Consider the following 288,358-nt stretch of genomic DNA (forward strand, 5'->3'; position numbering starts at 1 on the left):
TCAAACCTGATGCTACCTTAATTCCAAAGGTCAACTCAAATTTCCATTTACAGTAGAAGATAATTCTTCCGATTTTCCGGGAGGAGGACCTTCAATAGGTTCCGTCCTCATTGGATGTAAAAAGGTAATTATTGATTATATCTGCAGTGAACTCAAGAGTTCACATTGCCAAATTAACATTTTTGGGGTGGGGGAGTGTAAATAAAGGGAAGAAGGTGACTGTGTCTACTTTGACCAGGTGGGTCCGGCAAGATATGTGTCAGGAAAATAAGCCTTTTAATGAAGAACCTCCATCCCAAGTCCAGGGTAGACTGACTAGACCAGTTTGTACATCTTAGACGGAAGCAGCGGGGGTTTCCGTCCGAGAGAGATGCAGGGCATCCCCCTGGGTGTCTTACCATACTTTTCTCCACCATTACAAGTTAGACGGGATTGATCCAGTTTCTGACAATTTTGTAAATATGGTTAGCAATGAAGCAATGATGCAATTGTTGTTCATAATAAAAAAACAAATTACAGAGAACAGGGCAGAACTTGTCCTGGTCTCATGCTTGTGATTTCCTCACTACGCCACGAATGGGAGGAGAAGGCTCTATGAGGGGGTAAAGTCTACAGCAGGTAAGATATTTCAGTGGACTGGGGCATTCACTCCAACGTTCTGTTACACGTGTACAGGTTGTGTGATTTGTGCTTCTGCTCAACCTTTTATCCTTGTGATGTCGATCGCACGAGGGTCATTCAGTTGGGTACAATAACTCCTTTATTTCAGGGCTTTGACACAGATGTGATAAAGCGGCTAAGTAATTTGTTATAATCATGTGACTGAAAAAGACTGAAAACAGCCTCTGTTGGTTGGGACTTCCAAACTAAGATGGTGGTTTCTGTGTTTTAGGGGTGTGGCGATCCCAGGGAGCTGGATCGAGCCTGCCAAAGGTTTTTGACTGAAGAGCCGCCAGAGTGCCCGCGGCGGTTCTCAATCATTTACTTTCAGTTTATTAGCCTTATCATTTCATTAGATTCATACGGCGCTTTCGCCGACGCACCCTAAGGTTGATGGGAAACGGTACACATTTAGTGAGATAAATCATAAGTTATCACCGTGGGGAGTCAAAGGACAGATGCAGAATGAAAGAGATGCTCTGCAACCAGAGGGTGAAAGGAGGGTAAGGGAAGAGGTGAAGAGCGGAGGTGGGAGGCTGCGGTGTTTTGGGGCGGGTGGCACAGGCAACCGCGGATTGCACGCAGAGGAAAGCGGAGAGAAACAGGGTGAAGTCGGGATGTCCTGAGAAGGACGTGGTTGCTGGCCACAAACAAAATAGAAGCAGGGGGGACCGTGGATACATAGACGGACAACAGACAGAGAAATACATAGAAGAGAGCGGAAGTGGAGTAAACAATACAAGGGATGGAGTGACGTAGGCAGTGCGGGGTAAACGGAAAATACGACATAAAAGGATCATGAGCAGGGGCGCCTAGAAGCAGAGAGAAACACCAGTCACGACGGCAAATAACTACTATGGGAATAGGAACGTTGGTGCCACACAAAGTGAGGAAAGCCCTGGTTACATTTCGCCAATTTGTGACCCTAGGCGGATGATGTTTTAGGAAACAGAGTAACCCCCTGAAAAAGGAGAAGCAGGTGAATTATTACAACAATTCCTTATATTCCGTTATATATCCACCAGTCATTGGCACAGCAAGGGTTCTCTGGGCACTGCTACAAGCAGGGAAAGTGCCCTCCTCCCCCCACCCTCCCCACTGATGTTTGGTTAGTAAAATACAAAAGCAATCAGGGCTCAGTAAACACCTCAGGATTCTGGGGGCTGGTACCACTGCACCTGCTGCACCATAAGTAGCTACACTCCTGCCGTGTGTTAAGAAAAACACAAAGGAAGTGCTTCCATTGTGAAGGCGTCCATTTGTTGTAGTGAGAGCACAATATTTCACTTTATAGAAATGGACGTCTTTGCTGCCCTTACAATGAAAGCAGGGGTGCTGCATTCGACCTTTAACGCAAAGGAGATGTGGCCAGAAGTGATGACGTCAGAGGCCTTCGGCTGTCACTCGGACATCAGTGTACAGTGCTGGTGTGGCTGGCGATGGCCCCCGCTCCTTGACTGTATCCTGTTGTGCATAAGGTGCAAGTCCTGTTCCTTGATCCACCTTGCACCCCACCGCCTACCTAGACTTTGCTCACCCCTCGTCTGTTCCTCTCCCCATGCATGAACACTGCCCTTCTCACCCCAGACACTACGATTCCTCCAACCTCGAATGGACTCTGTGTTGCTCTTACCCCCCAGACCCTGCAGTGTATCCCACGGCCTGGACCTTTGCTGCGCTGCTCCTGTGCCCCTGTGGACACTCTGCTACAGCCCAGTTGGGCACAATGCTGGTTCCTCAGCACTCTATCCTGCTTTCCGGTGTTCCCCCCTAAAACCTGCACAGTTCCCATCGACTCTTGCAGAGCACTGCTTCCTGTCCCTAGACCCTCTGCTGCTCTATTCTCCTTGAACGTGTATCCACCAAAAACTAGGGGGAGGGGTGGTCTCTCACAGGGACGTGGCCGATGTAAATAAGGGTGTGACTTAAAACACTTGAGCTAAAAATCTCACTTAGCATAGTGTGGTGCACCACTGGTATTTTGCTGCTTCTGTCCATTCACCCAGATATATAACACAAAAAACAACATTACAACTACAACGAGCCAGGACTATTGGCTTTGTCAATGGCTGTTAGTTGCATAAGATAAATAAGAAACAACTATGACTTCGTTGTTTATAATATTGAAAACGCTTCCGATCTTGTGTGCAAAAGGCTAGAGCAACCGACTTTCGAGCTGAGAAAGCAGGTTCGAGCCTCACCTCGGCTTAACGTCCCGTGATTCAAAACATGAATATGTCTTTGTGTAATGTCACTGGTTTGTTCCAAGTTTGCAGAGTATAAAACAGAAAAATTAGACTATTTGAAGTTACATCAAAAGCAGTAACAGATTGTACTGTTGCAGAGTTAAGCTTTTTTTTTTCCTTCCCTCAACCTGAAGGTAAAAAGGGAGCGCCCGATCGGGACCAGTCTCGGCACCTGCTTTTAAGAACTGCTGGTGCTGAGCACCAGCGAGACCCGGCCCACTTAAAGCCTTGATCTTTGCAGCCTCGTACCCCTTTAGACTATGTACTTCACCGCCCTCTTGGACCCTACACTGCACACTTCATTCACCATTTGTTACAGTGCAAGCTTCACTATATATGGAAAATATGCAGAAGCCAAAAGGACTGCCATTATATTAATCAATATGGCAAGGTAACTAAATTATGCAAACTTTTAAATACTCCCACACAACTTTGTTTTGGTGCTCCAAGGGACTGACATTGTCAATTCTTTATAAGTCTGGTCTAAAGCAGAGCTTGAAGTGGGCCGGGCCCTGCCGGTGCTCAGCACCGGCAGATCTACAAAGCAGGTGCTGAGATGGGTCCTTATCAGTCTCTCCATTTTTGTCCTCACCTTCAGGGTGGAAAAAAATCTTAACTCTACTGCAGAGCCACCCTTCAATACATTTAAGGTAACTTCAAATACACTGGTTATAGCTATTTCACAGTCTCATCATTTGAACACCGAAGCATTTTCAATATTCTATACAACGAAGCCATAGTTGTTGCTTATTTATCTTATTATCTTATGCAACTAACAACCACTGACAAAGCCAAATGTCCTGGTTTGTTGTTGGTGTAATGTTGCTTGTATTATATATCTGGATGCAATGACAGAAGGAGAAAAATACCAGTCAGGCTGCACACTATGCTAAGCACAGATTTTTAGCTTATGTATTTTTAAGCCACACCCTTAATTACATCAGCCACGCCCCTTTGAGAGACCCCTAAGTTTTTACATCCCTCTTAAAGCTCTGGCCTAAAGACATCGTTATTTGTCTGTACAACCTTACAAAATCCAAAAAACCATGAAAACAATCGCACATATTTTTTAAGCAGGTTTAGGTCAGTCCTCCATGGATTGTTCATCTTTCACTCTCATTTTGCTTACGCCTGCTAAATTATAAGGCAGGGGGCAATGTGTAAGCCCGTTACAGACATTGGCTGTCATGCGTTGTGAGCAACTACATTATGTGTAAACACATGTGCACACCAGCCTAAAACAAATGCACTTCAATATCGGGAATGGTTGGACAATGCATTTTGATAATGTTTTTTTTCCTGTTCACTATTAGGTCTGGTATTAGGTAAGAGCTTTCAATTTTACAAAAATCGGATATATAATACACTTAATGCATCTTTCAAGTAGCCCTTTTCATCCATTGATCTGTTTCTGAGCATATCACATTTTTTCTTCTGCCCACTAAGCATATAGCATGGGGCAGTGGGTCAGTCCACTTCAGCTGACTGCATTTTGTCGTTCACAAGGAGTATATTCATTTGCAAAGTAGTTTCCTTCAGTGCTAGGGACTACTATGGTAATGTATGTGTTTTGAACCAAAAAATAATTTTACTTTTATCTTTTTGTTCTAGATTGACGAGGAACCATGAAACTCTGCAAAAACCATGACAAATCAAAACTAGCATTGACAAACCCAAAAGGCTGGCAGTCGAAAGTCAGACCCTTTGGCTTTTCCAATGCTGGTTTAGTTTTGTAGTCGGATGCAAAAACAACAGTTGATGGACAGAATGCAGAACAATGTCATACATTCACCCCAGTACAGAGATCTGGGCCGAAATCCATCGTTTTTTTTAGCTCACCATGCCGTTCCAGTTTGAACCCAGCCATATGCAAATCAGTCTTGACCCTGTGCCTCATGGGAACAGTCCAGCCCGAACTGCCAGGCCAGGTCCTCCTTGGACTGGAAACAAGCATCCTAGGACCGGTTTCGGAGTTTCACTCCTCTTCAGCCAGGATAGCTTGACTCCAGTGGCATGGAGAGCAGTTTTGTAGTCATCAGGTAAAAGTAATTCAAAGTTCAAAGTATATTTCTTTGCATCATTATGAATCATATTTTCCTCTGACGTTTATTTAATCTAAAAAATGGTTTCTGTGCTGGTCTGAGTCAATCTGCCTGCTAGGAAGCCGCATAGTTTTATTTTTAATGTAATATTTTCATTGAAAGCATATGGTTGTGATGTTGAGGCAGCATGTTTTCTTTTTTTTGTGGTATGTGCAAACAATTAAAAAAATGTACGCATCCTTCCAGCTTGCCAAGGTCCCTACTCCGGTGATAAAATAAACATTCAACCTTTTTTTCAGGCAGGGTGGGTACAAGGCAGGGTGGGTACAAGGCAGGGTGGGTACAAGGCAGGGTGGGTACATAGGACTGTGACAAGGAAGACTGGAGCTTGGAGTAATGCAGATTACTGAAACGTAATCCAAGCATTACTTCCTCGTCCATCCCCCTGTCCCAGTTCTTTTACAATGAGGATTTACACAAGTCCTGTAGCAGGAGCACAAGACCTACTTTAACAAAAAAGAAAACTAGTGGCCAAAATGAATGTAACACCCAGTGTGTTTTATTTAGGTGTAATACAGACAACAAAATACATTTTCCAGAAAAAAGAGAACGTATCCTTGATTCCAAAATCAGACTAACAATTGCTCCCCAATTGCAAATGGTAGAGGGAAATCATAAATGAAAGTATGATGTGAAGCCCACGTAGCGTCATTGCACAAATCTCTAAAAGATGCTTCTTTGAATATTGCAGAGGAAGTAGCAATACATCCTGTTGACCTTCCCTGAACCAAATCTGATGACATAGCACCTACCACGTGATATGCCCAATAAATACCTAATATGACCCAAAGACTACGTTTTGCTCCACTGAGCTTTTGCTCCTTTCCAGAAACACCCAAAGTTACAAATAACACATTTTACAAATAAGCTGTTCAGAGCTCTATGTACATTCAAGGTAAAAGATTTAATTCCTCAGCCAAGAAAAGAAAAGGGAAAAGAACAGGTAAAACTAAATCCCGAGACAAATTAAAATTCAAAAGAATCGTCTGAACAAAATTGGAGACAGTGTGAACAGCAAAGTAAATAACCCAACTCTCCATCACCAAGTGGCCGACGTGAACAAGCTACCCCTTATAATATCACTTTAATCATGCAAGGAAACTCCTCCAAAGGAATTGCATAGAGGTTCAAACGGACTGTTCTGAAAGCCTTCAACAACTAATGGGAGAATCCACAATGGAACTGAGCAATGGACCACCAGTCATCTGAGGAAATAGCTTTTAAGGAGCCTGGAAGCTAAGGGAGCTATCACAGATGCTTCAGAAATTTTAAAAACTTTAAAACCTACCCATTAGAAACGTAATGCAGTGGCAGACACCCAAAAAGACATCTACCTCTAACGAAATCCAGAACCATTGAAAAGGCACAAGATGCTGCGTTAAGACACCCAGCAGAAGACCAACAGTTAAAGCTTTCCCAAGGGCGAGCATATACTCTGAGGACTTTCACTTCTAGATTCCTGAATGCTGAGAGCAACCTCCCTGGAGCAACCCTGGGATTCAATATTCAGTTTCTCAAGCTTCACACCGAGTTTAGGCAAAGAAGAGAGGACGCTGGAAGAAGAGAGAACTTCAAAGGAAAAGGATGGGAAATCTCTAAGGAGGGAGGTCGGAAGGCTGTGATAACATCAGATGCCAAGGTCTTCTGGGCCATTACAGGGTGATCTTCGCACCTTCCTCCTGAATCTTTCAAATGACCCAACAAAGATGGCTGGTGTGGATAAAAGGCTTAAAAAAAGCCATTTAAGCCTGGAGAAGGACAGAGACTTTAAGCTCATGGGGAAGGAGTCAGAGAGCAGAGCAGTGGGAGTAGAGCATCCTGCTTGCTCAAAACAACGGTCCAGCAAAGGGACACCACACATTGCTGAGATCTTCTGGAAGAGAACAGGACACAGACACAAGAAGATAGAGGATGCGAAGGTCCTGTTGAAGCAACACGCAGGCCCATCCTCTGACCCAAGAAAGATGTACACTGCAGAGAGAGAAAGGAGATATTGCTCTGCCCTGCTCCTGATCTCTTGAGCTAGTAAAGCTAGGCTTGGAACTCTTGTGCACCCCTTGCAATTTACAAAGACTCTGCCCACCTGATTGTGCATTTTCACTCAGACAGCTAGGACCGCATCTCAGGAGAAGGAATTAGTTGAGTACAATAGATTGCTACCAATTCTCTCCATTTGGAGGACCGGACTGACTCCTCCTGTGACTAAACTCCAAGGACTTATGACTCCCACATTAATGCACCCCATCCTTTGCTTCTGGCATCTCTAGTTAATTCTAGCTTAGAAGGAAGGGACACAAACACCCCATTTTTAAGATGATTGGGATCTAACTGGACAGTCTTGTCTAACTGTCAGGATCACTGGAATCATTGCCTCGCAATTGGCAGTCAGAGGAGTCCAATGTTTCTGATGATGGAAAAGCAATGGCTGCAGGTGCAGTTGAGACTAGTGTGGACATTTAGTTCGTAACTGAACATTATCTGCGCCATCTTGTCTCTCTCCAGCGCCGCACGCAGAAACACACGGCGGCCATTTTAGACACCATGGCCCCTCTCCCCGCTCATTGCCGATCGCCAGCGCGTCCCTCTGGCGCTGCGAACATCCCCCCCGCGTGCCGGCCACCCCCGCTCTCTCATATATGGGCCATAAACCCTCTCCTTCTGCGCGACCCTGCCATGGAACCACATCCCGCGCCTGACCAACACCTCCTTTCATCCCATACATGGTCATACATCCTTTTGATAACCCCCTTCCTCTGCGCCCGATTGTCCGAACCAATCCCAGGTCATCACCTAGCCCTGCGGATGCAGTTTATTGCCCCTACTGTAAGGGAAACACCTCACATCAAAGGGACCACAGTAGATCAAGGCCCCCACCCCCTGAGACCCGACCAGTCGCACACACCCCCGGGAATTGGCGGAATGTCCAGCTGTGTGATAGCCATCTCCTACTGTGGGTGGGGTGGGGACTTCCACTGTAGTTATGTGTGGGAGCGGATCCGAGCCGGGGATTCCGAGGATGTTCTTTCATGTATCAAAGCAATCTCAAGAATGTGCCATGTACAATAAACGTGTAATAAAGCAATAAACCTGTGTATAAGAGGCCAGGCCTCAGAGATGTGGTTAGAGCACCTCGAGACGATACCTTGCTGTCCGATCTGATGTGTTCTGCTCCGACGGAATAAAACTTTGTTTCCTGCCTTCCAGTCTCCGGCACCTGCCTCTTTTGTTGGTTAATCATTGAATGGTATAAGAGGCGATTACCGCCGGGCAATACTTGAAAGGTTATCGACTGAAACTGCCGCTACCATTTAACAATTGGCACCCAACGTGGGGCCCATCAGCGACACGTGGATCCAGTGAGAGAGGTCCCAACGACAGAGTGAACGACTGCAACGATCGGGAAGAGCTCCTGCCCGATAGACCCTCGTCTGGCAGCCGATCATCCGAACTTCACTGGTTCCGAGCAGACCTCTCTCGAGTGATCTACGGTCCTGACTGGGATCCATCAGGAGTGCCGCGGCAAATACGGAGAGTAGAGGACGATCGGGCGCTGGAGGTGGAAGACGAGAAACTGTCCATGCGGTCCGGGTAAGGTCGTGTAACACGACAAATTGCGAAACGATTGATTGATTGATTGAAAATACTAGTATTGCTTATTTGATTGTTCTTTTTGAGATATTCGCTGTCTACAAACGGGGATATTCTCTCTCCCTTTGCAGATAGTGAAGGGTAGGTAACGCGGACTTTTGTCCCCCTTTGTAATCTGTCGTGCCTATTTTTCTCCCCACTGATTGATTGTCCGAACATTGATTGATTTTGACGAATAGTGCTTTTTGAGATATTCTCTGTTTGCAAATAACGTAGAATAGAAATATTCTGTCTAGTCTTTGCAGATAGTGAAGGATAGGTAACGCAGACTTTTGTCCCCGTTGTAACCCGTCGTGCCTATCTCTTTCTCACCATTGATTGATTGATTGTCCGAACACTGGTTGTTCGATATTGGTTCTTTGGAGGTATTCTCTGCTTACAAATAACGTGGAATAGAGATATTCTGTCTCGTCTTTGCAAGCAGTGAAAAGATAGGTAGTGCAGACTTTTGTCCCCGTTGTAACCCGTCATGCCTATCTTCTCCCCACTGATTGATAGTTGGTTCTGCCCGGACCGCTTATTAGAGATGAACCATCCGGCTCCACTGGAAGGCACCCCTAATAAGGACATGTTTACTAAATATGGACTAGTCGCTGTAGCTTATAGCAAACTATGGCATAAATATACAAAGAAGGACTCCGAAAGTCAGTGGCCACTGATGGGATCCTTTGATGACCATAAAATAGAAACGCTAGAAATAGCTCTACGTAGCAATAAAACGACGCCCACTATGCTCGACAGTATCGGCATGTGGCGCAAAGAAACAACGCAACGGAAAAAGAGAGAAGAAGTAAAGGCAGAAAAAGAACTACGAAAGGCAGCTCACCTTGTCACTAGAAAGTTAGAGGAAGAAATAAAGGAGAGAAAGCTAAACAAAAACGAGAATCTGAAACGTCAGGCCAATGCCCTGTTAGGACCCCCTCTACGCTCTACCCTGAGTTGCCTTCCAAGCAACGGGCGAACGATGAATTGCTATTAGGTCCTCCGATCATCTACATGCCCCCTCCATACGCTCCCTCCCAACCTATATGTACAACACTCCAGCAAAGTAGTATGATTAAAACGCTTTAATAACTTGTAGGTATATGCAACACTCCAACAGGGTAAAACACGTTAAAACACTCTTTTTAAAACAACTATTTACATGGCAGCCTGCTGCAACATCCATCCCAAAGCATTTCACCGTCCACGTGACACAGTCCCTGCCCCATCTTCCTTAAAGTAGCAACATTGGGCTGCTTTGGTCTGTCTTTTAGTTGGATTTGGGCTATAAACACGCCTACAAAATCCATCGGCCTGTGAGGCGGCATCAGTACCGGACTGTTGTGCGAATAGGCCAGAGGCAACACGACGCGCCGAGATCCGGACGGCACCGAAGTGGTGTCCAGCAAGTTGTTGTGCTGGTCTGGCCGTCCTACAATGCTGCGCCGAAAGACGGCGTGAGGTGCCCTGGGGGGAGGCGACGTGAACGGGCCTCCCCCGCCTCACCAGGTGGAGGCTCCTCAGTTTCAGTAGGGCACCCCTTAGCGTTTCCCTCGTCGACCAGCTGAAAGAAGCACCCCTCAGCGTTTCACTCGGCGACCAGCTGAGAGAGCACCCCTTAGCGTTTCACTCGCTGGCCAGCTGCAGCAGGACAGCCATTAACGTTTCACCTGCCGGACGACCACCCAGGCGGAGGTTCCTTTCTGCACCAAGTTTCCATTAGCGTTCCACCCAAGAAGTGGGCCCCCGCAGTTGGTTGGTCGGGGGACCCACTCCGGTGGCGGTGGTGGAGAACTGCTGCTGCCACAGGACTCTCAAAATGGCGGCCGGCTCTTCGGATTCGGGCCTGGTCCACTAAGATGGCTCTGGGCTACCTTGGCATGGGCCCCACCCTTGAAGACGTCCTCTCAGCTTTGCAGATTCTATGGGAGTCATTGGCTCTCGACTCCCGCGGACTTCCGGTGAGGGCAACCGCCACTATTGCTCGATCATTCCACATTAACTTGTCTTTGCCCCGGGCGGCAGCCATTTTGTCCCCATTTGGTGCCGTGAGAAAGACTGATTCAGAGCGTTGGCAGAGAGACACGCCTGCTGTCCCGCTCTCCGAAAGGACCACGGCGTTGCTGCGAGATGGTGGTGCCCTCATGCTGACGCCAGCTTCTGTTTTAATTACCAGGAGACACTGTAGACTACCAACTCGAATCAGTTCCGGTGGAACCTCAACATGACCCAGTAGGACTTTGCTTTCCCCACCTTCGAGTCACGGCTCATGCTGTCTGTTCTTTCTGTTGGCGTTAATGAAAATTTTTGAACTGCCGAAAGGGATTCTGGTCCGGCCGCTAGTTAGTGGAAACATCTAGACTGTACCCTGGACCCACCCGACCTCACCCCAAAATGGCGCCGATGTGGGAGGGACCTACAACTCCTTATGGCGCTCCGGTTACTTGGCATTGATGTTAAGGGATATGTATACGGTCTTTTTGCACATGGCGGGCGGGGGACGGGGAGGGTACTGACTGGGCATGCGGACAACCTTATTGATGCTGGTCTTCTCATTATTGATTATTTTTATTTTTCGCGTTAAGGTAGTGTTGCTCATGATACTCGACGCCTCTTGCACCGTGGCCGGCCTATATGGTTGTAGGCCCGTATTTGTATACTGACATTTTCACAATAAAGGGTTTTCGAAGGAATTATGGAATCAGCGTCATAACAATCGCCTAGGTTGATAAGGTTTTGAATAATGGCTATCATTCCCAAACAATAGAAGACAGATAATGCAGACCCTTTGCCTGAATTTGGATTGATGAAAATTTGTATCCATCACACCTGTCTTTTTTCCAGAATTGTTAGAAAATGGTTGACTGTAGCTTAAGGTATCTGCCGAATGAAAGGTATGGTATTTTTGTCCCATAATACGACTAATTGAGAAACAAATCCATGAAGAGGGAACTCGAATTTAGGGATAAATAAAATGAAGCATTTTTGGTATAGTAGAAAGGAAGGATATAGTACACAGAAAAATAATGCGAAAACGATAGTCAAGATCTGTGGTATTGTACGTTCCTGCAGCTAGTCTGGTACGTGGTAAGTAGAACTTTTTCGTGTTTATGCGCGCTGATGTGCTTTGAATGCTGCCCCCCCCCCCCTTCTTTTCTTCTCTGTAGGTTACATCGGAGTTCCGACTGAAGAATGGAGTGGACATAGACCGCACCGTGCTCCATGTAGGGAAAGACATAGACATGCGCTGTGAGATGGTGCGTGGAGTGCAGACCATCACTGGGAACGTGAAAAACGGTATGGTATGACTGTGCGTACGCGCCCTGATTGTACGGTATGAATGTGTATGTATTGCATATGCCTGGGTCGCTGGAGAGAACGTCTTTGTATGACTGAAATGCTTGTCTATCGATCAAGGGGATGGGAAAATAAGCCCGAATATGGTAACTCCTCGTTTGAAGAAACGACTCTCCCTCTCCCGGAAGCTAGTAAATTGGAGGGTGACTTACACCAGAAACTTGCTGTGCTTGATGTATGTACTGTTACACCCTATCCGGTATTTGTGTGTACGTGAACGTTGAATTTATGTTTTCCCCCAGCCTGTGTTTTTGTACGAAAAACTGACCCGTGCTGCTCTATGTTGTGTGTACACCAAGTGGCCTGTTATCGTACACGTTTCTCTCTCTCTCTCTCTCTCGTTTTATGTTGTACGTGTACCCAATAGCCTACTTGATGCGCACGTCTCTCTCTTTCTCTCTCTCTCTCTCTCTCTCTCTCTCTCTCTCTCTCTCTCTCTCTCTCTCTCTCTCTCTCTCTCTCTCTCTCCCTCGCTGAAGGCTCCCTTGCCCTCTTTTTGATTAGATGACAACACTGTACCTCCTCAGTATATGTATAATTGGCCTAAACACGACAGTGTTCGAACAAATTGACAGAAGCCAAACGACCGTATTTTTGCCACACTACTACCTCTCCTTTCTGTAAAATGATGGAGCTTAATTGGCTGAGAAAGAAAGGACAGGTAAGACGACTGATGTCTCCCAATCTGGCCCTTATAACGGGAACTATATGTCAGTGGTTTTTGTTGTTTTAGGGCTCTAACGACTCCACCTCCATCGCTCAGAATCGCCCCGCCCATTGCACAGAAATAGAGCGTCTAAGCACCCCGTCATTCCAGAATAGTCCCAGTTCTGTACTAGCCGTCCCTGGATATTTTAAGCAATACAGCTGATGACCTTGCCTAAGACTGATAAGGGTTAACTATTGTCTCCAGCAAGAAAAATGTTTAGCTTGTGTTCCTCCCCGAAACAGATATTTGTGAGCCCATGACAGTAGCACCTCGCACTTTTTCATAAACTTAGCAGTCCCTGGAGAAATATATGAATCAACAGGGCTTGTGTTAGAAAGATGAGTCTCTGCCGGAGAAGCCGGTTCGAATTTTGCCACGTTTATAAGGTACAGGAATCAACACCTAGCAGACCTGATGATGGAAATTTGCAGGAACACTCGCAAACCTGCACCACAGCAATGATTAATGAGTTAGTAGCATACACCGACATAAGAGTTAATAGACATCCGCCATAGAGTGACCGATAAACGTTTCCCCGACTACTTGGGGTTGGGAGAGAGAATGAAGTGTGTAAACGTCTTCCCTGCCAGTTCTCTAAGATTTTGTTTCTTGTACTCATTCAAAGATAACATGCGGCCATCGGAGGAGAGGGGTCGGACGTGACGCACAGCCTGGCTGCGGATCATGGAACATCTATGGCGTCCAAGGGGGAGCCACGGAGCAAAAAGATGCGGGACGAGGCACCATTCTCAGCATGGAAAGCGATAGAAAGAAGGGCTATTCCGAAGCCCCCGCTCACTGATCAGCTCGTGCCTGAAGTCCCAGCCTGTCGAGCCCGATTGATGGGCTCAGTGCTAAAAGATTCTGCTCTCCTTGGTCCGCTTTTTGATCCGATCCCACTCCACCCCCTCTTCCCTCGGCCTCCCAAAGCACGCCCCTATCCCCCCCCCCTCTTTCATATGGGATTTTGAACTTGACTTGACAAAAGAAGAACGAAATGCGGGTACCCCGTCTCAAGGTACCTATGATAAGATGAGTTAGGGAACAGGACTGTGATCCGAGAGCAACGAATGGTCACACCCTGCAACGTGAAAACTTGGATTTGAGCTGGACCTTAGCTCCACCGCCGGTGCTCAACAGTGCCAACGAAAGAAGAAGAACAATGAGAGCTTACCAGTGATGGCTTGCTATAATAGGACACTGGAAAGAAGAACTCCCTTCCCTGACTGTAACTCATGTTGAGTTGAATTCCTCTCCCAACCACTTTCGTATTGACTATCTTCCAATCGAGTTTTCAAGATATTACATCGGTCACTCCCAACTGTACACTGATAGTTAAGAAACATTAACTTTGTATAATGACAATTGTATAACATCAGCCGTGCACATGACTATGCTGTCTAGTTTGATCCACACGAAGTCTAGGCCTTAAGTAATGTACGTAATATTCCTTGTTTTGCCAGAACATTTTTTACGGTATCATGTTTGTGTTCAAGCGAGCTTCCCTCCTCCTATCTCCGGGTCTGACATATGACGCAGCTGATGTAATTTTGTATGCGCTACCTCCTCGCCTATCACATCAACTACATGTAATTATGTACAATTGTGTTAGATTATTCCTGTCCGCCCTAAGACTCTGAACTTTGAAGCAGAACATATGAAAGCTCTGTACGAGGTAGAAGTACGTGGTATTATGGGGAAAGATCCGAACTAAACAAGCTGGCGAGATATGTTAAAAGGGAGGACTGTGGAAATTTAGTTCGTAACTGAACATTATCTGCGCCATCTTGTCTCTCTCCAGCGCCGCACGCAGAAACACTTGGCGGCCATTTTAGACACCATGGCCCCTCTCCCCGCTCATTGCCGATCGCCAGCGCGTCCCTCTGGCGCTGCGAACATCCCCCCCGCGCGCCGGCCACCCCCGCTCTCTCATACATGGGCCATAAACCCTCTCCTTCTGCGCGACCCTGCCATGGAACCACATCCCGCGCCTGACCAACATCTCCTTTCATCCCATACATGGTCATACATCCTTTTGATAACCCCCTTCCTCTGCGCCCGATTGTCCGAACCGATCCCAGGTCATCACCCAGCCCTGCGGATGCAGTTTATTGCCCCTACTGTAAGGGAAACACCTCACATCAAAGGGACCACAGTAGATCAAGGCCCCCACCCCCTGAAACCGACCAGTCGCACACACCCCCGGGAATTGGCAGAATGTCCAGCTGTGTGATAGCCATCTCCTACTGTGGGTGGGGTGGGGACTTCCACTGTAGTTATGTGTGGGAGCGGATCCGAGCCGGGGATTCCGAGGATGTTCTTTCATGTATCAAAGCAATCTCAAGAATGTGCCATGTACAATAAAGTGTAATAAAGCAATAAACCTGTGTATAAGAGGCCAGGCCTCAGAGATGTGGTTAGAGCACTTCGAGACTATACCTTGCTGTCCGATCTGATGTGTTCTGCTCCGACGGAATAAAACTTTGTTTCCTGCCTTCCAGTCTCCGGCGCCTGCCTCTTTTGTTGGTTAATCATCGAATGGTATAAGAGGCGATTACCGCCGGGCAATACTTGAAAGGTTATCGACTGAAACTGCCGCTACCATTTAACACTAGGATACAACTGTCAGAGAAGCTGCCAGATGCCCCTGAGCCCAAAGCCAATCCTCTGCTCAGGCCTTATTCAGAAATAAGAGAGTCATAATGTGAAACAGTAGTTTAATTTTCCTTGACCGTGGAAGGGATCCTTCCCCAAGCCTATCTGAAACACTGCTCTGATAAACTTGAGGGATTGAGATGGGTTTAACTGGAAAGCCAGGGGACTGTCGTTTTTCCCATTCCTACTGCAGATCTTTGAGTCCCTTGGAGAAAGAAGAACACATGAAACCATCGTGTAGAAATGGGAATACCTGGACTTTCCCACAATGCAGCAAAACCACCAGGTGCAAGAACATTGGTGAACACCCTAGATGCTGAGGCCAACCCAAATAGGAGAATATGGAACTGGAAATGAAGTCCAATGAACGAGAATTTGGGGTGTTCTGGGAAACAGGATGAACTGTAATGTGTCAATAAGAGTCTAAACGATATATGACTTCTAAATAATCTCCCACAGACACCAGTTTAGGATACACTACAACATCACCATCTTAACTCCTACATGAGGATGTACCAGTTCACCACTTTGATGTTCAGGATGGGTGTGAAAGCTCCTGAGAGCTTTTTGATGAGAAACAGGTTGGAGGAGAAACCCTGTCTCTGCTAGTTGTTGGGCACAGAAACTATTATAGCCTAATATATAATTCTATGTTATGTGAGAAGAAAATGTTCCTAGATCTTTCAAAACTGAACTTTGTTGCCAGTTTTGATTCTGTGCAACACCAACCTATATGTAATGGAGGCTTCCCAAACCTCCTTAAAACGTTTAGCCTCTCAACCCTCCTGCAGTAAGTTGTGCCACTGGTAGTCATGGTCTAGGGAGAGCAGGCCTGTTGGGAGGGACAGACTAGGATGTATCAGAGCTTGAAGCCCTGCGACCATAACCTCTTCCTATCGTTGGCGGAATTAACCCTCTTGCAGCTAAAAAGGACCCAAACGCTCAACGAGAACCAAATGCCCCGCCCCTATTCTAAGGACGAGCAGGTGCCATCAGCTTTAAATCCTCCAAAGAACGCTTAGCCATCTCTTCCAACGGTAACCCAAAGTTTACCTCCAGTCACAGGAAGATGAGGCAAAAGTTATTTTTGAGAGCTGTTTGCCATCCAAGACCTCATCCACGGATGACAGCCAGCTGCAATAGAGGATTAAGCTGCTGTACAAACGCAGTTAAAGGAGATAACTGACAGGGGCAGACTTGTTCCTTCATTAAAAGTGGAAAGTAATAGTTAATTACCAACAGCATCTCCTGAGATAGGGCCTGGAAATCTCTGAGCAGACACTGGACATTACATCTGGCAATATCAGGAAGTTAGAGGCTGAGTATACTCTCTTTAATGCAGAGTCCACTCTCTTGTTCACCTGATCATATAGAGATGCAACTTCCAATATGGACGAGTCTCATGAATGAGTCCACTTTGACATTAAATGGAAAATCATCACAAATTTAGCTAATGCCTTTTTAGTATTCTTTTTTTTTCATAAATCTTTTTATTGAAATCAAGGCATGAACAATGAAGGTATCTCGGTACATGTTCAATGGCAATACTGTTACATTACAAATGTTACAGAAAATATAGTGGTCACAAACAATACTTTCCGTCCCCATTAAGACATATTCAGGTCTCATGTATATTATATTCCCTCGATCCCGGAGGTTCACATATCTCACCTCTGTACATGTTCCATTTTTCCCAGACCTGTGTCCATTTATTCGGGCACCCCCTGGCTTCATATACAGATTTTTCCGTGACCATACACCAGTCCATGTCTTTGCACCAGTCCTCGATCCCTGGTGGGCTCTGAGCCCTCCACAATCTTGCAATATTGCGTTTTGCCACCATCAGCCCCAAGGTGACCAAAGTGCGCTCCCTGGAACTTAAGTCGGTATGGCTCCAGATGTTTAAAAGGGCCAGTTTAATGTTACAATCTATCTGTTGCCCCAACGCTTCTTCCATAAGATTTGCTACCGCCTCCCAATACCTCTGGAGAGTCATGCATTCCCAAAGTGTATGAACAAAGGTTCCCTCCTGCCCGCACCGCCTAACACAGTAACCGTCTGAGCCATATCCCTTGTGAACCAACACCGACCCTGACAGTTAGGCTCTATGGAGAATTTTCAGCTGCACCAGGCTCAGCCTGGAAGATATAGCCACCTCCTGAGGGGATGCCACCGCCGCCAACCATTCGTCATCGTCTAATCCCACTACATCGTGGTCCCATTTAGCCCTAAGGGGATCTGCCATGTTGTTGACCAGTTTTCTGTAAATGAGTTATATGGCCTTCTCCGGCAGATCGCCATCTAGTACTCTTTCCTCAAGTAAGGAGGACTTGGGAAGTTCACTACCCTTAGGGAGAACCGCCAGTAGGGCATGTCTAATTTGGAGATATCGGAAGTGTTCCGATTGCGCTAACTCATATTCCTGCTGCAGCCTAGAAAAAGGGACCCCTCACCTGACTTCCACAAATCGCCCACTTTGGATATACCGATAAGGTCCCAGCGATCAAAACCCCTTGAGCGAATCAGCTTGCCCAATTGCTCGCTATACCAGAGTAGTGAGGCCTGTGTAATTCTCCCCTCCCATCTCAGACTTTTGGTAGCCGCCTTCCACACTTGCACCGCATGTCCCATCGGGCCAGTCAGGGCATGCTTCAATGACCGCAGATAAAGAGCCCCCTCAAAGCTACCTCCCAGGAGGAGACATCTGTCGATCTGAAAGGCTGGGTCGCCCTGTGGCCTATACATACATTGGTTAATCATCACAAGTTGTGACGCCCAGTAGTACTTCCGAATGTCTGGAAGTCCAATGCCTCCATCGAACCAACCCAACGTAGGCTTGTGCATCGCGATACAAGGTGGCTTACCCTCCCACAACAGGTCCCGTATGGTGCGATCGATTTCCTTAAAATACGAGTGTGCAACAGAGTGTGGAGTGTTATGAAGAGCATATATGAACCTGGGAAGGGGCATCATTTTGAAAAGGGCAGCATGCCCCAATAGAGAGAGCGGAAGCGATTTCCAATGCACGACGTCAGCTTTAAGATGCGTGAGGTGGGGCAAGAGATTGAGGTCATAAAATCTGGATGGATCCTTAGAGACCCAGATCCCCAAGTATTTAAAGCCGTCAACCGCTTCCGCCAGATGATATCCCAGAGGGAGCACAGGCCTCTTTCCATAAAGGGTATATAACACTGATTTGGTCCAATTTATAGAATAGCCAGCATATCTACCAAACACCTGGAATATGTCCAGGACCACACTGAGGGATGCAGCCGAGGACACTAGGTTGAGAACGATGTTGTCTGCATACAGCGATATACAGTCTTCACAGCCAAACGTCCATTTAAGGCCTCTTATGGTGGGGTCATTACGGACCCACATTGCCAGAGGCTCGAGGGCCAGGGCAAAGAGAAGCGTGGACAAGGGGCATCCCTGGCTGGTGTCCCTACCAAGAGTGAAAACTGGAGATTTCCTGTTATTAGCCACTATTTGAGCGAGCGGCTGTTGGTAGAGAAGCCAAACCCAGCTTGTAAACTCGGGCCCAAACCCCAATTTGTGAAGGACAGCAAACATATAAGGCTACTCAATGGTGTCAAATGCTGAAGCAGCGTCAAGGGAGACCACAACGGCATCTTCTCTAATCATGTAAGCACAGCACAGCTCTCCGTGGAGCCTGCGCAGGTTGAGGGAGGTGTTCCTAGCGGGCATAAATCCCGACTGGTCTGGATGGACCAGACAGGCTATGACCCCACGAAGTTGGGAGGCGAGGACCGTTGCAAGGATTTTTGCTTCGCAGCTGAGCAGCGAGATGGGTCTGTAAGAGGAGCATTTGTTACTCGGCTTGCCCATTTATTGGACTACCACAATGTTAGCAAGCCGCTGGTCCTTGGGCAGTAACCCCCCCTTCTTACTATTGCGAAACATTGTGGTGAGATAAGGTGCTGTCTTGCTCCCAGTGAGCTTAAACAGTTCAATGGGCAAGCCATTAGGGCCCGATACCTTCCCACCGCGCAAATCTTGGATGGCTTTTTCAACGCTTGTGACTGTGATGTCTAGGTCAAGATCAGAAAGCTCCTCGACAGTGAGCGAGGGCAAAGAAATATCTTGCAGAAGCGAGGAAGCCTCTTCCTCTGTGTGTGGGGTGCGAGACGTATACAGTGACTGGTAGTATTGGCCGAATGCATCCGCTATGTCCTGGGGGCAGTAAGGCGGGAGTGCGAGTCCGTCTCTATCTCAACCACAACTCTACGGGCCTGATCCCTACGGTCTAGCCAGGCTAACAGTTTGCCAGCCTTGTTCCCTGCATCATAAATTCTACTAAGTGTGGCCCTGTAGTGCGACTTGGCAGCCTCAGTCGCCAGGTCAGTATAGTCCTTAACTTTAATGCACAATCTCTGCAGACCCTCCGCCGAATCGTCAAGACGGAGGGATTCCTCCAAAGATAGGATTTCTTCCTCTAAGCGAGTCAGAGCTACACACTTCTCCTTTTGCTGTCCTGAGATCTGAGTCAGAGCCACACCCCGTATGACTGTCTTGTAGGCTTCCATAGTGTTGTCACCGAGTCAACAGTCCCTTCGTTCTCCTGGAAATAAAGGTCTGACTCACTGAAAATCTTATCCATGATTGCGGGGTCGTAAGGTACCATGCGTTGATCGTGGCTACACGCCCAACTATGGGTTCCCCCACTTCTGCGTCTGGATCAAGGTCAGAACCTAATGTTTTACTTCTTGCTTGATTATAAAGGCGGCTGTGGCTGTCAGAGCTGTCGGCGAGACCGCATCACCAATTAGATGTTGAGGAAGGAAGATCTGAAGGTATCAGTAGACCCTCTCTACACAATGCTTACACTTTAAAGAGTGATTTCCCCCATTGCATTATATCCAGCAGGCATGTATTAAGAACAAGGAGTTTTCCCGAGTTAATCGCTGTTCTGTAGAGACCAGAACAAAGCAGATCCCAGTATTCTTGTGAGACCGCCACTCAGAAAAAAAAAAGGAATGGTGGCAGCCATGCAGAAGAAACTGGAGAAAAGTAGTCCCAACATTCACACTCCTCTCCTCCATTCAGCAAACGAGTGAGCACAAGAGTTCCATAAAGACACAAGTGAATCATACTTTGCATCGATCCCACAGCCTGCTCCATCAAAACTCAGCGCCTCCAAAGAAAACACGAGGATAAAGCTAGTTTAGACCAAGAAGCATGTAGGAAGCTGTGCAGTAAAAGACCACTAAAGCAAGTCTACCACTGCAAGATGTGTCAGCCTAAAAAGGGATGAAAACCCCTATGAGGGCTATTGGGTGGCTGTAGGTACACTAATAAGGCAGAAACTAAAGGGTATAAACTTAACAATAATCTTATTATTAATAATGTTAACTGTGTCTCTGTATGGAAAAACGTTCTAGTAAAAACAAGACACAAAAATACAGAACCAGATTTATCAGCACTTTGCATTGGTCCAAAGTCACCAAAAGTGATGTAGACCAGCACAAAGTGTTGATTGGGATTTAATTATCAGGTCAAAACTTGTTTTGTGCTTGAGATGTGTCTAAAAGGAACACACTGTTTTGTGCCAGCTGGTACCCCATGGGTGGGCATGTGTGTTCTCATGCAACCGCCCATGGTGGTTGATGGAACGCCCTACCTACTAACATTTATAGAAGGGACTTTGCACTAAAAAATATGCCTCCTAGAGGCAAGCACAAAAGAGAACTATTTTCTTTTTACATAATGAGAATAGCTGGAAAGTACGTCTAATCATTGTATTTTGTACTGTAGGGGTATACTTCCAAAACAAAACCTATGCTAGACTCATGCACTTTCGCACATGGTGCAAAGGTGCATGCAGCAACGGCTGCCACATGCTGCACTCACATCACAGTGCAACACGTCAGATAATGGAGCTTTAGGGCTTGTCAATCACATGCTCTCATAACGTATCAGAAACTGGAATAGAGAAAAAGGGTTTACCTCTGCACCTTCTACCCTATTCCAGCTTCTGATTGGGTGGAAGCTCGTGGGTCTACCTCTGGTATGCTGTAGACGGACGCGGGGGAGTCAGAAATCATGGGCCTGCCCAAGGTAAGATTTTGTGTTTGTCTGTGTGCTGGGGAGTGCATGTGTATGTTTGTGTGTTAGGGAATGCATATGTATGACTTTTTGATTGTCTTTGTGTACATGCCTGCAACTGTGTGTGTAGTATGTCTGCTTGTATGCCTAAGTGCGTGTTTAAGAGAGTGTGTGAGTATGCGTGCGTTCTAAGAGCCTGGACAAGGGCTGGCAAGGCTGAGTGCTGGATGGTGCTTTTGGGCTTTAGGAGCCCCACCACCTCTATAATCCACCAGCCGCCTCTAGGTGTATGCATCGTGCTAGGCAGCCAGAAAGTGCACCAGCGCTAGGGAGGAGAGCAGCATTGCCATATCTTAGTAGGCATGGTGCTGTCCTGCTCTCTCCCTCTCAAGCAACGGGGCACAGCTACGCTGCTGGTTCCGTTCCTTGGAAAGGTTGAGATATTAGTAAATCTGCCCCAGCATGTTAAAGAGGGCATGGCGTCATCTCATTACTTCTGTGAGGGTTAGTTAGTACAGATTACTCATATAGGTTACAACATTTTGTTTTCAGATTGGGCTTGGACGGGCTAACTTTCATCTGTGTGAAGAGATAGACCTCACTGTAGAAGAGGTCATGTGAGTCTGGAACCTGCAGGTGTCCGCATTGGTGGCAGCATAACTGGAGAAACAGAAAGGATTCTAAAGTCTGAAATAGCACCTAGGGTTAGAGCTTCAAAGGAAAGGGGAAGCGAAGGGCTAAGGGATGGAGGCAGGAGGGAGGCAGTAACGAGGAGACGGTAGAGGAAAGGACAGGGTTTCCCTTTTAGCTCTATTAAGATAGGGAGAAGGGTTAGAGACGTTTAAAAATAGAGTTGCATAGTTCAGAATCACATGAGGAAAAAGAGGAAAAGACTTGAGGAGCATTAGAATAGGAGAAACTCGCCAATTCTAAAGAATAAAAGACAGAAGTGGGGTGTGTGGAAAGTTTGCTTGCCGGTGAATTCATTTTAAATAGTGAACGGATATTAGTAAGTGAATACATATTAATGAATGAATTAATGTAATTGGGTGAATTGATATTAATGAATGTTAGTGAGTGAATCAATGCTGCTGAGTGAATGCATGTCAGTGGGAGAGTGAATGCCAGGGACTGAATGCATGCGTCTGTGAGTGTTCTCTTGCCCGGTCGGTGTGTTTGCAGCTGTGCTGCCCAAGCTCCTCAGACTGGCTTGCGAGCCTTCACATCCGCCGCTGGTGAATGATTGACGTGGATGAGTTAAAGTATAAACTGCTGTTCCCACTGACGGTGGAAACTCTCGTTCAGCCCGGCCCAAGGTCACGTCTTACTCATCAAAAGGGCACATACTTTGAAACTATTTTCCCTGGCACTTCAGAGGACAAATTCAAGTTCAAAGTTCAGATGCTGATCATCCGTAACTCGTGTGGGTAAGGACGCCAGGGGCCCTCTCCTGCTGGACATGCCAGCATATGGGGGACTGACCCCTAGTGATACCAGGGCATTTCCCTGCAGTCCGGAGACGCTGATCGCCCAGTGCTAGGAAGAGTCGGGCACATTGCAGGCTCATTTGTCCCGGTATCGTGTTGTTCTTTTATAATGCCTTCCTTTCTTCTCGAGATATTAGAGTATTTTATTTCATGTACGTCTCCCCTTCCAAAACTGCCAACATGTTTTCTCACCATCTCTTGTGCCAGCTGTGTGGCAAGGGTGACATGGGTCCTAGTACTAACAAGGAAAATGGTTCTATATATCCTGGTTTGACAGTAAGAAAAAAAAACATAATGAGAGTTGCATATGCTCCTCCTAGCATTGGATCTTGGTGGCACTGCCCCTGCTGCACAATTGATGGGTACACCCAGTGCTTTAAATGGAAAAAAGTAAGTGCAGGTACTCATTAAAATAGAGGTGTGGGCGGGGCTAGGGGCGGGGCAAGGGCAAGATATGTTCATACCTAATGACTTCTGTACCAGTTGCAGCACATGTCAAAACACAAGAGAAATGCGTTTACACGTAATTACATGCTCCTCGGAAGCAGTGCGGAATCTGCCCTGCACTGGTGGAGAACCCTAACCTGCGCCTGCCGTGCTGTGGATCAGGGTACCGGTACTCTCCCTGGCTACAGAAAAGTGCCGGCACTGACGGCAAAAAAATCCGGAAGAGTGAGTACCGGCCCATTTAAAGCACTGGGTACACCCCTCCCTTGACCTCATCAAGGAGCCAGAAATAGCACAGGCTCCTGTCGGTTAATCGTTTGATGCTCGAGTCCTCAGTCTTGGTTGTGGAATATTTCGATAACAGGTACGAATATAACTTACAACAAAGGCAGTACATGAGGGGCCTCGGTGCTACGCTAGGCGCTTTACCAACAAAACCAACAACTACCCCTTTAGGGCCCTTATGAAGAGTGCAAACACACTCCAGGGACCTCTGTCCTTGGATGACCCCTGGGAGTGAGTGGGCTGCCTGGTGAGCTGAGCCAGCTGCTCTGCACAAAATCAGATTTGTTTTAGCACGCGGCTTTTTGTCAAAAACTGTCTTGGGTCAGGCTGAGTTGTGGCAGGATATCTGGACTGCAGGATGCTGAAGAAGAAGCTGGAGCAGATGAGCAGGCGTGGTTCTGATGACTACCAGTGACGTGATCAGTCTGTGATTTAATAATCTCCTGGTCTAGGTGAGAAGACTATTCTTTCTGGTTTAGGTGAGCAGGGAGCGCTGTGGCAGGATCTGGTTTATTGAGGGGGTCTTGTGTGGCCAGAATACAGTTTATAGGAACTTGCTACTTTGAGTGACAGAATTTTCTTGCTCAAATAGTGGTTTGGTTAGCCGTTTGACTCTTTGGTGAGAATTTATCTTTAGCAAGCACTGAATCTGCAGATTCTGGTTTGGTTAAGCTGGTTGAGTCTTTTTCATTTTGCTGGGATCAATTAGCTCGTCAACACCTCCTAGTTTGATAAGTTGCTTGACTCTGTTTGTAAAAAGAAATGTGTTTTAGTGGTGGGTACACCTGTAAATTGTAGTTTACTTAACCTGTCTGACTCAGTTTGGGAAACAGTTTTTAGAAGGAATCACAGCTGCAGTGTTTGTTTACTTAGGCAGTCTGTCGTTTGGGTGAGGATTTGTTTTGGGGCTTAGTACTGCATCTACAGTCTCTGGTTTGGTTATGAAGGCTGGCTTTGGAGTTTGATGTTGTTTTAGAAGATAGCATACCAGCAGAATCTAGGGGCATATCAGCAGCAACCGGCGATAATTATCGCTAAGCGCACTCAGCGCTAGGATAATTATCGCCGGCCAGCGTGGATTTTTATCGCTGAGATAGCGTGCTATTAGCAATGCTTATCTCAAAAGCGATAAAAATCCTAGCGCTAACTGCCAAATGTGAGACTATCGCTGGAAACCCAACGATAATCCCACAAAGTTTGGCGATAGCTTGCTGATAGGGTCTCACATACATAGCCAGGATATCCACCTTCCATAGGATATCATGGCTAAGTCCGTTTCAAAGCAGGCGTAAGGAAAGTAGCGATAACAGAGGTTATCACTACTTTTCTTGTCGCTATGCTGCTTTGCGTGAGGCTTGATAATAGGAGAAATGTTGCTTAGCGACATTTCTCCCATTATCCTGGGGAGAAACGCCCACTTTGAATCTCATTAGAGATGCAAAGATGGGCGTTAGGAATACAGGCGCTAAGACAAGGTTTCACGCGATAGCGTGACCTTGCTAATATAGCGATAAAATTTATTGCCGCTTTTCGGCCGAAAACGGCCGCAAAAGCGGTGATAATTTTCTATCGCCGCCTTGTAGATATGCCCCCTAATTGGGATACATTGGTTGCCTCTTTATGTTATTCTGGTTTTCCTTCTCAGTATAACTCTTGGGTGAGAATTAGTTTTTAGCAGCCTGTGAAGCTGCAGATGCTGGTTTGGTTAAGCTAGTTAGGTTTCATTTTGTGTGTAGCATGCGGTTTTGTGTATGCAGGCTGACCCTGCTGTAAGAAGCAGGTTTGCTGCAAGTTCTGTTGTAGCAGATTTGTTTGTTTAATTGAGATGACTATTCCTTTGCCAGAATCTCCATTTTCAATATGCTGTGTTCTGGGTTTGCAATGTCTTTGATTGTTTCATGGCAGCTGTATTCCAGCACTGTCCCTACTTTCCCATGGTACTGCTATGTAGCTGACAAAATCCCTATATGACAAAAAACTTCAGGCAAACCAGGCAAACCTGGGCCATTAAATACGAGCCCTGTGTAATAATTCCAGGCCTAAAGATAGTGAGGCCATCCACAGTATGTCAACCAGGCAGGAAACATCCTTTACAACAATGTTTTTACCACACAGTGGCTTTACCACGCAGTCTTTACCACGCATAGTCAGTTGAGGGGGTGTGTGTGGGGTATGTGTGTGTGTGGGTGTGCGTGCGGGCGTGTTTTTTACAGGTGAATATCAATGTATGTATAGTGGCTCATACTGGCTATAAACGCTTTCACAGTCAACAGGTAGGAAAAGAGAAGCCCAGTGAGATAAAATGTTTGGCCAGGATCACGCCGCTTCCTTGAAAACTGAGAGGGGGCAAATGGGGCAAAGAGGCACTTTTTTTTTTACCTTCTGTTGGTCACTATTGGTGTATGTGCTCAGGGCCTAGGTCACGCAGCTTCCTTAACTGGGAATTCCATAGCTCGCATCATTTCTCCTGGTTCTCCAGGTAGCAACGTATTCACTAGCCTGCGTTCAGATGTAGAAGTGCTTGGGCAGTGCAAAGTAAGTGACTTTTAGTAAACCATAATTAAAGCATCTTAAAGTGAAATGTTCCAAAAATAATTTCCTGTATATGTCACAGTGATAGGAAATCACAAAACACAAACTGTTGATATTCGCAGAAGCACTCCATTGTCTTTTCTCCTCCAATGACTATTAGTCAGTCAGTCAAGACTTGTAAAGCGTGGCTAATCACCCGTGAGGGTATCCAGGCGCTGAGAATCCTGCTGCGGAGGTGGGGCTCAGTCGAACAGCCAGGTCTTGAGTCCTTTCCTAAATTCAAGCAGAGAGGGAGAGGTCCCGAGGTGCAGGGAGAGGTCGTTCCAGGACTTGGCCACGATTAGGAGAAGGAACAGCCTCGGCTGTAGCTTCAACGTATGCGAGGGGGACACCCAAGAGACACAGGGAGCCCCAAGAGGCATAATGCAGGCTCCTGCAGTCCCTGTGGTGCAGGGGGACCACCGCCAATCAGGGGGGTGGGGGGGACAACCCTTCTGGAGGCCCCTTCAGTCCAAGGCTAAAGAACATCTGTGATATGGGAGACTCAGGGCTCACTCGTCATATTTCGCGGGGGCACATCATTTGCGATGATCTGTAGATGTCCTGTCTTATTAACACCGAAGAGCCACAATTCATCCTGCGACTCCTTGGTGACAACGAGGTGAGAGGCATTTGGAAACCATTGCTACATTGCCATCCAAGTCGCAAGGAAGAGGGCGATGGCCCTTCGCCGTCTAAGTGATTCATACAGAATGGCAGTGCTGATGTTTTGAGTGGCCGAGCCATCTACAGCCTGAAATGTCACGCTAGAACATTGAGACTTTGGCTTTTGGGCCGGCAGAGCACGCCAATTAGCACTGCACAGGCTTCCGACTGTAAAACTGTCCATACTTGTGTTGTGGCACGTATCCCTATGCAGCCCAGTCAGATATTGGGGGAAGAGCTGAAAAAAAATCTTTGTCACCAGGCCTTCGACAAAACACGTACCGCAGATGTCAGTTCTCAACTGCATTGCATGTATGTGAAACCAAGTATGGCAAGTGCTTGGGATCACGGTCACAATAGCACTGGTATTTTACACATGAAACGCTGCCAGGGAAATTCTATCCTGGCGCTTCGGCTTAAACGATGTTTAATATCCACCGACCTGGCTCATTGTATCAACCTCGGAAGGATTAAAGCCTGAGCCCACTATGCTAGGATTCTAGGCTGCAAATTGTACGTTATAAGCGGATCTCTGTTGCTCTTTCATCCCGCCTTGCACTAAGTGTTTGCTGTCCGAAAGAGAAGGGAGGCAGGAACGGAAGTGCCCTGAAGCAGCATCGTGGGCCACGGTGCATCAAAAACATTCTCAAAATGCATTAACAAATACAAAAATAAATAAAGGAGATAACGCACGTGTAAAGAGCCGGTCGCCTTCAGAAACTCGAGTGACCTTTAGCCTTGTTACCCCTCCCTACTCCAGCGCCTAGAGGGACCGACTGCAGGGCGTACTCGGGTGCACCTGAACATTACAGCATCAGCCCTCCCTTCCCCTCGCTGCCCCCTCCCACCCTGCAGCTCTGTGTCATTGCTCTCCGTCCCGAGAGGGCCTCCTCCACTCAGGGAAATTCCTTCACCTAAACAATAAAAAAAAGTTCTGAAGAGGGCTGGGCAGCAGCAGCAGAGATAAAAAGATCCCGCAACAGTCTGCTGGCGTTCCTCCCCCTGACAGACAGCCCGGCTCTCATTTAAATGTCTGGAGCTCACCGGCTGCCTGCTCCCTACGGCTTCCAGCCCTCGCGCAGCGGACCAGGGGGCACGAGCCGACTCCAGCACGAGGACACCGGGTCACTTTGGCGCGAGGACTGCAGCTTCCTGTTTCCTGGTGCAGTGTCTATGTAGTTATTTTTGTCACCTTACTTCAGGATAGACAAGCCACATCAAAAATGGAAAAAAACTGCTCCACGTTACCTTTGACCTTCAGCGCGTGAAAAGTGAGTTGAACTGAGCAGCGCTGGGGACAGCGTGAAGACAATCTGTTGCAGACTTAGGGCGAGACCAAGTGGGTCCTTTGAGCGGGCAGTGACTGCCACAGACTTTGTACTTTGTGGAAATATGCCACCAGACCGCGTCAGGTGGCCTTAACCAGGGTCGCGGGAAATCCGTAGGCCACGCTCCTCTGCCTGGCAGCCCCCGGAGGCTTGTGTAACACACGTGGTCGTGACTTAGTACCAGACTCCGTTGACAAGGAGAATTAAGGCCTCCGCATAAATATTTGGTCTTGACCTCGAGGCTGGATCATCGGCCCACCATGGAGCAGGTGGACGCGGGGGAGGGGCTTCTCACGGCGGCTGCTTCGCTTTACTAAAGCAGGCCATGAGGACGTGGTCGGGCGCCTCTCTCCAAGAGCTGCCAAACCGGGCCTTTGACTGGTAAAAGAGGCCGGAGGGGTCTTGTGGATGGACCGGCCTGAGACGGCCCCCCCATGTCTGCGCTGCTGCTGGCCTGCGCTCTGCTCCTGCGCGCAGGGGTCCACGGCAGCCCGGCCAGAGGATGGAAGTCATGGAGGCCCTGCACAGGTAAGAAGCGCTCCCCTGGCCCAGGGGCCCTGCCTTCGAAGCGCTTTAGATAGTGTAGTATTCACTACCCATTCCATCGTGTGCCTGTGCCCCCATGCCATTGATAACTAATCCATTTGAGCATGTGTCCCAGGAGCTACTAAGGATAAAGCACTGATTCGCCCCCACACAACTTCCAATGAGCGCCCAAATGCACCTTGTTGGAAAACCGGTGTATAGAAAACCGTGTAGCAAAGTATTGCATAGTTTATTTTACTTTAATCTAATTTACCGCAGTGTGCTGCCGTCATATAATTTAACGCAGTATATTGTCATTGGTTATCAGGTTTAACAACCTTGGGGCGTTGCCCTGCTGCAGCAACAGGTGTGAACTCAGATGTATGACAGTCTTTAATCTTTCATAGACTGATAAAATGAGTACCACAGAGCTGGATAAAGACAGTTCTTTTATTTAAGCACTATGCAACGTATTTGCTGTGCAGCCTGCTCTACATGTGCGATTAATATCATAATCTGTGACCCGTTGTGCCCTTTTCGTACTCCACCACAAGACATTGAGTTAACGCGGCAATTCTTTACTAACTGCAGATGATTTCGCGATTATTTTGAGTGCACCTGCGGGGTGAGCAGGGAGCAGCCGTTGAAGCGAACATGCTGCCACTTGAGAGCCTCTTGACTTGGAAAATTGCCTGCACTTCCACATTGCAAAGAGCTTCTAGCAGTTTGTAGACACCTCTGCTCTAACAGCTGGCCCTACTGCACTTCATGCTCCAAAGCCGAACAACGCCGATCTGGATCAGTCTGGAGGAACCTACATGTGGCGACGGCGATCTTTGTATAGGGAAGTCGGGCAGAACCACCCGGGGAAAACACGGAAAGCATGGGTGAAATTTTCCCTGTGATAAATAGCGCAGTTTTAGTAATTGGATCATGGATGAAATGTTACAACGTCCTTCACTGTCTTTTGAAGGTTTAGGTTTAACATGATACGACAAGGGCTCCTGAGTTGGTTTTAAAGTCAAGCTTCATTTCCATATTGTGGAAGGCTCGGTAATGCCCGGGGCAGACCAGTGGCATAACGCAAAATGATGCCTCCCTGCAGAAAGTGATGCAGTGGTCCTGCCTCTCCAAAATCTCACAGATATTCATTGAACTTGGGCTGAATGAGGCCCCTTGAACGGTTGCCCTCCCCCCCCCCCCGCGGCACAGGGGCTTGCATTAAATTGCCCCAAACCTCACCAGTGGCTTCGGTATTAGGGCCCCCCTTTTAAACATGGGGGCAATGTGTCTTAGTGGATAAGGTGTTGACTCTGGCAAACCTCATACTGCACTTGATCAAATTGTGAGATCCTTGTGAACCCCTGCAAATCCCCGTGCGTTGATTTCTTGCCTGTCACCCTTAGCAACCCTTTTAATGAACCCAAAGCCAGCACTGTCTGCAATGGGAGAAACACGAGAAATGCCCTCAGGGTCCTACTGGTGGATCTGGACTCTTCTCAGCAGACTTCCTTTGTATTGACACATTCTCAGTCACATGGAGGTCCAGGCGCTATGATCCATCTCAGAGTTTAGCAAGACAATCACAGACGTCACATGCCGTCGTTGCATCCCAATGTGCCCAATTACAGCCGGGCCGACAACATTCTGTCCCAGAGAAAGGCCAGGGTAGGCTCCGATGCTGAACAGACCTTTAATCCACGGCAAGTGACGTGCATCTTTTTTTTGTTTCTGGAATGAATCACGTTTATTTTTAGATAACTCTTCCTAAGCCGAAGCCTCAGATGTAAACTGTTACTGGTGAGAGAGACTAACTGTGACGAGAAATTCTTTTTTCACGGTTTTGCCAAATGGGCCTGTTTGGGATTACCAGGGGAAGAGGAGCCAAGCGCGAGACGTCTTCGATGCGCAGCACCTGCTTGTCTGGAGCAGGTTCAAGAATGCGGGAGACGACGCGTAGGATAAAAGACTTAGACCTCCTCAAACAGTGCTGGGAGATTTCACCAGCCAACATTTTCATTTTTTAAACGTATAGGTCGAAAGTCACAGTTTTTCTTTCTCGAGGCATGTTTACCCACCGTGTTGCATTTTTTAAATGTTAACCTTTGAAATGGTTGTTTCCAGAACCCCCTCCCCCCCCCCCCCCCAGATTGCAAGCATTCTGGCACGTAACTGGATGATAACAAAATGTCCCCATACTATCAGCAGTTATTTGGCCAGCAAAAATGTCGCCAAGATCATTACTCTAAGCATTATTTCCAGATGGTTGACTTAGCTAAATGCTTTGGGCATTGTGTGCCAATTGGCATCACTCCAAAGTGCAGGTGCTTGAATCCTGGCATTTCCACTTTCGTGCCGTGTGATCTTGGGAAGGTCAGATAAGTTTCTGGAGAAGCAAGGAAGGATGAAACTTTGACACAAACCACTGGACATGTAACGGACACTTGGGGCCACATCATGAGCCCGACTGTACCTGTGCACAAGTGGAGGAGACCACGTGCCCGTTTTCACATAAATTGCGCTGTTCACAGCACATAGTCCAACATGTTAACGTTACGAGTTACTAGCTCCTAGGCCTTAATGAAAAGTGACTAACACATCCCGATTCAGGGTGCAGCCGATGTTTCTCCTCACTTTACGAACTATGAGGTAAGACCCACAACTTGGGTTTTTTCATTGACCCATTTCATCTGCTACAAGCACGGTGGGCCACATTTATCAAGATTTCACACAACGCAATGCAACGCGACAAGACAACTTGCTGCGCTGCACTACGTGAAATGGAGAGGAAAGGAATATGCCATATTTACCAATATATGACCTATTCCTGCTCTAAGCCTGCACTTGCGCACAATCTCCTGTCTAGCGCCAATGTAAGCACCCTTGCGCCATGGTGCAAGGGTGCCTGCGTTACAGGCAGGGAGGGTGTTTTTGTGCCGGAGCGAACACCTTCAAACCCTCTGAGGCGTTTTCCTCTATCCAAGTGTGATACGGAATGCGGCACACATAGAAACAGGAAACAACAAGGAGAAATAAAGATATTTCTCCTTGTTGCGTCTACCCTGGGAAGGCTCGCGCATTTTGACACATTCCCAGATTTACCAGTGTTGGTGGATTTGGGAATGTGCCATAATCCCACACCCACGTTCCACCCACGGAACGCATTCCAAGGGCAGATCAACATGAGTGACTTGTGCTACCTTGCATTACTTCAGCTTTACCAAGCAACACAACAGCACACAAGGTGGCATTGCATTGCTGGGTAAATCTGACTTGGGGATTGCGTTGCCCTTGCGACACACTGCGAGACGTAAGGGCAGCACAATTCCTTGATCTATCTGGCCCATGGGATATATATGGGGACAAGTAATTAGAATGACAGGAAAACCTGTTGAGATTGCACTCAGACTCAGATACCTGTGGATGTTCCCTATTCCAAGTGGGAAACCGTGTAATGGTGGAGTATTATCGCCACTGTTAATTGCCGTTCTTGCAGCATTACCACATTGGTTTTCCTGCCTATATTGTAATTAATGCCTCAGACTCAGGGCTTTAAGTGGGATGAAAAAACCTGAGGGGTATCTCAAAGGACATCTCTTAAAAACACATAAGCTAAAAATCTGTGCTTATCATAGTGTACCGCCCGACTTGTATTTTGCAGTTTCTGAAATTGCATCCAGATATATGATACAAGAAGTAACATTATACCAACAACAAGACAGGACTATTGGCTTTGTCAATGGTTGTTAGTTGCATGAGACAAATATGCAGCAACTAAAGCTTGTTGTATATAATATTGAAAAAGCTTCCACTTAAACCCCTGCTGACACCACGATAGTGTTGCTGCTCCTGAGTTTCAAAAAGAGAAGGGAAATCCAGGGAGAAAATGACTCTCTTTAAAGGATTTCCCTTCCCCTACAATGGTCACCTGACGTCATGCCGTAACTTCTCCACTGGTGAGAAGTGAGCAGGAGCACATCGATGTGCCTGCTGTCACGGCAGTCCAGATAAAACGGACCGCCTGTGCCAGGGCACAAAACAGAGCCCGATAGAGACCCGTTTCGAGGCCCTCTTAAAAAAACTGCTGGTGCTCAGACCCGGTGAGACCCGGCCCACTTAAAGCCCTGCTCAGACTTATAAGAAAGCAAATTATTTGAATAAAGCAAATGAAATCGAAAACAGGTGCATGGCCCACCAGGTCACTATGTGGACCCTGCAGGAAGGGACCCAAACCTTGGGGGCTGAGCAGAGTACTGAGGTGAGACAGCAACCGCAGAATCTCTACTCAGAAAGAAACTTAAAACTAGAGGGGCAGTTCTTAAAAATTGTCGCGCATGTGGGACATGCTTAGGGACACAAAATGTGCCATCCGGGCCGAGAATCACAGAGGATTTTTTGTGACACAGATGACATTTCCTAGTGTAGAAGAGGCATCGGGTGGCCAGGTTTACTGCAGTCACGTGTCTGGTTTGGTGGAAAGCGAGTGTTGACAACATTGTAACTGGGGGTATTCACAAACATTTGCAATGCATTTTCCGCACTAATTGCATTTTTGAACACGTGCAAAAATGAGTAGAAGCACACAGTACATAGGTGCACACCTACAAGCGCGTGCACTTGATATCTTTTTGTGAATCTGTGCAAATAGAGGCTCCTTTACATACCTTCCCTGGTGCTCCTCAGTGCTCGGATTTAGACCCCATCAGGCACACTGAAGTGCTGTGAGTGACCAGGGCAAGTGCTGTATGGAATAGTTGTAGCACAGCATAGCAAATAACGGCATAGACTAGCATAACTCTCCCAGAACCCAAGTACAGTGCAACATGGCGCAGAATAGCGTGAAAAAACACCGCAGTGCAAGACGCAGCACAGGATAACACGCAGCATGACCTTGCAAAGCACTACACAACACCCCATAACGGCACAGCATCGCACACCACAGAATAATAAAACATAGCGCACAGAGCTTAGCGTACCACACGTACGAGTGCCATTTGGTGACATTATATTAACAACTTTCATTGACACTGTTTAGAAACAGCAAACGCGTTATGAAACTCTATAAAAACACGTTTTTTTTTTTTTTTAGAATGCAGCATGTTAATACAGCATAGTAAAGCATATGCCACGGCTGTAGTTCATATTATATCACAAGCCTCGTGTCTGAAGGCGCCATAGACGGCAGAATTGCTGCTATGCAGGCACACACTGTGCGAACAAGTGATATCATTCGCCCTGTGTAGGGGGCGCTGTGGTCCCTATCCCCAGGGGCCACCTGGACACCCGCTCCAGCGGTCCCCTACCAGAGCACGATGCTGATGCGGAGAGGCTGGACCCCTGGGAGCAACCCTGTTCGCAGTACAGCGTAAGCGCCCCCAGGGGCGAGGTATCTAAGTGTAAAATGCTGTCTACCCGTCCCCCGTCCGGTCATCTTCTGCCCAATGTAGCGCTCCGAGGCAGACTGAGTGCCACAAAGTAACTATGACTAACCGCCCATCCCCCAGTCTCATTATTCCATCGTGCGTTCTATTAAATCATTTACACCAGCAGCTACTTGCAATACTACAAAAATCAGCAACTCCTGATTTCAGCGGTCAACAGGTGTTATTGTTTCTTAAAGAAATGCACGTCTTTCTTCTTTTGCTGGAAGAGCGAGGGTATGCTACTATACCGGCATGCACACGTTACATCTTAAACTGTGCATGTGTCTGTTTTTAAATAGCCGCTCTTGCTTGATTTATATGTCTAGGCGCTAGTTGTTTGTCACTAGGTCTCGTGATGTCTTTAACACCGAGAATACACCTGACAGGGTTCCGAAGCACTTATGGCAATGTGCCCTCTGATCTTTCTGCCACAGAGTGACTCACATGTCTGGGCCTCTGAGCAGCCAGAGAGGTATCTGAAGAGAGCAGTAAAAATGCTAAAAATGAGGGAGACATTCAGTAACCTATGACGGGAGTCCAGCCAGGAATGAGTCAGACCTTCGAGTGGCACTTCTTGTTTCTAAAGCGGCTGTGTAAAGGCCTCTGTTCATCTGGGCAAAGGAAGGGACAACAGACAAGTCTCAAGAGTGCAAGAACAGCAAACACTTAAGGATGAATATATCAAGCATGGTCATAGCCAGCGGGTCTGGATTTAGTACCATAGAACATGCAAACAGAGTCACGCAGAAATGATGTTTGCATATGTTGCGTGGACAAATGCTGTTTATCATATTAAAGCCAGATAAATTAGCTTTGCCAATACCTTGAAAAAAGTAACAAAAAGCCATGCTTTTTTTGTATAGGATGTCTATTGGAGATAAATAGCTGAATGTGGCAGTGTGACGTTTGAGTGTACTCTGCATATGTAAATCAGTTCTCATGCATTCTAATGGAAGCACTACCACTAAGACAGTCTGACACATCACACTTTATAGCCCACGAGGCGAGAGAGACAAATGTACTCCTCCAGGCGGAGTCAAGACCCAATATGTATATAGTAACAATAAGATGTAAGACAGCTGCACTGTCTAGCCAGACCTAAAAAATGCCTGCTAAGGCAAGTCTGAATAAACCTATACCTGAATAGCAAGGTGAGTGAGTGCACAGAAACAACCCACAGATGTATACCAACAGAATGACTCTCCAAACCCATTGGGACATAAAATAGACCTAAAGGGACTTAGGGCCTCGTGTAATAATAATTTATTTGCAAAAATGGTTTAAATATTCATTAGGCAAGTCACAATTTGCAACCCCTTGCTACTTGCTACAATCACAGTGATGGTGGTCTGCAGGGGACAGCAGATTACCATGTCTCTTATTGTGTTTAAATAAAAAAAAAAAAATGTTAATGCAACCAGTTTTCCTTAAAGAAAACAGGAAAATTGAATTGAGAGTTGGCAGTAGCCCCTGGGACCACTGCCAACTCTACCTGGAACATTTCTAAAGCTTCACAAAGGGGAAAGGGTTCAGAGGGGACCCTTTCTTCTTTTCAAATGAAATACCTCCCCCCTAAAGGTGTTGGTATCTGATCAATTGCAGTCACATGCCATTGATACAGTCCTATCCGGCTCATAAGTAAGTGGGAGGCAACCCTTCTGCAACCCTCATATTAGCAATTCGGTGTAGGGTCGCAAAAGCCGTTTAGTTTGCAAGTCACAGGGTTTGCAATCGCAAAGGGTTTTGTACATGAGGTCTGTAGAATGAGCCTTAAACACACTACAAATTAAAAGGATATCTGAGAAAGTGCTCTGAAAGAACCAATAGGGGGATAGCAAATATGTGCCCAGAAAGCTCATCAAAGGGCAGCAACATCTGTTCTGAAAGAAGCAATAGATGGACATGAAAACGCTGCTCTGGACAAACCTATAGATGGACAGAATAGTCACTACTCTGAAAAAATCTATAGATGTACAGCAACAACGCTATTCTGAATTAACCAGTGGTGGGATAGCCAAGGCACTGTTTTGTAACAACCTATAGCTAAATAACGAAAGCCCTGCTCGGAAAAGACCTGTAGAAGGACAACAAGCATGCTGACCGGAAATAAGCGATAGTTGGGCATTAAGGACACTAATCTAAAATAATGCATAGATAACAATGAAAATGCTACCCTGAGAGAACCTCTAGATGACAGTGAAACACTGCTCTGAAAGATCCCATATATGGAAGGAGAAAAACGCTGCTGTGAAAAAACATAACAGTATCTGGACAACAAAAACACTGTTCTGAAAGAACTTATAGCAGGGCAGCCAAGACACTGTTATGTAACAGCCTATGGATATCCAGCGAATACACTGCTCTGAAAAAACCTGTAGACAGAAATCAAACAGGCTGCGCTGAAATATCCTATAGATGGCAGCAAAAACACAGCTCCGGGGCGCCGGATTCAGCTGTCGGAAGCATCCGGCGGCAGAAGTAACGGCCTGGGAGCGGATTGGGGGACAGACCCAAAGCTCGCTGCCTGATGCCAAAATGGCGGCGAGAGGCGTTTCAGGGATCGGAAGATCGTAATGATGCTACCCGGCGGGTAGTGATCCTAGACTGCGGCTGTATAGGGACGCCGCTGGGAGACTCGACCTCTCCTCTGCCTTCCGTGCCTCCAACGAGTTGGAACCCGGCTGAAGGCGCATCTCCGAGGGCTGCACGCGAAGCAGGAAGCCGTGGTATGGTGCGCGGCCTGGCTGTTGCTGGGGCCTCTGAAGGGGCGATCGGGCGCTTACACCGTCATCCCACCTCCGGGAGTGTGGGAGACTAGAGTGACTGCGTCTGGACTGCAACATTAGCTGACTGCTATATGCTGATCACCAGGCCATACCGGTGAGTGCTCGACACCGATTGTAGCTGATGGGGGGGGAGGGGGACTGACTGTCTCTCACACTGTGGCTGGCCCGCTGCTCCTGCCCCCCCTCTTCACCTACCAATCTCCCATTGGAGACTACGCCAGAGAGACTGTATTACATGCACTGGGGTGCTCGGGGAAGGAGACTAAGGGATTGCCAATTGTCATATAAGCTCAACAAATAGCCTATGCCACTGCCAGTGTTCTCTCCCTTCGACCTCTGGGAGCTATGAGACCCCGGGGTCTGGTGGAGGCAAGGAGGATTTAACGGTGGCCTACCTCTTTCCGGGTTGCGGAATCACTATTTGACCCCGAGGCGCCCAGGGTCCCCCTACCACTGAGATCCTGCTCTAATACCCAACACTCACTCCTGCTGGGAATGGGGAAGATCTACTGGCTTTGTAAATGTCCCTTCCACCCCTCTTCTCACCACTCTTGACCTGGGGGTGAGCTGGAGGTTGAGGGAGATGGCGCTTCCCAGTAACTCCGTGACTGGTGCTCTCGATGGAACTTTGACTATGCCCCCTGGGCAGAAACCATAACTGTCTGTACTTCCACCCCTTCCACCCCTCCTCTCACCACTCTTGACCTGGGGCTAGCTGGAGGATGAGACAGACAGCACTTCCCAGTAACTCTGTGACCGGTGCTCTAGATGGAACTTTGACGATGCCCCCTTGGCGGAAACCATAACTGTCTGTACTTACCGCGGTGCCCGAGCAACTTTGGCCGATGCCCCGTGGAGCTGTCCTATGCAGCTATAGAGGAGCTTGGCTCTGGTTCAGCTCTTGGCCATCACCTACCCAGCCAGACATCGGACATCGTTTTCCTCCTCTCCCGTTGTGTTTTCCACCTGCATTCCTTACCCCTGTTTACCATTCTCCCTCTACCTTTCACTCCCCTTAAGACGTGTGTACGCGCTAATAACTCATATTATTGTGTAATATCATGTTTTTCTCCTATGTCTATACATGGCTATGTAATTATGTAACCTGTAACTCGCTGATCCTCATGTAAAGCGCTCTGATACCTCGGGGTCTAGCCAGCGCTATATAAAACTTTGCAAAAATAAAACTGCTCTGAGAGAACTTATGCTGGGCAGCAAAGGTATCGTTTTGTATCATCATATAGGGATGTAAAACAAAGATGCTGCTCTGAATGAAACTGCAGACGGACCACAAAAAACTGCTCTCAAAGAAACCGTCTATGGACAGGGAAAACAGGGCTCTACCATGAAAGAATCTAAAAATGAACAGCAGAACTGCTGCCTTGAAAGTACCTAAAGATGCAGAGCAAAACACTGCTTTTTGACAACCTGTAGATGAACAGCATAATCCAAGCTCTGAAAGAATCTACAGATAGTATAAACACCACTCTGAAAGAACCTATAAATGAACATCAAATACACTGCCCTCAAGGGGCATATGCAGAGTCAGCAAAGATACTTTTCTGGAAGAATGTGTGGGTAAACAGCAAAGACCATGCTCTTTATGAGCCTATGAATAAAAAGCATTACACACCAAAGACACTGCCCTAAAAGAACGTGCACAGCATTAGAACATTCAATGCACTGAAAGACCCCTTGCATGGATAGCAAAGACGCTGTTCTGAAAGCCACTAAACTTCGACAGCCAAGGGACAGTTCAGTAATAAGCTGTACACAGACAGCAAAGACACCGCTCTGCAAGAGTCCTCACGGGGAAAGTAAGGATACACTTTATAAAGAACTCAGGGGCACATACATCAAGCATTTTTGTCTTTGCAAACGGGCCGATTAGCAGAATCAGCCCGTTTGCGAAGGCAAAAAATGGTTTTCTGATGCAGCAAACCCTATTTTGCGATTCGGTAGCTTGTTACCGAATCGCAAAATGGGTTTGAGATTCACTATTAGGAATGGGCGTGTTTAGGGCATATCTTCCTAATACCGAATCGCATCAGTATACATGAATAATTTGTGACTGAAATGCAGTTGCAAAACATTTGCATTTTACCATTAACACATTCGCAAATGGGAAACGGGAACCCAAGGGACCCCTTCCCCTTTGTGATTGTTTGTAAAAGCATTTTTTGAGAGCAGGCAGTGGTCTCACGGACCCCTGCCTACTCCTAAAATGAAAAGAAAACTTTTCATTTTACTTTTTGTAAAGCAGCCCATTTTCCTTTCAGGAAAATGGGCTGCTGCTTTACAATAAAAATTGCTTTATTTAAAAGCAAACACAGACATGGTGGTCTGCTGACCCCAGCCCTGTGATTTTTGCGATTCCTAGGGGGACCTACCTCATTAATACTCATGAGGTAGGTCATTTGCGATCCCCTAGGAATAGTCAGAGTTGGACTGCGCACACCGAAAGTGTGATGTAATGTAAATTTATTGCGTGCTTCTGGGGTGTCACCCTGTGGTCAAGGGGTGTAGAGTAAATGAATGGACAAGTGTCACCTGTATAGGGGACGTCCCCTTGAGCACAGCGAAGGCCCACAGAGATGTGGGTTAAAAATAATAAACACCACTCTATGTCAAAATGATTTGAATCCAAAATGGTGCAAACTTGAAATTTTAATATGCGTGATTCGTTGATATTCTATCGTTCATATCAATCCATGAGGCATCTACGTAATGTAAATCACAAGGAAATAAAAACATGCATTTCAGAGTCCCAATGCATTTCGGGCTATCCAAACCCTTCGTCAGGGGCCAATAATCTGAAAATAATCAGCGGGCATACAATGAGGAAGCGAACTCAGCCTGACGGCAAAATGATGTTGTGGTAAAAAATAGAAACTACGCAGAGAGCGTGCGATAGAGTCACGGAAGGTATAACCGATTCCTTATATCCCCAAGGTAGAGCGCTGTGTCATCGGGTGAAGATACATGAAACTGAAATGTGTACGCCCAGGTGCAAAAAACAATGGTCGATCCCAGTGGAATTAAACATAAAAACGTGCGTTAGTATTAAAGCAACTGCTGATGTTGTAATGAGCGTGTGAACACATGGATGGCGGTGCTTGGCAACATAAAAAACACAGTGAGTGAAACGCTTGCGCCCGGGTGCGGAAAACCGGTCGGCAAGCCAAGTGCACTGGAAATAGAAATGTGCGTGCGCTGTAGTGAATAAACTGAAAATTATCAGTGGCCAGTGTTAATGTTAAAGTGTACGAGTAACCACATCTATATGGTGCCCAATAACAAAGAAAACGCTGAATAACATTTACATGGGTCAAAGAGCTTCCGCGTCTACGGGAAGTCTACAAAGTCTACCCACGGTATGTGAGCCACCGTACGTATCTGGCAGAATCAGTCAGTGAGAACGGACTAAGGTGAAGCCGAAAGGGGCCGCCATCTTAGAACGTACGGTGAAAACAAAAAGGTGTAAGTCAAATGGTAATTAATTCAAATAAACCCGGAGGTTACAAATATAATGGTGCGGTGTATGCACGTAACATCATACAATATTAACTATGTGCAGAGTGTGGCCAAAAGGTTATCGTGAAGATCGCATTAAGATCAAAATGATATGGGATGAAACAATGGTGTGTAGGAACCAAAATTACTGTAAAGACCCTATGGGCCTGGAAACACAAGAAAGGACAAAATGACTAGAGCGACAGGTGTATGGAAGGGAAAAAACGTGCCACAGAATGCAGAACAATGATCTAATGGGAGGAATAAGAAACTGAGTTCAAAAATAAGAAGTGGTGCAAACCAAAAGAACGAATACAAGTTAAACGTGAGGCTGCAGTAGAAAAGAAAGAGGGGATAGTCAATAGAGACAGTCACCACAATGTGTTACCAACAGGGAGATGTGAGAATATACAGTTGAGAAAATGCACTAGTGTGAAAAAATAGCTCAAAAGGTGAGCACAAGTATAGTCTGATGAAACGGCATGTCCAAAGGAGGTGTCCAGGGAGCTACAGATAGCACGAAAACTCCATTCTGTCATTCAAACCAAAAGGTTTTAAAGAGTTCAGGGCTTTGATCCAATAGTTCTCTCTCTGCAAAAGGTAATTGTTGTTATTTTTTCCTTCTATCTTTTCAAGTACTAAGAACTTCAATTGACTTATTTTGTGATGGTTGTCTAAAAAGTGAACCGCTACTGTTGATTTCAAGTTTTTAGTTCTGATGTTGCTCTTGTGCTCATGCACTCTTGTCTTGATTTTTCTTTCCGTCTTGCCCACGTACGTCAGCCCGCACGGGCATTTTAGAAGATACACCATGTTGGTGGTGTCGCATGTGGATGTCACTTTGAGGTTGATACGTGTTCCTTTCATGGGATGTGTCATCCAAGAGCCTCTGATAATGTTGTTGCAATTGCTGCAATTCAAACAGGGTGTGGTACCCTTGTGAGTAGCGGTGGGAATGGCTGTTTTGGACTGTGTTAAGAGAGTTCTTTCAAGTTCTTGCCTCTGTTGTATGCGAATATGGGTTTTTCACTGAAAAGTCCCTTGAAATCAGGTTCCATGGCCAATATTGCCCAATGCTTATTGATGATCGCAGGAAGTGTTCAACATGCTTTCATGCATGCCGTTTTGCGATTTCCTAATTGCGAATTGCAATGATTCGCAATTAGGGATTCGCAAAACGGTGTGTTAATGCATCTGGCCCTCAGTGTCTCATGTACAAAGGGGTTTCGTGTTCGCAAAACCTCTGAATTGGTAATACGGAATGCTAAAACTCTTTTTCCTATGTACTAAACACATTTAGCGATTTGAAAAGTATTTCTATATCAGTAAGTATGTTTAGAAACTGATGCCGATTCAGTGTTTGAATGGGGCGTATTGTTGGTGTCCCTTCCAAATACCAAATCAGTATGCTGCGTATCAATGTTTTGCAACCAAAATTGGTTGCAAAACATTGAAAAGTTACTGACACGTCAAAGGAGTTGGTAACCCATTTGAAAAAGTGAAGAGGTCCCGTGGGACCCCAATCATTTTGTGCATGTTGAAAAAAAGTTTCTTGAGGAGTAGATAGTGGTCCACAGGACCACTGCCAACTCTCACGCAAAAGAAAAAAAATTTTTTTTTTAATGCAACACTTTTTCCTTTAAAGAAAACTGGCTTTATTTTCTATTTAAAGTTTGCTTCATTTAACATCAATTAAAGCCATGGTGGTCTGCTGACCCACGCAGGCCACCATTCCTGTGTTAGTCTCCAATCAGAGTGAGTCACAACCTTCCTCATTAATAGGAATGAGGTAGATCAGATGACGACCCCCTCCGATTCCTTATTTTGTGAACTGGTCTATTTGTACATAGGTCGATTTGCTAAATAATTTTGTGGTTGCAAAAAGCCAGTGCAGAAATGTATTCCGCTATTTGCGACCACATTAATAGCACATGAGGCTCTTAGAGTGGAAGAGCAAATATATTGCTGTAAAATAATCTTGAAAGTGGCATCAAAGTTACTTTTCTAAAACAACCTGTATAGAGTTAGCAAAGACATTGCTCTATAATAGCCTATTAATGGCAGCATGGACAGAACAGACACTACTGTAAAAAAGCCTGTTTGCAGACAGCAAAGACACTGCCCTGAAAAAGCTGTAGATAGACTAGAAGAAACTGCTCGCATTAAACCTGTAAATAAGCAACAAAGCACTTATCTGTAAGAACTTACTGAAGTACAACCAGCAGTGTAGCGAAAGTGCCATTGGCCCTAGTGAAAGGGAGGCAATAGACCCCCTAACTGCTGTTAGAATGATAAAATATAGCAATAAGCACGGCTCAGTGGGGTCCTCAGATCTCTGGGCCTTGGTGCCACTTCACCTGCTGCACCAATGGAAGCTACGCCTGTGGGGACATCAAACACGCCTCTCTGAAAGACAGGACAAACTTTTTTCTAAAGGCACCTATATGTAGATAGGGAAATACACTGCTCTATAAAAACCTATAGATGGGCCTCAAAGTTTAACTCATACAGAGCCTGTACATAGCAAAAATACTTTTTTCAAAGAAATCATGAATGATAGTGCTGAGAAGTAGAAAATAAACACAAACATAAATTCTGAAAGAACCTGCGCAAGGACATCTGATATTGTTCTGAAATAAGGGACAGCACATACATTACTCTGAAAGAATCTATAGCTGGAGAGCCAAGACTGCTGTGAAAAAGCATTTACTATTCAGAAAATGTTCAAAAATAACGTATATATAGCTGACAAATATAGTTCTCTGAAATAACCTGTAGGTGAACATTAGAGGCACTGCTCTGAAACAACTTTAAGATTGGACAGCAAAGGCACTGCTCTGAGAGAACCTATAGATGGAAAGTAAATACACTTCCCTAAAAGAACGTGTAGATAGACGGCAAGAACTGCTCTGAAAGAACTTATAGACATCGCAGGCACTTCTCTGAACGATCCTGTAGATGGAAGTAAAGACACTTCCCTATAAAAACGTATGGATGGGGAACAAAACATTGCTCTGCAAAAGCCTAGTGGTGTGATTCATAGAAACCGCTCCACAAAGAACCTACAGATGGGAAGTTAAGACACTTCTCTAAAAGAAGCTGCAGAGAGACAGTAAAGACTGCACTGAAAGAAGCCATTGAAGGACGTAAAGTCACTGCTCTGAAAGAACCTGTTGTGAGATTCCAAGACACTGCTCTGCAAAGAAAATATAGAAGGAAAGTAAAGGCACTGCTCTAAAAGAACCTATGAGAGGAAGTACAGACCCATTGTCGAAGAACATATAGGTTGAGAGCCAACAAATCCACTTCACTGTAAGAACTTGTAGATTGACAGCAAAGACTGCTCTGAAAGAACCTGCAGGTCCACTTCAAAGACACAGATCTGAACGAGTCTGGAGATGAAAAGTAAAGACACTGCTCCGAAAGAACCTATAGTTGGAAAATAAAGACACTGCTCCGAAAGAGCATGTAGATGGAAAGTAAAGACACAGCCCCTCTGAAAGAGCCTGTAGATGGAAAGTAAAGACACAGCTCCTCTGAAAGAGCCTGTAGATGGAAAGTAAAGACACAGCTCCTCTGAAAGAGCCTGTAGATGGAAAGTAAAGGCACAGCTCTGAATGAACCTGTGAATTGAAAGTAAAGACGCAGCTCTGAAAGAACCTCTGGATTGGCAGCAAAACACTGCTCTGAAGGAACCTATAAGTGTTCTGCAAAGACAAAGCTCTAACGTACCCAATCGAAGGAGGACAAAAACGGTGTTCTGAGGGAGAAAGTGGTGGGAGAGCAAAGACATGATTCTGAAAGAACCTGTAGTGGGAGGCAGCCAAGCCACTGCTGTGGGAGAGCCTATAGGCTAACAGCAAAGACACTGCTCTGAGAGAGGATATACACAAGCAGCAAACCCTGTCCTCAAAGAGCAAACACACGCACAGCAAACACACCTTTCAGAAAAAAACTATTGAAAGACAGCAAATACACAGCTCTGGAAAACGTAGACAAGAGTAGCAAAGTCAGTTATGCAGGAATGCATAGAGGGAATGAATAGGCAGTTCTGCGCGAAAAAATGAGGGTACGGTCAAGGGGTTAAACTTAAGGTACTCACTCAGCCCAGCAGAACTGCTTCTGCAATCAAAGGAACTTTCATAGAACCCGCGTGCAGGGCTATGGGCACATAGAGCTCGAGAGCATTCCGGCTTCAGCAGGATTACAGCGACCCATGGGTATAGGAAAGGCAGGTCGTGCCGGTTCGTACTGCTTGAAGGGACAGGAATGACTTTACAGTTACAAAGGGGCATGTACTGCACAGTAGTGTTATAAGAACCATAGAGGCGCAGCAAAGTGCAAAGCTGCACAATGCACAGAGTGATAGCAAAGGTACCCGTAAGTCAGTGGTTCCCAAACTTTTTCGACCTGCGGCTCCCTTGACCTAATTGCCAATTGGCCGCCGCTCCCCATCATATCACTTTTTTTTTTACAGTTGCGAGGATGTAAGTCCTACCTTGGGAGTACTTCTAGTTTTCTCCCTGGCATTAATTATTTCTGTGTAGGAACACTTTTGCTTATTTGTTGTGAAAATGACGTGAGCATTTAATTGAAACATATCGAAATCTTTTTTAATACTCGCCAAAAACCACTTTTTCACTTCTTTGACTGCTAAAAGTAAAGTGGGACACACATTTAGAAATGATTCAAATGAGCAAAGAAAGGTAAGGGGGTGTGTGGGTGTGTTTGTATATATGTGTGAGTGTCTGTGTGTGTGCGCACGCACGTAAGACCTTACTTGTGTGTGTGTCTGAGTGTGTGTGCATGAACATTTGATGTCGTTTCTCTTTCATTTGTCTTCTGGAAATGACATAACCTCAAGTGTCACAAAGGTTGAACTAATATGGCAGAACCAATGCAAATTCTGTGCTTTAATTTAGGAAACAGAAGGGCCCTGCATTGAAAGAGGAGAGCCAGGGCCGAGCAAATTAGTGACTCATTGCTGCTCCATGGCACACTATTTCACAAAGTCAAGAGCCACTGCATGGGTCAAATCAAATGGAAATCATAAGTCAAGATAATTTTCCCCTTTTTTTCCTGTGCCACGTGCAGGTCAGAGACTGGTTTACCATTGGAAGGAAAGCGAATATTGAATATCACTTTCTCCCATATTGCTGAGTTTAGTTTTATCATAAATCTGTCGAAAATCTGTAATTAATAGTTTGTCCTTTTAAAAAACAAAAAAGTAGCTTTGCTACCTCAATTAGACATGGGGAGCCTACCAATCTTTACGAAACTAGTAAAGCAATCATTTTATTTAATATATTGACGTCATTTTTTCCAACAAAATAAAGTAACAAGTTGCTGTGTAAACTTTAGACTTCAGTGACAAGAACTGAAGTTTCCAGCGCAAACAGCAAACAATTCTCAAATTCTGAGGGCGAGCAGCGGGGCCGAGCCTGTGCAGCGAGGCCAGCATGTATCAAAGAAAGGCAAGCCAAGTACTGAACCCTGTATTTTAATTTACATGCCATTGAGGAAGTGGCAGTGATTAGGGCCAGCTGCTTGGCTCTGACAGATGACAGCTCTAAGAAGAAGTTTAGGCCCTAACCCTCTTCTTAGAACTGTCTCCTGTCGGAACCGAGCAGCCTGCCCTTATCACTACCCCGCTTCCTCAATGACATGCAAATTAAAATGCGGGCTGCAACACTTGACATTCCTGGCTTTGGCACTTGCAGGCCTCGCTGCACAGGCCCAGCCCGATGCTCGCCGGCCTAGCAAGGTTGTGCAGCGAGGCCAGCAAGTACCAAAGCCAGGAAAGTCAAGCGTTGCAGCCCACATTTTCATTTACATGCCATTCATTATTTACATTTCTATTTTGCATTTCTACCCCCGACGATGCGCATGGGTGAACCTACTTGTCTTAATCTGTGAAGAAGAGGGTCTCGAGTTGCGGCAGAACCCGGGCAGCAATATCGCTTGTTTTTGCTGTTTGTGCGTCGTATGTCTGTCCCGCCTAAACTACGTGAAGTATGTACGCGCGTATGGCGGCCGTACGCTTTGGACCAATCCATGAATCCTGATTTTACAGGTGGCACTTTTAACTCCCCCCTTATGTTGCGCTGCAGCTGGGCCAAACCCCGATTCCTGATGCCGGCTGACAGGTACAACCACCTTTACCTCCTCGGTATTTATGCACTGCGGCTGGGCCAAATCACACTGTCTGAGTCTGCTACCGGTGGTGCTTTTAATTCCCCCACCTACATGACATACTCGTGGCCACCAAAGACTTACGATTTTTTACATTGATTACAACACCCGATATCTTCCCTAAATTTCAAAGTTGTGCGCGGTAAAGAGAGGAAAGGAAAAAAAGGGGGTGGGGGTGAAAAAAAAGAAAAATTCATATACCAAAAAAAAAATCCAAAAACAGTAGCATCAATCAACATTCATGAAAAATAACTAAATTCCTCCCCCCCTAGTTGGTGCTCTTCAAAGTCCAAAGACTCTTAAGTCTTTTTCACTGCTGCCGCTGGTTGCGATTTATGGAGCGCTTGCCTGGCCTCCTGCTCAGTAGTAAAAATATACAAGTGTCCTCCTTTAATGACTTAATCGTGCAGGCTCCTGTAGAAACACCTGTGCACCTTCGGCTTTCAGCTGATCAATTAGCTGTCCTAGTTTCCAGCATCTATCAATAGTTACCTTGACTAGATCTTATCGCACAAAGATAGTTAGAGAATCGACGGTTACTGGGGAACTAGGACGGGCTTTCAAGGATTTAGCTTGCCTGAGTAAAAAATTACCAAAAAAAATCAACAATGGTCGTGGGTATCGAGATCCCTGCTTGTGTAGTACTGATGGTAATCTATGCACTCATTGTAGCTGGCAATCCCAATCCCAGTCTGCGAGGTTGGGAAAAGCCTTTTGAAAAAGCTGGACCACATTCGCTCTAGGAGCAGAGCCCTCATTTCCCTCCAGAACCTTAAACAACCTTAAATTGTTCCATCGCTGCTAATTCTCCAAGTCCTCTATCTTAGCCTGCATCGCAAGTATCTGAGCATCATGCATTTGCACCGAACTAGCTGTTAGGGTAGTAGTTTCTTCGGTGTCAGCAACCCTTTGCTGTAACTCCAATATGTCTTGCGTGAGTGTCCCGATCTTCAGTTTCACCTCATTTGATGACTGTTGAATGCTGTGATTATCCGCCCTAGCCTGTGCATAATGCTCTTGCACTTCAAATCTTTGATCATTTAGGGCCTGTAGAATCCGAGAGAGTGATGACCTGTTACAGTCCTGTACATCTTCAGAGATTTGTTTCTCTGTTGTCTCCTCCCCCCTTAGGAGGGACAAGTGTTGACAGCGAGCTCTGTGGCTGAATGTCTGGACAGCAGGTATTGTTAACTCTCGGCTGGTGCCAGCTGTATGCCTTCCTTCTGAGCTGCCTACGCTGTCTGGTAAACCTGTTCCTGAGAGCTGTGATATTATTGACTTGACCTCTCCCTTTGCCTGAACTCACCTGCGCAGAGGACTACTGTCTGAGGTATCTTTACATCATAAGGTCCCATTATGCTGTTGCAGGATGCCATGCATACTAAGTATTTTCTTCCCTGTTCTTGTTACTTTCGTTTTTTCTTTTTACCTGAAGATGTATTAGGCAACCCAATCCCTACCTGGGCTTCTTCTGCTGATTTGTTAGTCATCGCCGGCAAATCGTATGTTGTTGTACATGGCGTAGAGTTATCGCTTTCTTGAGAGACCCCTCACGTCTCCGGTAAACCTTCGCCACTCCCAGGCAATGCCTGAGACACAGGTTGCATATCGATATCATTGTCGATGTCAGCTGTGGTAGGATTTATTACTGTGTCTATACTGTTCCCTATATAACCTATATGTCCAGTCGGCTCTCTAGATGTTGAGTACTCCCCCCCTAAGTTCTGTGGAGGTTTCCTTTTGCTCGCCGCTATCATCAGTTTCCCCAATGGCAATGTCCCCTGTTTCAGATGGCGATACAGCCAGCTCAGATGGATACATTGTATCCTTAACTGTATCCATAGTATTCTCAGCCTGATTGGCACAATTTATTGTCTCTCGACAAACCCGGTCTTACCCAGGACCTCATGGCCCTACATTGTGACACTCATTAGTATGCGCTTGTCTCGCTGGAATTGCTTCTAAAATTGCATCTGCAATTTTGTCTCCAGCTGACTGCTCTGTTAACGCGCCAGCCAAAGACAGATCCGCAGCTTTGCCCGACTGCAGGAGTCTCAATAGCTGCTTACCTACTCTTGCCGAGCCCTTGGAAGTGTTTGTTCTCTGTGCAGCAGACACTGATTCTTCGGTGTCAGCCGCTGCAAGGGTTCCTGCCAAGCTGGTGCTCGTGCCATTCATGCACCTCTGGCCACTGTCTTCAGCGGGGCCATGTCCCTGCCTGAAAGGAGAGGTGAGGTTGAAAGTAGCCTCGACCAGTGGACCGCTGAGTAGCGCCCAATCGACCACCGAGCAGCCCGGGACGCATACAACAGATGTCCGATGGTACCGGCCGCTATTGCCTGCATTCGCCTCCAGTTCCGTGAGTTAAAAAAAATTAAAAATACTTTCAATGAATGTATTCTCCCTTTTCATTCCTTCGCCGCCTCAACCTCCACATGCTCTTAGCATTTCCAGCTTTCCATCACACGATGTGTGAGCGCTCTCCGCGTGCTTGCTCTCCGCTGTGGCGTCAATCCGCCATCTTCCACCGGAGCAATTTGATGTTTTTACATCAATATTCTTTCTCTGCATCAGCAAAGGTACCCGTACAGACAGAGTAATAGCAAATGTACCCATACAGAACAGAGTAATAGCAAAGGTACCTATATAGAACAGAGTAATAGCACAGGTACCTGTACAGAACAGAGTAACAGTAAAGTACCCACACAGAACAGATTAAAAGTAAAGATACATGTAGAGAACAGAGTAATAGTACAGGTACCTGTACAGAATAGAGTAATAGTAAAGGTACTTGTACAGAACAGACTAACAGTATAAGTACCTTTACAGAACAGAGTATTAGCACAGGTACCTATACAGATCAGAGCAATAGCAAAGGTATCCATACAGAACAGAGTAATACCACAGGTAGCCATACAGAGCAGAATAATAACACAGACAGAACAGAGTAATAGCAAAGGTACCTGTACAGAACAGAGTAATAGCACAGGTAACCATACAGAAGAGAGTAATAGCAGAGGCACCCGTACAGAACAGAGTAATAGCAAAGCTACCCGTACAGAGCAGAGTACTAGCACAGGTACCTATACTGATCAGAGTAATAGCAAAGGTACCCGTACAGAACAGAGTAAAAGCACAGGCACTCGTACAGAACAGACTAATAGCACAGGTACCCATACAGAACAGAGTACTAGCAAAGGTACCTGTACAGAACAGAGTAATAGCAAAGGTACCCGTACAGAACAGAGTAAAGCACAGGCACCCATACAGAACAGACTACTAGCACAGGTACTCATACAGAACAGAGTAATAGCAAAGGTACGTGTACAGAACAGAGTAATAGCAAAGGTACCCATACATTACAGAGTAACAGCACAGGTACCCATAAAGAACAGAGGAATAGCAAAGGTACCCGTACAGACAAAGTAATAGCAAAGGTACCTGTATAGAACAGAGTAATAGCACAGGTACCTGTACAGAACAGAGTAACAGTAAAGCACCAACACAGAACAGATTAAAAGTAAAGATACATGTACAGAACAGAGTAATAGGAAAGGTACCTGTACATAATATAGTAATAGTTAAGGTACTTGTACAGGGCAGGGTAACAGTAAAGGTACATGTACAGATCATAGTAACAGTATAGGTACCTTTACAGAACAGAGTAATAGTAAAGGGGCATGTACAGGGCAGAGTAACAGTAAAGGTAAATGTACAGAACAGAGTAACAGCATAGGTACCTTTACATAACAGAGTAATAGTAAAGGGACATGTACAGAACAGAGTAACAGTGAAGGTACCTGAACAAATAGTACAAAACAGAGTAACAGTAAAGGTACCTGGGCAAAACAGAGTAACAGTAAAGGTACCCGTACAGAACAGAGTAGCAGTAAAATACCCATACAGCACAGATTAAAATTAAAGATATGTGTACAGAACAAAGTAACAGTATATGTACCTTTCCAGGTCAGAGTAATAGTAAAGGTACCATACAGAACAGATTAATAGTAAAGATACATGCACACAGAACAAAGTAATAGTAAATGTACCTGTACAGAGCAGAGTAACAGGTAAGGCACCTGTACAGAGCAGAGGAACAGTAGATGTACCTGTACAGAACAGAGTAACAGAAAAGGTACCTGTACTGAACAGATTAATAGTAAAGATACAAGCAAAGAATAGAATAATAGTAAAGGTACCTGTACAGAACAGAGTAACAGTAAACGTACCTGTACAGAATAGAGTAAAAATAAAGGTATTTGTTCAGAACAGAGTAACAGTAAAGGTAACTCCATAGAACAGAGCTATAATAAAGGTACGTGTAGAGAACAGAGCAATAGTAATGGAACCTGTGCAGAATAATTGGATATGACGCTTTTCCGAAGGGCTATTTTAGAAGCCTGTCTGTGTATGTGCCTGCTCCCTTCTACTGATGTTTTTTTTATTAGACATGGCAGATGCACGTTTTGCTGCAAATACTCAGTAGCGTTGATTTATCTGCACATCTTTTACCAACTTATCTCAGTAGAAAAATAATTATAATTACCTGCAAAGGTAGCTCAGTGTTCTCCGCGCTGGTTTCAGAGATCTCAGTGTGAAAAGCACGTCAAATGTCTGAATGCCGGTGCGGCCAGGTCAGGCTGCCATGTTTCGGCGTCTGATCGAGTGGTCTGCTTCCGAGGCTGATAACATATGTACCATTCAATTATGCAATGGTGAAATCCATCCTTTAAGCACTAAAAGACCACGCGGTCTCTGTGCTCGCTTTAAGAACAACAGTAGTTACACATCGAGTCGCACAATTCTGTGGAAGCCCGAAGAACTTTGAAGGGTTTGTCTATTTTTGCAGAATGTTCCAGGATGCTAAACATCTGAAGACTGAAACGGTGGGCTCTCTTAGCCTTTTTTCATGGAAGAATACATAATTCTGCAATACTGTTGCCTCAATGCGATCACTGCTTTAATTAACGTTTACCTGGAAAGTGCCCACACTCTCTGTGCATTTGACCAATTCGAAAAATGTTAAAGACTTTCTGTGTATTTTTTAAAGCATTATACGAGTAAGGAAATGCAACTTGAATTGCGTACTTTTTGGTAATAAAAACAATACCGTATGAATAACGATAGTTTCTTCTACATACCCCACTGCCTCCAGCCCTATATGTATATATATAAGTATTTCACCCCGGAATAAAAACACAGGCAGAAGCATTGGACATAAGAATTTCCACGGAGTAACATTAACTTTCTTGTCTTAAAGATTACAGGCATGATCTAAAAATACATTTATAATTTTAAATACATTGTCATGTACATGTCAGTTTTCCTTTCAACGTCGTACATGTCTCGGAGATGCCCAGCTATCACAGACATGATTGGCGCAGGTTGAGGCCCTTTGGTGGACATCCTTTAAGAGTAATGGGGCTTAACGGTGCCTAACACTAAATACTGCCAACGCTGTGGTGCCACGGAGCATTCTAGAGACGACCTACAAACGAAAAAATCCCGGAAGCCTTTAAACATGGGGCTCCACCCCAGAAACTGGGAACACCCTCATTTTAATCACCACCCGCTGTGGTGCTGGGCACATCTAGTTCAGGCAAGGGTTCAATGCACCGTGAATGTAAAATATTGAGCAACACCGTGGTGTGTAAACAGGAATTCAGGAGTTCAGAAACACATTGTGAGGTGAGCACACTGTGAAGCTAGCAGTAATCCTTTGATAGTGCAGTTCATAGTTTAAGTAGCCCGCTTTTCGCTCTATACAAACACACTTTGTATCATGGACCCTGTAGTTACGCATAATACAGTTCATTTTCTTCTTCTTTGCATCCACTCTTAGGTTTAGTGGTCCATGCCAGTGGCTCTTGGTAATTGTAGTAGTACCTACAGTGATACAGATGAGATCGTTGAACCTCCTGATGCGTGTTCACTGTGTTTGAAGCTCTTCACATATGCTTCAAACTGAGTGAAGTATACTCAGAGTTGTACCCTCCAGTCAGTACATGCCAACTCACAAAATACTGGAGTTAGGTTGTCCCGCTGTTTTGCACCCCTAACATACATCTCCACTGGGGCAGAGTCTCTGTTCACATCTCTGGACCCAATCCAGTTACGCTTATCGACCCTTTTCCCAGCTAGTCCTCTTGTCATGCAGTGTGAGCTTGAGCATGCCCAGATCATGAACCATCGTTCAAGAAGTGAATTTGTGCAGCGGTCTAAGCCGCCTTTCTCCAGGTTGAAACAGCTGAAATAGTCAGACCCGCTTTTAGGTCGGAATTTGGTTACTGCAGCATTGAGAAGAGCAGGCTTTCCCTGAGGGTGGGCTCACTAAGTCTTGTAACTATGTTTATCTGGGTGGCCCGTTGTAGTCGAGGAGGGAGGTAAAGAAATATTTGCCTGAAGCCACAAATGCTTGAGAGACCCACTTGGAGCCCGTGCGGTCCCCAATTACTCTGAATAAGTGGGGAAGGAATGCAAAATATTTACAGATAACTTTGTATACATAATACAGTCCTGGGGCATTAAACGTATGAATTACATCAAATCACACCATTTCTGGCACTGTTTAAGACAACAGATACATGCCGGTCTCCACTGCTTAGCAAAAGGAAACCTCATCCACATTCCACTCAAAAACGGACACACCAGCTGGAATCCAAACCCTCTAACTCATTTTCACCAGTGTACACTCTGCAGTCATCCATACTCCTGGCATTGGCAGTGTAATATCTCAGCACTACTTGCATGCACTTTTCATAGGAACATGGAATGCACCATCCTCTTCTATATCCTTGGCGTCCTAGTCGCATTAGGTAACCGCATCCAACACATAGACTTCAGGTACATGGTTCATGACAGACTCGCTGTCATCCACAAAGCAACTTGCCCTACACGCTCACTAACCAACTGTGGAAATATGGATTTTTCTGGTCAGTTATGTCCCCTATCTTGGACCCCAACGGTTCCATGTGCATGTCACAAGTACATGTATGTTTCCTCCAGTTCCAGTTATAAAGACGCAAATACATGTGCGTCCACCGTCAACATGTCCTCTGTCAGATCCGCCATGAATAGGCCGGATATTCCATTCCTAAATATGAAAGGCCACCGGCTTTATATGGCTCAGTTACTCCATTTTACAGTCTAGGCAAGTAGGCCCTGATTCTGTCATCAAACTCTTCTTGCCTTCTGCCTCTGAAAGCTCCAGTCTGAGCCTGCATCTGTGACCATGAACTTTGTCTCATTCTCTGCGCGGCTCACGAAGCCTGACATCAGCCTATTCTCTGCCAAGAACTGTATTTCACCTTCGAATTATCTGCTTCCCCCTCAGCCGATGCATTCCTGCCTAGTAGTTTAAGTAAACATTCTTCCAGTTACCGAGCAAAGGGCCCGGCTTCTCTGTCCCCATGCAAGTAACTCATAGCCCTGTTACCATGGAATATTTCTACCCCCTCGCATTTAGTATAGACACTTAGACGCTTGTACACGCACGCACAGTCAGTATAGAATAGATTCTGTCCGAGAGTCCTTCTTTCGTGGATAACATAGTTCTTTAAACATAGGATGTTAGATATGATTTGGGATTAGGTTGACTTGACCCCCCAGACTTCTTGTCTCCACATGTAGAGCTAAATGTCAAGTCCCCTTCACCCCCTAGTTGCACGTCAATTACACGTCATGCTGCTGCGCGCGCATCTATGCCAAGTATTATCTTATAGATCCACCTATATGTGACATCATAACCAATTACGTTCCTTTTTACTCCTTATTACACCCATTTTTTGGTTACGCAGATAAATCGTCATTTTCCTTATCAATTGTTACGCCTACTGCATTCGCTTCATTGTAATGTATGATCTATAAAAGTCATTTCTTGTCAATAATGTATGTACTTCACTTCCTGAACCTCCGTGGTGATGGAACTTGGAGCAACCGATTATAATCGATCACTGGAATAAAGCCCATTCCGAACCTCTAATACCACGGATTCTGCCTCTCATTTTACTGAGCTATTTTATTATGTTTCTGTATCAAATTAAGTCCAGGTAAAGGAATTTTATTTACCACATGAATGGCGCCCGAATAGGGACACTTTCTCATCTCACGCGCCGGCGGTGAGTTGCAGGCCCGGTCTCCTGCCACAGCTGGACGGACAATAACGCGTACCAGCAGGATTTCCTGTATCTCCCTCCGGTCAAGCGGGGGCGACTGAGACTGCGATCAACACCCAGACGAGGCGGTGAGAAGTGCGAAGTATCCCGACCAGAGCCTAGCTGAGAGAGCAAGATCCGAGGTATACAGAGACCCACCAGTTCGAAGTCAAGCCCAGTTTCCGACGAGTCGAGTCCAGTCCGGTTCAAGTTCAAGTTACCGAGGCCTTCCGTTTCCGAAGCTACCCGGTGAGTACCATTACTGGGGAGGCATTTCTGACGTGCACATAGGTTGTGCCGGTCAAGACGGGTTTGGGTACACAAATCCGGTCTGCACTGTTTTAGCAGTGTATCTGTACTGTTTAGCAGTATATCAAGTATTCCGAAGTATCTAGTTATTGTCAAGAATTAAGCTTGGTGATTAGTTATGCAGACAATCATCATTGTTGTTTCAGTTAAAGGTTTAATGTTTAATGTTTAATGTGTTTAAAAACGTCCTGCATATTGTGGTATGAATGGTTGTTCATTATTGTGCTTTTGTATTAAGTGTGTTCAAGATTAAGTATCGGATCAGTTGCCAATATGCCGCTCTTTTCGAAATTAAGACAGATCACTACTAGAAAAGGGGTTCTCGAAGAAGCCGTTCCTATTCCTCCTAGGGACACTCCAGGGCACTTCATGTATCACAAACATGGCTTAGACGCTATATTATTTCTTGATTTATGGGTAGACTACACCAAGGGATTACCAGAAAGTCAGAGGTGGCCCGCAGCGGGAACCTGGGATGCGGAGTGCATCATGAAAGTCGAGGAAGAGTTATGGAAAAGGAAGGTCAGACAGTCACAGAAAGACGCCGTTGAGTTATGGCGTAAAGAATCTCATAGACGCACAGAAAAAGCACGTAGACAGGAAGAAAAGAATAAAGAGAGTTCAAATAAAGTTCGAGAGAATCCATTAATTGAGGAAGGTATCCGAGTGAAATCAGAACAAGTAGATAGGCAAAGAAATGCCCTTATGAATGGTATGTATCCCCTCCTGGCCGAAGGATTACCTAAGGCTACTCCAGAAAAACCGAAAGACTTGCCACCTCCATTATTCCCAATAAAGGTACATCCTAAGGGGCATCCTAGAACCGCAGAAGATGTTTTTCTTTCCTCATATTTAGATGACGCAGCTCCCGAGTATGCTAATTCCGCCCCACATAGACCGCATACCAGGGAGATCCAACGCCAAGATCCAGTACCCGTATCCCTACAGCAACAAATCGAGTCACAAGTTCCGGCAAGCACATCTGTTTCTGCATCCGCTCCTACAGCTACTTCTATAGCTGTGTCCACACCTGTAGTTGCCGTGTCACGTTCAACGAATCCTTTCACACCCGACACCCCAGATGGGGCCACGGGAGGTGCTACCAATATTTTTTCTACGCCACCCAGAATGAATAAACTTACTTTTCAAGAGTCAGCACATTCACGTACACCCAAACTCATAAGTGCCCGTACGCTGAAGGAACTTCTTATAGATTGCAGATATGACCCTGTGCCCGGTAAAGAGGACGAAATGACCCTGGCATCATTGCGTATCAGACGAGCCGCAGTGTATTTAGGGAAGTTACCAGGAATGACTGCGCATCTAGATAAAATATATCATTTTGTCCAAACAGGGCGAGATCCAGAATGTATTAACAGAGCTATGGAATACCAGAAAGTAGAGATACAGGGGGAACTGTTACGTTTCCTCATAAATTGTGTGATCAGAAATCAAGACCGACCGGGGGTAAACCCGGAAGCAATGCAAATTCTTACCAGATGGAGCCAGAATATATCAGAAGGGAGACATGATAAACAAAATTGTATAATAGCCATGTGCCGAAAGATCCGTAAAGAAATAGAACGCCTACACGAAGAAAGATTAGAGGTAGACGAGTTCGAACAAAACGAGGAGGAAGGATCAGGACTGCCCACAGGACAGTCAGACACCATAGCCTATGTAGCAAGAGGAAGATCTTGTAATAGTAATAGATGTCTTATTGACCCGATACGTCCGATATGTCCAGATAATAACAGGAATTTCCAAATACCTATAATTAATATAAGGTCTAACGAGCATTCGTTCCAAACCGCCGACAAACTACTCCGAGAACGAAGGGGTTATCATTTTCTCGATTCTATGGATGAACAAGATTTAGCCAGGGCAGCTGTCCATTGGGTGGACAGTCCCGGAAAATATAGTGATGATACAGTAGTACGCACATTTTTGAATCTCACCCCAGATGAACAGAGGTTAGTTGGGATTTATATGATTCAACAACTCATTATACTATATCGGAGTCAGCGTTCGGACCCTGGTCCCTTACCTGACATATTTACTGAATTGCTTATGAATAAATGGAGAGGTGCAGGTACTAAATTAATTAAAGAAATTCTAGAATCAAGAAAGCAGTATATTCTTTTTGTATGCGCAGAGCATGTCTCATTGCCCGTCAAGGAAAGAACCACGTATCACATGGATAGACAGAATCCCTTACGAGAAGTGCACCCAATAAAAGGCGAGGACAACGAGTTTAAGCGCGTATTTGTATATACGCCCATATCAAAAATAGAATTGTTACAAATGAAGAAAGTGGTACCCAGTCATGACAAAGATCCAGCGGGTTTTCACCGAGAAATTAAAGACATGTTACTCATGGGAGAGTATACCTATCCCGACATTATGACAATATTAAAGGTATTGATGCCTGCTGGCATTTATGAGAAACTCAAGGAAAAAGAGTGGGAGGTAGGAGACCAAAAGATAGAATGGTCAGTGTTAGAAGCGGAAGAAAAGGCCCGAACTGCAGGAGCAGGACTTGGGGATAAAACTAAAGCACTACCAGGTTTATTAGTACAGGTACTGCCACGTTTATTAACTACGAAAAAGGAAGATTGGGGTACAATTTCAGCCTGTAAACAGAAGCAAGATGAAGACACTAGTGATTACTATGCCCGATTTGAAAAATGTTTTGGTATAAATAGTGGCATAAAAGCAAGTAGCGAATCATACCCGCATCTGTTTGTAACAAAATTAGTAGAAAATGCCCTGCCCCCAGTAAAGAATAGAGTATTAAAATTCGAGAGTACCTGGCAAGGTAACACTCCATCACAAATGTTACAAATGTTACAGTACCATCACAATAGAATTAGAGAGGAACAAGAACATGAACACAGACGCATGAAAGACACGAAAATGAAAATGCTAGTTTCCCAGACAGTTCCAGCTGAAGGACATAAAAAGGGTATGACACATTCCGATTCAACAGGACCTGTAAAAGGGACATGCAATTATTGTAAAAAGCCAGGTCATTACGTACACGACTGTCCAGTTTTAAAACATAATATCGCCATAGGTAAAACACAAGAAAGATCACGGCCACTCAGACAAGATCAGAATGAACAAGGAGCTCTGCAGCATGCCCAGGCCATGCCAGCCGCACAACAGCCAATACAGTTTGTGCCAGCTGCACCACCGTTGCCTGTTGCTGCCACACAGACAACAACACGACAAATGTATCAGACCGCACAGTATGAATATCCTGAGTATCAGCGTTACGCATGAACTAGCCTAGAGAGGGAAGTTGACTTACCCCTTATTGAAATACCTGTAGATCAAGAAGGACCTTATGTACATAGTGAATTATTAGGCCAAGATAGAAAATTTTTACTCGATACAGGGGCAAGTCGAACAACTATAAAACGTAGTGAAGTTCCAGGGGCACCCCTCTCAGGCTCACAGAATATTTCCCTTGGTTTTTCAGGAAAACCTATTGTTAATGAAGTGTCACAACCTCTTCCACTTACGATAGGACCTCTGACCCGAACTACAGATTTATTGCTTACTAAATCATGTCCAGAAAACTTGCTAGGAATAAAAACATTGAAAGCTCTAGGAGCCATAATATGTTGTTCTCCGGAAGGAGTAAGGTTGTTTTTACGTGATTTTAAAGGTCACTATGTGTCTAGAGACATGGATCCCCGACTGCAGACTTTACCTACACATCTATGGGCACGAGGCCCTACTGATGTTGGATGTATGAATATTACACCATATCGAGTCACATTAAAGGCAGGAGTGGTGCTACCACGAATGCGACAATACAAGTTACCACCAGATGCTGTAGTGGCTTTACTACAAATCATTGACGAGCTCATTGCCCAAGGAGTAGTTGTGGAAACAGACTCCAATGTATGTAATTCACCGATAATTCCGATTCTTAAACGAACAGATCCAAAGGCCCCGCCAGTATATCGATTGGTTATTGATCTGCGCGAGTTAAACAAGTGCATTGTGCCACAATTCCCTGTGGTCCCAGATATCTCGTCATTACTGACAGCCATTGATTCCGAAGCAACATTCTTTACTGTAATTGATCTCAAGAATGCCTTTTTCAGCGTCCCAATAGATCCGGAGAGCCAATATTTGTTCGGATTTAGTTTAAATGGACGTAGCTTTAAATTCTCACGCGCACCTCAAGGATTTACAGAAAGCCCCAGCATCTATAGCCAAGCACTGAAACGAGAACTAGATAGTATCCACATGCCAGTTAACACTGCTCTGCTCCAATACGTCGATGATCTGCTGATCACCGCAAGAAGCGAACCGGAATGTGAAAAAGCATCACTGACAGTTTTAAAATTTCTAGCCAAAAAGGGGCACAAGGTGTCCCCTTCTAAGCTGCAATTCTGTGTCCAGCGAGTTGTTTATCTTGGACACTCGCTGTCCAAGGAGGGAAGGCAGCTTACACCGGACCGCATTCAGTTAATAGCTAACATGCCAACACCCAAGACACAAAAGGAAGTACGGGCTTTCATAGGCCTCACTTCATATTGTAGGCAGTGGATCCCTCAGTATGCATTTCTAGCAAAACCACTCATTCAGTTAACCACACAGGAGGCAGCCACATCGACTGTTCTCCCTTGGACTCAGGAACATACACAAGCTTTTGAAAGCCTAAAGAAAGCTTTATGTCAAGCACCTGTTTTAGCAACGCCATGTTACAGAAAACAGTTTACACTCTTTGTTACAGAACGCGAAGGTACTGCTTTGTCAGTACTCACACAGGAACAAGCAGGAGCACACAAACCATGTGCTTATTTTTCTAGTACATTAGATCCCGTAGCTCAGGCTTTGCCTGCATGCCTGAAATCAGTAGCAGCGACAGCTTTAGCAATCAGACAAAGCGATGCCATAGTGTTAGGACATCCATTGACAGTTCAAGTGCCACACGCAGTAGAGGTTCTTGTAAACAGAACGCAAACACAACACTTGACTATAGCGCGACTTACAGGGTACGAACTTACATTGTTTCAGCCACATATAGAAATCAGACGCTGTAACACATTGAATCCTGCCACACTTTTGCCAGTAACCGGAACAGACCCACTAGCTCATGACTGTATTGAAGTTATTACTATAACGACAAAACCCAGACAAGACTTAACCGATGTCCCATTGTCAGATCCAGACCTGACATTGTATGTAGATGGTTCATGTATGAGAACAAGTACAGGAGAGTTAGTGGCTGCTTACGCAGTCACAACAGATACTGAAGTCATTGAAACTAATCGTATAAATACTTTGTCAGCTCAAGCCGCAGAGCTCATCGCTCTGACACAAGCCTGTATTCAAGCCACAAATAAAAAAGTCAACATATACACTGATTCACGTTATGCATTCGGAGTTGTACATGACTTCGGCGTGCTGTGGCGAGAGAGAGGTTATTTAACTTCCCACGGTGCCCACATTCAGCACGGACCTCTCATTCATGCCTTATTAGATGCAATACATCGACCCACTGCAATATCAATTATGAAATGTAAAGCTCATACGAAAGTTACTGATATCATTTCCCAAGGCAATGATCTAGCCGACAGAACAGCTAAACAGACTGCTCAAACTCAAACATCCGACATGACAAAGACAATAGTCCTGACACCGACACATTGTATGACAGTTAAAGATCCTACTCTTGACGTAATTGACATACAGACACATGCTACACCGGACGAAATAAAGAAATGGACTGAATTAGGAGGGATCCAAACGGACCAAGGATGGATGATGAAGGAAAAGTCTGTATGGTTCCTCCCTGATTCAATGGTCCAAGTTATAATTAACAGTATACATAGTCCAGCACATCTAGGAGAAAAAGCTATGCTAGACAGCATTCAACACATTTGGTTCAATAAACATTTACGAGCAGCAGCCAAACAAAAGGTCCGTACCTGTATGATCTGTTGTCAGTTTAACCCAGGAAAAAGCGTTCCCGTAGAACAGGGTGGATTTCATCCTCCTGATCACCCTTTTGAAGTGCTCCAGATGGATTATATCCAGATGGAACGATGTCGAGGATTCAAATATGTTCTCGTAGTTGTCTGCGCTCTGTCCCGTTGGACGGAGGCATACCCGGTTTCAGATTACACTGCCCCGACTACTGCCAAACAGTTGGTTCGAGAATTCTTCCCACGATACGGTTTACCACGTGTTGTCTACTCAGATAACGGCCAGCCGTTCTCATCCGAATTAATGAAACATGTTTCACTTCTGTTAGGATATCAGTGGAAATTCCACTGTGTCCGACACCCCGAGGCAGCAGGTCTCGTAGAAAGACATAATCAGATCCTGAAAATCAGATTGTCCAAAATATGCAGAGAGAAAGGTGTCGACTGGATAGTAGCGTTACCAGTTGCACTCTTTTACATGAGAATGATAGCACACTCTCGAACAGGGCTATCCCCGTATGAGGTGATCTTCGGCAGACCACCAAATATGTGGGGGACGCCTGTACCACGCAAAATAACTGATGTTGACTGTAATATGCTGACAGATTACTTGGCTTCCTTGATGTCTGCACTACAATCTTGTCGTTCACAGGTAGCTGCAGCCTTTCCCGACAACACTGAGGTGAAACCCCATGACATAGTTCCGGGTGATCTCGTATTTGTGAGAAATTTCGACCGAAAGACTCAGCTGGAGCCCAGGTGGAGGACACCCAGGTTGGTTCTGCTCACTACAAGGACAGCCGTGAAGATCGAGGGCCGCAAGGGCTGGATTCATTCAAGTCATATCAAGAAATTTCATGGACTATCCTCGGATATAGACATTGTGCCCTGCACTCCCTCACAGACTGATTCAAAACTTCCTTTGGTTGAAAAGACTGAAACCGAACTCTATAAAGTAAAATTGAGGCCTAGAACGTCAGACAATTTGATTGTTTAAGTCCTCTCCAAGGTGAAGCGGTTGAATTTGTCTCTGACATGTATCCTCTAGACCTGAATCATGGACAGTCGCGGAAAATGTTGAAACGACAGGCGTATTGTAAATCACTGCGTAGCCACTGCATAGTGACATTATTAATCTTGTTTTTCTTGAGTCTTTTAATAATTACTGCAAGTATATTGCTGCACATATATTACCCTATTTCTAGACATGTTTATAATGTTACTGCTGAACATTCTTTTAGTGACTTACCTCCGCATGAATTGTCTTATAGACTTGCGCTGCGCAATAACACTTTCATTAGTATGTTACATCATTCCCATCAGACTAGTAATGCCACTAATTGTTGGGTGTGTGGCCGACTCCCTCCCTATCAGAATTATGAAGGAGTCCTGCCATTCTTTCCACACCCATTTACACATAATGGCTCCTGTGGAGCATGGTTTAGTTTAATCAATTCCATAGACTCAGACACAGCAGTTTACCAAGATCATTGGGTATGGGGAAACCTGAACCTAGTTTTACTCAAGGTCTGCTACCCTGACAAGGAGGGTCGCCCCAAAAGAACAGGAACTGATCTAGAAAATGAAGTATATGGATTAGGTAATTTTACACCTACTCTCATGATTCTAAATGTCGTATCCGAAGTTGAACTAGTCTTACCCACCATGTCAGTATTCCCAGCGAAGGGTGAATTGTGTGTAAGAAAGGTTGGTTCCATACATATGGGCCATAGTAAATGCACTACTATTGTAGAATTCAGTGATCAAGGCAAATCTTCATTTAGAGCTTATCGCCACTCCTACTTTATATGTGGTCAGACTGCATATATGCGTCTACCTCTAGATTGGGATGGTACCTGCTACATTGCATTCCTTTTGCCACCTGTTTTCCTAGCTCCTCCTGATTATTACAGAAATATTCATTTAGTACACAACAGAGAGCGGAGAGATCTCCCAATTGTCGATTACACTGAAACAGCATGGGAAAAATACACAGATTTCAATAAAGGCATCTTTCCTTATATAGGTACTGTTACTAATAGTAAACTGATACGTAGATTAACTAGAACCCTTGAAGCAGTAGTGAATGAAACTATTTCCGCCCTAGGCAATTTAACAGAAGAGCAGTCTGCTATGCGGATTGTTGTGCTTCAAAATCGTCTTGTCCTTGACGTCATCCTGGCTGATAGGGGCGGAGCTTGTAGGGTCATCGGATCAAGCTGCTGCGTATTCATACCAGAAAATTCGCCATCAGTATATAAAGCCATAACTCGCCTTCATAAGATTGTAAACCAGATACACCAGAACCCAGGCACTTGGACTTGGTCCAGTTGGTTTTGGAGTGTGATATCAGCCTGGGGATGGAGAGTTCTATCTTTCCTAGGTATTGGCCTTCTCATACTATTCAGTTGCTGTCTATGTCTACAATGTGGACCAGCGATCTGTGGTCTGTGTGCCACATCGTGCATTCCACATCAAGATTTTCATTCAAGATCCCGGAAGAAGAAAGAAGAACAAATGATGCTATATGAACAGATCAATGGATTAATGAAGATTGATATCTCTTGACGGGCAAGTAGGGGACAAGGAGGGAATGTGGAAATATGGATTTTTCTGGTCAGTTATGTCCCCTATCTTGGACCCCAACGGTTCCATGTGCATGTCACAAGTACATGTATGTTTCCTCCAGTTCCAGTTATAAAGACGCAAATACATGTGCGTCCACCGTCAACATGTCCTCTGTCAGATCCGCCATGAATAGGCCGGATATTCCATTCCTAAATATGAAAGGCCACCGGCTTTATATGGCTCAGTTACTCCATTTTACAGTCTAGGCAAGTAGGCCCTGATTCTGTCATCAAACTCTTCTTGCCTTCTGCCTCTGAAAGCTCCAGTCTGAGCCTGCATCTGTGACCATGAACTTTGTCTCATTCTCTGCGCGGCTCACGAAGCCTGACATCAGCCTATTCTCTGCCAAGAACTGTATTTCACCTTCGAATTATCTGCTTCCCCCTCAGCCGATGCATTCCTGCCTAGTAGTTTAAGTAAACATTCTTCCAGTTACCGAGCAAAGGGCCCGGCTTCTCTGTCCTCATGCAAGTAACTCATAGCCCTGTTACCATGGAATATTTCTACCCCCTCGCATTTAGTATAGACACTTAGACGCTTGTACACGCACGCACAGTCAGTATAGAATAGATTCTGTCCGAGAGTCCTTCTTTCGTGGATAACATAGTTCTTTAAACATAGGATGTTAGATATGATTTGGGATTAGGTTGACTTGACCCCCCAGACTTCTTGTCTCCACATGTAGAGCTAAATGTCAAGTCCCCTTCACCCCCTAGTTGCACGTCAATTACACGTCATGCTGCTGCGCGCGCATCTATGCCAAGTATTATCTTATAGATCCACCTATATGTGACATCATAACCAATTACGTTCCTTTTTACTCCTTATTACACCCATTTTTTGGTTACGCAGATAAATCGTCATTTTCCTTATCAATTGTTACGCCTACTGCATTCGCTTCATTGTAATGTATGATCTATAAAAGTCATTTCTTGTCAATAATGTATGTACTTCACTTCCTGAACCTCCGTGGTGATGGAACTTGGAGCAACCGATTATAATCGATCACTGGAATAAAGCCCATTCCGAACCTCTAATACCACGGATTCTGCCTCTCATTTTACTGATCTATTTTATTATGTTTCTGTATCAAATTAAGTCCAGGTAAAGGAATTTTATTTACCACACAACGGGCACCTAAATCTTTTGAGATCCCCGTCTGCTGCCTTCCACGCTCAGCATTGTGCACATCCTCCTTATAGTTCATCTACAGACTCTGGAGCCCAATAAACTGGAATAACCAAACTTCTTGTCATTGTCTCCATCAGCACTCTACCTCCTTTATCCATTGAGACTTTGCCCTCCTCGGTGACACCAACACCATCATTTTGGAAGAATCCCTCAAAACTCTCTTTGTAACTCTTAACATTAAGCTGCACATCCTCAAACGCCTTCCCTCATAAAGTAACACTTTTAAATGCATCATGCCTACCTCAACTTCAATCCACTGCAAGTCACTCATACCATTAGACTGAATAGACCACCAAGCTATCTTCTTCTGCATCCTCAACCACCTCTTATCCATAACGACCAATCAGATTTAGAACAGCGAACCAAGTACTTCTTAAAAGACCATTCTATAGACATTTTTGAAAAGCAACTCATCATCCTCTCAAATACATTGCAGCTCACCTTAAATGTCAACACTCTATGCAAGGAACACAACATAGCCTTAAAATATCAGTGCATCACTGAAAACATGCTCTTCATACCCTCTGCACCATGATATACAAAGGGATTCTGAGAAAAAAATGCCTTGATATACTCTGAAAGACCCTCAGACCAGTCATAAACTCTTCCGAGGCTCCTTCTATAAGAAAACCATCAGAAAAGTAACCAACAGAAGTAACACCCTGTTGAAGGGATTCAGGCACTGCATCAACCCACTGTCAGATCCTTCCTTGCCACAATCAGTCAAAAAGTGTAAAATCATCAACCACATTATCTCCAAGACATCACCAACCACTTCAACGATGAGAAGAAACACAAGATCAGACTGCGCATCAACAAATAAAAGCAGGCATCCATATCACTTAAAATCGCACATCATTCTCTTCCTAAATGGAGAGCCTTTGACCCTCCTCAGAATGATGAACTACCTGACATAATGAAAGCACTGAAAGCTACCTCCCACAGAGATGACATTCTATCATCATCCGACATAAAATGTCTTAATGGAAATGTCCTACACCCGTTCTCAACCTCATCAACACCTTCCTCAGCCAAAGGATCTTTCAAAATGGCCTCACAAGAGTACAAATCCTCAAAGTGCTAAAAAAAAGCCTACCATGGACCCAGACAATATTTGCTGATCACTGATGCTTCACTCCCTTTCCTATAATTGGAAAAATTATTTAGAAAGAAGTTGCCGTCAACTACAGGATCAGATCATCCAAAGTAACCTCCTACAGACTTTCATATCAGGCTTCAGTCTACGCTGCAACATGGAGACAACATTCAAGAACATTGTTGATGATGCTCCCGTCTTTGATGATGAAAAGGATCCCTGCTTCCTGGTTCGTCTCAACCTCTGGGCTGCCTTTAAGAATGTTAACCATAAAGAACTGATCAACATTTCTTTATTGTGTATGTGTTTCACTCACAGGATTCTGCAATGATTCACCCCTACCTTATTGACTGCCGCAAGGTCATTCAAATTATATCCTCAAGATCCCAGAAGTTCCCAGTTTCCCATGGAGTCCCCCTGGGATCCACCCTCTCCCCAACCTTCTTTAAGTTCTACATGTAAGTCTTGTGCACAATACGTTACAATTACAACTTCAAGATCCACCAATATGCTGACGAGAGACAAGTTCACCTCAAAGACTCCTTATTGGAGAACAAAGTGTAGTTTAAAATTAGCCTCTGACTTACTTGAATTTGATGTCAAGCACCGTCTCAAAACCCAACCCATCTAACACTGAATTCCTCCTCTTTCCCATTAGTGCCAAACAACCACTGATTCACGTCGGGCTAGTAGACTTTACCTGACAGCTGTCATCATATACAAAAAACAAAAAATTACCCTTCACAAATGCCCTCTTTGTCAAGGAACACATTGATTGGAAAACCGAGACAGTATAGTAGCAACTCGTCTTCTGAAAAAAAGTCAAATCCTTCCTACCTGAATCCAACTTTTGATCAACAGTGCACGTATTGGTTCTCTTCAATTGGCTGTAGGCATCACTTTGTTCAATCGCTTCTCAAGCCTGTGTGCGTGCAGTGGCAAGTCAACACTGATAAGAGAATGCTTCCACCTTATTGAGGATTTGCAGTGTTATTTTAGGCTAACATATTGAGTTCATGCCTTCCAGGTAATGTGACCTCTTAATACTGTACCGCCAAGATAGAGAATTTCAGAGAAGGCAATGGGTCTTAGCAAAGAAATACACTGATCTTTCCTTCTTCTGGAACATCAAGTGATCTACTAAAGATCCTCTGGACATTGGCAATGCAGCCCACAAAGAGACTTCTGACATTAAAAATACTCACCCATTGTTACAAGCTATCTTGAACCGAAGCGGCAGTATGGCAGAGTAGAGAAACTGAAACTTTTGGAATATATTAACTACGTTTGTTGAAAAAAAGTCTGGCCAGTCCTTGCCACCCCCAGTAAAAAGGGCTTGGAGCATCCAGTTTCCATCAAAGTCAGTCCAAGCAGCTGCGTGGGAGCCAATGGCTAACTGGACGACTGGTGCCCTGTGCTTCCCTGTCTGCATGGCGTGAGCTGATGCGACATTACCCACATTTTTCAAACACTTGCTCTGATACCCACAAAAACCGAAGTATGCACCATGGACTTAGTCAAACCGTGACAAATACAAATATTTCCACAACTTGGGGAAAGGCACAAACTTCTATAAAAAATTAAAAGTTGTGAAAACAGGATTCCTTCTCAACTTAAATCAGAGGGTGTGAGAGAGATTCTGATCCATGATAACCTCGAAAAATGTTCTTTGTGGCGAAAATACCCTTCTTCTAATGCCCCATGAGAAAGACAGGATACTCTCCGCTCTTCCGGAAACTAGAGAGGGGCAAGCAGTCATTGATTCTAGTCACAAAGCTGGTTTCCAGTCATTCACATGTTCACACACTACAGCGATCTCTGTCTTATCAGGATTTGTGAGTTTTTTCTGTGCCATCCGAGCTCCAGTTACATTCATACATAGCCTCTTCTGCCCATCCACGGTCCACCTTACTGAATTTCAAGATGATCTCGTAATCCTACGATCAGCTTTTTAACCCCAAAAACTGTCTAACGAAAATTATGAAACAATACACAGAAGTGAGACTTAACAAGTTAAGGGGCCAAAGATTATGATATTAATAACCAAACTGTAATAACAAACAATCACAACCTCCAAAAGATCACATTGGGCAGGACACCACGCAGACATCAATCACAGCTCAGGGTGCTCACAGCAGCATCCGACTCTTCATAAAACAAAGTGCAAGTCCACAACAATACACACCACATTCAGCCCAACACCCAACAGTTAGTCTGGTTGAAAAGGATACTGTTGACCCCTAGCATTACATCATACTTTAATGAGCCCATACACCCTCCAGTCGGGGCAGGGCCTATGCTAATCCTCCCAGGCATGTCCCGAAATGCTAAAGTCCTCTGCTACCAGTCCATACATCACTAACTGCTGCAACACACGAGGCGCACGTGGACCACAACCACAATATTGTTGATCCACCTCCAACAGCTGGAAATCAGATGAGTCTGGCCTGGCATTGAATCCTGAAGGCCAGTGGGCAAACTCAAAGAGGCTGCATGTCCATGTTGGTGGCATCACGCACGCTCTCTATACCGTGACTTGGCGTCACATAACTAAAAGAGTTTAATGTGTTCAGTCTGAGTGGGAATAAATAACACGGTATGGTAACTTAGACCTACATAGTAAGACCCTGGCTCTTAAATAATTTACATCAAATCAATACATTTGCGCTAAATAACAGGGATAGGTTTTGCAAGCATGCTTTCTGCCCACTTTGTGCTCAGAATTTCCCCCAATCCAACGTTTTATATGTGCAGTTACCGTCACTTAGGGCCTGGTGGCATGTGCCGCCTAAACACAACAGTGAGATCTATTCATGTACCAATGAGAGCAAGTTCTAAAACGAATGCAAATGCTGTTTGAACCCATTTTGGGTACCTTGGTCTAAATAAAGTACATGAATGTGTAATGGGGGATACAGTCACTAAAACATTGGAAAAGCCACTAGTGTTGTCTTTTATTGTGTGTTCCGACTAAAACATTAAACCTGCTGCAATGAAAAAAAGTAAAAAAATAAAACGAAATAACATTTATTTTCTTACGCGATACCTCTGAAATATAAATAACTTAACGTGTGATGATTCAGTGTACATTCAAACTGTCAAATAATACCCCGGCAGTGCACTGCCAGTATTCCATAGGAGGCAGAGGGGTACACCAAATGACCAATTGAATGAGGTAAGAAAGCAGTTTAAAGAATGGGTAGCACTAGGTCAACAAATAGTTGCACTATCAAGCCATATCTAGAAAATACTTATTTGCCTAACAAATACTTAGGCTTGAACCGAACTGGTAACAAACCATACTAACCGTAGACAAAGTAAACCACTCTAAATGATGGAGGTGGCGGGAGACTGTCAATACAAGACCCAACCTTTACCTTGGTACAGTAATATGTATGTACCCGTGTGTTGGTTGTTGTAGAAAGAAGGGGCTGAGATTCCTAGGACCATACTATGTCCCTGCAGCACAGGCGCGGATGGGACATCAATAGTGATGGCTTCTAGACACCGGCACAGAAGTCAACCTAGATAACCCACTGACCATTAGCGTATTACATGATGATCCTGGGATCCATTTTACATTAGTATGTAATAGTTCTGGTCCAGACCATGGAGTTGGACATGCTGATCTATGTGGGTGGAGGTCCTATAGCAACAGCTCATGAAACCACAGAAGAGGAGTCAAGCATGACCCAACGTGTCCTGGCGCGTTACAATTGTCACGGCTTCTGCACCACAGCACTGAGTTGGAGTCCAGGGTTCGGGGAGTTTCCTTAAAGTCCAATCATGACTAATGTATTAAGACATCTGCTGACATGAATTCCTCTGCCACATAGTCTTCCAGTATCAGCCTGTCTTGAACACCTCTCACCTTCCAAATAGGTCATTTCGTCTGCAGAACCCTTGTTGATGAAGCATCACCAGATACTATTTTTCACTTAAGAATAGAAGATGTCAGCACTGCAAGTTATTCCTCATCAATAAGACAGATTTCAGAATCTCTTTGTAATCACATCTAATGATGACAGCACTACAAGTTATTCTTCATGTATGAGACAGATTTCAAACTCTTTCTGACATCACAATTGTGCACAATATTTTGCCAATATTCACGCAGTAGCCTAGCTTTCTAATATCTGCCAGCACTGATGTATGGGCAGAGCTGCATTAACCTGGTTCACTTCTTTTCAATCTGAAAGATTCTTTCAGATTTTTTCCTCTCCATACAATTCTCATGTTCACATTCTATGCCATGGTGTTCCCCAGGGCTTCATGCTGAGCCCAACTCTATTCAACATTTATATTCAACAATTGGCTTTGGTTGCTAAAGCCGGGGGATCACGTTGGTATCCTATGCCGATGATGCAGAGTTTGTAATCTCCTTTCCCTCCATCTCTACTCAGAATCTGGCTAAATTTCAAGATGACATGGTGGCTATAGCTGAGTGGATGGCGGCCAATTGCTGACAGTTAAACTCAAGCAAATCGGAAATTCTTCTCCTGGGGAGAGAAATCCACCAATGGGGGACCACTGGTGGCCTCCATCATTAGGACCACCCTCCCAGCCCAAAGCGGTAGTTGAAAATGTGAGTATCTGGGTCGACAGTGCCTCGACCTTTGAAACTCGGGTGAAATCAGTGGTAGTTGTTCGTTTTGGATTCCTTCATGGGTTATAATCCACTCTGGGATTTTTTTATTTTCATCCTCGCCAGGTTATTATCCAGTCTACTAAACGTTATAGGCTGGATTACCGGAATGCACTGTATCTAGGATCCAATAAAACAGTGACCAAAAGACTTCAGCTGGCCCAAAACGCTGCGACACAGCTCTTATTTGCCCTTCCTAAATTCTGCTCGGTATCCAGCGTCAGCTACAGTCTGCACTGGCTCCCTGTAGATAAGAGAATTCATTTCAAGGTTCAATGCACTGCTCATAAAATCCTTACCACTCAGGGGCCTCCCGTTCTTTCCAATCTGCACCACCCATGTGTCCCCTTGCAGGCTGCACCACCCATGTGTCCCCTTGCAGGCTGCACCACCCATGTGTCCCCTTGCAGGCCCTGCGCTCAGCTAATCTTTATCTAGCTCGTGTCCCGTGTCAGAAGAGTGAGAGCAGGAGGGTGCTCTTTTTGTGCCAGAGCTCCAGCCCTTTGGAACGCACTACCTCTGTCTATTAGGAGCATCCAGAATCCCTAGGCCTACAGAAGGGCCGTGAAGACCTTATTATTTTCTGTCTAATTCTTTGTATATCTTCTTATGCCTTCAATTCTGATACTAGCGCTGGGACGCCCCGTTGATGGGACAGCAATGCGCTTTACAAATATTTTAACATAACATATGTGAGGTCACAAAATAGCACGTAAAAGGGCAGCGAATGCCTTTGCTCAGTCCCTGTCACACCCTGACGAAAAGGCTATGAGAAGTGAGTTTGTTTTCAATTGATGCTGCCAGGCCTCCTGCATCACTGGAAAACATCTTGACGGAAACCTTTGGCCTGATAACAGAACAACCTCACTTGAAAGAACCTGTTTTTGTTTGTTTTTCCTTGTTTTGAACATTTTAATAGCCCGGTAATTTACAGTAACTTATGTGAGGTAAGTAAGTACGGTAACTTACGGTAAACACAAGTCTGTGAATAAGGAACTTTCTGCACTTGTTGTCCCTGTGACCTTCTTTACATCTGGGACTTGCCACAAAAACCTCTAATGCACACACTGTGACTCTTGTTAGGTGCTCTGCTACTCGACGAAAATCGCATCGACGCCTCGTCAGCGGTAGTAAGCGCTATATAAATGCAATTACAGGTATTGCAGGGTTTCTTCTAGCTTCCTGTAGAACCTCATGTCCATCTTGTTATATTTGTTCAATAAGCATGGAACATCTAAAGGTGCGGGAAGTGGGGGTACTGGTGTGGGAGATAGATTGGAGGAGTTTTCACGCATTTCCCACGACACTCTAGGTAAAGCGATGCAGGCCTTGCTGTTGTGTTCTTAATACAGGTATTTTATTTTTTCAAGGGCTCCCCTTTCAAATGACGGTGCCTTCATGTCGTGTGATAGCTCGCCAAGCTTTAAATGCGGAGAATGAAAGCGATCCCGCCTTCGGGCCAATCACATACAGTAATTCAGCAAACAGGGAGAAGAAAGGGACTGCGTCGACAATGGGTCTGCGAGAAAAGAGACAGAGTTGGAAATACTACCTGAGCCGACGGTCTCTGTGAGCATGGCAAAGGGTCTCCCTAGGGCCGGGCAGACAGGCAGACTGGCCTGACCACCAGCTGTCCCTCTGAGCCGGGAAGATGTTCTCCCTGAGGCGAGAAAGTGAAGAGACAAGGACGAGGACAAGTTGCTCCCTAGGTTGGGTAGAGGGAGAGACAGGCCTGGTCAGATGTCTCTGTGAGCGTGGAAGAGATGCTCCCCGTGGTAAATGAAGAGACAGGCTGTGGAACAGGTGTTTCTGAGAGAGAAAGAGAGAGAGACGAGAAAGAGACAGAGAGACAGAGGTAGGCCTGTTCATATGTCTCTGTGAGCGTGGAAGAGATGCTCCCTGTGGTAAATGAAGAGACAGACTGTGGAAGAGGTGTTTCTTCAGGGGAGAGAAAGAGGGGAGAGAGAGAGCCAGAGAGATCGAAAGAGAGAGAGAAGGAGAGAGATAGAGAGAGAGACCTGGTCGGATGTCTGTGAGCGTGGAAGAGATGCTCCCTGTGGTAAATGAAGAGACAGGCTGTGGAAGAAGTGTTTCTTCAGGGGAGAGAATAGGGGGGCGGGGGGGAAGAGAGAGCGAGAGAGCCAGAGAGATAGAAGGAGAGAGAGAAGGAGAGCGAAAAGGAGAGATAGAGAGAGAGAGAGACCTGGTCAGATGTTAGAGTAAATTAAGAGACAGGCCTTGCCTCTGTGAGCATAAAAGAGTTTTTTTTAGGATGAGGGGCTACATTGAGACACCCTGTTCAACTATCCCAGTGAAAATCGGAGAGCCGAAGTCAATCAATCAATCAACCAATCAGGGAATGGTAAGCGCGCTACTCACCCCGTGAGGGTCTCAAGGCGCTGAGGGGGGTGTGGGTCCGCAGATCTGTTTAGCCGAAGAGCCAGGTCTTGAGGGTCTTCCTGAAGGTGTTCAGGGAGGTGGCGCGCCTGATGTCTGCCGGTAGCTCGTTCCAGGTGTTGGCTGCAATATGAGAGGAGGATCTTTCGCCTGCTCTGGCTCTGTGGATGCGCAGGGTTTCGGCCAGTGCACGGTTGGAAGATTGGAGGTTTCTTTTGGGTATGTGGAAGTTGGTTCTGTCGTTTAGGTATTTGGGCACGTTGTTGTGAAGGCATTTGTAGGCGTGAGTGAGGATTTTGAATGTGACTCTTTTTGCCATGGGGAGCCAGTGGAGACTTCGTAGGTGTCGGCTGATGTGTTCATGTCGGAGGATGCCGAGGACGAGTCTGGCGCAGTGTTCTGTATTGTCTGGAGTTTGCGGAGTAGGGACTTGTTGATGCCGGCATAGAGTGTGTTTCCATAGTCCAGTCTGCTGGTGATGAGTGCGTGGGTGACTGTCTTCCTTGACTCAAGGGGGATCCCCTTGTAGGTCTTGCGGAGGATGCGAGGGTGTTGATGCAGCTGGAGGTCACGGCGTTGACCTGTCGGTTCATTGTGAGTGATGAGTCGAGTACGATGCCGAGGTTCTTTGCGTGGTCTCAGGGGGTAGGTGGGCTTGCGAGAGCAGTCGGTCACCAGGGGCTGTCCCATACAGAAGGGGTGGTACCAAGGACGAGGACTTCTGTCTTCTCGGCGTTGATCTTCAGGCAGCTGTTGGTCATCCAGACCTCGACGTCTTGCATTCCTTTCTGGAAGTTGAGTTTGGCAGTGGTGGCGTCTTTGGTGAGGGAGAGGTTGAGCTGGGTGTCGTCGGCTTAGGATACGATGTTGAGGCCGTGTTGACGGACGATGGCTGCGAGGGGGGCCATGTAGATGTTGAAGAGGGTGGGACTCAGGGATGAACCCTTTGGGACGCCGCAGGTGATTTTCATGGGGTCGGAGAGGAAGGGTGGGAGTCTGATCCTTTGGCTTCTTCCGGTGAGGAATGATCAGATCCAGTCCAGGGCTGTTCCTTGTATGCCTGCAGCGTGTAGTCTGACGATTAGTGTGCAGTGGGAGACGGTGTCGAAGGCCACTGATAGGTCGAGTAGGATGAGTGTTGCAGAGTGGTCTTGGTCCAGGTGGGTGCGGATGTCGTCTGTGGTGGCAAGTAGAGCGGTCTCTGTGCTGTGGTTGCTTCGGAATCCGATAGTGCTTGAGGTCAGTGGGGTCAGCTGTGGGCTTCTTGAGCAGGGGTCTGACTTCTGCACGCTTCCAGTCATCTGGGAAGATGCCTGTTTTGAAGGTGGTGTTGATGGTGTGTTGTAGTTCGGGTCCAATGGCGGCTGGGGCTCTGTGGTAGATGTGAGGGAGGCAGGGGCAGTGAGGGCTCCAGAGTGGATGCTTTTCATGGTCGAGGCGGTGTCTTCGGCCGTGATCGGTGTCCAGTTGGAGATGGTGGGCTGGCTGGTGTTTCTCGGGGGTGATGGGCTGTCTGTGTCGCCTGGTGGATGGTCGATGAAGTTGTCGTAGAGGTTTTTGATCTTGAGGTGGAAATAGGTTCCAAGCTTGTCGCAGAGGTCTTGAGATGGGGTGATGTCTGTGGCTTCGCTGCAGAGGTTGGTGAATTCTTGAATGACACTGAAAAGTTCCTTGGAGTTGGTGGAGTTGGCCAGGACTTTGTTGTGGATGAAGTTCCTCTTGGTAGCTGTGAGCTGGTTGTGGTAGTCTGTCATGGCGTCCTTGTAGGTGGTGTGGTTTTTGGTTGTCTTGGTGTTTCTCCAGTTCTTCTCCAGGCGTCTGCAGGTGCGTCTGGCTTCTTGGAGAGCGGTGGTGAACCAGGCGTCTTTCCTGGGGCGTTGTCTGTCGGGGTTGCGTAGCGGGGAGAGCTCGTCTGCGCAGTTGGAGATCCAGGTGTAAAGTTCTCTGGCTGCATCGTTTGCGTCGGGTGCCCAGGTGTGGTTGTCTCGGGTGAGGGTGAAGTTAAGTTGCTCGTCGGTAACCTTGCTCCAGTTCCTTCGTGGTGGGCGTGGGGCTGGTTTGGGTGCTTTGGGTTTGTTGATGGTCGAAGTGTACGCAGTGGTGGTCGGTCCATGGCGGCTGCGTTGTGTAGCTGAATTGGACGCTGTTTCCTGCTGCGAAGATGGGGTCGAGGGTGTGCCCAGATCTGTGAGTCAGTGTGTTGACGAGTTGTTCAAGTCCGATGCTGGCGAGGTTGTCACGAAGGATAGTGGAGTTGGGGTCGCTGGGGTTCTCTAGGTGGAAGTACAGGTCTCCAATGAGTATGTAGTTAGTTGAGGCGATGGCGGGCGGTGCGATGAAGTTGGTGATGGTGGTGGCGAAGGGTGTTCGGGGGCCAGGGGGTCTGTAGACAAGGGTTCCTCGGAGTGTGGCTTTGGGAGTGGTCTGGATCTGGAAGTGCAGGTGTTCGGCAGAGGGGAAGGTTTCACTGGAGGTAGTGAGGCAGAGGGTGCTCTTTTGGGCGATGGCGAGGCCCCATCCTCGGTGGTTAGGGCGGTCTTTCCTCTGGATCTTGTATCAGTCTGGGATGGCGGTGCTGATGTCGAGGGCGGAGGATGTGTTGGTCCAGGTCTCTGTAAAGAAGGCGATGTCGGGCGAGAGAGAGTCGAGTAGGTTCCCGATTTCCATTGCGTGTTTGTGTACGGAGCGAGCGTACAATGAGGATGATGCATTTTAGGGTGTCGCCGGTGCTAGCTTCGGCGGTGTTGGAGGCTGTGGTGGCGGTAAGGGTCTGGCGGCAGTGGAGGCAGAAGAACTGGCCATGGGTCGTGTTTGGCGAGGCCTGTTGGCATTCTCTAAGTCTTCTAGGGTTGAGTGCGAGGAGGGTGGTGGTGTCATAGCGATGTGTATCTGAAGGTCCAGGGTTCCTGGCGCTGGCCGCGGTCGGGTCGCGGACGGGTGCAGATGGGCTTGCCTTTGGCATGCCCGCTGTGCGCGTCCACTGTGCGACTGCACAGCGGCCACCATTAAGGCTTGATGAGGAGACTTGATGAGGCTGGCCTGGCCTAATGTCCTGGTTAGTGTAGGATGGGTGCTCAGTTAGGTGGCAAGATGAGGGGAGAAGGCAGACAAGCTGTCTTTAGTTGGGTTGGAGGGGTGTTAACTAGAAGGGGGTCACTAGTGAGCCCATTTGTCCTTGTGAACATGTATAGTTGCACCCCGTGGGTTCATAGATGCTCGCGGCCTGGGTGTTAAGCCGGCACTGTTGTCGCGAGAGGGAGAGACTTATCTCTGGATTCTGGATGTAAGAAGGACGAATGCCTTGTGGCCTGCTGTCCTTGTTAGCTCTAAAGAGGTGCATTCTAGGTCTGGAAAAATACAAAAGAGGCCAGACCAGCGGTCTCTACTAACACTAAACTCATGGTTCTATTGGCAGAGACAGCAAAATGATCCTCTCTCTGCTACATGACGGTGATCGACAGTTCCACAAATGATGGTGGTCTTCAGTCAGTTTGTGACCTGCCTCCCAAACTCTCAAAGTGTGGTGGACAAGCCGGCCTGTCTTCTTCCTTGGATGTTCTCCTGGAGTGCAGGAAGATGTGGAGGGAGTGGAGAGACCGGAGGAAGAAGATGAGCGTTTTAAGGGGGGTGGGAAAGAGAGAGAGAGACACTTTGCTGCCCCGCCAGGCTACGAAGGGCCGTACCTGGCAGCAGGGTTGAGATCTTAACAGTGCTGAGAACAGTCTCCTGTAGAGGATAAAGGTAGGTATGCTCAGAGTAGGTAGGTAGCAGTTCCTCCTCATTCACCAAGTAATTTTTTGCAGACCGAATGGCAACATTGCCCCCTCCTGCTGTGGCTGGCCCCCTCACACATCCTTTCCACTCACACCATCTATCAGTTCCTCTTCCTCACACACATGCTTCCCAGGCATACTTTTGACTCTTGGCTTTGTGGTTCAGGAGAATAAGGACATGGGATGGAAGCGAGAAAAGGGATTCTCTACTGCTCTGCAACTAGGTTTGTGATACACAAATATCTATAAATGCGTACACGCAAACAACGAGGAATTGACTGTGCACACTAAACTAATGTTTGCAAAAAGAATCATGTGTCATTCTTTGATCAAAATGGATCAGATTTAAGAGTCTTAGGCTTCCTATTAAAAGCAAAAAATGGATGAATAGAATCCTTAAAGAATTCTCAGCCATTGGTAATTACTTTGGTTCACATTCCTTTCCGTCTTTTTGGCCGAGTATGATCAAGAATTTCTTTTAAAAGGAGCAAGATGATTCAATGTCAAGGTACTGCTGATCCATTTTATTACTATAAAAGCATGAACTTTAGAGACTTAAGGCCTGATTTAGAGCTTTGTGGACATCACAAATGCAACGATCCCGTCTGCCTTATTGCAAGTGCATTATGCACTTGCAATAAGGTGACGGATATGACATGTTTGGGATGGAGTGCCCGTCCGCCAAACTCTAAGTCGGACCCATGATATTTAAATACGGATTAGGGGTTCTTCAACAAAGACAATTTCAAATAGAAAGAAATAGAGAATTTTAAAACACCCTAGAAAGTAAATGTTATTAAAATCACCAAAATCTTAAATCGCTCACCAAGTACTCCACCCTCTGTTGAACACTCCCCCAGTCTTTAACACCACCCAGGCCCTCCTGCAACACCCACAACAAGCTCAATGCATTATTTCATAGCCTCCTACAGTCACACTCACACAAAAACCTTCTAATGTTTCACCAGCCCTGTGCTTTCAGACACCAGACAGAGCATGCAGCAACCTACTGCACTCTCATTGATATAAGAAATGAACCTCTATGTTCTCCACTCCAGATTGTTGCAAAAAACACTACTGAATGCATCTCAGTATGAATACAGGGCTCCTCAGCCTGACAGTTTACCTTTCTCCTCAGGCCCTTCACAATTCAAGCAGGTGCTTAACAGCTCCACATTTATCATCCACTTATCACACTGCCGCTCTCACTGCCAATGCTCCTGTTCACAAAATTATGCTTCCATTAAGGATCACACTAAGCAATGACTAAACACACCAGCATTCAAACAAATAACACCTCAGCTTCACTGCAGCAATACCCACTCACGCTCAGCAACAGACCCCAGCTGCCATCATCAAAAGCACCTCACCTTTTGCCCGGCACGGACAGCCTGGTGAGATAAACCGCGAGTGAAGACCCTTTGGTTCAACATATGGGCTCTTCTCTCACTTGAATATTGGTTCTAGGACTTCTCACCACAGGATATTTGCTACCACACACAAAACGTTGGTTACTTTCCTGCGGTGAAGTCAATCTTGTCTGAGCCATTTGCCCTTTTCTTAATACTCCTATCCTTGCCCTCCGAACTAGTTTGCAATTTTGGGGAAGGTAGGCAACACAGACACTGTTGTGGGTGGGCTGTTTGCCTTGGAGGTGGTTTATTTCTGTGGTCCACTACCTTGCTACAGCCCTCTTTTGTTCTCCATACTTTTTTTACATGGTGGGTGGCCCCCATTCCCACACCTTTTTCTTAACGGAGTTGCCCTCCCCACCCCTGCTGCACACCTCCTGCATTATAGGAGGCGGGATGTGCTGCCAGTGGTGTGATCACCAACAGCGACATTGAGGTTAATCCAAAGATGGGGCTGAGATGGTGGGGAGCGGCCCACCCGAGGTAGATCATTTGAAAGGCAGAATTAAGAATAGTAGCTGAGCGGTGAAGTGCAGAATCTCGCCAGGGTGTAGTGAGTGAAGCGTTTAGCAAGAGGAGATGTTTCTGAAGGACATTCTTTGCTTAACAGAAAGCAAATGAAGGTGAACTCTTGTTGCCTGAGTTACCTGATCACATTTTTGTAGCTTGCTGACAAACAAGACTGCAAATTTCTAAGCCCTCTGAAGTTTTGCCAGTGAGGATTCTGGCCGGCCCAAGTAGAGAAGTCCGCTGTAGTCAATCCTGAAAAGAACTATGGAGGACACAACTTCACCATGCTACAGAGGAGGCAGAAATGGCAAGATTTCGTCAAGAGACTGAAAATGTGGAAACCCAGTGAGGAAACTGTATTGAACCGCACTGCGAAAGAGGATCTTGATCTAGCATGTCTCCTAAGGTTTTCACCTTGCAGATGGGTGAAGGGAGGCATCACCCAAGTTTTGAGGCCAAATGCAGTTATGATATCATTCAATAGTGTTTCCTGCACATTAAATATCAGTGTTGTTGGCATTAAGTTTGAGAAATATGTTGTGGCATTCACGGTTGAACTTCTGACAGACAGGAGATAGCCTGGTAGTGACATGGGAAGCCTGATGGCCGAGACGTGTGATCATCTGTGTATCATCCATATATGAAATTGCAAGCCCACCAAAATTATGATCAAGTGAGCTAGGAGGTACGTATACATGTTACACAACATTGTGCAGAGAGAGCAACTCCACAGGAGATGGGTGATGAGGCAGATGGTGGAGGGCCACCGAATGATTCCACTTCTCAAGAATAGATGAGAATGAGGCTAATATGAAGTCTTTGCTGCTGATGGTAGTCAAGTGGTGAAGATGTAAGTCATCATCCATCATATCGAATGCTGCTGACAGTTCGAGTATGATCGGAGCAGCAGAATTGCCTTCATCCATGGTAGTCCAGAGTTCATCAGCACTAAGCGCTGCCTCAACTACCCTACACTCATAGTATTCCAAGCTGCCAGGGATCGAGGTAGTTAGTTTCTTCCAGGTAGTGAGCAGGTTTCTTGGCTTCAGTGTGCCAGGTATGCTAGGTAAGTCTTCCAAGAGCAGAAAGAAAGGTGCTAGGCCTCTAGCTTTTAGTCAGAGCTCCATCCAGGTGGTATTTTTGTGGAAGGGGAAATCCAAGAGGAGTGAAGCAATCAGAGAGCTGGTCCATAAAGAGAAACCATCAGAGAGCTGGTCCATATAAAAGGGGAGATCAGTGAGATGTGGAATACCACACTGCCATTGCCAGAATAATGACTACCCTCATTGCTTTGTTAGGTGGTATTCTTAAAATGGTGTCTACCATTAGGGAAGGGAGGTGAGTATGATACTTTACCAAGTAAATCCTCTGATTCGTGAGCATGCATGTGCCAACCGAACATGATTAACACAATTCTTGGATCCTACTCTTCCTCAGTCCTCACGTCTCTTCTTAACAACTGCCAGAGCAGGAGATGCCAGACCATGGTAGCCAATAGGAGCTGCTCCATGAGGTAATGGAGGGTGTATCCTGAGAGCAAACGGGCTGGATTTCGTTCAGGTTATCCGCTTAGCAATTCAAGCATCCACAACCACCACACACCTGGACCTATTTCACGTTCTATCAACCACCCACGTGCACAACATCATAAAAGAGCAAGGTAAATGGTTGGGCCAGCACATATGCCAACAGTGCTGGCAAAACTGTGCCAAAGTTCAAGTGTCTTTACCTCCCTCGCTGTCAGAATCTGAGAGACAGCCTGCCAGCTCAGCCAATTAAAGGATTAGATCGGGACGAGGGGGGCGGGACAGCGCATAAGCTATCACTCAGCTGCTGCTTGTTCATGCTGGTGTTCCTGGTGCTCTGCCGTGCAGCTGTGCCTTCTCTGAGCTCCCGGTGTCCTTGCTGGTGTTAAGAAAATAAATATATATCCAGCACATGGCAAGCAGGTGTTAAGGAAAAAGGGACTTTACTTGCAGAAAAATAAAAAAATAAATACATATTTAGAGACAAGATACATCCATTTAAAAACAACAAGCTAGTGCTTGAAGCCAAAAATATTTATTTGCTAAAAGGACAGTTCAGAAAATGGAAAGCATGATGTGTCACGTGTTATGCCTTAAAGGTACATATTATAAGAAGTAAAAGTGCTTTCGAAGTAAGCAATGCCAACAAAGATTAACATTAACATACAACACAACCATGCTAAACATAACAACATAGCGCTTGTGTCAGTGGGTGTTTAATGTACGTATAATAGCGTAAAACGAGGACCAAACTAACTTGGAAGTGAAAGGTATACATGAACAAGGTTCTGGCCCACAGTGCGTTAGCTGGTGGAAGCTCATATATTTCTTCAAAGTATAAGTATGGAAAATGAGGTAGATAATATCTCTGGTTATAACACCCAAAGTGCTCTGGCTTTTGTACAGCAAATACAAAGTTTCCTTTGAGATATGCCTGATAAGTCTGTGATGAACAGACTACAAACAGGCATGAACTGACTATTTCTAGTAATGCAGGGAAACAGTTCCTTTTATATCCAGTAATATACTTACTATAATCCCTCTCCTGTTTTGACTGGAATGGCCAAGCTGATTTATATTTTGTGATTTAAATAACCTATAACGACCAGGCAAAAGCAAACGTTCATGCTTAACAAGCATGAAAATCAAAACCAAACCTACAGAAATAACAACTCTACACCCAAAGAAATGTATTTATTTATTTGTAGCAAAACGGCAAGTCTTAAGGGGATTATTGTGGTACTGGAAGTAGGGTTGGGGAAATAGGGTGATGCTGCACCCCCAAAATAATCATACTGGAGTTCAGAAGGTGAATGAGCAATAAATATGCCCTTAACCTTTTGTTTTAGTCTTGTCACATTTGCAGTGTCTTCAAAGACTGAGGTCAAATGTCAAGGTCTGGCTTCTGACAAATTGCTGCTTATTGTATCATGGAGGCTGGTGTTCACTTACCTTTCCCTGACTGCAAAGCGAGAGGATTATGTAAAGTGATCTGTATGACAATCCTGCCACTTGATGTGTGAAAGGAAAGGTCAAAGTGTGTCAATTTTTTTCTAAGGTACAATAAACGTAAATATCTGTGAATAATCTGTACAAACATTTCAAAATATATCAGCAGTTAAGAAAGCAAAAATGAAACACATTTTCTTGGAATTCTGAGGTGTGATGGAAACAAAGATTTTAACAGGATCAAAGGAAATGGAGAGGCTTAACATGGGGAAGTGCAAATGATATTCACTGAAACCCAATTCCCACATAAAATTGTTTGCAGAATATATTTTTACCACTGAACATTTGCACAGTCATGGGGGATTGCTAGGGAGTCCTAGGGTTATTGGCTCCCTATCCCGCCCCACCTGATCCCCTCGAGACTGAATTCCAGCACTGTTGCACTTCATGCGTAATTCTATGCGCAGCATAGGACTTTTTAACCTTATATTATTGCGTTGTCCTGACGGGCTGCTAGAGAGAACCAAGGATCAGCAGTCCACTATCCCGTCTTTTTGGGTTTAGAGGTTACCATGACTGAATATCTGCACTGTTCCACTTTATGCGTTATCTTGCACGCAAGTGAAATATGAAATATAACTTTGTTATTTCGTCTATGTGCATATAGAACTTCACATGAATATAAATATGGCGGCACCCTATCTTGGGGTCATTGGCTGTTGGTCCTGAGGAGGAATGCACGTTGGGATTTCCCAAACAGTAGGCGTCCTGCCCCTACAATAATGAAGGCTGTACGGGTAAAGGGACCTGGTCTATTAGAATTGTTCTGAGGTGCTTGATGGTTGATTGTTTTAATTTTCTTCATTCTTCTCACTTTGACTAATATATTTGTGATGCTAATTGTATATTTTTAACAATGTTTATGGTTTTTAAACGACCAATAAACAAATCTTACTACTAGTTTTATCAGTAAAACTACATGTCTGTGCAAATTTAGCAGCCATTCAAAAGGAAGATGTACTGACTGTAAATAACAGTGCATTACCACAGCAACTACACCCTTTCCCTCTCCTGCTGAATGGGCGTCTCTCGTTTGCTAACCTTGTTCTTTGTGTGACGCTTGGATTTTTTGCAACCCTTATGGCTTCAGTGACGTAACATTGATGGCAGTACTCCCACTCTGAAAGTTGGCCCAGCACCAATGAATCCGACCTCTGAACACTGCCACTGATGGAGCCAGCTGCTGGATGGGAACATTAGTAACAAGTACCCCAGGTCTCTGTCTCATGTCCTCTTTCTATGCTGCTGATATGCTTGGTTTCTGTTGCCCCCTTCAATGGCCAGCCGACCCTTTGCTTTCATTCACTGGTCAGAGCATCTCTTCTTAAACTGGGACAGCATTTATGTCTGTCCAGTTGCAGATCATTCACTTGCCCTTGAGGTCTGAATGGCCTTTTCCAAATAGAGCTTCCTTAGGCAAGGCACACGCCGGATATGTGGTCATCTGATTAAACCTATTGACTCTCGATCAACACCTTCCTACATTTTGCCTTCAGTGGAGTAAGAGTGCCATCCAGTGGTCACATAATTAAAAGTGGAAATTGACACTGTGCAAGTACCACTAAACAGGCATTGGCAAATTTAGGAAGTTCGCTTGAATGTGCCAATGCGTGTAGACAAAGACATTCATGAATGATGTTTACTATATTAAAGCCAGCTCTATGAGGAGAGCTTTTTTAAGTTCACCTTTGGGCATGCAAACTTCTTAGAAGCGTAGCATGCATTCCCAGCCTGCTCAACCTTAACACGCACACTCTCAGGCAGTTGGTTAAAAAGGATCCTTCTGTATCATATCCATCTCCTTAATTCATCTCTCCACTCTCCCTTTACCTCTCTCACTGTCTATCTGCCTCTAAATCTCTATGTACCTGTCTCCCTGTAAAATGTAAATCACCCTATATCTCTACCTTTTTATCAATATCCCCTCTCTTGTTCTACCTTACTAACGTCTCTCTACTCCTCCTCTCTAATTCTCTCTGTTGCACCAAACTCTTTACCTGATTTGTCTTTCAATAATGCTTCACACCCCCCCGTAGCTTACCACTCTTTCTCTCGCTGTCTTTACCTCACCCCTCAGTATACCCCACCCTTCTCCCTCTCTCTACTTTTTCGCCTCCTTATCTTCAGCTCACTCTACCACACTCTAAAATCTTACCTTTCTCTACATCTCCTCCTCTTTCTACTTCTCTGTATTTTGCTTCCTGGCTACTTCACCTTTTTTCTCTTTATTTTACATCTCTCCTCCTTACCTACCTTTTTCTTTACCTTATCTCGAGCTCTACCTGCCTTTTCTTCCCTACTCTCATTCACCTCTCCCCTCTCTCTTTGCTGTTCACTTTTACCCATCATTTCTTTTACTAAGCCGAGTCAGAGGTCATGGTTTAGCGAAAGAATTGGACACACAGAAAGAGGAGAGAAGGGACAAGGCCGAAGAAGAACAATAAGGAGACCATTATTGACGAGTGGGTGGCCTATGCTTCGCTCTCCTCGGGTGGGGTGGGAGCAGTAAGTTGCCCACCGACTCTGCTGTATGAAAGAGATTAGGATGTCCTCTAGCACTCTTTACTGGAGCCTCTCTATGGCCGTCCCTCTTGCATTTGTAGGCGTCCAAAGCAACACAGCAAAGAGCAAATTTCTCTTGGTGGCCCTAGAGAACCAATCGACCACAAATCACTGCAAATCCTCAAGGAACCCCCTAAACACCTGCCACTCTATACATTTTACAATGTGCATTAAAGCGCATGGCACAACATTCCAAGCAGCACCATATGGCCTGGTATACATTACATTATGCCTCCTAATGAATTTATGAATGTGTTCATGTGAGGCCATAAAGAAGCATAAGGTGAACTCAATTTCGAGGTTATATGGTGCTTCCCATTTCTGTAGCAGGTGCAATTGTTACTTCCTCGATATAGTATTTAAATTAAAATCGTTCTTCCCCTTGGCCTGCTGAGGATTATGTGTTGCGGGTATACCAACACTATATTACATGCGTTATATCGCTTTACAATTTTATCGCATCCAGTACAGCCTAATACCACAACACTGCTAGGCAACTATAGGGCACTCCGCCAATATATTGCATGACAAAAACACTTCATCTATTACATCTACCCACCAACTATATCACAATATAAGTATAGTGTAAGTAGATGTGGAGGAAATAGTAGTAAATATATACTTAGCTTGGCGATGTAATAGATATCATAACTTTTTTATGTAGATGTTATCAGCCTCAATAGTGTCATGCAACCAAGAACAGGTACATATAATAGGTGAATACATTGTTAATTGGGTTAGGTAAATGATGTAATGATAGAAATAATAATATACTTACCATGATGATGATGTAATGAGGGGATTTATTGGATGCAATATAGTTATAGATCAATAGCATTGATTTTGATATAGTGTCATACAACCATGTTGCCATATCTGGTGTTTATCACCTAGTAATCAAGCGAACTAATATCTTATTCTTATACAAGTTCCTACAGTAAAGTGTACATGCATCCATGAATAATGGTAGTGTGTATTCTCATGTTAATTTAAATGGCATTGTACATCTCACTTGACAAACCCTCATCCTGGTGGAACCCAATTGGATCCTCTTTCCGGCCCACACCCTCATCAAGACGAGCTACATCATTTACAAAGCCATCATGACCAGCACACCCACTTATCTTGCAGACAAGTTCACCATCTCTGGCTATTCTCGGCACACCCTCAGCCAGGGCACCATTAGACTGCAGTTTAAAAAGTAAAAAACAATGCCTTTTCCATCTATGCACAACGTTCTGGAACAACATCACATATCCGTCAGGACCACCCTATCGCTGCTCCAATTTAGGAAAGAGTTGAAGACGTACCTCTTTAGAGAACACTACATCACAATGCATTAACAGTCCACAAACTAGCTACCTCTCCTACAACTCATTGACTTTATGTGGGACTTTAACTGTGTAAAGCACTCCACAGCCTTTTGGCTAGGTCTGTGCTATCGAAATCCCACATTCATAGATGCCTTCCTGGCAACCACATTTGTCATGTAAAGAGAAGTGAATATTTGAAGGTATCAAAAGCATCAAAAGCATGTAGTAGAATCCATATTAGGTGACTTAAAATGGATTATTACTTGACTGGCAATACCAAAAATACTGATAAGACTTACTTTGACAGAATTACCCACAGGAGGAGTGCAGAGATAGGAGAGAACAGTGTGTGCACACCAAGAAAGGTTTTTGCATTAGCTCTGTAAAGTCCTCTATCTTTACATCGGAATCATCCATTAACACTAATATGGCACCCTGAAACTGAATTATGCTGGGCAAAGCACTAAAATGTATATTATGCTATGTACATACTTGGAGGACATCATAGTATTGCAATTACTTAGGGCCTTATTAAGAGTTTGGCAGACGGGATCACCCATCACAAATGTGGCGGTTGTGTTGTCTGCTCTTATTTGAAGTGCATTATTGCCTATGGCACTTATAGTACAGCGTACGGGATACCCGTAATATTTTGATGGAGTATCCCATCTGCCAAACTCTAAATAAGGCCCTTAGTTATAGCAGATTTCAGTACATTTGTCATATTTTCAAGATCTGCATTAATGGCTCTGAATAATTTAGAGTACTAAATGAACTCTCAAAGCGTAGGGTATATATACCTTCCTCTCTTTCAATATGATAGTCCATTCATTATTTATAATCATTTACCTTCATATATGTATTAGTGGTGTTTCAAGTTTGAGCTTACTAAGTAGTGGTGTTTTGGACTAAAGTAAAACATTGAATGCACAGCATATCGCACAATGGAGTGCCCTCGCACTCTGAAAAGACCATGGCAGTTGCAACATGGAACTGTTAAAATTACGGTGATTCTTGGTGTTTGAAGCTATATTTCTAAACTTGTGCTAATTTAGTGGTTCCACTCTACCATCATGTGGCAGTGTTGGTGATCTCGAGAGAGAGTTAAAGAAGTGTAACGCACCGTCATATGACTGTTGGCCAAATGCATGCCTAGATGCATTTATCATGTCAAAAAGTAAATTGACATTGGCTTGGTGTACTATGATTCTGCAGAAGGATCTAAGTTGGGTGTAGATTCCCTTCCATTTAAAATGGATCTGACCTGCCTCCAAGGATGGCTCTACTCTTTGTCATTTGATTAAAGTCAATTCAATGAAATAAGTGTTTGCAGATCTTTGTGACGTTGCAATCGCTGGGTGGTCAGGATCATCGTCATACCAACGCTGGCGTGCTGAAACTATAATGCACTACACACCTGGCAGCACGTGGCGCTGTGGTCAGCTATAAGGAAAGTGACTGAATGGAAATGCTGACCTCTTATCTATGGTGCCAGGGGCAGCTCATCCAAGATCAGCAGGAAAGGCTGCAACAGAAGTTAGTCTACATATATATTCAAAGACACCATGATGGAACCATAGCATTAGGACATGCGGGTGATGGACAGAAGGGAGAATGTAGCTACTACCTTCCTTCTATGAAAGAAAGATGCCTTGTCACGTTTGCAAGCATTAAACACTGATATTAGAATGTTTGGATGGATGGGAAGAAATAGGAAAGTTCGAATTGGGAGAAGGGCCACCGAGAATCTAACTATAAACTTGTACCAGGAAGAGGCTGGAATAAATTATATTAACACAGTGTTGTATTTTATCACAGATGTTACAGTCTCAATGTAGGCAAAGTCGGTCTTCATCACAAGTCTTCACCATCCTAATCCACGGCTAATGGCATCACTGTTACAGGGGGCACTGCCACTTGGACAGTCGGAAGCACACCAGCCTTGCATGCACAATGCTGACCTGAAGGTGAATGCTGGGCTCTGGCAAAGGCAGTCATGCTTTTTTATGAACTCCTCCTCCGACTAAACATCTGGAAGTTTTGTTGACTGTTTTTTCTCTGAGCATTGGATGTAAATGCATACGAGTCCACCCATAACACGGGGCTAGTGGGCTGCCCTGCTATTTTAGCTTCTAGGCGCACTTGATGATAGGGAGTTCCTGGTAAGGTCGCACTGCAGCCCACAGTGTATGCAGTATGGGCATCGATCCCGTTCTGAGCTTTCAGCTTCACAGAGTGTCCTGAGCAGCACCCTTCTTGCTGTGTGAGAGAGGGCTGTCCTCGCCATCATCATCATGTCCATGACATTAACTCTTTCCTATTCCACACATACCAATGCCCTAAGATCACTTGAGGTACTATCTAGTACAGAGTGACGGCAGAGGAAGTCTGGAGTTGCACTGGGCCGTGGGATTCTGCAAAAGCCTGCTCCCTGTGTCCAATGGAAAGGATGAGGCATTCCCAGGATGACTGGCATGGAGGCTATTAGAACGTGTCTTTTTATTTTATTCGGCAGCTTCAAATCCCTGCCAGGTAGAAAAAGTGATATTAATAAAGAAATTATTTCATTTTGTGTGTGTGTGTATATATATAGATATATATGTTATATGCACTGAAAAAAAGGTTACAGAGATGTCAAAGTTAGGCTCAGATTTCACGCGTACAGACCATTGAACTTTAGCAGTTATAGGCCCCTCTCCTTTGTTTTGCACCTACCGTCTCTGGAGAGGTGATGGTGCCCAGGAAGGGGGGAGGGGTACCCCCTCCATGTTTAGATCTTGGATTTGGCCCCAGGGAGGCAGTGGTCCCCGGGCCAGGGGTCAAAGGGATCCCCTCAATATTTTTTAATTTAGCCCTGGGAAGGTGGGGGTCTCTGGGGCTTCAACCAGCCCCAGGAGAAGGGTCAATGTGGCCCCCCTATGAAAAATAAAGCCGGGGAGGTGGTGCTCCCCGGGGATCAAATGAGATTTAGGAGGGGGACCTTGTGTGCCCTTTCCTTTAAAAAAAAAAATATGCCTACATGCCCCCAGGATCTGGCCCACCTGGGAGATATAGTCTAAACAAGCGTGGGAGACTACGCCTGTTTATTTGTGTTTTTTCCGCTAATTCACAACTCCTTTTTTTGCCTTGGCGGGGTCCTTAGGATCAGAGCTGGGGTGTCAGGGCATTTCTACCCGGCCCACCCACCCACCCTCCCCTTTTTTTTTTTTTTTTACTTTTTTGTGTGACTCAGCTCAAGCGTAGTCCCAAGATAGATGCCAACACTTCCTGGTTGAAGTGTTGGCAACCAATAAGATATCAGCACAGGGACTGTCAGATCCTCTGAGAATCTGCATCCCTATATATAAAAATTTTGATTTTCTTTTATATCTCCCAAACTCTTGAACGGATTTACAGCAAATAACAAAAAGTGTGCTTTCTGCGTCTAGAGCTCCTCTCTAGCAAACTTGGGGTAATTCCGTCCAGCGGTTTGGGCTGTAGTCGTGTTCAAAATCCCTACTTTAATTAACATGGGATACACACTTTTTTTGTCCCTCCATCCCCTTTTTTTCAGCCCCTGCCTGATGGATTGCCCTGAAACTTTCCATGCACAACTAGAATTACTGGGGCACTATTTTGGAAAATTTGGTGAAGATTCTTCAAACGGCGCCGAAAATATAGGTAAGTCAAATAACACTTTACCTATGGAAACTAGAAAACCCATAGAGCATTGATACAGCTTATGCAGGATAATGGTCTAATTGATATTTGGGAACATATAAATGGAGGAGGAAGCAGCACATACTATTCTGCCCCCCACAAAACCCTAGCTCGCCTAGATTATTTTCTGATTTCTCCTTCGATAATACCAATGGTGAAAATTAAAAAAATGCCTAGATTGATGTCAGACCATAATCCACTTTTTTTGGAGATCTCTATACCATATTCACAGAAAAGTATAAATAACTGGACTTTTGAGAGAGCTTTGCTACAGGATTCAGATTATGTTACACATATGGAAATTTGGCTTAGAGAATTCTTGGAAAATAACAGGGAGACAGCGCCACCTCAAATAGTATGGGATGCTATGAAGGCAGGTATTAGGGGGGAAACTTTAAGCTACTCTCTTAGACGGAGTAAACAGGAAAAAGAAGTTATGGAGAAGAAGATAAATTTAGTAGCAAAATTAGAGGAAGATCTGATAAGAAGTATAAGAGGGAAAGAGGATGTGACAAAAGTAACGCAAAAATTAGCTCTGGCCAAAATAGCAGTGGGCGAAGCATACGCCGCAAAGGCAGCTGGTAAATATTTAGCCAGAAGAGAAGAGCAACATGAATATAGTGAACAGGTAGGACAAATCCTAGCGACAAGAACCCGGCAGGTAGCCACTCAGGGGCAGATAACAGAAATGACTACCGAGGCAGGAGGACTAGTAAAAACACCAAAAGATATCTGCTCTGTATTTCAGAATTTTTATAAGAACCTATATAGTAATGATAATAGAGAACCAGAAGCAGCGGAAATTGAGGGATATTTGGAGTCTGCTTCCCTAGATAAGCTTACAGAGGAGGATAAGAACTCCCTAGAGATTAACTTTACCCCAGAGGAAGTACAAAGAGCTTTTACGGATCTCTCGGTAGGGAAAGCAGTGGGACCTGATTTAATACCACTAGAATTCTATAAGAAGTTTTTTTTAATCCTAGAAGCAGATATTAATAGACTTATGAGTTTAATACAAAATGGTGCTGCCCCTCCGGGGTCTTGGGGAGAAGCTTCAATGGTGGTGTTTCTAAAAAAGAATAAAAATTCTATGGACCCTGGGTCATACAGACCAATCAGTCTAATGAATAGTGACACTAAGGCCTATTCCAAAATCTTGGCAAACAGGTTGAGCATGGTAATTGGAAAGATAGTTTCACCCTGGCAGCATGGGTTCATACCGGGTAGGGGGACCGCTGATCACATTAGAAGGGTATTTGCGCTGTTTGATGGTACGACGGCCTCACGAGACCCTATGTCATTAATATTGCTTGACGCTGAAAAAGCTTTCGATAGGGTCTCGTGGGGTTTTTTGTGGGTAACATTGACCAAATTTAATTTTGGGGAAATATGTATAGGAGCATTAAAAGCGCTTCATAAAAACCCAAGAATCAGATTGAGAGTGGGAGGGGAATTGAGTGAGGCATTAAAAATTGAGCGCGGGACTAGGCAAGGATGCCCGTGCTCCCCTCTACTCTTCGCCTGTTACATAGATTCATTTATTAAACATATAGAAAAAAATAAAAACATCAGTCCAATTGTGTTGAATGGATATGAGACAAAGATCTTGGGATACGCAGACGACTTAGCAATCACATCACCATTACCAATAATAGCAATAGGGGAAATTGAGAAGGAGGCTAAAAAATACGGATTATTATCAGGATACAAATTGAACCAAGGGAAAACACAAATAGTAGTAAATCAATTTGCTGTAATTAATGATGATAGAGTTATAGACTCTGCGGTTTACTTAGGGGTTGCTATAACATCCGATTTATCTAAAGCTGTGGAGGAAAATTTGACCCCATTAATCAAAAAGGTAAAACTAGACTTAGATAGGATGGACAATTTACATCTAACAATTATAGGGCATTGTAATGTTATAAAGATGTTGTTCTTGCCCAAAATTTTGTATTTATTTCGTACAATTCCTTTATTATTCATAAATAAGTGGTTCAAGAAAATAGAGGGGATATGTAATCGCTTTATTTGGGCTAAGGGGAGAACTCGAAGATCTATAAAAATGTTGGCACTCCCTAAAGATCGGGGGGGACTCACAGTACCTGACTTTAAGGCATATTACTTTGCTTCAGTCCTTCAATATTGTAAAGGACTCCTCGGTGGGAATACGAAAGATATCTGGAAGGGTAGCATGGGTATTCCGGATATTTATGATCTGTTGGTCCTAGATTCCAACAGGGGACTTCTAACATATAAAGAATTAAATTATTATAAAAGAACAAAGTTCAAGGTGTTGGGGGCGGCCATCTCAGTCTGGTCAATTATCCGGAAGAAAATTAAATTAGGGAGAATGAATTTTTATACCCCTTTATATATGAACAAACTCCTCCCAGATGTATTCCATGACGAAGTGATGAGGCGGTGGGATAATCTCGGGGTTGGTACGATAGGAGATATTATGGACCAGTCAGGATTAATAACATTTGAAAGGGTGCAACAATTATATAATCTGGATCGGAGAGATTTTTTTAAATATCTACAGATAAGATCAGTGTTGCAGAGAAAACAAGCAGGTAACTGCAAGTTTATTAAGATAGACTTGATGGAATCAGTTCGGGATGAGGAGGGATGCTCAATATCTCAACTTTATGGTAAATTATGCCAATATAGGGAGGATGATAGGGAAAAGGTATTCAATAAATGGAGAACTAAGCTAAACTTAGTTGGGAATGAGGGTGAAAAATCACTTAGATTTGGAAATACTGTCTTAAAAGTCGCAAATTTGCAGGCACAATATTATAAGACTTTCCATGAATTATATTACACTCCGCATAGAATAGCCCGCTGGGGGGGCACGAGCGGGACTTCCTGTCCAAGATGCCAGAGCTCGGAGGCAGACACGATACACATGTTTGCCGCCTGCCCTAATTTAGATCCCTTTAAACAAGCCATGGAAAACTTCTTTAAAGATGAATTAGGGATCTTTATTAAATTAACTAACGAGATCATGGTTCTTGGGGTGGTAAAAGAGGGGCAGGACGTACTCCATCAAGAATTTTAGTTTATCGCAATGACTTTGAGCCGGCTTTGTATTGCAACGGTATGGAAGGACTCTAATCCCCCTTCGTTTCAACAATGGCTCACAAAATTATTAGCCATTTATAATTTAGAGAGAGCATTATATCAAAAAAAAGGTATGAAAGCAAGACAGCTTGGGAAACGGATATGGGCCCCAGTTGAAAAATGGAAACTTAAATTAGATAGCTAAAAGAGGGGGTAGACATATTTTCATTTAGATAGGACTATAGTGGATGTCGTTGATAATTGCTTGACCATTATTTATATGTGTCCCCCCTCCCCCCTTTTTCCTTTTTTTTTTTTCTCTTTCTTTTGTTTATTGTAAGTGTCTCCTTCTTAAGACTTCTGATCACTTCCCTTTCCCTTTTTTTTTTTTTCTTTCTTTAAAAATTATATACAAATGATGTTTCGCATCCTGTCGTTTTCTCTAAGTGACTAAACCTAAATTGAAGGATTTTCGCTGTATTTGATATATACGTTGAAGCAAATTAATGTATATATTTTGTTTTTCTGATGATGAATAAAAAAATATTTAAAAAAAAAAAAAAAGGAAACTAGGTCCTACCTAATATATGTATATATGTATATATATATATATATCGCACAGCAAAAGGATCTTGAGGAAAAGAATCCAGGTGAGCCCCCTCGGTCGGTCAAAGCAGTTGATTTTTCTCACGACAGAAAAGGACGACGCGTTTCACTACGATCATGTATATATATATATTCACTGAAAAAACCATAGGTTTCACACATGTTATAGTTAGCTGGACATTTCACTCGTAAAAAAACATTGAAATTCCCCCGTTATAGTTAGTTCAGATAACTAACTTGCGCGACCGCCACGCTATCACAAGGATGATGTCATCAGTGATGTCATCAGTGATGTCATTTGAGATGTCATCAGTGATGTCATGAGTGATGTCACTGACCATGTCATGAGTGATGTAATATGTGACATCATCAGCAGTGGATTGCGGTCGCGCAAGTTATAGTTATCTGAACTAACTATAACGGGGGAATTTCAATGGTTTTTTACGAGTGAAATGTCCAGCTAACTATAACATGTGTGAAACCTATGGTTTTTTCAGTGAATTTGCAAGGTTTTTTAAATGCTAATTCCTAACTATTATGTGTGTGAAACCTATGGTTTTTTTAGTGAATTTGTAAGGTTTTTTAAATGCTAATTTATGTATGTATTATTATATTTTTTATATATTTATTTTACAATAAACTACCTATGTATATAGTTATAGATTGACTGTATCCTGTAATATGGAATGGCTCAGCTCTTTTTTTTTTTTATTTGGATAAAGTTGAACAGCATAGTTAATATCTTCTATAAACTTATAAACAGTTTAAAATAAAATGTTTTTTCTTTTTTAAGGGTTTTTCAAGGTGCGCGCACCTCGCGATTTTTTGAAAAAAAAAAAAAGTTTTTTTCACCCTTCGGGGTCCTTCAGGGACCCCCTGACAAAGGCTAGGGGGTCAGGAACTCTCTACCCTGCCCCCTTTTTACGTTCTCCACCTTTCTTTTTCACTGTCACACACAAAATGGCGTCCGACACTTCCTGATTTCGACCGATTCGAATGTTGACTGACATCTAACCACCAATCAGAATTACGCTCGCGGACGTTATGGTGCGCGCCCGGTGCGAGCACGGTGTGCGCATATAGATATTTATGTACTTTTAACTGCAATTTTCTCAGGAACTACTGAACAGATTGACACCATATATGCAAAAGGCACATGCCTGACCTGAGGACTACCTCTTTGCCAAATTTCAAGTAATTCTGTTCACCTGTTCGGGCTGTACCTTCGACTAAAGGTCCTATGGGAAAATGCATGGGGAAAACGCGTTTTGGGACCCCCCTTATTTCTCAGCCCCCGCTTGACGAATCACCCCGAGACTTTCAGGGTAGGAGCTGAGCGGAGCGCCCCATTAGTTTTGAAAATTTCGCGAGGATTCGTCAACCGGCGCCAAAGTTATTCAAAATAGAATTTTCAGATTTCCTATGGGAACTCGGTCCTAACTATAACTATCTACTGGCGACCACCAGTAGATAATATTTCTATATATATAAAACCTACCTGCGGTCGCCTCTCTTTTCCATAGGACAAGCGTTGTTTGTTTTGCTAATAACTTTGGTTTCCTTTAATGAGTCTTCAAAAAATTTGCAAAGCTAGTTTGCCGCTCACTTCAACTGCTGTTTGGAAAGTTTTGTGGTGTTTCATCAAGCGGGGGCCAAGGAAATGGGTGGTCCCAAAACACTTTCCCCCAGATTTTAGACATGACTACAGCCAAACAGAATTACACAAAATTTGTGAGAAAGGTAGATCTTGGTCCAGAACAATCACTTTTTGTAATCTGGTGTAAATCTGTTTAGTAGTTTTGGAGTTAATAATGAAAAAAGACGAATGTAGATCTAGAGATGTGGATGCTACATGGAACCAACAGATCACATGATGAGAGCTGATTGGCTGCCACCACTTCAACCAGTAGCAGCCATCTTTGGACTCAACCCGAGTCCCAAAATAAAGCAACAAAAAAACAAAAGGGGGCAGGGTAGGAATATCCTGACCCCCTAGGCCTGGTGGTGGGGTCCCACAGGGACCCCGCCTGGGACCAAAAATGCTTTAAAAAAAAATCTTTATGCGATTTAAAAGAGAATCCCCGAATCTGCTGCAATTTATTTTTTACAAAAATAAGTGCTTGTTTTTTTTTTATGTCCCTGGCATGGGCCAGGACCTGGTGGAATTTATAACTATAATTGGGGGCGAGGGCACACGTGGCCCCATCCCCAGGCCTAATTTTGGCACCCAGGACCCCATCCCCTGGGGCCCAGACAATTATAACTTGGCAGAGGGGGACTGCATGACCCCCGTGCCGATCTTGGCCCTAGGGACCTCATCCTCCGTTGCCCAGCTTTTAAAATAAATTGGGAGGGGAGCATGCTAGTAAATGGTGGCCCATGGCTCGAAATGGGCCTGGGGGAGCCCCATAGCCACGCCACTCCTTTTACACATTGGCCAGGCCCTGAGGAAAGGCTATATGCCTGGGGAGGGAGCTGTGCGGCCCTTCCCCCTTATTAACTTTTGCCAGGCACTGAGGGTTGAAGTCCCTGGGGCTGAAATTGGCCTGGAAGGTGGGGCCGGGTGCCCACCTTCCACAATTTAATAAGGCCGGGCCCTGTGGGATGGGGTCCCCAAGGCCAAAATCAGCCCAGGGAGGTGGCTGCCTGCCCCTCTACCCCATAAATATAATTGTGGGCCCCATGGGCTGCGGTCCCTGGGGTCAAAAATGGCCCAGGGAGCCGTGCCACATACAACCCTCCCTAAACAATTGCACCAGGCCCTGGGAGATCGGATCCCCCGGGCCAAAATCGGCCCAGGGAGTGTGACACGCCCACAAAATATGCCAGGTCCTAGGGGATGGAGTCACCGGGGCCAAAAATGACCCAGGGAGGGGAACCCCATGCTCCCTTTCCTATAAAATGTGGCGGGCCCCGCTGGATGGGGTCCCCGGGGCTAAAAGCACGGGGAGGGGGCCCATGCAGGAATTTAGAAATTCAGAAGTTATAGTTAGTTATCTCAAGTAACTATAACTCATGTCCCTAAGGTAACTATAACTCGCACCCTCACCATGAGCTGCTAATTACCCCACATGTTACATCACTTTTAACATCTTCTATGACACCGTTGATCATATCACTGCAACATTGGCTGTAAAATTATTGATGAGAAAACTGTGCATGGTGGATGTGCGCTTTATAGTTACCTTAGGACACGAGATATAGTTTCTTGAGATAACTCTAACTATAACTGCTGAATTTGTATGGTTTTGTGTGTGCAAAATCATCTGAACCTAACTATAACGTCCCTTTAACCTTTGGTTTGTAGCAAATTTCTAAGGTTTTCTTAATCTGCTCTCTCTCTCTCTCTCTCTTACTTCTGGGTTGGACCTGTCGGTTTTAAAACTGATGACCTGCGATTTTGCAGACTTCTACAGGAAATTCTGCTGAAAGTGAGCTAACTTGGCTCCTTCGCCTCTCGACCTTCCCCTAGTTGTCGATTGCACCTCTGCACTCTGCAGCCACTCGTCCTTTGAACAATGTGGCTCCTTTTGCCATCTTTCGGCAGGGCATCGAAGTGAAAGCCTGGCGCGCTGTTTTGGCAACATCGGCAGATGCATGTCTGCAGCCTGGACCGAAGGAATCCTGCAGCGGTGTCCCCATGAAACCCAAACAAGGTCTCATATCACCCCTGTGGTATAAATAAAATAGCATCTTTTCGCGCTTCCGGTCCCAGAAATGTGACAAGCTCTCTCCATAAACGGCTGCAGCTGTGTCGGTGCTCCCCGCGCGCTGGCACCCGGCTGACACCCAATGCCGTCTGTACAGTAAATAGCGCTTCTGAGAAGCCATTTAAGACCCCGCTCTGCGGGGCCGCCAGGTGAGTACAATAAAGTTCAAACGACGGGGCGCGGGCCCGGATCAAAGGCTCTGTGGTGACTTTGAAGCAAAAGTCAACATGGGCCGGCTTTATGCGGTTGTGAGTAAATATGACCCGGTGCCGATCCCAGCCAGTGAAGGTAGACGCTAGGTGTGTAAGAGAAGTGAGCTTAGAAGCGCCACTCCGCAGGATGCGGCCTAAACAGCTGTGCGTGAAGGAAGTGCTGGCTTAGAGCTAGATGCAGCAGTCGCAAACCATGTCCTTTTGTTTTCATAGTGTAATCCCCGATTAGACACATGAGTTGCCAAAGATCAAGCAATACGACAGGGCTGAGTCGGGATTTATTCTCTTGATTTACTGGGCATCTCAGTGCGTTGATCACAAGACCTCTCGGACCACAGGACCACAGTATCTTCATTGTAGAGCTCTCTGCAGTTAACTGTGTCTACAGTGTTTTATATACTGACAGCAAGGGGCTTAACTATAGTTGCGATTGTCATCACAACACGGTTCAGGTAGAAACCATTAGGGTCTAGTGACCTCACAATGGAATTTAGCGACGTCACGATAATGTTCTATGACATCACACACAACTTCAATGACCTCATACAAGTGCTGGGTGACACTGTTTTTTACCTCCTTCTGTTTGTTTCTGCATTAGGTTGAATCGCAGTGGCAGTTTTCCAGGTCAATGCATGCAGACCCATGCCAATATAAACACTGTCTCTGTGTTTCAATGCTCTCAAAAACACATTTCCGATCTGTGTTTGTTTTGTTGCTTGACGCATAGTTTGCATCCCTGTCTGTTTCTACTTTCTAATCATATGTTTTTTGGTAGTGCAGACATACCAGACCCATTAGTGCCACCTTAGTCACCTTGATGGTGACTCCTTGTGGTGGCCCACATTTTGGGTTGATACATTTCAGGGGATGCAGGGACCTCTAGGGTCCCAAGGGGTGGGCAAACCCTCTTTGAATCCCACTGCGTGGAAAATAGAAGCCTCTGTTTCTGGTGTGCTGTGCTGGTGGGTAGTTTCAGAATAGCAGGGATAGCATCTTCATTCTAATAGTTTGTGAGGTCCTTGGTTGTCGTAGCTACCATTACGATGGGTCATTTCCAGGTGCTACTGTAAGGCTTCATACCTCTATCGGCTGTCTGTAAATGGTTCTCTAAATTCACATTCACTGTAGTCATGGCCAACTTGGCATCATTGTGTCTGATCTGGAGTGTTGGCTCAGTTTAGTGTTTCAATCTTGAGGTGTGCAGCAACCCCTGTCATTTCTATATAATTTTGGTGAGTGTGTCTGTTTGCCAACAGTGGCACTGCAGCTTTTATTGTTTTAGTAATCGAGTTAGTACTCCATGCAGTCTGTTTAGTGCAACTTCAGCATTTGTCAATTGTCCTCAGTGTACTGTCTGTGAGGGCATTAGGTGCTGACAGTGGTACTGCAGCCTTTAATCTCCATTCAGTCTCTGAGAGGACACCCATAGCGGCCTTTCTAGGGGCGTAACACAGGCCCCCGCATCTCCCGCGATGCGGGGGCCCCCTCAGCCCAGAAATAAAACCTGAGCGCTCCGTATTAAATCCGGATCGAGGGCCCCTCTGTGTACATTGCAGGGGGGGCCCGTAAACTTTCGCTACGCCACTGAGCCTTTCGTCTCTGTATACCCTCCCTGAGCCCCAGTGCCCGACTACCAGATAGGCAAAGTAGACACCACTCCTTTTAGGGGCCCGCGACAACGGATCAAAATACTATTTATTTGATCTTGAAAGAACATTTCACTCAAGCTTTCTTAAATATTGTTTCCAAATAATGGAAAAAAATTTCAACAACGGTACATTTGGTATTAAGAGGTAATTTGCGAGGGGGGGGGCCCACATTTCGACTGCCTAGGGGCCTTCACAGGGTTTAATCCGGCACTGGTGAGCCCAGCTTGTTGCCGACTGTGGTTGTTTTCATACGTGATGTTTTCGAGATCTCTTTAGTGATAATGTGTGTTAGGTGACCAGTAGCGCATTTGAGGAATTCTTTTTTCCTGGATCCCCATGGCCGAGCAATTTTAGTAGACTTTTTTCTTTTAGGTCATATTCAGTTTGCCTCTTCCCTCAACATAAGTTATTGACAGTAAATATATGTGCATATTCCTCACAAATCATGAAATTCAAAAGTTATGGTACTACCATACTGTGTCATGTGTGAAAATTGGACATGAGTTGTGAATGGAAATCTGAGATATTTTGGGAATGTATAGTCGTTTCCCACAATCTTGTAATTTTGTAATTCCAACCACATATAATCATTGTTTTGAATAGGAATATCATAGTTTAGATTATGCAGTACTGTATTTGTGAAATAATGTTGATACAGCGATCAGGGATCAATAATTGTTCATATACATAGGCCCATTTACATTACCCAACTAATCCCTTCACGCTGGGGTTCAGTATGATGCAAGTTTATACCTAACTTACCAATTACACGATTAGAACCTGCATTTCGCTCTACAGTACATTTTGTGGCGATAGATACTATAGTTGACCAGTTGATGGTAAATAATTATATACTCATCTATACTGCTAAATAATACTAAATAATAGCAGACTCGGTATGTGTATTGTTAAACGTTTATCATAATAATATGAAATGAATGCTCATCAAGTACAGTTACACAATATAAGTTATGATTTATCACAGTCAATCAATCAATCAATCAGCGCGCTACTCACCCGTGAGGGTTTCAAGGTGCTGGGGTGGGGGGAAGCAGCTCCGGATTAGTCGAAGAGCCAGGTCTTGAGGTCCTTCCTGAATGTGTGCAGGGTCGGGGAGCGTCTGATGTTCACAGGGAGCTTGTTCCAGGTCTTGGCAGTGATGTAGGAGAAAGCTCTCCCACCGGTTTTGTTTCTGCGGATGCGGGGGACCTCGGCCAGGGCGAGGTCGGCAGAGCGGAGGTTCCTCTTGGGCACTTAGAAGGCCACTCGCTCGTTGAGGTATTTGGGTCCGATGTTGTTGGGGGATTTGTAGGCGTGGGTGAGGAGTTTGAAGGTGACCCTCTTCTCCACGGGGAGCCAGTGGAGGCCTCGCAGGTGTTGGGTCATGTGCTCGTGACGCGGAGTCCTGAGGACGAGTCTGGCAGCGGCGCTCTGGATGGTTTGTAGTTTGCGTACAAGAGTTCTGTTGATTCCAGCGTAGAGGGCATTGCCGTAATCCAGTCTGCTGGTTATGAGTGCCTGGGTGACGGTCTTTCTGCAGTCAGGGGAGATCCATTTTAAGGTCTTACGGAGGATGCAAAGGCAGTTGAAACTAGTGGAAGCGACAGCGTTGATCTGGCGGTTCATGGAGATGGAGGAGTCAAGGATGATGCCGAGGTTTTGAGTGTGGTCTGTCGGGGTGGGTGGGTTCCCGAGGGCGGAGGGCCACCAGGTGTTGTCCCAGGCAGAGGTGCAGGGTCTGAGGATGAGGACCTCGGTCTTCTCTGAGTTGAGCTTCAAACAGCTGTCTTGCATCCAGGCTGCAACATTCTTCATCCCTTCCTGTAAGCAGAGTCTTGTGTCTTCGGGATTCTTAGTGAGCGAGAGGATGAGCTGGGTGTCGTCGGCATAGGATACGATGCTGAGCCCATGCCGTATGACGATGGCCGCGAGGGGGGCCATGTAGATGTTGAAGAGCATGGGGCTCAGTGATGATCCCTGGGGTACTCCGCAGTTAATTTCCATGGGATTGGAGAGGAAGGGAGGGAGTCGGATCCTCTGGGTTCTGCCAGAGAAGAAGGATTGGATCCATTCGAGGGCGGCTCCTTGTATCTCCGCGTCGTGAAGTGTGGCTGCGAGCGTGCGATGTGAGACGGTGTCGAAGGCTGCGGAGAGGTCTAGAAGGATGAGGGCTGCAGTGTGTCCCTGGTCTAGTAGCATGCGGATGTCGTCCGTGGCGGCGAGGAGGGTGGTCTTGGTACAGTGAACATATATTTGCAATGGAAGAAAGAAAACTCATATCAAATAACAATGCATTGAAGGAGTGGATAGGTGAAGAGAGAAAAGTTTCAGACACAAAAATACATTTGCAAAGATTATGCAAACTCGGATTATTATACTAACCCAAAGGAAACTGGGAAAACTACCACACTGGCCAAGTAGAGCAGCAAAACCGCGACGATCTCCCGCTAGCTAACTAACCGAACCTACAAACCACACCCCCCAGGGCACTTCAGTTATACCCTAAAACCTAAATGTCCAACCCACTTTTGTTTCAATACGAGCACAAACCTTGTCTCCCATTGGCTAAAAACAGGGGTGTCTCTGTCACACCACTCTCATCGTGATCATTTATTAAATGTCCCATTGTTTTGAACATTCAGCATTACAACATCATCTACCCACGAAACATTTTTGGACATAATCACAGCACATATTTTCTGAAGAGTAATACATGTATCGAATGTAGCAAGTCTTTCACACTCTCTTTGTTTGCTTCTGCCATCTCGTGAGGAAGTTGCATTGCTTCCACTTTCTTATCAAAAATGTCTTCCGAAGTTTGGCAGTCAGTCAGCACACTGTAAAGTCGGATTTATGCTTTTGCAGTAATTATTAACCCAGAACTGGCATGCAGAAAAGAAGCCCATGCTTGTATTTTCTACAAGAATCAAACACAAACATTTATTATTTTCATGAAATGTAATTTCAAAACGCACCAAACCAGCATTGCACTCACCCATGCACAACCCATGTTATTCGTAGCAGAATATTATTAACGTGCACAAAAGCCGCATTAGGTTTTTATTTTATAGGCCAGTTACATTTGCGGCCTAGTTCCATGCATTAGTACACACGAGTACTTTACACATGCGCAAAAGCATTTCCCCATGTTAGCATTTTTGTTCATATTTTCTCACTGCACACTGTTAATGATGTTACCAAGGGTTTTATTTTCTCAAAACCCTCCTTCATCAATGTGTTGAATACCAGTACTGCCCACTTTAATTTCACGTCAGGCCACTTTCTTACACCATCTTACACTTCCTGTCTTTTCCAATCTCTCTATTTCTCTCTTGTAATTTCTTTTACATCTCTGCATTCTCTGGTCACTGTTTTAGCATCTCCCTCTTTTTCCTTCTTTCTCCTTTATTCCCTTTCTTTCTCTTATTCTGGGTCAAAGTCTCATAATGAAAATTAAGCCACAGCCCCCAATAACTAGCGCCGCTGCCCATTACCTGTAACCACCGGTACAAATTAAGCATTTTGTCATGCTTTTTTCTGAGTATAAACAAGAAACAGGCTATAATGTGCCCCATGGTTTCATAAACATTAATAGTTTCAGGTGTTGATGACCATTAACAGTGCATCACTCAGAGTATCTTGGGGTTTATTTGGTAGCCCCTCAGCTTGCAGTAGGCCAGGGGTTGTGGATTTCGATACCACCTTTGTCCAGAGGTGGTGGGAGTAATATATTAGACTCCATCCTTGTGTAAGTATTGCGGGTTGTGCATTTGGTTGCACCTCTGCATTGCTCCAGGGTGGAGATATTTACTACTCCATCTTGCCTGGGGGCTCCATGCCTTGACCAAGGACAAGAGGGGATATGTCTTTGCTGACCCTTCACCCCACCCCACTCCACCTGGCCAAAAGGGGGGGAGGGGTTTCTATGTTAAGCTGCTCAGCTTGTCCAAGGGTGGAGGGTATGCCGTGTCCCCATGTTATTTACCCCCTGTCTTGCTTAAGTGTAGGCTTATTGATGCCCCACATCTTTAAGGGCATAATTGTTTGCTGTCTCTTGACAGGAGCTTTGACAGCTCCTGCCAAATTAAAGCAAACAGTAAGTCTGCTCTCAGCAGGCGGGAGCAGGGAAACTGCTCTCACCCACTGAGAGCGGACTTTTCATCTGTTTTCCTGCCCTCTGTCAAGTAGACAGGAAAACAAATGAAAAAAATGCTCTCACATGCAGGGAGCAGCATTTTCTGCTTCTCCCTGCATACAGGAGCAATGCTGGCTCCCACTGGAGGTGGGGAGCCGGCAGGGACCGTGGGGGCATTAAGGCTCCCCCTCGGTCCCCAACACTGCATACTGGGTGCCCTGGGTGGAGCCAGGGCACCCAGGGCACCCAGGAACAAGTGGTCGGGCAACAGGGGATGGGTTCCCCAGGGCCAAAACCGGCCTAGGGAGGGAGTCCCATCAGGCTTCCCTCCCCTTTCACTAGCTGGCTGAGTCCCTGGGGATGGGGTCCCCGGATGCAATATCGGCCCGGGCAGGTGAGCCACGTGGCCCCCCTCTCTTTTCACTAATTGGCTGGGCCCCAGGGGATGGGCTCCAGAGGAAAGAATCAGCCCAGGGTGGGGGGCCATGTGGCTACACTCCCCTTTTGTTAATGGGCTGGACCCCAGGGGATGGGGTCCCCAGAGCCAAAATTGTTCAGGGGTGGGGGGAGCCACGCAGCACCCCTCCCTTTTCACTAATTGGCTGGTCCCCGGGGGATGGGGTCCCCGAGGCCAGAATTGCCTCAGGGAGGTGGCCAAAATCAGCCCACGGAGGGGAGCCACATGGCCCCCCCTCCCGTTTCACTAATTGGCCCGCCCTGAGATATGGGGTTCCCAGACCCAAAACCGGCCTGGGGATGGGGGCCACGTGGCTGCCTCCCTTTTCACTATTTGGCTGAGCCTGGGGGGATGGGGTCCCCGTGGCCAGAATCTGCCTTGGAAAAGGGGCCGTGTGGCCCAACTTCATTTTCAGTAATGGGCTGGGCACCGGGGGATGTGGGCCATAGGGCCATGCACCACCCCCATTTTAGTAATCAGATGGCCTCTGGGCCAAAATTGGCCCGGAGAGGGAGATCATGTAGTTCCCCTCCCCATCAACGAATTGGCCGTGTCCTGGGGGATGGGGTCCCAGGGGCCAAAATTGACCTGAGCGGGGGGGACATGACCCCCTCTGTTAATTTGCCAGGCCCAGGGGGATGGGTCACACAGGCCAAAATCGTCCTTTGGAGAGGAGCCACACTGCCCCCCTCCCCTTTCACTAAATGGTCGGGCACTGGAGGAAAGAGTCCACTGGCAGCCATGGTCCATGCAGGTAACAGCGGTGGCTCTGGGTTGGGGGGGATTTTGAGGGACAATGCAGAGTGAAAATTAAATAAATCATTAATTTTCCCTCAGCATCGTCCCTCGAAATCCCCCCCAACGCGGCCCCACCGCTGTTACCTGCATGGATCACGGCTATCCCCGGGTCCAAAACCTCCCGGATACGGTAGCTATTCACCCCCCCTCCTTCATTAACTGGGGGGTCCTAGCGGATGGGGTCCACAGTACCAAATCGACCCAGGGAGAGGGACCGCACTGCCCCACTCCCCTTTCAGTAATGGGCTGGGTCCCAGGGGTTGTGGGCCCCAGGGCCGGAATTGGCCTGGGAAGAGGAGAAGGCCATGTAGCCCCCCCCCCCGCTTTCACTAATTGGCTGGGCCTCAGGAGATGGGGTCCCCGTGGTCAGAATCAGCCCATTGAGTGGGGCCGCGTGGAGTGGATTTGTGGACAGTGACGATCATGTGATAATATAAATAGCAATCAAAATGGCACTTGCTATATGATCCAGGCCGTTGTACTGGCAAAATGCGTTGTGGTGGTTTTACACAATAAATGAAATTACATGCAGCCCAAGCTGCCTGGGAGCCTTGTTTGGAGTGTTTGAATATGAATATTACCTACTGGCGGTCGCCAGTAGGTAGTTATAGTTAGGACCACGTTTCCATAGGAAAACCTCAACATTCTATTTTGAATAACTTTGACGCCGGTCGATGAATCCTCGCGAATTTCTCAAAATAGGTGGGGCGCTACGCTCCGCTCCTACCCTGAAAGTCTCGGGGGGATCCGTCAAGCGGGGGCTGAGATAAAAGGGGGGTCCCAAAACGCGTTTTTCCCATGCATTTTTCCATAGGACCTTTAGAACGAGCTACAGCCCGAACGGCTGAACAGAATTACTCGAAATTTGGCAGAGAGGTAGTCCCTAGGTCAAGGAAGTGCCTTTTGTAGGTTTGGTGTAAATCTGTTCAGTAGATTCTGAGAAAATAGCCTTTAAATCAATATATATATCTGAGCCAGCTTACGGTACGCTTACCGTACGCTTACGGTAAGCGTACGGTGGCGTGCGCGAGCGCGATTCTGATTGGCTCTTAGATCTTAGTAAACATTCGGATCGGCCGAAACCAGGAAGCGGCGGCCGCCATTTTGTGTATTTCACTCTGAAAAAAAAGAGTGAAAACAAGGAAAGGGGGCAATGAGGAGAGTTACAGACCCCCTAACAATTGTAAGGGGGTCAAAGAAGGACAGAAAAGTACAAAAAAAACATTTATTGATTTTTAAAAAAATCACGGGGTACGCGTACGGTAAGCTTACGGTAAGCGTACGGTAAAAAAAAAATAATAAATAAATGAAAATCAGATTTAAGAGTTTAGAAATTAGGGAGCTCTAAAAAGAGCTGTTGTGTTTATGGAGTCATTTTTTTAGTGGTACCTACAAGTAAGTACCGATGCAGAGTCTAAGGTTCAAGAGGAAGACTCTGTTCCCTTCATCATTGAAGTGCACACCATCTCCTCTATAAATGTCTTGCATGTCGTAACGCAAGTTGTTGTGGTAAATGGCACCCATACCATAGTCACGGAGGAAAGCAGAAACAGATTTGTTGACGTGCTTTCTTGCTTTGTCAATCTGTGGACAGAAATGATTGGACCAGTTCCATTTTTGCCTTTGGCATATGTTGGAAAACACAAAGGCAGTTTTAGGGAAAAGTGTAAACAGTTGTGCAAAGGTGTCCTTCATAAGCATTTCCAGACCTACCCCAGTCAAAGTGCCTAGGTCATTGCCACCACAGTGCACTATTATGAGGTCAGGGTGTTGGATTTGCATGAAGGATTTCACCAATGGCATCAATTGGTGCCACTTTAACCCTCTCTGACCAATCCATTTAATGTCTACATTTGGCAAAGCAAGGTCTCTCACCATATCTGTTTTCTCTGCAAACTTTTCACTCCAGAAGACATAGCTGTGCCCTACAATCCACACTGTGAACATCTTCAAAGGAGAACTGGATGCACTCAGGAGGTGTCTTTCAGTAGAATGGCAATATGAAAAGAAAGACAGTTTGGAAATGGAGGCATACATATTTTTTACAAAACAAAAAGAACTGATTGGCTGTTTCATACCATTCTAGAAAAAAAACTAGGCTGTATGTGAAAATTAATAGAAGCATGTTATATATATTCACTGAAAAAACCATAGGTTTCACACACGTTATAGTTAGGAATTAGCATTTAAAAAACCTTGCAAATTCACTGAAAAAACCATAGGTTTCACACATGTTATAGTTAGCTGTACATTTTACTGATAAAAAACCAATGAAATTCCCCCGTTATAGTTACTGTAGGCAACTATAACTCACGCGACCGTAATCCTCTGCTGATGACATATGTGTCTTTATGAAAAAAAAATATTTGTAATATATGTATAGCTAAAATTTAATGGAAGAAGACATGGGCAAATAAGTGTCTAAATACAGTATTAGCATCAGCAGAGGATTACGGTCGCGTGAGTTATAGTTGCCTACAGTAACTATAACGGGGGAATTTCATTGGTTTTTTATCAGTAAAATGTACAGCTAACTATAACATGTGTGAAACCTATGGTTTTTTCAGTGAATATATATATACACAGACACACACATACATACAACATACAAACCATAACTCGCACACCAAATGCAAGGCATATGATCTCACAATATTGTTTATACCAATAAATAACAACCACTATAACCTAATGTACCTAAATAACAACACATACTCAAAACAATAAATAATACTGCATTCATCGTTGTCATAGGGTTAAGGGTAATGTTCTATATAATCTCACCTGTCACATTATTTACAACATTTGTACTTGAACATGAACATTACGTTTGGTGTGTGAGGTGTAGTTTGCAAGGCTATTGTGTGAGTTATGATCTGGGGTTCTAAGCATAAGTTGCAATCTTCAGTGGTTTTTGTGTTGCTCGCCGGTGGACATTGATTGAAGTGAGGCCATGTGACCATCATAGCCTATAACATGGCGCTTCTTAAGAGGTCCTCGAGCATGCTACTGCCCATTGTCCACAGATCCAGCCATGTTCATAACCAGTAGTTACGCATGGCCCACTGCAGGGCCAACCGTACATATGTGGCCTCCTCAGTTGCATCTGCAATGCCTGATTCCATGGACATGCAGCACGTCGTACTAGGTAGAGTCTCTCACGCTGGCACAGATTCTATAAACCCGCCTAAACAGATGACCTGCAGCAACTGTGCACAGAGCAGAATGCCAGAGGTTGTCCACAGCATAGAGCCAGAGTCAGAAAATGTGCTTCAGGCTGAGGGCTGCCTTCTGATGACTGCGAAACACACAACAAATACAAACACAAATACAAATGACTGCGAAACACAAATACGGCGCTGCCTGCCAGACATTATCAAACATTGCAGAAAATAAAGAAAAAAAATGTGTCCTTTAGACCAGAATTTAAAATTGAAATTCTTTACCCCACCAGGTTGTGAAAGGGCTCAAGAGCATATGGACAGCTGACCTGCAATCCTTCTGTCAGCTACCTTACAGGAGAATCTGGAAAAACATAGAAGGCAGCTGCACGTCGTCCCAGGACACCTGAGGGGCAAAGAAAAGCACTGTAGAATAGCAGGGGGTGCCGTGTGGTGGCACGTGCTCTCCACGTGTTACACTGATGTGTGCAACTCCGCGTGCCTGCTTGTTACAGAATAGCACTAGGCGTCAATAGCGACACTCTTGAAGCTTACACATTTATACCATTCAATAAGCAGTGGTTTAGTAAAGTCATATTTTTCTGTTTTTAAATTGCCAAATTATATTTTGCCTGTAAGAGTGAGGGGGTATGTGACTACTCGTCTTCGTAAAGTTCAGACTTTACCTAAAGATTACTCTTTAGCATGACAATACTCATAGGTATTGTCACGCTAAAGAACAGATGTTAGACTACTGTAGTGGGACTGACTAACTAGTCTTCTCGACCTGCCGTTACCTAAAATATGAAAATGTTAGAAATTAGGTCATGCGTATTAATTTGGCCCAAAATATATAGATCCGAAAACTTATTATTTGAAAGCTTGTATTTATTTGCACATTATTGTGGCAAGAGGTTCAGTTGTGGTAAATCATGTGACTGCCTTTGACTAAGCCTTTCTGGCATTGCAGTAGAGGCAGGAGCCTGTGTCCTTCAGGCTAGCCTAGATCAGCTTCTTGTGAACATTGCACATTCTATTGTACAACTGTAATGTGTTATGTGCCATCCCAGAAGACATACATTGTTGTACTGCCATAACCAACTGACAACTGCTCTGTTTTAGAAGATCCCTCTCCACAGGGGTACCCAACAGGCTGTTAATATCCAAGAAATCTCGTTCCACAGATTTGCGCCCCTTGGATCTTCTGGCGGAAGTGGCTCCTTCTAGGCCGGCACCGAGTGGGATACGGATGATCCAGGCGCAGGGAGCGCGTGGTTTCCGTTTCTCCTCTTCTGCACATGCTCTCAGCTTCCCAGCATCCCGGCTCTTCGTTCACTGTGATCTTTTCCCAGAAGAATTTTCTCTTGTCATCACTGTGAAAATTGACAGCATTCCTGCTAAGGTAAAGGTGCTTCCTGTGCATGTGACACTTGAATGGGAATGGCATACTCCTATGATAACTAATGGGAATGGAATATATACCTATGATATAGTCAAACCTGTCTAGGCATATCTATGTTCTGGGATCAGCATTTCTGGCTTCCAGTTGCATAACTACAACTGCTTGGGTGAGGCAAGCATATATTGTGGATGTTGTGCCCCTTCAGTCGATGTTCACTTCTATTGAGAACCGGCTTCTGGAAATCTTCATTTACACTTACAATATAATGCGTCTTTGATGTTTTAGAGGTATTAACGGTGGGCATGTACACACCACCATGAGCTGCTGGAGGCTTCATGTGTTTCACGAGGCATAAACCCTTAAACTTGTTTACACCTTGTCCCACAGAAGAATGAATATATCTTTACAATAATCCAAGAAGGAAGCAAGAATGTCCTGGTTGGTCTGCGGTACTCCTCGAGCAAGCTCCACTTCCTCTTCTGGAACCGAGACCTGGCCAATGGCTGGCAGACACGGGTAACCTTCCGAGACATCAGCTTGGCAGATAACCAGTGGCATACATTGGTACTCGCGGTGTCTGGGTACTCCTTTTCTCTCACCATTGACTGCAATATGCCTTTAGATGTGTAAGTTCACTTTGGGATATTTAATGGTGCAGGGCTCTATTTTCAAATTTCTATTTTTAGTAGTTAGCTGCATATTTCGTATATTTTTTTTTGTGTCAGGTGTTGCACAGAGTGGAAGCTTAATGAATCCCAACACTGATAAGACACCTTCTACGCCATTATTTATTGTAGTTGTGCGAATTTTAGATTTACATACAAATCTAGATCAGTGTTTGGAAATGAAGCCACTTCACAAATAACATTATTGGCTAACTCAAACATATCTCAAGCAAACATTAGAGAGCCAATGGCAAACTCATAACGATAAGTGGCAAACACATACAGGGCAGAGGCACACAAATTTATACCAGCAAATACTCGCTAGTTGGTGAAAAACAAAGCTAAGGGGCAAAGTTGCTCGGATCATTGTGAAAAAGGAACTAAAGTCACTGGCAAACACAACCACAACTGTAGCAAACATAGAGGCCACAGGCAAACACGGAGACATCAGTAATAAAAACATACTGGTGACTAATAAGCATATCAATATCTCTGGCAACACACAGATCCCTAACAAAGACATGCAGGCCACTGGAAAATGTGTACATGTCAGTGAGAAGCACGTACAGGTAACCAACAAGCACAAGATGCCACAGGGAAATACAACATTGCCGATGGATAATAGAGTTCGGTCTTACAGAAACTATATCAATCTACAGAAATAGGTAGGATTGATTATCACATACCTTTACACTTCCTTTCATCAATGACCAATGGGTTCCCTACAAAATACATGCCTATGGCCAAAAAACTCACGTGACTCATATACAGGCTAACAGCAAAAACACATAAATCACCACGAAACGCATTCCGGTCTCTATTAATCCCATATTGGTCTCTGTGAAATACATTTAGGTCACTCCCAAACATATATAGATCACTAGGTTACAAAGTACAAACACAAATAAAAACGAATACAAGTCAACGATTTGTTTCTCACTCATACTCACACCCACAGTTAATACAAAGTCAATACTCCATCCATTCTTACAAAACTTACCACCATAAACCCTGGCAACCACACCCAGAAAAACGCAAATAATTTGTTGTTGTTTTACTAGTATTTAAAAAAAAAAAACTTATTTCTTCTCTCTGCATAACACAATTTGTTAGCTTCTGTGTTCCCATGAAGCAGCCACTTTATCATCTGTTACTCTATGTGTAACAACCAAATCTTTATTATACCTTTTTTGTTGACTTGTTATGATGCAGAAAACTTAATAACCACTGTCAATACTCATGTGCCAGTCCTATTACAGCTCCCACATGGAGACTTACATATCAGCTGGAGGGTGATCATAGGTATGAGGACATTGGATTAGTCATGAGTAATGTACAACACCAATGTCCCTTGTCTTTTCTAAATCCAAACATCTGTGTATTTCAGCTGGATTATATAATGATTCAAACCCAAACAGTTCCCTTGCTTGATATATTTTTGACATATTTTCCCAGATTGCCTTTTCTAACATCACACTATAATTTCAAGACTTGTTTTTCTGAAAAAATATACACATTGTTTATTTTCACTGTATACAGTGAAGAATGCACATATATGGATACATGAACTCTTGCATAGACTTAGTTTACGGGTGCCAATTAACACATCTATATGAACGACCCAAAAATCCAAATTCTTCTTCTAAAATTTTATATTATTTCAAACTTGCACCCTTTAGCTCTGTGGAGACCCATTATCTAACAAATACACAAACATATTGTAAGTTAACATCAAGACGTTCACTTTAAAAAACAAAACAACAAAAAACCCATGTAGATCATGAAAGTTATACAATCGTGTTTTTAAATAAAACCAATTTATTGGCATGTTAGCAAAAGAAGAAAAAAAATCAAAACATCGGACATCATCATTACATACTATAGACCAGGTATAAATGTGCTATTCAGTTATTCTGTAATTGACATGTACCATGGTACCAGCGCCAGGACACCTCTTGTGGTAATCGCGCGCTATACAAATTACGTTAACATAACATAACAAAAGTGTTAATCAGCCCGCACTAAAAGAACTACTTGTGGAACTGTAAGTGTGATCAATACATTCCTTATGAGAGCTCCTAGATAAACAAGCCATAGCTCCCATATCGCCTGAGATTTCCCAGCAGCCATGGACTTCTTGCATAGACGCTCCCAGAACACGGCAAAAGTTTATCCCTGCCTCACGTTTCCTAATACTCAAAGACTCTGATGCTCGCCAATGTTGCGTGATATTTCTTTTATCCAAAACAAAAACTATGATCGAGGAAAGCCTACCCATACCTGAAATGTCTAGGCCTTCCAATGTAGAATTATACAATCATAAAAAGCACCATTTTCTTTCCGGTCCCTGATGTATACTCTGACGGCATTTCTATAAACATAAAATAACATTCTGTAGTTTTTAGGGGTTATATTCCCAATGTCAGCTTCCAGGGAAGAAAAAAATCCCATTTGATAAATGCCACACATATGCTTGTGGCATTGAGGCTAATAGCCCTTTCTCTAGGCGGGGTCCAACTTCCCCTCCTATTTATAACTTATATCACTTGCATCTCATCTTCATTCGAGACAGGTGAGTCTTCATAACCCAAGCCTTGTTCTTCAAACTTTCCCAGGTAGCCTTGTCAAAACACAGTGTTAAACAAGCATTGGCATAGCCAATAGACCTCGCCTTTGGGACCTTATAAGTGTTTAGCGAGAGCTATTGGATTTGACAATGTGTTTAAGCTATGTTGTAGAGCAGTGTGGCTGCTGTGCAGCATGTTGAAAAGTTATAATAAAGAGTTATAAACATTTTTGTTACCTTATATATAACCAAGTAAACATTATGTACAAATGAACAACCCTATTAAAAAAAAGATATAACTTATACAATGTCTTCCAGTTTGTTAGCCTGTTAGTAAGTGGATACCTTGCAGAGATGAGCCACATTGTTAAAAGTGTCTTGTTAAATAGCTGGTTAATAGCTGTGATTTTTTGGGGGAGTGTAAGAGTGAAGTATGTCTGGGATTCCTCTTCAAACTGAAAAGTAGGAAGTCGATACTGATTTACAAGGGTGGTAAATAACACATGACTGATAAGATCTGTCTGCCAGTAGGATAACGGCAATGCAGGATGTGCATGCTTGGAAAGCCCAGGATGAGAGCATTTTCAAAAGAAATACTGAAAGGCTGAGTTAGCTAACTAGTATAGGACACCACACCCAGATTTCTGCAACGCATGTTTATGTTTTACCGTTTTTGTTGCAAGTTTCTTGGTGAGAGGTTAACCTTCTATAAGGATTATTTGCGCAGAATCCTCTTCCACTCATCCCTGCTCAGATCCAGAAGTGTTGGCCATACCACGGGCATCTTCTTGCATTTAGGTCACAGAACTGCTTCCTCCCTGCAGGAGCAAGTTACAGGGTATGAAGGGATGGACTTTTCCCAACTAGTGAACTCCAGTTCAGCTTCAAACGTGATGGTTTCCACGAGAGATTTGTAAGTGGCCTGTATTTTGCTTATTCAGTGTTAACCCTGAATATGCCTACTGAAACCTATGCACGGCTACCCAATTTGCATGACTCGCTCACCGCTGGCAGCGGAAGCTGGGGACGAGTACAGAAAAGGGAGGCAGGGGAATGCAAAAAAAAAAAAAGCACTGGCATAGCCAATAGGTCTCGCCTTTGGGACCTTATAAGTATTTAACTATGCAGCACAATATCCTTGGTGCAACATCAACTGTTGCATGGCTAAACACTTATAATGTCCCAAAGGCGAGACCTTTTGGCTATGCCAATGCTTGTTTAGGACTTGTGCCCTGGTTCCAGCCTGTGGGTGTGCAGCTGACACAATTGCTGCCTCGTCCTGGTGTAGATGGCACGTTCCCCAGTCTTAAATGAGGATATCAACGGCCTAGAGCCACTGGAAAATAGTCACCTGAACCTGATACTAGAGAGAAGGGTAAACTCGCCATGAAAACTCACAGCACAGGGCTGTTTGCAGTGAGGTGATTGGGTGGGGTCGTCACCAACATCAAGGAAAACTCCTCAGCTAACCACACGGCAGGACGTCACATTGGACAGCTCGGGTCCCATCCGTTCTGAGCTTTCACTGCACGCATCACACCAGGACAAGTTCTTAAGGCAATGGAGGAAACCTCCAAGAAAAGCACTGCATGCCGGCTCATGAGAAGATTGCCATCTAGAGGTTTGAGGAGGAATTCCTTTCACAGCGCTGCGGACGGTTCGCTTCTTCGAGTTACTGAAGACACGGTGGTGACACCCGACGACACCAGTCCAGAGCGCCCAGTAAAAAGGACAGCGGGCGCTTCACGCGGTGGACATATGCCCTGCTCCAGGGAATCCCTCCTGAAGATCTCTTGGGGCCGTGTGAGGCAACAGCGCAGATGGGACTGTTCAACAGAGCTCACTGTGAAGGAAACCGGTCTGATACTGCCCATAATAATGTGACATCTCTAGTAGCGACTTCTACAGCAGAAGCCAAGAGACAGTTCTGTCTGAGTCACTGAAGGCATAATGCTAGAAACATTCCCCCTGCTTGGACTCCTCTACCTGACGTTCCCCGACACCGAGGTACGAGAAAGGCTGAAAAAAGCTGCAGAAGACATAAAGTTTGCATTCCATCTTTGCCCGAGCAGAATGGAGCAGCTGAATGCTGACCGAGCTTGTGAAGCTTGGCACACCATGTGACGTCACACCACGTGTACAAAGGAAGCTTAGAATCTGTGGTCCACCAATAGAGACAATCTGTCACCTGACTCCAGCATTGTGCACGATATGAGAAGTTAGTGCTAGGGTGAGAAAAAGAGAGAGAGCGAGAAAGGGGGGGAAAGAGAGGAGGTGAAGAGAGAGAGAGAAAGAGGGGCCAGAGATACCGGAAGAAGCAATGGGAGAGCATGAAAAAGAATGATGAGACGGAGTAGGCGGATCAGGGAGAAATTAAGAGGCCCCATTGTGGGTACAGCCAGAGAATACAATAATAAAACAAGTGCAATAGGTAGGGAAGAAAATGAAAGTGATGCGGCCGCGTAAGTGATCGCGCGCTGTAAGGGTGCAGCGAGCTATGCGATGTGTGCGCACCATGACGAAAGAGGAACGCCAGATGGCACCTCTGCTCATGATTGTGCACATAACCACATGCTCTATGCCACCCAAAAAACTGTAGTCGGGCTTTTGAAAGTCCACTCACTAAATGTCTCGCCAGAGCAGCGCATGCGCTGGCTCAGGCGAGACCTAAAAAGGACGACAAACTCACACCATATTTTGTAGCTTGTGTCGTTTGGATTGAAATCGTGTCTTGTCCTTCCGCTACACGCAGGCCACGGACAAACACATATAGTCTACAAGCACAACCAGAGAAACTGAAAATCATAGGTGAATTCCTCAATTCATGAAGGACTTGAAGACATGGCTCTTTGACTGAACTGCAGAAACTCCCCCCAGCGCCTTGAGACCCTAACAGGGGATTAGCCGCGCTCTAGAAGACCCTGATTGATTGATTGATTGATTTGTAATTAAATAAAAGCCAATGACTACAAAAATATAAAGGGCACCTGGAAAGACAAAGGTACTGGCAATGACATCGACATAGTGATCAACAGCAAAGACACCCAGGTCCCCTCCAAAACACAATCTTTACTAACAAATAAGTATAGTTCACTGGCTATGGCACACAAACACTAAAACATGCAACCTTTACAGACAAATGCATTCAGTTAGGTGTGAAGCGCAGATATTTCCATAGAAAACATACAAGCCAATGGCATCCCCATGCAGACTGTGGGATGTATACAGGTGATCACCCACCATGAATTAGACATTAATAAGTGCTCATAAAGTAATCATTCCTCATTTTATTGGACCCTATACCCTTGGTCGACCACAATGCAACTTAGGCAATTTAGCATCAAGAAAAAGAAGAACAAGATGAACCCCAATGCTTTTCAGAGTTATTTTGAGCACGAAGAAACTGAGAGCAGATGAGATGTCTCCCTGAGCAATATGCAAGGACGGCTGTTTCCTGTTGACAGTCAAGGCTAATAGGGTAACCCAGTGTCCCACAGAACCTGGGAAATCTAGTTGTATGGAGCAACAATTGGTTCTGTAGGGGAGTACAAAATTAATTTTTAAAACATCTTTGTTTCCTGTTTAACTAGGAATAGCCACATATGTGGCATAACTGTTCAAGTTAGTAACTGTGAAGAAAAATCACTGACACCGAAGATTTTGAAATATGATGTGGTATATTAACTCTCATATACCAGAGATATTTTTACAAATAAGGACCTACCCTAACTCTACACAGGACCATCACTGAACATATACGCAAAATGAAAAACGTATACAATAAAAATGGACATAGTGTATCAAAACTAAAAAAAATTTAAAACCACAAGACATTACATAATTAGACATAGGATACAGAAATGATTCCAAAGGGTGTCCAAAAGAGATTCACATAGATTCAAGCATATGTCCTTATTATTTGGATGTGGGATATGCTCAACCAAGGTGTGGAGCACGTATAATATTCGTTGACTGTCCTGATGCAGACCCGTGGTGATGTTTGATCTGAACGCATAACTTTATTGGGTTGAAACATCGATTAAGTGCCTTAGTCGCCACAAAAGAGCACATTTTTTTCTTCAGCCTACTGGAAGTGAAGCCTACAAAATTGGAAAAAAAATGGTACAGTGCATTAACTTCCAGGGCCAAAAATGTTCTTTCTACAGATGCCAACGTTTGGAACTGGAGAGACATTTTTAAATTAGCCCATTCTAAACCCTTTGTCACAATTCAGTATTTTCTTTAGAAAGTAATATCTTTAAATATTTAGGTTGATCTAAAGGTCACTGGCAAAGGTTTCAGCAGTTTCTATCATGCTAAAACCACCGTTTTAAACATATTCTCATAACTTTTCCTATCTTCATATCTTGTATCGAAAATATATATTTTCAATAGGCATTGTATTTAATACCTTAACTTGTGTACTTCCTACCTACAGAAGTGGATTGTTTACTATTTGAACAATGTATATGATTGGCTGATTTCCTGTGGTATCTGCAGCAATGCATTTCATTGGCTGGTTACATGCTTTCTACTGTTTTGGTATTTTAGCCCCAGTAGAGTACGTTATTGTTGTTCTGCTTGCTTTGTAGTGTGGTGGGCACGTTGTTCCCAACAACCATCAGTACTAAAGGGTCGAGATTCTACATTGGGAGCAGAAAGAGGCGGAAAGGATCCTTCACTGTGAGTATATCACCGCTGAGACAAGTCTGTCAGGGAATCAAGACGTCTCTCAATAGGCTGGTGGCTTTAGAGGCTGGTGGGCCTGGGATAGTCACATCGGGGCAAAACTGATATCTGATTGATGAAGCAACAGCCCCACCAGGTTTTCACAGACATCATTCACTGCAAAACAGAAGAGGCTGACCCAGGCACATGTGTAATTGAATGGGATCCATTTGGGAAGGCCAACAGCTGTGAGTGGGACATAAAAGGACAACAGCCTATCCTAACACAGGGAAATAGACAAACCCTGCACCATTGTCACTGTGCTTTATGGGAGATCCCAACAGCGAAGCTGGCCATATTATGTGGGTAAGGGTTCTACATCTCTGTGCCGGTGGACATTACATCTGGGCTCGCTCCAAGCTCGCAAATGAATAACGATGAAATAGGGGCTGTAAATCACTTGTAGACTGCAATACTTTAGTGTGCACATAGTTCTGCAGGGAGGATATTTGGCAGTGTGAGTTAAACTCCCTATCCTTCCCTTGTGAGTAGAAGAGATTTGGTTTGCCCCTTCCATTCCTCATTGCTCACCTTCTTGAAAGATTACTGTAGCATATCGCCGCCTAGTGGCCGAGCCAAGAGATCCCACATCTGGATATCCCCTTTTGGCGTGGTGTACATAAGACAACTATTTTGGTACTTCAAGAGTTGTAGGGAAGTACAGGTACTGAAGCCTTACTGTCTCCACATGTTCACTACATCCTCAGTTTAGACAATCTAAATGTCTCAATGGCTAAGTGACTGAGGTGCTGAAGCAAAGCCTTTGCACAACAAGGGTCTTATGGCTTTCACCCTCCTGCTCGGCCCCACACTATGGGTAAAGATGTATATAAGCTTAACATAAAGATGTCTTGTTTTGATGCTCAAATCAGTGCCTTTACAAGTGAGTTTTTATAACAAGTATCCAAAAGAGGATGCAGAAATGCTTACCATGCTAAGGAAAGTTGCTTGTAGAAGACCAGGGCTCTACTTCGTAAATGCATACTCAGTAGGTAAAAAACACAGGAGCTCACTGGACTATAACAAAACAGGATATTTCTGGGCAGGCCATTGGATGTTAAAGAACAACTGGGATGGGGAAAAGCCAGTTATGTCATACATAAACCTGGCATGTGACTATCTCTGCCCCACACATACCAGGCTTTCAGAGGGACCGGCACCCTGTGTATTTTTGTTATATATCCCTGTCGGAGCTGGCACCTCACAGTAAACAGCAAATTGACCAACATTTTGATAGGCAAAGGCTACACAAAAGCATTTCCCCCCAGTCAGGAATTAATGAATATGGATAATGAATTATTTTATTTCTGGGCACAGTGCGATTCAGGGGATTCAGTGTAGTGTACAGAAAGATGCATAGTTGGACAATGCAGGGAAGCCAATTGATATGCTTGCCTCTCTCTTTATAATGCGTATACACATTACAGCTGTGTGTTTTTATAGGGGTTATTAAGGCAGCTGGTTTTAGTACCAGGCTCTGATGCGACAGCAGAGCTTTGTCCGAGTGTCCGCCCACAGCTGGCAGTACTGGTGGTCCCGCCGGCGCTGACGGAGCTGCCTATCAAGTTGGAGAACAATGAGATTCAGCTCACATATCCATACGGTGAGTACTCCGGAACAATTAGAGCCATTGACCCATAGGGAGCATGAGTAAGTATGTGATTGTGTCAGTTGGAGTGTATGTGAACGAGTGAGGGTATAATGTATTGTGCGAATGTGTGAATGCCATATTTTCACTAACTTATATTCAGAATGGAGCTTACATTCAGTGCCCAGAACCACCTTGCACTTGATTGTTCAACCTACTAGTCCCAACCTAGCATACTACAAAGCCTCATGAATCACAGGAAAGTTGAAGATACCTAGGTGCTCCAAAAGTAGTAGTATCTAAGGACAGTCCACACAAAATGTGCTTGCAGCAAGGTGGGTGAATGCCTTTACATTGGGGTTTGCACAGTGCAAATAAAAATGTGCTCATTGGACTAACCCTGCTGTCGATTACCATGATACATTTAGCATTACCGAAAAGGCCTCGTCTGCCTCACCGCCAGCGGTGACTGAGAATTAGTGAATTTGAGCCAAAGGATACTTCGCTATTTTCTATTTTCTTTTCTTTTCTGTTTCATCATGAAGCAATGCCATGCATCATGGAATGTGTCAACTTCACAGGATCTATTTCCTGGGCTGCTTTATTGTGTCCTCACAATGACAAGCAAGTCCAAGTATACCCATTGGGTGGCAGTATTGTGCGCCCCCGGCCTATCTCCAGTCTACACATGACTGCAATGGAAGTGTGACTTGATAGTCTACTGTGAGAGTCTCCAGTATGACGTGAGCAGATACAAGGGTGTACCTTGCTTGACAGCACTGACCACAACAGGACAGACTTGAATGAAGTGAAGAACTCTAGTTGTAAATTCTAACACCAACTTGATCTCAGCTATAATCTCTGTGGGATTTCCTAAATCGGAATGATAGATCAGTAGGTAAATGCCAACCGCTGACGTGTGTGTGTGTAATCTTCTGACTATAGTTTCAAATCCCTGAACCACTTACCTTGCCTTTCATTATTCCAGCATTGATACGAGTTCCCTTGATATCCTCAATAATAATGCCCAGTATTCAAGGCAGCTCGGTTTGTGATGTATTATTTATCTAAAGCCATCTATTTTTAATCTGATTGAAATGAGGTTTCAGATTATTATTTGTCAAGAAGTTTCTTCAGATGGTTTCCATAGACATCAAAGACCGCCATAACTTTCCACAAGGAAGAGTGCCTGTGGGCTTGAAACAGGCAGTTGCTACACAACTCCTGAAAGAAATCAATAACTGACCCCCAAAACCCTATCAACAAGGGGCTAATCTCAAACCTCTCTTTTACTAATGTTGAGAGAGACTCACATAAAATAAACGTGGACTATTATTCTGCAGATATAAATAGCGGTCAATGCAAGCAGACTGTGGCCTAGTCATGCTAATTGAAAACACGTCTAAATTAGGCATTATTTTCTAACATGTAAAAAACTCATCTCATCTACACTAGTAATGATCTTGAAAGGCAGTCACAATGCAGGTAACTGCTAAAATGGGTGGAGCAATACAGGGTCATTAATATAGATTTATGCCGAAAAGAGGAATGAAAGCCACAATAGGGAATATCAGAGAAGACCTTGTTATCGCCCTCACTGAAGATCATCAAGCCTTCCTGATTCTTCGAGATCCATCTGCAGTATGCATCATGCTAGGCCATTGCATCCCACTTCAAATAAAGAATGTTAATGGAAATTGCAGGCATGGTTGTGAGTGTATCCAACTTTTCCTTAACAACGTTTGCCAGAAAAGGCTTATAGATACTGGAAGCCTACGCTATATGAGTCATCCTTAACACCACTCATGCATTTCACCATTAAACCAGATAACTTTAAAACAGCAGCTGATATTTCGAATGTGCACCGAAGGCACACAAACTCCATCTGAGTGTTAACACTGAAAGTCAAACTAACATCACAGATAGCCTGAACCATAACCACCACTGGGTGAGGGACGCACTCTTGCCCTTGAATAGTACTAAAATGCTCATTGTAATGATAGTGGTGCAAAAGAGAGAGTGATCCCATTTCAAACATTGCCCTTCTATGGGAAAGGCCCAGTTCCTTCACACAGTGGAGAGGTAAACACAATGGTCAAAAGAACCAACTATTCATTGCTGCCTCAAAGAAGTGCTGCTGGCAATAGCCTGTGTTTAGAAATGAGACGAATCCTGCAGGCCGTTTACATTTGCCACCCAAAACAGTTTATTGACAGACCACAAAATGGGCCGAACCTGACTGCAAAGTAACCCCTCAATTGGACAAAACATGGTCCCATTAACCTTCCCTAAATGCAGATCAGTGGCTCCCATGAGAAGTCAGGATTACATTCAGTTGAATATGAACAGGGCACAATGGGTTTAGGAACAATGTGTGATGTGGCTGAACAGTTAGAGGCCGACCTTGAAGCTGGGAACCAGGTTCGAGTCTGGCGGGTGGCTCAAACATCCTGTGATTCTTGGCAAATCACGTAATCCCCCTTGTCTAAAAAATGAATGTGTTCATCTGTAATGCAGCTGGTGCTCATGTAAAGCGCTCTGATACCTTCGGGTCGAGTTTGGACTATATAAAACTACAAACAAAGATAGGCCTACATTTCATCCCATCAAAACATCCTCCAAATAAGCTAATACACAGACAATCCACTGAAAAAATTAAAATGGTGGTTACATGGGGGTCAGATGTATAGGAATAACATGTTCTGTCCATAAGAGCAAAACCTAATTACCCTTTCTTCAAGATATTTAGGAAAATAGAACCTTCCAAACAAACACATGCTTTGAAGTGAGACAGCAAAATTGAGATATACCAGATGACTGGATTCCATTCACAGTGGCCAACAGCAAACTGTATCTGTAACCAATATGAGATAGCCCAGCATCACCATTGCTACTAATTAGTTCCCTTAAAACAGAAACATACTGCTCCTCCAAACAAGATGACAACCAGAGCATGTTCCTCTTGTATCCTGAGACTTAATATATTATGTGAAGCTCAAGTTATCTCTTTAGTTTGCAGCCGCGGTCGGTAGTAGAAGTAAAAGCAGGGCGGTGACTTGGGGAGGGGGAGGGGCAGGGTGGGGGTTAGTAAACTATGGATTACGGAGGTTTACAGGTAAGTTAACATATAAATTAATAAAACGAATTTCGTTGCGTGCACTGCATCCCCAAATGCGATGCAGTGCACGCAACGAAATTCGTTTTATTAATTTATATGTTAATTTACCTGTAAACCTCCGTAATCCATAGATTACTACCCCCCACCCTGCCCCTCCCGCTCCCCACGTCACCGCCCTGCAGTTACTCCTACTACCGACCGCGGCTGTTATTTTGTAAGATAGTTCAAAAAGTTGCTCTGAAAAGGTCAAAGAATGTCATGTGCATCACTACAGAAAACGGCACAATTATCGAAAATAAATATGTGGTTTATTGTAATTGTGTAAAAAACAATAATACATGTGTCATTGCTAATGGGACACCGTAAAATGTACACAAGAATTGAAAACATGCAAGACCCCTTGGAAATAATGAAAATGCTGTAGGAATTACTATTGTTTTAAAACAAAACTCTGTACTTGATGATTGACAATGCATCTGAAATAGGAGTAGTAAGGTGCACAACATGATGGAATTGACTTTAGCAAATACAGGCTTTAGGAATTGATGAATTTAGCAAAATCTATCAGATTAGCTGAGCATTGCAAGCAAAGGCTGTTCTCAAAATAAGGTGAAACTATGTTAGTGGACATTTTTAGTTTGGCTTTGAAATTGTGTCTATGTTTTATATGACAATTTAAGTCTATGTAGTTAAGACTCTCTTTACATTATATTTTCTGCGTTTCCAACCAGGTATTTCAATTTGTCTGTTCACACTCCCTTTTTAATATAATATTTGCTATGTTGTTTTACTTGCTGATCGTTTATAATCTCATATTTTAACATTATCACTTATATAATGTATTTCAGTTGGTAGATAATTCTACTTATTACCTCTGTTTTTTGTTTAATCTGCTCTTTATTGTATTTATCTAAAATCCAGGTCTTCAATTCAGTCTTTAGATCTAATTATGCTTTAAATTGTTTTATATATAATGTTCTTCAACTAGAATCTATGCTTCATACCCCAGATTTCTATTTTTAAATCTTTCTAGCAAAACCAGTTATGTTTACAAGCCTGCTTTAGGGTATTTTGAAGAGTTCAAACTATTACTGTCATCTGTATGTTTCCTATGTTTGTAATCCTTTTTCCAAATTCTATTGTTTATAGTTTTTTGCTATTTATAAAATCAGTTTTAAGATTTACATTTTAATATATTTGTATTTAAGTCAAGTGTTCACGGTTTATAATTCTGCATTTAATGACTGTATTTTAAAATACTATTTTGAACTCTTTTTACCTTACAAATGTTGCAATCCATTGCTCAAAATACTACCTTATGTTATATCTGTGTGATTGCCCTCATTTAAATTATCTGTGTATGTACCTAACCTTGCCTCCATATTATCTAGATTTCTGTAAATATAAAAGGCTAAAATCCCATTGACCATGAACATGCCTAAATGTCAAATTATTTCTGTTTTCATGTCATGGTACTCAGAAGCTGACATGAGGGTGACACTCGGAACTCGTCCCATTTGCACGAAAAATGAAAGTGCTCAGTTTTGGTTGGACGCATTTGGAAAAGGACTCTTTATCTGCAATGGCATGGAATGGGTTTCCGTCCTGGAAGGTGCAGTATGCAATTGTTGATATTTCCAAAAATTTATCATAGTTTCAAACGCCAGAGTAGCCCTCCAAAACACAAGCTCTCTCTCGCTTTAGGGATTTTTACTTGATTCTTTTAATATCTAGTATGAACTTTGAGAGTTCCAGGAGATTTTCCCAGTAACCTAGATTTGTGATATATAATTTCCAGGGGGACATAACAATGTCAACTGTGGTCATGAAGCATCATTCCCTGGTGACCAGATCCCCGAGAGCAGCCTAGTTTCCGAAGGAAGAATTCCCCTGTGGCCTGTGGGCCAGAGGCTGACTCCTATATCAAGTTCACTAACAGTGGGAGATTCTTCCAGGGACCTCAGCCTCAGAGACAAATGTCTGCAGTAATGTAACAATGTCTGTTGATTTCCTGAGGGCCCCAAGGTTTTTTTTAGAGGTTTCCTTAATAACTTTAAGGGTATATTTACAACATTTTGGCATAGGGCAGCGCTGCAAGCCTTCCAGCTGCACTGCCCTAAGTCAAAAGAAAAGGGCAGTAATGCTCTGTATCTAGAAGATACGGCACATTCCTGTCCTGTCTGCCAGCGCCTACACCCAAACTGCAGCCGAGCGCCAACTTGCACCACAGTGCAAGGGTGTCTGTGTTGTTGGCATGATTGTTTTTGTGCATGGATGGACACCTTCCTGCACAAAAACAATCAAAGGAGGCGTTGTCCTCGTCCTATGTGTGTTGTGGAAGGCAGCACATGTGGAAAAAGGAAACAATGAGAAGAAATGTAAATATTTCTCCTCGTTATGCCTGCTTTAGGAAGAAGGTAGTTTTGGCAATGCCCTAGATTTACACTATGTTGTAAATCAGGAACAGTGTCAAAAACCATGGGTATTACGTGGGAACACCCACAGCAACACCCTATGGAACACCCCTTTCATGCCGAGTAAGGCATTGCCTTTCTCCATATTTACAAAGCCATGAAAAGCCACGCAGGGTGGATTTGCGTGGCCTTGAAAATATGGGCCGCCACACTGCGCCCCTGGAGCATCACAAAAGTGACGCTCCGACAGCATAAAAGTGCCGCAGGGGCATTGTAAATATGCCCCTTAGTTTTTGTTTATTGGGCATTGATCTTTGAGTTTATATATAATGCCCCTCTTCTCTACCCTGCTCCAAACAATCCATGTTGAAGAATTGATTCACTCTAAGGGCTTCTTTTCTAACTTTTAGACCAATCCTTTCCTATGTGTTGGCTTGTTCGTGTTCTGGGCTGGATAATTCCCAGATATTGAAATAAGCAGCTTTCTCCTGTTGTTACAGTAACCCGATCTTCTAAGTATTATTGTTGAAACCTAATCATACCAAACCATACATCAGGCAACCGCTTAGGCTGTCACTCACGCATTTTGTTTCTCACACCTGAGCTGTGTCTACATTGATGATTATTATGTTTCTGGGGTCACGGATTTCATCTCTCATACATGCATCTCTTACTCGAGTTAATGGATGTGGTTTCAAAAGACTACGATACTTGTGTGATGAGCATAGTATAGGGAGAGAGCAGTGGCGGCTTGCATAGGGCGTGCTGCGGGGCGGTGAGCCAGGCGGGGAGGGGCAGGGTGGGGGGGGGGGTAGTAAACTCTGACATACAACGGAACGGAGGAAAGTATTTATTACTTTCCTCCGTTCCATGGTATGTACAAGTTTACTACCCCCCACCCTGCCTCTGCCCCGCCACAACGCCCCGCAGCACGCCCTTTGCGAGCCGCCACTGGGAGAGAGACTGTCAGGATGGCACTATTTGCATGCTATGATTAGCGTAAAGAGGGAGTGCGGAGAGGGTTCTGTTTGTTTGATGTGTTCATATATGGAGACACAAACCTCCCAACATAGCTCTATTTGTGGTATGTGCTTACTAGGGGCAGGCACACATGCAGGATGAAATGGGTGCTGCATCTGAGGACTTCCTAATATGTGAAATATTGTCTATCAGGACTTCCTATCATGTGCCATGATGCCCTTCTTGCGAATTCTGTTTTATATGACTTTATTAGTATGCCCCCTGAAGAACCAGTTATAAAAGGAGTTGTTGCTGAATATTCCTAGAGCACAGATGGAACATGACAGATAACTTTCTACAACCTTGTTTTTAGACTGCAGTCCTTCCTTTTTCTGTTATGAGCCTCAGAAATGTTAACCTGGTTAGATACATTCCAATGTAGATTAATGCTTCACCTCCTTTTTAAGTAAATTGAGACAATAGCACTGACATGTCCACCAAAGGTCAAGGAGGGCTGGATACAAGCTAGATTTTCAGAAATTGTGAAAAATCCTTACATTGAAATTAATTATATGTAAATGTACCTTGCATGGATATCATGAAAATCTGTCATGAACCTACATTGAACACCTCACTGTAGAACATTGGGAGCTACAGGAAAGTTGGGAACTATGATGAGACACTGGGGATTGGGATGGGGATATTGGGAGTTGCGACGGGAACATTGGGAGCAATTATAGCCACACAGGGAGCTATAATGGGAACCGCGATGGAGACTGACACTACGTGATGCCTGGTAAATTCAATTAACGTTTGTGTTTCCATTTCAGCCAAAGAGAGGTTGGACTACGTGGAGGAGTATCAGAATCTGGCCACTGGCTCAGAAACAATGGGTCTTGAGATCTTCACCATTCCCAATGCTGGACTCTTTGCAGCAACAGCCAATAGGAACACTCGTCCTGGATCTGCCATCTACAAGTGGATCAATGGAAGGTTCGAGCCCTACCAGTACCTTAGAACGTACCAAGCTCAAGCCTGGAGACACTTCACCATCGGCAAAAAGGTACTGTGAATTTTGTGCTGAAAATGGTTGAATTACACATTAAGGTTCAAAATAGAGACGTGCCACACTTTTTGTGTAATGGAGTGGTGGATCTGCATTTGGGAAAATTGTTTTGTATTATGATATGTGATTGATAGAGGTGTCCTTTCCTCAGAGCCACCCTGTAAAGAAATCTCCAATTGTCTCCAATTTCGTCTATTGGATAAAGGAATGATGTGTATAATTTTCTTCTGAGTTATTAACAAAACAAAACTAGGAGTTTAATTTCAAATTCTGATAGAATAGATATATATACCGATATATATCTGCAAGGTGGCAATGGATTTTTCTGCAATAAGATCTTACCCCAGGTTCAATTAGTAGGACTTGTGGAGTTGCTTCTTCAGCCGTGTTTTCTGTGTCATCCATGCTCTCTTTCTCTTATTTTGCTCTCTGCAGCAGCTTCCTTGCCTATTGTCGGCTTTCTCAGAAAATGAGAGGAAAGGCGTTTTTGACAGTTTCTTATTCCTTTGTTCACTTCAATTCTTCATATAAGAGGACTCTCTTTTTCACTTTTGCCTTCCAACTGAGTACTTTTTCCTTCTAGCTACTTACAGTCCCTCGCATCTGCAGTAACGCAGCAGAGAGTACAACAGGGCGGTTTGTACTTTTCCTGCCATCAAGGGGACGGATATCATCTCTCTCCCACCCTGTAAAGCTTTCTGCATTAACAGCATCACTTCAACAAGGCGGAAAGCAGCCCCAGAGATATTTCTAGAGTGTACAGAAGGTTAAGAGCCAATTATTTGATCCAGATGGCATCCGTGGCTGATTGCACTGTGCCCCACGCCACTCTTCCCCACAAGTGCAAAGAATGCTTCAAGGGCCTTAGCAGACAGGAGGCGCGAGTCAAGGCAAGCGGAGCGGCTACACTGCCTTCATCACATTGGAGCATTTTAACTATAGCGGAAGGATGGCCAAATCGCTGCCATCAAGTTAGTCTGTAAAGAGTGCTGGAGCATCCTGTCTGTCAGTCCCATCTATTCCCTTGGCTATAGTAGCAATCTTTACTATGTATGATGTCATATTGAATCAAAGGTTCCAAATGTTGCATAGTTGACATAGTTACACTTCGCCTAGACTTTGCTAACTTTGCAAACCCTGGGAGGTACAACTGGCAGCATATTGCAAGCTTTGGGCGACATGCTAAGTTTACCAACAAACTAATATTCTTATTTTTTTGTCTGTCAAGAGCTGCGACTCACAGGTACATTTGTGCACACGGAGAATGCTGCGTTACAGAAGTAATTGTATATTTTAACTCACCAGACAGACATGGTCTAGAGGCGTCAGTTGAAGATAGATTAACCTAACATTAAACACAGGGCTCATTTGGTAAGAACTGTGTGGACATCTACCAAATGTATCTGTTTCACCTCATGTGTCACGAGATAAATCATTATTATTATTGTAATAATTATACTTAATTATAAATAATAATAGCAGCAGCAATGGCTATAATGATAATAATACCCTTTTATTATCAGTCTTAATACCTACTGTGTTTTGGCACCTAAAGTATCTCTATGTTTCTGATGATGTTGCACTTAAGTGTGATTTTCTATCTAAAATTCTTTCCACCATCTTGCTGATGTCACACCTAGACATGTTTTTTGGGATAAGAAACCGAACACAAACATATGAGGCACAGAAAAAGGCAAGTTGCAGAGAGACACAACACACTCAGTGCAGCACATTTAAGTATACGTGTGTGTGCATTTGTTGCCGCTTTACCAATGCTTGCTTATGTTGTTTTGTATCTTGCTGACTGTTGTTCACTGTCATCGCCTGAAGGTGGCGCCCTTCTCCGGGGTTTGGTTCCAGGTTGGTTCACCTGCGACGGAGAGGCTGCTCCTTGGCAATGATTCACTTTATAGTCCCCTCCTGCTCCTGTCGTGGTGGATGTGCCTGTGGCGCCAGCAGGGAACAACTCTGCAGGGACATGACTGCATTGACCTTGTCTTCTTAGTAGGTGTCAGTGAGGTACTAAGGCACCCACTAGGTACCCACTCTCTCTAGCCTCTGTTTAGCGCTCTGCTGCTTTCCTTCCATTTGCACCATATAAGAAAACAGACATGCTTTTTGTTGCTAGTCTACGGTTAGCCACCTCTCCTTTAAAAATAGTCCATTTTGCTTTCGGAGGAAAGTTTTATTCTCATTAACCAACAACAATAAATTGCAGAACCGCAGACCCGCTGGACCCTGCCAAATTCATCATCTGGGATGACTCCTAGAATTTTATTTCGAGCTTGGAGTAAGAACGTTTCCCAAATGCGATTAACAGAATTAAGCTAGGTCGACCGATGCCTTGCTTCCTTTAATTTGTTTGCTTTCAATAGCTCAATTCAGATTATCTAGGAAGGTGGAAACATTTTGAATCTGACAGGATGGCCCATCTATTGTCATACATAAATGAAAGCTGCCAGTGCATAATTGCAAGTTTGGGGGATAGATGATGACTAATGTTAGGGAGCACAGAGGCCCATGAGGGATCATGCAGAACATTTTTGCAATATAGACGGAATAGGTCCTAGACCAACCCATTTTTTCTCTTTGGGGACGCAATCTAGTTCCACGATTTTACTCACTGAGGAAACTCATGACAAGAAGACCTGATGGACCACTAGCAAAATCAATCAAACCTGCTATCCTCTTTCTGCAAACCCCACCACATTCAGGGTGGTGGTGTGTAAAAACCACTGTAGGACGGTGCCTTACAACACCACTGTAGAGGGGGTCAGATTGCTTAAAATCTCTTAACAAATGACCTTATTTTTCAGGTAAGAAGAGTATGCAAGTGAAGAACTGTAATGTTGCCGAAGACTTTGCCATGTTATACCCTCTGATGAGTAATATTCAATCTCAGTCCCTGTGCTGAGATGGAAACTCTGTCATTGACTAGAGATGTCAATTCATCACGCAGCGTGCTCAGTGCCCATCCTGATATAAGTTCTTGAGTGGGCCACATGATTCAGTTTCTGAGAAGAGGGTCTGAGAAATTCTGGAGGCCAGCGCTGCTTGCTGGTTGCTTGTTGCCAATGGCAATGTTTGATACGTTTAAAAGTAATGCAGGTCTATTAGGCTTCGGAAGGTCTTCCTTTATGGACTGAAGTATGCTACTGAAGAAAGAGGACAGCATACAATAAAGGTATTCAGACAGAGCTTTGTTAGCATGCAGGGTCAGGATAACCTTCATTTTCCTGAGATGTTCTTTCATGCTGTTGGAGGATCTTTTTTATAATTTTCTTTGTTATCTTAAAACGTTTTTTATTACCTGGTTTCAGCATCTTTACAAAACGCTCTACCAGCATCATTGACTTTTTGTTTGCATTTGGCCTACAAATTCCTGGGTTGCATTCTTAGTTTCTTTTTAATCAGTGAGTTTCAGGGTCCTGAGAATGTGTGTATCCTGCCTTTCTAAATGGAGGGCCAGATGCACAAAAGATGTACAACCGGTGATGTAATACCAAACCTTCCACTGAAAATATTGGGAGGCTTTACAATTCCAAAAGTTCCCACTGCAATGTACCAAACAGACACCGTGAGTCACACATGTCTTTTCGACTTAAAGACTGTACCTCTTTGCGAATCGCACAGCAAATGGGGCATTGCACCCTACTTGTGATGCTTAAGGATATTTATTAATCATTTGCGACTGCACCTGGGCATGTCTTACAGCAGGAGTAGAAAACTGTCTGGAGAATTGACACAGTATTTTTGTATAGTACTTACATAGCTATTTAGATTGTATTCATCCAAAATATTGGTTCAAAACTATTGTGAGATACAAATATTGTGTCAAAAATATCATGGGACAGAATGTAAAAGCTAGGAATATCGTTCTATTAAGTCTTTTGTATAGTTTTTAAAAAAAACATTGTTGTACACAATATTGTTTTGGAGTTACTTAGTGTAGTTTTTTCGTTTTGGATTATACATTGCTATTATTTTAATGTTAAATATAAAATAGTGGAAATATATATATTATTTTAATAATATTGTATTGTATTGTAATTCCATTTATATAGCGCTTACTACCCCCGATGAGGCGTCGAATCGCTTTTGTTGTAGTAATAGCAAATTTGAACCCTTCAAAGTTCAGCTCTTTTCCTACTGTTGCTTACGTTGGAGTGGAAGTTGGAATTCTGATCCTTCTAGATTCCAACACTTTCCATATTAAGGGGTATTGAGTGGGAATTGCAAATTGAAATTGGAATAGAAAACATAACCCCTCCAAAGTGAAGCACTTTCCCTACTGTTGCTTACGCTGGAGTGGGAGTAGTACATTTGACCTGTCCAGAGTCCAACACTTTCCCTACTTTTGCTCAGATTGGAGGGGTATAGTAAATCTAACCCCACCAGAGTCCAGCTCTATCTCTATTGTTTCATAAGTGAGAGTTGGAATAGAAAATCTACCCACTCCTAATTCCAAAACTTTCCCTACTGTTGTTTACATTGGAGGGGTGGGATTTGCTTTTCCCACTCCAAAGTCTTTCCCTACTGTTGTTCAGGTTGGAACGATAGTAGTAAATTTAACACCTACAAGTCAATGTTTTGTTTTCTGATTTAGAAAAAAAAGACTTAAAAAATATATACCTTTGTTTTAATTTTAAAACTTAGTTTAATGTAAATTATTGTCTATTATTTATTTTTTGTAGTAATGTTCTATTTTTTATTTTATACTTTTTTTTAAATATCTGGGGTTATAATTATTATACATTTTAGTAGTATTTTTTTATTATTGTATATATTATAATTTTTTAAAGCATTATGTGTATGATTATTTTAAAGTATATATTCTTATTTTATGCTTGTATGGTACACTATTTGAATATATTTTTTACGTTCTAAGTATATTTTTTATAATCCAATATTATTTTTAAATTCATATAGTGCATAATAGTAACAATTTGATACACTTGCCTATTTTTGGTGATATTGTGGTCTACTCTTTCTTTGTTGTCTTAACATACAAAGTATGTAAAGTCGATATTTGTATCTTTGATATTTTTGAGGGAAAAATCTTTGTTCCCAATATTTTTGCTAGCGATTGTTTTCGTCATACAATCTTTTACGTCAGTTAGCCATATGCAATCAGCCTCTGGGAATATGGGATGAAAGAGCTTCCCAGAGCCATCTTTGTACTTTCCTTTCATAAATAGTCTTTGAGCTCAAGTAAAAAACTTTAATAGCCAGTGATGACCCTAACATTATAGTGTCAAACACTTCCCCTCCTGCCACTGGTGTCACCAGTATTGTCATGAACCCCTCTCTCTAGCTGCTAGAGAGTAGGAGGGGGGTGTTGGCACGCTGGTTTCGTTATTTGTATCCTACAGAACGTATTTTACTTCTTTATGGGCCTCTTGTATATGCATGTCCAAACTATAAAAAAAAGATTACATGGGAATGCCATAACCGAGGTGAAGCATGTGGGCAAAAGACTGCCAAATGAGATGAGTACAGTGAAAGGAACGGAGAAAGGTAAGAGATGAAACAGGGGAGGGGGAAATAGGGAGAGACACTAATAGAAAGAGAGTGGGAGAGAAAGAAGCATAGAACAAGAAACAAATAAGGAGGGCTGAAAACGAAAAAGAAAGATGGGTGACTAAAGAAGGAGAGATGGAAGGAACAGTGATGGGAAATAGTGAAAGGAAGAAAATAAACATTGAAGGACGCAAGATTGCAAAGAAACGAAGGGTGAAACGAAGGCATGGTCAAAGGAAGGGAGGAAGAAAATTAAGAATGGGTAAATGGATGGATTTATTGACAGTTCAAAAAAAGGATGGGAGGAAGGATAAACACATGAGTAGATGGTGGAAGGAAGGGCTGAAGGATTGATGGATGGAAGGATGGAAAGTAGAAAGGATGGATGGAAGCCTGAAAGGCTGGGGAGCGATCAGAAAGATGAACGGGGATGGATAGATAAATAGATGGAAGAAGGATGTAAGGGCCTAGAGAACTTTTCCTATGGAGGTTCAAACATGCTTAATTTGCTTACTCATGTTTTTACATGTATAAATCAAATCAAAGTAGGGGGTATTTTCATTGTCTGGCAACTCCCTTGGCTGCAACATAGCTTCAGATCTAGGGTTACTCAATGAACATTGATGTCACCACGGCCCAATCGCTCAATGCTATATTCAGTAGGTGTTGTTCTACCTTGACAATATTATGGAGGTCTGCCACCTCTTCCAGCATCATCCCCTTCTCATTCATGCTGCATTAAATATTCTGGTCTACTATAATCTTATCAAGACTTGGCTATTCCCTATGAAGTAGCTTTTTCATGAAGTCCTCTTCATAAATGCCTATCCCTCGTGCTGCTGTTATCCCTGGTTCCTGGGGGTCATGAAGACAACAGAAGAAGCAGAAAGTAAGAAGGGTTCCTAGAGCCCTGTTTACTTTTATTTTTCCACTCCTAGCCCAAGCCTCACAGCCCCTAACAGCAAACAAGCTTGCAATATCTGTGATAGTAAAGGGTACAGAGTGTCCCTCTGCTGCCCCTGATATCTTGGCGAATCAACGTCCATGGTGCTCTTTTGGGTAAAGTGATGTCTGAGTTCCAATAGACCCTTCAATGATTGTCAAGCTCCATATACACAATTTAACATAACATAACCTACTCGAATTCAGTGAGAGTGTTAAGCAAAATCTTGAAATGAATAGAAGGGTCTTGGCTTCATACTGCACACCTCGAAAGAGCTGCTTCTATTCATTAAATTCTCTCATGTCCCTTAGCAAACTTGTTAAGTTTCAGATCGCGCCTTTCCCTTAGGGTCTGGTTTTGGCAATTAGTTCTTCCTATTTGAATTTGAACTTTTATTGAAGCATGTTGACAAGGGTATGATCCATGATACTTGACAGAAAGTAAGATCCTACTGCGGTCGCGCCTAGCCTGCCAGTTTCTCTGCCTGTCAATATATCTGGGCATTATGATGTCTCCATGTCTCAGTTTTAAACTCACACTACTAACACACCCCAGTGCCTTTGCCAAGCATTTTTACAACATTTTTTTTTTTTGCCATCACCGACCTTGCTCGGAGGCATTTTTGTCAATTTACTCCACTATCGGTAAATTAAGTTGATACTCGACGTTATGTTTACGATTTATTTTCCTTGGGTTACAGCAACAAAATTTGCAATGTAGCACACAGTGCTCAATTGATATAAAAAAAATATAAATATCAGAGACAAAGGTATTTCTTAGGTGCCAGCGGCATCCTCTGTCCTTTGCAAGCGCCACTGAGTGATCGAGTCAATGACACCCATGGGCCATCACATTTATTTTTCATTTTTCCACTCCTAGCGCAAGCCTTTTTCATTCATTTCAGTGTGTTTTGAATTTTTGGTTTAACCACAGTGAGTTCATTGTAAAATACAAAAGTGGCTTAGAATGTTTGTGCCCAACTTTGTAAGCTTTTTACTTGGATGGTCTTCAGTGCCAGCCTCAATGTGCATGCCTACCAATTAATACACTCACATTGATGTGAGCACTGTTGTTGCCACTCCGAGATCAGTTTTGCATTTGAGTGCAAGAGAGTGCAGTGCGAATAAGTTGGAAGAAGTTGGAAACATACCATAAATATAACCTTGAATATTCATACATCAACACACTCCCATGCACACACACATTTGTACCCGCCAATCTAAGTTACTGACATTCGAACCTGTACATACATATCTCTGCAGCAGGCACCCAACTTCCTCAGCTGTGTCATTGGCATTGATGCTTGTAACCTGCAGGTGACAGTTTATGTGACTCATTTCACCAACCTCTTGCCAGCTTTTGTTTTCTCAAACTATTTTTTTATATCACACAGACAATTTAGTGCCAGATTTATCAAGGGCTTGCTTTGGCCTTGTGGCACTCAAGTGCAACGTAAGCCCTTATGTGAGATTTACTATGGCCGCCAGAGCCACCTTGCGTGTCTCTGCGTGGCATAGTAAATCTGGAATAATGCAAGGCCACACAAGTTGTGTTACTTTGTCCAGGGAAGGTGTTCCCACGCATCCACCCATGGCTTCTGGCGCATTCCCATATTTACAAACACTAGTAAACCTGGGTGCCCGTCAACATGCTATGTCTTCCCAGGGGAGGCATAACGGGGAGAAATATGTTTATTTCTCCTCGTTGTTCCCTTTTCTACGTGAACTACATTCTGCAGCACACATAGAAAGAGGGAAAAGCCTCCGAGGATTGTTTTTGTGTAGGAAGTTGTCCCTTCCTGCTCTAAAACAATCCTGCCTGCAACGCATGCAGCCTTTTACCATGGTGCAAGGTTGCCTGAATTGGCGCTTGGCAACCACTAGTGGGCCACACTGTGAGAGAGCAGGAATGCGCCATATCTTAGTAGATATGGTGCATTCCTGCCTCTTCATTTGATGCAGCGCAGCAAGATGTCTTGCTGCGTTGCGGTGCGTCAAATGTTAGTAAATCTGCCTCTTAATGTCTGATCCCAATAGCACTCCAAACAGCAGGCTCGTGCTGCATACTGTCCCAGATCCTCCACGTCACTTATGCCCGTGCCCCTTGTCCAACCTTCAGTCATGTGGTCCTAGGGAGAAAAAACACTGATACGTCACTGTCCAGTTTCTGCATTTTTTTCTCTAAGATGCAGCTGATTGAAATTGAAAACCTGCTTCAGGTACCGGGGTTAAAGCCTATCTGTTCAATTCCTTTCCTTAAGCACAGATAATTATGGTCACCTCTTCCATATATTTCATCACTTTCAAAGACTAGAGCTGATGGAAACAGGATCCATTTTGGCCTGAAGAAAGTAATAATGGTCTACAATTTGGGTGTGGTCTTGTTCATTTTGGCATGCCATTATAGACTACTTCAGGCCACACCAAGCTGCAAAGATCATCTAGGCCTGCTGCCTCTACTAGAGACTGTACTGTAAGACCACGTGGAGGGTAGTCACAAACACATACCAGGGCCTAGAAATGGGGGTCAGAGCCGATCACTGGAGAACAGCATTACAAATTAAGCAATTGCTGCACGGCCGTGTGTATGCCGCTACCCAAGGGTTTGCATGTGGTCTGAGCTCATTCTAGAGTGTGGCACGGGGAATATCAAAAAGAGATTATTGAGCATGTGGGCACTGGTTGTGATCACTATGCCTTTTTATTCAATTTATCTCCAGCCACTAAATGTGTTCCTAACAGATCCTCTCAAACAGAGTTTGCCAACAGAGGAGTGTCAGTTTCACCTTTTTCATTCCTGCATTTATCCCCACAAACACAGCATTGTCTTCAGCTCTACTATTTGTAGTTGATTACACGTAGGGCCACGGTGATTCTGCAATTCTGCAGTTCCAGCATTTTGTGCTTAGATATGAATTTGGCAAACTTCCCACATAATCCATCGCCCTTTGCATAATTTGCAGACATCCTCAAACAACATGTTTCAAGCTGAAATGGGTCACAAATTACTTAAACGTTGCACATGGAAAGCAGGATGCAATTTCAGACACTCGGTGAAGGTCAAGTGGTCGCCTTTCACCGATTGCTTTATTAAGGTATCAAAGCGATCAGAACTGTGTCCAGTGGTGCTAATTTGTCCATCTTGAACTGTAAAAAAATGTGCCATCTCAGCAAAAAAAAATTCTCTTAAAATGTAAATGCAGTTCAAACAGGATAGAAGGACTGGTCGCTTCTTTCAAATCAAGGAAATTCATAGTTACATGAAGCTGCCTTCAAAGCAGTAGTTATGTCACAATCTCATAGATTTTGCATCTCTTTTTCACAAATTAAGTCATAACTAGTACTTTTCTGCACTTATTTTCTACGTTTATTTTGATATTTTTTCAAGAAATGTGGACAAATGCAATAATGTATTTCTAATATTATAATAATGTAAGTAATATTTGGATGGCTAGACAGACTGTCTGAACAATCTCCTAATCTCCCTGTTGGCCAACCTCCCTCGGAATTCTTCTGTTCTAAGTATCGCTGCTTCTATTCCCCCACAGAGCTGGGAACAGCTCATAGAGGCAGTCAACATAGAGTACTCATTTTATGACATCTGCTTTTTTCAGATCTTCCTTGTTGTGGCCAACTTTGAAGAGAATGGCAAGGGTGAGGAGTCTTCAGTCATCTACAAGTGGAACCATTGGAAGTTGAAATTCCTGGTCTATCAGAAAATCCTCACACACAGTGCCAGGGACTGGGAAGCCTTCCAGATTGATGGGGAGTCATTCCTTGCTGTGGCTAACCATCGAGAAGGTGAGATACTCTGAGAGCATCCAGAACAACACATTGAAAGGTTGAGTGGATAGCTCCTCCAAAGTTGAATTAAATACTAATTGGAGTTTGGTTTTAAAGAGGGTGGTTTATACCACTTAAAATGTCCCATTTCAGTCTGTTCTTACTGAGAAGGATATAATTATCGCTGCCTAACATGTTTGCATTTTCAGATACACAAAGATAAGCTCCACTGTTTTAGAATATAAACACAAAGGGGCCTAGTGACAATGGTAAGTTTATATCCGGAGATCACCTCTATTGCAGATCTACACCTACACCCAGGAAGATCACCCAACAGAAAGTGATGCGGAACTTTTAGAAAATTAATTCTTCATAAAAATATTTTTGTAATAAAAAAAATACAAACACTTTTCCCTAATTCGTATTCACCTAAGACTACTAGAGTAACAAGGAACACACCTCCACAAATACTTAACATAACATTTTATCTTAATTTATTTTTCCAAAATGGTTATTTAAATTATGTTTTATATGAAATGAATTGGTAATTCCATCCCCCAACCCTTCCAGTATTAAATATTGTCACAATCTACGATGCAAGTTATGTATTTACACATTATTTTATTTGTGTTTTAAATTTAATGAATATGTTGTCATTTACAATACATTTTATTTAAATGCTTTTACGTGTATTCATGCGACATTTTTTTATTATTTACAAAGTATTTAGTATAAAAATGTAAATTGTTTTAAATAAAACTTGGCTTGACATATTATTTAATTTCATGTGTTTACATTTTTCCCTACATATTACTATTATTGCCTGCAGTACCAGTTGTTGGCCATTTGTGTTGCTTCAGTGACTCAGAGGGCCCGATTTATGAGGGTACTTCCACGCAGTAAAGATATGAGCGCAAATTCTCTGCCCTCATGATTGCACTCTCTGCGTTCGGGGCAGATTCTCAGCACGGCACACTCGCTGCAGTGCGCTGTGCTGAGATTCTGTCCCGAGTGTGGAGATTCCATCACGAGTGCGGAGACTCAGCCACAAGTGTGGGGACTCCACACTAGTAACTTTACTACAAATAAACACCTTTGTGAATCAGGCCCTAAGTCAGTGCTGATGCACGTTTATACTGTTTTTGTCATTAACATTACAATAGTGTATACGTGGGCATTTTGTAAGTGTTAACTGCCTTACTAATTTGTGCCTGTGTTTTTCTTTTTGAATGCCCTTCACTAAACCCCTCCTTTAATCTCCATAAACCCCACCCATTTTTAGTAATTGTTAGACTTGGCCTCCTTGGCATGGTTTCCCCTGACTTTTTGCCTCTACCTCTTGTATTTTTGATGCTGTGCTGAATTTCGTTGTTGCTGGTTTAGCTGCTTTGGAGACTTTGTCACTGCAGATCGGTGTCAAAGTTCATGTGCTCCCTGTGTAAAATGTTATTATGAATGGTTATCCATGGTTGGCATATTTGATTTACTGGTAAGCTCCTAGTAAAGTGCACGGAGTGTACCCAGGGCTTGTAAATCAAATGCTACTAGTGGGCCAGCAGCACTGATTGTGCCACCCACAGAAGCATAGGTGTCTCAGACCTGCCACTGCAGTGTCTGTGCACAGTTCTTGTTGCCATGTCGACCTGGCAAGTGCACCCACTTGCCAGGCCCAAACCTTCCTTTTCCTTATATGTAAGTCGCGCCTCAGGTAGGCCCTGGGTACCCCCATGGGCAGGGTGCAGTGTATGTGAAAGGTAGGACATGTCCTGGTGTGTGTGACATGTCCTAATAGTGAAATGCTGGCAATGTTGTTTTACACTATTGTAAGGCTAGCTGTCTCATAGGCTAACATGGGAGTTGATTTGTAACATCTTACAAGTATAACTTTCTCTTGAGACAGGATAGAGAAATGAAGTTTAGTGTCTCTGAACTCAGAATTTAATAACACATCTTTTTAGGGAGATGGTTTTTAAATTGTGTGTTTTAAAATGCCACTTTTAGAGAGTAAGTAGGCATTTTCTTGTTTAACCATTCTGTGTGCCTCTGCTGGTTGGTGTATTGACTGTCTGGTTTTGGAGTGACAGAGGTTGGGATGTGCATTCACTGTAGACAGCTGCAAGGGTGGTTGAAGTGTGCCCTGTCCTTCCTGGGTGACTCAGAGCTGAGCTGAATAGACCTTGGCTGCATTTAGAGTGGTGGGAGGTGTTTCACTTACACCTGAATAGGCAGTGTCTCCTCTGCACAATACTGTCTCCACCTCCTGTAGTGAAGCTGGGCCAGAGAGGGTAGAACTGGTTTGGACAGGGCTCAGAGACCCTTGCCACAAAGAGGACAAAGAGAAAATGTGGTAGAAATATTGGAGCCCTGAACACAGGACTTTAGAACTCTTTTGGATCATAAACCTGCCAAGCAGAAGAGCTGGAGAAGCTGTGAGGAGGAACTACCACTTTGCTGTGTGCTTTGCTCTGTTGGCCTGCAGTGGCTGCTTCTGTCTTGGGTAGAGAAAGGACCGGACTGAACTTTCTGCAACTTCTTTGTTTGAGTTTCTCCAAGGGCTTGAAGTAGAGCTTGCCCCCTATTCAAGAAGTCTCAGGAACAGCAACGACTTCATGTTCATCTGCTACCAGCACTGGTAACTGTGTGTTTTGTGCTGCAACAGAAACAAAAGCAACTCAACGCCACCAATGACGCCTCTGCCAGCTCCGTGTCTTGCAGGCACCGCAGAGAACACCACAGCACTTCGCAATCCAACCCTCGTCTCACCAACGCCACCACCGAGCCGCTGCTTGCACTGTGACGTGTGGACACTGCACTTCGCACCACCTCGCTTCACACCCCCACCTTGGTATCCCTGACGACGACGCTCCATACCGACATCGACACTGCTGCTTGCATTGTGGTGTGAGTGCACTCCTTGTAAGTTACACCACGCACAGCCCGGTCCCACACCGCAACCTTGGCCTACCAACGCCATCGACTCCAGTTCGTCAGCTGACGACAACACTTCAGCAACGACCTCTGAGCACCGCACCACTTCGAACCTCAGCCTTGGTCTCACCGACGCTGCTGGACAACCGTCACAGAGCACTGCAACCTGAGGGAATCATATGCCGCACCACTGCACTTTGCACCGGCGCTCTGATGCCTACTGATGCCAGCGCTCCTGACTTCATCCGCACGGAGTTCGACCTGCAACGGGTGTGTCTTCAAGGGCCCGACGACTCCTACACCAACCTCTGGAACAGACTCCTGCTAACACCGGCTCTTCGAGGCGCACCGAAAGGCCACCAACGCCCTGCATTTCTAAAGGTACTGTTTGCGGGTCTTCCCGACACCATAAGTGGCCCGCGACGCGGCGGTCAGCCATAACTGTTTTGATGTGTTGTCCACGACACCATGATAGCTCCGGAGGGAGCTATCGACTTCAAGGAACTGTATTTTAAGTCTATTTTTGCTTATTGATATTTGTAAGAACTGTATGGTGGATTTTTACTGTTTTTGGTCTGGTTCGCACAGATAAAATATTGAATATTTTTTTTAAACTGGCGTGGTGTCCTTTTGTAGTGTTTTCAATGTATTATTGTATGTTATATGCAAATGCTTTACACACTGCCTGTGAGATAAGCGTGGCTGCTCGTGCCAAGCTACTAAGGGACTGAGCAGGGGTTATTTTAGAAGGGTATCCCCCTTATCCTGACTAAGGAGAAGTGTCCCTACTTGGACAGGGTAACAACCTGCCTACTAGAGACCCCCATTTCTAACAGCTGCTAATTCAAACCCTATGTTACCAACAAAAATTAAATTATACATCAAAGGTACAGAAATACCCTTAACCTAGATGAAAAGTTCACTTTCCCAGGGAGACCCTTGAAGATGGCGGCCGTGGTGACTTACCCACTTTGCCCATGCCTTAAGACGTCTCTGCCATGAGGTCTGATCCTAGGGTTTTTGTATAATACAGAAATATCAGGAGAGAGCCTTTACAGTTCATAGGCAAAACAGGCCTTTATGACACATTCTAAGACGAAAAAGAACATAACGAAACAATAACAACGACCAGGGTAATTGTACAGAGGAATACACATTTATTTCACTGAAAAGAAACAGAGAACAGATTCAAGAATAATTTGCAGTGATAATCCACTCTCAAATTGCCTATTTTGCCCGTGAGTCAGAAGCGGCGGGATATGTGTGGGCACGTCAATCACTGAGCAGAAATGCGTCCTCGCCCAGCAGGAGCGCTCGCCGTGATGGACTTCTGCTGAGACAATCTCCCCTTCCAGCGCTCTTCCCCTCGCTCAGGAAGCAATTTTCTGAGATAAGCTCTGGCGGGCCTTCTCTGGCCTGACCTGGTATCCTGAGGTGCGCGCGCAGCGCGAGGGGATGACACACGTGGCTTTGGGAGTTCGCCTGATTATGTCCGGCCATGTTTCTGCCCTGGGAGGAGAGGATTAAAATAGACCATGCGCCCGCGCCACCGTGCTGGCAATGAAGATAGTCTGTGCTCCGGTTTTGTACCTGAGGAGCAAGTGTGGCGAATTCCACTCAACTACAGCAACGACATTATCCCCTTTCACCCTCCTCCTCTTACCTTTCAATTGGTACCAGCCTATGGCCAGTGTGCGATTCATGCCCTGCTCGGTGCCCCAGCTGTGAAGAAACGCGTGCTCAATGCATTCTGTTTTGTTTTGTGGAGCAAGCCCTAATGCCTATAGAAGCAGCATGTGTCCTGCATAAACACGCCCTAGGTAGGCAACAGAAGTAAAATGTAGCGCTATTTGGGGCGGTATTTATGACGTACACAAAACTCCCATGACCTGACACCGTGAGAGAAGCTCGGTGGGACAACCCGAGACACGTCAAAGGATACTACGAAGATGGATACTAGGGAGGCAAAGATGGAAGCCCATTACACCCTAGGTTGCCTGCAGTTACCTCATCACAGAGTTGTAACGTTTGGACAAAGGAGAAACATAGTCAGTAGGACGGGCTCCGGGGAAGGTTTGGGGGTTTATGGAGGGGAGTGAGGTATGCTGCGCTGTAAGATACATCTGTTTAGACCGAACAGAGCTTTTTGCCAAGGGATGCAGGGGCTGTGCAGGCCAGGTTGAAAAACTTGAGAATTGTGAAAATAGTTCCACAGAAGGATAAACGTGTACGTTAATCCCACAAGTATCATGCACCTGTGACCCAATAATTTCATACACAATTCTGTAACATGCATTTCGCAAATTAGCTGTGCTAAGTAGAGACTCAACATACAAAGTGTCAATGTAGGAAGCACGTCTGCTGGAACAGTTACCTTTTGTGAAAAACACTGTTATAGTGCTCACAGGACGCGCAATGAGACAGCATAAAGGCAGCGTTGAGGAAGTGAAACCTGTTACCACCCAGAGTTCTGTTTTACCCAAAAGAGCGGACGGGTGGAAAACATTACCTGGCCAAGATCCCCTTATGCTTGTTGTATGCAGCACCTTCTAAAAGATGCATACATTATAGGAACCCCGTTCTTAGTTTTCCTGCCACGCGACTTAATCTGGCTTCAGCTCTCCCATCCTTTGAAGAAAACTGCCTATTGGTAAACTCGATTATCTCCTACTCTCAGTCCTATTTCCCAGCAATTGCTGGGTTGAATGAGTCCGCATATGCCCAGGCCGACAGCCTGTTAATGCAGTTTTACACCTGTTCACATTTCTAGTGCCTCCTCTCGCATCAGAGAGCCCATAAAGAACAGCATACTCAGAAGGCACCTTGTTTCTAAGGAACGAGGCACCTCTTAGCTCCAGCAAGTTTAATGGCTGCCACAGTAATTTGTTATTCTTTTCTTTATTTCCGAATGCACAGCCTGGTGCATAACTCATAGCCCTTTAGGTGAAGGAAGAGGCATTCTTTGCATGAAACTCTGGATAGACAAGTACACCGTAAATCCCAGGATGAGGATTCGATCAACAGCATGGATGAACAGCTGGTAAGGAGAAGAGGCGAATCGATCTCCATGACATGGCTCGGCTGCACTTGGTTAGGTTGCTTTTGCCCTGTGTGGTGCGGGTGAAGACAGCATGGAATTCGGATATGAGACCGGCTCTTACAGGGCGGTGGAATTCCACCGCAGTTGGTGTTACAGTGTGGGACCTCAGTCATCAGCAGAATTCAAACGTGGGATCCTGGAGCTTGGCCATCACTCTGTGGGTTACCTATCAATAGGATAAATAGATGATACAGAAGGCAACTTAGGAATGGGGCTCTATAAACCTACCTAAGGCCTTTCAGGAGTAAACAAAGCCCTCTCTTGTGGTTTGAAATAAAAGGGGCATTCCTAATTCCAGAGATTACAGGTACTCGTGGAAAAGCAGAAATGATTCAGGGAGAAAGGACTCTTTGGACATTGCTTCTGTGATAGATCTCAAAGCATGCATGCTACACCAATTCTCATCTGGAGCTTACTGATTCAGTTCCTGAGGATGGTGTCTCATGGCCACAGGTTGAGCTCCAGCACCTGTTGGGTAAGGATGTGAGCACAGCTCTGGCAGACGAAAAGGTAAAGTCCTTCGTGAGAAGAAAATCCCACAGATGCTGATATTGGTCTCCATCAAATCATATACATCTGCATCTCTCCATCCAGTGGGCCGGAAGAGCAGGGCACAGTGATAGAAGGCTCATCAAGAAGGCTTGCTGAGAATTACTCAACATTTCAGAAGCAAGGCAAGTTTTTCCTGAAGTTGAACCAATGGCGGGCTCTAGCTAGGGTCTATATCCACAATATCAATACGCTTCTGCTCCCAATCTCCAGTTGCATGGTGCGTATAATGAAAATAAATAAAAATTACAGATCCAATTAGTAGAAAGTGGAATGATCTGGATAGTATTTTGTTTCCATGTGTCCTCTGCTGCAAGCATGATTTGGAGAATGTAGAGTCACATTATCCCACAGAGAAGGACTGGGTGAAGTACTTGAGAGCCTGTCAGCAATAATGCTGGAAAGAGAGGATTTAACAGGCTCGATTCTTATTGAACAATTAATTTGGAGGCTGAGGGCACCACTTCTGGTAGCAGTGGCGATGGCAGTGGCACAGCAGCATTTATGGATCAGATAATAACAAGCAAACACTGGAAAATGGCTTATGTGGCAATTCCCAAACAAGATCAGATAATGACCCACACATTCAGTGAGAGAAAATCCACCCTGACCTTCTAGAAAAAAACGAAAGTTTCCAACCTTCTTTACAATAAATGGCGTTCAAGGCCTTGTTTATGTGTCTCTGTAATTTAAGAACCATGCTCAAACACATGCTTTTACAGAGATCGCAAATGCACGTGTTGTTTAAGACACTTGCTCATTACTGAGTGTAATGAAAACTTCAGTGCTTATTCACCAACTGCATTATGTATTGTGTAATTTAGTACTACAAACTTTACTACAAAGTGCTATCCACAAACTCAATTTTTAGGTCTTGCCTAGCGGTGCAGCGCATGCGCTGCTCGCTTTGTGAGGTATGTAGTATACACTATAGGTGAGGGTAGCCCCGCCCCCTCCCCGCCCACTTTTTCATTGGCTTATGGCTTTGGCCTTTCTAAATGCTGCCTTCCGATCGGTTTGGAGGCTGCTAGTCCCTCCTTATGACAGCCATGTCTCTTTCCATGACAATTGGCCCCTTTACTGCATATACTGCACTACTTTGTGTCCGTGCCACCCCTCCTGCTGTCTTTGCCTTCTCTCCCGCCCCTCCCACTCCCGTTGTTCCTGCCTTAATCACGCCCGCCCACCCACACTCCCGCTTGCAATTCAAGAGGTCTTGCGTAAATGCGAGTCCTCTTGCATTGCAAATGCTTTTTTTTTTTTTTTACTTCGAGGCAAGCTCGTTTCACTTTCACGCGAGGCCCTTTTTGCACCCTCCCTCCTCTTAGGGGTGGCGCTCTGCTTTGTATTACAGAGACTGGGCGGCAGTGGCTCCCGGCAAGCTTGTAATATTGACACACTTGAAAAGTTTCCCTGTCGAGTGTGTTTCCAGGCACGTATACATTTTTTTTATTTGGAGACAAGCGCGTCATATTAACACACTTTAAATATTTCAGCCCCTTCCGAGTGTGTTTTCCATGCACGTTTAATTATTTGGGAGTTCGTGGCAAGGCGTAATATTAACAGACTTGAAGAGAGTGTGACGTCCTGCCTGATAGAATGGCAGGTTATACGCATGCGCATCTAACGGGTCATTTGGTTTCAGGGAAACGGGTCTTAAATCAAATGGCCGAATATTGACTTTCGGCGGTGGACTGTGCTGTTCTTAGGTGACAGCTGCGGCGGGCCGGGTCTTCTTTTATCCAGGCGCCGCAATGACCATGGCAGGGCCAAAGACGAGCGCTATGAAGCAGCCGGCAGTGGCGCCAGCTGCTGCACCTGAGCCTGTGGCTCCCGCTCCCCTCTGGCCTAAGGCCGACCTACTGATCTTCCAATACGCCTGCAAGATCATCCGCGACAATATGGCGCAATACTAGGAGCGTGGCCGACACTTCATCCCCTGGATGGGCGACCCAAACACCCTGATCGATAGGTTGGTTACCCGCGCCCGGCCCGCTCTCTACTGGGGAAGGGGGGGCGGGGTGTGGTGGTGCTGGGGCTCTTGCTTGTTTGCTATAATTCCCACATTAGCCCTCCGGGATTTGAATGGGCTTTCAGTCCCATGCGCTACTGAAGTTGTCAGTAGGCTCTGTTAATGCAGGTTTTTCCCCCTTATTTAAAGCATCTGTATACGCATTTAAAGCACCGGTTCGCGCTATACAAAAATGTATCAGCCCTGGCTCTCAACTACTTACAAATTGACTGGTAGTAGTTATAAGTCAGTTATTGCCCGGCATGAGAATAGCGCCAAGTTAAGGTTGGCTTTATATTTTATCACTGCGGCTCTGCATGCTTTCATACAGCCTGTAGGGTGTTTAACAGCCTTGCAAAGCAAAGACATTGTCACATTTGTTATTGTGAAATGTAAGGTAATTACCCTGTTAGAAGTTAAACCCAACAAGTGCCAAATATACTGCCACACTTATAATCACTGCCACATAGTCCATTGCAGTAATATGGAATAATATAGTTCATGTGTAAACACTTATAAGATCCCAAAGGTGAGACCGATCACATTGCAAATGCTTGTTGCAAATAACTTACACTTTTTTTTAACAAGTCCCTTACTCCATTATTTTCTATGGGAGGGTGTTGCAGTACCAGTATTTAGCCAGTTGTAGTGCTGGACTTACTTCAAAAGTGTAAGTTATTACAAACGTGCAGTTTACGAACACCGATAAGTAGTAAACTTACTCAAAAGTGTGAGTTAGCTTTGTGAATCAGGCTCTGCACTTTCAGATTTTTCCCCCAATAAATTTCATCAGATCAAACTTGCCAAAACGTAATGGGGAGAAAGGTCCTATTAAATACTGGGGCGTGTGGATTTAGCATGCAAAGTACTACCATTGACATATTATGCCCCATTTTGTGGGGTTTAACAAGTAATAGGCCATATTTATTGCCCCTGATAAACTCCGACTGGGTGTGATTAATATTGTCTACCTGTCCTGGGCACTAGTAATGGAGTTGCAATTTTCCACACTTCTTTAGTGCAGGATAATTCACGCAATGCGGTCAACCAAAGTGAGCTTCAGCAACACCTCATTTAGAAACAGGACTGTAATGAGACGAGGCAGGAGGTGATAGTGATTTGATTATTTATTAGAAATTTTCATTCTGATATATTTTCTTGTTCCAACCATAACATACCTGTCTCTCTAGGTGGATCACTCTTTTAACCTGATGATCACAGCTTCTTACTTAGAATGTCTTTGGTGTTCTTCATTCATATGTCCTCCCCATGATGGGGAGGGCATATGAATGAACATTTTCAAAGATTAAAAAATATGGGATCGGGGTATGTGGAGGCTCACTTTGAAGCAGTAATAGCAGTGACATGAAAAAAGATAACTTGAGAGAATGGATGTGCACTGCTTTTGGAGGGCATACAGGGATATATATTGCACTTATTATGTTAGCAGTTAAGTCATCAATGTGCAACAGATTGGAACGTGTAGTCATTAGACATTGGTCACATATTCTAGTACTGCAGTGAACTTTTTAATATATTTCTATGAAGGTGGAACACTTTGAAAAAGCAAAGTAGCTCTTTTGATCAGAGACAGGTTTTGGACCAGGACATGGGATCTAAAACTACTATCATCATTGTTAAGATTGTAAACTGCTAGGTCTCTAACATCTAGTCATTGACACAGTAAGACATTATGTTTGTGGCTGGTGTGGTTGTAGATACAAGTGCTCTGCATACTCCTGCTATCCAGTGTTGGGCTCGGATGTGTGAAACTTGTTTTTCTTCAAAGAAGTCTCTTGAGTCATGAGGTATAGTGACTCCTTCTACACTTGGTAATACTCATGGGCATTGGCTCCATTATTATATTGCTTTCTTTTGCCGTCTGATTCGGATGTGCATAGCTAAAGCTTTGGTTTGATACTGTGTAGTGATCGTCATCAGAGGCTTTCGGTTCTTCCACTCCCATTGGCAAGAGACAATCACTTTTTTGCATTTGGTTCACCTCTGTTGTGAATCCAGTTTCACGACTATGACTGGGGTCTCCTCGACTCCCTATCTCAGGGCCTTATTACACCATCATAGAAAGGACTCACATGTAGTCCTGTCCACAGTGTCATTCAAGGTATCCATGGCCAGACTACCACCAGGTCTGCACACTGTGTCACGACAAGACCTCCTGTGTCACCTGCCTGGCCTTTCGGTCCAAGAAGATCCTCAGGTACTGGTGCGATTGGTGAATGACTTGATGCACGATGGCTCATCAACAGGACATCAACAATCCGGGCATCTTCAGCAGGGACATCGAAGAGGTGACCAGCTACTTCACTTCAGCCCGGAGACGAGTTCTCCATCGGGCTCCAAGACCGATGACCAGCCCCAGCTGGCACAACCTCCAGAAGACGTTAACAGTTAGTAGGGTTCTCCAGCCTGCTAACTTTCAACCTCCCCCTCGGGAGTTGGGCATTGAGCCCACTACGCCATTGCAAAAGAATTCTGAGCCACCACTACCATCAGCCATGGCCAGCACCGACACAGGGCTTCAGAGCTGACTTCAACTCCATTCTCAGCACTGAAATGGCCTCACAAGACCCAGCATTCTCTTGATGCCTACAGGGCTCCTTACGCTAATGCTAAAGTCCTCTTAAGATCAGAAACACCACTCGGCGTTGAGGCCTCCATCGACAACAAACACCCCCTCAACGTCGACTCAAACATCAAAACCTCCTTCCTCAGTGGACTGTGATGAGTGCAAGCAGCCTATTCAGCAACGTTTCCAGGAGGAGTTAGATACCTGGCAAAAAGACTGTCCATTCACCCACAAATGTGCAGAAAAACAGCAAAACCACTGCCAAAAGTGCATGACCCATTCCCCAAAAAGAGAACTCTCACCTTTTTAAAACAACTTGCCTCCAAACCTAAAGAAACTTCAGGACAGGGGGTCCAGTCTTCTACCTCCTCGTCCTGCTCCTCTTTCTCCACCCATGCCTCCTCCTCCTCCACTTTCTCCACCCCCTTCTCTTCCATCATCACTGCCTCCTCCTCCATTCCTCCACTACCACCACATAGACCATCTCTTCCACATTCATTAGAGGGATATCCACATTCATCCTATGAGAGGGTAACCTTGCATATTCTTTAGAGTCTTATGAGGGACAATGCAACCATGAACCAAAGGATGATCCGTGGGATGACTTTAATGACGTCCCCCCATTGGACAGCCACCCTGATCTATACCCCCTTGAAGCCATCCGATCTCGATAACTCCACCTGTTATCATGAGGTTATTCACAGGTCAGCTACCTTTCACAAGGTTGACCTGTACACAATCCCTGAAAGGATGATTTCCTCATTAAAACACTTTCTAACACTGTGTTTTCTGTCCAGTATCTCTCCGTGCTCAAAGGGCATGGTAAAATCCACTCCGGAGATCTATAAAGACCCTTTGAAGGCCTGAGTGACCACTCTGAGGGTAGATAAAAAATATAAACTCTCCCCCTAGGACTCACCTTATATACACTGTTACCTCCCAATGGACTCTCTGGTAGTGCACACTGCACGTAAGCGAGCCAATGCACAGTGTACTGGCTACACCCCGCTGCTGGACAAGGAGAATAAGAAGATTGATGTGGCGGGCAAAAGGGTGGCTGCACAGTTAGCCAACCGCTGGTGCATTACCAACTCGGTCGGCTTACTCTCCAGCTATGACGGGGCCCAATGTGGTGAGATGGGGGAACCTGACCCAATGCCTCTCTGACGAGTATAAGCAGTGGACACGAGAGTTAGTTTCCAAGGGCACCATTAGGTGATCCCTAGATGCTGCTGTGAATCAACACTAGTGTTCTCAGTTGATGCCATGCGCGGCTCCATGTCTCATCTCTCATGTCTAAGTCCATCAGCATCTCATCAACCTGCCTTTCAATGGGGAACACCTTTTCGGGCAACAGTTTGATCCGATGCTGGAGAAAAACAAGACACTGCAATAGCATTGGGGGCGCTCCCGTCCCCATTTCCCCATGGGCCCTTTCATATAACCCAGTTTTATGACGGCACCCAAACCACCTCTATGGACACTTTCACCTCTTATCAGAAGCAGCAGCAACATCAGCATCCCTTCCAGGGATACTCCAGGGGTGCCTATAGGTGTAATAACTCCAACGTTGAGGCAGATGTGGTGCAGCTCAGAGAGCCACTCCCGCTAAAGAGTGACTCTCTCTCCCTTCACACAACACCTGTCAGGGGAAGATTGCAGGGGTTCCTCCCATAGTGGCAATGGATCACATCAGATCAACGGGTCGTTTCCATTGTAGAGCAGGGTTACTGCCTGGAACTCACGGCTCAACCACGAGACACCACCCCCTCCGCAAACCCTCCCTCTCTCCAGATATCAGTGCCTCTTACACGAGGATGTACAGGCGCTCATAGTCAAAGGTTCTACAGAGCCTGTGCACCTACAACAGAATGGCAGAGGGGTCTACTCCCTGTGCTTTCTCATTCCCAAGAAAGACTGGTACCTCCGGCCCATCTTCCACCTCAGGCCCATCAATAAGTACATCCTTTCAGAGCACTTCCACATGGTCACGCTCCATGATCTCATTCCTCTGCTGCACCAAGGCAACTTCATGTTGGCTCTTGACCTGAAGTAAGTCTATTTCCATATCCCAATCCAGCCTGCTCACCGCTGTCTCTAAGGTTTGTGGACTTAATTTCCAATTCAAAGTACTGCCCTTAGGGTCACTATGGCCACCAGAGTCTTTACCAAATGCCTTGCTGTGGTAGCTGCTCATCTATGGGGGAGCGGTATTCCACGTGTTCCCTTACCTCGATGATTAGCTGGTCAAAAATGCAGCAATGCTTTGCACATTCAGTTTCCTTGTCATTAAAGCTTTTATGGAAGGACTAAAAAAGGTTATCCCACCTAGGTTACCCCCAACACATGTATGTAATCTCAAGATTGTCTTAACCAAACTCATGGCCCCTTTTGAGCCCTTTCGCTCCTGCCCTCTCCAATTTCTATCCTGGAACTTATGTTATAAAATGTATTAAGCACATGTACATAGTAAGGTGTCTTGGTGCTGACTTCTCCTGAACACAAGTGGCAAATTTAATTATTAAAGAAGTTGCTTTCCTGCTTGCATTGCATTCCCACATAAGAATGTAGCCACCATGGACTTTTCACTGACTTTCTTGGCAATATCCCAATAGTTGATATCTGTAAAGCAGCTACTTGGTCCACCCCACACATATTCATATTCACCAAGCACTATTGTGTGGATGTCCTAGCACACCAACAAGCCCAAGTTGGCCTGGCTGCATTCCGTACACTTTTTCAGTCTTCTGCAACATCCTCTGGCTAACCAAAGCTTATGGGAGAACTTCTTTACAGTCTATGCAGAGCATTTGAATCTACAGCTACACCTGCCACAAACAGAAAATGTTACTTACCTCATAGGCTTCTGTTCATGGAAGGTAGTGCTATAGAATCACATGCACCCACTATCCTTCCAGGAAGCCTTTGGTTGTTGCAGATGCTTTTCCTTTAATTTATCTATCTCTAGGGGAATCTTTTTTTAATTTTCATGCTCAATTCCTATCCTCATCTGCCACGTGTGAAAACATAAAAAGGAGGAGTCAACATACTTCATGACGCAAGAGACTTCTTTGAAGAAAAACAAGTTGCACACATCTTAAGCCAGCATTAGATGGCAGGAGTATGCAGACGATGTGAATCTACAGCACTACATGCCATGAACAGATGCTTAAAGGGTAAGTAACATTTTAATTGCTCCATTTTCTGTTTTTCAAGTCAATGAGAGTTCTATGAGAATTTTACAATCTATTGGGAAAGCTCGAATAACATTGAAAATGAATGTGCTATCTAACTTTAACTGCGTGGCTTAAAGTGAAACACTTTAGTAAAGACAATTGTAAGATTTAACATTTCTTTAAATTCCAATGGCATTATGTTGAGTTGCTGTATGAGCGTGTCGAAGTTCACAGTGCTGTAGGCTAAGGCTTACAGCAGAGATAATACATTATCCAATGTTCTTCCTCTGCATAGCAGCGTCCTATGGTACTTTTTGTATAGTCAAATGGATCTCACAGGCTGCCCGGCCAGACCTCATAGAGGAGTCGCCCTAAACTGTCACTGGAATCAATGAACAAGAATCAAAAACACAAAAGCCTGAAACGGTCTGAGGTCCTTCCTGAAGGCTTGCCCTTGAACACAATGTCTAGTCATTTTGCTTCCATGTTTGATAGAATTGCCAGGCTAATGAGTTTAAAGCCTCAAAATTGTTTGCATTGTTAGTCCTCCTCTATCCGGCGTCTAATTTTTGCATTACTTGTGTTTTTTAGAAGACAATCACAATATTAACAGTGTTGTGTACAAATGGAACCCCAAGACACAGATGTTTGAGGTCAACCAGACCATTCCCACCTCTGGTGCCTACGACTGGGAGTATTTCACAGTTGGACCTTACTCCTTCTTGGTGGTGGCAAACACGTTCAATGGCACCTCAACACGGATCGACTCTCACCTCTACATCTGGCTCGGTGGAATGTTCAGGCTCTTCCAGTCAATCATGGTAAGGAATCACAGGCACGAATTCCTGTGTGCGATCCTGGCATTCCCCAGGTATGGACTGTAGGTGAGCAGCATTCTTGAATCTTCGTTGACTCCTTATAGAAGAATCAAGTCACTTGTGTTGCTTTCACAATTCTTTTCACTCCGGGTAACAAGACACTTTTGTGGTTGAAAAGTGTGCCAGATACAACTTGCTCTGTAGCAGGCACTCTGCGCGCAAGCAAAACAATGAAGAGAGAAGCAGCATATTTGTCAATAAGTATAATGTCATAAACAAGGGATTTACACCCACTCATAAGATAAAATCATGTATTGAAAGGGAAGGTAGACAATAAAAGCTGAATAAAACATTAGAGATGGTTGAAGTGAAGACCAAAAACAATTACATCGAAGTTTGAGGTCACCCTCATATATAAATTCCATCATCCAGCTAGTGCTGCACACCTTACTGGATGGTTTTGGCTGTTTCTAAAATGGGTGTTTAACCTGCGGACCACCATTAGATCCCTGGCAGGTCTCAAGGACCTTCTCGCTCATTTGAAGTTGATATGAGTAATGGAAACGCACGGTATTGACTGAGATACCAGGTGTCAAGTTTGTGGTATCAAATACTATCAAAACACGCCATAACAACAAAAACAACATTATCATTATTGCTAATAATAACAATCATAATATTAGTAATAGCCTTTTTCATACGGCATGTAATACAACAGTTTTTGCAGCTTCGAATAGCTATTTAACATTAGCTTTTTCTATTACTATTAACCACTTTAATGTTATTAGATTTGTCTCCTTAAGAAGGATAGAAGGATGAGTGCGCAACCAGAATTCAAGCTTGTGACCTAAAGCACACCCCAGATATTAGCAGTAAGCACCTAACTTGCAGAGCCATATGTATTTCCAGAGAATGTACATTTAATTGAATGTCATTGCTGTAGCTATTATATTTTCGTCTATTGTGATCAATGGTTACCTTGATGTATGTGGTCATTCCTCAGAGAACCGACTGGTGCCATGTTCTGAAGTCTGCACAGTATGGCCAGGCCTCTCTTTCTTGATGCCAGTGTGCTGAGATTAATGTTTATTATCTACTTACCTCTAGACCTTTGGCGCTGCCGACTGGGAGGTGTTCCGTATCCATGACCGGATCTTCCTGGCCGTGGCCAACAGTCACAGCTATGACAGCGGCACCCTGGTGCAGAACAATTCTTATGCCATCAACTCGGTCATTTATGAGCTCAACATCACGGCACAGATGTTCGTCAAGTTCCAAGATATTCTCACCTTCAGGTAACCACTTCTTGTCATAGCCCGCTCCAGATACACATGCAAGTTTGCCACCACTGTGGTGCTTGGCCTGCATTCATTCATCAGAGATAACTCCTCTTCCACTTCGCTCCAGATACACATGCAAGTTTGCCACCACTGTGGTGCTTGGCCTGCATTCATTCATCAGAGGTAACTCCTCTTCCGCTTCCACCTACCACCGCTCTCATTTAAATTGGAAGTCAGTGGGACTGAGGCGTAAATAGGATAAATAACCCTTTCAGAGACACTTTGTGGTTTGCATTTTTTAGCTCCTTTCTGTTGCTGTTTTTTTTTGTCGATACTTTGTGTCTAGAGGCAGTCTGTCACAGCAGCATCGATTTATACCTCATAGGTTACTATTTTAATAGAATTTGCTGTTTTCAATATCTGTGTTTTGGGGAATTCTGGTGGATGTTTTTCGGTGTCTTCAAAACTTGTAAATATCAGTGGTTATGAGTGTTCACATTTTTTTGCACAGTAAAAAAACGGGGATTTTTTTCCTGTGCTTATAGAGAATTGTGCTTTTGTTGCTGTTTGCTTTGTGCGCCAACATTGCATGATGTGTATTTATTGCACATAAGGTTTCCCCGGGCATGGGCATGTGATCCCCCGCCTTTTCTTCTGCATGCTAGGAAAGGCGGAATGGTCCTGAAAAAGGTCAGAGAAGGAGGCATGGGGCACAGGAACAGTGGGGCCATCTGCTGCTGGGGCAAGGTGTGCTTTACCAGCTGCCCAACTGCATCTGTTTTATTATGGATGATTGAGCTCAAATTTCAAACCCATTATAGTTCATGTTAGAGCAACAAGAAGACGTTGTATGCTTAAAACAATTATTCTCCTGGCCACATGAGATACAGCTACCAGTAAATGAGTAACTCCAAGGCAGTGTTGCTACAAGACCTTTAAGAAATGCAGGTCTCGGATAAAACCAAAGAGTTGTGCAGTATTTTGGATGAAGCAACTTTTCATTCAATGATAGATTCACCAAAGGGTGCAAGTAGCTGCCCTATCGGATGACAAATGAGGGAGCCGTAAGGCAGGAAATTAATTAATTGTTACTAAAGTGGAGGACCAGATATTGGTCACTTCAACAGGCCATACAAGACGTCTTCCTTTGTGCCTACTCAAACAAACTCCTGTCCCCATGACACTCACCTGAGCTCCATTCTCCCATCTGGTCAAACTTTAAATCAAGCTTCTAATCTTTTGTGGCATGATTCTGATTCATTACTTGTGAATATCTAGGGACTCTGCTATCAAGGCAAAACCTGCTAACTCAGCATGCTGGTAAAGAATAACAACCTCTTGTAAGAACTTGTAGGTACTGAGTGACAATTCAGTTTGTGGCCTACATCTTGCGGTCTAGAGTCTAAGGTTATTCATGATATGACGTGGTATCATGCTGTCTGTCCTTAAGTCAAACAGAACGCGTCTCCCACAGCATAGGGAAATCCCTCATCTTCTAGTTAACTTGGTTATCTTTAATTCATTGCACTAATTTCACACGAAAAATACCGTCACACCTTTTATCAGAACAGTGCTAGGTATTGTCAGACAGTCACTTGGCAGGCATTTCTCGCAGAAGTGTCACTTAATTCGGCTTGATTGCCCGATGGAGATGGGATGAGGATGATGTGAGGGATGTGCACAACTGAGTGAGGATCTGCCACTTGTGGTAATTCGGACGGGCAGCAGCTATTACTTTTCAGAGGGTGAAATGTGCACACACAATATGGCACACAGCAGCTATCTGCACTCACCACATGCCCAGAGACAGGTCAGTTTGTGCTGTGATGTTACAAATAATATAACGTGGCTAACTCAGAGACAAGACAGCGTATAGTGTGCATGTTACAAATAACATAACAGAACATATCTCCTAGAGTCACAGGCGCAGAGCACATGCGTGCTCCTGCTATGGTGAGCGGCACAAAACATATACAAAGTTGGATTTGGGAGAAGAACTTAGCTCAAGTTTACCCAACAAGTAGTATCTGGAGACAAAGCAGAAGTTCAAACGTTGTACAACGGAGATTTGAAGGTATAGCATGTCGGTTCCTGCCACCTCATGAGGGTTCAGACTGGCCTGTGGGGCTATCAGGAAGTGCCAGAAGGGTTGGTCTGGCCGCTTTTTGACTCTTTGGACCTGTTTCATGGTCTGGTGGGCTGGTTTTAACTGTTGATATCCCAGATATTATCACAAACATTGCCTGCAGCAAGTACAAATGCAAGCAGTCTCCCATACCTTGCAAAACACCTATACAGCATGCCTTTGCAAGTTCAAAAGAGCCCTGATTAGCAAATGTGGGGCACTTTTTTAGCTATCTGATTTTAATATATTACCTAGACTTTTTTCTGTCTCTGCGAAAAAAAAACCAAAGCACTGTTCCTGTTCTCTTGAAAGGGAGATGTGAAAGTGAAAAGGAGTGCAGCCCGATTCTCAGCTCAGAGGCTCACCTCTATTTTGGTTACCTCAACAACAGGATTGAGCAAACATCAATACCAGGCCAAAAATCAGCCTTACGCCTGAGGCCTTTCCCCGGAAGAGTTGTTGCCCGAGACAGGGAGAGGGATGATAGAAGAGGTCAACACCACTTCTGCAGGCCAGGAATGCCAAAGCTATGACATTTTGTGATTATTTAATCTCCTCATACTATGTCCCTGATTCCAAGTAATTCCAAGTAGATCAGAAGAGGGTGAGGTATTTACAGAACGTGAATCATACCATTTCTCCGGGTTGAGGTGTTTCCCAGGTTTAGTAAATTACCAGTAAAATCTAAAGGTTTCAGTTGGAAAAGCATGAAATTAGGTTATATGACCTGGCAGACGTATCATAGGCCACCGTCAGATGATCAACAGACTGCAAGAAGTCAATATTTAAGACTAAACCCGACATTGACCTTCATTAAGCGGTCCCTTAAATTCAAATGGGCCCGGTAACCATTACAACCATCTTTAAAAAGATTCCGTCTGCTCTTGTAGGGCTTAGTTTGTTTCACCAGAATATTTTGACTCTTGAAATCTCCAGCTGAAAATCGGGGGGAAATGAGAAATTACCAGGGAAGATGATCTGGAATTACTGATTTCTCCTCTCCTCCCCTCCCCTATCCCTTCCCTCCCCTCCCCTCCCCTCCCCTCTCCTCTCCTCTCCTCTCCTCTCCTCTCCTCTCCACTACCCTCTCCTCCCTCTTCTCTCCTCTCCTCCCCTCCCCTCCCCTCCTGCTGCCTTTGCTTGTTGGCTGTCTGCTAGTCTGCCTTCCCTCCGAGCCACGCTGCTGCTTGCCTGGCAGGGGTGCAATGATTTCCCGGCGTCTTTTTCTCTCCCTTTCCGTTTATAAGAGTAAAAGCTGCTTATTTTCAACATTAAAACAAATTATTGCTGCACCTGGGGCACTAGAATGGAATTCACGCTGAGTCAGTGGAGAAGTTCAGAACTAAGAGCTTTCTGCTGGTTAGGAACCTTGGCGTGCATGCACGTACACAACACGCATCACACAAACCCACGTAGACCTGTACGGGCAGAGAAACGTAAACCCAGCATCTCAAGGTCAATACCTGTTCTTGCTGCAGGTGTTGAATGCCTACTCCCCTTTCTAAGCTTCCCCTCTTGCTGGTCCCCACTCCTACTCCCAGTTCCCCAAGCATGCCCGGTTCCCCAGCAACCATCTCTCTGCAGTAAGTTTTCTCCTGGCTCTTTCCCTTATCCCCTGCCGTACCTCTACTCACCTCTCCATTCTTGGCCCTTCTATCCTCTCCCATGACCCGCAACTCTTATCCATGTCATTTTGCCCCCTTTTTAGGTCCTTTTCCCCAGCCCCTTTCCAAGACCACTTCTTCTCCAGTCTGACCCACCTTTCTTTGCCACAGAGCCATTCCTGGGTCCATTTTTCATGTATCCTCAGCCACCTCTTTCAGTCTTTATTCTCCTGGCCCACAGCCGCCTAAAATAATTGAGACAATGTTGGAAGAGATGCTTCCGAAGCAAAGAAGGAGTTAGGCCTGGGCGGAATTCCAGTTACAAGAGTGTAATTGGAGTAATTGTGGTAATTCTATGTTACCCTTTGACACAGAATTACCGATAATAACATGATTACTCCAGCTTGTGTAATTGAGAATCATTTTGAGGAAAGAATCCAACAGCGAGAGCACATTTAGTGACCACGAGCAGCCACTGGCACTCACTATTCATATTCTGTTGCATTTAGCACTATTTCTTAGCACAAAATGCATCTTTGCACCCATTTTGGATGTGAGGGGCCATTTTTGCACTAAGAAATTGAACTAAATGCAGAATTACTCTTCTTGCATGGATGCCGGCATGTTCCCTTGCATTTGGAGGAGAGCATTCTATGATGGTGGAATTATTTTTCCACATCTCCAATTATGGAAGGAAGCACATCCATGAGCAGGACCTTAAGGCACTGAGTAGTCTCCAAATCCAGGTTATGGGCATTTAGTATTCAAGATAAGGTTGAGCATAAGTAGTCCTCTCCTGGACATCACAGTAGGGGATTTGCTCACCCTTTTTAAGTCAGGCTTTGGTCTATTCTCACTTTAAGAACTAGAGGGCAGTAAATGCCTCCTTTGCTCTATTACCCCTATAAACTCTCTTTCGTGTTATGTAGTTTAGAAGAGATGTCTATTCTTCTTTCATATGACTATCCTCACTGCTGTTTTACACTCTGATGAGACTCACTATAATCTATGTGAACATTTTGCTTTAAGAACTTTGTTGTCTCTTGTATAATCAATGCTACCCACCGGTGTGGCCGCTAGGAATTTTATATACAATGTCATCAACAATGGTATTTTCAATGTCATCTACAATTTTCTTTTTCTCCCTACTGTTACAATCTTCCAAAATTGCATAATCATCAGTATAGCCATATCATCACTGGATGAACAGCTTTCAATGAGTATCTGTAGATCAGTCTGTTATCCTGTCTGTCTATTTATTTATCTGTAACCCTTCTCTGTCTATTTCTCTGTTTATATCAAATGAGTGACTTAAGTATTTTCAAAGCACACTAAAAGCGCCATTAATGAACATGTAAAATTATGGTAATAATATCACCATCATGTACCCTGTTTTTGTTTTTAAAAGATGAATATCTGGTCTTTGTGTGCTTTTTAATTCACACTGGCTCTTAGAATATTATCTGCTGGCATAGCATTGTAGAGCCATTGCACTCATTGCAAATATCCGCTGTGTGTGCAGAGTACGGGATGTGCCCCGAGGTGAACATCTATGTGCTAGCAATGTATACCAAGCAGCAGAGAGTGGTGATAGCAGAATCCACACAATGGGCTAATATGCTGGGCATGATATTGGCAAAAGCATTGCTGTAAGCACCCACCCACAACTGCTGCCATGTCTACTTTCTTTAAAAGCAACTCTGAGATTGACTCCAGACCCTTCTTCAAATCATGTATTTCTCATTTTTTTTGTTTGTGCTTTATTTGGACATCTCTCCATTTAACAACATTCACAACCATCTAGTTCTTTGTAGATTCACTCAATACTTTGCTATTTTCTTTCCAGTGCCGTGGACTGGGAGTTCTTTTCGGTGGGTGAAGACTCCTTCCTGGTCGTGGCCAACTCCTTCGATGGTTCCTCCTTCTTGGTGAAGAGTGTGATATACAGGTGAGCACCGGATCTGTTAAACTCTGTACCAGAGGAAGTACACACAGTAACCTGGGGCCAGTATTTCCAATGCTCTAGACCAGAGAACTGCTAACTGTTGGGTACGTAGCCCTTGGCCGCTGCGGCTGTATTTCTGGGGGATGGAAATGCCTCAGCAAATACTTGAGTGTTTTATCATTAATGTGAGTTTTGTGACTGCTGCAAGCATGCAAAAAACTCCACGTGAAAGCTTGCCCCAAAATAAGGAGTTACCTGGGGAATCAGACCGAATTCCTCCAAGAATTTCTTTTTTCTTGGCGGACTTTAGGGCGCAGGGCATAGAAAGCTGGATTTTTCCCACCGCATTTCCTGTGCCACCTTAACAAGGGTCTATGTAGTCCATGAGCTGTGAACATCTAAAATAAAGCATTGCAACATTATAAATGTTCTCTACATTGTAGTTGGCCAAATTTATGGGTGCTGCTACCCTGAGAGTGTGGTGCTTCATGGCACACCTTTTCTCTCTTCTTGTGGCCGAGCACAATAAAAGTGATGAGAACGAATCTAAATCCTATAGAAGAGGCAGAACAATCTCTTGATGTAGGATACACACGAGGCACTGGTAGTGTGGTTCTGGCTGGGGTGGGCGAGAGCATGCATCAAAATGCTTGTGTGTTTAGAGGTAGTGTAGACCACAGTGTATGCTTCCATATCTCTCGGAAGTAGAAACTATGGGATGTCACAAATTAGACCAGTTATGGGTGTGTAAATGGTTGCCACATGTATAAGGAGTTCTTTCTAGACTACATTCCAATATTATAATCAGGCATTTCAATATGGGAAAAAGGCTGTTTTCTTTCCACATTAAGAATTGCAAGGGGGTTATTAAGACTTGGTTACCCAATTGATTTGGATGCCCAAAAGTTAGTCCTGAGTCAAATCATTTATGTTTTGAGGATCATGACCTGTTCACACCAACTCTATCCAACATTGTGATTAATATAGTACATGTGTAGTACTGTTTGATACAAGATAATATATTAACTCGGCCAAAGAATCTATTTCCTGCTGGACCAGCATGCTTTTTGAATCCTCCTAAGTTAGATAGGTTTGCTGATATGTATTTGATCACAGTAAAATAAAGTGCCATAATAAACTATCTTAAAACAAGGCACAGAAGATGACAATGATGGCAATTATTTGTTTTGCAGGTGGCAGGGATACGAAGGATTTGTGGCCGTCCACCACCTCCCAACCTTCGGCTGCAGGGACTGGGAAGCATTCAACACCAGCTCTGGCTCCTACCTCATTTACTCCAGTGCAAAGGAACCCGTGTCCAAGGTGCTAAAACTCAAAACTGTCTGAGGGTCATTGAGTCCGTGATGTGTACCACTTGTCAAGCACAGATGATCGAGCTTCAGCAGGACCTTGACATGGATCATCTACAGGACAAGTATAGTAGATGGTCCTGCAATGCAAAGTTGTGAAGGATGCAATCATCTTTCTTTGACCATGCAAAGGGCCAATTTCAGATCCAGCGACTTTCTGGTGTGCCCTTGGCAATGTTATAAGCTATACACTTTAGAAACTCAAATGGACTTTGAAAATGTGGACAAAATCCATCAGAAGCCCTTTGATTTGATGAGAAAGTGCAGTTTGATCTAGAATGCCTCTGAACTTCTTAAGTTCAGCTTTCATGAGTTGACTGGTAATGGAAGAGCACATTTTCAAAAAATATTCCTTTCTATTTTCGGGAGGAGGGAGAGGGTTGACTTAAAGACCATCAGCATGATACTTTGGAACAGGCTGATGCCTATTTTAGTTCCTAGATCCCAATGGAATTTAAATACCTGCTGCACAGGATCGCCTCTCTGGTATCTACCTCTGCATACTCGTTGAATAATGTGTTCAAGATCAACATCTTATTTGGTGATAACAGCAACACGTGGGCGCCACCTTGAAGGACTTCAGGACCTAATGCTCCCATCAAGCATCTTTCACAGCACAAAATATACACCCAAATGAAATCCAGTGCCTTTAGAGTTACTCAGCTTGCAGTGTGTGCTGTATAAAAAATTTCAGTCACTTGTGCGCTTACACTCTCAGTCATGTCTGCTGATCTAAGGTTCTCCCCATTGCCTGAGTGCCGCCGTGGTGCAGAGGGAATACTAGCATTGCACCTCAAGAATTACTCTGAAACAGCTTACTGTTCGTGGCAGGAAACCATTTTACGAGCACACCAAAGGAGAGAGGGAAAATACCTTTACACTCCCTCCTTATAGACAACTAATACACATAACAAGAACTAAGGTCATGTAATAAGGGGACCCAGCCATGGTATTCTCTTTAACCATGCAGGTGCCCTCTAAACTAGAATACATTTTAAACCATAAAATGTGGGTATAAGAAAAACTTCAAGAACAGGTATAAGAACTTTAGGCTTCTTCTAATTGCATGGTATAAATGCATACTAGGAAGGGATTATAAGAGCACTGAAGAAGGCTGATTACCCGTTTGGGCATGTATCAGGCTGAAACATCTTGACGAGATATTAGGTATGGATGTAACACTGGTTTTCATCAAACATCCTAACAAAAACGTTAAATCATATCTAGGGTACTCATCAAATAAAAGGAACTTCTCTTAGGTATTCCCTAAAATATTTTTACATTACATCTGGATCCCTGATTTTCTCCATTTGAGATGTATCCAGAACTCCCAGAACTGGTTGAGTCTGTTGAGGTGGAGAGGACACCAATGACGAAGCATGCCATGATGAACTGTGGGTGAGGTGACCGCTCCAAATTTCTTTAGATACCGGCACAGATACAGAGAATACCACGGTTGGGTCCTTTTTTAAAAAGATCATAGCACCTATTGTGTATATTAGGAAACCATTTTCCAACAAAAGTCCACTGACTATCCCTCTCTACCTGAACAGAACATCCCAATGAATATTGGTAATCTACCTCAGAAGTGAGTAGGACATAAACATTTTTTGTGAAATGTATTCTACTAGAGAAGACTTCTATAACACTTAATGCAACCAGCAGGTAGCATTTAGGTGCAGAACCTACAAACCTCAGGATGTTAAGCTAGTGATGCGAACAGTGCAGCTGTTGCTTTCCTGCTTCCTGGTGCTGACGTGCTTTCTCTGTAGCCTGTCTAGTTCATTCTCAGGTTTAAGAAGATACCAAGCTGAAGTTCACCCTCTCAGGAACAAAGTGCCAAGGGCGCTAGGCACAGCAACACTTGAAAAGAATATGTTAAAGGAAATGTTGCAACATTTTTGCACCAGCATCACACTCCTTAAAATGGACCAACCAAAATTGATTTCAAAATTGAGTAATCCAGTTAGCAAAATATTGCAACACACAGCTGTAATCCTTGTCACAATCGTACTTACTGAAAATAAGTACACACAGTCCTTAAAGTAAACATGCCTGTGTCCTCAAAGTACTCTCATGAAGTGAACCCGGAGTAGCTGCCTGTGTGTCATAAGTGTGCCATGTGAGCCATTGCTGTGCCCATTAAGGGCATGTTTATCAACATTTGCAGCAGCTCAATGCAGCAAGACAACTTGCTGCACTGCATCAACTGAGGAGAGCAGGAAGGCGCCATATTTACTAACATATGGCGCATTCCTGCTCTCTTAATGTCCTGGTGCACTATGTGCTGCGTAGCCACATCGCCTGCACCCTGCGTTACAGGCAGAAGTGTTTTTGTGAGGGAAGAGGCACCTTCATGCCCAAACACAATCCTTAGATGCTTTTTTTCCTCTTTCTAAGTGAGACACTTAGAAAGAGGCAACAACAAGGGGGGAAAAGGATATTTCTCCTCATTGCAGCTCTGTCAGGAAGTCGTACAATATTGACGCATTCCAGGTTTGATAATCTTGGAAATTTGGGAATGCAGCAAAAACCATGGGCGGATTCATGGGAACTAGAAGACGGCCAATGGGAACACTCATGCTCCACACATTTAATGCCTTCCCGGCGCAGAGTAACCAAAGGCAGTGATTTGCGTTGCCTTGCGTTAGTCCATATTTGCCAAGCCACGCATGCAGGGCCACGCAAGGGGGCTTTGTGTGGCTTGCCAAATCTGACTAAGGATTGCGTTGCCCTTGTGTCACCCTGCCCTAATGTCTATTGTCATTGCTTGCCTATCTTCGACCTAGCACAGGCCAGGTTAAATGACCAAACGTTTCTGCTTGATTCCTTTAATTTTAGATCCGACTTGATTATTTTGTAAACAAATGGAAATGCACTGCATACGTTCTGCACACTAACCTTATGGAGCTTGATAATGGGGTCGACGCAAAAGTGTTCTGTCCTACTCTTGAATGGGTATAATTGTATGAAATGTCTCTATTGTAGAATTTTATTGAAAGAACCCTTCTCTGAGGGTTCCATTAGGTTCTTGTGAAAGGCTGAAATTCAAAGTCTACAAGCTTGTGCATCAATGCTAAACAATCTTGTTGTTTTCTGTATGTGGGCCATTGTGAAATTGCGTAAACATTTTGGCAAATTCATAAGAATATTCTGCACAATGAACAATTTTGCCTAGTTGTAACAGTAATGTGGTGAATGTATCATCGCTGTGATATGCTCAACTTTTAAAAGCCATAACACTTCGACAGGCAGAGGTGTATATAAATCCCACAAAGAAAGTAGGAGCAGCCTGGAGACGAAGCAGAGCCTCTGATGTCAACATACGGCGAGAAATATATGACCGGATGCAATGGGGAGGTGTGCGCCATCATCAAATGCAACCTGTTGCATCTTACTGTTGTTTTGGTTCGGCTCGGGCGAGCATTAATGTTCTGTTCACCATTGTGTGTAAAAAACACTATACTTGTCCACACAATGCAGCGAGTACTGGACGCGATTATTTGTGGCCACTGACAGTGTAAGCACTTTTCTTACTAATAATTTCTTCAATGAAATGTCCAGGAACCAGCCACACTGATTTTAGTGCCATGCCTTCAGCTTAATATACATCCTTTCTCTGCAGTATTTAAAATGTAATACCTGTGGCTATTTCATTTTTTCCATACTTTGCAACTTAATGTCTGCCCTTTATAGATGGCATGTCGACATATGGATTACACACTAGACACAGGGAACTAGGACTCAAAGGGCTTAGCATTCCCCAAGCAGGACACCGTATATCACTTCCAGGGAAGAGTGGCAAGGCACACGGACATTAAAAGGGAAGTGTGTAATTTAGGTGCAGAGTAGCACCATGGTGAAGACAATCTCCCTCAAGAAGTAGAAGAAGAAATGTATCAGGGACGGCAACTGTAAAGAAAAAGATGGTTACAGGGGTGTCTGTCTCACCCTTTCCACAATAATTAAGATTTACAAGAGGATTCCTTGCACAAATCTCAAATATTGCACCAGCTTGATCGACCTTTGTCAGATTGTCACTTATCCTTGTGAAGATGTCGTCAATGATATTGGCTATCCTCTCGTATAACCATTGGTAATACAACTTCATGTTTTGTGTCCTGCTGGACAAACACCTTCTGAATCTTAATAAGCCCGAAACTCACACTGTGTGAAACATTTAATTTAATTAGTTGAAATATTCTTAAATCCAATTACTACTCTGTAGTGAAGAGCATGAAAAGAAAGAATGGACTGCAAAATGTGTTTTTTAGCAGAAACGATGATGATGTTTCCTTATTTCACTAGAACAGTTATCCCTTAACCATGGCAGATGTCCATATTAAAAATTCCCTACTGGAGCTCATATGCTTCCTAGGCTTATAAAAATCTGGTTTTATGAGTATCTGTAATTCATCGTGTGCGCAGTCAGGTGGGCCACATGTTTGTGGTTCCACTGACTAAGCGAACTCAAGACTGATTGTCGAGACCAGTGGATTGGCCCACAATAACACACTGCATGTGCTGGAGAAGATACAATCTCTGTGTAGAGGGCCACATGTACATTGCAGCTTCCGGTCTGTGCAGCATAGGCTCATCTCCTCTACCACGGAGACGGGCAAGGCTGAATCACACAACATGGAATGCATCCATGGGATTAGTGGTGGATGCATTCTGGCAACATGAGTGCAAATTGAAGTTCTCAGGACAAGAGCTGCTGCACCTTCTGATATTGGGAGCAACTGTGCAAGGGCAGCCTGACTTTATAGAAACATTCCAAATGTACCCATCCATTAGCCAGTCTGTCCTTGCGGATACAGTACTACCAAAGATCCAATACAAAGTTGTACTTGGGTGGCCAAAGCAAGGCCATCAAAATTAAAGGGCTTAGTCTGAGACAAAGAAGTTACCAAAAAAAAAAAACAGTGATCAGTAATATTGTGAATTATATCACATAGTCAACATAATACACCGTCTGCCATTTTTAACCTGTCTCACTAAACCCAAGATAAACTAAAAACCACAGTGAGTCCATAACACTGATGGTCACTGATGTCATTAATATCTCTTCTGCCTTGCACTTTTATCACTTCTTCGATTTCTTTTTTTAATACTAGCTTCCGTCCCAAAGTTACAGCTAGAGAGTCTTGATGAAAGCGCAGCAGGAGTTTGAAAGTACTGTACTAGGACAAAGAAAAAGACTGAAAATCTGTTTTTTGTAATTTATAGTTTATTTTCTGTAAATCAGTTTAAAGTTTTATATTGCATCAACATATTTTTAAATATTAGGGTGTATCTATTTTTGTCTGTGCGTGAAATATTTATAACTGTACCTCTTCTACCGGCTGGCATATTTTGTATTTATAATATTTTATTCCACTTTAGGTTGCAAAGATGTTTCATACCTATGTAAATAACTGAAGTTAACAGATTATTTGAAACTAACTTACCTTTCAGTGTGTTTATTTATCAAACATGTATCGACATTTAACTTATTTGTCCTGTATAAACTTAAAAAAAGGTTTGACGTTCAGGCCTGAAAGTATGATTCTGAAATGGTAAGGCTGAAGCAATTGAGTCAGGAGCAGCCAGAGCAGAAGTGAAGAAGCGCGACACACAAGATAAGAAAGATCCGAGGCAGGATCGCAGAGAGCACGTTGGTTCAACAGTTGGAGGAACTGTGACAAAATGAAACTAAATGGAAGAGGCAACTTGTAAACAGGGCCCTGTGTGGAAGAGAAGGGTCTCACCATCTCTGCCTGAGGATTATTGTGGGAGGGTAGCCACGGACACAAAGACGAGGCGGCCAAAAGAATGTTATGATTACATCATTCCTAATCCGCCTTGAGAGCAGCTTTCCCTCTGGCGACCACGCCAGAGGGAGACACGTTGCACGTTCCCTCCGCAGACTAAATTGCAGCTGCCCAGGACAACCGATAGTTTTTTCAGCAGACAGTGGGTTTTTTCTCTCATGGGATCCATTCATGTGGGCTACAAGTAGACTGCAAAGAGCAGCTTCAGCTGGTGTTGGGGCTGCAACAGCGGCATGGCGCACTATTCTCAGGAAAGGGAGGAATGTTAGGCCCTTCTTTCTACGTTCCTGCTTCTCTCCACAGCAGCCAAACAGAGGAGAGCCTGTGGCGCACCACTTCTCTGCAGAGAGGTGTCAGAAACAAACTGTTGTAGCTTCCCCTTTCAATTAGTTGTTCCTTTTTAAGAATGTTAACCATGTCTGCATCGGAACGCATTGACCTCAGTAGGAGAGTCTGAGCTGTAGCGTCCGGCTGCTGACATGGACTGTCTGGTGGGTGTATAATAAAGCCTACTTGAAGTTACAGGAGTTTCTTCATTTTATTGTAAACATAGCCCAATAGTGCTGTGTGGGACCTCCATCAGGATCATCTCATCAAAGGTCTTACTAAAGAACAAATGTGAGGTGGACACACCACTCCCCAGGGCAGTGAGGGTTCAGTGTGAGTAAGAGGATGGAGGACCCAGTATGAAGTAGATGGTGGAGGATACGAATCCTGAAGCAGGACTGTGGTGTGAGCAGGACAGGTATCTGCCAGAGCATCAGTAGTCCCCAGAAAGTGTAGTGTTTGCTTTAATTATTGAAGATGTTGGCCAAAAAGATATGGCACAGGGATATGAGTGGCAGAAGATTAGACAATTCTCTGTCACATCGTTAAGGAGCATATGCACCAATACAGAATGTATCTTGGCCAGCAGAACAGGTATAAACAGTACCCAGGGCCATCCCAAGTGCAGGCAGAGGTACTCCAAACAAATAGGTTAATCTTCGTTTGAAGATTCTGGTCTTTTTGGGTAGAGGGTCTAGAGCGAACTCAGGAGAAAAAGTGACTTTTCAAGGCACTGTAAGAAAGCAAAAAGGAACAGTTAACATAAGAACAGCAGAGGAAGAACAAATGAATACTACAGCATTTCAACCACAGTCTTGCTAGTGAAAAGACCAAGCATCCCTACAAATATTGATACATGGAAATTGGTTTTCACAGTTGTCTATGTGAGTATTAAGTGTGAAAAATAACCAGAAGAAAACGGGTTTAGGACTGCCAGTGTCAGCTTTAGCGGCCTTGCAAAGGCTGTGGTATGATGAAAAGGTTACTTCCAGAAAAAGTTTGAACCAAGCAAATGCATGGGGAAATTGGACTATGGACAATGGCTAAACCAGATGACACCTCCTAGGCCATTAGCTACACAGCACACAGCAAGCAATCACACTCTTACCATACAACAGTGTCCTGGGTACGTGGGGGAGCGAGGGAAGGGAGGTTTGGTGAAGAGTACAAACAGGGAAAGCAGGGCCAGTCTGAACTTGTTGGAACGACAATATTGGGGGCATGTTATAGATACCCCCTGGAAGTTCATGTACGAATGCCAGAAATGCAATGGCCAGCACCCCCTTATACAGTGGGACAAGGAGCACAGCAAGAGGCCAGAATTAAAGTTTTAACTGGAAAAGACAACTATGCCAATAAAGATTGGGATATTGAAAAGATGGTTGCAATCCTACCCTGGCTACGGAGATGCGGGGTATTTGGAGAGGGGTTCACAGAAGGTTTCAGGGCACTCCACACGAGGTCAAGATCCAAAATGTAGGTGGACAATTAAAAATCTTGTCAGAGGAATAAGAAGTTGGTGCAAGAGAAACCTATGGAGGTGGAAGGGGGAAGGATGGCAGGACCATTTCAGTCACAGCTAATTCATAATTTGATTCTATCACCGATTGGTTTAGTTCCCTAACGATTGAGGGCGAATATAGGCTGAGTCATCATCTATTATGGCCAGAGGGTTCATTGATTAATGACTACATTGATCAAAAAGATTGTTCAGTGGTATACACCAGCATTGATGAAGTGGTACACATGATATGAATTTGCCAGACAGGAGCAGAAATGTCAAAAACAGACATTAAGTCTGCTTTCAGACTCTTACCAGTTCATCCTCCTTAATTGAGATTTCAATTTCATGGACAGTACTATGTTGATAGACCAATGTCCATGGGTTGTGCACCAGCTTGTGCAGTTTTAAGGTATTTAGCACGTTTTTGGAATGGACAATGCAGAAGGTGTTACGGTCAGTGGATGTGTTGCACTAACATGATGATTTCCTCATGCTAGGGAAGGGTGAACAATAGCATTTGGGAATACCAATAGCTGAAGAAGAGACAGAGGGCCCCACTAATGGTTTGACATTCTTAGGCATAGAACTGGATTCAGTAGCTATGGAGTGGCACTTAGCTTCTGACAAGAAATACAAATTAAGTGTGTTTCTAGAATATGCATAAGCTAAGAGCAAATGTGAACTGTGTGTAATTCAACAGATATTAGAACTTCTAAACTTTGCGTGTAGAGTAGTAGTTCGAGGCAGAGCTTTTACCAGGAACTTGGGTTTTTCAATTAGAACGGTTTCCAGACCTCATCATGTGGTATAGAGAGAGTGAGGGAGGATTTTGGGATGTGGCAAATCTTTTGGCAACATATAACAAGGTGAATGTGTGGCAGCTTGATGACCGGCTTGATTGATACTTGAGACCTTTTATCACACCTGTAGAAAAGGGGGGCTTCAACTGCATAGGAAAGGAAAATTGTGTGCTGAAAATTAGCCGGCAATTTGGATGAAAGAGAATTACAGCATTGTTTATCTGGATTTTTTCCAGCATTGGTAGCGGTTGAATGATAGGGCAAAAAAGTTCTATTTCGGATAGACAATGAATCAATAGTACGTCATAAATCGACAACCTACAAAAGAATGGCACGTGCTTCTTTTGTTTAGAGAGTTTGTCCTACTGTGTTTGCAATGGAGGATTTGGTTAAGAGTGAAACCAATTCCAAGGTTACAAAACCAGACAGCTCATGCTCTATCTCGTTCGCAGTGGGAGAGGCTCCGTGATTTAGCCCGAGGAGCAGATACCAAGGCAACAGCAGTCCCAGAAGAGATGGCGAACTTGGATAAGAGCGAGAAGCCTGTTGAAGCTGTCATTAGCAGAGTCAACCCGGAAAAAACTATAAAGCAGCATGGCTTGAATTTTTGTAATCTGGAGCAAGGGACAGGGATCAGTTGGGGTTAATATTAAGATAAGAAGATGTAGATCGATACATGGTAACACAATTGACACAGTGAAAGGAGAATTTGGATGGAGGATTTTGGGAGGCTGGGCAAGAGAGCATGGAAGAGCACAAGATAAAAGAAAACCTACAACAAAAGGAATACTGGAGGTGGTGGTGGTTCAGTCGAGACGTGCATGGACATCTGCTTGAGAATACTTTTTTACCCCATGTTTTCGGGGCCTTAAGGGAAGATGTACTGATAAACAGGGGGCGTTATGGCTATTTTTAAGACGGAGTAAGATAGATCAAAGAAGGAAAGGTACATGGATTTCAATGAGAGAAGCAATGTATTTTTGGCACATGTCCTGTGAGGGCATTGAAAAAATGAAGGGGGGGGCAATACAAGGGCCTGATATATGAACATGCGGATGGGAATTTGGTTAAAGCCAGGCAAATTCTGGCTGTTTTACAACTTTGTTTAAAGAGTGGAGTTTTAGAAGACACTGACTCTGGAACATACTCTTTTAGGCTAGGGGCAGCAATGGTGGATTTTTAGAAAGTGATGGATGAGAAAGTATTAAAACGACTGGGGTAGTGGATAAGTGATTGCAAGTTGGGATATGTCAGATTTTAAAGCTACAGTTTATAAAAGGATTACAACTGGGTTTAAACCAGCGGTCTCCAACAGGTGGATCACGAGCTACCAGTACCTCTCAGGCTACTTCTGAGTAGCACACACATGATAATTATCTGTCACCTTCTTTGACAATATGCAGCTGCCAAAATGCTAAGTTAGCACGATAAAATAGCTAACAATGCAGGACCATGTACACCACACTCAGGTTGAAGAAAAAAATATTTTCTTTCTATTTTGTTTGATTTTCTTTCTTTTGCTACTTCTTTGTTTGGTTATTTAGCTACTTTATTTTTCTCCTTTTCTTTTGTCCAACTTTCTGTTTTGATAGTTATTACTTTTTCTTTTGCTTCCTTTTGCACTTTCTATATTTTTCTGTTCTTGTTTCTCCCCACATTCCTACCTTTCTCCTTCTTTCTTCATTCTTTCATTCTCATGATATTTCTTAACGTCTCTTCTTTGTCTCCTTTCATTTTCCTTCCTGTCTTTCTTTTTCAATTTCTTTCTATCCTTCTCTTCTTTCTTCTACTTTTCTCAGTGTTCTCTCATGTCCCTCTATTTTTTACCTTCTTTTTTCTGCCATTCTTTTATTACCTCATGCTGTCTCACCTTATCTCCTTTTCTGGATTTTCTGTTCCTTTCACTTTGTTTTTTCTTTCTTGTGCCATTTTTCTCTAGACCTCTACTCTACTTGCTTTCCTTTCATATCTCCTTTTTTCTTTTATTTCTGGAATGCACTTTTCTTGTTTCAGTCTTACCTTTTTCTACCAATTATTGTTTCTTTCTTCCTCTCCTTTCACTTCTTTCTTCATTCCTTTATTTTTCTCCTTTATTGGTTCTAGTTTGTTTAGGTTCTGTTTCATTTGTCATCTTTTCTTTCTATTTATTTTTGTTATTCTGCTTTCTCTAATGTCCTTTTTCTCTCATCCTTTCCTTTTTGTTTGTTTCTCTTATCCTCTCATTTCTTCCTCCCCTTTTTCTTTCATTTTCTTCTTTCTTTCATTCTCTGCTTTATCCTTCCCGCACTCAGGATTCCTATCAACCCACCTTTCTCTCTTTCCTTTCCTTTTCTCTTGTTCACTGTCCTTTCTTAATGCTTTTCCCTTTTTTGTATCCTTTGTTCTTTCTTTGTCTTCATTTCATAAGGCTTTATTCGAACAAGAAAAAACAAGTCCATAAAAGCACAACATTAAAAAGACAACAATATAAAACAGCATTCAGAAGCAGGAAATACATCAGTTAAAAGCAGTTAAAAAAGCATACTTTTCCTTGCATTAATTGATTTAAGGAGAAAGGTAGCTGTATAAAAACACACATCGGGGTGATGTAAATTAAAAAGCAAACTCATGCAGTCTCGTATTGACCTGACTCCAAATTTAGCAAACAGGGGTTTCAAATAAGCAGTCCGCAGGTGTTTATAGTATACACTCGACAAAGCAAAAGAAAGTGCACAGTGCTTTGGGAGGTAGTGTTGTCACATGGACAGGGGCCAGCAGGATGTAGGTGCAGAGAGGGGAAGGCAACAAGGTTGTGGACTACTCCCATTCTAAGTCTAGTCAACACAAACCGATGTGCCTTCCAGGTTACTTGTGACAAATACGGTTGGAAACCCACAAATTCATTTAAATCGTAGTAAAACACATAAGATGAAAGGTCAGAGCTTTTTTGATGCCTTCTAGTGGAAAGCTGTTGTAAAAAGCACTGCCTAAGGTCGATTTTAGACAGCTCAGTAGCCCCATATTGATCCGCAATGATGTTAATGTTAAAGATCTCCCGGAAATTATCCACAATATAATTTAACCATGGGATCTTTAAACAATGGTCCAAAGAAAGACAATCAGAAATAATAGCTCTGCACAAAGAGGTCTCTTCTTTTATCCAGATGGAGCGCCATAGGATCAATGGCCTAAGGAGAATCAAATCGGCAAGATGATGAATACCCAATTCGTTGTGCACTAAGGCGTTAGAAACAGAGCTTGGCAGGCATAAAAGTCTCTTCAGGAATACATTTTCCTCAACCTGAAGAGACCCAGCCGGGGCATAGCCCCAAATGCCAGCTCCGTACAGGGCAATTGAAACACAAAGGGACTGAAACATTTTCAGCATGTCGTTGACCCGCCTATCTCCTAATTTCGTAGCCATTGTAAAAATTCCGTGGGCACTCCTTGCCATCTTAGCCCGGACATTCTTATGTTCATTGGCCCAAGTATTTTTATTTGAAAAAGTGACCCCCAAGTACAAGAAGTTGTCAACAGCCTGGACCTTTTGTCCCTCTATAAAAAAAAGGGAACTGTTTCTTTCCTTTCCTGCGCCCACATACCATAACATAAGTTTTGGATTTATTTAACACTAACTTTCTGCTTTTAATAAATTGCAGAAAGCCATCCATCAGCTGTTGAAGGCCGTTTGGGGTGCGTGAAATTAAAACTGCGTCATCCGCGTAAAGTAACACAGGGACATAATCATTGTTAATTTTGGGAGCATCCACTGCCAGAGATTTGAGAAAAGAGTCAATCTCATTAATAAAAAGTGTAAAAAGCAGTGGGGCCAACACACATCCCTGACGAATTCCACGCCCAATCTTAAACTTAGTTGTGCATTCCCCTTTGGGACCGTAACGGACACATGCTCGTAATTTAATATAAAGACGTGCTAGAAAGAACACAATGCCCTCGGGAGCCCCCATTTCGATTAGCTTTGCCCAGAGAATACCATGGTCCACCAGGTCGAAGGCACTACTCAAATCCGCAAAGCAGAGATAAATAGTGCCGATCTTTGCCAAGGTATATTTACCGATAAGCAGGTCGAAATTTAGACACTGCTCAATCTTACCACGACCCTTCCTGAACCCAAACTGGCTCTCTGCTAGAATACCATTTTCCTCCGCCCATTCTTCCAACCTCACTAAAAGCACTCTACTCATTACTTTTACGGAAGAATCCAACAAGGGCGATAGTTCTTAACGTCCCCACGATTTCCTTTCTTAAAAATTGGGATTAGAATGGATTCTTCCCAGGTGGGGGGCACCTCATTACGGACAGCTGCATTAAAAATATTAGTTAACAAAGGCCCCCATACTTCGGGGACCAATTTATAAACATCGATTGGTACCCCGTCTGGACCCTGTGCTTTTCCCCCTTTGCTAACCCTTATGCTATCTAAAACCTCTTGGACGGTGATATTCAGTGGCGTATGCGGCCACCTATCCCCTAGATCCCTAGATGCACTATCTGAATCGAAGATTTTGGAAAAATGAGAAACCCACTCTTCCTTCAAAACATTGGAAGTTAATTCCGGGATTTTATCGTCTTTGAGGAATGAGGAATTAACAGTTTTCCAAAACAGGGAACAGTCATTCAATTCAGCAGCCATGGTCAAGTTATCCCATGCCTCCTGCTGGTATTCCGATTTCCTACGTTTAAGGGTTTCTTTATATCTGGCTCTTAGGTCTACAACCAAACCCTTATCTCTTGGTGTTACAGATAAAGCTGATTTCAGTTCCTTTAAGGCCAGAGTGCAGGCTGAATTAAACCACCCCCGCGGACGATCCTCCTTATACTTGCATGTACTGGTAAGCTTAGAGTCGATGACCGCATTAATGCCAATAAAATACTCAATAGAGCTGTTGGTGCCTTGATTATCTTCTAAAATCGCTATGATACCTGCTAGGCAGCTAGTGATGATTGAGTCTGACGTAATATCGGCCTTATCCCCCTTCCATCTGAGTCTGGTACCATTAGGGCGCACAGCCTCAATGCTGTTAACAATACAGCCCGGAATACGGGTCCCATTCTTTTCCCATAACATAGCCTCTACTACCAGGCAGTTATGGTCACTAAGCTGGATATCTATTACTTTAGGTGCCGTAGTCCATGCCTCAAGACTCGAGGAGATACAAATAAAATCAATAACTGAATTTGCTCCCCGGCCTGTAAAGGTTGGGCGGATCTCCTCCTGTTCATTTTTCTCATTAGCCATGATATACATATTATGTGAGGCAAGGAGACTGTTTAAGGCATCTCCGTAGTAATTATGTTGGAAATGAAGGATCCCATCCCCATGACAGTCCACCAACCCACATACGTTAACATCTGAGAGTGAACAGGTGGTGGCGTTAAAATCCCCTGCCATGAACAGATCAAAGATTTCATTGGAATCCTTAAGAATGTCATCCAGTGCCCTTGATAGTGCTCTAACCGCCTGATCCCTGGTATAATTGAAAAGATTATTATAAAAATGTATTAAAAGAATGTTCCTACCTCCTGTTTTGTACAGCCATAAAATCTGGGAGTGAGCCCCAACTTGTACATATTTTTTGACCAACAGAGGAGTTTGGACTGAAATCAAGATCAAAAGGCCCCCCTTAGCTCTTCCCGATACTGAACCAGTAGCGGGTAACTGGTATGAGACGAAACCATTATATCCTTTAAAGTCCCTACACCAGGTTTCCTGTAAACAAATAATATCAAAGAGGGCTAAAATTCCGGCTAACCCAAACAATCAGATTTGGATCTGATACCCACGATGTTCCAACTGGCAATATAACAGCCGGGGAAACCATGGGCACCTGACCCCATAAGGAATTGATTACTACCCTGTTGGAAAACAGCAGAATTTGAGGTCTCCGTAACTAACTCTGGGCAACCTGCTGGATCTCCCTCCTTGCCCAAAGGCATACAGTCTACGGTTAACCCAGAAATATTAACCATTGGCCCTGGAATACAGACAATTTGACCCGTACCTGACAGGACTTCACTCTCCGAAATTTCTGGGGGTACCGTACCCAACTCCATTCGTAATTCCGAGCAGCCTACTGGGTCGCCCTCCTTGCCCATAGGTATACAGTCTACAGTTATCCCTGAGGTGTTACCCAACTCCAGTCAGTCGTTTTGTTCCAACCCACTCAAGCATTGGAAACGGTTAACAGTGTTCACCTGGAAACTGTTTGCCGAGCTATGCACAACTTCTCCCCTCATTCTCTCCCCCCCGCAATTCCTAGGAAAATGGCTAGTGTGTTGACTGTAGAAAAAGCCCAAAGGACGGAGTGAAATGCCCTGGTCATTTCTGGGGCGAGAGGTGGCTTGAATCAGAGCTGTCGTGGCAAAGTGAGGGTTACTAAAATTGATAATAACACAATCTCTAGGGATGTTTTTTGGGGACGTTCCAATCCAGTTGGTTCTGGCCAAAATTTGGTCCGCCATAGCCACTGGAAAGCCACACTCCCGATTAAGCCATGCCACAGTTTTATTTTTAAGGGAGTCATGTGATTCCATAGAGCGATGAAGCCCATCCTCCCTAATAGGTGTAACGTTAGTCAGGACTGCTACATATGGTGCGCAGTCCGGTGGGAGGTTTGGTTGGGAGAGGCCACGATTATTAAACTTTCCCCTTCCAGAACTCCTCAACACATTCCCCGGGGCACAAGTAGTAGGGTTTAAAGAGGTATCATTAGAGCAAAAAGGTGTTACTGGAGTGACTTTGATAGTGTCCCCTGTGAATGGTAGTTTTGATTTGCCAGTAAAGCCCGTACCGCCCTGCCGCTCGATAATTGTAATGGGACTACTAATTGGCTGTGTAGAGATGCTAGAGCCTGCACAAGCCAGTCCAGCACTGGATGTGTCTTTGTTGGGTTGCGCAGGCTTACTAGTCCTACCCCCAGCCCCATCAACCACGGCAGCTGGTTGTGGACTATTGTTTAAATTTAAGCCGGATTGCACCAGCACACCCAATCTGAACACTTCCCTAGAAACAGCCTCGAGTTTATCCAAGAGTGGAAGGACAATTTTGTCTAACTTGGCATCAATCATACCAATAAGCAACTCAAGCTGATCCGGGGCCAGTTTCAAATGAGTGGAATTAACATCATTATGTAGACAATTTAGCTCAGTAGGGCCCCCATTTGAAACAGAAACAATATTCTTTTTACTTTTACGACCCCCTTTTTTAGACAAAACAGGTCTATTTAGATGTGTCCCTGACCTTAACACTCTGTGAGGTTTAGGGGCCACTGAGCCCGGGACGTCAGAGTCGTTAAGGGACTTGTTGATATCGGATACCTTGTAGGGGTCCTCATCAACAGGGAGAACCTGTAGTGGCTCTATTTCGTTGAGGCCCTCCCTCATTGGAGAATCTGTAGAGACCGCTACATAACTATCATCAGTGGTAGGGATCAACAAGGGGGTAGACAAAGGGACAGGGGTCTCAGCAGAGACTAATTGAATCATAGAGTCAGGGACACTGCCACTGCCAAGGCCCAGGGATAGTCTTCGTTCCTTATTAATCTTGTCTACTACTTTAACTAAGTAGTTATCGAGTGTAGAGACAATAGGGCGAGAAGTCCCAACTGACTTGGACATATTGCCTTAAACAAAGATAAAAATAACCAGCACGAAATACTGCCAGATAAGGATAGCACGTAATATGAAATAACTCTAAAAACAAGACAAAGCACAAATGTTAAATATACACTATGCAAGAACCAATATCATACCCCTAAGTTGACAGCTAATATGTAGGGGTACTATTGTATTTTAGCCCAGGAATAAGCCAGTGTTCTTGGAACCGCAGAGTGTTAGCGTCCAGAAACACTCCAAAGTTGTAAAACGAGTGACAAGCAGGGCCTGATTAACACAGTCACTAAACGGCCAAAACCAGATCTTCAAACATACGTATGATTTGCAAAAGTCCCAACAGTTGCAACACAGTACCTTACAGTTGCGTCCACTGGGATGATGGCAAGGGTTGCAGGTATAAAGGGGATGGCCCGACCCGGCCTCCTCTGGCCCCGGACGGCCACAGACGGCCCGCCCTCTGCCCGGGCTCAGCCCGGCGCCGCCCGCGCGCGTCCCGCGGCGCTGATGGAGCTGTTGTTTTTAAAGTGCCTCCGGGCGCGCTGATGGCGGAAGTGGACAGGGGCGCAGTGGCTCACGGGAGCTGTAGTCTGCCCTCGCTGTGTCCGGGAGCGTTGTCCTGCGGCGAGGGAGGCACACAGCGTGGGCACCCCGGTATGCTGTCCTGCCTCTAGTGAGTATGGCTGCGGCGATTCGTGGCTGAAGATACCTTATTTTTCTTTCTTCCTCTTTAGTTTCTTTCTTTTTCTCTTGCCTCCAGCCTCTCCTCCTTTTTCTTCCTCACATTTCCGTTTTACCCTCAACTTCCAGTCAGATAGGGTTGCTTCAAGGGTCTGCGTAAAATGTTTTTCAAGTGGCAAAAAGCTCCAAGCAGGACCAACTGAATTTTCTTGCCAAACTCGGTGACACATTGGGTGAATTGACTTGAGCAGTTGGGCCCGGTCCTCCAGAGGTCTGAAAGTGCAACATGTGTCACACTTTTGCAGAGACTGTTGTAGAAAACCAGCCAGACGCAGCCATGGGTCCAAGGACCTCAAGGACAGCACCTAGGGGTCTCCACTTTACTCCAGCAGTGGCAACTAACAGGCCCAGTCCTGGTTCAGTTGCAACTGGTCATGTAGACACTTCAGGAAAAAAGCCTATCCCTTTAGCCACCCAGGAGGTCATCCAATTGAGTCTTTGAGTCAATTTTGTTGTCCTGGGTACAAGTGAGAGCAAGTCCAGCCTTTTAGGTCTCCTCACCGGTCTCAAACAGCAGATGCAGTTGTTCTCCTATAGGTCAAGAAAGTATTCTAAGGAGCTGGTGGTGATGTCCATTTTTTCACAGTTCAGTAGGCAGTGGTTGGGAGTAATTCCTGGATACTCCCTAACCAATGAGGCAAAAATTCCTGAGGGCAACCCAACTTACTTTTGGAACACTTCCTATGCGGTTCACTGCAAACTGGCTAAGAAAGTACTATTCCAGTGGAAATACAGGATTTCCCAATGCTTCTGACCCTGGAGGGAGCTTGTGTGGCATGCAGGGATGTGTTTAGGATTGTGACATGTGCCCGCCTCCTAAGCTACACCGAACTGTACTAGTTTTTCTTCTTACTAGACTGGTGCACAGCTGGCTACTTTGGGCCAGAAGGACAAAGGTTCCCCTCCCTCAGTTTTCCCTTACACTAAAATATGAATGGCAGGCTTTCAAGTTAATGAAGTTCCTGGAACCTCCTCAGCCTCCCTTCATTAGCTGATATATATCACTCTCTCTAAACCCGGTCCATCCTGTCACCAGGCCCAAGCCATTGTATGTTCCCTAGGAGCAGATTTCATACCTCATTAAGGTCAAGCATTAGCAGGGCAAATGTTTTCAGGCTTATACAAATTAGCTGCCATGAACATGAGGCAGGGAATATATAACTTTCTAAAATTTTCCTAAATATTTATTACATATGTAATTTCACCCTTGAATTAGATTTTTAATAAATATGAAAAATAATGGTTGGCCAATTTCTCTAGCTTGTTCCAAAACCAAGACAGCAGAACTTATATTTTAATCTGCACTCATAGAACAGTCAGAGGCTTCCACAGTGTAAACAGCTTTTTGGGGTCTTGTCACTGTAGGAACATGCCAAAATTACATTTCTACATATTCCGCTTCAAAATTCTATGCACCCTGCTTTTCAGGCTACAAGGTCTAGTGTAGGAAGCTGGCTCAGTACATACTATACCAAAGTAAGGTATAGTGTGCAAAGAGTCCAGGGAGTCCCCAGATGTATAGCAGAGGCTTAATTAGACAAGTACTAACAGCTCACTTTGTGGTAGTGTGGGTGAGAAGTTAGGCTTATCCAGAGGGTGTGTTAAGCATGCATTGTATTCACTCAATCAAGAACTGATTATACACACTCAGAGACAGAATTCAGACCAATTGGGTAAGTGTAAAAAACTGTATACTTATGTTTTATTTCTAGAACCAAACAGAACTTCGTACAGGTAGGTAAAGGTTCTTGCAAATGTAAAACTTTACAGGGTAATGCAATTGGGAATGGATCTGCAATCTTTATAGGTTTGTATATGCTTACAAAAACAGTTTACGTTAGACAGTAATTATTTTTGCCTTACTTTTGGATTACATCAACTTCTCAGGGTGATATGCCTAGTTACCATACCGTGGCTTCTACAATACAAAGGTAAGAAAGACTTTTTAAGGTTTGGAATATAGTTACTTTTCTTGCATACAAAAGTTAGCTCGACACTCAGAACAGTTTTAGGAACAAAACATCACAACATTGGTTCCTATGGGGAAACAAAGGTTATCGTTTTGCAGGTAGAACCAAGGTTTCCCAAGGGTCAGATGGGCACTCAAATTGCATCATAAGCAGCACTGGGGCGGGCGGATGAAAAGTGCAGGGGTCCAATGTTAGCCAATGGAGCTAAGGGGCCCTCCGTCAGGGGTTCATTACAAGCAGGTCACTCTGGTGTGGGAGCAAAGCTCCTGGGGTTAAGATCAGCCCTGGAGGGGCCAACAATCAGCACAAGAGCTGCACCCCTAGATGCACAGGGGCGTCCGGGTACAGAGTGCTAAGGAGACATCGGGGACCCTGTGGATTCCAATGAAGATCTTTGGTTCATCAAAGATGCTGCAGGCTCGGGCAGGGAGACTTACTAGACCAGGCAACCACTGGCTGGAGAGGTAAGTTGGGTTCTTGAGAGATGACTGGACACAGTCAGTTGGGCCACCCATGGCTGGGGGCGTCAGATGCAGGGGTATCTTTGGGCGTTAGGGCTATTTACCAGTTCCGGTCACGGTCGGGGGGGACCCTTCAGGTTGAGGCTGTAGGCATTGTCTTGAGGCTTGAGGAAGGTCAGGGATCACCGGACCCCAAGTAAGGGTCGCTGGGGAGACCTCCTCGTGTTGTTGGGCCACTTGAACTCTGGCTGGGGGCGTGGGGTGCAAAGTGGTACAAAATAATTGAGCCTCTTGGATCCAGATTCTGTTGGTGAGTCTTTGATGAGCAAATCCGGTGCTCATGGAAGACAGAGTCTGTAAGGTGAGTCCAGGGCAGGTCTTCCGGGCTCTGGGGGGCTGCTGGACATGCCGGGTTTTCTGCTGTAGGCAGGTCAGAGCCGGGACAGGCCAGGAAGGCTGGGGCCAAAGCAGTTGGTGTCCTCTTCTTCCTGGGTCAGCACGGCTCTTCGGTCCTTCTTCTTTCTTCCTCGAAATCTCAGGAGGCAAGGTTCGGGGGTCACCCCTAAATGCTAAATTTAAGGGCGGGACAGGGGTGTGCAGGTCGGAAGCAATGTGTCCCTTCCTTAGACTGAGTACACCCCCTGTTATGCCACCCTCTAATGGGAGGGGGGCATGAACCTCTTCGTAATTGGTTGGGTCCGCTCATCTCCAAGATGGAGGAGACTGAGAGCTGTGCTTAACCTTGCCTCCTCCTCTTGAGGAGTGGGGTTGGCAACGGTGGGCCCACCTCTCCTCCTAACTTGGTTTTCTTGCTAATTCTCCCACCCAAATTGGTGGTCAGAACCAGTGGGAGCTAGTTGCTAGGGCAGCAAAAGGCAGAGACAGCTTATAAAGGTGGCAGACCTTTGAAGCTTGTGGGCCCAACCCCTCCTTTGCCCAGCATGGGCTTTGTTTCTGGACCGAGAAAGCAGAGTCCAGAAACCTCTCTGGTGGTAGCAAATGACAGGCAGCCATTCAGGAACCACACCAGGGCTGGTCGTTTTTCACGGAGCATCTCTGAGATGCTCTCTGTGTGCATTTTACATTAAATCCTACTCTTGCATCATTGTAGGTTTATTTTGCTTAGAAGTTTGCTAATGTTGTTCCCCCAGGATTGTCCGGATGGTATCTCGTCTTATGCAGTACCAATTCAATGTCACCCATGTTTCTGGGGGTAGGAACATCAGGGCTGATTTTTTATCTCGCTTTCCTGTGAAAAATATTGATGGGGAACATGATTTTCAGGATGCGGAAGACTCTGATGACTGTTTTGTAGCCTCTCTCGATTTACAAGAACATGACCTTGGCACTGAAGAAAACTGGTTGAAAGCTCTTAGCGATGATGATGTTTTGCAGCAAGTGTGTGAGTTTGTTAAGTGTGGGTGGCCCAGAGAACGTGTTGTTTCTCTACGTCTTCAACATTTTTGGAAGATTAAGTCTGAGATATCTATAGAGGGTGGAGTTTTGCTGCGATCTGACAAGCTTATTCCGCTGCAGAGTCTTAGAAAAGAGATCATTACCAAAGCTCATGATGGTCATTTGGGTTCTACTTTCACAAAATGACGCATACGGGAATTTTTCTGGTGGCCTTCTATGGATGCCGAAATAAGTGATGTTGTTGACATGTGTGTTGTGTGCCGTACTACTGATAAGGTTTGAAAGTGTCGACTCCACCCTTTCTTCCAATCGAGTACCCTTCTGCACCTTGGAACAAACTAGGGTTAGATATTATGGGTCCATTTGAAAACTTACCTGGTGGTTGCCGATTCAACTTGGTACTTATTAACTATGGGTGAAAGTGGCCAGAGATTAATCTGGTAAGAAATCCCTCCTCTGCTATTGTTATTTCTTTTCTTAAAGAAGTATATAAGGGAAGGGTTTCCTGAAACCATCGTCACAGACAATGGGACACAATTCATTAGTGCCAGTTTCCAATCATTTCTACAGTCAAGCAATATTAAACATGTGAAGAGCTCTCTTTATTACCCCTAGTTTAACAGCCTTGTTAAGCGATTGAACAGAGTTGTGGATGACTGTAATAAATGGGCGAAATCTGGTAACCACGATGTGGTTAAGTCTCTTAACAGCATGCTTTGGTTCAATAGAACAACTCCGCATTCTACGACCAAAGTATCTCCCTTTGAACTGTTAAAAGGAAGGAGAGCCAACACTAGCTTTAAGCCCCCCTGGATGAACAAATGGGTTGAGACCATTTCTGATGTTGAATGTCTTATGGATCTGGCCAGAGAAAATGTCTTTATATCTTAATCCAAACAAAAGTCTTGGGGGCATATTATCAACAGGTAGCGATAATTATCGCTAAGCGCGCTTAGCGCCAGTTTATTTATTGCCGGCTTTCGCTGGATTACATCACCGAGATAGCGCGTTATTATCAACGCTTATCTCCAAGGCGATAATAAATCCAGCGATAGTGGCGAAATGCAGGAATATCGCTGAAAATCCATCGATATTCATGCAGCGATAGGGAAAACCTTGATGATAGGGAGATGTGGATTCAGCCATAGAATCCATCTCTCATTATATGTAAGGCTCAGTCTAGATTTTTGCAGACATTAGCTTATGGCGATAATCGCGGTGAGCGTGACTTTTTGTATCGCAACGCGGGCATTGATAATAGGAAGAACTTGTCTTGGCGACTGTTTCCATGTACTTTTAGTGAGGAACGCCTACTTTGCATGTCATTAGCGATAAATATCGCTGACATGCAAAGAGGCTGACATGCAAAGAGGCAAAAAAACGGGGGCTATAGCCAGTAAACTGTTGCTAACAGCTGTTAGCAACAGCTTGCTAATAGGGCGATAAAAATATCGCCGCTTTAGAGGCAAAAAGCGCCGCTAAAGCGTCGATATTGCCCTTGATAATATGCCCCTTGGTATGACAAAAAGAGAGCTGTTAAAACTGTTTCTATGGTTGAGGGAGATTTGGTGCGTGTAAAGTTTCCTACACACGTTAAAAAGGGACACAGCAAGTTTGGTCCTCCCATTACTGTAATTAAGGTGGGAAGGAATGCTGTCCAGTTCCAAGGAGGAAAATGGTGGAATGTGAGTAAGATTGTTAAAGTCAAGAATTTCCCACTTGATAATGCTGACTCTCCTGTAGGTCATGATGTTTCTGTGCCCTCCGGAGTTTCTGGTAGGAGAAGCACAAGATTGAGGGTCATTCCCTGTAGATAACAACTTTGATCTTTTTATATCCTGTACTTTTTTTCATTTTCAAGATATGTTGTTTTTTATATTCTTTTATTTCTTATTTTTGTTTTCTTTTGTGTTATTTGAGAAAAGTGGATATGTTGTATTCTCTCCTTTTGCTTTATTCATACTGTTGGTTTTATGCTATAGCTTAATGTTCTAATGCTTGTGAGAATGTTCTACTGTTGCCTACTTGCCTTGTTGTTGGGGTTTACCTTATTCAAAAGGCTTGGAGGGCGGTTGAAGCTGAATGGGGATCTTCCTATGTCTCCTGTCTGCAGTGTAGCTGTTCATCAATAAACTGATCAAAATCTACAACAGTGTTCCTGCATCATCACTACAGATGGCCATCTGGGAGAAGAAGGGGATACATTGTTTTCAGAGGTTTTAAAACAATATAACAAGAGTAGGTGACCATGTCACATGAGAGATGACATTGATATTACTATTAAATTTTACACCAAGATTCCGTACTAGTGGTGTACTGGATAATGGTCCCCTGGAGGTCAAGCCATCAAGCTGCAGTCCAAATAGAACAGGGGTCCTCTGTTTTTTACTAACTAATGGTATGCTGTTCCTCCTGGGGTAGAGCCTAGTCAATAAAAGTCAGGGAACCAACCGCTATCATTGGTTAATGGTAGTGGCGGTGGGACCTAGTATTGGAGAGGGATCCCGCTCTTTTGGAACTAGGGTCCTCACACACCCAGCAAGCTAGGTGTCATGCTTCATCATCTGGACCTGCTCCTCATTGGGTCGGCGCGGCAATACCCAACGGGCACCCGTGTTTGGGCACTTTATCGGAGATCTTTTGTTCCTTGCCGTATGATGAAGTGGGGGTGTGTGGCCTGTGGTGTGTAGATACCGTGAAGAGAGTGAGTGAGTTAAAATAGGTAGGATAATCCAAAAAACTATTTTATTCTGACTGGTTATCGACCTCCGTAAAAACAGAAAGAGTGGCGGCTTCCCTGACGTTAAGGTTCAGTTGGAGCTAGGCTCATCTCTAGTGGTCGACATGTTTCTTGCCTAGTGGTTATGTCAATCCGTGGCAATACTTCAGGACCTAAACTAAGAACAGGGAAACTATCTACACTCTGTGGTGGGGCTATTAGCTACCTACCACATGTAAGCACTACAATAGCAATCATCAGTAGTGTGTTTGGGTAACCTGTAGAGAGGGATATATAAAGTATTTCTGTATGCACCCCTACTGTGGTCACACAGAATTTATTCTTGGCTCTCAAGTAATACCTCCTAATACTCGCCTTATCCCCACTTTGTGAGAGAGTGCAGCGACGATCTAGGCACATTAAAAACAGTATACAAAGTGTATGTGAAATGGGGCATGGCTCTCATCCCGTGATGCATGCATAAAAATATAGTCAGACACTACCCAGCTATAATGAGAAGACTGTCCTCCCCTTAGGGTAGGCGTTGGTAGTGAGGTGTACTGGTCGTTTGTCAATAGGTAATAACAGTTGCTCTACAATTATGTGTTACCCTTAGTCTCCCGATAAAAATGGCACCTCATTTGTGTGGGTAGGCCTAGTGCCCGCGACAGGAAACGGCTCAAAACACAATGTGGACACACTTAATTTTTACAGTGAAAACTGACCCTTTTTTTGTAGAGTGCCTAGCTGTAGATTTTGAACTCTAGCTCTGCCGGCACCCAAGGAAACCTAGCCAACCTATACATTTTATAATACTAGACACCCAGGGGAATCCAGGATGGGGTGACTTGACTGACTCTCACGAGGTTCTATTACGCAGAATCCCTTGCAAAAATAAATATTTGTAAAAGAAAACCCACATTTTCCTCACATTACTGTGGTGGAAAGTTCTGGAATCTGCATGGATCCACAAAATTCCCCCGACCCAGCATTCTCCAAAATCTTCCGAGAAAAATGGTACCTCACTTGTGTGGGTAGGCCTATTCCCCCGTTAGGAAATGGCCCAAAACGCAACATGGACACACCACATTTTCACAGTAAAAACGGACCCTTTTTTTGTAGAGTGCCTAGCTGTAGATTTTGAACTCTAGCTCTGCCGGCACCTAGGGAAACCTAGCAAACCTATACATTTTTTTAAACTAGACACCCAGGGGAATCCAGGATGGGGTGACTTGATTGGCTTTCACCAGGTTCTATTACCCAGAATCCCTTGCAAACCAAACATTTTGTAAAATAAACACACGTTCCTCACATTTCTGTGGTGGAAAGTTCTGGAATCTGCGTGGATCCACAAAATGTCCCCCACGCTGCATTCCCCAAAGTCTTCCGAGAAAAATGGTACCTCACTTGTGTGGGTAGGCCTAGTGCCCGCGACAGGAAATGGCCCAAAACTCAACATGGACACACCACATTTTCACTGTGAAAACGGATCCTTTTTTTACAAAGTGCCTAGCTGTAGATTTTGAACCCTAGCTCTGCCGGCACCTAGGAAAACCTACTGAACCTATACATTTTTTTAAACTAGACACCCTGGGAAATCCAGGGTGGGATGACTTGACTGACTCTCACCAGGTTCTGTTATCCAGAATCCCTTGCAAACCTAAAACTTTGTAAAAAACCCCACATTTTCCTGACATTTCTGTGGTGGAAAGTTCTGGAATCTGCGTGGACCACAAATTTCCACCCACCTCGCGTTCCCAAAAGTTTTCCGGGAAAATGGTACCTCACTTGTGTGGGTAGGCCTAGTGCCAGTGACAGGAAACGTCCCAAAAATACATTTTTGAAAACCAGACACCCGGGTCACATGAGTTTTTGGCCCCGTGCTCGGCGGCCAGCTATGGAATCATACCAAACCCATAGATTTCTGAAAACTAGACACCCGGGGAATTCCAGGGAGGTATGGCTTGTGTGGATCCCCCAACATTTTCTTACCCAGAATCCCCTTCAAACCTGAATTTTAGCTGAAAAAAATCACCTTTTTCACACATTTTTGTATGGGAAAGTTGTGGCATCACCGGGCTTACACAAATTTCCTACCACCCAGCGTTCCCCCAGGTCTCCTGATAAAAATGATCCCTCACTCGTGTGGGAGGCCCAAGTACCCGCAACAGGCAAGGGCCCAAAACGTATTGAGGCGACATCAAAATTGCCTATCACAAAACGACCTGGTTTTGCAAGGGGGTTACCTGGGCTTTTGGCCCCGTGCTCGGCGGCCAGCTAGGGAAACCTACCAAACCCACATATTTCTGAAAACTAGACAGCCGGGGTATTATAGGGAGGTATGGCATGCATGGATTCCCCCAACGTTTTCTTACCCAGAATCCCCTGCAAACCTCAAATTTAGCTGAAAAAATAACTTTTTCCACACATTTTTGTGTGGGAAGGTTGTGGCATCATCAGGCTGACACCAATTTCCTACCACCCAGCGTTCCCCCCGGTCTCCCGATAAAAATAGTGCCTCACTCGTGCGGGAGGCCCAAGTACCCGCGACAGGCAAGGGTCCAAAACGTATTGAGGCAACATGTAAAATTGCCTATCACAAAACCACCTGGTTTTGCAAGGGGTGTTACCTGGGTTTTTGGCCCCGTGCTCGGCGGCCAGATAGGGAAACCTACCAAACCCACACATTTCGGAAAGCTAGACACCCGGGTGATTCCAGGGAGGTATGGCTTGCGTGGATCCCCCAACGTTTTCTTACCCAGAATCCCCTGCAAAACCTCAAATTTAGCTGAAAAAAATCACTTTTTCCACACATTTTTGTGTGGGAAAGTTATGGCATCACCGGGCTGACACAAATTTCCTACCACCCCAGCGTTCCCCCAGGTCTCCTGGATTCCATTAATGTTCTGATGAAGAGGAATCTTGCCACAAACCCAACAGTTAGTAGCATTGCTTAGCTGGTGTTTCTGATGCAACATTTGAAGAAATGAATTGTTTCTCAGATTTTGCCGGTATCCCTGTTCATGTTGCGGCAAAATGATGGTGCTCTTTTGCAGCAAGTGATGTAACAGTAATGTTAGGTAAGGAGGCTCCAGGCATTACTTCCTCCACTACCCACATTACAGTAGTCAGACCAAGGATGTAGATTGTACAGCTGTTGCACATTGTCGCAGCGATCTCTGTCTTTTTAGGCGAGCTCACTTTCATCGGCAAACAACAAAATAGATGGTGCCCTAAGGTCCTGGACAGACGTTGGTTTCTCCACTAAGATTGATACGAGCAGTCACTAAAAGGCTACCCCCCTTTGTAGTCAGTCTTTAACTACCCATGACAGTGGCCCAGTCTCTTTCTGCGCTGAAATGTCTTTCTTTCTGGATCGAAGCAGATATCTAGATGTACCAGGGATCGTGTGGTCCGGGAGGACTTCCTCAGGTCCTTCAGGTGATGCAGCTCGTCCTCTCTCGGTGACCAAAATGTCGCGATGATCTGTCAGCATAGCAGAGCTCACGAAGGAAGAGCTTCCCACACCTGCTGATAGAAGACAAGCTGTCAGTTAACTGGAACAAATAGTCACTCATCAACATGTCTGGGGTACCTAATACTGGTGCAGAACAAAGGCTTGGCGTAACTGTTGGAAGGCGCTCTGGCACTCAGCAGTCCATGGGAGGGGCATCGGAGTGTCTTTAGTCAAAAGGGCCAACAAAGGTTTAATAATGTGTGAAAAACTGCTTGCAAAAAAAAAGGTGAGGTCAATCAGTGCATGAACATCCTTATGAGTGCGGGGTACAGGAGTGTCTAGAATGGTCTGAATGCAGTTTGGTGTGAGTGCACGTCCCCCCTTAGACAGAAGGTGGCCTAAATAGGTAATCTGTTGTCTACAATATTGCAGTTTCTTGCACGAGACTTTGTGATGATGGAAGGCAAGAAATTATAACAATAACAGGGTTTCTTCTTCACACTAGGTAAGGACGCCAGAGCTGCATCCTCATTGATAAGACAGAATCTCTCAACCATTGGATAATTGTTATTTAAAATAACACGCACACCTTCTGGAGAACAACGTATTGTGGCACGAAAATATTTAAGCATATCGATACCCACAATGTTGTCCGGTGTGGTAGGGGAGAACAAAAATGGACATGCTGCAGTGAATTTATCAAGCCTGAATTCAAGTGGCTGTGAAAGTGGGCTAGTTGTAGGTGTCCCATCGAATCCTATCGATGTTATCATTGTGCCGGACAGGGGAGCCCTGGGAACCAATCTTTTAGACAGAGCACTACAGGTAGCCCCTGTATCAAACAGAATCCGATCAGTAAATCCCAAGATGTTTGCATCAACATAAGGACTCATTTGATCTACTAGCACCTCAACCGGTTCCTTACCCCATCCTAGGCATCCCTATGCATAATCGGAATATGCAAGAGCATCAGCAGAATAATCAGACATTTGATATTGATTTCATTTATCAAAATTATTAGAGTAATTTGGTTCAGCACCGTCAGGTCATGCCTTCTTCTCTACTCTTAATGATGTCTGTCCTGTGTCTGTAATAAGATTGCTATTAGAGTTAGATCCTCAATCCCTAAGCCCTTTTTCTGATCTGTACTCTTTATTAACTTGGGGACTTTTTTTGGAAGCATACCACCTTTGGGGCACATCCTGACATCATGGAGTGTTGACTTTCGGACCGTTGTGTGAAAGGGCTTCATACTATTGTTACTTTTACACTGGTAAGGAACATCTTGGTACCTTACATTTCTTTCTGGGTAGATCTTGTTATTATGGTTATTTTGTTCATTTAGGTCTCTACTTACAACTTATGGCTGTTAATACAGTATCCTAACCAAACGAGTGTTATATATAGGTGATCAATGTAACACCTAACATACTATCTGCAGTTAAACTAAATTGACTTTCAGAGAAGGACCGGAAGAATGATGTCGAATGGTTCTATTTTGCTGTTTGTGCTTACCTGGTATTTGCTGATTCAAAGAAATACGTTATATATTGAATATGTTCCATTTTAATATGTTATAGGTCACCAGGTGTATTTAGGTCATGGATTATGATTTTGTAGCCAAAATGAGCAAATGTTACAGAATAGGTGCAGATCTATGAAGTTCACTTTTTGTGTAAACATATGCATATTTTGGGATATGCACTGAAACTTTAACAGTGTCCACTCATTCTGTTGTGTGATGTAACTAGCAATACTATTGTGGGTTATGTACGAAAACTTCAATAATGTCTGCTGGTTCGACTTGGCCTCTGCACTAAACCAGCAGATATGATTGGGGAACAATTGCATGTGGCAATTCAGAACTTTGGTTGTTCTTTTGCGTCATGTCATGTGACAATATATATATTTATATATGTGTGTTTATATATGTATGAAGTTGTGTGTTTGTATAAGTTTAGTCCTGTGTCTCACGATTTTGAATGTAATATGTGTGTTCTCTGTTACTCTTTCAGTTTTCAAACAAATTGAGTCTGGTGGTCTTCAAGCAGGAGTCATGACTCACTTAGCAAAACAGGCATAAGAAAACCCTGAGCGCAAAAAGCAAAGACCTTTGCGACCAAGAAGGATTTCAATCAATTACCAAATGTGGTCAGTGTCATCATTTGGATATCCTTCCTTCCCACCACTAAACCTCCAGATCACGGAGGAAAGTCATGTGGATCGGGTATCGTCCAGGCCACCAGAATCACACAAGGAAGGAAGAGGAAACAGAGACCACTTTCTTACTCAGGGTTGAACCTCAACATTAGGTGATAAGTTTGTAAATGATGCAAAATTGATGAAAAATGTGTGCAGTGCATGAAAGTGAAGTTAAAAAGGAGGTAGAAGAGAAAGAACTTTTATTCTGGGTATCTCTGCTATTCCTAATTAAAAATGGTGCAGAAACAGCTTTGAACACATAGGCTGTCTCACAATACGGTCGACATGTTTCAGCCTTTCCGACTATTAGTCGTCGGCTTTCTTCAGGACCTCAACCAATATCTGTATTGCTACTGCATCAATAGTAAAGTGAAAAACATATTAAAATAAATACAACCTTATAGGTTCCTTTGTACAAGCGGTATGCTTATGTCACCTGTCTTGCACAAGGAGAAAACCTCACCTCACCAGGTCACAACTCAAGTAAATGGAGGCCCCGTCCTCTCCGTCGGTACCTCTGGCTCTGCACTGAGCTGTACAGGAAACATGTGAGACAGCCTATGTATCCATTATGGTCACATTAGCGGCAGTTTCCTGCCGCTAAAGCGGCGATAATTTTAACACTGTCCTTGATAATATGGCCCAGAGTTCTTGTTCAACTGCTTCAAATCTAGAGCGAGCTGCTGTACCTCCCCTGTTTCCTGAATTCACACTACCCCTTCCCCGTTGGTACTTCAGACCTTGCAAAAGAGGGCACTCAGAACGCCAATGCCCAGTATCAGGGGACAAATTTGCTGGAGGGAGAGGGGGCACTCCAGGTGTATACATTGCGCGTCCGCCTCTTCCACCTCCCCAAACTATTGGACAATATACATGAGCCAACATAACTTTTGTCTTTAACTCCTTAACCATCTTATCCTGCCTGCCTTTTGCTTCCTGTTCCTGTCGCTCATAATATTAGGCCATGGTCAAAAGGGAAACTGGGGAAGACGTGGTCCAAGACCTCTCGCTGGCCTTTAAGCGACTAGCTATTTCCGGTAACATATTAGCGACAAATTTATCAACAAACACATGCCTACCCGTATCATCGGCCAATGACTGACCACTAATATTATGGAATGTCTCCTCAAATTTTGAAAATAGATCAGAAATTGACTCATCCTTTTTCTGTGTACAGGACGCTAACGTGGTCCAATCTATTTTCTTAGGGGGTATGAGAGTCTTTAACTTAGTCACAATAGCTTTAGGAAGATCTAATATCTCCTTCTGAGGTTTCTGCGCAGACTCCCTTTCCGCATCTATTCTTTCTAATTCCACCCAGGTGTCACCAAATGCCGCATTGTCTTCTATTTTACTTATTGTTCTCCACATATCAGGGGGCAAAATAAGCTTAAAGAACATATCAATATCTGGCAAGGTCATAGTGCAGGAGCTAATGGCTCCTTCCACCTCCTCATAGAAGGCGGCAGGGTTTTTTTTTCCGGGGGTCGGACAAAGCAGCTTTAAGAGCCATCACATCAGCTCCACTCCAAGGAGTGTAAACCCAATTATATATAAAATATCCCTTTGCATCATCTGAAGTTTTATCATTATTGGTTTCCGCACCGTTCGGAGGAACATACAGGGGTGCAGCTTCACGCATTGGTTTCATACCAGACTCACTACTCCTAGGTTTATTCGCATCCACCAAAGCATCTACTTTCTTTGCCTGAGATTGAACAGCTTCTGCAACTTTATTTTTCCTAGCTGATTCTTGCTCCCTTCGTAAACGCAATGTGTCATCTCTTAATTTGACCACTAGTCTAATCATATCAGGTAGGTTCGAAAAAGGGAAACTCCCATCTCCTAACTGTTTATAATCAGTACTTATATCATCTGGATCTGTTGCATTAGAAATATTCCGCCAACCATATATTACCTCCCAAGTGAATTTTTCTACTAAAGTAAAACTGTTTGACGTCTTCCCAAATCTGAACTGTAACTCTGAGGGCCGTTGCTGTAGTAGTCCGACGTGCTTCCTCTCTAGCAAATATCCGGCAAGTTATCTTTCTCTTGCCTAGATAAAGTAGAGCGAGTCTGCCGCCCAATTTGCTAATGTTTATCATTTTCTTCTGAAGACAAATGCTCCTTATCAAAAACCTTATCCTCAGGGGCACTTGGAGTGGGGAATTTATACGGGGGTGTGGGTTGATCTAATATGATGCATCCTGAGGTTTATTAAGTATGAGATAAATAGGGCGCCTAATAGGGAACTGGCCATTTACCTCTAATTGACATTCCCTATCTTCTTTTTCTATTTTTGTCCTTCCTTACTTTTTTATTCTAGTGCTTTTTTGATATATCGGTTTTCGTTGTTCTTTTTCTGCTATAACTTCTGCACTCTTCACTCTCTTTCGTACTTCTTCCTCCCACATTCGCACACAATCAAACATATCCTGTCTACTTTTTCTTTTAAATAAACACTGCTCTACATATTGAACCTTTTTTTAAAACAAATGACCCATTCACAGGCCATTGTAGATCAGAATCTTTCTTTGTGTATTTGTTCCACAGCAGTAGCCCCCAATCTGCCCCCCGGGGGGCAGAAAGCCCACTAGGAACCAGGGATTATTTTTTTAATTTTTTTATTGACGTTGGGGTGGAGGCTGCCCAAAAAGGGCAAGGCAATGCATCCCCCCAAGAAATGTACATCTTTCTGCCCCCGCTGGGGTGCAAATGGGGGCAGTATCCCCCAATCTGCCACTCCGGGGGCGGTAAGCCCACTAGAAACCAGGTATTATTTTTTTGTATTGACATTGGGGTGGGGGCTACCCAAAAAGGGCATGGCAATGCCCCCCCAGAGAAATGTAAGTCTTTCTGCCCACCCTGTGGGGCAGATGGGAACCATAGCCCCCAATCTCCCCCCGGGGGGCAGAAAGCCCACTAGAAACCAGGGATTTTTTTTGTATGCATGTAGGGGTGGGGGTTACCCAAAATGGGCATGACAATACCCCCATGCCCCCAGAGAAATGCCAGTCTTTCTGCCCCCCAAGGGATTTTTTTATGCATGGGGTGGGTGCTGCCCAGAATGGGCATACCAATGCTCTCACCTTCCAAAAAAATAGCCACAGTCTTTCTGCCCCCCTCTGATTCCCCCCTATGGCGGCAGAAGCCCACAAGGCACAGACTTATTTTTAGCAATGTGCCTTCCTGTGGATTTTGGGCCCTAGCGCAGCCGGCACATAGGGAATCTTAGCAAACCTGTACATTTTTTAAAACTAGACACCACGAGGAATCCAGGATGGGGTGACTTGTGTGCCTCTCACCAGGTTATGTTACCCAGAATCCCTTGCAAACCTCAAACTTTGAAAAAAAAACATTTTCCTCACAATTCTGTTCTAGAATCTGTGTGGATCCACCAATTTCCTTCTACACAGAATTCCCCTAGGTCTCCCGATAAAAATGGTACCTCACTCGTGTGGGTGGGTCAAGTACCCACGAAAGGCAAGGGCCCAAATACCTAGTGAGCCAACATCAAAATTACCTATCACAAACCAACCTGGTTTTCAAGGGGGTCCTATGAGTTTTTGGCCCCCGGGCTCGGTGGCCATCTAGGGAAACCTACCAAACCTGTGGAAAAACGTGTAATATTTTACTTGGCATAAGCTGCAGCCATTTTGGCTGTGGTGTCCATTTAAGTTTCCTTCGTAATTCTTTCGTCTTTTCACTCTGCCTGTGCTATCTATTTTTGTTGACTTCCTGACTCAGCTAAAAGCAATGTACTTGCTGAGAGTTTGTAGCTGCCAGTACACCCGTTAAATGTCAATCATTTACTGCTGCCATAAGCACTCCTGCTCCCCGTCCCACTTTGCTGACCAAGTGGTTATTTTGCTGAAAACTATTACTAAACTTCTTCCCCCTATTTCTGTTCACATGCTTGCACTGCAGAAAACCTATATAAAAGCCCTGTGTTCTGTGACTTCAGTGTACTACCTCAGGCAGCACTTGAGAGTGCTGTGTGAGCGTGGTCCCACTCATGAGTGATTAATAAACTTGTTATTTATTCCTCCTCCAGTGCTGATCTCTACTTTGTTGGTTTTTGGACCCGTGGCAAAAGGGTGACCCTGCACCAGTGTACCCCTAAAAAGGTATATTTCCACAGTTGGTGCCCATCGTGGCACCCCATCGGAGACGCGGCCGCCCAAAGGAGTGGTCTTGACAGAAGATCGAAATTTCACTGAGGAATTCACACAATTTTGGAAATGTAATATGTTGTGTTAGTGTTAAATTCTCGAAACTAGGCCATTACGCCACATTAAGTAATTATGCTGCTATTCGTGGAAAAATGAAGGAGGATTGCAGGGGCTGCTCATCCACTAAGGTGGAGGAGCATTGCCCCACTGCTCTCAGAGAGGAAAAATAAAATGCTGATATTGTTATCATTTTGTTTTTCCGAGCTATGGGGCTGGTGCCACAGGGTAGTTCATGCACTTAAGTGCACATGACGGTTTGGCCAGCCGTCTTGGGTTGGCCAGACAGTTATGCACACTTAGCATGTTCTCCACTGGGCCGTAATACACAGCCTGGGTAGAGAACATGTCCAGGCTACCAGTCCCTATCTGAGCTCCGAACCACGGCACTCAAACCAATCACAACGCTGCTTTGCAGCATTGCGATTGGCTTAGGAAGCCTGTGTGCTTCCGGGACTCATCAGCAAAGCAACTACGTAGGAGAAATGGAGGCGGCGTGCTTTAAAAAAATATTTTGCCCCCCCTTACCCCACCACACCCGTTCCCTGCTAGCCACCATTGAATGATGGGAACAACACATAAACTACAATGCAAGTGGCTGTTGTGTGAGGCACTAGTGTTTTTTGTGCTATTGAGTTGCACAAAATGTTTACAAATATTTTGCGATAAAATATAGTGGTAAATAACAGATTTGCATTTTGTGTAATTACATTTAATTTTGCTGAAGTTGTGCATAGTTACATAAGAATTTTGCGACTTTCAAACCCTCCTACCGTATAACTCTCCCTTCAAAAGGTCTCTGGAAACTTAGGGGCCGATTCCGATCCGGGTCGAAAGGGCACCGAACGCGATCCGGACGGAAAAACTACGAGCCGTACGCGTGTTTTCCGCCCGACTCGTACAGCTGTACGAGCAAGCCAGTACGATGCGAGCTACATGAAATTCACCGACTGAGTCGTTTCCGGGTCCGAACCGCTCCGTACGTCTCGGTCGTAAGCTAACCGTGGCGTGCAATGGATGCAAAAGCTCTCGGAGTTGGACTTCGGGGGTCCGCGTCGGACCCCCCGACACCCGCAGACATACGACTTGCAACACAGGGGGAGACATTTGGGTCACCCCCACACAGGCATGTACGGCGCAGATGGCACCAATGCGTATCCACTGTAGGGGGCGCCCTTGTGTGAGACGTACCCATTCGGTCAATGGGAGCCTATGCACGCGCCATACAACTGGCTCCCATAGAAGTCATAGACGTGGAAGTTGACTTCTATGGGAGTCCAACCGAACCGAGTCCAACAGTATAATTGTAGGGGTCCGGTTCGGTTGGAAAAAAACTCCGGATCCGACTCGGTCGGAGTGCTTCCCGACCCGGATCGGGATCGGAATCGGCCCCTCAGTTGTAAAGGTCTATAGGGATTATCTCCAGGCCAAAATTGTAACTATTGGAGAGGACCTGTATAGTTTCTTGGATCCCCATAAGCAAAGCTTTATTCGACAGAGCTGATTGTACAATTTTGTGTAGCGTTTTCTCTCTTTTGATTTTTGTTCTTACTGATTTGAGATTCATATTGATAACTGGATTAGAAATTCTCCTTTGTATATATCCAAGTCATAATCTATCAGAAAGTAAACAGATAGGAAAAATATAATTCACAATATAGTGTAAATTCGTTTTAACCGTGGAGCTTTAAATACTGTAATTACTGTATTCTTCCTATATGCTGCGTGCCATAGAGCCGGCATGCAGGACAAGTGCCCCAGAATCCTCTGCATGGCTCAAGTGAGCTGATGCATGCTGGAGAACAAGATGACATCTGTGACCAACACTGCACGCTGGAGGAGAAGAAGCAAGACTCGGTGGGATCCCGATGAAGAAACAAGCTGCACTCGGTTGTGGTGAAAAGGTAAGGGAAGAACCCTTGCATATATAATGCAATGTGCTAAAACATCACCTACCATAATATTGTGCTCCAAAAATCGAGATTGTAATGTAAGTATATTTATTTAATTGTAATGAAAATTATTATAATTTAAAATAAAAATGCTATTGTTTTGTAAAAAAGTATTTTAAAAAATATATCTAATATGAAAAACATATTCACAAACATGTAAGTTGAAAATAAAAATTATTCCTAACTAAAACTCTTTTTTTTTTAAATGATCATTATTGAGTCTTGGGAGGATATGAGCAGTCACAGTTTTGAAAAATCAAAGTCCACACATGGAAAAATTAAATATTCCATCCAAAAGGTCATATAGACATTTAACAACCCCACACACTACCCAGCTCATGCGTATAATATCCAAATAGCATAATACAGTGCAGATCAATGGATCTATATAGGCCGTAAAAGTGCAAGAATGTAGCCTAGTTCTCAGCTGGTTTCATCCCAAACTGAATCTTAACTAAAACGTATTCATAATTTATAATAAAGAATAATACACAACATAAACAAATAATTATCAGTCATTAAAAAAATATAAAACATAGTTTACATTTATAGAACCATTATTGAAAATATAAAAAAATTAACAGCAATGGAAAGTTTGAAATTAGTAATTAATTTGAAAAAAACACATCACAATAGAAAAATTATTAAAATAAATAAAATATTTTAAGTACATATAACATAAATAAGATGAAAGCAGCAACCTAACTCCAATCCAAATCCTATAAAAAACACACAAATAAAAAATAATTGCAGTACACTATTACAACCACAAGCCCACAAACATTGTGAAAAATGCAAACATTGTAAATTCACTAACCTAAATCCAGTCTAACAAACATTGGGAAAACACATTCATTGGACATGGACAGATTTACTATTTGAACTAGAGTTGACAAACATGGGCTAAATAGTATACGTTGTGGGGTGAGGGAGGTGAAGTTAGATTTACTATTCTAACTCAGTCAAACAAACCCTGGGGAAAGTACATTATTGAGGTTGGGACATCAGATTTAGTATTCTAAGTCCCATGCAACAAAGATTGGGTAAAGTGCACTCTTGTGTTTTCGGGGGTCAAATTTACTATTCTAATTACTATCCAACAAATGATGGGGAAGTGAATACTTCTGGGGGCAAGGCAGATTTACTAGTTGAACAAACATTAGGGAAATGCATATATATATATATATATATATATATATATATATATATATATATATATATATATATTATCTACTGGCGGTCGCCAGTAGATAGTTATAGTTAGGACCGTGTTTCCATAGGAAATCCGCAACATTCTATTTGGAATAACTTTGGCGCTGATTGACGAATCCTCGCGAAATTCTCAAAATAGGTGGGGCGCTCCGCTCTGCTCCTTCCTTGAAAGTCTCGGGGGTATTCGTCAAGCGGGGGCTGAGAAAAAGGGGGGGTCCCAAAACGCGTTTTCCCCATGCATTTTTCCATAGGACATTTAGTCTGAGCTACAGCCCGAACGGCTGAACAGAATTACTTGAAATTTGACAGAGAGGTAGCCCTCAGGTCAGGGATGTGCCTTTTGAAGGTCTCGTGTAAATCTGTTCAGTATTTCCTGAGAAAATAGCATTTAAATCAATATATATATCTATAGGCGCGCTCCGAGCGCGTACCGTAAGCTTACCGTACGCGCACGCCGCCGTGCGCGAGCGCAAATCTGATTGGTTATTAGATGTCAGTAAACATTCGAATCGGTCGAAACCAGGAAGTGTCTGCCGCCATTTTGTCTCTCGCAGTCTGAGGGGGTGAAAAACAAAGGTGGAGAACGTGAAAAGGGGGCAGGGTGGACAGTTCCTGACCCCCTAGCCTTTGTCAGGGGGTCCCAGAAGGACCCCCAAGGGCAAAACAAAAATTAATTTTAATTTTTTTTCGAAAAATCGTGGAATGCGCGTAGCGTACGCGCATGGCGTAAACGGAAAAATTCCGCGAGAAAAATTCCGCGAACTTCGCGTAACTATTCCGCGATTACGCGTACCGTACGCGCACGGCAAAAAAAAATTTTCAAAAAGGAAAGCTTAAAAAAAAAAAAAAAAAATTGTGAGGTAAGGTTGGCTCTTAAAAGAGCCGTTGGGTTAATACAGGGATAGAGGAAAGAAAGAATGGGAATATTATGAACGTCTACAGACGTGCTGGTCTATCTTATTGTTAATAAGGGAAACACTGGTCTCCCCAAAAACAATAAGACCACAACACGTTGTACACCTCATTGAAACCCTCCGAAATCGAGGGTTAATGTCCAGAGGAGCTGAAGAAGGTGATGCTCCCACCTCAGAGGAAGGGCTCAGCTGAGCTTCCGATGATGTACTCGGCTGAGCTTCTGAGGTTGGGCTCCGGTGACTTACTGAAGAGTTTTCTTCAGTATGTCGAGCAAAGGTCCTGGGATGTTTATCCTTAAGGTGTCTCATCATAGAGTGATTTCCAAAGGAATACTTCTTCCTTGGATCTCCTCTAGATAAAATACGCTCACAAAGTCTGCAAGTGACCAATGGAGCATTGACCTTTTTCTGCCCCTCTGGAAAAGTAAAATACTCCCACACAAAAGAATCCTTTTGTTTCCTCCTTCTCTGTCTGATGATGGTGCTGCTAGGCTCACTCTCAGAAGAGGTCTGCTGCTCTGCCATTGTATCTCAATGTCAATTCAGCTCCTTCTTCTAGGGGATCTCAAGCAGTAATGAGGGGAATGGGTGTGGTGTGGGAAGTTTCTGGAACTGAAAGTAGTTTCAACCAATGAAAAGTGTTCTTTGTGGATCACATGACCTACCGTGCGCGCTCCGTAAGCTTACGGTACGCGCTCGTAAACAAGTACGCATGCGCAAACGTGACGCTTACGGAGCGCTTACGGAGCGCGTACGTAAGACGCACTCGCGCATGCGCATTACACGCCCCTGCGTAACCGCGACGTTGCTTTCGTGCAACGCGCATGCGTGTACGCGTACGTCACGTACGTATCACGTAAGCGCACTGTACTTATGACGTACGGAGTGCGTAGCGTCAGCTTACCGTACGCGCATCGTATCACGTAAGCGCACCGTACTTATGACGTACGGAGCGCGTAGCGTCAGCTTACCGTACGCACACAGCAAAAAATGCATAAAAAAAAAAAAATACAAGTTTCAAGAGTTGTAGAAGATAATAACTGTGATGTACAACTGTATGTAAACATTAATTTAAAAAAAATTAACCATTCCATAATGCAGGATATAGTACATATATTATTTTATACATAGGTTGGATATTATTTTTTACCAAAAATCTCAAAAAAAAATTTGCATTTAAAAAACCGTACAAATTCACTGAAAAAACCATAGGTTTCACACACGTTATAGTTAGGAATTAGCATTTAAAAAAACTTGCAAATTCACTGAAAAAACCATAGGTTTCACACATGTTATAGTTAGCAGGACATTTCACTCGTGAAAAACCAATGAAATTCCCCCGTTATAGTTAGTGCAGGCAACTATAACTCACGCAACCGCAATCCTCTGCTGATGATGTCAAATATTACATCACTGATGACATATGTGTCTTTCTGAAAAAAAAATATTTGTAATATATGTATAGCTAAAAATTAATGGAAGAAGACATGGGTAAATAAGTGTCTAAATACAGTGATGTAATATTTGACATCATCAGCAGAGGATTGCGGTCGCGTGAGTTATAGTTGCCTGCCCCAACTATAACGGGGGAATTTCATTGGTTTTTAACGAGTGAAATGTCCTGCTAACTATAACATGTGTGAAACCTATGGTTTTTTCAGTGAATTTGCAAGGTTTTTTAAATGCTAATTCCTAACTATAACGTGTGTGAAACCTATGGTTTTTTCAGTGAATATATATATATATATATATATATATATATATATATATATATATATATATATATATATATATATATATATATATATATATATATATATATATATATATATATATAAATATATATATATTCACTGAAAAAACCATAGGTTTCACACACGTTATAGTTAGGAAGTGTATATATATATTCACTGAAAAAAACCATAGGTTTCAGGGGCGTTATAGTTAGGAATTGGCATTTAAAAAACCTTAGAAATTCACTGAAAAAACCATAGGTTTCAGGGGCGTTATAGTTAGCTGCAAATTTCTCTCGTACAAAACCCTAGAAATTCCCCTGTTATAGTTAGTTCTGCTAACTATAACTCTGCCCCCGCAATGCACTGCTGATGACGTCACATATTACATCATTAATGACATGGTCAGTGACATCACTGATGACATCAAATATAAATTCTTAAAAATTGTTCATTTTAAAATTTGGATCTGTGAAAGAAAATAAAATAAAAATTATAACATATAGGTGCCGACTCCGATCCTGTAAAACCCGGGTACAAATGGTCGTAAGGAGCGTTTTCTCCGTCCGACTCGTACCCGGGAAAAACACCTTACAAACTCACAAGTACGATTCGCACAGAAATACCATTTCCGTACGAGTCGTACAAAAGACCGACCGGCAAAAAAATACATACAAATCTGAATCTGGACAGCGCGTACGCGACGTCCGGACGGAGTCAGGCATTGTTTTACGGACCAGAAAGTACGATCCGTGCCTACGTCACTCCGCACCGCTATTTTTTTCCGGCAGCCAAAAACTCCCGGGAAATTGAGGACGACGCGAAGAAGGAGCACCGGTACGCGACGGACAGCGATGGACCCCAACCTATGCGTCATCCCGGCCCTCATAGCCTACGACCTCGTGTTCAGAAACCGACGCAGATGCTGCAGAAGGTCAGAACAACGCCCAGGGGCAAAGGGGGTGGGGGGGCTGTGGCAGGAAACATTACCCCCACCCAATTACAAATATACATATGTCCTGCACAGAAATGACCTCCAGGCTCTGGTCACTGGGGGGGGGGGCGTGTCCACCAATCCCTACCTACCTCCACAACGGAAGTGGACGTCGACTTGTACCCGTCACCACTACAATGGTGGTACGGCCCGTACCCACGCCCCCCAGAGCGTGGGTACGAGCCATACCACCATTGTGGCAGTGACGTAGGGGTACACGTGGTACGGCCCATACCCACGCCCCCCAGAGCGTGGGTACGGGCCGTACCACCATTGTGGCGGTGACGTAGGGGTACGCGTGGTATGGTCTGTACCCACGCCCCCCAGAGCGTGGGTACGGGCGTTAACACGTGTACCCCTACGTCACCGCCACTATGGTGGTACGGCCCATACCCACGCCCCCCAGAGCGTGGGTACGGGCCGTACCACGCGTACCCCTGCGTCACCGCCACTATGGTGGTACGGCCCGTACCCATGCCCCCAGAGCATGGGTACGGGCCGTACCACGCGTACCCCTACGTCACCGCCACAATGGTGGTACGGCCCGTACCCACGCCCCCAGAGCATGGGTACGGGCCGTACCACCCGTACCCCTACAACCCCATTACATGATGGATACAAGGCGTACACATGCCACGGATGTAGGTGTACGGCTTGGTGCAGCACATTAGCTGTAAATTGGGGGGGGGGTGTATGCCCAGGACAGCAGTGTACCACAGCAAGGGTGCAAGTGGGTGGGTGGGTGGGTGCAGAGGAATACCAGCAGTGGACACAGACATGGGGGTGGGTGCAGAGGAATAACAGCAGTGTACAGGGACATGTGAGGGGTGGGTGCCCATCACTCCCAGCAGTGGACAGAGACATGGGGGTGGGTGCAGAGGAATACCAGCAGTAGACACAGACATGGGGGTGGGTGCAGAGGACTCCCAACAGTGGACAGAGACATGGGGGTGGGTGCAGAGGACTCCCAGCAGTGGACAGAGACATGGGGGTGGGTGCAGAGGACTCCCAGCAGTGGACAGAGACATGGGGATGATTGCAGAGGACTCCCAGCAGTGGACAGAGACATGGGGGTGGGTGCAGAGGACTCCCAGAAGTGGACAGAGACATGGGGGTGGGTGCAGAGGAATACCAGCAGTGGACAGAGACATGGGGGTGGGTGCAGAGGAATACCAGCAGGGGACACAGACATGGGGGTGGGTGCAGAGGAATACCAGCAGTGGAAAGGGACATGTGAGGGGTGGGTGCCCATCACTCCCAGCAGTGGACAGAGACATGGGGGTGGGTGCAGAGGAATACCAGCAGTGCGCACAGACATGGGGGTGGGTGCAGAGGACACCCAGCAGTGGACAGAGGCGTGGGGGTGGGTGCAGAGGACTCCCAGCAGTGGACAGAGACACGGGGTGGGTGCAGAGGACTCCCAGCAGTGGACAGAGACATGAGGGTGGGTGCAGAGGATTCCCAGAAGTGGACAGAGACATGGGGGTGGGTGCAGAGGACTCCTAGCAGTGGACACAGACATGGGGGTGGGTGCAGAGGACTCCCAGAAGTGGACAGGGACAGGTGAGGGGTGGGTGCCCATCACTCCCAGCAGTGGACAGAGACATGGGGGTGGGTGCAGAGGACTCTCAGAAGTGGACACAGACATGGGGGTGGGTGCAAAGGACTCCCAGAAGTGGACAGAGACATGGGGGTGGGTGCAGAGGAATACCAGCAGTGGACACAGACGTGGGGGTGGGTGCAGAGGAATACCAGCAGTGGACAGGGACATGTGAGGGGTGGGTGCCCATCACTCCCAGCAGTGGACAGAGACATGGGGGTGGGTGCAGAGGAATACCAGCAGTGGACACAGACATGGGGGTGGGTGCAGAGGACTCCCAGAAGTGGACAGAGACATGGGGGTGGGTGCAGAGGACTCCCAGAAGTGGACAGAGACATGGGGGTGGGTGCAGAGGAATACCAGCAGTGGACACAGACATGGGGGTGGGTGCAGAGGACTCCCAGAAGTGGACAGGGACATGTGAGGCATGGGTGCCCATCACTCCCAGCAGTGGACAGAGACATGGGGGTGGGTGCAGAGGACTCCCAGAAGTGGACAGAGACATGGGGGTGGGTGCAGAGGACTCCCAGAATTGGACAGAGACATGGGGGTGGGTGCAGAGGAATACCAGCAGTTGACACAGACATGGGGGTGGGTGCAGAGGAATACCAGCAGTGGACAGGGACATGTGAGGGGTGGGTGCCCATCACTCCCAGCAGTGGACAGAGACATGGGGGTGGGTGCAGAGGAATACCAGCAGTGGACACAGACATGGGGGTGGGTGCAGAGGACTCCCAGCAGTGGACACAGACATGGGGGTGGGTGCAGAGGACTCCCAGAAGTGGACAGAGACATGGGGGTGGGTGCAGAGGAATACCAGCAGTGGACACAGACATGGGGGTGGGTGCAGAGGACTCCCAGAAGTGGACACAGACATGGGGGTGGGTGCAGAGGACTCCCAGAAGTGGACAGAGACATGGGGGTGGGTGCAGAGGAATACCAGCAGTGGACACAGACATGGGGGTGGGTGCAGAGGACTCCCAGCAGTGGACAGAGACATGGGGGTGGGTGCAGAGGAGTCCCAGCAGTGGACACAGACATGGGGGTGGGTGCAGAGGAATACCAGCAGTGGACAGAGACATGGGGGTGGGTGCAGAGGACTCCCAGCAGTGGACACAGACATGGGGGTGGGTGCAGAGGAATACCAGCAGTGGACAGGGACATGTGAGGGGTGGGTGCCCATCACTCCCAGCAGTGGACAGAGACATGGGGGTGGGTGCAGAGGACTCCCAGCAGTGGACAGACATATATGAGTGGGTGCAGAGGACTCCCAGCAGTGGACACAGACATGGGGGTGGGTGCAGAGGAATACCAGCAGTGGACAGGGACATGTGAGGGGTGGGTGCCCATCACTCCCAGCAGTGGACAGAGACATGGGGGTGGGTGCAGAGGACTCCCAGCAGTGGACAGACATATATGAGTGGGTGCAGAGGACTCCCAGCAGTGGACAGAGACATGGGGGGCTGTACATCATTATTTGATGACCACAACTCCATGGGTGTATGTACGCATCCCTAACTTTGGACAATGATGATAGTGCCATAACAACACATCACTGACAGCAGTGTCCCACTCCCAGGAGGATGGATGTCTTTCCCCCACTGCATGACACACCACATGTAGGTGTGAGGACAAATAACACATGCACACCCACCCCTGGCAGATGCAGCACAATACACACACTGAGATCATGCCACAAGACTGTATTGTCATGTCACTGCCTACTAAACTAAGAGAGCCAAAGAGAACACACACTGTCATGCACATCCCAGGACTGATAGGAATGTTCAGGTGCTGGGCCAGCCACCAAGATGTTGTCTGTCATGGAAGGAATAGGGTGGAGTTCCCACAGATACAATGCCCACAATAGTGAGTCAGGTGTTCAAATAACCAGCAGAACAAGTACCATATGTGTGCTAGGCTGGGATTACACACATGCATTGTGCAGAAAAGGGACAATTTCTCCATGAAGGCATGGCAAAATACTCTATACACAAGTAAAGTGAGTACCAAGGATGGCACAGACGATGCAGCCGGAGACATTGCTGAGCAGGCAGGGCCAGAGTTGAAGGGATACATCACCAACAAAGGAAATGTAGACACAGGTCAACACACCAATTGTGCAACTCTCTGCAGGGAAGATGTCAGGTGCCACAGAGGAAGGAACACTCCTTGGGACAATGTCTCCAAACACAAAGAGCATACATGAAAAATAATCTTTGCAGAGACCTTGTGATGGCACGCAGATACCAGGTTCCACCCCATGAGCAGCAGACTACAACATTTCCCTGAAACATAACACATGCCCACAACCCCAACTCCTGTAGCATCAGCATCAACATCAATACCTGGAATGCAAGACTTTTCTAACGAAAATAGAAAATGCTTTATTCAGCATGAAAATAATAATGTGTAAACGATACTATTCACAAAGGCCAATGGCCAGTCCATATCATCAGTCCTTGGGGGGGGACACATGGCCATGCGTCTCCCCTAGCTTGTCTGCACATCAGAAGACTCTGTGTCATCGACGGGGGGGGGGGGCATCATGTGGGGAAGGACCAGGCACCGAAGTGACAGGAGGGGGAAGGGTAGGTGTGGTGGGTGCAGGGACGGATGACTCCACCACAGGGGTGGGGCAGCGCCAAAGGTGGAGGTGAGCTCGGCGCAGCACACTTCTGCCAGTTCTTCAAGAGTCTCCCCTGCACCCGGAGAAACAACAGGCCCCAAGGAGGGGGGGGTCGGAGGGATGGGTTGCAGCGCTACTGGGGGAGGTGGTGGACAGGCTGGGGGACTTAACTCCCCTACCCGTGGAGTGCCTTGACGGTTTCCGGCCAGGTGAACTAGTGGGGCTGAAGCCCAGCCCAGCAAAGTAGGCCTCCTTCTCCGAATCTGGGGCAGGGGAGCCAAGGGGAGTGACATCAGAGGGACTGGGGAGTGAGTCATGTGGATGAGGACTGTGGCTGCGTGCCTGCCTGTGTGCCCCAGACCCAGTGGGTGTGCCTGCTTCTCCCTGAGTGTGCGTGTCAGGAGGTGTGCGCTTGCCTTTACGTGGTGGTGTGCTGCTTGTGTCTGGTGGGGTGCGTGTGTGTGGATGTCTTGGTGTGCTTGGGACAGGCATGGGTGTGGGATTTGTGGATGGGGCAGGGGTAGGGGGGACGCAGCGCTGCAGGTGACTCACTACTGCCGTCAGTGACAAGTCCAGGGACCTCAGCAACATCTGTTGGTCAGACATCGCTGATGACATGCCCTCCATGTACGACATCATCTGGGTCAGCAGTCTGGTTTGGCCATGGAGGACAGTCAGGATCGATGTCTGCCCAATTTGCAACTGCCGCTGAATGTCCACAGACTCGGCAGTGAGGGCAGCAGGGGGGACAGGGGCAGGGGGTGCGGTGCCTGGCACGAAGGAGACACGGTGTGGCCTAGCACGGACAGAAGGGACCTGAGCAAGTGGGAGAGCGGTGATGGGAATGGAGGGGGCGGGTATGGATGGAGTGCTGCTGCCAGCTGTTGGATCAGCCTCTGCCCCCTCAGGGAGTTCAGCCTCGGACCCGTCAGCCTCGTAGTCAGTGTTGGTACTGGGCAGGTCCTCCGCCTCACTCCCCTCACCCTCGGTGCCACTTGAGTCCGCCGACTCCTCAGCAGTGGTGGCACCACTGCCCGATCCCTCCTCCACGTCCGTACCGGTGTCTCCCTCGGTGTCCTCCGATGATGCTGTGGGCAAGGTGAAGAAACAGGAAAAAATTAGTCACCTGTATACATCTGACACATGAGTCCAAACAAAATAGGCAACAGTGCATATCAGGAAAGGCATCATGAGTAACATCTAGAATACTCCCCACATATGTAAGCCCTGCACTCCCCAGTTGGTTGACCCACCATGCCACTTGGAAACAATGAAAATTAGGACACAACAGCAAATAACTTGAAATCACAAGATCATGAAAAGCTAGTGTCTGGGATCAGTTGAGCACAGCAAGACTATGAAGGCATGCCACCTCTTGTTCACTGTGAACCAAACAGTATTGTCGCACCCAAGGCCAAATACCACATGCCAATGCAGAAGGTGTCCCCACACTCAGAGACCTGTGAGTACTTTTGAAACCCCAAAGAAATACATTGTGACTCCTGGAGAATCACAACCCTTTACACAATGGACATGTCTAGAATGTGTGAATGTGGCACTCTGTGAACACAACACACATGTGTCTGTATAGTAGAAGTCACACAAGGAGGTGCAAACCAAACTACATGTACACAGTCATTGTTAGAGCTGCCAGACTCATTCAAATCAGCCACTGTTAGGAAGAAATGGCGTATCAGTAAGTACATATACATGGCACCACGGTGGTCTGGATGACTTGACACTCGTAGGTTGGTATCAGCAACAACCAAGGACTAACCCAAATGCTACCACACTGTGGGAACATGTATATGTATGAACTCCAAACAAGTTTTGTTCAAACTGTGCCTTACTTTAAAATGTGCCAGCGTGTCCCTGGAAAGTGTAAAGGTGGTGTCTTGTGCACTTCCTTGGGAGACATCTGTCATGCAGGCACATCATTGTCCTTCACAACAAAACAACAAGGTCAAGCATATGAAACATTGAGACATGTTGACAGGTGTAGTGAGTGCCAATGGACATTTACTCTGAGTAACAACTTGAATAATGTCATTTGTCACATGGCTATCCGTCACCTGATCACACAGTTGGCTACACATATGACCTCCTAACTGTCATCTGGAGTGGCACACATGTCCACACCCAGGACAATGCATAAGCTAATGGGCCTGCAATTGTTTTGCAAAAAAGCCTAGTTGTACTGTGTGTTCCCCCTCATGGCAAGCCAGAATGTACCCACAGATGTCAGCACACAAAGTCACAACTGTGTAGCATCTGAACCAAACACAGGTGCCAAAAATGTACAAGCAGGATACATGATTGTCAAAAACTGACACAGGCTACGAAGCACGAACATTAAGCACTGGCCAACATCACGGGGGCACTGCACGATGACTTTCTGTACTGCGAATCATCACACACAAGTCAGAACTGCCAATGAAACATCAGGGTTGAACATGTACGCCCCTCCCGCACACACCCACCCATACCTGAGTCAATGTGACTGATAGCGATCAAGAAGTGACACCTCTTATTCAGGGTTACAATAACTGTGCGTGAAAACTAGCTTCATTAACACAACATCACCTTGTAGGGCTGCCAAAACATATTGGTCACAAACAAACATCAACATATTGTTGTGAATAGCCACACAGGCACTGCCCAGTGTGAGTATGCACAAGCAAACTGGTGTATCCCTGTCCAGTGGACAAATGTATCACACATGTGAAAAATACTACCTAGGCCAGGGAACAATGCCACAGAGGCAGAGCCATGCTGAACCCACAGTGAATGTGCACAGTGTTGGATGACACACATGAGTAGGAGGGCAGGCTGTGTCAGGGGACTGTAGTGGGCACACTGCTCCATGGTCCTGGAATGGAATGAGCTGACTTTAAAAGGAGTAACCGTCCCGGCACTATGCATATATCCCACTCATGCACATCATGTTTGAGGCCACAACATTGGTAATGCATGCTGCAAGTCTGTTCATTTGAAACCTCACACTCCTATGTTGAGACTCAGCATCAGTGCCAACAATTATGCACCCCCAAATGACTGAACAGGACAGGGCACAGGCAGACCACCCCCACACATGATGCTGAAAGCAGTGTGCACCATGATTAACTGGCAGCCTAGATGACCATGTGCAATAGTGATAACACACAGACCAGGTAACACATGTCATGGAGGGGAAGGGAGGAAGAACAGCACAGGTTGACTTGGGGGAACAGGATATACACTGCACATATATACCCTGGCAGTGTATCCAGGCGACTGAGCAGCTACAACAGTTGGCGACACACAACAAACACACATGTACCTACCCCCTTCCTGCTGCTGTAACTCCTGTATCCGCCTATCCAGGTCAGGGAAGACCACCGCCAGGACACGCTTCATCTGGTGGGTCAGGCACCGGCGCCCGCCATGCTTGCGAGGAGCCTCTTCCTTCAGCATGACCCGGACGATCCTCCGGGTCCAGCACCGGATATCCTGCCATCTCTTCCTCACTTGTGGCAGGCGCCGACTGCGACCCTCCACCGATTGCACGGCCTTGACGGCATCCTTCCAGATCTTCCCCTTGTGGTAGGCGGTTACCTGTGAGGATGACAAAGTGGGACAACATCACTACACCTGCACCATGTCACAGAGACACACATTTGAACATCTTTGATTTGTTGAACAGGGCATAGTATGCTGGCAAGTAATAGCACCTTAGTCATAGGGACTTTTTCCACTGTGGACGCACCAATGCACTACATGGCATAGTAAGTACACAGGTGGCATGAGGGGTGCAAAACAATCCCTGATCATGGCACACACTGTGCATCCCAAGCAACACAACGCTGATGGACAGCACCGCAAAGCAGTCACATGCCCCAGGCCACTGACAAAACCTCAGCAGAGTACACAGACACACACAGGCACACATCAATCACCTGCCATTGGCAACAGCGGATGCAAACCTCACTCTGCACATGTGCCACTTGCCAGGGGGAGGTCACAGGTGTGGGGCTAGCTCAGAAAGTCATACACACAGCACGGCTTACTTCTCACATCAGATGGATTGAGCAGTTGCCTCCTCCATGCAGCTGTGGTGCAACACTCCACATAGACACTCACCCACATGACAAGAAACATTCACACACATCAATGTCCAGGGGGCGTACACATCATTTGGACACTCTCATCACAGCTCCACTCAACTCTCACACACATCTGTGGGTGCAGTCACCTGTCACACCGGGGTGACCACTGAATCACCGCAGGACAATAGAACAAGAATGCCCAAGAGGATTAGGCTGGCTGAATGTGCCATGCACTATGCAGTGAATGTCACAGTAAGCACAATGCAAGTGAGGAGTGCACACATGAAGTACATCAAGCCCTGCATGAGAGACATAAGCCATCCACCCCCCCGGGACCCACTCCAACCAACATTGCATGTCTGTCACACCTGGACGCAATGCCAGGAGTGACAGACACAAAAAAGGTGCACAGGCAAAGGTAGTGGAGTCAGCACTCACCTGCTCCCCTGGTCGACCATACAGCATGGGGTACCGTGGGAGGATCACATCCAGCAGGACCTCATTCTCCTCCTGGGTGAAAGGCTGGGCCCTCTCCACAGTCCAGAGGGAGACAATACAGCAGCAGTGGTATCGACTGACATGTTGTGCAGGCAAGTGCCCTCCCATGGGTTCTGCCTGCCTTATATCTGCCTTGCTGGCCTATTTCATTTACAGGAGTACAGAGTGATTGGTCAGACTCATTTGCATCCTACGTTTCCTCCAATCCCTTTAAACATACACCAGTGACAGCCTTAGCATCTTTCGATTTTGCAGCATCATGTCAAGTCAACAACCACTTTGCAACAATGTATAATGTGGCCAACTGCTTTTTCCAGACCACATGATGTTAAATTTTGAACTTGAAACTCGGTATCCATGACAACCAGCATGCATTTAGGCCCTAATACTTGTCCCTCATGTATCCCCATTGTAATTCTTAAATCCCCACACAGGTACGGCGCGTTTCACATGTACCCCTAGGGCACCATCACTACAGTGATACGGGCAGTACTCACGTGTGTACGTGCCGTATCACTAGGGCCTACGGTACCCCAACTATAGTGATAGGCACGTACTGGGCCGTACACGCGTGAGTACGTGCCGTATCACTAGTGCCTACGGTACCCCAACTATAGTGATAGGCACGTACTCACGCGTGTACGGGCCATACACGCGTGAGTACGTGCCGTATCACTAGGGCCTACGGTACCCCAACTATAGTGATAGGCACATACTCAAGCGTGTACGGGCCGCACACGCGTGAGTACGTGCCGTATCACTAGGGCCTACGGTAACACAACTATAGTGATAGGCACGTACTCACGCCTGTACGGCCCGTACACGCGTGAGTACGTGCCGTATCACTAGGGCCTACGGTACCCCAACTATAGTGATAGGCACGTACTCACGCGTGTACGGGCCATACACGCGTGAGTATGTGCCGTATCACTAGGGCCTACGGTAACACAACTATAGTGTTAGGCACGTACTCACGCGTGTACGGCCCGTAAACGCATGAGTACGGGCCGTACACGCGTGAGTACGTGCCGTATCACTAGGGCCTACGGTAACACAACTACAGTGATAGGCACGTACTCACGCGTGTACGGGCCGTACACGCGTGAGTACGTGCCGTATCACTAGGGCCTACGGTAACACAACTGTAGTGATAGGCACGTACTCACGCGTGTACGGGCCGGACACGCGTGAGTACGTGCAGTATCACTCGGACCTACAGTAACACAACCATAGTGATAGGCATGTACTCACGCGTGTACGGCACGTACTCACGTGTGAGTACGGCCCGTACACACACCCTCAGAGCGTGTGTACTGCGTTTCACAGCTTACACTGGTGATAGGAGGCGCACACGAAAGGAATGGAGGTGTCAGACTCGCATAAGGCTGGACATCAAGTCATTGTCAGTGCAGTCCTTCATGTGCAGGGCCTAGGTGTGTCAGGCAGTGATGGGGCACATTTCTCATCATGTTGTGGCACAATAGATGTGTGATGAGCTGTTTACACATGTCATGTGTGATGGGGCACTACGTGGCACACTTCCCCTTCACACTTTGCACATGTGTGCATGTAGGACACATGTGTCAAGCACTGCATCACTGGTATGGCACAGTCATCAACACCCTCAACTGTCCCCTGATGCCAGGTACACGGATAATTACACCTGACATGTGACTACCAGCGTGCCCCGATGTGACTATGTCATGTGTGTGTCATGTGTTCCCATGAGCTTGCCGTTGGTGTTCCGTCAACTTCCTCTGCTGTTGCAGCATCCAACATGTGTCTGTGTGCATATGTGCATGACACACATATACACACACCATACCACAAGTGGACTCACACGTTACATGTGTCATGATGGTTCGAAGATGACTTCCGGACATGAGGCAATATCTGCGTTGTCTCAATGTCTGTGTAATCAGTTTTTGACATGTACCCCTTCATGGAAATGTGTCCTTTTTCAGATGACATGTGACCTGTGCATCTAGACTCCCGCCAGCTGTCTGTATGAGATAACATCCTTCAAATGCTGATATGTGGATGTCTGTCACTCATGTAATGTGTCTGGCTGGTCACTTACACTGGCCCACAGCTATTTTAATGGCATGTCACGTCAACATTGCCATGCAACTATTGTGGCTGGCTCTTCGTAGGAGTATCTCCTGGCTGGCCTACGTGTTCTGGATGTATTGCACAGACCAGACTCTGTATTAAGCAGATGTGTATTAGCTGTTGAACATGTGCTCACCTCAGTGACATTGGTGTGGTAATGTGCTCACTCTTCGTTATTCTTTCCAAATCTCTGCAGGGCACGCCTCTCCCCAGACGAATGCCAGACCTGGATGCCATGCGTGAACATGACTGCATACGCAGATACCGCTTCTCGCAAGAGTTGATAGAGGACTTGACCCGCCGGCTTGAACCACACCTCCAACCACAACACAGGTATCCTACAGCTCTGACCCCCAAGATGAAGGTGATGGCAGCCCTACATTTTTTTGCCACCGGCGCATTTCAATTGACCATAGCTGATGTTGGTGGCATGTCCCAGACAATCTTCAGCCGTGTCCGGCATGATGTTTTAGAAGCTATGTTGGTGCACCTGAATGAATTCATCCATTTTCCCACTCGTAAGCAGTTGACAGGTGTCAAGGGTGAGATCTATGCCCTGGGAGGGATGCCTCACGTAATTGGGGCCATTGATGGGACACATGTGGCTTTGCTACCACCACAGGCACAGGAGGTAGCCTTTCGGAACCGCAAACATTATCACTCTATCAATGCCCTTGTGGTGTGTCTTGCTAACATGCCAATTTCCCATGTCTGTGCCCGTTTTCCAGGGTCCGCACACGATGCCTATATCATGAGGCGTAGCAGGGTGCCAGAAATGATGCTGCAGCTGCACCCGGAACGAGCATATCTTGTTGGTGGGTATACTCTGTTAGTCCTGTGTTTCGCGCTATCTTTGTATCTTACGGCATCTCCTGACCCACTTCTTCACATGATGTTTCCATGTAGGGGACTCTGGCTATCCCAACATGCCATGGCTGATGACGCCTCTCCGCAACCCCTGAACAGCCGCAGAACACCGGTACAACGACACCCATGGGCAGACGAGGCGCGTGATTGAGAGGACGTTTGGACTCCTGAAGAGCAGATTCCGGTGCCTCCACAAGACCGGCGGCTCCCTCCCATATGCCCCGGTGAAGGTCTGCAAAATCTTCATTGTGTGCTGCATGCTGCACAACATGTCAGTGGAGAAGGCCGTGCCACTCATCCTTGATCCGGATGAGCAGGATCATTCACACGTGGAGGATGAAGGGCTTGGGCACGGGGCAAGTGAGGATGAGGACATCCGGAGTCAGCTTATCCACAACTTCTTCTCATAATGGTGAGTCCCTGTGTCTGAGTGTGCACGCTTTGAGCCTTGTGTGGCATGTGTTGCAATGTGTGTGTCCAGCTGACTGTGTGCCAAGTGACTTGGAGGTGTGTTCTGATGTGTCATTCAAGTGATGTCATTCCACACATTTTAGCTGGGACACTAAATCTTTTAAGAGCATGGCGACAACATCATTCCTGTAGAGTACATGTACATGTCTGCGGATTACTAGCTCTTCGCTGACTTGTTGTGTGTCTGTCCTCCCCAGGTTCTTGCGGCTGTCATCTGCTCATGTCATCATTGCCCTCCTGCTATTCCTCATGAGTATTGCAACGTGTGCTGGATCAGAGTTACATGCACAGACATGGTGAAAAGTCATTTTGGGTAAGGAGTGCAGCAAGGCATTTTGTGGGTGGTACGTGTTTGTGATATGTGGGGACTGCTCCTGTGCATGTTGTGTTACCATGCATACATGTCGACTCACCATGGGGCACATGACGTGTTGCATGGCTCCCATGAATTGATAGTCACCCTTCCTGACAGTCATCTGTAATGGTTTGTGGATTCTGATGAAGGCATCAATGTGTGTATAACGTCCCTCAGGAACATACGGGATGCTAATGGTGGACATAGTGTGGGACATCCCCATATGAGGCTCAATGGGGAATTGCAGACTCTCCGTGTGCTGCAAGGGGTGTTAGGCTCAACCCCTTCACTTGTGTGCCAGCTCAGTAGGATTTACCACATCTGTGTGTTGAAGGGGGTGTCCAGTGTAGGTCACACATGGTCAGCCAAATGACCTGTGAGTCTGTTCCAATTGATGCATTTCCCTTAGTGTGAGACTGAGTAATAAAGGTGTTCGTCACAATCCAAGGTGCCTCATCTCTGTCAATGCAGGTCTCTTACCACTTTGCATGCGGCATATCTGGCATAGTTGTGGAAGATTATGCATAGGAGTCCATGTGTAGTTTAGCAACATGCATGCAGTTGCTCATGAATTAGGCTCCCTATTGGGCATGAAGTACATGGTCGTGTATGTTTTTTGGCATGTTGGTCCACACAATGGGCCCTCAACACCTGCTGAGGGTGTGTCTCCTGTGCGCAGGTCGGCCTTCAGTTTCCTGATCCGGTGTCATGCTTCTTTGGTGATTGTGCATGCATTGTCTCTGGGTGTGCCATGTGACACTGGACACTCCTTACTTTACACGAGCCTGTTGTCCTTCTGACATCCTAGTCTTTGTGTGCAAATTCTGGCATTTTGCAAGGAGATGCCGCCTGCTGCTGCGGCCCCTGCAGCAAGGGCCCACAGGGTATCCAGATTTGGCAACACACACACCTCCAAGATGCTCCTCACTTCCTCCCTCCACCCATTCATTTGGCTGTCCTCAGCTTGTCTATGCCACTGTTGCCGCCACGCGGTGCCAAAGGCTGGACCATCAGCACATGCAAGGTGCACATTGCACCACCATCCTGTCCTTGCATAACCCCCATCACACTACAGTCTGATGTAGCAGCCACACTCCGAGCTATGTCCATCCGCACATCTAACGCCTGCTTGCAGACATACCCTGGGCACACACACGACACCTTTGCATGCTGAGTGTGCAACTCCAACTGCCTAGACTGCGCTGCCCCGCCTTCCAGGCCCTGTCACACCAACCAGGTCACGTCCCTAATACTCCCCACCGGCTCTGTAGCCCAGCAAGGGCATGGGAGTGGGACTCAGCATGTAGTATGGTGTCATCGTCTGGGACATGGCACAGGTATCATCTCTCAGCATGGCAATCTACAGAGTGTCCAGGAGCCCCCTCTCCACCATCACATGCGCACAGCACCTCATCATCAGCTCGTATGCCATTGACAGCTCGGTGCTCCTCACCCTCAACAAAGACACAGACATTGGCAGTTCCATCATTCAAGTATGCATGAGATCCATTGATGAATGGCTGAACACGAGCCACCTGAGGCTGGACTTGTACAGGACTGAGGTGATCATCTGAGGATTGTCCCCTTCCAGCTGGGTCATGTGCTTGTGTCCCAACCGCAAGATCCCTGCACAAGCACCCAGTGGCCACACACACAAGATGGTGTGCATCATGTTTGGCTCGCTCACATTTGCCATGCTAGTCCACAGCATCTGTACCTCATGCTGCAACGCCCTCTGCATTATGCACATGATCCACAGATAGATCCACTCCAAGAAAAGACAGACCATCCCCCAGGTCCATGACAACATCCGTGTCAAATACTGCCCTGCCCTCTACGGAGCAAGTACATCCAAACTCCCAGGAAACTTGTCCACATCCAGGGTGCATCTGCACACCTCAGCTTCAACATCCTGCGCCCCAGCCACCTCACCGTCCACCGTAGATAGCTGCAATGGATCACTGTCTGCTGCAGGATGACCTCCACACTCCCCACCCACACTCAGGAGGCAGTCCACAACCCCGACCTCAAACCAACCTTGTACGTCTGTCATCCTAGATCCCGTTGGGCCATCTCCGTGCATCCAACCTTGCCCTGGCCACCGTTCTTCACATCCACCGTACTCCAGCATACAGGACATTGTTCTCCCACCTGGCCACACATACCTGGGACTCCCTCCCCGGGAACCTCCACATGAGCCATGACCTCTACGCCTTGATGATAATCTCCCAAATAGGTCTGTCCGCATAGTTTAGCAAGCCCCCCCTCAGCAGCCAGAGGCCATCACAGGTGAGTGTTGTGCTCCATGCCTACATTGAATGATACCTTGTGACCCATGTGTGTCCTGTACCAGACTCTGATCCCAGGGTATGGATGGCTGCAGTTAGTTCAACACTCAGGCATAGTTTGACATTTCCACACACATATGTTGTTGAATAATGCAAAAGGACAGGAACGTCTCATGACCAAAGTAATATATTTATTTGCGGTGGGGTACGTGTTTTGGTAGATGAAATTAGGTGCTCTACCGGGGGAATAGAATACAAAGTTCACAGGGGGAGATGGTATCCTTGGCATTGGAAGTCATCAGAGTCCAGGGCACAGTGTTGGTCATCACTGATCAGACTGTGACCAGCAAGTCCATGTGGCAGAGAATGTCATTGGATGAGGTGCTGCTGTTGCGCCAGAGGGCCAGGTGCCAGGCCAGGTGACCTGGGAGATGTGGATGGTCCGCTGACTCTCACGGTCTTTTTCCGTGGACGACCCACCTTCCTCCGGGGACCCTCAGATGCAGGCCTTGACGATGTTTGGGACGCTCCGTCAGACGAATCCTCCTCCTCCCTCCCTGTGTCTGATGCTGGTCTACGCCTGGTGGCACAGGGAGGGTTGCCCATGCTTTGGGTGATCTGACGGAGTGATTGGCTCATGTCCCTGTGCACCCCCAGGAGCTAAGCCAGTCTTGCCTCCATCCGTCCTTGGTGTTGTTGATGACTGGCATGATGCTCGACCTGCAGGTTCTTTATCTCATCGAGGGTCCCCTGCATCTCTGAGAGTCTCGACACGACCTGGTTGATGCCTCTGGTGTCACGCTGGTATGTGTCCAGGATGTTGCGTATGTGTGACATACCGGTGTCCTGAGCTGGCTGGTCAGGTTTGCGCCTCCACCTGCTTCCACTCCCACCACCCCAGCCCACTTGAGCCTGGCCTGCCCTTGTGGGCACATCGGGTCTACGGGACCCCTGAGGGATGGCATTTGCAGGGTTGCCTGCCTCCTCCTGGGTGCCCGGAGAACCTTGTCCCTCCTGGTCAGACTGGCTCTGTTGTTCAGTGCGAGCAGGGCTCCTGGGTGTGTCCTGGGATGTGGCAGGAATGGGGGGGGTGGTTGGCACAGATGTACCCGATGCAGGTGCTGCAGGGGCTTGGGCACCAGAGGGTCCAGGTTGGTCGGGGTCATCCACGGAGTGGTGAGAGTCGTCGCTGCCGGTGGGATCATCTTCACGCGGAGCCTGGGACTGTGATTCTTCCCCCCCAGTGTTGAGGGGAGATCGACGACATTGCCCTGTGTGTGAGAGAGAGACAATGTTAATGGTGTTTCATGCAACATCTATGTTTCATACATATTCAAGTTGACACAGTTCCTCCAGGTAGTTGGATGTGCCTCAATGTCCACTGGGGGATGGGTATGTTGCGGGGGACAGATTGGGATGTTCTCCTGAGTGTTTGACCTGTAGATTGTTGGCTATGATGCTTATTTGGCTATGGATTGGTCTTGTTGTGTCACATGTCCATTGTGGGAGTGTGTAAATCCGTTGCCTGCCCCGGGTGTGTGGGCTTGTGATAGGGGGGGTGTGACCGGGCCTGCTGTTGTGTGTAGTGTGAGTTGTCATTGGGTCTCCCAGGTGATGTGTCTGTCCCCTCATGGTGCATGCTGGCATGACAGTGAGTGTGAGTTCCTGTGCTAGATACCTGTGCTTGTGGAGTTGGTGTTTGAGTGTACAGTGGTCCCAGGAGGGCCTTGTGCTGCATACAGCAGGGCCAAGTGTCAGCTACCTTGTCAGTACTTTGCCAGTCCCTGTGCATTGTGCATGGGTATGTACCTATGCCATATGGGCTGAGGGCATTGGTGTCTGCGTCTCATTTTCACAATGTGTTGTGTGGGGCCCACCCTCCCAGCCTCCCGGACATCCAGTCTTGTGTTTGTGGTTGTTGTAGCCTTGGACATGGCCTTGCCTTGATTTGTGAAGGGTGCATGGAGACGTTAGTGGCATTAGCGTGGTTTTTGAGTGTGGTTGTGTGCGGTGAGTGCTTGGGGGAAGTTGTGTGCATTTGGTGTATATGTGGTGTGGACCCCATTGCCCCCATGTTACGTAAGTTGTTTGTGTACTCACCAGGCTCTGCGACTCCTTCGACTCCGTGTACTCCCACCGGCGGTAGCAGGGCCATCACTTTCTCCTCCCAGGGATGGTAGTGTACGGGTCTGCGGGGCGGCCCACCTCCAGTGATGTTACTCTGGGCATATTCTTCGTTCATTTTCCTCTTGACCGCCCTGCGCATATCGTACCACCTGGCTTGGCATTCATGCTTGGTCCTTCGGATGGGCGCAACGGCATTCACCTTATCGACAATCCTCTGCCACATGGCAGATTTTTCAGCTATGCTGGTCTGTCTGACCAATGTTCCAAACAGCTGTGGCTCGACTCTGATGACTTCGTTGACAAGGAGGTCCAGCTCCGCCGTTGTTAGCTTTGGATTCTTGTCTGTGGGCATAGTGTGGGGTGTGGGTGTGGGTGTGGATGGTTGTGGGTGTGTGGGTGTGAATGTGACGGTGTGTGTGTGGATGTGAAGAGGGGGATGTTTGTGAAGGAGGCTGTGTGAAGGTGTGTGAGTGAAGGTGTAGTGAAGGTATCAGTAATGTAGAGTTGTTTCTCTGTGGGGTCTGGCAGCAGTGTGTCTGTTGCAAAGGCTCATGGGTTGTGTGTGTGGGCCCTTTTTATTGGTCCATTTTTGGGTGTGGCTGTGTTTGAATTTTGGTGGGTGTGTTATAAGAGGTGGTTGTGATTTAGGGCCTCTGCCTGTTTGGATGTGCCAGGTCAGTCATTGAGATGTATTTTGTCATGTAGATGTGTTTTGTGGTGTCGTGCGAGTCGAATTGACCCTCCTTGTGCTGTTTTACAGTGTCCTGGTTCTGTGAGAGTCTTTTTCGCGTAGGTACGGTCCGTACATACGCGATGCTGGGTGAGGGTGCTGGGGTACGGTGTTGGAGTGCGGCGCGTACATGAGGTGGGGGTACGGTGCGTACACGTGTGGGCCTGGGGTACGGCGTGTACATGCGGAGGTACGGCGCGTACATGCGGGGGTAAGGCGCGTACATGGGGGGTTACGGCGCGTACAGGTGCGGGCCTGGGGTACGGCGCATACATGCGGAGGTACAGAGCGTTCATGCGGGGGTAAGGCGCGTACATGGGGGGTACGGCGCGTACAGGTGCGGGCCTGGGGTACGGCACGTACATGCGGAGGTACGGCGCGTACATGTGGGGGTAGGGCGCATACATGGGAGGGAATGCGCGTACATGGGGGTACGGCGCGTACATGGGGGGTACGGTGCGTACAGGTTCAGGGCTGGGGTACAGTGCGGACAGGGGGGATAAGGCGCGTACATGGGGGAGGTACGGCGCGTACATGGGGAGGTACGGCGCATACAGTTGCGGGGCTGGGGTACAGTGCGGACAGGGTGGTGTACGGTGCTGACATATTGGGGGTGGGGAGGCTGTACGGCTCGCACACGGGCATAAGTTTACCCGTGCACATGTGTGATACTGCGTTGGCTTCGTACGGGCCATTTTATGTGTGATTGTGTATTCGGACGGACGGTCGGGATCGTACTTGCGCGCTCGGACTTGTGTTTTACGATTTGCACGTAAAAATGTCCGGCTCACTCTCGTACACTTTTCCCGACGATATTCGGACGTAAAAACTTTCCGACGCCCTCTCGTACACTTTTCCCGATGCTATTCGTAGTTATTTTTCACGTACGAATCGTACTTGGCCGTTTGTACGGTACTTGTACGACTCGCACGTAAAAAAATACGGATACGGGTCGTACGCGAAATATTTTTAACGGATCGGAATCGGCACCATAATAATACATTTTTTACAACACAACATTATTTCCACAAAGTAATTTGTTTGCCTTTTTTGCTGTTCTCAGAATATATTGAATTTCATTTGAAATAGTGATTTCAATGGTACTCATCACTTAACAGCGGGTAAAAAAAAAACAATCAGAAAGATTGTTAAAAAAAAACCAACATACTATTCTCAGTAAAATACCAGAAAATACAAATCATACACATATGAAATGCTTACAGATTACACAATTTTATAACTTTAACTTATAAAAACTGTAAATGTTGCCACATTAAAATAATCACCGAATAAATGAAAACCAAAAAGTCCAAAATTCAAAAATATACCTTTCCTTGAGGCCAAATGGTATTTTTGCACTTCTTCTTTATGTAAACTGTCCAATGGTAGTTCTATTAAATTATAATAATAAATTCCTCAGAGAGTAAATTAGCTTCCTAAAACTTTGGCTTCAAAAATATCAGGTAGGAATTTTGTAATTCCCTAGGCAAACGTTGTTTGAAAACCAACTGGGTATCATTACAAAGTGTCCAGCATTTGTCACATTTTAGATAGGCAGTGTAATGTCCAGATGTGGTGGAAGGACCATCATGGAAAATTATTGCAATTGCTACAAAAGTCCTTCCTGATATTGATATTTGTGCTGCTACAAATTGTTTTATTAAAGTATCCAATTTTCTTCCATCAGCTGTACAACGTTGTATTATTAAAATTATGTATTTTCCATATTTTGTTAACAATAATGTGGATAACATTTCTGATTTACATTGGCTACACTCCATGTTTTGATTTGAACCTTTCACTAATTTATTGAAAGCCCCTGATTTACAGTCTGGTAATGTTAAATACAGAAATCTCTCAGTGGCTACATTGGTGCTACATGTATACGTGCAATTTTCACAATGATGTTCCCATTTGTAAGAAAGGCTAAAAATATTTTCTATTTCTACACCTTCATTTTCAAAAATGGTAAGCATATACATTAAAAATTCCTGAGCATCTTGTTGGATATTTTGTGTAAATTGTGTAGAACCAGAACACACATCCAAAAGACTAGGAACATCTGAAACAGATTGTATTTTACTTCTATCTGTTGTCAATTTTTCATAAACAGAGTGCAACAGAGAACAAAATCTTTTTTGCCGATTCTCCATAATTTGCTCTTGCAAATCTTCAAGATAAAAAACAACATTGACCACTACATTAGCATAGCAGTTGACACCAGAACTATTTTCAAACTGATAACCAACAATCTCTTCAACAGTGTCCAATTTCTTTTTACCTGCAATCACAACATTATCTTGCTCTTTTCTTTTCTTGATACCTTCAGAACAGATATTCTCTAACCTTCTTTTTCGACCAACCACACGCTTTTCAAATACAGGATATTGACCTAAATTTGGAGCATACACCCTTCTTAACCTATTATACCCTTTTACACAGTTTGCATCTGCAGTAACCTTTGTCTCATCAAAATCAATCAAAAACAAACCAGATAATGTTCTGACTCGCGACAAAGCAACATATGCCATACCCTCTTTAAATACAGTAGATCCAATGTTCACCAATGCACTGTCTACACTTAATCCTTGAGATTTATGAATAGTCACTGCATATGCCAGAGATAATGGAAATTGTTTCCTACGGACATATAAATCTTTAACAAGCAAAAAACGAACTGAACAACGACCAATTTCTTTAACTTCATCAATCTGATCAAATTAAATTTTTAAAAATTCAATTCCTTCTTTTTTCTGATAATTCACAAAATCCACCACTTTGCCCATTGCACCATTAACTAAACCTTTCTCTACATCCAAATTACGCATTGAAATTACCCGACAGTTTACACACACATACAGTGTCTTTTCCAAACCAGCAGTTTTAGATATTTTTTTTTCTAAACAATCTAGTTTTGATCTCAACTTACCCGTTAAAATAATAGTGATTCCTTCATGTAGTATTTTATCGATGGCTTCCATTTTGACAATTTCTTCATTTTCCAATTTTAATAATTCTTCGTTGAATATTGAACACTCACGCAGTGTTGGCATTAAGCAAATCACTGACTTATTTTTAGCAATTTCCACGTACACTTTTGCAGCAACAGCATTTTCATTTGGAAAGACATTGCAAAGTAATCGACTCTCCAAAGCTTCTTTCCCTTTTTTTGAAAGAATTCCAATTCTTATATCTTGAAGAATACTTCCATATTCAACATCATTTGCCTGTCTCATATTTGTTGTCAGTTCTTTGTATTCAAAATTACTCCAAATGTTCACATTACCAACACTGCCAAGAGACTTTCTGGTATCTTCATGGGCAAGTGTTTTAAATACCGGTTGTCCTTTTACCGGTGTCAGTTGCAGTAGATCTCCAAAAACTATGATGTGTTTTCCTCCAAATAACACGTCATAGTCTGTTTTAAGAATTTGCTGCATTCTTAAATGCACAAAGGCAAGCATCAAGTTTGAGACCATGCTCACCTCATCAATAATGAGAAGTTTCATTTTCTTCAGGACTCTTGAAACTTCACAACAAGCTTCTCCAGATAGCTTGTGGTATTCCAATTTGTTCTCATGCTCTACTGGCAGCATTAGTAAACGATGTAAAGTAATTCCTTTAATGTTATGTGCTGCCAACCCAGTTGGTGCAGTGACAACACAAGACAAATGCGACTCAGTTTTTTTTTGCAGATAACTTGTAATTACTTTAATTAAGAAACTCTTTCCTGTTCCAGCTTGACCACTCACATACATTCGGATAGGTTGAAAAGATGTACATGAGCAGTCTTTCTATTCATGAAGTAATCCATGGTCAATCTGCTCTTTCACTTGTTGATATATTTGTTTATGTTCAACATTTAGTTGCTCTTCCAAGTTTCCTAACTGTATTGCATCTTCTTGTGCTTGATACATTGCTGTTTTCACCTCATTCATGGCAATCGCTGCTTCATTTTCAACAATTGGTTGTCCAAGTGGATCTTGACTCAGTGCAGCAGAACTTTGACTATCTTGAGAACTGTCTCTAGCAATCTCAGCTGCAATTGTAGCTTCTTGATCAATTTCATCATTCAACATTTTCACATAATTTGCGAAAGCACTGCATTGTATGCTATCTTTACAAGCATTAAATGAATCTTCTTAGCTGGGAAAATCTCCAAGTAATTCCAGTTCAGAACGCCATGGTTTGAACATTTGCAAAAGGGCTAAATAGTAAAATTCCCTTTTGTCAACAGTGTCGCAACTCAGTTTTCTGTGATTAATTAAATTTCCTTTCCTTTGTTTCACCAGACATCCTTCAGAACCAATCACTCCATATTTTCCATCGTTGATGCTCTCTGTAATATTCCGTTTAAAAGTGTAGTTTTGCAACACTTCATAGAGGCACATGTTCTCAAGATGATGACTTCTCTTTGGATAGTATGTGTCCAACATATTGGTTTTCAAAATATCTGTACTTTCAGGGTCATTTTCTGCTAAATATTCAATTTCTTGAACAGATTCAAGACCTAGACTCACCCAAATGATTCTTCTACTTTTGGAATATAGACTTGCAGATGATAACCGATCTGAACATTCATATGCTCCAATTTCACGATGCGATAACATTTTCAAACTGAAACTGTATAATTTCTTACTTAGACTCTTCTCGTGAGAAATCTCTTCCCACATTTCTTTCAATTCAGTCTTTTCTGATTTAGTAATGTAAGACGTTATATATCGAGCAACAGCAATAGAATTGTCCGCAACATACTGAATATCCATGTTAGCGTTCCACATGGATAAAATAACTGGGTTGTAGTCATTTATGTATTTCGATTCTTCGCTTCTTCTTAAGTTGTAGGTGCTTTTCGGAGACTTTCTTGTGGTGCTATGTCGTACAGCTGACATGAAACTGTTCACTCTTCCTTTGGCTAATACAGGACGTGGAAATCCAAAATGACATTTGGTATAGAACTTATCCTTTGACTTGTACTTTCATCGACAGTATTTTACACACCTATGGCTTTAAAATCGTAAGACTTGTTCTTTTAAGTTTTTGTCTTCTCTGCTATTTGGTACAGCACATGTAGCATAATCTTCAATGAAAGACAAAACACTTTCATCTGAATATGTTCCAAATTTGGGGGCATCCTTGACCCATAACAACATATGTATGCGAGGAGCACTTCTTGCTTGATACTCCTTTCTCCAAAAGAAATCCACAACTTCTCCAAGAGGAGGATTCTTTTTATTGCAGATGAAAGACATCATAGCTTCAAATCTATGATTGAAATATATGCATACATTGACAGGATCCAAAGAGCACAATTCTCCAGGTGTCTTGTATTCAATATTATTTATATTGGAATTTGCCTCTCGAAGAAATTCAAGTAAATCATCCCAAGCATACTCAGCACAGCTTAGTGTAACAAACCATGTAGGAGTTCCCAAGTTCCGTAGCATGCATTTCAGATCTCCATGTCGACGGTACCAATATTCATTAGTCCCACGTTGACATGCCATCAGATTAATCAACTGAGATTCTAAATGATCATCTCTCTGATGCACTTTATCCATAAAATCCTTTGCAGTTACATTTTGCAGATGCATTCCAGTTTTTAAAATGTGATTTACTGCATATGAAAGTCCAGACAAGTCACTTTCAAACAGAAGATGAAACATATAAGGGATACATTTTCGAAATCTTGGATCTTCTGCATATAATCTTGTTGTCCGATATTCAGATGCAGGAATCTGCACAGGACGTTCATCATATCGTCCACCTTTTCCTGTTGGAAACAACTGCGGGAAACAACGAGCTTCCAAACTCTCTTCCCATACACTCATGGGACTTCCTGTTGCTTTTTTTCATTTCAAACAACCCAATTGTATTCCCCATCACCTCTTTGGAATGAAGTGGATGTACACTGTAATGTTCATAGATCTCTTCACATCTGGACATGTCCACTTTTTTAATTTGTCCACTTAATGTTTCACTATCTTCTGCTAAATATATTTCTTCTTCTCCAACAAACACATTTCTATAGTACTCATTATTTTTTATCAGATACAATGATGCCTTTTGCACTTTTCTAACATCCACTAACTCTTGCCAGATTTTCTTATTCTTAGTAGGAACACCATTAACTAGAATGACTAGTGGCTCATTTTCTGCATGATCTACACCAATAGTTTCAACATTTTTCCTTAAATCTAATGGTAAATACACAACTCTTCCTTTCAATCCTCTTTGCAACTCTGATGGAGGTAATTTACTTGTTTGGGGCTCCATACGAACAATAGCCTGAAAAGAGTGAACACATTGTATCAGAATAGACTCGTACGTATTTAAATCTATCAGCTCTGGAGGAATAGCAACCAACTCTAGATTATTATGAACAGCTCTAGCAGGCATTTTATTCTCATCTAATTTATTATAACAATATTTGCAAATACGCTGCTCACATCCCAAATCAAAACAATCCTCTACCAACAAATAAGTTGCAAATTCCTTCCACTTATCATTATCTTCTATTTCACTTTTTAAATACAGATTGACACCCCTAGTCTGATTTTTATAGTGACTTCGCCGACAACAAATACAAGAAACATTTGGTCTTTCACCTGAAATTACCTTAAACTTTGTCATTTCATCTTCAAATTTTTCTGTAATTACAGGTTCTACATTGTCTTCAACATTTTGTTCTACTAATGTGTCAGTTTCTTCACTCTCTTGCTGAGGCCCAAAGTAACAAAACTCAATATCCTCACAGACCTGCTTCACATCTGAAACTGACCCACGCAAAAGAGCACTGTTCAACTCACTTAACTTTAGTGCTGGACTTTTTGCATAATATAACCTTCTCACTAACTTCCGCATTTGAGTATGATGTACTGCCAGCATTCTGAAATGGTGAAAAACACTTTCACAAACTTTCCTAGAAAGACAAGCCAGAGAATGACTTTGGAAACCAGTATGTTTTCTCACTCTGCAAGGGTCTAGTCCTTGCAACAGCTTAATATTTTGTTTTACACTTTTTTTAGTATAGACTCGTAAAAAACGACATAATTTTTCAATAGATTCCTGTCGTACACTACAAACACTACTGCAATCCCAAGTGTACACAGGGTTTTTAGCACGTCTCCCTAAAACTTCATCAGCTATCACTTCTTCTGCATTTCTTTCAACCATTTTCTCTTTCTCCATTGGACAACCATCACTAACCTCATAACCTCTACCACTGGTGTCAACTGCGTACAATAATTTTTCACTTAGTGAATAACTCTCTTCATTAAAAAAAGGCTCTGAACTAGAACTGTGTTTCCATTCTCCCAAAAAAAATCACAAAATTTATTTTTATTAATAACTCTTATCCTCCTACTTTTGTCCTTCATTACATATATTGATTTATCTAGTGATCGAATTCTGTTCAACACTAAAATAAACAGTTTCCTTTTTACTTCAAAAGCCTTTTCCACAATGCTTTCAATATGCTTCTTCTTTTTATAAAATAAAGCTCTCTTTTTATATGTCTTTACATTTTTCAGCAAATTATGCACTACTCTCTTGTAAAATATTTTTTTGCGTAATTCCTTATACTGATTTTGTCTTCTTTTACCATACTTTATCTCCTTTGACTGAACATTTGCTTTTTTACTTTTCCGCTTATTTTGATTTTTTTTCTTACTCAAAAAATTATTTGAAGTTGCAGCATTCTCTACATTCTGTTTGCTCCTACAAACATTTTTAATAAATTGCTTCGTGATCTTACCAGAAGATTTTTTCCTTTTAGCCACATTATCTTTTTCATTCAATACGTGTGGTTGATGTTTCTTCAAATAATCCTCCTGTCTCTGTTCTTTTCTTTTTTTTTCTGGCATACTTTCTCGATTTTAACGTTGAAAAACAGTATCTGCAAAAAAGAGTCACAAATAAATGTATATTAATAACTTTCAAATTTACAATATTCCATTACTGTACAAACACATTTTATATAAAAACAGACTAAAAAACTATAGCCCTGAACCACAAGTGTGACGATGATTAAAACACTACATTCATTATCCATACTACTTTGAAGCAGTTCATGCCCTAAAGCCTACCTCACAAAAAGACTACATGCTAACTAACTGAATGATTACAGTACTAAAAAGAGACACACTGGGTGAGTAACAGGGTGTTTGCTAGAAGTGTATGAATACTAACTGGGGAATTGAAGCTGCGAAAGACAACTGTGTAGCTCATTAGAGAACTGAATGCATACTGGATAGGCATTTAAAGCAGTCCATGTGTAAGGCCCGGGTCACTGCATAAGTACTTGGGTACTGACTGAATGATTAGACTACAGCAAGGAGACTGCCTGGATGAATTTATAACTGGTAGACTTTTCGCACAGGGAATGAATTAGTACTTGGTACTAAAAAGGTCACTAAAAGACTGCAAAGGGAGTGACAAGATGTTTGCTGGACTATATGGATATTGACTAGGGAATTGAAAGTATAAAAGAGAAATCTCTAGGTGGTTAAAAGACTGCATGCATAGTGCATAGGGGTTTGAAGCAGTCCATGTGCTAAGTCATGGCTCAGTGCATGAATACTTAGACAGTAACTGAATCATTAGAGTACTGGAAAGAGAGTGTCTTGGTGAATTTATAAATGTTTGGGTTTCGGCACAGTGAATGAATTACTACATGGTGCTGAATGGGTCACTAGAAGACTACAAAGAGAGTGATAGGGTGTTTCCTGGAAGTGTATGGGAACTGCCTAGAGAATTGAAGGTGTGAAAAACAACTGTGTAGGTGGTTAGAGAACTACATGCATACTGCATGGACATTTGAAGCAGTCTATTTGGTAATGAATGGTTCACAACATAAGTACTTAGAAACTGACTAAATCATCAGACTACTTCTAGGACAGTGCCTGGGTAAAAATATTAAAATGTCAGTTCTGGGGCAGTAAAGACAATACTACATGGTACTGTACTTTAGTGTCAAAGCATGACTCATTTTATCAACGCATAAGCAAAGACCGGCTTCTAATGCTACTAAAACTTGACAACATTACAGGTTTCAAAACAGTTTTCTATCAGCAAATGCAAAATGTTACCAAACGCTTCTCTGACAGTGGTTCCCAAATGCACACAGACTCACAGTGTGATTCTAGACAAGCACCACTATCCCTAGGAGTTTACCAAAACTCATTCACTACAGTGGAAGTGATAAGGGAACTGCACACAATCTACATATTTCACGACTACACTTTAGTGTCAATGCCTGACTCATTTAATCAACACATAAGCAAAGACGGGCTTCTAATGCTACTAAAACTTGACAACATGACAGGTTTCAAAACAGTTTTCTGTCAGCAAATGCACGATGTTACCAAACGTTTCTCTGACAGTGGTTCCCAAATGCACACAGACTCACAGTGTGATTCTAGACAAGCACCACTATCCCTAGGAGTTTACCAAAACTCATTCACTACAGTGGAAGAGGTAAGGGAACTGCACACAATCTACATATTTCACGACTACCCTTTAGTGTCAATGCCTGACTCATTTAATCAACACATAAGCAAAGACTAACTTCTAATGCTACTAAAACTTGACAACATGACAGGTTTCAAAACAGTTTTCTATCAGCAAATGCACGATGTTAGCAAACGCTTCTCTGACAGTGGTTCCCAAATTCACACAGACTCACAGTGTGATTCTAGACAAGCACCACTATCCCTAGGAGTTTACCAAAACTCATTCACTACAGTGGAAGAGGTAAGTGAACTGCACACAATCTACATATTTCACGACTGCACTTTAGTGTCAATGCCTGACTCATTTAATCAACACATAAGCAAAGACTAGCTTCTAATGCTACTAATACATGACAACATGACAAGTTTTAAAACAGTTATCTGTCAGTAGAACAAACGATGTTACCAAATGCTTCTCTCACAATCCTTACCCAAATGCAAACAGACTCACAGTGTGATTTTAGATAATCAACACTATCCTAGGACATTACCAAAACTCATTCACTACTGTGGAAGGGGTAAGGGGACTGCACACAATCTACATATTTAAGTACAGCACATCAATGTCAAGGCATGACTCATTTAATCAACATATAAGCAAAGACTGGCTTCTAATGCTACTAAAACTTCACAACATGACAGATTTCAAAACAGTTTTCTGTCAGCAAAAGCACGATGTTACCACACGCTTCTCTGACAGTGGTTCCCAAATGCACATAGACTCACAGTGTGATTCTAGACAAGCACCACTATCCCTAGGAGTATACCAAAATGAAAACAAAATATACTCATATTATTAGAGTTTGTAACATGCTTTTAAATAAAATAATTATATAAATATGATTGAGTCGAATTTTAAATTTTTTACGCAAATAAAAGATGTAAAAGGCATGTAATCCACGATGAATTAACCATTTCAAGATGGCGGCCAAGATTAGGCAGAAAAATGGGCGAGGCGAATTAGTTCGTACAGGTGTTTTGAATCCCGATAGTATCAGCGGGGTATTTAAACTCGGCGAGTAAGCTGTAATTCGCTACTCTGGTGCCACGCGACTATGCCGGCAAACTGAAACTGACAAGTAAGTTTATGGATTCACAGATGGAATAGATTTGAGCCTAGTGGGGGGTTAATAAGACAGTAGGTAGACTGCCTAAGTTAGCAGCCCTAATATATGTGTGATAAAAAAGTAAGACAATACATTTTACCTTAAAACAAATGTTTATGAAATAATGAGGAATTTAATATGTACTAGATTGGACCTAATAACAGGATGGAGGGACACCTTATGAGCTGGCAGCCTTATTATGAGTGTGCTTAATCTATAATCTTTATAAAAATGTGGGACTGGGACCTAAACTTATCTCGCTGTAGATAAATAATTAACATCATCGTTTTGAGAAATTGGTAAAAAAGCTGAGTATATTAGACAAATAAAATATAATTTTTTTTAAATTACTATGTTCTTTAATGCGGTAAAGAGACCTATGTATATTAGATCGTGATGTTTATGGATATGAGGAGTTACATACTCAGTGCTGTTTGTTCCAATGGATAGATCACTACTGATTGAGGGATGGCTGATATTGAATAACTTAACGTACTGAGAAAGTAAAGAATACGAAGCATCTAATCGCCATAACTTCCCCTCAGGTATGGATAGTGTGTTTTTTACCAAATAGCCATGAAAAAATAGCATAAAACTAATAATAATCTTTGACAATATGTCACTCAAGCCATATATGTGTTGTGCTCTAAAAAAACAAATGATTTCTTTGATAGATATCGTAAGAGTACACAAAAAGACCATAAAGAAAGAATTCTGCAAATTTTAAACGGTAGATCGCAGACCACAGGAAAATAAATTCACTAACTAATGGTAAGCGATATGGAATTGATACTACTGTGTTAATGGCTGAAGGTTTTGTGATGCTCCAGTATGACTAAAAATATTCATGCAAAAAAAATATACATAAATGTAAGAAAATGATATGCTTTAGGAATATAGTATAAAACTGTTCCTTTTTAACATTGAAATCAGCAGAGTGAACAAGATCCTATATAAGATGAATAAGAAGGAGCTATATTAAAAGCGTTTTACCTTATTTTTACATGTTAAAAGAATTGTTGAATTATTGCTTTGTTAAAAAGAACTAAGAAACTAGAAACAATATGGTTTGCTTATTTTATAAAACAAGATGTAATGACTGTTTGTAATGACTGTTTGTAGTGTATAAAGTGTATTATAAAAATAATTTTTTGTAAATAATGTATATTAATTTTATAAATATATATGTATTGTTTATAGCCCTGAAGAAGTCCGCGAGGATGAAACGCGTTGGCTATGGTCTGTTTTAACATGTTTGAAAGAAATTTCTGAATAAAGGATCGAAGAAAAAACCAACTCTGCTGAAAGTCCATGTTTTTTATGGAAGATAATCTGTTGACAATTACTTGTGTCGTAACAATGTTTAATACTTGAATTGCATTTTGGGTGCTGGACCATTGGATTGTGTTTAGGATAGTGTTGCTTGTCTAAAATCACACTGTGAGTCTGTGTGCATTTGGGTAAGGATTGTGATAGAAGCATTTGGTAACATTGTGTATTTGCTGACAGATAACTGTTTTAAAACCGGTCATGTTGTCAAGTTTTAGTAACTTTAGAAGCCAGTCTTTGCTTATGCATTAATAAAATGAGTCATGCTTTGACACTAATGTGCTGTACTTAAATATGTAGATTGTGTGCAGTACCTTATCTCTTCTAGACTAGTGGATGAGTTTTGGTAAACTCCTAGGATAGTGTTGCTTGTCTAAAATGACACTGTGAGTCTGTGTACATTTGGGTAAGGATTGTGATAGAAGCATTTGGTGACATCGTGTATTTGCTGACGGATAACTGTTATAAAACCGGTCATTTTGTCAAGTTTTAGTAGCTTTAGAAGCTATTCTTTGCTTATGCATTGATAAAATGAGTCAGGGTTTGACACTAAAGTGCAGTTCCATGTACTATTCTCTTCACTGTGCCAGAACTGAAAATTTAAAAGTTTTACCCAGGCACTGTCCTAGCAGTAGTCTGATGATTTAGTCAGTTTCCAAGTAATCATGTTGTGAACCATACATTACCACATAGACTGCTTCAAATGTCTGTGCAGTATGCATGCAGTCTTCTAACATACTGTACACTTGTCTTTCACATCTTCAATTCCCTAGTCAGTATCCATACAGTCCGGCAAACATCCTGTCAATCCCTTTGCACTCCTCTAGTGACCCATTCAGTACCAAGTACTAATCCATTCACTGTGTCAAAAGCCAACCACTTATAAATTCACCCAGGCACTCTCTTTTCTGTACTCTAATCATTCCGTCAGTTCCCAACTACTCATGCAGTGAGCCAGGCCTTAGCACATAGACTGCTTCAAATGCCTATTCACTATGCATGCAGGCCTCTAACCACCTACACAGTTGTCTTTCACACCTTCAATTCCCCAGTCAGTATTCATACACTTCTAGCAAACACCCTGTTACTCACCCAGTGTGTCTCCTTATAGTACTGTAATCATTCAGTCAGTTAGCATGTGGTCTTTTAGTGAGGTAGGCTTTAGGGCATGAACTGCTTCAAAGTAGTATGCACTATGCATGTAGTGTTTTAACCATCGTCACACTTGTGGTTCAGGGCTATAGTTTCTTAGTCAGTTTTTATATAACATGTGTTTGTACAGTAATGGAATAGTATAAATTTTAAAGTTATTAATATACATTTATTTGTGATTCTTTTTTTCAGATACAGAACAGGAGTGTTTCTCATCCGTTTGCACTCTTCTCGTGCAAGATTGTTTGGATGAAGGGTCCTTAGGTGTTTCATCATACTTGCCGTGCCGTACGAGTATTTCTTGTTAGGATCCCCTCGCAACAGAACTCTTTTGCAAATCTTGCACGTGACCAAGGTGGCATTAATCTTTGTTTGCCCCTCGGGAAAAGTAAAAAATTTCCACACCACTGAAGAAAAACGTTATGGGCGTGGTGCCTCCTCCAAAAATTCATCCTTAGATTCGGTGAATATTTTAAAGCGACAACATTTACAGTTTTTGTAAGTTAAACTTATAAAATTTTGTTAGCCGTAAGCATTTTATATATCGGTGATTTGTAACTTGTGGTATTTTGCTGAGAATAGCAGGTTGTTTTTTTTTACCAATCTTTCTGATTGTTTTTTTTTTTGCCCGCTGTTAAGTGATGAGTACGATTGAAATCACTTTTTTTAGTGAAATTCAATATATTCTGAGAACAGCAAAAAAGGCAAACAAATTACTTTGTGGAAATTATGCTGTGTTGTAAAAAATGTATTATTACATGTTATCATTTTTTTTTCCTTTTCTTTCACAGATCCAAATTTAAAAAGAAGCAATTTATATGAATTTAGATTGCAATGAAAATCTGAAAAAAATGTATATCATTTTTTATTGGTATTACTGTGAAGGTAAGTTTACCTAAGTCTCAATATGCAGAATGAGGAGGTCAGCAAGAAGCTACACAATTGAAACACGTTTCTAAAAACACTCTGTTTATACCTATTTTTAGTTTTGAAATCTGACCATAATCAGATATCATGTGACCTGCAAAAAAAGAGATTTGAGGGGTTCATAATATTTCCCATTGTAGCTATTGAAGGACAGCAATTATTTCAATCATTCTTCTTTGAACATCTTTGCAGACAAAACTCTGTGCTTACCTTCTATCATTCACAAGGAATTTTAAAACTGGAAATATGTCACTTTTTGTAACATAGTTATTGCGCAAGACACTCTTTCATATTTACAAAGAGAGGAAAAGGCACTCTGTGCACTTTTTATACTCCATGTAAATACAACCTCATTATGCACACCAGTTTGCGTTGAAAGGGTGTTCTATAAGTGTTGTTGTACATGATTGCACTGAATACTCATAGAACAAGACACATGTCTAGATTTGTCAGAAATCATCAATCTCGATATGTGTGTGAATGCTGCACCATTCTAAAATTGGTGTAGGAAAGCACAACAAGGAGAATTGTTTTCATTTCTCCACATTTTTATATCTTCAATGCATGCTACAATGCTCAGCATACATTGAAGGAGAAAAATGCCTTTACTGATTGTTTTTGTGCAGGAAGGTGTGTCTTCCTGCACAAAAACAAACAGCACATGACAAAGATATCCTTGCACTATGGTGCAAGGGTGCTTGTGTCACCACATGGCTGCAGTTTAAGCAGCCGTGCAGAGAGAAGCATAGATTTGCAACATATTTATGTACATATGTTGCATCCCTGTGCTTCGGAAGTACTACAGCACACTGCAGTTAAAGAGGTTACTGTGTGATGCTGCAGCACTTCCTCATAGTTCTGCACTTATACATTCACCATACGCTACTAATGCATTCATTCAGTCAATTACGTACTACACATACATTCATCTAAACTTTCTCACACTAACAAAGAAATTTAGCTCTTTTTTTAAACCAGGAAAGTTAGTTCTTACAAGAACATTTTATTTTCTTCTTTCTTCTTTTATATTTTGTGGTGGGTTTTCTGAACAATTTTGAATTTTTTTTGGTTTTTCTGCAAAAAAGAAACAAAAAACAAAACAGGAGGAACCAAACAATGAACTTCAGGGAACAATAAAAAAAAAAAAAAAAAAATAGCAAATGTGACTTTCTTGCCGGCGGCAGTTCAGATCGATCGACTGCTCACCGTAGCACACAGTCGCATTGCACTTAGTGCAGATCACTTTTAAAAATTCAAATTGAGGACGGATGTCCAAATTTTGGGCTGATGGATGCACTCTTGAAGTGCTCGGCTGTGATGAGGTGGAAGGCGCAGGAGCAGGAGCGTCTCTCATCCGTCTGCATTCTTCTCGTGCAAGATTGTTTGGATGAAGGGTCCTTAGGTGATTCATCATACTAGCCGTGCCGCACGAGTATTTCTTGTTAGGATCCCCTCGCGACAGCACTCTTTTGCAAATCTTGCATGTGACCAAGGTGGCTTTGGTCTTATTCTGCCCCTCAGGAAAAGTAAAAAATGTCCACACCACTGAAGAAAAACGTTCTTTGCGTTCTTTGCGTGGTGCCTCCTCCAAAAATTCATCCTCAGATGTATGAGGTGATGCCTGCTGCCCTGAAGCCATTTTAAGTAGAAAAAAGTTAGAGCTAAGTGTAAGAAGAATGATTGAATTGGGTGGGGTCTTTTAATAGTTAGAAGAGGAAGTGTAATGAACCAATCAAATCTCTTTTTTTGCAGGTCACATGGGATCCGCACACCCTGCGCATAGGTAGCACGCACCCAGCGCGCCTCCGCGAAATTGAATTAAAAAAAATTATAGGATTAGATGTAAAAATATATTAGTTTTAAGACTAGTTTAGAGTTTGTCTTCAATTAATATTCACATGAAATACATATATATATATATGTTTTTTAAAATGTTAAATATTTAGCGGGATCCGCGCACCTACCGTGTCATAGACGCAGATGACGCATCGCGGAAGTGTGTAAACGTCGGGCTACGTACATCGAACGTGTCGCATTGCGATCGTGCACTAAACACGTACCCAACGCATACCATGCGCGGATGCTAACGCGTAGGGATCGAGAACGGGGCGCATAGGGTGCGCGGATCCAAAAACATGGGAAACAAATATATAAAATAAAGTTTTGAATATATAGTTAAAGAAATATTTTTAAAAATATAAAAAAATATGTTTGAAAAACCCAATAAAAACAAATAATATTTTTTGATTTTTAAAAGAATTAGTTAAAAAAATAAATTTAAAAAACAGTGATAAAAAAGAATTTCAAAAAATCATAATTAATGAAATTGACACACCGAATTTGAAAATTATAGAAATCCAATGAAAATCATTAAACATGATATCTTTAGAGATAAGTTATAGATAGGAATTAGCATTTAAAAAACCTTTGAAATTCACTGAAAAAGCCATAGGTTTCATGCACGTTATAGTTAGGAATTGGCATTTAAAAAACCTTAGAAATTCACTAAAAAACCCATAGGTTTCAGGGGTGTTATAGTTAGCTGGACATTTCCCTCGTACAAAACCCTAGAAATTCGCCTGTTACAGTTAGTTCAGCTACATATAACTCGCGCCCCCGCAATGCACTGCTGATGACGTCACATATTACATCACTCATGACATGGTCAGTGACATCACTGATGACATCACTGATGACATCTCAAATGACATCACTGATGACGTCATCCATGTGATAAATTAGTGCATCTTCTCACACCCTAATATAACCTTTGATACACCGACTCAAAATTTAGGACGGCCATTTTGAAAACCATAGATACTCCAATACCAATAACTACATACCCACTCATTGACTCTTAGGTCTACATACACCTCCACTCACTCACCTGTACAGTCACTCATACTTACAGTCACTCAGTACAGGACAATCATATGCATTTATACACCTATATAGATACTCACACACCGCCAATCATCCATTGAGATACAGACACACCTAGTCAGTCATGCAAATAATTAATTACAGTCCAATTTACTCACCTATACAGTTAAACACACTCAAGTTCACGTACTCATAAAAATACTAACAAATTCTGACGCTCTTATACAATTACTGATACAAGCACACACTCATCCATACAGCCACTCCCAAAATCACACTCTCACATATAAATAGTTATATACTCTTACACACATATACACTGTGTTTCACATATGTAGTTACTGACACATGTACAACTGAGAAATACATTCAATCACTAACACACCCTTACATACAGTCACCCAACCATACAGTCCATCACAGATGCAGTCTTAAAACCATGCACCTACTGAATCACCCACTCACACATCTATGCACAGAGTCACACACACCCTACCCACACAAAGACTCAGGCACCCATACAGATACTCAGACAACCAATCAATAACCCATATAGACACTCATATAGCTATTCACAAAACCATGCAGCCACTTATACACCAACACACAAACAGACATTCACACAGTTTAGTCACTAGTCTGCAGTAAGATACATTTATTGACTCACTTATAGAGTCAGTTACGCACCTAGAAAATCACCCATTCACACACTTATACACCCACTCATTCTTCCATAGGCCTTTCACTATAAATATATAAAACATATTTAAACTTTTTAGAAAAACACACTTTCACTGGATGAAGTCATCAGTGATGTCATCAGTGATGTCATTTGAGATGTCATCAGTGATGTCACTGACCATGTCATGAGTGACGTAATATGTGACGTCATCAGCAGTGCATTGCGGGGGCGCGTGTTATAGTTAGCTGAACTAACTATAACAGGGGAATTTCTAGGGTTTTTTACGAGGGAAATGTCCAGCTAACTATAACACCCCTGAAACCTATGTTTTTTTTAGTGAATATATATATATACATATGTATATACATATATTATCTACTGGCGGTCGCCAGTAGATAGTTATAGTTAGGACCGTGTTTCCATAGGAAATCCGCAACATTCTATTTGGAATAACTTTGGCGCCGGTTGACGAATCCTCGCGAAATTTTCAAAATAGGTGGGGCGCTCCGCTGCGCTCCTACCCTGAAAGTCTCGGGGGGATTCGTCAAGCAGGGGCTGAGAAAAAAGGGGGGTCCCAAAACGCGTTTTCCCCATGCAATTTTCCATAAGGACCTTTAGTCCAAGGTACAGCCCGAACGGCTGAACAGAATTACTTGAAATTTGGCAGAGAGGTAGTCCTCAGCTCAGGGATGTGCCTTTTGCATATATGGAGTCAATCTGTTCAGTAGTTCCTGAGAAAATTGCAGTTAAAAGCACATACATATCTATAGCTGCGCACCGTGCGCGCACCGTGCGAGCACCCTAACGTGCGCGAGCGTAATTCTGATTGGTGGTTACATGTTAGTCAACGTTCGAATCGGTCGAAATCAGGAAGTGTCAGCCGCCATTTTGTTTGTTTTCAGTGCGAGAGTGAAAAAGGAAGGTGGCGAACGTGAAAAGGGGGCAGGGTAGAGAGTTCCTGACCCCCTAGCCTTTGTCAGGGGGTCCCTGAAGGACCCCGAAGGCAGAAAAAAACACGGTGAAAAAACAAAACAAAAAAAAACTAATTTACATTTTTTTTTCATACGTAGTTTATTGTAAAATAAATATATAGAAAAAATAATACATACATAACTTAGCATTTAAAAAACCGTACAAATTCACTGAAAAAACCATAGGTTTCACACACGTTATAGTTAGGAATTAGCATTTAAAAAACCTTGCAAATTCACTTAAAAAACCATAGGTTTCACACATGTTATAGTTAGGTGGATATTTCACTCGTAAAAACCAATGAAATTCCCCTGTTATAGTTAGTACAGATAACTATAACTCGTGCGGCCGCCACTCTATCACAAGGATGATGTCATCAGTGATGTCATGAGTGATGCCACTGACCATGTCATAAGTGATGTAATATGTGACGTCATCAGCAGTGGATTGCGGGCGCGCGAGTTATAGTTATCTGTACTAACTATAACGGGGGAATTTCATTGTTTTTTTACGAGTGAAATATCCACCTAACTATAACATGTGTGAAACCTATGGTTTTTTAACTGAATATATATATATATATATATATATATATATATATATATATATATATATATATATATATATATATATATATATATATATATATATATATATATATATATATATACTGAGGAGGAGTTAAAATTACTACTGAGGGTCCTATTCACAAAGTGGCTTATGACTCATAAAGTTATGAGTGCGGAGTCTCCGCACTTGTGGCATAATCTCTGCAGCTGGGGTGGAATCTCCACACTGAAGTGCTCAGTGCGGAGATTCCACCTCGAGTGTGGAGATTCCGCCCCAAGTGCAGATACTCCACACATCCAACTTTACGAGTCGTAAGTCCCTTTGTGAATCGGGCCCTGTAACTCCAGTCTAGCAATCATTAGGGGAAGTTAATACATGGGAACATCACATTTTCTATTTCAATTCTAGTCTAATACTCATTGGGGAAAGAGCATATATTGGTGGATCAGATTTACAATTCTAAATTGACTCAACTTCCAGGAAGGAATGCAGGACGTCGCACCCTGGATGACCAACCGATGCCTAAAGATCAACTCGGAGAAGACAGAAGTCCTCGTCCTTGGAACCACCCCTACGGCATGGAACAACACATGGTGGCCCTCCGCACTTGGCACCCCCCAAACTCCACGGACCACGCTAGAAACCTGAGCATCATACTCAACTCCGCCCTCTCCATGAATCGGCAGGTCAACGCCGTCGCATTCCAGCTGCTTCAACACCCTCCGCATCCTCCGTGAGACCTTCAAATGGATCCCCCTCGAGTCAAGGAAGACAGTCCCCCACGCCCTCATCACTAGCAGGTTGGACTACGGAAACGCCCTCTACGCCGGCATAAACAAGTCCCAACTCCGCAAGCTCCAGACAATACAGAATACCGCCGCCAGACTAATCCCTCGACACAAACACAACAGTCAACACCTACGAAACCTCCACTGGCTATCCATCGAGAAGAGAGTCACCTACAAGATACTCATCCACATCTACAAATGCCTAAACAACACCGGACCCCAATATCTAAACAACAGAATCACCCTCCACGTACCAAAAAGGAACCTCCGATCTGCCAACCTCGTCCTCGCCAAAACCCCTTGCTTCCACAGAGCCAAAGCAGGGGGAAGATCCTTCCCCTACATCGCAGCCCAAGACCTGGAATGACCTCCCGATTGAAATCAGATGCGCCCCGTCCCTAAACACCTTCAGGAAGGCTCTCAAGACCTGGCTCTTCGGCTGAAAAGAACTGCTGACCCTCCCTCCCCGCAGCGCCTTGAGTCCCTCGCGGGTAAGTAGCGTGCTTACAATTACCCTGATTGATTGAAATCCAATCTAACAAACTTTGGAAAAGTGCACACATTATTCCATTTATTTAAAAATGTTATTCAAAATAAACAGTATCTTTTAACCCACTCCGCAAAGCCCACTAACATAAAAATAAAAGTAATACATTTATTTATGATAATAAAATGTTGTATTTAATTATAATGTAGTGATTTTTTAAAACACTACCCACATGTACCAAAAAGAAAATATTTTTAACTGTACTTGGGATCTGATTTAGATCTTGGCGGATCATGTCCTGCCGTCGCTTTTTCTACGGTCTTCCCGCCTGCCAACTTGGTCGTCCGCCCACCATATTTTGATGTCGGCTGGTCCACAGACGAAAGACAACCAGAGTCTCGCTGAAACCGCCAGAAATTCTCAAATGCGTCAATGGCGGTATAGGGAGAAGCTGCTGTCAGCTGGACTCCTGCTCAGATTTCCACCATCCCGATTACAATGTGCCTTTCTACCGTGGCAACTGTGGTGGAAGTACCTCCAACTTCAAGTTGGTGGAAATGAAGGAAATGAGGTAAAAATTCAACTTTTTTCCTGCTTCCTGCTTCCATTTCCGTCTTGGACCCCATCATCCGGGTCCCTCCTTTGCTGCACCAACTCCACCACAACACCAAGTGATTCCATTGTCGCTGAGATCTACGGTAAGTGACTTCTACAATTGTCCTATGTATCATGTATTTACAATTGCTGTTGCCTTGTGTACATCTGCATTGCTCTAACATTCAACATTTTTCTTAGGTGTTCATTTTCCTACTAATCAAGGTAAAATGAACACACCTGTATTGACACTTAACAAAAAATATTGTTGTTGTGGTGCTTGTGGGTGTTGTGCTTGTGCTGCCTGTGGGTGTGATTCAGTAGTGTGTGTATGTTGTTTGTGTGGCATTCAATATGTACAAAAAAGGGGCATAACACAGTACCTACATATACATTATGATACATTCACAAGATATATGTGTAGTAAGATAATGATAAGTAGTACTTATCTGTCTACATCACCACAGCTTCATGCCATCAGGACACCGCCAGCACAACAGCAATATCTAAATCTGCTTAGCGCTAACCCGCCGGCATGACTGAGTACTGTTAGCCAGCAGAGAAGGCGGCAGTGGGCTCCTGTCTATTGCTGCTACATCTAAATATGGCAGGCGGACTGCCGTCAGCTTGACAAAGATTTAGGACCATCCGCTGCAGCGGAACCAGCGGTAGTCCCACCAAGATCTAAATCAGTCCCTTGGTCTTTCTAGGGGTTACCTGATTGGGTTGAGGTGGGGGAACCACTGTCGGCAATCTAAAATGTCAGAGTGGCCTTCATGGGTGCTAAAAACTCCTCTGGTGGTTAATCTGCTAGAAAGGGGTGCTGAAAGTTCAGAGTTGCAGACATTAGGTTGCTGATGTGCATTTGGTCTCGGGTCTAAATGCCAGGGCTCTGGAAGGATGCAGTCTTCACAAGTATATTGGTAAAGTGTGCCTTCAAGGGATTTCAATGAAAAACTAAGTTATATGATTTTTGTATAGGATAAAGGTATACCTATACCTCAAAGTGCATGTATTGTACAATTGTATACTATGCATTAGTCATATACGTATACATATACAAACTTCCAACCAAATTAGAAAAATCAAATAATCAGAGAAAGCAAAAGGTGTGTAAGAAAAAATAAATTTATATCAATGAATAGTAATCAGGGTACCTAAAATTGAGACAGTTATACAGAAGACGTACTACAAAGTGCAGTTTGTGAATCAGTCTCGCAGATTCTGTTATAACATTAAAATGAGCAGCAGGCTAACACATAGATAGAGCACCAGAGACCTTTTACCCTATATCCAGCTAAGTAACAAAGCCCACTTGAGTTTGCAGCTCTTCATCACATGGCCACAGCTGCTTCTCAACTACGCCCTACCTTGTTTTTCCTTCTTCAGACACAGTGGAGATTGAGGTTGTGGTGGTAGCGGAGGAGGGTGAGACACTTGACCCACATGGAGCAACCATCTCGAGTTGTATTTGTTAGTCACGACGTCCGCACACAAAAGCCTCATTGCTCAATTGGCGAGGCACACAGTTGCTAAGGATGTTCTTGAGTGCTCAACAAATGGTCCCTTCTTTTTTAGCGATAATTATTGTGCATTTCCTCTCGCTCAGCCTTAGTACAAGCATTTGTCCACATTGATGTGATTTTTGCCATTCAGCATGTAGGAAGCACAGAACCACCCACCGTAGATATATTTTGTTTCATACAAAAAGACTAAGGGGCAGATTTACAAGCCCCGTGCGCCACTCTTGCGCCACCGTTGCGTCACTTTTGTGACGCAGTGGCGGCGCAAAGCTAACGCCATGCTGCAACAGATTTACAACGTGACGCATCTAGGGAGATGCGTCACGTTGTAAAGCCCTGCGCCACATTAAACCTGTGTCAGGTTTAATGTATGCAGGGTGGGCGTTACGTCGGAAAAAGCCTCGGAAAAGTGACGCAGTGAAATCTACAAGATATCACGCAGTCACTTTTCCGACGCTGGTGCGTCAAATTCTTACGCCTGCTTCAAGCAGGCTTAAGGCATAACGCACCATGTTAGGGATAGGACAGGTTGGAACAGTGCTGGAGTTGCGTCGCGCTTGCGACACAACTTCAGCACTGCGCCAACCTTACTCCGGCATCTGCTTGTCCTTGCGCCACGATGCGCCCCATTATTAATGCGGCGCATCTGCGGTGGCGCAAGGGCAAACTTGCGTGATGCATCTTCCCTGGCGCATCCCTGCTGATTTGCAGGGATGTGCCAGGGAACATAAATCTGCCCCTAAGGGGCAGATTTACAAGCCCCTTGCACCTCTTTTACGCCGCCGTTGCGTCACTTTTGTGACGCAGCGGCGGCGCAAAACCAGCGCCATGCTGTGGGGTATTTACAACGTGACGCAAGTCCTGCGCCAGAAGTAGGCTTTCCTGTGCAGGGGGAGGGGGGCGTTCCATTGCAGGAACGCCTCCTAAAAGTGGCTGAGTGAAATCTACAAGATTTCACTCAGTCACTTTTTGCCCCATGGTGCGCCGCATTGTAAATGCGGCGCATCCATGGTGGCGGAGCCGTGATGCACAATAACTGGCGCATCCCTGCTGATATGCCGGGATGCGCCAGTTATTGTAAATCTGCCCCTAACTTTTTTCTATTAGTTGTATCCATAGGCTATTTGTATTTTAAGAGACCAAACAATTCTCTATTACATGGCATGATGTGTATTCACTCTACAGCTATTTCCGATTCTCACTAATATCCTCAGTACTATCTTGTTATGTTCTTCACCTTGTAATATAACTCTGTGAAATGAGCATATGATGCAGCAATCTGAGCCTTTTATCCTCCCCAGGCAGAAAAAAATAATACTATTGACTTAGATATTTATACAAACTATAATCTAAGACCAAGCAGACAATTTTTGTTTGTTGTGAACTCATGCCTAAAATTTAATCTTGGGTACATTGTAGAAAAAAGGAAAACTATAGATCTCAGAATGCATGAATAAACGGAGATCAGTTGGAAATGGACAAAGGAAAAATATAAATAACATATGAGCATTGGCAAAGCCAATAGGTCTTCCTATTCAAGAGCTATTGGCTTTGCCAATGTGTTTTAGCCATATTGTACACCAGCATGGCTGCTGTTCAACATAGCTAAACATTAGTGGTGTAGAGGAGAGGAGCATGAAGTGAAGTATTGCAAAGTGGAGTGATGAGGAGTAGAGTAGAGTATCATAGAGTAGAGTGTGATGGAGTGGAGTGTGGTAGAGAGGAGGGGATTTTCATCGAGTGGAGTGGAGTAGAGTGGAGTACAGTGGAGTAGAATGGATTAGAGTGGTGTAGAGTGTCATAGAGTGGAGGGGCATAGAGTGCTGCACAGTTGAGAGTAGTAGAGCGAAGTTGTTTGTCATAGAGTGGAGTAGAGTGAAGTGGTGTACAGTGGAGTAAAGTGGCATACAAGGAGTTGTATAGAATGGACTGAAGTGTCAGAGAGTGGAGTGTCGTGGAGTGGCGTGGCATAAAGAGGAGAGGCGTGGAGTTACATAGAGTTCTGGATAGTGGGCGATGAAATTGGAGGGAGAAGATGTAAATCCGGAACATGACAATGTGTTGGAGAGCCTCAAAAGATGTGCTCTTCTGAAGTAGCTTTTGGGCTCCCTCCCACATAAAAACAAAACAGGGAAAGTGGTCTTGCTGATGGGCAAGGGGTGCTGGAGAACATATGACAAATGGCTTCGGCTTAATCTAGTACATGGCAAAATTATTATTATGGAAACTTCCCTATTGCATTGCCTTACAGTCTTTGTACAATGCAGCCACCTGGGTGAGCGTGGGATTGGTGGTCTGGCAGACCTAGCAGAGGATAGCCATTTGTGGTTCTTTGAAAATTCGAAGATAACGTTTTGCCTCGAGGCTTGACAATTGACAATTAGTATTATACAATGTCCTTCTTTGAGTGATGTGCGAGATGTGGGGGATGTTGAGAGCTGTATCCAGTGCTATGCCAACACTATTGTTAATGTTGACACATAGCCACAAAAAAAAAGGCGCTAACTGGACTATATCAGGCCTTGTTATAGGGTACGGATATAAAATTAGGACTACTCAAGGAATGGTGGAAATGCAAAATAGGGTAGGCAATCTCAGCATCAGCATGGAAAAAGTGTTGGGATCGGCGAAACGCCTCTAGAAGAATGCTAGGCTATGGTAAACGCAGTTTAGCTACATTCATCACACATACAAGAGGTTCACTCTTACACAAAAAAAGGAAGCACGCCACACTCTTTGCAGCCTTGGGTTTAGTGTTGGCAAAGTCTCCCTTTTCTCCCCTGATCTGGGCGGTGTGAGAGAGAGAGAGAGAGAGAGAGAGAAGAGAGGGAGAGAGAGAGAGAGAGAGAGAGAGAGAAGAGAGAGAGAGAAGAGAGAGAGAGAGAAGAGAGAGAGAGAAGAGAGAGAGAGAGAGAGTAAGAGAGAGAGAGAAAGAGAGAGAGAGAAAGAGAGACAGAGAAAGAGAGAGAGAGAGAGAGAGAGAGAGAGAGAGAGAACTGTACCAAGTATTTACACAAACTAGAATCCAAATCTGATAAATGTCCCCCTTGATGTAAGAGATGACATTTCAACTTTGGCGTGGCTTCTCAAGACCTAATAGTTAAATAGATTAAGGGCTTGATTTAGATATTGGCGGATTGAGTTACCCCGTGGCTTTTTATGTGGTCTCCCCACCCACTGGCTTGGCGGTCCACACAACCTATTTTGATGTTAGTGAGTCCATATCTATCACCACCAGGAAATCTAGACCGCGTTGATGGCGAGAGATGCAAAAGCGATTGTCGGAGAGAGAACCGCCAGTTTCCCCGCCCGGGCCAATCCCGATAAGCCTTCCCACTGACGTGACTCTGGTAGTAAATCATCCACGCCTGAGTTGGCAGAATGGAAGGGATATAAGGCAGAAACTCACCTTTTTTCACATACACACTTCTTGTTCCGCCATGGATCTGATCTGCCAAGTGCTGCTGCCGCTGCTTGATGACAAACAAAACCAACACCATCGTGGGCACAATCGATGGTAAGCTGTCTGTTACTTATTAACTTGTCTGTTAACGTGCACAGGACTCGTGCATTTATACATCTCTTACAAGCAATAGCATGCCAATGTGCAATGCATATGTCTGTAATGTTGATATTTAAGAAATATTAAGTAACACACCTGTATGATCAAATTGTATGTATATATTTGGTGTAAGGTGCCTTAAAAAATGGACACTTGCACAAAAAAGAATATTCAAATAAAAATGAAAACGTTACCACACAGGTGTGTTTAATGAAATTGCTAAAATTACTACATTAAAAACATATGCAATACACATCATAAGGATAAGTGCAATGTAACATTATGTAGAAATTGCACTAGACAAGGTGTAACATTTACCTTAGAAATTAACTGTAAAATCAGTCTCAGTCATAAATTAGAAGTATTCAATATATACATCCATGCATATCTCCTACTCTACTGCAAGTCCTGTACTGTATCCAATTTCAATAGTCACAAAATATTTAATTCTGATTAATAAGCAATGTGAAACAAACACACCTGTAGTAATACATCCAAATAAAATTTGTAACATCAATCAGGCGGTGCAAGGGACCATTACTATGATGAATGCCTGCACCTAAATTCAAATGACCATCACGTTCTAGCTTAACCAGTGTATGCACCTAAAAAAAGTAGACATCAAAAAAATCTGTTAGAAATTAAGTACTTCACATTTTACTAAGAAACATTGCAAAAAATCAAACAATTGCTTGGGAAAAATAATGCCAGGACTAATCTGGCGAAAACAAAGCATGTAAGTCATAATTAAGGCAAATGGCAGTCCATAAGGTGAAAAATCTGCACTGTTGTGCAGTGACACAAAGCTTGCCGCCAAATACACTGCCAATGGGAACCTCTCTAAGGAAGGGACATCTAGTGGGCAACCCAGGCACCTCCGGAATCTTACATGGGGGGGCGGAATGGGCTTTTGAGGGGTGCTCTTCGGCTTGGGAGGGGGTGGTTTGGGGAAAGGAGACCTTGGATGTGTGGGGGGGTTGGGAGGGGTGCTCTTGCGTTTGGCAGGGGTGGATTGGGATGTGGAAAGGGTGGATTAGCATTTGGTAGTGGTTGCTTGGGATGTGGAAGAATGGGTTGAGGTGTGGAAGTGGGTTAGGGGAAGGTTAAAAAGGACATCGTCAATGGAAAAATGAATAGGGTGTTCGGAAGGGAGTTGGGTTTGGGAGGTACAGTGAATGGCAGTGTCTGATGTGATTGTGTCTGTTGAGAATGCAGGTGCCTGTGGGTCGTGTATATGGTGCATGTTTGGGTGTGTCTTACGTCATAGGTGTCAATTGTTTGGATGAGTGAGGGCATTTGAGTTTTGTGGGTGTGAATTCTGCTGTGTGTGTTTAGGTGTGGATGGGTGTGCTTTGGATATGGGTGAGGTCATGGGTGTGGTGTTTGTGGGTTTGCTGGAGGTTGAAGTGGTGCATGTGGGTGTGGTGGTGCAGTGTCTATGGGTGTGGTGATGGGTTTATTGTCTGGGTGTGGTGTTTGTGGATGTAGTGGTGGGTTTGGTATCTGTGGGTGTGGTCGTAGGTGTGGTGTCTGTGGCTGTGCTGGTGGTGGGTGTGGTGTCTGTGCTGGGTGTGGTGGCAGGTGCAGCGCCTGTGATTGTGGTGGGGGTGGTGCCTGTCTGTCTGGATGCGGGCCTGTGTTTCTTGTGGTGTTTGTGTTTCCAAAATGTAGCTATTAATACTGATGTCAATAGTCACTTTGGGTCACAAGCTCACTCTTGTTTGTGTAGAATCCCAATTTAGCAATGCGACGTTTGGCATATCCACCCTATCCTATGTGCCTAGTATACTATGTCACATGTAATAGGACTGCCATTCCAGGATCCACAATAGTGAAGGAGCATCAAACCGGACACAATAAACACTATTGGCCTGTTTGGACCCTCATGACATGAAATAACATGATACATGTGTGGAATTTAGGCAGCCATGTGTCTGCTCAGAACAGTTTATTAGTTGTGAGCAGGAATTAGGTCCGAGCCTTTCCAAGAAATTATTAGACAAAACACATCATCATAAAAATTGTGCAAAACGTGCACCTTCAAGAACTCTTCTTGTGCATTGGACATGGGTCACCCTTAATGTTGATGTTAAAAATCCTGCCTGTGACAAAAAACATGTCATGTAACATGTGTACTCTGATAAGAATTTACCTCCTTGTTGCTGCTGCTGGACCTTCAACTGACCATCAAGCTATGGATAGGCCACCGCAAGAATACGGGCCATTAGTTGGGTCAGGTTGTGGCGCACGCACCTCTCACGTTGGGATGACTGCCCGAGCTGGACTTCAGCTGACTTTTGGGTCCAGCATTGTAGGTCCTCCTAATTCTTGTGGCAATGAACGCTGCACCGCTTGTAGTCCCCCAGGGTATGCACATTCCTGGTGATGGCCTTCTATATGTCCCATTTCTGATGAACGTTGACCTGTCTGGATATAAGAAATTAAATAAAAAAAATAAAATGGCTTTGTGACTTTTTGTTTGTCTGTATTGATGTAACAAAATGTTTCTACATCTATTACTAGCATAACTCACAGGTTAGCTGACCAAAAGCAATATCTTAATACACACTTTTGTAGTGACCTGTTTCCATCCCTCATCCCATGTTATGGTCTAAACTCACCAATCCAGGACTGTTGCATGATCTAGTCCAGGGGGCTCCTACAAATTCTGTGATGTGAACTACATCTAATCAGTGCAAAAGATTGTGAACTACTGAAGGCTAAAAATATATATCCTTATGAGACACACAATACACATCATGGGAGGGGCCCGTCGCCTTATTTCATAGTTTGTACACGCATTGGCCTACAACCCACATGAGGCATTGGCTGCACTCTGCAGAACTTGCGAAGGTGACATCGGTAGAGCACTCACTCAGACGGAATGGGTGAGGGTGCATGTCTACCCTAGGAAACTGTCAAGGAACGCTAAGTTTCAGTATATACTACATAACATTTTGCAAAGGGCTTATCTCACACCAACGGCACTTCACAGAATGCTCAAGGACTCAGCCGATTACCCCAACTGCTATCAAGCTGGTGCAGACATGGCATACATGTTCTGGAGCTGCCCAGTAGCTGCGGTATTCTGGGCAGCAGTTGCAGGCGTGTTAACGGAGGTGATTGGCCACATGCATGTTTGCACTAGAGAAGGCATGCTGTGGGCTGTTTAACCGCTCGTGAACTGCTAGCACCGCAAATTGCTTTCTTGATTTGCCACTACTCATAGGCCTCAGGCTCATCCCCATGAACTAGAAGGCGAAAGTTTTACCTGATGTTAACCACTGGTGCGCAGTGACACACAAATAGGGTAGGGCTGAGGTGACAGCATTAAGGCGAGAGAAAGTTCGCGGGCTGCGCAGGATTCCAATTGAGGCAGGTTGGGAGCTGCTATTGCTAAATTTACAGACTCATGGAGAGTCATTAAATAAATAATCCCCATTTTAGAAAGACAATCCAGCTACGCCACGCAGTGCGTTGAAATATACTTTTCCTTTTCTTCTATATACAGTGATTCAGCAGGAGGCAGAAATTATTTGGACTAAAACAGTTGACTGCCAACCTTAAGAGTATGATATGATGTGATGACACCTCTACATGTTTATAATGTTTAATCTAAAAACACAAACCAGTAACTCCTGTTAGCATTAGCTTGTCTTAATACAAGAATGAACATTTTATGTGCATATTCTCTGCATACTTGGTATGCTAGATATGTTATCATTGATGTGTCGCTCACGTACAGGTCTAACTAATAAAACTCAATAAAACTGGTTTAAAAATAATTAAACATATATACTTATGGCACAGAGAATAGTGGCCACTGTGAATAAGAGGCATAAACTTTGGAAATGACACACTTTGAATTGGGAGTAAAATGAAATAAAGTGTTAGCTCAAGAAGTTAGGTAAATCTCCCTTTCAACTGGCATCCATTTAAAAGCATTCAGGGGCATATTTTTAATCACACCTCAACATTTTACCTGGTAAGTATATATGAGTATGACAGATGTACCTCAGTGCTTCAGGTGTTTGTGCCTGTGACTCAGCCCCAGCCTGGCCAATTATCCTGACTGAGCACTGCTCATTGTCAGGCCTTGTTATCTGCAGCCTTATGGTCATAATGTCACATGAATACAGTCTTCCCTTAACGTTTACATGCAGAAATTACCTTGTGCCCATCTAAGAAATGACCTTAGGGGATCTAGGAGCTACTGGTAGCTCCCATACAACTATTTGGAGAGCCCTGATGTAGCTTGAGTGATTTCTGGAACCATACACATAGCTAACATCATTTTCATTTTGTCGGCACTGAAAACATTTTTATGTACATTTGTAAAGAGTATATAATGTGTTTCCTAATTTCCATTATGTGAGTTTTCAGCGTAGCACATATAATTCAAACATATACATAGACACATCTCTTCATGCACACCAATTAAAATCTAGGCCTTTAAACACACAGCACATACTAATATTGTTTGTTAACATTGTAGAGTGCTTAGAAATCCCAAACATTATTGGCCTCTGTTAGGAACAAAATATACAACAGTTTACATCACTAACTACACTTCACTCAGGAACTCAAAGGAACATTGTAGCCTTTGTTAATGGAAAAAAAAACAGTTAGGCATATTCCCATATACATTTCAGACATGTACCTGGACCTCTGGCAAGCCATAGAGCTGGGCATACCGGGTGAGGACCTCCTGTGCCAGCAACTCCCGCTCCACTGGCGAGAAGGCAGTGGCCCTCTTACTCGCTCGACCTGGCATAATTTTTCCCAGAGGCGACAAACAGCTCCAAAAGTGGAGGAGGTCTTGATGGAGACAACAAACAGCAGCAAAAGTGGAGGAGGTCTTGATGACAACAGCGTTAGGAGGCAAGTGAGATTTTTTTCCCACCGCTACGTACATGTGCGCTATGTACACAATCGTCAGTGTAGACAGACACAGCCATTGACCTTCAGACATTACTCTCACCAATGTTAGCCTATGACTTGTCCATCGTGGAGTTTACCGCCCACTAAGCGGTGAACTTCCGCTGTGCCCGTCTGATTCCAAATGTATTATCAGCAAGGGCAGGCACCACCCGTTTTAAAAGTTAAAAATAGTGTGTCACCACCACTTAAAATGGGGGATAGTTTGTTTACATATTCAGACTTTGATGGACACTCCATCCTTTTAAAAATGAACATTTATATGTAGTGCGTTATTGTGCTGGAAAGCGATATTAGCGCAGGGTTGTGTAAACCTCAGTTGACAGTATGTTTGGAGGAAAAAAATAATGTGTAAATAATACACTTGAAATGTATTATTTGCAATCTTTTTAGTTTTAACTTTATATTAGTCTATAAATGTTTTTTGTGAAGAATAAAAGACAAAAAACAAGTGTTGGATTAATTATATTTTGTATAACTACATGACTTCACTTCTAATTACCAAATATGTTGCTGTGGAAAATGTGTCAAAATGTTCAAATGTATTTTTCAATGCAGACAAATGAGCCCTGGGAGAGTGAGAAGACAACAGCCTCAGGTGTACTGACCATTTCCTGACCTTGCCACAATGGAAGAAAGGGTAGAATCAAGAAGTTCAGGTTAAATAGGCAAACTATACTAGATTTGTGTCATCCGCTGGAGCCAGATCTTCTGCCTCACATCAGAAATCCATCATCCATAACAGTAATTGTCAAACTCATTGCAGTACTTCATTTTGTGACCATAGGATCCTTCCAATACACTGTGGCAGTATCTGGTGGAATGTCAAACCAATGTTCAGTGGTGTGCTACAAGAAGTACTATCTTCAATGATGACACACATCAACAACTTCATCCAGTTTCCATGGTAGCAGGATTAGCCATTGTGAAGGGAGACTTTTACATTTTAGGTCACCTACCACATGTGGTTGGAGCAACTGATGTCACAAGTGCCACCATACGCCAGAGAACAGTTCTACCGGAATAGGAAACACTTCCATTCAATCAACACTGCTTATCAGATTTGTAGTCTACATCACAGGTATCTGTGTGTGTTTCCCCAGCTCTGCCCAAGATTTCTTCGAGCTACGGAACAGCTCCATACCCCTGCAAATCTCATAACTTGGACCTGAGAGGACCTAGCTAGTTGGTCAGTACAAATTATGAAGCCACACAAGGCCATCTTGAATGGCCCTAAGTGGTTTCACAAATCTCGAGTGATGCAACACATCGCAAATTGCTGCGTTGCATTACTCTGCATCAGGAGGCGTTTCCAAGGGCATTGCATGGGTGTTCACACGTAACATTCATGGATTTTGACGCATTCCCAGATTTACCGGAAGTGGTAGACCTGGAAATGCACCAAAAATATATGCCTCACCAGGTGGGGGACTATGTTTATTTCTCCTTGTTTTTTCCTCTTACTTCGTGTGCTACATTCTGCAGCACATGTAGAAGGAGGAAAAAGCCTCAGGGGATTGTTTTCGTGCATGAATGTGTGATTTTCAGCACAAAAACAATCCTTCATCCAATGCAAGCACTCTTGCACCCAAGTGCAAGGGTACAAGCGTTGACGCTAGACATTGAAAAGGGCACCAGCACAGGGGAAAAGCAGGAATGGGGCGTACTGGCAGTGCAACTCAGCAAAGTGACTTGCTGCGTGGCAGTTCGTGACATGCCCATAAATATGCCTGTAGAGTACAAAATTAATAAAGTGGAAAATATCAGCCACATAAACATTTAAAAACATGCAAATCCCATAGAGAACAATGTCAAAAAATATTGTAAAAATCACAAAAAATAAAATAATAAGTGTATATAAAAATGTAAACATATATTAAAAAGATCTTTAAGCAAACAATTTACAAATAATTTCTAATACATTATAATATACTAAAATGATTCAGAGTATACAATATCTTCTACACATTCAATAAATTGTAAATATAAAGAAAAAATATATTATATATGAGAAAAAAGTATGTTAAAAATATATGTCCTGCAAAAACAGGGAAAATTTAAAATGTTCAACAAATATGTGAAAACGTATAAAAAATACAAAAGAAATATATATCTTTAAAAATGTACATATTGATAAAAATGTTTGTATATGACAATCATGTTGAAAAAATGTATGGCAATGTATGTTGAAAGGTAAATAAATACAAGTAACAGAAGACATACTCGACGTACATGTTACTAAAATAATTACAAGCAATTATTAAAACTTACTTTATAAAAAATGTAATTCTTGAATGTAAAGCAAAGCCTGTCATTAAATAATTTACATTTACATTTGAACAATGCTTTCATATGTAAAATGACAAAAAATAAAATAAAAATTTACCAATGCTCAAAAAACAATATTTCTACCAAACAAATGTTAAACACAGTAAACCAAGTGATCCTCTTACAAGGGTGTAAATTAAATATTTCAACTACAAACTAAAATACATTGCAGAAAATTTCAAACATTAAAGGGTATATTTCCACTCTAAGGAATCTCAAGGGGTAGGTTTCGACTTCTCACTACTATCTGAGCTACATAGGAAGGCGTTGGACTTTGAGCGGGATAGATTTACTATTCCCACTCCAATAGAAGCCACACCTTGCAAAGCGTTGGGCTTTGTGAGGGGGGTATATTTACTATTCCCACTCCAACCTAAGCCACAAGGCGGAAAGCATTTGAATTTAATGGGGCTACATTTACTATTCCCACTCTAATCTAAATCATATTTGTAAAATTTCTAAACTTTATAAAATATAAACAAAAATCTTATCCAATCCAAAACATATTGATAAAAATACTCTGTAAAAAAATCATCCTTTAACCAAAACAATAAAAAAAAGTGTAATTGTTAAAAATAGCAATATACAAATTACTTGCAAAACATTTATGAATTCAAAATAATTAACATAAAATATTGAAACAAAATTGTAACTACTTCAAAAAATCTATATTTGTTAAAAAAAAATGTCAAATTAAATAACAAATAACTTATAAAAGCACAGACAAACACCAACAAAAACTAAAATATATATGTACATTAAAAAAATAGAAAGTACATTGAATATTTTAAAATATGTACATATGTGTTCTGTACACAAAAACTGTTAAATGATTTTAAATCAAAAAATTATTTCAAAAGTGGCGGCTGGGACGGGGTACACGCAAAGGGTGTCCCCTCTCGCCGTTACTATTTGCCCTAGCCATAGAGCCCTTCGCTGTCCGGGTTCGGACAGATATGGAACAGTGGGATATCAGGGTGGGGGACACGTGCAACATTATCTCCCTGTATGCGGACGATGCCTTGTTCTATTTGGCCTCTCCCCGGGACACACTGCCGATACTGCTGCAACACTTCGACCAGTTTGGGGAGGTTTCTGGATTACGACTTAACCACAGCAAGTCACTGATTTTTCCATTGGCGGGGCTGGATTCGGTGCCCTTTGGAGACCTACCAGACCTCTGGCTACGCTGGGAACGGGAAGGGTTCCGTTACCTTGGAATACAGGTGGCTCTGACGGACACGCAGGCGCTAGCCCGGAATGTGGATCGCATAATCACGTCCTTACAGCAGTCAGTGTCTTTTTGGAATTCTCTACCACTCTCGTTGATGGGACGGCTGGCCGTCGCCAAGATGGTAATGCTTCCTAGGACGTTAAATGTCCCCCAGAACTCACTATGTCCGCTCCCACCACGAGTTTTCAGCACTCTCAATACGTTACTCACGTCCCTGCTATGGGCGGTCCGACGCAGTAGGGTAGCTCTTCACACCGTTGTCCTCAGCTACGAGGAGGGGGGCCTCGAAGCTCCACGCTTCAACCTATATTATTACGTGGCCCAGTTACAACATGCGACCCGTTGGTTTACAGACACAGACAATTGGGAGACACGCCTCCTCTCTGGTACGGTAGACATCCAGACGCTACAGGTTGCCCTGATGCAGGGTAGGGGGGCGGACACGTCCCTTCCGTTTGTTGTTCGACACACGGCCAGTATATGGCAGCGGTTTGTTGAGAAGGTCTTATGGAGGGCACCCTTTCACAGGGAGCTCCCGATCTGGATACTGGCCCCCTTCATCGACATGGGGCAATATATGTCCTTTCAATCTCGGAGAGTGGGTGTTTGCGAAGTTCTGGCTGACCTTTACCCTAACGAGACCTTCCTTACCTACGAGCAGGCGGAAGAGACCTTTGGCCTTGGACGGGGACAATTCCTACACTACCGGGGACTCCAGGATGTGGTGAAGGTCACCTGGCCCCAGTACCCAGACGTTCCACCACTGACCCACACCTTGGACATCCTCCTTTCCTGCGGCAAGGGGCATAAACTGATTATTCTACTGTACAAGGCCATGACACAGGATTCAAACCCCCCGGTGCCACCATACCGGGCTGCCTGGGAGGCGGATCTCGACACTCCGCTGGAATAGAGACAATGGGCACGCATAGGCTCCCTCACGTGCACGGTTTTATGCAACGCAAGGTTTAAACTGACGCACTTCAATTTTTTACACCACACCTATCTAACCCCGGTATCCCTGAAGCGTATCTCTGGGGATAGGGGAGATGGATGCCCTAGATGTGACGCTGAGAAAGTGGGCTTCCTACACTTAGCACGGGACTGCCCTTTGATCAAACAATTCTGGGTGGGGGTGGTGGAGCGAATAGTTGCAGCTACAGGCATTCGGATGGCACTCGAACCCCTGCATTGTCTGCTTGTATTAGTCCATAAATCCAAGAAAAAGAAACTCTTGTATAAATTCCTACAATTAATGTTGGTACTAGCCAGGCGCAGGGTGGCGATAACTTGAATGGGGCAAAGGGCACCGGAGATACCCACTTGGCTTAGAGATGTCCGAGAGTGGTTCCTGGCTGAGGAAACCCACATGCAACTCACTCAGAGGGATGAGAAGCTGCAGGATGACTAAATGGTTATGTGTGCGTCTGGGCTGGCGGAAGAGGGGCCCTCCCCACAGGGCACAACTGACAGTGAGGGCAGTGGGTTGGACATGCCCGTTGGGTCTGGGTCAGACGGGGAGCAAGAGGGTCGACCCCAGTGATGTGGTTCCTTCCTCACGGTGCTTTAATTGTATGATATAGTTTCCTTTCCCCATGAGTCCGTTCCCTCCATGATGCCGTCTGTAGTCCTAAGTGCCGCTAATAAAAAAATTAATAAAAATAACAATTATTTCAATACCATCTAAATTAAAATACCAAATAATACCTCAGAATTCTTAAGAAAAGATATATGTAATCAACAAAAAATGCAAACACTTTATAGACCTTTAAATACAAATATCAATATATTATCAAACATAAATAAAATTGTTTAAATAAAAAACTAACAATACATTTAAAGTATAAATCTAATATTTAAAAAAATCGCAAAAAGTGTATAAAAGTTCTGATAGAAAAAAATTAAAATTAAAGAATACACTGCAAACGTTTGCAGAAGTAGAGCAACATAAACAAAAAATGTACTTCCCAATGTATTCCTATAAGCCCAGCAGGAGCATTGACTATGAAATGAGCAGCTATTCTGCTTATTTCATATTAATTCCTGCTTCCTTCATTTAATTATGTTTGGGTGCCCCGTTTCCACCCGGGCCACCCAAGCACTAAACCAAATGTTGGGGGCTGCAGCGGATTCCCAAGTCCCCTGCAGTCCCTCTGGAACCCCACTCGCCCAGAGGAAGGAGCCGGCCATACCTTTGTTCATGGGTGCCCTGTTTCCAATTTAAAATGTTGAGGGGGCCAAGTCATTTAGAGCCCCGGCTATGAGGGGCGGCCCCTGACCCTCCCAACCCCACGCCTTCTCTGCCAGCCGTTGTCCTTATATGGCTTAGGGAGGTGGACCCCATGCCTTCTGCCCTAATACTTAAGAGATCAGTCGGTAGGGGACAAATATGTGTGCATGTGTGTATTTAAATATGTACAACGGCTGAAACGCGTTATGGGGGATAAACCTCATTAAAAAACTCACACACACAATTTGAGGTCCCTGCTCATTTCTACTCATCAGGGAGGTGTATGCGGCGAGATTCCTGATATATATATATATATATATATATACATCACAAAGAAAGAGTTCCCAACTTGGAGAGCCACATGCGATGTGCAAATCCTTTATTCGGTCGGGCAGCTCTAACAGCAATCACTGCAGCACACAAACACATTGCCATCTAGTCCTGACGCGTTTCGGGCGTCCTTGCGCCCTTGGTCACAGGCTGTTTCGGCGAAGGCAGAATACCGCCGCTCTTATTCATCAGTTCTTAAGTTCCGCCCACTGGGCGTGTCAGCAAGTGCATGCTGGTGAACAGAGTCCATTCAAGTGTAATCACAGGTAAGTGCGGCTGCCAATGTCTCAAACATCAATCATCTCCCAAGTGGGGCTGTGCGTCTTACATGAATGCCGCAGAACTGGTATCTCCTGGCCAAACACACATCGTTCCTTTTCCGAAGTTTAAATGACTTCAGTGGACCCGCTCTTCCGCGGGAGGGCTCACCGCGACCCGGGAAGGCCGCATTTAATTTGCATCACAAAGAAAGAGTTCCCAACTTGGAGAGCCACATGCGATGTGCAAATCTTTTATTCGGTCGGGCAGCTCTAACAGCAATCACTGCAGCACACAAACACATTGCCATCTAGTCCTGACGCGTTTCGGGCGTCCTTGCGCCCTTGGTCACAGGTGGTGGCTGTTTCGGCGAAGGCAGAATACCGCCGCTCTTATTCATCAGTTCTTAAGTTCCGCCCACTGGGCGTGTCAGCAAGTGCATGCTGGTGAACAGAGTCCATTCAAGTGTAATCACAGGTAAGTGCGGCTGCCAATGTCTCAAACATCAATCATCTCCCAAGTGGGGCTGTGCATCTTACATGAATGCCGCAGAACTGGTATCTCCCGGCCAAACACACATCGTTCCTTTTCCGAAGTTTAAATGACTTCAGTGGACCCGCTCTTTCGCGGGAGAGCTCACCGCGACCCGAGAAGGCCGCATTTAATTTGCATCACAAAGAAAGAGTTCCCAACTTGGAGAGCCACATGCGATGTGCAAATCCTTTATTCGGTCAGGCAGCTCTAACAGCAATCACTGCAGCACACAAACACATTGCCATCTAGTCCTGACGCGTTTCGGGCGTCCTTGTGCCCTTGGTCACAGGTGGTGGCTGTTTCGGCGATGGCAGAATACCGCTGCTCTTATTCATCAGTTCTTAAGTTCCGCCCACTGGGCGTGTCAGCAAGTGCATGCTGGTGAACAGAGTCCACTCAAGTGTAATCACTGGTAAGTGCGGCTGCCAATGTCTCAAACATCAATCATCTCCCAAGTGGGGCTGTGCGTCTTACATGAATGCCGCAGAACTGGTGTGTGCTGCAGTGATTGCTGCTAGAGCTGCCCGACCGAATAAAGGATTTGCACATCGCATGTGGCTCTCCAAGTTGGGAACTCTTTCTTTGTGATGCAAATTATATGTGGCCTGTGATTACACTTGAATGGACTCTGTTCACCAGCATGCACTTGCTGACACGCCCAGTGGGTGGAACTTAAGAACTGATGAATAAGAGCGGCGGTATTCTGCCTTCGCCGAAATAGCCACCACCTGTGACCAAGGGCGCAAGGACGCCCGAAACGCGTCAGGACTAGATGGCAATGTGTTTGTGTGCTGCAGTGATTGCTGTTAGAGCTGCCCGACCGAATAAAGGATTTGCACATCGCATGTGGCTCTCCAAGTTGGGAACTCTTTCTTTGTGATGCAAATTCAATGCGGCCTTCCCGGGTCGCGGTGAGCCCTCCCGCGGAAGAGTGGGTCCACTGAAGTCATTTAAACTTCGGAAAAGGAACGATGTGTGTTTGGCCGGGAGATACCAGTTCTGCGGCATTCATGTAAGACGCACAGCCCCACTTGGGAGATGATTGATGTTTGAGACATTGGCAGCCGCACTTACCTGTGATTACACTTGAATGGACTCTGTTCACCAGCATGCACTTGCTGACACGCCCAGTGGGCGGAACTTAAGAACTGATGAATAAGAGCGGCGGTATTCTGCCTTCGCCGAAACAGCCACCACCTGTGACCAAGGGCGCAAGGACGCCCGAAACGCGTCAGGACTAGATGGCAATGTGTTTGTGTGCTGAAGTGATTGCTGTTAGAGCTGCCCGACCGAATAAAGGATTTGCACATCGCATGTGGCTCTCCAAGTTGGGAACTCTTTCTTTGTGATGCAAATTAAATGCGGCCTTCCCGGGTCGCGGTGAGCCCTCCCGCGGAAGAGCGGGTCCACTGAAGTCATTTAAACTTCGGAAAAGGAACGATGTGTGGTTGGCCGGGAGATACCAGTTCTGCGGCATTCATGTAAGACGCACAGCCGCACTTGGGAGATGATTGATATTTGAGACATTGGCAGCTGCACTTACCTGTGATTACACTTGAATGGACTCTGTTCACCAGCATGCACTTGCTGACACGCCCAGTGGGTGGAACTTAAGAACTGATGAATAAGAGCGGCGGTATTCTGCCTTCGCCGAAACAGCCACCACCTGTGACCAAGGGCGCAAGGACGCCCGAAACGCGTCAGGACTAGATGGCAATGTGTTTGTGTGCTGCAGTGATTGCTGTTAGAGCTGCCCGACCGAATAAAGGTTTTGCACATCGCATGTGGCTCTCCAAGATGGGAACTCTTTCTTTGTGATGTATATATATATATATATATATATATATATATATATATATTATCATCTACTGGCAGTCGCCAGTAGATAGTTATAGTTAGGACCGTGTTTCCATAGGAAATCTGCAACATTCTATTTGGAATAACTTTGGCGCCGGTTGATGAATCCTCCCGAAAGTTTCAAAATAGGTGGGGCGCTCTGCTCCGCTCCTACCCTGAAAGTCTCGGGGGGATTCGTCAAGCGGGGGCTGAGAAAAAAGGGGGTCCCAAAACACGTTTTCCCCATGCAATTTTCCATAGGGACCTTTAGTCCAAGGTACAGCCCGAACGGCTGAACAGAATACTTGAAATTTGGCAAAGAGGTAGTCCTCAGCTCAGGGATGTGCCTTTTGCATATATGGAGTCAATATGTTCAGTAGTTCCTGAGAAAATCAAAAGTAAAATCATATATATATATATGGGCGGAGCCTAACCACACATCTCATCCTGAGATCTGATTGGCTGTCAGCACTTCATCCAAGATTAAAAAGCCTTGCAGTTAATAGAAGGTTTTAAGACTTTAGTTACATTATAAATCATTTGTTGATGGTACCATACTCATTTAAGGAATTGTGTTGTGTTCTAAGGTGATTTTACCATGTGAAAAAGCCTTCTGCTGTGATATCATGAACCATGTTTTAGAGAAAACTATTTTCTCATGCTTTTCCCACAGAGGTTTGGAAGGTGATCTATAAGCTAAACTGAGAGCATATTTTCTGTAAATTCACATTATCTTTCTCAGTCATGTGAGAATGAAGTCTGACATTCTCAGTAAAACATGTACATCCAACAAGGGCAGAGACTGTCAGTTGATTCCTTTGTGTTCTACTGCAGCTTCCCAGAGTGTTCTAAAGAACAACTAGAGCGCTAACAGTCTTACTTATGAAAAAAGTATGGCACACCTGAAGCCATCTTGATTGGAATAAAGTGGTAACACTTAAAACATTTAATTTACAAAGGAACAAAATGAAGGGGTTCATTTTGCCATATAAATTATGATTAGTGCTGCAGAAAGAAAAACACATTTTGACTTCTGAAATCCTCTTTTATTTCATAAAGAAATTCTGACAGGCAGACTGAAACATGCACTTTCAATACCAGCAGCAGATTTGCCTGGTGAGCAGTAGCTTTACTACAGTGATCTAATGAGCAACTAGAGTGCTAATATTCAGAATTTATGGAAAATGTGTGACACATCTGAATGCCTTCTTGATGGAATCAAAGTAAAAAACTGAAAGTATTTCCTACTGAGGAGACTGCAGTAAATGAGGAAATTAGGAAACTTCATAACAAATAAATCTCCCAAGATGGCCACCAGAGACAAAAGAGCCCAAATGTAGCCCAAATGTAGCCCAAATATCACCCAGATGTAGCCCAAATGTAGCCCAATGACAGAATGTCCCAGAGTGTTCTTAAGATCAACTAGAGCGCTTACTGTCTTACTTATGACAAAAGTATGGCATACCTGAAGCCATCTTGATTGGAATAAACTGGTAACACTTAAAACATTTAATTTAAAAAGAAACACAATGAGGGGGTTTATTTTGCCATAGAAATTATGATTAGTGCTGAAGAAAGAAAAATTAGGGCATATTTTGAGTGACTTCTCAAATCCTCTTCTATTTCATTAAAAAATTATGATATGCAGACTGCAACATGCACTTCTAATACTAGCAGCAGACTTCCGTGGTGAGCAGTAGCTTTACTACAGTGATCTAATGAGCAACTAGAGTGCTAACATTCAGAATTCATGGCAAATGTGTGACATATCTGAATACCTTCTTGATGGAATCAGAGTAAAAAACTGAAAGCATTTCCTACTGAGGAGACTGCAGTAAATGAGGAAATTAGGAAACTTCATAACAAATAAATCTCCTAAAATGGCCACCAGAGACAAAAGAGCCCAAATGAAGCCCAAATGTAGCCCAAATATCACCCAAATGTAGCCCAATGACAGAAGTGTGCAAAACACTTATTTTTTGTGTATTTGCAGTTTTATATAGTGCAGACTTGTCAGGTATTGGAGTGCTTTACACGAGCATTGGTTACATCACACAAGATCAAATTCATTTTGGTTGTAGACATGGGGAGATTAAGTGATTTGACCAGAATCACAGAATGTTGTGCTGAAGCATAAACTCCAACCGGGTTCCCCAGTTGCAAAGTCTGCAGCTCTGGAAGTAACACCACACCCTCTCCCCTTGGATGCAACATTTAATCAAGTTGTCAACTGGATAAAAAAACTAAGATTACAAATAATTTAAAAGTTCTTTGTCGCTATTTGAAAACTCCGAAAATATGTCCTCATTTTAGTTTTTTAAAGCACTAACCATAATTTTGATGCAAATAAGACAATCTCATATATGTAAGTTCTAAAGGAAATGTTCTAGGCATTACAGTTTTGATTACATCAAAATGACATCAGGCGTTCCACACTTTTGTAATAAATATAGAATGTCAGCAATCTAGTTGTTCATTGGGATACTGTTGAGAGGCAGAGGCCAGGGGCACGGACTCTGAAAATTGAAGGCAGGTAGGAGAGTGCAGAGGCAACAATTTGACCACACTAGGCAGGCAGGAAGGGCAGTGGCAGCACAACAGACTATGGAGGGCAGTGGAAAGGGGGGCAGGGGCTACAAACCAACAATACAGGACTGGCAAGAGAGGCTGTGGTGATGTAATAGACCATTGTGGGCAGAAGGAAGAGGCAGTGGTCATACAATCATACATGCCAACAGACCCGTTTCAGCCAGGAAACGTCCAATGTTTTTAAGCTCAAATGGGCTTTACTTGATCTGGTTCCTGTCTACAATCTTCTCTTTTTCAATGTAACTCAAAGGGGAAAATCAATACCCCAGTTTTATTTCAAAATCTCCCTCTTACCAAGTTCAAAATGTTCGCAAGTACGGTACATTGGATCATGGTAGGCAGGAGGAATTGGGGTAGGGACATGGACTCGGATAACAGAGGACAGGAGGGACATTGAGAGGTGCACCAAACTGACCCTACAGGGCAGGCATCAGGGTTTGCAGCAGCACAATACACCACACAGGGCATGCGGGACGGGAGTGCAGCACAACAATCCATAGAAAGCAATAGGGAGGGGACAGGACCATGCACATGGACAAGAGACAACAGAGGGGAAAGAGGCAATGGTAGCTAGCTGACCATAATGGACAGACAGGAGAGAAAGCTGCAGCATAACAGACCATAAAGGGCAGGAGGGACGGATCAGGGGCATTACAATGGAACCGACAAGCCAGGAAGGAGGGAATAGGGGTCTGCACATGGAAACAGAGGGCTGGGGGCAAGGGGGCAGTGCAGGAGCAGCAAGATGACCATGGAGGTCAGGCAGTATGGGCACTAGAAACAAGACACACCATGGAGAGCAACAGTGAGACTGATGGCATACACACAGACCTTGGAGGGAAGGTGGGAGGGGGTCAGGAGCAGCTAGCTGACCACACAGGGAAGGTGGGAGGGGCCATGGCAGCACAGAATACCATGCATGGCAAGCAGGAGGGTTAGTGGCAGCACAATGGCTATGATGGGCAAGAAGGAGGGTGCAGGGGCATGCACAAAGCACCATGGAGGATAGAAGGGAGGGTCAGGACCTGGGGACAGACAAGAGAGTTCAGGGGAAGGGGCCTCACAACAGACTGCACGGGGCAGGCAGGAGGAGCAGTTGCAGCACAACAGACCAGGGAGGGCAGAAGGGTGTGGCAGTAAAATGGACCATGAAGGACAGGAGGAAGAGGATAGGGGCATGGCATGTGGACAGGCAGGGTGGAGGTGGCAGGGACAGGTTACAGTCATCTGACAATGCTAGGCAGGTGGGAGGGGAGTGGCAGCTCAACAGAACACTCAGAGTAGATAGGAGTGGCAGGTCCATGGAACATGGTGGTCAAAAAGGATGGAGCAGGGGCATGCACAAAGACATCGGAGGGCAGGGGGAAGGAGAATAAGGTCAGCAAGCTAAGCACAGAGGCCAAGCAGGAGGTCAATGATTGCCCATAGAATTGGGCAATGGAGGGCAGGAGGAGTGGACTGGTACATCATGCTAAATGGAGGGCAGTGGCAGCACATCAGACCATGCATGGCAGGAGGGAGGAGGCTAATCCATGGATTCAGACAACAGAGGACAGGGAGGAGGTGGATGGGGCAGCAAGCTAACTGTTCATAGAAGGTGGGTATTAGGAACTTTATTGTTTTTAAAATGTGTGTCTGTGCGAACTACTTAAAATATGAACAAGTATGCAGCATAATCTCACTTTTATTCAGGAAGAAGAGGACGTTTGGGACTGTGACTCCGGGCTCACTTGGCAGAAACATCCCCTGACCCTCCACCCCCCATCGCAAAATGTAATGCCCGTGAAAAGGGTAGGTGGACGCAGTGTTATATAGAACATAGTCCTGAGAGCACGATTGAAAATGAAAACTAGATATAGTATATGGTATACACTATGCACCAAAAAGTGTGATATAAGATGAACCGGGGCGTGAAATATAATAAGCAATACATTGTGCGCAATGACAGATTCATTGGAGAGCGCGAGATAGCACAGGCACTAGCGCTTGCTATGTGATATGCGCCTTGGAGTGTAATATGCACAGGGCAGTGTTGTGTAACCTAAGTAGTCTCTAAAGTTGTAATATAAAATATGTGCTGGGTAGTGTAACATTGCATATGCACTGTGACAAAGATATGGATCCCAGATTGTAATAAGTATGGCATAGCGCTGTGCTTTATAACATAGGCATTGAGGAAGGCACGTTAGATGGGGCAATATAACCCGTGCGAAGGCAAGTGTGGCATGACATATTCACGGGGTGTGTTACAGTGCACATGGGCTAGATAGTGTCATAGCATAAGCACTAGATGGTGGAATACAACACAGAGGTGTGTGGCACTCGGCAGGCAATGGTGGGTGTAACACAGCATTGGGCTCAGCCAGGAGCACGCTGTGACTCTCAAGTGAGGTTTGTCTCCTTTCCAGAGAGTAAAATAAAAAGTATTACACATCCGGCGGTGGATGTGTGTTTTATTAACCGTGAGGGGGTTTCTTGCATAGTTTGGTCGAATTTTTGTCGAATCCCCTTTGAATGGCTTGGTGTGCATGTGTATTAAATGTGCCTGTCAATAGCTACCCATGTTTGTATAAATAAACAACAAGGGTGTCTACTTGGAGAGTACCCACCAGCGGGGGCGCCGGGATTAGGCACGGTAGGGTGTCAGACATGTCAGAGCTTCACTAGCGGTGTGAATACATTCTACGTGGATTCATTGTATGCATAGTCGCCTTGTAATGAATATCACGCAAATCGTCATGGTGATAGGTACATACGGTTTGTCCAGCAACACAGCCCCCCTCCTAAAGAATAAAGAAAAAAAAAGAAAAAAAAAAAAAAAAAGCCCATGACCCAGGGGTTGGGGTCCCCGGGGCCGATTAAGGCCTTGGGAGGGCCAAATTAATTTTTTTCAACAAAAAAAACTAGGGTGCAGGCCCTGGGGTATGGGGTCCCCAGGGCTAATAAATTAGAAAAAGAAAGGGGGGCCACACAGCCCTCCTTCTTAAAAATAAATAAATAAAAGACCGGCATCGCGCCGGAGGCCATGCCCCCTCTTTGCAGCACTCTGCAAACGCGCCCCCTGGCCAGTTGTAAGTTGAGGAATTAATTCTCCTTCAATACTGAGGGTCCCTGAGTGCCAACTAGCCCAACAGGTATCTCCAGTATGCGCCAGGGAGCTGTGTTGCAGACAGGTGTTCTGAGGCCACGCCACTTTTTACACCTCCATGCAACGCAGCTCTGTGGCGCTTACTGGAGGTACCTAATGGGCTAGTTTGACCCTAGGGACCCTTAGGATTCAAGGGGACTTAATCTCTCAACTCAGAACGGCCACAGGGCACGTTTACACAGTGGTGAAGGGAGGGGACGGGGTCTGAGGTGACGTGTGCAAACACGCCCTGCGGCGCGTTTTTAAGTTGGGGAAATAATTCCCTTTCAATCCTGAGGGACCCTGGGGTCCAACTAGCCCACCAGGTGCTTCCAGTAAGCACCACTGCTCTGCGTTGCAGAGAGGTGGTGCAGGCCGTGCCACTTTTTACACCTCTCTGCAACGCAGCTCTGTGGCGCTTACTGGAGGTACCTAGTGGTCTAGTTGGACCCTAGGGACCCTCAGGATTCAAGGGGACTTAATCTCCCAACTTAAAATGGCTACAGGGTGTGTTTACACAGTGGGGAAGGGAGGGGACAGGGCATGAGGTGACGTGTTCAAACACGCCCTGTGGTGCGTTTTAAGAGGTAGTTTTAATCCCCTGCCCTATTATATACTAGGGGCTTACAGAGGAGGTCATGCTAATCACAGGGGGACCCCAGCGCATAGTGTGCCCTAGTGTATGTAGGTGTTTTCACTGTATTCTGAGTGTCTTTTAACATAGCACTGGCTCTAGGACTGCTTAGGCAGACTCAGTTACCACCAGTATCCGTCTGAAAAAGTTGAGGGTACAGGATGATTTTGCAACAAGGCTACTTTCTGCTCTTCTGTTTGTTCTTTCTGCACGTTATATTTCTTCCTGCACTTTTCTTCGTCTTTGAGGACTTCTGATGCTTCTTTCTGCATTTCTTTTTTTTCTTTCTGTGCGTTTTTCCTTCTTTCTTCACATGTCCTATCTCTGTAGGCATAATTTGAAATTAGCATTTAAAAAACCTTTGAAATTCACTGAAAAAAAATAGGTTTCAGGCACGTTATAGCTAGGAATTAGCATTTAAAAAACCTTAGAAATTCACTGAAAAAACCATAGGTTTCAGGGGCGATATAGTTAGCTGGACTTTTCACTCGTACAAAACCATAGAAATTCCCACGTTATAGTTAGTTCAGCTAACTATAACTCGCGCGCCCGCAATGCACTGCTGATGACGTCACATATTACATCACTCATGACATGGTCAGTGACATCACTCATGACATCACTGATGACATCATCCTTGTGATAGAGTGGCAGACCTCCTCTCCCCCTAATATAACCTTTCATACACGCATTCAGAAATAGAAATTAAAATTTTCAAAACAATGGACATACCAATACCAGTTACAACAACCTATTCAGTAATTGTAAGATCCACATACACATCCACTCATTCACCAACAGTCCTATACAGTCACTCATACATGCACTCACTCATCATATGTATTCATACACCTATACATTCTGTTACACAACGCCACTCATCCATAAAGTTACTCACACACGTAGTCACTCATGCTAATAAAGAATCAAACATCCGTTTACCTGCATATTCAGTTATACACACACCACCACACTTACTTCTACAGAAACTTACACATACTTAGTCTTTTAAACAATCACTTATAGAAACACATACTTATTCATACAGGAACTCTTTCAATCTCTCACTCTCACATATACTCACTTATATACACCAATAGTCACATATACTAGTTTAAAACATATGTAGTTACTCATAGAGACACTATTGAGACAGTCATTCACTCACTAACACACCCATGCACACACTCATCCACCCATACAGTCCTGCACACATGCTGTCTTCAACACATACAAACAGTGAGTCACTCATTCATGCACCTATGCACTACGTAATACCCCCCACCGAACCATACAGACATCAGACACTCATACTGATACTCAAAAAATCAACTAATAACCTATATAGACACTCATGTAGCTACTCACCAACCCATGCAGCCACTTATACACAAAGTGAGAGACTGATACAGATATTTACATATTTAAACATTACTCACTAAGATACACTTAATCAGTCAGTAATACAATCAATTTTTCAAAAACAAATCATCCATTTAGACATTTATATACCCATTTATTCTTCCATCGACCTTGAGATATACATATATAAAACATATATAATTTTCAGAAAAACACACATTCACTGGATGATGTCATCAGTGATGTCATTTGAGATGTCATCAGTGATGACATGAGTGATGTCACTGACCATGTCATGAGTGATGTAATATGTGACGTCATCAGTATGCATTGCGGGCGCGCGAGTTATAGTTAGCTGAACTAACTATAACGGGGGAATTTCTATGGTTTTGTACGAGTGAAAAGTCCAGCTAACTATATCGCCCCTGAAACCTATGGTTTTTTCAGTGAATTTCTAAGGTTTTTTAAATGCTAATTCCTAGCTATAACGTGCCTGAAACCTATGGTTTTTTCAGTGAATATATATATGTAAGCTCCCAAAGTTGCACGGCAGCCAGGTCACTCGCAGGCGGGTGCTGTAGCGTGGCGGTGCCCCACGTGAAAATGTAGCTCCCAAAACTCCCGTTATTCTCAAACAGAGTTAAGCACTCACTGGAGGGGTTCCGTATCGATTTTTCTTTATTTACGGCAGAAACATCAAATAGCAAGACAGACGCGTTTCGAATGAATCTTCATCAGTGTCTCATTCGTAGGACCGCGCGCCAACATTAAATACACATTACGTCATGTATTGTCGCGCAATACATGACGTAATGTGTATTTAATGTTGGCGCGCGGTCCTGCGAATGAGACACTGATGAAGATTCATTCGAAACGCGTCTGTCTTGCTATTTGATGTTTCTGCCGTAAATAAAGAAAAATCGATACGGAACCCCTCCAGTGAGTGCTTAACTCTGTTTGAGAATAACGGGAGTTTTGGGAGCTACATTTTCACGTGGGGCACCGCCACGCTACAGCACCCGCCTGCGAGTGACCTGGCTGCCGGTGCAACTTTGGGAGCTTACATATTATCCAGGGCACCATCCCTACAACGCTAGTACATTGAAGTGAATGGAGACTCAACTGGGATTGCGTCGCAAGCAGTGTCCGCGGATCGTTTGAATAACAACGAAACCCGGTAAGCCGTGACGCTATCATTATAAATAACTGTTGAGTTCTTAGCTAACAGCATTGATACGGGATAAGGCGCTTGGAGGGGGAGTATCGAAAGGGCAAGCGAACGCTTTGCCCAAGGCAGATGCCACGAACATGTTCGATGAAGCAGACCGCCACGAAGCAGCACGTGACATTTTCAAAACAACTACGGATAGAGGCACCACTGGACCCGATGATACACCGAGTGGGTCCGGTACTCGCAGTACCTTGCGCACGCAGTATAATAAACTTGAAAGACTGTGTGAGAGAGAGATCAGGAAATTGTGGGAGGCCACCTCACTCCAGAACTACATGGATGTAGACAGGGTGCCAAGAGGATTACGCATATACACAGTACCTGCCTACGAAAATCCGGATCCACAACTTCTGGAGGAATGGGCAGAGTATACGGCAACGTCATGCAAAGGAATGCAGGCAATCTTGGTCAAATTTGCCTGGAGTGACAGAAATAAAGCTCTAGCGGAGATAGCTATCCTTGAGAAGGATCTCTCCAACGACGCTGACGTTAGCACACAAGAAGCCCTAAGGGAGGAAATGAAAAAACGACTTAAAAAATATGAATTAACAATCAGACAACGCAAACAAGAGAAGTTTGGTCGAGATGAACGTGATTATCTACAGGGGAGGATTCTCACTTTTGCGAAAAAATTTGACGAACCCCGTAGAGCATTGAATAGGAAGCCACCTCCAGAACCAACAACTAGAATTGAGACGTCGGAATCGGAGGTCACGGAGAGTGAACTCTCCGGAGACGAATTATTAGCCCCTTCCAGCGTTCCCGCCAAGACTCCTTTTCACCAGGAGTTCAATCTCATACGCCAATCTTGGCTCAGAGGTGGCAAGAGCAAACCACCCGAAAACGAAGACCGACCAGAAGGAGCGGCTGGAAGGGCAAGAGGAAGAGGAAGGGGCAAATCCACGACACGAGGGTCTCGGAACAACAGAGGCCGGAGATGGTGAATGATGTCCATGACCTTACCATCGTTAACTTGACACCCAGAGTATTAACGAATGCGGAAGAGTCCGCCCTGAAATTGGGACTATCATTTTGCCCTAATAACCATATGGAGTATACGCAAAGGCGTATTGACCTATTCAAGTTTACACGGAATATGAAGATTCACAAATTTTTCAAATTAAAACCAACTATGAGGGAAGCCCGACAGCTGCAACAACAAGGACAACTTCAAGGAACTGATCTACTAACAACTGGTGATCTGGATATGCTCGAGATGTTGGAGGCCCTACGGAAGGAAGAAGAAATTGGTACCACCACGACTGGCGATGTGGTGTCAAGAGCCATGCGAGTGGGTATAGAACAAGAGACACCGGCTACGATCTTCAAGCCCCCCTCTGTCTTCATTCCACAAATGCCATACGATGCGATTGACGCATTCTCTGATGTGGTTTTGCAGGACCTCCTCCAATTGAGAACTAAAGTTGCTAGTAGAACAGACCGAGGTAACAACCTCACTGAAGAACAAAGGTCCATATTGAAAGATCTATCTAAGGATGAACAAATAGTATGTAAACCCTCCGACAAAGGAGGTAATATCGTATTATTAACGAGAGATCAATACTGTCGTGAAGCCTACCGCCAATTGAATGATGTGAAACTTTATGAAGCAACTAACATCGAGCAATACAATCTAAGTATTTTACACTATCATAATCTACTAGAGAAATGGCGTAACAGAGGCATGTTGGGAACTAACGAATTTCTTTTTTTGCGCAATTTGGATCCTACAATACCAACCTTTTACCAATTGCCAAAAATCCATAAAAACACTATTGATCTGCCTGGGAGGCCCATTGTCTCCTCGAAAGGAAGCCTTACCGAGAATATGTCTGTGTGCATTGATTCTTTTCTTTTTCCACTGGTTTTGCAGCTTAAATCATATATCAAGGACACTACGGACTTTATTTTGCAGACTAATAAGATCAAGTGGGAACCTACCTATCAATTAATTGCCTTGGACATTACCAGCCTGTACACATGCATTGAACATCGCCAAGGGCTAGAGGCGGTAGCCCATTTTTTAGCAAAAAGGCCATTGAAATTTTCGGAACACAACATCATGCTTATGGAATTTATCCAATTCTGTCTGTCCAACAACATTTTCTTGTTCCAAGAACAACTGTATAGACAGCTATCCGGGACTGCCATGGGGACCTGCTTTGCCCCCAGCTATGCGAATCTCTTCGTAGGCTGGTGGGAGGAGCAGGTCGCCCTCAGCAATCAGATGAGTAAATGGACCAACTTTGTGATAGCATGGTACAGGTACATAGACGACCTTTTTTTAGTATGGGGAGGGTCGCCAGAAGAGGCTCAAATCTTTGTATCCGACCTTAACAATAATCAATTAAATCTTAGGTTCACATATGAAATGAGTTCCCTAACAGTGAATTATTTGGACCTAAAGGTGTTTGTTAGGGACGGCGTCCTTGAGACTGAGCTATACAAGAAGCCCACTGCGGGTAATTCTATTTTGCACGCCCACAGCAATCATCCACCCAAACTTATTCATAGTATCCCGTACGGCGAGCTTCTCCGCCTGAAACGCAATTGCTCAAGAGAAGCTGATTTCGAAAAAGCAGCAATTCAGAGTATAAAAAGATTCCAGGTCAGGGGCTATAATCATGAAGAATTGGTCTCTACACTCAATAAAGTGAGAAGAATACCCAGAAAAGAATTACTGACATATAAAAAATCAGTCAACAGAAATATAGCTGATCATGATGGCAAATTCCGTTTAATAACTACTTTCTCTGATGATGCCAATAAATTGAGGAGGGTATTCAGAAAAAGCTGGCATATCCTCCAAACTGACACAGTTATCGGTAAGGACATTCCGAAAGTTCCAATGATCACTTTCCGGAAATCTAGATCACTCCGTGATAAATTGGTACAGAGTCATCTATCACCATTGGCACAACCTACAGGCACACTTAAGGCTCTGCATGGATTCTTCCCCTGTGGGAAGTGCAGAGCTTGTAAGAACTGCAGAAGAGTTTTCACATACAACATCCCAGGGGTTAGGCAACCAAGACACATAGATAAATTTATCACTTGCTCTACCACCCATGTAGTATACTGTCTCATTTGCCCATGTGGGCTCAAATACATTGGCAGCACAATCAACAGCGTCAAAATGCGCATCTTAGAACATCAGCGCGAAATCAATAAGAACGACACCAATTACCCTGTAGCTAGGCATTTTGCCATCAATCACCACAGCAATAGGGAGCTTTTACAGTACTTCGGTCTGGATCATGTTCCCGCTAATATCAGGGGTGGTGATAGGGTCCAAAGATTGCGTAGATTAGAGTCCCGCTACATTATAGACCTACATATGAAGGCCCCACACGGTTTGAATAGTGGGGAAGAACTGAATGTACACTTGGGTAGATGAACACACTACAGATCACTATTGGTGGTGCCATTCAGGTTTTATGAATGTAATTGACAACATGCTTAGAATAATATGAACAAAGCCGAAACCTAGAATGCATAAATGTGTGTGGTTCTCAGTTAAAGTATTGGATACCCTTGGAATTTCATAGCGTTTGGGAAACTGTTGTATTATGAATCTTGAAAATTCATTAAAATTCCCTACATGTACTGTTTCCATAACCCTTCTTTTAGGGTTATACTTTCTTTACTTCTCTACCAGTTGTCTTTCTCGCACCATTTCTCTTTTCTTCTCTCTCTCCTTTTGACTGTCCACTCTCCGTCTTTCTATTTGCATAGAAAGTACTAGGATATTGACTTCTTTAAACAATATGGAGCCATAGCCAATACATGGCGTTATACCGACTTCCATATATGGACATCATTTATGTTATATATTTTTTACATAATGTACTGCTGATCACAATTCATTTAATTGTATATCAATAGCAATACTTAATGAATTATTTTATATATGATTATTGCATTTACAATGGTTCCCTGAGGGATGAGAGACATATATCTTATGGACATTCTCTCTGTGAATATATCACTTTAAGATGGCCGCCACACGAGCAATGGGATAGCGTGAGACTATTGCCATCTTCTGTTTCTGTTGTTTTTTGAATTTGTTCACGCTGTCGCGCAATACATGACGTAATGTGTATTTAATGTTGGCGCGCGGTCCTGCGAATGAGACACTGATGAAGATTCATTCGAAACGCGTCTGTCTTGCTATTTGATGTTTCTGCCGTAAATAAAGAAAAATCGATACGGAACCCCTCCAGTGAGTGCTTAACTCTGTTTGAGAATAACGGGAGTTTTGGGAGCTACATATATATATATATATATATATATATTATTATTAACTGGCGGTCGCCAGTAGATAGTTATAGTTAGGACCTATTTCCCATAGGAAATCCGCAACATTCTATTCCCAATAAGTCTGGCGCCGATTGACGAATCTTCGCGAAATTTTCCAAACTTTTGGCTAGCTCCGCTCCGCTCCTACCCTGAAAGTTTTGTGGTGATTCGTCAAGCAGGGGCCGAGAAAAAAGGGGGGGTCCCAAAACACGTTTTCCCCATGCAATTCCCCATGGGATCTGTTGTCACAGCTACAGCCCGAACCGCTGAACGGAATGACACCAAATTTGGTAAAGAGGTAGTCCTCAGTTCAGACTCTTGCCTTTTGCATAAATGGTGTGAATCTGTTCAGTAGTTCCTGAGCAAATTAGGGTAAAAAAGTTAGTGATATCTATGGCCGGGGAGGATCCGCGGACCCTACCCGCACCGTAAGCGCACCCTCCACGAACCGAGCGCGCACCCTCCCGATCGCGCGCTGAATGCTAATTGGCTGTCGAGTGTCTCTCTACATTCGAAACCAGGAACTGTTGGCGGACATTTTCTGCCTCGGTAGAAGCGAGGCTGAAGAAGCAAGGGGAATAAGTGTGTAAAACATATAAAGGGGGCAGAGTGGAAATACTCTGACCCTCTAGAGGTGCTTAGGGGGTCCCAGAAGGACCCCCTGGGGCCCCCCTTTTTTTTTTTTTTTAAACGGTGAAATACGTGCACGGTGCGCGCATCCTAACGCGTTGGGTGCACGGATTCTCTCGCGTTGGGTGCGCGGATCCACGGCAATGTTTTTTGAAAAAAGACAAGAAATCATTGGTTGTATGACTACTTTCTACACTGAAAGGTAGGGTGTATATTTCTGTTTTTTGAAGGTATGATTCTTATTGGTTAACAAAAACAGATTGTAAGGAACATTATATATGATAAGCTGATATGTTGAAAAGTCAAGCACACTTCCTGCCTTGATTAGCAACATTGTGTGCTGAACTTGTGACCTGTGAGCTCAGTGCAGTGTTCCATTACCTGTTTCTGTGGTAACAGGCAGAAGGCAGATTGGGGGAAGGTTGAAATGTATTTCAGTTGGAAAGGGTTGAAATGTTTAACCAATAGAAATGTGTGTTTGCTTTTGAGTTTATGTGTGAAGGATTGTGATTTGATGTTTACATGTATATGTGTGGAAAATGAAAGGGAAACTTTTCCATTCTTTGTTTTTGCTGAGAGGTGCACAGTTCAGAGATTCTGTAAAAGAAAATATGGTGAGTGATTGATATACTTCTTAATCTACAAAAGAACTTGAAAAATTAGTTATTTAATTGTGAGAGGATGTATGTAGACTATTTTGATTTTAATCAGACTAATGTATTTCTCCTGCTAAAGTGTAGTGAGTACTTTTTTTCTCTACAATGTGTGTGCATGTAGAAACCATTCTGTGATAAGCATTTGTGTTTTTCATGTGTTTGTAGACAGATAACTGTGCAGTTTTTATATTTTGGTAGAATTAGAAACCAGTCATTGTTTATGAATTTGTGAAATGAGTTATGTTATGTTTCTATACTAAAATGTAGTACTACTTCTAGATGAAGAAATGTGTTTTGGTATAGTGCAAGGGATAGTGTTGTTTGTCTAGAATCACACAGTGAGTCTGTGTGCATTTGGGAACCACCGTGAGATAAGCATTTGGTAACATTGTGTATTTGCTGACAGATAATTGTTTTAACTTGTCATGTTGTGAAGTTTTAGTAGCATTAGAAGACAGTTATGGCTTATGATTTGATTAAATGAGTCAGGCTTTGACAGAAAAGTGCAGTCCTGAAATATGTAGATTGTGTGCAGTTCCCTTACCACTTGCACTGTAGTGAATGAGTTTTGGTAAACTCCTAGGGATAGTGGTGCTTGTCTAGAATCACAGTGTGAGTTAGTGTGTATTTGGGATCAGTGTGAGAGAAGCATTTGGTGACATCATGTATTTGCTGACAGATAACTTTTAAAACCTGTCATGTTGTGAAGTTTTAGTAGCATTAGAATCCAGTCTTTGCTTATGCGTTGATTAAATGAGTCATGCTTTGACACTGATGTGCTGTCCTTAAATATGTAGATTGTGTTCAGTACCATTAACTCTTCTAGACTAGTGAATGAGTTTTGGTAAACTCCTAGGATAGTGTTGATTGTCTAAAGTCACACTGTGAGTCTGTGTGCATTTGGGTAAGGATTGTGAGAGAAGCATTTGGTAACATTGTGTATTTGCTGACAGATAACTGTTTTAAAACCGGTCATGTTGTCAAGTTTTAGTAGCATTAGAAGCCAGTCTTTGCTTATGCTTTGATTAAAAAAGTGCAGTCCTGAAATATGAAGATTGTGTGCAGTTCCCTTACCACTTCCACAGTAGTGAATGAGTTTTGGTAAACTCCTAGGTATAGTGGTTGTTGTCTAGAATCACACTGTGAGTCTGTGTGCATTTGGGAACCACTGTGAGAGAAGCATTTGGTAACATTGTGTATTTGCTGACAGATAACTAATTTAAAACCTCTCATGTTGTCAAGTTTTAGTAGCATTAGAAGCTAGTCTTTGCTTATGCATTGATAAAATGAGTCAGGGTTTGACACTAAGGTGCAGTACCATGTACTATTCTGTTCACTGTGGCAGTACTGAAAATGTAAACGTTTTACCTAAGCACTGTCCTAGAAGTAGTCTGATTATTTAGTCAGTTTCTAAGTACCAAATAGATTGCCTCAAATGTCTATGCAGTATGCATGTAGTGTTTTAACATACTATACACTTGTCTTTTACACCTTCAATTCCCTAGTCAGTATCCATACACTTCCAGGAAACATCCTGTCACTTCCTTTGCAGTCCTCTAGAGACCCATTCAACAGCATGTACTAATCCATTCACTGTGCAAAACCCAAACACTTATAAATTCACCAAGACACTCTCTTTCCAGTACTCTAATGATTCAGTCACTGCCTAAGTATTCATGCACTGAGCCAGGTCTTAGCACATGGACTTCTTCAAACCCCTATCCACTAAGCATGCAGTCCTCTAACCACCTACACACTTGTCTTCCACACCTTCAATTCCCCAGTCAGTATCCGTTCACTTCCAGCAAACACCCTGTCACTGCCGTTGCACTCTTCTAGTGACCCATTCAGCATCATGTACTAATCCATTCACTGCGCCAAATCCTAATAAATTCACCCAGGCACTCTCCTTGCAGTACTCTAATCATTCAGTCAGTACCCAAGTACTCATCCAGTGACCCAGGCCTTAGTATATGGACTGCTTCAAACCCTTATCCACTATGCATGCAGTCCTCTAACCACCTACACAATTGTCTTTCACAACTTCAATTCCCTAGTCAGTATCCATACACTTCCAGGAAATACCCTGTCACTCCCTTTGTAGTCCTCTAGTGACCCATTCAGCACCATGTACTAATCCATTCACTGTGCTAAAACCCAAACACTTATAAATTCACCAAGATACTATCTTTGCAGTACTCTAATCATTCAGTCAGTGCCTAAGTATTCATACACTGAGCCAGGCCTTAGCACATGGACTGCTTCAACCCCCTATGCACTATGCATGCAGTTTTCTAACCACCTAGACACTTGTCTTTCACACTTTCAATTTCCTAGTCAGTATCCATACAGTCCAGCACTTGTCACTGCCTTTGCACTCCTCTAGTGACCCATTCAGTACCAAGTACTAATCCATTCCCTGTGCGAAAAGCCTAGCACTTATAAATTCACCTAGGCACTCTCCTTGCTGTACTCTAATCATTCAGTCAGTACCCAAGTAGTCATGCAGTGAGCCAGGCCTTAGCACATGGACTGCTTTAAATGCCTATGCAGTATGGATGCAGTCCTCTAATCACCTACACAGTTGTGTTTCACACCTTCTATTCCCTAGTTAGTATTCATACTCTTCTAGCAAACACCCTGTCACTCACCCAGTGTGTCTCCTTATAGTACTGTAATCATTTAGTCAGTTAGCATGTAGTCTTTTAGTGAGGTAGGCTTTAGGGCATGAACTGCTTCAAAGTAGTATGCACTACGCATGTAGTGTTTTAACGATCGTCACACTTGTGGTTCAGGGCTATAGTTTCTTAGTCAGTTTTTATATAAAATGTGTTTGTACAGTAATGGAATAGTATAAATTTGAAAGTTATTAGTATACATTTATTTGTGATTCTTTTTTACAGATACAGAACAGGAGTGTTTCTCGTCTGTTTGCACTCTTCTCGTAACAGAACTCTTTGGCAAATCTTGCGAGTGACGAAGGTGGCATTGGTCTTTGTTTGCCCCTTGGGAAAAGTAAAAAATGTCCTCACCACTGAAGAAAAACGTTGTGGGCGTGGTGCCTTCTGCAAAAAAAATTCCTCAGATTCGGTAAATATTTTAAAGCGGCAACATTTACAGTTTTTGTAAGTTAACCTTTTAAAATTTTGTTAGCTGTATGCATTTTATATATCTGTGATTTGTTTCTTGTGGTATTTTGTTGAGAATACCATGTTGGTTTTTTTTTAACAATCTTTCTGATTTTCCAGGTCTGTCATCGACATCCATGGTCCCCACAGGAGTGTTCCGCCTTGTTGTTTTGTATTATTGTTGTTACATTTTGTTTATTAGTTTATTGTTCATATATATGTGAATAAAAAAATAAAGTTTGAAAATAGTTTATCGTTTATATATTTATTATTATAAAAAAATAAAGTTTGAAAAAACAATTAATAACGTTTTTGGTTGTTCTCTTAACTGCTGTGTGACTCTTTCTTGTTCTTATTACTGTTATTTGATGGAGTCCACCATGGTGTTAAATTTTGGGGCACTTATCACTGGAATACTGGTGCTATTTGCAGTTTGCACCAACTTCTGAATAGTGTGTTAGATTTATCTCAACTTTACTTCCGTTAAAGTGCTGATAATGAAATGGAGAGTAGCCGTTCCCGTGCAAAAAGACACAAGGTGCACCTTTCCGATTTATTCTAAATACTAAAATCCTGTATTGAATTGCCCTGAGGTATTGGCTGCACTTACAGTGTACACACAAAATCTATTAAGAAATCTCATTGTATTTATATTGATTGGGAATAGTGCGTCAGGTGCTGGATCTTGACGAGATAAACTGCTCAGTTCGTATATTGTTCTGCACACGAAAAAAATCACATCACAACTTTCACACCAATTGCAATGCGAAACAAATTCCGGCGATAAGACACGTTAGCACCAGGGATTTTACACCTGCTTTCTGCTGGTGTTAAGCAGGACAACTACCTGCACCATGAAAGGGAACACAGCCAAGAGCCACACCAGAACACCCACGGGTGCCATAGAGTCAATGAGCATGATACAGGGATACCCATGAGGGCCAGAAGACTCATCTCAACAACTCCAGGACCGCCAATGCACCCCAAACCCACATCTTAGTAAGTGTGTCCCTGTGGTCATTGTCTTAGCATGATAGGCAGCAGCCCTGCAAAATCACAGTGTGCTGTCACCTCAGCGTTGGCAGTGAGCCTGGATGTGTAGCTATGCACGCATCCTCCTGCATGAATAACTGGCGTGTGCTGGTCTGGGGTTCACAGGTTAGTGCAGGGGTGTGCCTATCCGGCAAGGGGAACGGGGTGTCTCGGACATGTCCGTGTACAGGAAGTGCGGTATGTGTTCTGGTATGGCCTGCTACAAGAGCCGCAGCAGTCGATGTTGTAAAGTGGCATGCACCACCTCTAAACGGCACTGTGATGTTGTAGTTGGAATGTAGCAGGACATGCGCAAATAGGCATTACAATGGTGTGCCGTACGAGTGCACGAGATACAACAGCGCACCATACAAAAGTGTGGGGGCTCGTGGGAGGGAGGAGCAGCCTTGTGGCAACATAACACACAGTGAACTCGACCATGTGCCACATGCTGGGCATCTCATCCATGATGACCACGGTCGCAGACATCCCACAACACCAACGACTGGCCTTTGTACACATCCTGTATGAATGCAGCGTGTTTTTCACTTCTATGCTCGTTCAGTGGTGTGATGTTGGCGGGTTGTGTGACTTGTGCTCCTTGTTGATGTGTTTCATTTTGGCCATTGTTAGTCTATATGTGTGTTGTACTTAATTGTGCATGTGTGCCATTCTGCCCATCTCACCCCCCCTCCCCCCACTCCCTGCTTCTTCCTCTTCCTAGTGCTGTTGTGTCTATAATTTTGTTGCTGCACACATAAATACATGTAAAGAATAAATTAGAATAGTTCCTTGATTCTTTTAGGTTTCAAAACTTCTCTATTGGTTTCTTTTTAATTTTCCATATGAACCATTTTTTTAATATTCAACAACACATAGAAGTCAGAAGTGCAACGTATTCTATCAACACACTTTCTAGAACATTCTACAACACGTGCAGGTTAAAAGTTCATCATTTTTTTAAAACTTAACGATATTTTTTTGTAACATTTTCTTGAATATTTAACGACACGTGCAGGTTAAAAGTTGACGATTGTTTTAAGTTCGAACACTGCCTTCCAAATGCGAGTAGCAGGTGTGGTTGATCTGAGCAAATTTTATCCTATGATATGTACTCCAGGTTGAAACAGCTTTTTCTTAACCAATCACAAAGATGCTTTTCCACAAAACTAATGTGCACCCTACTTTTAAAAAAGAATGCTTTTCATGATATCTTTAGAGATAAGTTATAGATAGGAATTAGCATTTAAAAAACCTTGACTGATGTCATCAGTGATGTCACTGACCATGTCATGAGTGATGTAATATGTGACGTCATCAGCAGTGCATTGCGGGGGCGCCAGTTATAGTTAGCTGAACTAACTATAACAGGGGAATTTCTAGGGTTTTGTACGAGGGAAATGTCCAGCTAACTATAACGCCCCTGAAACCTATGGTTTTTTCAGTGAATTTCTAAGGTTTTTTAAATGCTAATTCCTAACTATAACGTGCCTGAAACCTATGGTTTTTTCAGTGAATATAGATATAGATATAGATATATAAATCCCAGCAGACAATGCAGTTATTACACCTGCGAGAACCTACTAAAGGAAATGGTAATAATGAAATGCAAAACGTTATGTTTTTTCAGTGAATCAGTGAGCTTCGTGAAGAGCCTGTGATCAAGAAGCGAGCCTCCGAAACACGTAAGGCAAGAAAAAGACTCTCAGAGACGAATTGTGGGACAGTAGACAAGCTAGAGAACCGGACATTTATTGATAAGAGGCCCACTGAGGGAAATATCAAATGTTTTAATTACGATGCATTTCAGAATCTTCTAAAGAGAAAAATTAAACTGAAAAGAACTACAAATCCCAGCAGACAAAGCAGTTATTATACCGGCGAGAACCTACTAAAGGAAATGGTAATAAGGAAATGCAAAATGTTATGTCTTTTCAGTGAATCTGTGAGCTTCGTGAAGAGCTTGTGATCAAGGAAGGAGCCCCTGAAACGCGTAAGGCAAGGTAAGGCCGGTAGGCAATCCGCCCCATTGCCTACCGGGAAGAAAAGCAGTTTATATGGTGGCGGTGTCTGGTAGACATCGCCATCCATATTACTATGCAGGCTTTGCCACCACGGAAAGGCAGGCGGTGTTTGACATTGGGGGCCCGTAGCGGGCCCCCAGGGATTCTGGGGGTTGGGGGGTGCACATGGAGGGTACCTATGGTACCCTCCTGCATTTCAATATACAATGTGTCAGGCACCGTGTGGTGCTTGTCACGTTGTGCATTGAAAGACACAGGCTGCCTTTGTGGCATTGCGGCGGGCGGTGCTCTCTGCACCGCCCGATGCAATGTTGCAGATGCGCCATGCGCCCGCCAGTGTGGCGGGCACATACTAATCGGGAGTGTGGGACTGCCACACCCTCAGCGGGCGGTCCCGTTTCCCGAGGGTATGACGGGCGGACTTTACCCACCCGCCATACTAATGGGGCCCTATGTCTTTTCAGTGAATCTGTGAGCTTTGTGAAGAGCTTGTGATCAAGGAGTGAGCCTCTAAAATGCGTAAAGCAAGAAAAAGACTCCAAAAGTGAAATGCCGGTTGCTGTGAATAAAAAGAATTCCTTGAATTTTTCTACAGTGGAGTGCATCTTCGAATTGGGGGCACTTTTGATGGATAATATATATATATATATATATTTGCAAAAAATAAACAGAGAACTCTGGGTAGCTCTCATGTTTAGGTGGAAAGCGCAGCTCCTGTATAGAGCACCCTCAACACCAGCAACACTCCAGATCTGCTCACCTTAAATGTCTGCTTTTCTATCAAACTCTTTAAGCATAGAATTAGCACAGTGCCATCCACAAAGAAATAGAATGGCATTTGCCATTTCTACAGCAAAGTCTTTAAGCATAGGACTAGCAAAGTGTTGTCCATGCTGAGCTGTAAAATGCGAAAGCCTTTTACCAATCCAGACACAATATTACAGCTATGAATTGCTAAAATACCAAACAAGCCAACCTGAAATGAATAAAATCAACACCTGACACGTGTTTCATTCTCATTAGAGCTGTTCTGAGAGGCATAGCTTTGTCCAGACACAAGGGAGCACCCAGGCTAAGTCAAAACAACACCCTTTCAGGCATAGAGTGATGCATAAATTATGCAAAAAAGCAGAGAACTCTGGGTGGTTCTCAAGTTTAGGTGGAAAGCAGCTCCTGTATAGAACACCCTCAACACCAGCGACAATCTAGATCTGCTCACCTCAAATGTCTGCTTTTCTATCAAAGTATTTAAGCATAGGATAAGGAAAGTGCCATCCACGCCGAGATAGAAGGGGACATATATTTATTTACATATACATAACACATATATATATAGATATATCTATATATATATATTTATATATATAGATATATATCTATCTATATATGTATATATAGATAGATATATATCCAATCCAATCCAAAACAGCTTTATTCGACAAAAGTCATAAAAGCAATACAAGACAAGTACAGGACTTACACAATCATTAACAACATTAACAATGCATAACAGGCCAGAATAAAACAATGTGCAAGGTTAATAAAAAAAAAAAAAGGCCCTCATAAAAATGTATACAAAAGTTAAAATACATACAAGGCTATACAGTTTCGAAGTAGATCGTGAAGGGAAACATCTGGCACAACTGGCACCTTACTGGCGGATACTCTGATTTCTTATAATCCATGCCCACCCCAGGAATTTAGCCACAGCCACAACAATGACCGGGTCAGTACTAGTACGGAGAATTCTTCCTGCTTCACCACTTTGTCTAGTGCCCAATCATTTGCAAATAGGTCTCAACCAAACACTCCTCGGAACCAAATAGGCAGGGCATGCAAAAAACATATGGGCAATTGTTTCTTCGTGGGACTTACAAACAGAGCATAGATTATTACTATTAATGTCCCACCGAGCAGTGAATGATCTTAGAGGCAGCGATCCCACCCGCATCTGGAAATATAATTTCCTGTCTAGTACTTTCGTAACAAGATCCCAGAAGAATTCTAATCTTGGAGCGGGTTTTATGTTCAAAAAACCATCAGATAGAGAAAGGGAGTTACTATCTGACAATACCTTAGCGTTAACCAGCTCCCAATATTTCTCCTTCAACAATGTTTTTGATGGGAAAGAGACACCCGAGGGATTCTCCCAGAGATCACCCATTCACAGAGCCACAAGAGATCTTCTAAGTTCTTTGAAACATTCAATATTACGGGAACCAACCAAGGACATTACATCAAGAAAGCCTTCTGCATACTGGGCTAATGCCGGGGTTGTCCACAATCTACGCCAATAGAGGATGGGACGTAATCTAGCTGTATCTGCAATGGGATTCTTTACCAGGTCATGTCTTAGGGGAACTATGGGTGTGCTTTGTGGGAGAGAAGTGATACTATGCAGAAACTTGTTTTCCGAGATGGTTAAGGAAGACAAGTTCTCGTATCCCCACAGTTCGGCACCATAGAGTGCTGCACTTACAGCCTTGGCACTATAAACCTGGAGCACGGGTCTAATCGGTTTCGTTAAAGATTTTTTAAATTTGCCAAATATTGCTCCTGCAAGCTGCCTATGTTTTAAGGTAGCCAATTCCTTCTGATGTTTCCACTTAAGATTGTTTTGTATGTTGACCCCTAAATAGTTAAAAGCCTGTACTTGCTCTATGGATTGGTTGAACAATAAAAATGTATTTTTAAACAATCTGTGTGGACTGAAAGCCATGAGCTTGTTTTTTTTTTACATTAACTTCGAGGCCACGTTCCACACAGAAATTCTCAAAGATGTCTAATGTTCTCTGGAGACCGCAAGGTGTCTTAGCAATTAAAAGCGTATCATCCGCGAACATTAAAATTGGGATTTTTGTGTCGGCAAGAGTAGGGGCGTCAGTGTTCACTTTTAAAAGGCGTTCAGCTATATCATTAATGTATAGTGAAAATAAAGTTGGGGCCATTGCACAGCCTTGTCTAACCCCCCTTTGCACCGGGAAGTCCTCTGTCATCATACCCTGACCTCCCCACCTAATTCTAGCAGAGTTGTCATCGTGGAGCCTCTGTATTAAGGACAACAGTCCACGGTGAAGACCCAGATCTTTCAACGTCATCCAAAGTTTGGGACGGGAGACTAGATCAAAGGCAGCCCTTAGGTCCACAAACACAGCATACAGATTCCCCTTGCCCAGAATCACAATTTTCCAATAGAGGAGAACAAAGCGGAATACCTGATCAACAGTACTTATATGCTGTCGGAATCCCGCCTGGAATGGGGACAAGATGTTATTCGTTGCTATCCAAGAGTGAACACGATTTAAAATCAGCCTACCTATAATCTTCTGGATAGCATCAATCAGGCTAATAGGCCTATAGTTCTCTGGAAGCGACCGATCCCCCTTTTTGTAGACCGGGATTATCTCAGCCGTTTTCCATGAACTAGGAATTGGTGCACCCTGCGCCAACGCATTAGCAATCAATTGGATGTATCTCCCCCATTTAACCTTATCATATAGGAAGACATCCGCTGGAACCCCATCCGGGCCAGGGGCCTTTCCAGACGCCACACCACCGAGCGCCAATTCCACTTCAACTCTAGTAAAATTATCTTCCAAAGTAAACACCAGGGACAACCCAACACTTCCAGTTGCTTCGGGGAGGGAGGCGTACTGGGGTTTAAAATACTCAACCCACCTCCCCTGGGAGACATTGTTTTGGGGACACTCTGGCTGCCCACCAGATCCCCACTTAACTATACTCCAAAATAGTTTACTGTTGTTCTGGACACTTGCTTCAAGAAGACCCTACCACTTCTGTTCATCCCATTGGCGTTTCGCCCTGGAGATACTACTTTTGTAGTTTTTTCTACAGAGTCGCACCGTGCCTACATCGCCTTCCTTCAAGGCTTTCCCAAGCAATAGCCTTGACTGCCTACATTCCCCATTATACCAACTGGCTTGGCGATGAACAGCTCTTGGATCGGGTTTCAGTTTTTTTACAAAATGAGATTTCAGACTGACAAAAAAGCTATTGTGGGCTATTGTTACTTCCCTCATATCTCCATTGGAAGAAAGAATTTGTTCTATTGCATGTATAGAACCGTCAACCTCTGCTAGAATACTTAGCAGGGCAGTAGGGTTCTCCATTAAGCGGGACCACCTCAGCTGTCGCATATCATTAGATGGCACAACATCTAAAGTACACGTCTCCCTTGCCACTAGGGGGCCACAATCTGTCTTCCACCACCTATGGGTTAAACAAAGGGGGTTATGGTCACTCTCTGGAAGGGCTAATATCTTCATATCGACAAGAGAGTGCCATAATTTCACATCGGCAAGGATGTAATCGATTCGACTCTTACTTTGACCATTGTTAAATGTATGGGCACCTTTACGGTCACTGGGCATCCTACCATTCAGGGCCCTCAAGCCCTTCTCCATGCACAGAGAGTTAATCTGTATTACTACTTCTGGCCACCTTTTTATGGGCAGCAACACTAGAGGGGGGATGCCCCAAAGTGACTCTTCATTGTCATGGGTATCCCACTCGGGTTCTACAAGCGGTTCAAATGTTACATTAAAATCGCCTGCGACAATAATAAAGGTATCGGCTGAGTAAAGATCAAACAGGCTCATTAGTTCGTCTAAAACTGGAGATTTTGCACCTCTAGAGCCCCTTACGTACACATTGTGCCTACGGATCCAAGCTCTAACCTTAACAATTGGATATCTCTATTCCAAGTAGGGAGAGACTTGCTATTTAAACATAGTTCTTGTCTCAGCCAAATAGTTAAACCCCCAGATGGTCGACCATGGGTCCCTTTTGTGGCCGGAATATGGAAATTTAAATAGCCCATGCAAAAACGTGGTTCTAAAAGCCAAGTCTCCTGGAATAGGCATATATCATTTTTATTAATAAATGCGACCCAGTCCATAATGGACAGTTTAGCATTTAATCCAGCAATATTCCACGAGAATAAAGAACCTCCGACCTAGTAAGGACAATTGATACCAGGGATAGTAACTTGGAATTCAGGGGTTGGGCTATTATTGGATGAGACAGACCCCAAACTCATCTCTGGGACAGTGGTAAAAAGATAGTTGTTAAAATCTTTATCCACTTGATGGACAGGGGTAGTACAGGGGCCAATGCAAGGGCCACCCATCATAGGCACGTGATGCTCATTATCCATCAACCCCTCTCTAGGGTCCCAGGAACCTGTGCCCCCCACACTACCTAGTCAGTCAATACTTTCCAAGGATGATTCATCCTCCTTTCTATCACTCAGTTGATCACACTTTGACCCCCCTAGATCATACAAAATATATTTTCTTAATTGGATAGAAGAGCCCTCAGGGGAGCTAGACCTGAACTCCAAGGCAAAAAGATTTTCTGCGAGGGCATTACTTTTTAGGGTTAGTTCAATGCAATCAACAGGTACCCTAGGTGAGGTAAGTCTGGTAGCTCTAATAATATCCTCTCTAATTACTGAGCGGCAACCCCTGACATACCTTAACCAATGAATCGCCTTATTTGTCAACGAGTCGGGATTCTCGTGGCCATGATTATATGGCAGTTTTGGGACGCTAGTCATATATATTTTGTTGGAGCATTTAGTGGTAATACCCATGGAATGATCCTCGCGAGCTCCCCAACCCTCCAAAGCTCCTTGAACATGAGTAGCGGGGTCCCGTCCCACACCCACCCTCCTCTTGCATTTCGATGTGTCCTACACAGTACCCACAGGGATACCTATTGGGCAGCCCAAGATACGACTTTTACCCACCTTTACCACATCACTATATGTTATCGCAGCATTACCTTGGACACTAGATTTGGGGAGCCCCAAGAGATTAACCTGGCTGTCTAATGGATTTACTGGGGCAAAAGAAGAAATCACCTTGGGGTTACAAAAGGGAGGACGAGGATCAGCTGGACACTTGCCTACTTTAATAGACAAAGTCTCTATCACTGCCTTCAGTGAGCCAATTTCCTCCCTCAACGAGTGGACCACTTTTATTAGTTCTTGTAAAGAGTTATCATAAATCTTGGCAGTACTACCAAAGGGAGCTATTGGAGAAGGCATCAAGGGACCAGCCATTCCCACACTGTTCTCTCCCAGCTGATTCATCAACGGGGAGAACCTATTAGAACACAAAACAGCGGGTACAGTATCCCTTATTACATTTTCAGTGATCGGTAATAAGTCATCCCCTCTGACCAGGACATCACCCGCACCCGCTCTACCGGCCCCCCTACAAGCTCTTCTTTTAGGTTTAGTGAGGAACATGGCCGGGACAGTGGGGGATGAAATAGAATTAACACACCCCGGATCTGCTAGGGACACATCAGCTACCTCTCCATCTACCACCACTAACTGTTCAGACCCCAGAATAGCCTCACACTCCCCAACCAATAAACCAATACGTTCCAAAGCCCCCTCCGGATCGGGCTGCTTAGCTACTCGTCGAGTGTTCTTACTTTTACGCAATTTAGACAGAGTGCTACTTTCCCCTCCTCCCCTTGACTTTCAATAAACTTTCTTTTACCCATCAGGTTGGAGGTTGCAGCAATACCCTAGCGGGACAATAAAGAAATCCAAGCAGTAGGGAAGATAGTCACGCAACGCAATCACACTACCTTCTTAGTACACTCTACTCCCCATCAAAGTCAATAGACTGACCAAGGGGGGTGCCTCAGCCCAGCCTTCTACAGCCCCCGACGGCCACAGACGGCCCGCCCTTTGTCAGGGCTTCGTTCGGCGCGACCGCACGCGTACCGCGTAGCGGAACGCCCTGCTGATTAAATAGCACTGAGGGTGGTAACAGAAGCTGGAAACAGGTGAGGCAGCCCCTCAGTCCTCTGGGGCATGTAGTCCTGCAACACCTGGCTCTCCCAACAACGACGCGTTTCCCGCGAAGCGGGAAGCGCTAGGTGGATAAGTAGGCGCTGGGGGTGGTGACAGAAGCTGGAAACAGGTGAGGCAGCCCCTCAGTCCTCTGGGGCATGTAATCCTGCAACACCCGGCTCTCCCAACAACGACGTGTTTCCCGCGAAGCGCTAGGTGGATAAGTAGGCGCTGGGGGTGCTGACAGAAGCTGGAAACAGGTGAGGCAGCCCCTCAGTCCTCTGGGGCATGTAGTCCTGCAGCACCCGGCTCTCCCAACAACGACGCGTTTCCTGCGAAGCGGGAAGCGCTAGGTGGATAAGTAGGCGCTGGGGGTGGTGACAGAAGCTGGAAACAGGTGAGGCAGCCCCTCAGTCCTCTGGGGCATGTAGTCCTGCAACACCCGGCTCTCCCAACAACGAAGCGTTTCCCGCGAAGCGGGAAGCGCTAGGTGGATAAGTAGGCGCTGGGGGTGGTGACAGAAGCTGGAAACAGGTGAGGCAGCCCCTCAGTCCTCTGGGGCATGTAGTCCTGCAACACCCGGCTCTCCCAACAACGACGCGTTTCCCGCGAAGCGGGAAGCGCTAGGTGGATAAGTAGGCGCTGGGGGTGGTGACAGAAGCTGGATACAGGTGAGGCAGCCCCTCAGTCCTCTGGGGCATGTAGTCCTGCAACACCCAGCTCTCCCAACAACAACGCGTTTCCCGCGAAGCGGGAAGCGCTAGGTGGATAAGTAGGCGCTGGGGGTAGTGACAGAAGCTGGAAACAGGTGAGGCAGCCCCTCAGTCCTCTGGGGCATGTAGTCCTGCAACACCCGGCTCTCCCAACAACGACGCGTTTCCCGCGAAGCGGGAAGCGCTAGGTGGATAAGTAGGCGCTGGGGGTGGTGACAGAAGCTGGAAACAGGTGAGGGTGCCCCTCAGTCCTCTGGGGCATGTAGTCCTGCAACACCCGGCTCTCCCAACAACGATGCGTTTCCCGCGAAGCAGGAAGCGCTAGGTGGATAAGTAGGCGCTGGGGGTGGTGACAGAAGCTGGAAACAGGTGAGGCAGCCCCTCAGTCCTCTGGGGCATGTAGTCCTGCAACACCCGGCTCTCCCAACAACGACGCGTTTCCCGGGAAGCGGGAAGCGCTAGGTGGATAAGTAGGCGCTGGGGGTGGTGACAGAAGCTGGAAACAGGTGAGCAGCGCCTGTGTCCTCTGGGGCATGTAGTCCTGCAACACCCGGCTCTCCCAACAACGACGCGTTTCCCGCGAAGCGGGAAGTGCTAGGTGGATAAGTAGGCTCTGGGGGTAGTGACAGAAGCTGGAAACAGGTGAGCAGCGCATCAGTCCTCTGGGGCATGTAGTCCTGCAACACCCGGCTCTCCCAACAACGACGCGTTTCCCGCGAAGCGGGAAGCGCTAGGTGGATAAGTAGGCGCTGGGGGTGGTGACAGAAGCTGGAAACAGGTGAGGCATCCCCTCAGTCCTCTGGGGCATGTAGTCCTGCAACACCCGGCTCTCCCAACAACGACGCGTTTCCCGCGAAGCGGGAAGCGCTAGGTTGATAAGTAGGCGCTGGGGGTAGTGACAGAAGCTGGAAACAGGTGAGGCAGCCCCTCAGTCCTCTGGGGCATGTAGTCCTGCAACACCCGGCTCTCCCAACAACGACGCGTTTCCCGCGAAGCGGGAAGCGCTAGGTGGATAAGTAGGCGCTGGGGTGGTGACAGAAGCTGGAAACAGGTGAGGCAGCCCCTCAGTCCTCTGGGGCATGTAGTCCTGCAACACCCGGCTCTCCCAACAACGACGCATTTCCCGCGAAGCGCTAGGTGGATAAGTAGGCACTGGGGGTGGTGACAGAAGCTGGAAACAGGTGAGGCAGCCCCTCAGTCCTCTGGGGCATGTAGTCCTGCAACACCCGGCTCTCCCAACAACGACACTTTAAATTATCCATAAGGTGGTTAGTCCACTGTGTCAATAAGTAGAGGGATCAGGCACTGGCCCTATATCGTATGAGTGAAACAAACAATTGAATATAGAAGTGACAATGTTCAATGTGGTTTGATTTGAGTTTGATCCCTCCCCTAATTTTGGGGATTAAATGTTGAAATTACATGAATAGAATAGTGACGCAATTAAGGCAGAATGCACAGATCACTTTAAATGTTTTAGAGACATTGTACAGTAGGAACTGTAATAGCATTTACCTTTAGAGTACTTTTAGTGGTCCAAATAGGGGGTCTGGCAGCTACAGTAGCGTCATTCAGTAAAGGCACTTGCGTGTGAATGCAGTGCATGCAAATAATAAGGCTTGCAGAGGATTTTGGTAGTCAGAGCCTTAACTCTATAGTGAATATTTTATTTTAAATTCCTACGCTCATTTGTACATGTTGCTGGCCAGATGGTCCAATGAAGTTGCACAGTCAATGTCGTTTGAACAGAAATGTAGCACTGATTTTTGGGTTTTAGAACAGACATTGTATTGGAGTATTAAACATATTATTTGGTGTTAGAGCGTTATGAATGGCCAGGTAGGTTTGGGTCCAATGGTGCAAATATGTCGCCAGTTGGGCACGTGCCTGTGATGAACAAAGGGGTGATTTTAACACTTTGAACATTGCTGGCGATTTTATACCATTTCTTGTTGTAAGGCAATGGAAATTTATTTTGATAACTTTGTACATATTTGCTAATGCTCTATTTCATATTTTATATTGTATACATTTTTCTTGTGTTATATACTCTGCATATCATGTAGATATCAAGGTTTATTGGTTTTACTTTATCTATGTCATCATTTGTAAAAGGTTGCACTGTCACTTTTTTATTCTTTTTCAAACTTTATTCAATTTCATGCACTGTCACTTTAAAATTTGAATTTGCTATAAATAGTCAAATAAATGGGGGTGAAACAGGTTTACAAAGACTGCTTGTGCATTTGAAGCGCGTTATCTGGATTAACGTGGCTCGCAAATAAATCCTTTTCAGCTATACTGAGTGTGCTGGAGTCTGTCTCTTATGTGCAAACAGTGGCTTTGACTATCTATCTATCTATCTATCTATCTATCTATCTATCTATCTATCTATCTATCTATCTATCTATCTATCTATCTATCTATCTATCTATCTATCTATCTATCTATCTATATATATATATATATATATATATATATATATATATATTCTGTAACCCCCAAAAGTCTCATATTGCTCGAAAATCTGAAATGCCTGAACTTGAGACTGCAAATCGGATTTAATAAGCAACATGATGTCGTCAACATAAAGTTTGATCTTCGACATACATGCAATTGGGGGTGAGATCTCTGCAGAATTCCGAATAGCTATTGCAAGGGGTTCGATAAAAAAAGCAAAAAGAATGGGTGATAAGGGACAGCCCTAATAATATTAGCTTTAGCACCCGAATAAAGATTACGAATAAAATTAATAACGTTGGATGGAATATGAAAATGGTGCAAAATAATAAAAAGTGTCTCCCAAACCACCAAATCAAAAGCTTTTTCCGCGTCAAATAACAAAATAAGTGCAGTGATCCTCCGTGTCTCAAAGTAATCCAAAGCTTCTGCCAGATAATGGGTATTAGTCATAAGCTGTCTACCGGTAATAAAACCATTTTGGTCTTTATGAATCAGATCCGAAGAAATTTGATTAAATCGAATAGCCAATAATTTAGTGACGATCTTGTAATCCGAATTGTAAGTAATGGGACGATATGAATTAGGATCGGTAGCATCTTTCCCCTTCTTCAAAAAACTGACCACAGTGCCCTCGCGGAAAGAGTCTGGAATTGAGGCTCCGGCCAACATAGAGTTAAGCAAAATTAGA

The 288,358-nt window shown here is 44.2% G+C and overlaps 1 protein-coding gene across 2 annotated transcripts; it reads left to right on the forward strand.

Moving 5' to 3' along the window:
- The first annotated feature begins 27,888 nt into the window (after positions 1-27,888).
- On the forward strand, positions 27,889-162,127 carry TSPEAR (thrombospondin type laminin G domain and EAR repeats). Of its 2 annotated transcripts, none has more exons than XM_085648642.1 (12): positions 27,889-28,737; positions 108,298-108,515; positions 108,903-109,141; positions 116,339-116,429; positions 117,918-118,077; positions 122,661-122,792; positions 125,385-125,617; positions 135,697-135,883; positions 150,808-151,037; positions 152,142-152,329; positions 157,890-157,991; positions 159,182-159,994. In XM_085648642.1, the coding sequence occupies exons 1-12, from the start codon at positions 28,644-28,646 to the stop codon at positions 159,333-159,335; spliced, it is 2,028 nt and encodes a 675-aa protein (XP_085504768.1). In that variant the 5' UTR covers positions 27,889-28,643; the 3' UTR covers positions 159,336-159,994. The 2 variants fall into 2 exon arrangements, with proteins under 2 accessions (XP_085504768.1, XP_085504767.1); XM_085648641.1 differs by lacking the exon at positions 27,889-28,737 and adding an exon at positions 89,177-89,280 and having other exon boundaries at positions 159,182-162,127.
- The last annotated feature ends 126,231 nt before the right edge of the window (positions 162,128-288,358 follow it).

The sequence above is a fragment of the Triturus cristatus genome, chromosome 3_2 (genome assembly GCF_964204655.1).
Source record: "Triturus cristatus chromosome 3_2, aTriCri1.1, whole genome shotgun sequence".
NCBI lineage: Eukaryota > Metazoa > Chordata > Amphibia > Caudata > Salamandridae > Triturus > Triturus cristatus.

Coding starts and splice junctions, on each gene's coding strand:
- TSPEAR (XM_085648641.1), top strand. CDS start 89,184: ATGGATTGCCCTGAAACTTTCCATGCACAACTAGAATTACTGGGGCAC. Junction 108,516..108,902: donor TTGACAGCATTCCTGCTAAG/GTAAAGGTGCTT, acceptor CTTGTCCCACAG/AAGAATGAATATATCTTTAC. Junction 116,430..117,917: donor GGCGGAAAGGATCCTTCACT/GTGAGTATATCA, acceptor GTGTTTTTATAG/GGGTTATTAAGGCAGCTGGT.